Raw genomic sequence first — 288,358 nt, forward strand, 5'->3', positions numbered from 1 at the left:
AGTGAGACATGTTTTGCTGTGAGAGCTCACGAGCAGCTGGTACTGATCATGCGTGTGTAACCGAACGTAGCGGTTCTCGGATCCTCGGATCAGCAGTACAGAATCGAAAACCGTTTCTGTCGGACACGTTCGATACTGACAACCGATGAGCTGAGCATGCGTGTTATTTGTTCAGAGGAGTTTTAAGCGTATAAAACTAATCACGTTTGGAAACATCATAACAAAGCTGTCTTATCACTGTTTAAACAATGGATTGTAAAACGGTCAAATTAAACATTTATTTGTTTTATCAATAATGCATGATATTTTCAGGAACAGATTTTTTCTTGTTTAATTCCTAAGTCGATACACATTTTAAAATGTAATCAAAACAGTAGATTTGATATAGACTATTCAGCTTGCAGCAGTTCGCAGCTCAGCACCCTATGCCCAGCACACACACACTGATGCAGCGGTTCTCGAGTCAGATAGACCGGGTTGCAACGGATCATCAGTACAGAATCGAGAACCGTTTTTATCGGACACATTCGATCTTTCGGACATTTCGGACACTGGATTCTGAGAACCGGTGAGCTGAGATACTGAGCATGCGTGATAGCGTCGTAACCGAACTGTTTCTCTCGGACTGGGAGCTGATGCTGATAATACAGGATTTGTGTAAGTATTATGACAATGTAAGTTTATTTAATCCGTGTAAAACATCAGTGTTTGTACGACAGTGGCTGTATTGAGTGCTGTTACAAAACATAAATGAAAAAATGTATCCAAGATGATGATGATATCAATAATAATTATTACTATGATATCAATAATAATTATAACTGTCCGAAAGAACCTGTTCGCGGAAAAGAACCGAACTTCCCATCACTATTAAGCAGGGGAGAAAATCAGATGTGTCTAAATATATGCATGCAGGACTTAAAGTGACAGCAGCCTATATTAAACATGTTCAATTCACCAAATTAATTTCTGTCATTACTCACCGTCATGTTGTTCCAATCCTGTATTTATTTCTCTCTTATACACTTCACTGTATAAATTATACATTTATTCTTATTAAAGCTACCGTATTAAAGTTCTCAGTCAAGAGCAGTGATTGATTAAAGGGAAAGTTTACCACAAAAATTATTTTGTATAATAAATAATAATAAATAAATAAATAAATAAATAATAAAACTTTAATACTACTGATAAATATACTAATACTGCAGCTGAAACAAATAAAGCACAGTTTATTTCAATTGTAGACTATATTATGTTATGTGTATGTAATGTGTATATTTATTCTAATGTTTTTATCAAGAGAATTTATCTTTGGCCTAAATGTCTGCCATTCTGTTCTATTACATATTAAGTTACCTTGTATGGCTTTGTTTTTAAAATAGGGAAATTATTTTCGCTGTATAGTTTAGACACTTTCAAAATATTAAATCATAAATCATAAGATTTTCCTGAAAGAAATTGTGCTATGATATTTCTGCCAAATTGCCCACCCCTAATTCAGTCTCTCTCTCTCTCTCTCTCTCTCTCTCTCTCTCTCTCTCTCTCTCTCTCAACAACGAAGTTGTGAGTTTAATCCCTTCAAAATAGCGAGAGTGGCTTGTGGCTGAGAAATATAATGTAGCGATTCAGTAGCGAAGCAATTTTATTACTTAAGTCAATGAAAACAGCACCTTAATATAAAACAGTGATAAAACGGATTTGGGACTACCTGTGCATTAATCGGTTTAATTGCACACCTTCCAGCCAATCTGAATCAAGTAATTCACACAGACCATGGTATAAGAAAACATGTTAATACTATGATTAACATATGAACACAGGCAAAATATTAATAATGACCAATGATGAAACACATTGATGGCCTTCTTACCCTCCTCTGAGGCGGTGGTTGTGGCTTCAGTATCGGCCGGTCCCCGACACACACATTCAGATCAGGACTGACACATGTCAGGGGCACGAGCGTGCGGAATTTACTGCGATACATTTTCTGATCTAAAAATGGTACGCTGATCCAAAATCCTTCAGCCAAGTCAAATTGTATGATCAAAAACTGTACGCAGATCAGAAAGCTGTGATGTGTGCAGTGATCTGGAAATGAGCACAGATCAAGACGGATATAAAACTGCACGCTGAGCAATGAAAATACAGATTCACAATCAGATGCTGACAGGGAATCGTACACTTAGCTGATTCAAAACCGCACACAGATCAAAAACCGTAAACCGTACACCGACACTAAAGCAAGGAGTGAAAAGTAAGTCCTCAGTGAGAAGAACAATCAGCCTTTAAAGCCTCCAGTACTGTGATGTCACTAATAGAATGCATTCCATTATTGTTTTGATTTAAAAACTGAAATGACTGTTTATATGCTTTCCACTAGAAGTCCATGAGAGGATTGTAGATTAGGCTACTTGAAGTAATAATGCCTATTAATATTTTCTGTCTACACTCATAAAAATACAATACACAGTTCTTACTTTGTAAATGAATAATAACCGACATTGACCAACTTAAAGGGTTAATTCAAAAAATGAAAATAAACTCATGATTTATTCAAATTAGCCTCTAGCTGTATATGACAGTCCTTTCAGACAAATACAATCAGAGTTATATTAAATAATGTCCTGGCTCTTCCAAGCTTTATAATGACATCCATAAGTGCATCCATCCATCATAAAGGATTTCCACACGGCGGCGGTGGACTAATAATGGCCTTCTGAAGTGAACCAATGTGCTTGTTTAAGAAAAAGATCCATAGTTTTTGGTGTCAAAGCTCACACTACTCCTACATCACCTTAGAGGTTACTCTTTTAGCACAAGTTGACTTGCGTAAGGACGTCGTGCACTCTAAAGTAATCGGGTCACAGGTCGTTTACATGGTGAATTTTTTCGTTTGATCAGTTCATGAAAAAGTTTATCCCACCCCTCTCAAACCGATTACAATTTCATCCGGTTTGGGCATTTTTATTCCGATTGAGGTGTTTATATGGAGCATTTTCATTCGGTTTGGACTTTTAAACCGATTACAGTGCTCCATGTAAACGCACCTGTCAGCTTTCTGTATGGCAGCTGCCAAACTTCCAGTGAAAACAAGAGAATTTATCATTCAGACACAATATAAAAACTGCTTTTTTTCTTCTTGTTGTTGTTTTCAGTTGGAAAATATATATGAAAGCTACTTGTTTGGTGATTGGCTGAAGTTAAATTTCAATTCCAAATTTCTGAAGCGTTTGTTCAACACTAATAAATATAATTGCAATTCACATTCTATTTTTTTTTTTTTTTTGCTCTTGGGGTTTGGGAAGCGAATGATAATGATATCCAAACTGTTCATTTAAATCAAATATGTTATGTGGCATTCAATGACTAATGATAGTTTCACCAACATATATTATAAATAAAAACTATAAAATACAATACTGCAAGTTTGAGGTCAGTAAGATTTAAAAAAAAAAAAAAAAGAAAAGAAAAAAACGTTTTTGAAAGAAGTCTCTTCTGCTCACCAAGGCTGCATTTATTTGATCAAATACAGGTGTAAAGAGTACCTGAAAACACCACTTGGTAAAAGTACAGATTTCTTTACAGAGAAAAATACAATTGCAGGTTACAAGTCATCAATTCCAATACGAATTGAGTAAAAGTCTTAGTACTTAAAGGTAGTGTATGTAAGATTGTGGCCAAAACTGGTACTGCAGATGTATCCCCTCTCCCCCTCTCCCATGACTCGTGGTTGCCATATAGGCTACAGGATCCAGCAGGAACGTTTGTAGCTGCAGCCGTGGTTACTAGAGCAGAGCTGACAACGCGGATGCGAAACACTACTGACTTCGTGATTGGTCGATTGGTGGAGGGTGGAGTTTCAGGCCAAAACACAACATGTCAACATCAACATCAGTTGAGGGCTGCAACAACAACTTTTAAATGACAATATCCTGGCCGGACTACTGTTGTCCGTGATAAAAGTATTTGAAATTTAACAGAATTTCAATATGTCTAATGACATATCAGTGCCATTTTATGATTAATTGAAATACATTTCTTACATACAGTTCCTTTAAGTATTTTACTCATACTGAATGTAGGTTTAAAGATGCACCAGTGTTCAACACCGAGACATGCCAGTGAAAATAAGAAACTAAGGTATAATTATTATTGTGCAAGAGTATTAGGAAAGGAAGAACAAACTGAAAACTTATCTATAAAAATTCCACTATGGATATAATCGAACAGATTCTCTTTTTAACCATCGGGGGAGCAGGGTGTGTCAGTTAGGATTTTAAAGGAACCTCAACTTTGCCAAAGGCTACAGCACTGAAAAAATCTCCAAAAAATACTTAAAAGCTTCGTAAATCAATTTATTAAATTTATTGTTGAATCAATTTAAGGAATCCTCGCTGAATGAAAGTATCACTTTCTTAAAAACAAAACAAAAAAAGGTCATTTTTACTGACCCAAACATTTAAATAGTGTATATAACCTATAATAAATTAATTATCAAGCATAAGAAAATTAAGCATAATAATAATCAGCATTCAAATTCAGGGAAGACGATTGGACTACATTTTATTTGATGGGGGCGGTAGAGGACCTAGAGAATGGGTAAGGGGGCGCTGGCCCAAAAAAGCTTGAGAAACACTGATCTAGAGTAACATTACAATAAACAGAGGCAAGGCTCACCCCATTTAGGATGGTCAAATAACATTCAGTTGTCCTAAACAGAAGTTTCCCCTTTAGCCTGTACAGTCCAAGTACACTTGAATCAGTGTACTTGGAGTGATCGCTGAAGCTCTAAAGTCTCAGTTGGCGTGCCCTGTGCTCCACTCAAAACTGGACTTTAGTCCATTACTAACCTTGAGTTATATGAGTGAATAATTTCACAGATAAGTCAAAATACTTTTAATGTAATAATTAATTATTGGTCAGCAAAATGCAAATTACATAATAAATTCAAAGAAAATCAAAACAAAACATCAAATGTTCTGAAATAGAGTAAAATACAGCAATTTAGTTTGCAAATGACTTCTCAGATCAATTTGTTTTGTGAAAGTCTTCTCACACTATAGATAAGGGAAATGCCTCTCTCTGGTGAGTTCTCATGTGGGTATAACGGGTTCCTTTATGTGTGAATCTCTTCCCACACTGAGAGCAGGAGTACGGCTTCTCTCCGGTGTGAAGTCTCATATGACTCTTAAGACTTTCTTTTCGCGGGAAGCTCTTTCCACACTGTTGGCAGGTGTAAGGCTTCTCTCCGGTGTGAACTCTCATGTGAGTCTTGAGATTGCCTGTGTTTTTGCAACTCATTCCACAGTGATGGCACATAAAAGGCTTTTGCCCAATGTGAGTTTTTACATGGCTCTTAAGGCATTTCCGCTCTGTGAAACTCATTCCACACTGATGACATATAAAGTTTGCTCTTAAGTGAATTTTCATGTGCTGAGTAAGGGTTTCTTTACGTGCAAAACATTTTCCACACTGACCACATAAGAAAGGCTTCTCCCCAGTGTGAACTCTCATGTGAGCTTTAAGATTTCCTTTTCGATTCAAAGTTTTTCCACACAGTTTGCAGGTGTAAGTGCTGTCTCCAGTATGAACACCCATGTGAGCATAAAGGGTTCCTTTATGTGTGAAACTCTTCCCACACTGATTACATGTGAATGGCTTCTCTCCAGTGTGAACTCTCATGTGGACTCTAAGGTTTCCTTGTTGATCAAAACTCTTTCCACACTGTTGGCAGATGTAAGGTTTCTCTCCAGTGTGAATTCTCATGTGGACTTTAAGGTTTCCATTTTTTTTAAAACTCTTTCCACACAGTTCACAGATGAAATTACTTCTAGTTTCTATCTTTTGAGCACTTTTTTGTGAGGAAGTCTTTTCAGTCTGTAAGCAAATAAAAGCTGTATCTTCAATTATGAAACCATGGTGTTTCTCATACTGATCTTTCTCTTCTGGTTCATTCAGATCTTGACTCTCCTCTTTCAGCACCATCAGGTCTACAGCAAATAAAAAATATATGTTACCCTCAGTTTAATGGCACAAAACAATAGTCATCAAAACATTTGAGGCATAAAAACCAACAATATAGCTGTAAGCAACAATAACAGGCTCAAGCACTACGGCACAAAGTGGGAAAATTAAGTGGATATGTATTGAGCCTTGGTGACCCATTGTCTACATTTTCTGCTCATTGCTAGTTTATTAATAAAGACAGTTAACAAATTTGTTTCTGAGTACACTGTTACCAACCCAACAAAAAAAATGTTGAAAAGCGCATTACATCTAGTACGAAGGCCAAATTTTAGTTTTAAAGAATCTTTTACATGGTCGGAGAACAGTGCTGTGAATTTAATTAAAAAAGAATAACATGAGCAAAGTAAAAAAAAAAAAAAATTGTATTGTAAAAACTAGGAATGCACTGATACCATTTTTTAAAAGACTGAGTATTATATATATTTTTTCTGCTATTCACCGATACTGATACATTTATTAATTTCTTCTTTTTTTCAGTCTCCAATAACCTTCAAAGGGAATAATTAGCATTGTCATAAAAACTTTATTTTTTAACCTGCCTCTTAAAAATGCTAAAGAAATATTAAAGAACAAATGTTTATAACATAACACTTATAGTTATTTGGTTATCTAATTTTTCTCATCTTGCAAGGGTTTGCTGCAGCGTTTGTTGTTCCAGAATGTGCTACTACTCCTAGCCGAAAATTCTCTGTGCTCATTTTTGTTTTTGTTTTTTCAGGTTACTTGTATTATATGTACTGGGTTTAATTTCTTCTCTTGACATTAATGCAGAACAAAGCATGTAGTTTGCAAACATACATCCAGACCAAAATAAAAGTCCTGCTCACACTCTGCTGTCTACAATCACAGAAGTGCATAGAAATTTACTATATGTCTATTTTTACCAGATAATCCTTGTATTAAATTAAAAAAAGTGAAAAAATGGGATGAAAAAAGAAATAAGAATGTATGAGTTCATAAATTGTGAATGAGAGTCAGTGTTGTATTACTTATAACCTATTTGGACACAATTCACACCTGCTCCCCAAATAAAGAATTGTTTTTGTTCTTTTGTATCGTTTTGAAGTGTTTTCATAAAATATTTTTTTTTAAAGATTTATACTAAAATGGCAAAATTTGATTGTGAAATTACAATTCAAACAGAAGACTTCTTTGCTGTCTTTTCTTGCTCAATGACTTAAATCAATACCCCAGGAGGCAATCTTTGTTATTAAAAAAAAAAAAAAAAAAAAAACCTTATTTATTGTTACAATTAATATCTCTAGCAGCACACGTATTCTACAAATATTCTATAGAAGTATTTAATAAAGTACAAATGTCAAAGAGTTCTTTAATCGAAGCAACATCAGCAATGGTTCTAGTGATTTGATAACCTCTTGAGATGGTCAAAGCAGCATCTAATGTCTGTGTACTCATCACAGATATTTAAACTAGTGACCTCTCCAAATAAGGTCTAGACTATGTACACATCCTTTAAATAGTCTTTATATAAAGCTCAGTATTCAGTATGACTGAATAAGAAATCCATGCAAGAACACATGTACTCCTGTGTCAAGGGCTAAAAGGAATAAAACAGTCTTTGTCTCAAGAGACAGGAAATCTTCAAAATGCTGGACAATCTGGTAACCTGCATTATTGCAAGGTCAATATTAAAAGTACACAATATTGCCAAAAGTATTGGGACAACTACTCCAAATCATTGAATTCAGGTGTTCCAATCACTTCCATGAAACGTGTGAAATAATGGGTCGCTCAGGAGCTCAGTGGATTCACCTGTGCAATAAGACTTTGTGAAATTTCCTCACCACAAAATATTCCACAGTCAACTGTTGGTGGTATTATAACAAGGTGGAAGCAATTAGGAACAACAGCAACTCAGCCACAAAGTGGTAGGCCACATAAAATCACAGAGCGGGGTCAGCGCATGCCGAGGTGCACAGTGCGCAGAAGTCACCAACTTTCAGTAGAGTCAATAACTAAAGACCTCCAAACTTTGTGTGGCCTTCAGATAAACTCAAGAACAGTCTGTAGAGAGCTTCATGGAATGGGTTTCCATTGCAGAGCAGCTGCATCCAAGCCTTACAATCACCAAGTGCAATGCAAAGTGTGGGATGCATTGGTGTAAAGCACGCCACCCCTGGACTGTAGAGCAGTGGAGACACTTTCTCTGGAGTGACCAATCACACTTCTCTTTCTGCCAGTCCAATGAATGAATCTGGGTTTGGCCGTTGACAGGAGAACAGTACTTGCCTGACTGCATTGTGCCATGAGTAAAGTTTGGTGGAGGGGGGATTATGGTATGGGGTTGTTTTTCAGGGTTCGGGCTTGACCCATTAACTCCAGACAAAGGAACTCTAAATGCTTCAGTATACCAAGACATTTTGGACAATTTCATGCTACAACTTTATGGGAACAGTTTGAGGATGGCCCCTTTCTGTTCCAATATTACTGCGCAACAATGCACAAATCAAGGTCCAAAAGACATGGAGGAATGCATTTGGTGAGGAGGAACTTGACTGGCCTGCTCAGAGTCGTGACCTCATCCCGGTAGGACACATTTGGAATGAATTAGAGCGGAGACTGTGAGCCAGGCCTTCTCATTCAACATAAGTGCCTGACTTCACAAATGCGCTGTTAAATTGTGGCCTGTGAAATGTTAGTCCACTCCTCTTCAATGGCTGTGCGAAGTTCCTGGCTATTAGCAGGAACTGGAACACGCTCAATCCACAACATTGACATCAGCGAACCGCTTACCCATATGATGCCATACCACATGCCTCGTACAGTGAAAACCGGGATTCATCCATGAAGAGAACACCTTTCCAGTGCCAGACGCAATCAAATATGAGCATTTGCCCACTCAAGTCGGTTACAACAATGAACTTCAGTTAGGTCAAGACCCCGATAAGGACGACGAGCATGCATACGAGCTTCCCAGAGACGGTTGCTGACAATTTGTGCAGAAATTCTTTGGTTAGGCAAACCAATTGTTGCAGTAGCTGTCCGGGTGGCTGGTCTCAGACGATCTTGGAGGTGAAGATCCTGAATGTGGAGGTCCTGGGCTGGTGTGGTTACACTTGGCCTGCGGTTGTGAGGCCGGTTGGATAAACTGCCAAATTCTCTGAAATGTCTGGTGACGGCTAATGGTAGAGAAATGAACATTCAGTTCACAGTCAACAGCTCTGGTGGACATTCCTGCAGTCAGCATGCCTATTACATGCTCCCTCAAAACTGGCGACATATGTGGTATTGTGCTGTGTGATAAAACTGCACATTTTAGAGTGGCTTTTCATTGTGGCCAGCACACCTGTGCAATAATCATGCTGTCTAATCAGCATCTTGATATGTCACACCTGTGAGGTGGATGGAGTGCTCACTAACACAGATTTAGACAGATTTGTGAACAATATTTGAGAGGAACAGTCATTTTTTGTACATAGTCTTAGATCTTTGAGTTCAGCTCATGAAAAATGGGGACAAAAACAAAAGTGCGTTTATAATTTTGTTCATTGTATTTGATGTATGAATTTCTTCTCACACTAAAGATACGTGAAATGCTTCCCTCCAGTGTGGACTTTCATGTGACGATAACGGGTTCCTCTATGTGTAAATCTCTTCCCACACTGAGGGCAGGAGTAAGGCTTCTCTCCAGTGTGACTTCTCATGTGAGTCTTAAGACTTTCTTTCCGTGAGTAGGTCTTTCCACACTGTTGGCAGCTGAAAGGCTTCTCTCCCGTGTGAACTCTCATGTGGACTTTAAGGTTTGTGTTGTTTGTGCAACTCATTCCACAGTGATGGCACATGTAAGGCTTCTCTCCGGCGTGAGTTATTACGTGTGTCTTAAGGTGTTTCATGTCTGTGAAACTCATTCCACACTGATGGCATATAAAACAGCTGTCTTTTACATGAATCCTCACGTGGCTACTAAGGCTGTCCTTACGTGCGAAACATTTTCCACACTGATCACATTTGAAAGGTTTCTCTCCAGTGTGAATTCTCATGTGAGTCTTAAGATTTCCTTTTTGATTCAAGGTTTTTCCACACAGTTTGCAGGTGTAAGGGCTCTCTTCAGTGTGAACCATCATGTGGTTTAAATATGTTCCTTTCTGTGTGAAGCTGTTTCCACACTGTTGACATGTGTAAGGCTTCTCTCCAGTGTGAATTCTCATGTGAATTTTAAGACTTCCTTTTTGAGTGAAACGCCTTCCACACTGTTGGCACGTGAAATGACTTCTATTTGCAGTCTTTTTAGCTCTTTTTGGTAAAGTCTTTTCAGTCTGTGAGCAACACATAGATTTTTCTCCAGTTGTGAAATCATCTTTTTTATACTGATCTTTCTCTTCTGTTTCATTCAGATCTTGGCTCTCCTCTTTCAGTGCTATTAGCTCTAAGGCAAAAAAAAGAACAAATTCATGTTAGGCCCAGTTTAATTGCACAAAGCAACAGATATCAAAACATTAAGACATTTGAAGTATTAGAACCATCAATATAGCTGTAAGGAGCAATAAAAGTCTCAAGCAATCTGGCCCCAGCATCACATGGTGGGCAGATCCATTTAAGTGGGTAAATAAACAAGGCCAACTGATTGCGATATGACCCTAAAACAATAGCCACATCCACGTTATTTTGAAAGTTGTCCGGTTTGAGGAGATAAATATATACACTATGCTGTGCGCTGCATTCACAACTGAATTCATCCATGAAGTGGTAAGTTGGCAACTGTCACGAGACATTCATTGCCTGAATTACAATTAAAAGAACATCCACATCAGTTCTCTTAACCAAAATAAGCATGACAAAATTTGTGACTGCCAAGTCCAGTTTCACTGCTAGTAATTGAGTTAGGTTGTTTACAGTATAGTTGACTGTCAGTATAACTAAATAAGATGTATTTCTTTAATAGTTTGACAGCATGAGACACATCATCTCTCCCTCCCGTTATATAAAAAGTATGTTTTACATTATTTTGGAGTTTGACGTTGTCCAGTTCTAAATTATGGCTTATCATAGATCGCTAACCACAAAGCTAGCTAATGTCATGGCTATCAGTGGAAGATCGCTGACATTAATACGCTTGGAAAATACAACAAACTTATTCTGCCTAAATAAAGTAATAATTACTGTATTTATAACGGGCATATTTGTAGTTCCAGTCCCTAGCTGCATTGTAAATTGTAAGTTAGGCTTGTGAGGAGTAAACAAAAGTGCGTTGCTGACTTCGTGGATTTACTGTATCACTAATAGTAGATTTTAGAAGGTAGGCAGCAAATGATGATTAAAATGTTTTGTTGTAGCTTGATGGATAGAATTAAAAGAGTGCATGTAAAGGGATAAGCAAGTTGACATTGTAATTAATATTGGTAACTTAGATTTTTGTTTTGTTTTTGTTACTGTGTTTTTGTCCAAAGGACATTTTTTCATATCTTAAGTTTGGATTTTTATACATTTTATTTATCAGGGGCCTGTACCATGAAGCTGGTTTAGCAGGTTATCCAGATAAGTTTAAGCTTAGTTTGTGCTAATCCTGGGTTTTAGGTACCATTAAAGTGGTTTGGCTTTTAGCTGTGTTCATCGCCATAGTAACTTACACTCCACGGCTAACCTGCTCCAGGGCAGGTTATGTTCTGGATAAGAGATCTCAATCTGAAATTGGGCCAATCAGCTGTGAGTAAATTGACACACCTCTGATGCAATAAAGTCACTCCCCCTGTTTCTACTTCAAATTAAAGGTCACTACATAGCAAATGTTTTTAAAGACTAAAGCGTCTGGCTTTTACCCATGCTTATTTATAAAAATAATAATTTTTTATGATTTAGATATAATTTATGTAATTATTATACCCTTACTTAATTACACATTTATCATTTTAGCTAATCAATCATTAATAGGCACTTTGTTAACATTAATATAAATAGCCTACATAAAGTCATACAAATATGATTAAAATCAATAAATAAAGCTATTTAAAAAAAGAAGTTTACTGAGCTTAAATGTTCAATTTTCTTTATCAACTAAACTAACTTGTATTGACATATAATATTGTTTCTTTAGTTGTCCTCTTTCATAGACAGCTCTTTTCTTCTTGCTGTGTAATTTTTTTTTTAAATTCTTAATATTTTTCAATCATGTAATAATCTGCAGAAGAGAGAAATGAATCTCAGTTTCGCTGATCCACAGCGTGTGATTGGCTGTTCACTGCTGATGTCACAGCTAAACTCCTGAACTCAGGATCAAAGCCTGACTTGACAGAGCGAGCTGATGATCAGCATCATGGGACCAACAAAGCCAGAATAGATTGGTTTGGTTTTGTCAACTCAAAACTAATCCTGTAACCCTGAGTTTGTTAAACTACCATCATGGTACAGGCCCCAGAACTTTTATTTATATTTTGTTCCTCTTCTGTTGTGATAATAAAACAAGTTTGTTTTTTATTGCATTATCATGTTATTTTGGAGAGGCTGAGGGATCATGAATAACTACAAATAACTAATGTAAGGGAAATCATTTTTTTACGCCTTTCTAGGTTTTCATTTATATATATATATATATATATATATATATATATATATATATATATATATATATATATATATATATATATATATATATATATATATATATATATATATATCAGACGATATATCGGAATATCGGATTTTTAAAATATAACCAAATATTTGTATTGGTATCAGCCTTAAAAATCCTTTATCGGTTGGCCTTTAGTGGGTAGATTGTTCCACCAGCAAGGAACAGTGAATGAAAATGTTCTGGAAAGGGAATTCATGCCTCTCTGTGATGGAACCATGAGCCGTTGATTAGCTTAGCTGAGCGAAGGCTTTTGGTGGGGGGTGCAGACTAGGGATGCTCCAATTAGCATTTTTTGCCTCCGATACTGATATCTGGGATTCATTATCGGTTGATACCGATCACCAATCCAATACTAAAATAAAAAAGTACTGAATTACCTTATAAACAGCCCATGCCTCCCTGTGTGGAAGAGACTAGGTTCATTCTTTTGTGAAAAGGTATCAGGCAGGCTTGACTTAAACATTATCTTCTTAACTTTGTAAAATAAAATTACAAACAGACACAAATTGTAGCAAATTATTTATTTAATAATTGTGCACAAGTGCATTAAGTTTTACTAGTAGACATTTAAAATGAACAGGAGTCAGGCTAACCCATTCATGACTAATGTCATGTATTCATGAAAAGCAAATCAATATAAATATATATTAGAAGACATTTCTTTCAAATTTATAGCACAGAACAATTATAGCACGCTCTACTCAAGTGTTGTGTGTGATCTAACAGACACGCTGGGAGTAAGTAACATGCATTAGAACCCGCAATAAACTTCAGCAAGACAAAGTCCTTTTATGCAACACCATTTACCTTTAAACTACAGATCAATTATGATAATGGGAACATTGAATGATCTTGGAGAGGGTTTCATCATGTTGACTGTCGTAACCGAACACGACAGTTTGAAAACTGAATGGAAAAAGACTGACAGCCTCGGCTGAGGGAAGCATTCACGCAAATGTAATAACTTAAAAATTCATCTGCACCTCACATTAAACTATGGATAGAATATGATTTGCACAATATCAGATTCTGTAAATTTGGCAAAAATGTTAGTATCGGAGCCGCCGCATCCCCAGTGTAGATTCGTAGGAGCAAGTAGAAGTATGCGGATGCTGAGCTTGTGGTTGGTCTGTAAACAAGAGCCAAAGCCTTGGACTTGATGTGAGCAGCGAGTGGTAACCAGTGGAGAGAGATGAAGAGAGGTGTGACATGCTCTTTTGGTTCATTGAAGACAAGAAATGCTGTTGCGTTCTGAATCATTTGAAGCATACAATGGAAGTCCTGCCAGAAGCACATTGCAGTAGTCAAGCCTAGAAATGACCAGGGCCTGGACGAGAAGCTATGTTGCATGCTCTTTAAGGAACGGTCTGATCCTCCTGATGTTGTGCAGTGCAAACCTGCATATCCGAGCTATCATTGAAATGTGGTCTCTGTAGGATAACTGGTCATCAAAAAATACTCGAAGAATTCTGAACGACTTTGATGGAGGGTGAAATCGTGTTGTAGTCAGATTGGCAGGGAAGACGAGAAACTCAGTCTTTGCCAGTTTTAGCTGCAGATGATGTTCTTTCATCCATGTAGAGTGGTTCGCTAGACAGCTCAAGATTTGTGCATGTACTGTCGGATCATCTGGTTGAAATGAGAGGTATATTGTGTCATCAGCATAGCAGTGGTAAGATAAGCCTGTATGATGGGTCCCAGTGATGTAGTGTAAATAGAGAAGAGGAGAGGTCCAAGAACTGAGCCCTGAAGAACACCTGTGGTCAGCTGATGTGCTTTGGATACCTCCCCTCTCAAGGCAACCTTGAAAAACCTACCTGTGAGATAGGACTCAAACCAGTGGAGTGGAATCCCTGTGATGCCCAGTGATGAGAGGATAAGAATCTGATGATTCACTGTAACAAAGGCAGGAGACAGATCAAGGACGATGAGAACTGATGATTTGGAATCAGCTTTCACAATTTGCAGGGCTTCAGTGACCGACAGTAATGAGGTCTATGTTGAGTCGCCTCTTTTGAAACATGATTGGTTGACATCTAGCTCAATCCCTAATCAAACACACCTGAACATACTAACCAAAGTCTTCATGGTTGCTTAAAAATTCCAGGTTGAAGAGTTTGATCAGGGATGGAATTAAACTCTGCAGGACAGTGGCCCTTCAGGTCTGACATTGCCGTCCCTGCAACAGGTTAAACTTTAGTACTTCAGTCAAAAAGAGGAGGTCCTACAGAGCCACTGGCTCAACGTCCATGTCTTAGCTTTTTCCTACAACTAATGGCCGACAACTCTTTGTGCTGAATTTCATGAAATTTTAAATATGCTAAGAGCATCAAGGAACCCAAATATACAAAGCCTCAAACACTTATTGTTGGTGTGATCTGATAATTATCAGTAGGAAAGTTCTTTAGGTCGATGAGAAGAATACACGTATCAAGGGTTATACAAATATGTACAACTAAAGATGATATATGCAGCAATGGCAAGCGACTCTGATTTTGAAAATTTTGTGAAATGTGAAAAGAAAATGTTAAAGGCTCAAAAAGCATAATAATAATTAGGGATGCACAATAGATCGGCCACCATATTGGTACATTTTTAATGTAATCGATATCGGCTAAAGAATGTTGCCCGATATATTAAAGCCAATAAATAACGGCTTATTTCCTTCAGCTGAGACACAGATAAGTGCTGTTCGCCATGATGGTTTTGAATTCCTTGAAATATGATTAGTATTAGGGCTGGGTATTCACACAAATTTCACGATTCGATTCCGAATAGATTCAATATTGCAGTACAATGCAAAAAAAAAAATCAGGAAAAAAAACCTCTCAACTAATTCTGTAAATATACATGGTTGTCGGTTGGTACTACATTACTGTAATAGTGAATGTTAAAATTATTTAAATGTATATTTAAATATAAGCAACAATTGCATGAGACATGATACAGATTTTGGAAAGTTGTAATGTATCTTTTAACATACCTTTTAGACATTGATTTATGTTTGTTTTTTGTTGGTTTAACTTAAAAAAGTAAGTAACCTGGTTGCCCTAAAATTTAGAGTTTATTGAAATTGAAAATTTGAATTGATACAATGAAGGAAATTTGTTTAATAAATAGAAACTCAAAATATTTTTGTATCTGAACAACATAAAATGTTTTATAAATCATGAAAAAGAGCATTATTTGGCATGTTTCACTGCATCATCAGAAATAAAACACACAATTACCCAATATGCTTACAAAATCTTTTAATAATATTTTAATAAAGGTTGTCGAATCTCAAAAAATGTTCATTGTATTAACTCAAAATTTTAATTTCAATGAACTCAAAATTAAGGCAACCAGGTAACTTTTTTTCTAAATAATGTTTTACAGTGTAGTATTAAAGCGGAAAAAAATAAAATAATATTTGCGGGTGGATGAGAGAGAAATCATTAACGTATTGATTTTAAAGGTGCCCCAGAATGATTTGAAACATTATGTAAAATTGTTCTCTGATATCTACATAGAGGGTATGTGGCTTATTTAAGGGCAAATATTGTCCAAATACAGTTGTACAGGTCCATTTACAACCCTAGAAATTGTCCCTAGGATGTAATGCTCTGTTTTTGCCTTATTTGGAAGGGTCTTGAATATTAATATTGAGCTCTGCTCTGATTGGCTTATTTCAGCAGCTCACAGCACACAACAGTTCAGCTCGGGAGTCCTGACCTTCCTGACAGAACACAGACAGACTAAATGACACCCTTTAAGCAAAACATCTCAAATGGAGACTGAGATATTGCAGCTTACTTGTTTATCTGCGTTTTCAGATCATCCGCATGAGTATTGGCATGATTGCATGTGTGATACTGATCGTGTACAAAAATCCACTAGACAAGTTGATATTAACTAACAACGTTTTAGCCACAACACTGTCTATTTGTGAAAATCTAAGTCACGCCAGAACTGATTCGCATCTCCAAGTGATTTGATTCAAATGAATCTTGTGTTTTGAAATATTGACTGAATGACTTGCCGCCACCTACTGGCGGTTTTATTTTCATATTTATACTTTGCATGGACTTTTTATTTAAAATATTACACTTTTAAAGTTTAATTTGTACATATTTTAAAATTTAAAAACTTATTTGTAAAACATTCATAATACAAAATTCATACAACTGCTTTTTTGAGTGTGTATTTGTGCTGTACTCTCAGAAGTTAATGATAATATTATGTCAGAATTATGTAATTTTGGGATTTTTAGCTTGTTTTTAACTATGTATAATGGTTGTTTCTGAGTATATGTTATGTTTGACACATTTCAGGGTTTTGTGCTGCAATATCCTGCCTTGTCAAACCTTAAATAAACCTAAACACTATGTAAATGTGTCTAAATCTCACTTCAGATTGAGCTTCTGTGCCACTTCTGCTGTGCAAAGACAGATCTTTTGATGATGATCTCATTTGATTGGAAACAGTCTGATTGTGTCTAATTGTTTTAACCGAAATTATTCTTTAAATTAACAGTTTAAAAACAACCTTTCTATTTTAATTTAAGAAATTGACAGATGATGCATACATTTAATAAGATTAAAAAACATTACTCTTATAATGGTAAAAATGCCCCCAGGACATTCATTTAAAAGGACACATATCGCCCTGTAATAGGAAAGTTATAATTGGAATGTGTTTAATGGACTAGAATGTGCTACTAAATATTTGACTGTGCTCCTTAAGAAAAAAGTGAGCGTAGAGCTCTGCATGAAATCATTTTCATTTTTGGGTGAACTAACCCTTCAAGTCTAGGTCTATTTTTATTACCACAAAAAAAATCTGATTCCGCCACTAATCGTCAAAATAAACAACCAATTATTATGCGATTACAAAAAATAAACAATAGTGACATCCTTTCCCAAGATAATTATTTTGTCTCGAGAAGTTCTGTATTATTTTTCCTAATTTAATGAATAATGTCATAATCATGTCTGGTCATGTGATCTTAACATGTCTGTCTACATGAGGTGTCCTGGCTCCGTCCTCCTACAAACAAAATTTAACTCGTCCAATCAGCCAACAGGGGGAGTGGCTGAGAATGATGATGTTGATGCTGTGCACTAGTTTTGAGATGACATACATAATGACACACCATTAGCCATTCATTATGACAAGAAAGTTAATGCTTGTCAATGGAGAGTGGCCAGACTCTCTGTACAAATTAAATGTATGGGAGTCTGGTAGGACCACACTAGTGACCCTGTCCATGTCAAATTAAAGTTTAAAGGGTTACTTCAGCGATTAGCATATGGCTTTGTATCAGTAGAAACCCTGGAGTATATTCAAATGATTGTGCTTTCCCCCTCATATCTCCCTGAGACAAGAGATTTATGCATTTTATTTCTGGAAAAATTCCTCCTATGATGCAAATTGACAATTTTTGCATCATAGGAAGAATGTTTGCCCAAAGGCTAAAGACTACAGCCAGCAGAGGGAGCCATTTCCGCATGTTTTGAATCCGCGCATGGGGGATGGGAGATCACACTCACAGCTCAGCTACAGGCACTCATTTAAACGGAGCTATGGTGTGCAATGTAAGTCTTTTAACTTCTCAAATTAATTTCTATGAAAGTTAAGCTGGCAAAGGCATGAACTGAAACACGCCAGACTGAACTCGCGTTGTGAATGTATGCCGCGAGTGTAGTCGCGATTACCTCAGCTCTCATCACTCGTGCAGTTAGTGCTCAGTGCGGTGATACTCGCGCGGTGACTCACTCATTATATTGAACAGACACGTTCAGTTTTTAATTGTAGTGTCTTCAACTCAGTCACAGTAATCAAGTTGGTGGCTTTGGGAATGGCCTCACAGGGCAGCAAAGCATTCTGGGAATTGTAGTCTTTCATCCCCATGGGACAAAAATACATTTTCTGACTTTTCTCAGTCTAGAAGGCACCAAATTCAAAAATAATTTCACATTTCTACTGCATTGATGACCCAGTTTAAATACAGGTTCATCTTCCCAGCGCTGAAGTACCCCTTTAATAATGATACTCTTCTATAATATTACTTATTTCTGTAAAGCTGGATATTTGAATAAGGAGTAATAAAGGAATAAAGTTCAGCTTTGAGAATGAAACCAACCTGTTTGTTCCTCAGTTTCTTCATCTTTCACTCTCAATGTTTCTTCAATCGTCATGTCTTCACTCTCCTCTTTAATAAACGCCATCATTATAATAGTGTTGTTTTTCCTGTTTAAGATGAGAACAATTAACAGAGAAAATAAATAAATGCAAACTTAATCTCTTGATGCCTTCCCTTGCTAACTTCCCTCCGTCTCATTCACTTGGATGTTCGTCATTTTTATGTTGCACACCCACTACTGGCAGAACCGTTGAAATGTGTTTAAATGAAACACCCCCCTAAGCAATCTGCTATGAAGCCAATTTATTATTTACAGTTTTTCCTCATAAATTACACACATTCTATAGGCCTGCTTGTTTGCATAAAAATATAAACACATATTGTGTATCGACAATAGTCAGAGATAATCACCAATAGCTGACGCCTTTGACAATATAGAAAGGCCTTTGCCCTTCCAGAAAACCTGAGGGCTCATCAAGCCATAGACTTTTTTAAGAAAGAACTAAAAACCTTTCTTTTTAAACAAGCATTTTTTACTTTTTGCTTTTTAAGTGTTCTTTCTGGTTATTAATTTTGTTTTATTTGTTTATGTGTAGCACTTTGGGATTGTTTTTAACTATGAAAAGGGCTTTACAAATAAAATATATTATTATTATTATTATTATTATTATTATTATTATTATAGCTATTATTAAATTAATATTAAGGCCTACACTTAATTTCAACATCACCACATAATCAACACAGACACATGCATGTGATGATTAAAGTGTCTAATGAAAATTATTTTTAAAAAGACCACACACAAAAAAGACATCCCACTTCAAATTGATTTAAAATCACAAATTGTCAAAAGAGCTTTTTATACAACCGACATCATTCTACTTGTTTGAGATGAAAACACCACCATTACTGGTCAGCATTTTGTTCTGTTTCCATAACACAAAATATCAAAACATTTAAATAAAACTACCATAACAAATCATTATTAATAATATGATTATTAATTATAAAATAACAGTCTTTGATAATCCCAAATAGCACAATAACCAGTCATTCATGAAAATCAAATGCAGCTTTATATCAAACACTGACTTTAAAAACTTGACTTCTACAGGGCACAATTAAGGATATTAAGGCAATGAATCAAGACTATCAGCAAATGTTGAGGTAGATTCTGGTCGTCGTGTCTGAGATAATTAATGCACTGTAAATTCAGTGAAAGAAGTCAAAAGCTGCTCAGGTTTTACTTTCACTCTCTGTTTCATCACCAAATGAAGGAACATGACTCATTTCGCGTGATAGTAAGTCGATATATAAAATACTAAATAAACAACAAAATAAATAGGTAGTCTTAAATAATTAACACAAGTAAAATGTTGTTTATTTAACTGACATATAGGAGCGAGATGAGACGCATGTTACTGTTAATGTATGGATGAGGTTTACTCACAAAAATAACGTGTTAGATAAAGTATTACAATGTTCAAAAGCACTCGTTTTACAGTTCAAGGAAAACCTATACAGTTATAAGAAGGGTCTGCATAAAATGTAAACACTTTAAATGGTTAAAAACACAAACCTTTCTTCATCCGAATCACAACAGAGCAGCAGCGCAGGCTTATGACGTCACACGAACACACAAATAAAAGTCCCATTATTTAATGTTTATTATTTAATAATTAATCATTAATAATCGGTCTAATATCTGAGGCAGGAATTTTACATTAATTTACTTCCTTATTAAAGCTTCCTTTGCAGCTGCATCAGCTCGTTAATTTCCTAAAAGTTCAACAGGGCCTGGAACCCAGCAGAAGATAATACTGAATAACTAATTCTGTAAATAATCCACTTTAGTTAAGATGCCGTCCACTAGAGGATCTTTTAATGTACATGTAATGATGTGGAGTATGTAAAAAAGATAGAATCCTTTTGTTGTGTATTTTTTTATTTGATAAAAAAAAAGAAGCTAAAAGCAAAGCACGTGCTTCAGCTGAGAAGATTGAATTCATGATAATTTCAGATCCATAACGTAGATGTCCAGTCATCTTTGCTGCCGTTATGTTTATTCAGCAGCAGGTCATCATATGAGAATGATTTCTGAAGGATCATGTTTGTGATACTTAAAACTGGAATAATGATGCTGAAAATTCAGAAAGGAAAAAATTACTTTTTAAAATATATTAACAAATGACACAATATTACAGTGTTTATACAGAAGACTGTTATGCTAAAAGGCTGCATTTATCATATATATATATATATATATATATATATATATATATGAGCACTAACGATTTCAGACCTTTTCAGTATTTATCGGGAAGGTTTTTCGGTCTGTAGTGGTTGGGATCTCCACCATTACGCCCCCAGCGATTGGCCCTCTGGTCAGCTTCAGAATCAGCTTTGCTATTGCCGCTGCTACTGAGAATCTGGAAAGCCTCTCTTGCTTCACTGCACACATTATTAACACATTATGATTCGAAATCCCCCCAAATCATTTAAACATCCATTTTAATAGCACAATGAGCTACGTTTTATCCAGTGTGAGAGAGAAGTAATTTGTGCTCAATTTAAGTGCTTATAAGGAATAGAGTAACCGATTATTACCTGATTATTTCGGCTGCAAACTTGCCTCCTGGGCCCCTTTTTGCAGCCTCATAGTTCCCACGTGCATGGAAATACTTGTCTGCGCCTATCCAGTTGGACTCCTCCAGATCCTTATAGGCACGCCACATGTCCTTTGCACCTACAAGAAACGGTGCAAATGGTTCGATATGCCTACTATTTGACTCAGCTCACTGCATGACTCAACTTAAATGGAGGTAAAAAGGAAAAATAAGTAACCTCCAATGGCTTCTCCTAGGAACCCCTGCGCCTGGTCATCAATCACCAAAACCATCACCAGCACAGCAAGAATAAGCTTCATAATGGCAGAGCTGAACACATAAACATATTTGGACAATGCTTTTATCCAAAGGAACTTATCACTCAATAAGGTCTCCAAAAGTAAAGTGTGATCCCTGTACACAGACGGATAAGTCTGCAGTTAGATTTGCATTAATATAGAGTTGAGTTTAGTCAGTCTCTTACCTCTCTGGTTTGCTCAGTTCAGTCAAATCAGGTCTTCATCCAGCTAGATACATTTTATAAACATTGGAATGGGCTGGACTTGGAATTTCCCCAAAGTTGGGAAAATCCAAATGTTGTAATCTTCATACTGAGATGTGCAATATAAAATGAAACCAAAAGAAAATGTTCAATTCAAAACGAAACCAAAAGAAATTGTTCAATACAAAACAAAACCATAAAAATCTAATTCTTCCTCTTGTTATTATTATTAAATAATAATTAAAAACATGAAAAAGAAGTGTAGTATGGCAGAAAGGACATTTTTGTGGTATAAAATTGTAAGAAATATCGACACTACAGATTTTGCAACCTTTATAGTTAGATGTACAATACAAAATGAAACCATAAAATCTTTAATATTTAAACTAAGTTGTTATAATAATAATATTAGTTATTATTAACCCCTTAACGCCTGCATTTATATAGCTGTTTATAAAGAAATGTTTTATGTGTGTTTTTGCCTTTAAGTAGATGGTAAATAATATTGACATTATCAATTTCACTTTTGCACAACAAATAAATAGAAATTTTGGTATGTTGCAAATTTGCCAATAATAAGATTTTAAAAAAAAACACAGTAAAATAACAGTGAAAAAACAATGTTTTATTTATTCACCTTTTTAAAACTTATTTATTTATATAAATCTGCAACAGGAGGTATTTATTAATAAGAATTATGACTACTTTCATGTCACCAACACAATATACACAAACGTTACTGTTAAGACTATAGGAAATATTGAATTGTAGATTGATTTGAATAGTAAATTAAGTTTTCATATGTATGTTGCTGAACCTGAAAGAATGAGAGGGAATGCACAGAAGGAGTTAATTAAATGTACACTGACATCTTATCAGTCAATCTCAAACTAACCTGTGTTTTAAATTGTGGACAGGTTCCTTAGAACCATCTGTAAATATTTGTAATACTGAATAAAATGTGTTATTTAAAAAAAGCATTAACCTCATTTCCAATGTGCTCCTTTTTGGACTTGTCTAATAAGCGCAAATCTACAAGCAGTTCAGGGACTTTCCATGGAGGAGTTTCAGTAAGTGGTACATTGGGACACAAGATCTTATTGTGTCGTTCCATTATATAATTATATAATCCGTTATATAATTATAGTCCAATAATGCTTATATTTTGGTTATAAATAACATGTTTTCCTGGTGTGGTACTCTTTGAGTTATTAATTGCTGTTTTTAATTCAAATTAACTAAACTCGTCATCCAAAATAGCATTAAAATCCTGCTTTTTATTGCAAGCATCTCCATAAATATTCTTCATTTGTTGTCGTCTTGTTAAGAATTTATCATCTGCATTATCAATGCTATGAGCTTTAGCATATGTTTGAGCCAACCCAGTTCATTTATCTTTTTTATCATATGCCAGACTGCATTTATTTCGGTTTCGCCCCTCTATTGTATCGCAAAAGTTTTGCCATGCTGTCCTTTTTATACTTTTAATAACCTTTTTAAACATAAGCCCTCTGGAATTCCAATGAAGCTATACAGGAAAGACATGATAATGTTATATATCATTACATTCTAATTTACATTCTACCACAATTTTTATTTTGTCAGATCTTCTTTCTACCAGCCCAGTGCCATTCAGAACTGCACAAAAAAGGCACAAAATCATGTTAATGTTTGCTCATGTTAATATTGTCATTTGAGTCATTCTTTAACAAGTTCAGCTGTTTCATTAACTTGTCATTCTGAGAGGTTTGCACCGGTCCAATATGTATTATTGTATCTTCTACATGTTTCACTCTGCGAGCTGCTTCTGCATATATAACCTTTTGGATTTCACAAGCCTGTTGCTGTACCCCACCTTTCCAATCCTGCATGCAGCACTGTGCTCTCCCCCACAGTTGCAACACTTGATCTCAGTTCCTTCCTGACACTTCCCGTATTCATGCTCCCCTCCACATTTTACGCAACACATGATCGCTTTTCAAACAACAACAGTATGCGCTGACACTTTAAGGGAAAGTTCACCCGCACCACATCTGCTTAACCCCAGGGCATCCAAGATGTAGGTGTGTTTGTTCCTTCAGTAGAACAGCAATAAAGATTTTTAACTCCAACCGTTGCTCGTATAATGCATATTAATGAGGTCTAATTTGAACTTTCCCTTTAACCACCCAAAGGAGGGGGTACATTTTACCATACCGCATAAATGATGAAACCTAGCTTCACCTTGACTGGTAGACTGCTGTCTTCAAAGTGTGTCAACACAGAAAGACTATCACATTTCTCATTATCTGTTCTAGCCAAAGCAGCTTTGCCCCCAATCAAATATCATTTTACTTCTTCCACAGTCACATTTAAGAGAACTGCTGAAATAACGCCACATTTCTTTACAACGCATTTTAGCACCAGTTAGTGTTTTCAGTTTAAGAAACTTTGCTTTCTGATTTTCATCTTTACACTTAATCAAGACTCTTCCATTGCAGAGACATGTTGCCCCTTTCACTGATCCGATGTCTTTTTCTATCACTTTTGCTGGTTTATCAGGTGTGTGTGTGTGTGTGTGTGAGAGAGACCTGGTAATCCCTACGTTATGGGGACAAAATGTCCCCACAAAGATGTCAATATCCGAAATCCTTGTCCTTGGGACATTTTTAGGTCCCCATGAGGAAAACATCTTATAAATCACACAAAAGGAGTTTTTTTTTTGAGAAAGTAAAAATGCAGAATGTTTCCTGTGATGGGTAGGTTTAGGGGCAGGGGCAGTGTAAGGGGATAGGATGTACAGTTTGTACAGTATGAAATCCATTATGCCTATGGAAAGTCCCCATAAAACATTGAAACGTGTTTTGTGCGTGTGTGTGTGTGTCAGCGGCGATTTCTTTAAAACTGCAAGGGAAGCTCGGCTTCCCTTATAATGTCACAAAATGAATGGTCAAATATGTACTATTATATTAACATTTTATTGACTAAAAATGTGTTAGAAAACGTTCATCTCAAAGACGAGTTGGTTCAGAATCAGTTACATATAGTAGGTCGGCTGACTCGATTTCCTTCTCATACATTCCCGTAGCATCACAGTGCATTTCCCTATTGAAGCCCAGTGTCCATTGACTTCAGTGGGGCTGCTTTGAACGTTTTTTTTCAGCGCTTCGAAACTAGACGGTCATTTGATAAACGCTGCGATTATGTCCCGCCCACGGACGCTCAGCGTCTCTGCGGGTGAATGGGGAGTGGGCTGGCCCGGACTTCGAGCTTCTGCGTGATGATTGGAGGGTCTGTCGAAAGACTGCATCTCCTTTTGACTGACAGCGATTCTGTACTATAAGGAATCACTGAAGCTATTCACGCTCAGTCCCATCGCGGATTTCTCAAGTTCAGTCGAAATAAAAACTACTGCAACCTATTTCTTTGATATTTGCTTGGTGAAATTGCTTGATTTTCATCATACATTTCACACAATTATACACCACATTCCTTATTTCAGTTTTACAGAGTTTAATATTTTAAAGCTCTGCTGGCCATTGAGAGGACACTGGTCAAGTCACTTCAAAAGACTCCTAGTTGGTACGACAGGGTCACAGACCATTTTCTTGAAAAGGAACGTAGGGCAGAATTTACTTTTAAATAAATAGACAATTTTTTGATGTAGGCTGAAAATGAGCTTCCCCTCTCTGACAGACCAGTAGCCGCCACTGGTGTGTGTGTGTGTGTGTGTGTCATGAGGGTGACAGTAAATGATGAGGATGTTCATCTGTTGGTGAACTAACCATTTAATGCTGATCTATGGCAGATTGAAGAAACAGCAGAACTAATGGATGACTCTGGGACGGCCCTTACAAAAAAATCCTCAAGGAAATCCTGAAGGAAAAATCCTGCAGGACCTGCAGAATACATTTTTTCGTGATCATTTTCCTGTGGGACCTTTGTAGGAATCCTATAAGAATCCTGCAGGAATCCTACAAGAATCTTACAGGAATCCTACAAGAATTCAATAAGAATCCTGCAGGAATCCCACAAGAATCCTATAAGAACCCTGCAGGAATCCTACAAGAATCTTATAAGAATCCTACAAGAATCCTGCAGGGCTCCTAAACAGGAATTACACATGACTTTTAAGCTGGGTGCACACTGTGCAATTAAAAGAATAGTCAAGCAATCCCAAAATAGATAACAATATAAGAAACAACCAAGCCATATCTGAAATAACATATATTTATTTATTTATTTTTTACAAAAAAGGAACAGAAAGAGCAAGGCAAAAAAAAAAGGGCAAAGGCAAATGACCAATAAAAACACTGCTGACAGTAGGCCTACTCCAAGAACACTGCAGAAACGTTGTATTCTGTAGAAAGAGAGAACATGTTACAATATAATAAGCCTAGTGTAAACTAACAAAGCTGTGACGGTGAATTTTTGTGCTCACTTTTATTCAAGTTGCAGTGTGTGTACCCTCCGTAACGTGCCTCTTCTCTTGCCTAAGAGTAATAAAACATATCGAGGTAAATCATACTTATTTATGTACTGTAAAAAACTGAAAAGAACTGCATTCATACATTTAACTGCAAAGTTGTTACAAATGTAAATAAACAGATTTGATGAGCAACGTGAGATGCATAACAGACCCTTTAAATCAAAACTAATATTCGGATCATAAATATCTAACATTATGATATATACTGTGAAAATATGTACCTTAATAGCATTTTGTGTTCATCGTTAAGCTTTTTCCCGGAATGAAGGGGATATCAAAATAGGGAATATCTGGGAATCGACCCTGTACAGTGTCTGTAAAAACAATAATAATAAGAAGAAAAATGAGAAACGTAAGAGATACTCAGGGATCAGGATTATTACCCTTTTAGGGTAACACTTTATAATAACTACACGCTATGAAGCATTAATTAAGCATTTGTTAAGCATTAGTAAATAGTAAATTAATCATTTATAAAGCATTAGTAGACATTAGTAAGCCGTTTATAAATACAGTTATAAATGCTTTGTTATTGATTTATAAGCATATTTGTAATGTGTTTAATAATTGTATTTTCATACTTTATAAATGATCAATTTATCATTTATAAATTCTATATTAAATTATTTACAAACCAGTTATTTAGGGGTTGTCTGTGGTTCATAACATCATTTAGAAAGAGCTAGTAAATGATTAATAAACTATTTAAATGTACATTTATACATCTTATTATTTAGACATTTAGTAATGGTTACTAAGTGTGTTAATAAAGGCTTTATTAACATGTATTCCTATTGTAGTTCACGATTAGTTCAGGTAGTTATAAAACATTTAGTATTTGTTAGTTAACTATTTCTGTGAGCTCATCTAAAGTGAGGGCTATTTATACCTTATAAAGCATTTACAAAGGAGATATAAAGGCTCAGTTCTCTACTAAACAGAAAAAGGAAAAACAACACAGAGGGTTACAGAACATGGACATCTTTAGACATTTAGTAATGGTTACTAAGTGTGTTAATAAAGGGTTTATTATCATGTATTCCTATTGTTATTCATGATTAGTTCAGGTAGTTATAAAACATTTAGTATTTGTTAGTTAACTATTTCTGTGAGCTCATCTAAAGTGAGGGCTATTTATACCTTATAAAGCATTTACAAAGGAGATATAAAGGCTCAGTTCTCTACTAAACAGAAAAAGGAAATAAACACACAACAGAGTGTTACAGAACATGGACATTTATTTCAAGATACAAAAATGTGTAACAAAACTGTGCAACTGTACACTTGATATAAAATGAAAAAATAAACATCTGCAATGACATAGAAAATAAAAATATTTTTGTCAAAATGTAAACATTGCTGATTACAGGATACAAATAAATAAAATACAATAAAAATTTTTTTATAAAACAAATAAAATACAATAAAATATTTCACAGAGAAAACATTACCTCAGAACTACTGTTTAAACATTACAGCAGTGCGGAATGAACAAGTTTCCGTTTATTGTACCACTTCAGTTCACTTTCTTTTCAGGGGCAGCAGCTTACCCGAAGCCTTAAAGGCTTTAATGGTATCCTCTATAGCTGGATCCTCCTGAATTGCAGCGGCACATTGTGTGGCAAACGCACTAAGTTTAACCTGACTGCTGTGATTTAGAAGTTCCTTGTATTTTACAGGCGCAGTTATGTACAGCTCTGCGATTGGAGCATTGACCACTACAGTGTTCCGGTCCACCCCAACATGCTTGAAAGCAGCTGACATGGTCCCTCCTCTACTGAAGTGGCGAAGAACTCTTTTATATCGGGCCACCACCTGCTGTGGTGTTTGAGCTGTAATTCAGAGAACATAGAATTAGTGTTAGTATTTGTGTACACCCTTCCACAAACTTCAGTAAAGAAAAATAGCAGACCACCTCAGTTACACCCAATCAGACCAGTCCAATGTAAAAAGTTAAATTACATTTTAAATAAAAAAATAAATAAAATAAAAATTATATATATATATATATATATATATATATATATATATTTATATATATATATATATATATATATATATATATATGCCGAAGGCTTTTAGAATGTGTGTGCTACCCTCTCGTATACGTTACGCTATAGGGGTGTAAGTGTACAAATTGCTCACGGTTCGGTTTATATCACGGTTTTAGGTTCAAGGTTTCGGTACGGTTCTGTATAAGTGTGTTTAGGGAAAAAAGGACTACTGTCAAATAAAAATAAAGAAAATAAGAACAAATAACAAATACAAGCAGCACACCAATAAATAGTATTGCGCAAAGATACTAATAAAATAAAGGTTTTTCAGGCGGGTCTAACATTAGTTTTTAGGTAGAGAAATTTAATAAAGTAATCAAAAATTTTTATTTTTTTTGTATATTTCACTGTTTAAATGAAAGATTAATCCTTATTAAACTTACACAAGCTATTCAATCAAGAGCAGTGAGTGATGTCTTTATCTTTTGTTTGACATTAAACAGAGTAAAGGTTACTGCCCCTTTAAGACCTAATGCAGGGATATGCTCGTCTTTCTCGACTGTATAAAGTTCTCTTAAGGCATATTCAGACTATGTCTGCTTGGATACTCATCAAGATGGACATGTTGACATACTTCTTGTGTGAGTTTGTCCGTTCAAGCGCAAGACTTGAAAGAGAACTGAATTTGCACGCTCTACACGCCTGTTTTTCTTTGATTATCGCTGTTGTAGTGTATCACTGAGAAGGCAGCACGTGTATCCATTGACAGAAACATACATAAAAAATTATTTTCAAGTTACAACCTATATAAAATATATCCATCATCAGATGTGAGATGAACCCATAGACAGGAACCGTGGTGCAAGTGTGTGCCGGCACCTTTTACACAGCACCCCTGCTCACATCAGACGGCACCCCGGTTGGGAAACACTGACCAGCTCCCAACCCAACTTTGAGAATAGATTAACGGCGTTATTATTTTTAAACTCCCAATAAACGTCTCACGTTCACGCAGCACGTTATGCAGCACGTAACGCCAATAACGGCCCACCACTAGTGTATGTATATATATATTAGGGCCGGGACTCGATTAAAAAAATTAATCTAATTAATTAGAGGCTTTGTAATTAATTAATCGAAATTAATCGCATTTTAATTGCAAATATTTGACCTGAGAACAATGAGAAGTCATTTTTCACATGGATTTTTAGTATACCATTGAATAATAACTGAATACATAAGCATAATCAACAAAATATTGTTTATTTATTTCAGTCCAGCAGACCAGCGCAATGTTTGCCATTTAGCAAAAGCATTTTTGTGATATTTGAGGCTCGATGTGCTGCGGTGATACGCGAATTCCTTGTTGTATAGCTTGGACACAACCATGCTCTTGACGACGCTTCCATCCTTTCGTTTTTTTAAAACAAAATTTCCCATCCACGGGGCCAAGCAAAGCGGTCTCATCAGCTTCTTCCTTCATGTTCACTCATGGTTTGTTGTTGTGGTTGTCATGACTCCGGAGCGCTAGTTGGTGTTCCAGTATAATCGGTCCGTCGAAACTCATTCATTGAAAAACGTTCCGCGGTGCAAAAATAAGTGTGGTTAATTTTTTTTTTTTTTTGTGTAATTAATTAACGCGTTAAAGTCACGTAATTAATTAATCTTAATTAACGCGTTAAAGTCTCGGCCCTTATATATATATATATATACACACACTCACACACACACACACTTTTTTTTTTCATTTGAAATATTGATTTATTGGTTTGTATTTTTTATACTTAAGCTAAAGATTATTTCTCTTGAGGGTAGTTGCTGTAGATTGTTGTTACTTATTTCAGAGTGAAGTAACTGGTAGCTTATGCAGTTATGATTTAATGTAGGGATGGCAAAAAACTAAACATTTTCTTGACCGACCACCTAGCCTCATTGGCCGGTTAACCGATTAGTTTAAAATATGCCGCGCTATTTGAAATAACAGCCGCGAGCTGCGCCTGCAATTTCGCAACTGTCGCATCTCTCTGCCGCAACAGACTGTCCCGGCGCCGCCGCCTCCTTTCCACTCAATCACACTATTTTTTAAATCTTTGTATTAAAGATTAAAGTATTAAAGTTTGTAATCGGAGGACAAATGGCTCCTTAGTATTGAAATGGTTTGGGTACAAGGTGATCGCATTGAAAATAAAGGCATTTGTCTAGCGTTAGAAGCTCATTTGAAACATTGCCACGGCTCATTTAAGAAAAATGCCCCGAAGAGACGCCGCTTTAGTTCGAGGTAGTGCTGACAATAATAAAGAAAGACGATCAACACCTCATGTGTTACCACTGAAATGTAGATGTAATATATTTCCAAATGTAAGCCCATCTTATGCAAAATGACGCTTCATCCTGTCGTCTGCCCCGGCTCTAACCTCGAGGGTTTTAGCCTGTTTACTTTTGGCAAACCTTGTGAGCGCGCAAACACAAACGCTGTGACCTCGCGCCAAATGTTTTTATTGGTTTATTAAGGACAAACAGGCGAGTTATGAAAAATTGAGTGTGAGGGATTTGTTCACTTCACACAAAAAGATTTTGTAATGAGATGCTAACTGTAGTAGCGTTTAGTCCACTGTATAATAGCCTAATTTAGAGATCAATTTTTTTTTTTAACCGACAACTTTGATTGGTTAATGTTGATACGGTCAACCATCGGTCAAACGGTCATCGGTTAACATCCCTAATTTAATGCAATAAATGCAGCTTATTAAGTTGCCCATCTCATTTTGTCTTTAACAAAATATTAAAAAAGTGAAGCTGATATAGATGGTCTACCAGGTTAAATCCCCAATCATTTTTATGGCACGCATAATTTGACATCATGCACCAATTGTACAATTGTAATCAGTGGCAAACTAAAAACTGAGTGAGTGGAAAGGGTGAAAATAGCATGCTTACCTCTCTGGCAAGTTTTTGTCTCCATTTTCTTCTTCCCATACTTTTTCTCTTTCCCCTTCATCCTCTTCTTCTTCTTCTTCCTGCCCCCCTCTGATGAGGATGCAGAGGAGGAGTCAGAGATGGTATCAGAAGAAGATTCATCGGAGTCACTTGGGGAATTTGTAGAGACGGGACTCGCCTGTCTGGAGCCTGTGCCAGCTCTTTTAAGAGCTGTTAAAATGGATATAAATACATACATAAGGTTCACAGCTTGCATCACATGGTTCATAGGAACACAAAGCTTAAAAGGTTAGTTCACCCAAAAATGAAAATTAGCTCATGCTTTACTCACCCTCAAGTCATCCTAGGTGTATATGACATTCTTCTTATAGTATTCTTATAGTTGTATTAAAACAGTCCTGGCTAATCCAAGCTTTAAAAAGGCAGTGATTGTAGTTCTGTTTTTGAAGTCCATAACAATGCTTCTGCAGTTCAAAATGCTTATGCTCATAAGACGTAGCATAACCATTTTGAACTGCAGAGGCACTTTCAACACTTTTTAATAAGTTAAAAAACGGAAGGTGATCGGCTGGAACTTTACTCTATAAAATTTAAATATGGATATTTGTTTTACACAAACACATAGATTCACTTTCAGAAGGCCTTCATTAACACTAACCCTAACCCTAACTAAGCTGTGTGGAGCAGTTATGATGGATGAAATGCATGTTTATAGACTTGATTCACTGCCATAAGCAAAACAAAGCTTGGATTAGCCAGAAGTTTTTTTTTTAAATAACTGAGTTTATTTGTCTGAAAGAAAAATGCCATATACACCTAGGATGACTTGAGGGTGAGTAAATCCTGGGCTAAATTTAATTTTTGGGTGAACTACCCCTTTAAATTCACATAAAAAGATTCAACTGTATAATTTGAATAGATGTTGTGAGACTTACCTGAAGCCAGTTGCTCTTTTAAATAGTCCCTCTCCTTGGTCAACTCATCAATTTTGTCTTTTTGCCACTCTACTTTTAACTTTAACATCTCTAACTCATGGGACTTTCGTCGGTCTGCAAGATGTGCAGTGGGGGCCATGGAGACACCTAATTGAAAATAACTGTGCATTATTGAATGAACAGAGAATGTTACATTTAAGTTACTTTCTTGTTATCTAACAAAGTTTCATCCACCCCTGTACAGTACGCAAAGATAGTCAACATGTCATTATAAAATTCACCTGTTGACAGCCAGGCTTCCTGTCTGAAAGTGCATGTGATGTGATGTGCTCCCGCCCCGCGCGTCAGGACATCTAACTAGCGTGCAAACTATTATCAATAATGTGTGCCAGTAAACAACAGAATAGCATACTCACCACTAGTTTCACTGACGGACATCTCATTCATTGCATCCTTTTCCACGCTGGCATTCTTTTTGCCCCGGGCTCGCACGCCTTTTCGACTTTTGTCGGAGTTCTCCATGTCAGAAACACACTGCTGCTACACCTTTCCTTTGTCCCCCATTGATGACGTATGAACGCAGGAATTTTCCTTTGTTCGTCCCATCTTGATTACGTGAGAAAGCGGGAGCGCGATTTCTCCCGACCATCAAATCATAAACTTAAACAATTGTTTAATTAAAAAAATGGGCAGATTTACCCGGCTAAAGAAGCTTATTAATGAGCACAGCTCTATAAAGAAAAACCTGAAGCTGATTAAGTGGCTTCAGAAAAGGAAACTGCTAAAAACAAAAATTAAATGCAGAATATGTCATCAAGACATGGAAATGAAGAAAAGAAGAAACACTGGAGATCAATATGCTTGGTAAGATATAATATATATAAATATATACAAAAATATATAAATATCCTTTCTAAAAATAGTATTGTGTGTGTGTGTGTGTGTGTGTGTGTGTGTGTGTGTGTGTGTGTGTGTGTTTTACATATATATATATATATATATATATATATATATATATATATATATATATATATATATATATATATATATATATATATATATATTACAATAGGATTTGTCGAGGAGCAGCACATAAGGGAAGGGCAAAACAAATTTCTGTTAGGCACAAATCAATCTTCAGTGGATCAAAGGTCTCCTTCAGTAAGTGGATGCAATTCATGTACAGGTAGGCAAGTAATAACAGCTGTATATAAATATGTATATCATAAACTCACGTTCTTGCTGTTCTCTTTGTAATTTGAATAAAATGTAAAATATTTAAAATAAAGCATAAAATGTCAATTATTTTACATAAAAGCGTTCATAAACATGAATGTTTTATATAAAATGTTCTATTTGCCTTCAAAGGTTTTCTCAGGGTCTGCGGTTACGGCAGATAGACATGATGGAGGACAGTATTGCAGGCAGTTCAGCAACTCTTAGTAAAATGGCAAAGAAAATAAGGGAAGTCTGTATCACAGCAGTTGAAAGGATGAGAAGGCGTACAGGTCAGCAGATTGGTGGAAGAAGAGAGTTTGTTGTGATCGATGAAAGCCATTTTCGGCACAAAAGAAAGGTATGTTATAGCAACAGCGACTTAAATCAAACGTGTACTATACCAAAGTTTTTGTTAATTATAGTGCATGTGTGTATGTCAGTGTTTCTTGTGTTTCTTCTCCATTAGTATGGTAGAGGAAGAATGGCTGGAGGGTGGAAAAGAAAGAAGTGGGTCTTTGGGATGTTAGGTGTGAGGCATCATCACCAAAGATCTGGAAAACCTATTCTACGTCTTCTGGAGAGAAGATCTCGCAGTCATCTAGTCCCATTGATTGCACATCATGTGAGACCTGGGTCATCAATTATCAGCGACGAGTGGCGTGCTTATAACATGCTCCCTGCACTAGGGTACAACCATCACACTGTCAACCACAGCAGGTGGTATGTAGATCCCCACACTGGTGCTCATACCCAGCATATTGAGAGGGCCTGGAGATCCTACAAGGAGCAGATCTGGAGGCTTAGGGGAAATCGAACTGAGAGTTTGCTTTCTGACCACCTTGCAGTGATTGAGTGGAATGAATGGCTGGCAAAGAAATACAATGATGGTGCCTTTGGCAGATTGATTCATGACATTTCTAGACAGTACAAGTAGTCATATTGTAACTAGTGTAAAAGCTCTGAGGATGGCAAGAATTTATGAGAATTTATATAAAATATACATTTCATACGTTGTTTTGTATCATCTGTTGAGTTATTTGTTTTTCTGTCTCAGCTAATTTTGAGTCTTCAGTTTGAAATGGATTTTACCTCACTAAGAGTTTATGTGAAATGTTGTCACTTTTTTTAAACTGAATTTTTATAAAACGGAAACAAGAAAACCTTACTACACCAAAATATTGCTTATTGTCTTCATTATTTTCCTTTTTATTTTTTTACTTAATTTGTTTATGGTTATTCATTTTGTTGCTTATTTTTTATTTATATTCACTTTCTTGCTTAGTTTGTTATTTTTTCTTCATCTATTTGCTTATTTAGTTGCTGATGTTTATTTTTTCATTTTATATCAAGTGTACAGTTGCACAGTTTTGTTACACATTTTTGTATCTTGAAATAAATGTCCATGTTCTGTAACCCTCTGTGTTGTTTTTCCTTTTTCTGTTTAGTAGAGAACTGAGCCTTTATATCTCCTTTGTAAATGCTTTATAAGGTATAAATAGCCCTCACTTTAGATGAGCTCACAGAAATAGTTAACTAACAAATACTAAATGTTTTATAACTACCTGAACTAATCATGAACTACAATAGGAATACATGTTAATAAAGCCTTTATTAACACACTTAGTAACCATTACTAAATGTCTAAATAATAAGATGTATAAATGTACATTTAAATAGTTTATTAATCATTTACTAGCTCTTTCTAAATGATGTTATGAACCACAGACAACCCCTAAATAACTGGTTTGTAAATAATTTAATATAGAATTTATAAATGATAAATTGATCATTTATAAAGTATGAAAATACAATTATTAAACACATTACAAATATGCTTATAAATCAATAACAAAGCATTTATAACTGTATTTATAAACGGCTTACTAATGTCTACTAATGCTTTATAAATGATTAATTTACTATTTACTAATGCTTAACAAATGCTTAATTAATGCTTCATAACGTGTAGTTATTATAAAGTGTTACCAACCTCGGATATATTTTAATAAATATATATAACACTTGTTATCCTCTTACCTAAAATAAGTTCCACTTTAACTCAATCTAAGAGTGGCTTGGGTTGTGATCCTTTGTTGGCATTGCCAGGTTTACCTGATAGGCCATGTGTGGCCAGTATACTCCTCCCAAAAACAGCCACTGCTAAATCTTTTATCATGGCTGACCATGAAGTCCCTCCTCTCCCACATGCCTGGAATGTCTCTTTTGTGATATTTAATTTTCTGTGGATTTCAACCTGTGCAATACATGTCAAATAAATGGCAAAAAGCTTGCAACACATTTATATTCATTTAAAAACACGAGAGTGAGTAAATAAGGTTCCCTTTCGAGAGAGGTTCCTCGTATTACGTATGGGGAAAACTCCTTTTCTCGAGAATATGAAGCAAAACTTTATTAATAAAGGTATCCATGTAAAGCGTAGTGCCGCTGTAAGGCCATTGCCCAGCGCGAAGAGCGCTCTGATTGGCCGGGCCGCGGCAACTGCAGGAACCTATGGTGAGGCGGCTGAGAGGAACAAACCAATGGGGGGCGTTCCAGAAAGCCCGCCGTAAAAGGTGCTTATATTTGCATTCAGGAGGCTATATAAGACCCTAATTCGCCATAGGTGTCAGATTTTATCTCCTTCAGCGACACCTTCGCTGACCTCCGGAAGAAGCACCGCCGACGAACAAGCACCAGCGGAACCTGCAGCTGAGGACGACGGATTCCCCCGGTGTCCGCCTTCTCTGCCGTTCCAGCTACGCCATCCGGCACCAGTATCCTTTTATTCTATCTTCTTTCTAAAAGAGCGCGAGGCGTTGTTGCAAATGCCTCGCATTTCCTGCGGCTCGTGCAGAGCCCCTCTCCTCGGTGACGACCGTCACATCATCTGTGTGACATGCCTCGGACGGGACCACGCGCAGCTCGCGCTTTGCAGGGGCGGCTGCCCCGAGTGTGATGTGATGGCGCTGCAGACCCTTTGGGCTCGCCTCGCCACCTTCGACCAGGTCCCTCCTCCTGCCGCTGGGCCGCGCCGTAAGAAACGCCGCGACCAGAGGCTGCCAGAGCGGTCGGGCGACTGCATGCCGGATGATTCCCCGCGTGCCTCGCCTTCGCCGGTCACCTTCACTCAGGAGGAACAGCGCCCCTCTCATGCAGCGGCCTGTTCGGTTTCCTTCGGTGGCCCGTCGCCAGAGGAAGATGAGGACAGCCTCTCCACAGCCACTTCGGGTAGTGAGTGGTCAGTTTCTGTCTCTGAGCCCCCCGCTTCGACGCAGAACGCCACAAGCTCTAAAACCAATGCTGACGCGGAGCTTATCCGCGTCCTCTCTAAGGCCGTGGAAGACCTCGGACTCGAGTGGTCCCAGCCCGAAGAGCCAACCCGCAGCAGACTGGATAAGTGGTACCTAGAAAGCCGCCGCCTCTCTTCTCCTCAGAAGCCCGGGCCTTTCTTTCCTGAGGTACACGACGAGCTTACTAAATCTTGGAAGTCTCCCTACTCTGCTCGCGCGAGATCCGCCTTTTCCTCAGCGCTCTCTACCGTCGACGGCGCCAAGGAAAAAGGCTACGAGTCTCTTCCCCCCCTCGAAGAGGCTGTCGCCGCGCACCTCTGCCCGCCTTCCTCCAGAGGATGACAGGCCAGGACGCAGCACCCTTCCAAGCCCTGCCGCACCACTTCTGCTCTCGCTGGCTGAGCCTATGCCTCCGCTGGCCAGGCTTCCGCGGCCCTTCCGCAGCTCTTCTTCAGGCCGGGGATGCCCTCAAGGTAGACCACCACCCTCTCAACCCGCTAAGCCGGCTGCGCCACCTTCTCGGCCTCGCTCCTCTTCTGGAACGCGCCAACGCTCCCGTTCCACGAACCGCAGCAGGCAGCCTGAACGCCGGGGACCTCGACCCAAGCCTGTGTTGAACCCCGAGCCTCCGAAGCCGTCCTAGCCACAAGGAGAAAGAGGAGATGGTCAGGTCTGGCCTTGGCCGGTCCCCCATCTCTCCCTCCCGGTCTCCCAGTTCCCTGCACCCAGGTGACTGCCGACCTCAGTTTCGCAGCCAACGAGCCCGTTGTCAAACGCACTCGCCTGCACACAAACGCCGTTATCACGGCGACCCAAATAAATCTCAAAAAGAGCTTTTTCTCTGTAGTAAATGTGCCCACTTTTCAGTCTGCACTCCTACACTCATATACCCCTCCCACCCATGCTATAAATGTCCCGGCGCCCACTCCACAGTGCACGCCGCCACACATAAGCATTACCCCCTGTATGTCACAAGCACAAAATGGCAGCGCTACCAAGTTCCCTCTAGTAGGCGACCCTTATCGGGCGCCGGCTCCAGCCACTATCGCGTCGGGCTCAGGCCAGACAAGCCATGCCCGGTGTATCAAATTGGGTTGTGAACATAGTAAAAAGGGGCTACTCGCTACAGTTCACTCGCAGGCCCCCGCGCTTTCGCGCCGTGGTCGAGACCTCTGTGAAAAGGAGCGTCAGTCACGTGCTTCGCACCGAAATTTTTGAAACTGTTAGAGAAGGCAGCGGTGGAGCCCGTTCCCCCATCCCGAAGCGAGTCGGGCTTCTACAGCCGATACTTTCTCGTTCCGAAGGACGGAGGGCTCAGGCCCATCCTAGATCTAAGGCATTTGAACAAAGCTCTAATGTCTCGCTCTTTCAAAATGCTGACGGTGAAACAGATCCTCGCGCACATTCGCCCCGGGGACTGGTTTTTCACGATAGATCTGAAAGATGCGTACTTTCACGTTCAGGTAGCCCCCCACCACAGGCCATTCTTGAGATTCGCTTTCGAGGGGCAGGCTTATCAGTACACGGTCCTGCCATTTGGGCTATCCCTGGCGCCCCGCACGGTTACGAAATGTATGGATGCGGCATTAGCCCAAAATGAATTCTTTTATGCAGCCATTTGTCAATGAGTGCATTCAGCTAGAGCAGGAAGGTCTAACAGTAATGCACAGCGGACAAAGCTTGAATGTCCGTGTGTTTAATCTTGTCTGTGTGTGCGACTCAGTTGCTCGTTGCACTGTCCAAAATATTAAGCAATTTAATGGGGAACGTGGATGTAACTGGTGTTATAAGAAGGGAGAAATTGTTGCCAAGGGAAATGGTTTCACTAGGGTATATAGTTCAAAAAATGGCGGTGATTCAAACACACGCACGCACAACCAGCATCTTGATGATGTGAGAACAGCAGTTAAAACAGGCACATGTGCTCGGGGAGTCAAAGGGCCATCACCTTTAATGCTTTTAACATTTTTTCATATCATACTAGGATTTTCTTTTGATTACATGCATGGGATTTTACTGGGTGTATGTAGGCAATTGACAACTCTATGGTTTGATACAAAGTACCATGGAGAGAGTTGGTATATGGGAAGAGAAATCATGGCCATTGACAAACTCCTTCTCCTCCTTGAAATCAAGCCACCAGTTAATATTACAAGACCTCCACGATCTATAAAGATACGCAAGTTCTGGAAGGCCTCAGAATACAAGAATTTTCTTTTGTTTTATAGTCTTCCATGTCTGAGTGGCATTTTACCACGCCAATTCCTTGAACACTTACTGTTACTTGTACAAGGAAATTTAAAATTTGAATTAAATTTGAATTAAATTTAATAAAATTTGAAATTTAAAATTGAATAAAATTTGAATTAAATTTAAAATTTGAAGCCTTGCCAACAACACAATGAAAGCCTATGTGAATAGCCCTGGTTTACACTATACAATCAGTTTTAGTCCACGGATATTCTGAAGAAATAAATACACAAAGACAGTAATTATCAAAACATTTTTAACTTGCACATTCAGTTAGCAGTGGTATCCAGAACATTTAATTAAATAAAATTAGCATGTCGAGCCCTGGGTCAGCGTCTCTTCTCCGGTGGCTTCTCGTAACCCAGAAAAAGCGCTGGGTACGGGTTATCCTGTGTTGGCTTCTTGTCAACAAAGTGAAACGAATACACAAACAGATGTTTGGGTGGGTTTTTTAAGTTTAAGTTCTTCAACCATATTCTTTTTGGTTCGTCGTCTATTGGGAGACGATGGAAACTGTACCATTGTTGGCAGGAACACTCTGATTTAGTTATGTTCAAAACACTCTGAATTAGTTTAGTCTGGTTATTTGTACACCCGCGAACAGCACATGTTGTCCCTGAGCCCCGCAACGACATCTCTCTTAAAGGTTTGCAACTTTACATATTAAAACAATGATCCGAATTGTTAAATAAAAATGTAGCCTCGTCACTAACTAACACACAAAATACCATTGGCATACTACTTCCGCTGTCTCACCGGAAGTTGTACCCACGTTCTTTTATACAGTAGCCCCCCCCCGGAAAAAGGTGGATAGTATACTGTATATTAACTAAAAGACTCACCAACATGAGTCTGTAAATAGTGAGAATTCTAGCCTTTGTGGACCTCGAGTAGCAGACAGAATTAGCTAGGTGCTAGCGCCATCTAATGTCCAACGTCAATTTCTGTCAAAAAATATGTCACATATTATCAAGTACGTTAATCAAATACTATTAAAAAAAATTGTGTGAAATATCAGAGGAACATATTTTTTGTCACTTACATTAGTGGAGCTTTAATTAAAGAAAAAAAAAAAAACTATTGTGCGTTTCTATGCGCAACTAATGTTGCTGCATAACTACTGCGCCACAAAGTATCACGCGCATTCACGTGACGTGTTGTAGCGACTCAGGCGAATCAAACACACAATCGCCAGTTACATTTAACAAATCTGTTGTGAAAGCTGTGTGCTGGGTGACAGACCTTCCCCCAACACAACAGAGAAGGATTCTTCAGCTACCCTGGAAACCATCTGATAAGATCTTTTATGACCGGAAAGAATGTGGCCACATGAAGTCTTATACACAAAGACTTTAAGACACAGAGCTTTTGCCTCAAATTATAGACAAACCATCTATAAATGAACATGCACCCCAGGACATTATATGTAAACACATAACTGTCTTGTAAAATGTTTATTCTGTATGGTATTTTGCATCTTTTTGTCTTTGTCTTAACAAAGTACTAGTTCAGATAACCTCATATATGTCATGTCTCCTATCAAATTAATGCTCACTTCACGACTTACACTTCCATGTATATCACTTATTCAGAAAATGCAGTGTGTGTTTGTTGCATTAATTATAGTATGAAGACTCAGAGACCCACTGAGTCGAACTTTCAAACAAAGGGCAATAAATTCTGCTGAGGAATTTCCCGCCGGGAAATCCCAACACTCTCACTGGTTAAGTCTAACCCTGGAGGGTGGGACTATTTCCAGACCTTAAAAGACCAGTGAAGACAGGCTCCCTCTCTCTTCTCTCTCTGGCTGAACCAACACGTCATCGTGGCTGGCCCTTGAGCCAGGCCACCAATGCAGGCCCTCCAAGCAGGCCTCATCTCTTCCAAAAATCTTCTCTTCTACAATCCGATCTTCAAGAACACGAAGCATCGCTAAAGCAAACAGCCGCTTCCCTCCCAACCTCGGAAAGGACCGCCGGACCGCCGGACACGCAGACACACATGCACACAAGCGAGAAGCCAAAACGAAACCAAAAAGAATGCAAGTATTCTATTTCTTACTGCTGTAAAGAGGGTGTGTTATTCTCCCGTTGGGATAAATTAACTCCGTGAAGGTCGTATTTGGTTGAACTGAAGGAAAGCTGTTTCTTACCCTCCCCCACTCTCTTTGTCTCTCTCTCTCCCTCTCTCTTTAGCCCCGTTTCCACCAAAATTACCCGGAACAATTTGTACCAGGAACTTTTTTACAGGAACTTTTCTCCCCCCCAGACCTGCAGCTGTCTGCGTTTCGACCGCGATAAAGTTCCGAGAAGATTAGGCAAATTAGTCCGGTGATGTAGGACTGCGCGCGACTGCTCCTCCAAATCAGTGAAGGACATGTAATCATTTGTGTGTGTAACGTTACCGATTGAAAGATTTAGTGAACTGTTTACATGAGACGTTATCTAAACCGATCTGGTGTTTACATGTGATGACTTTCAATCGCAATCATTTTGTCACATGCAGTTTGTCTGCCGCACCAAAAATGTCAACGCTGTTTTCTCCAGCAGCTGGAGTGTGTTAACTGTAGCCATAGCAACTCTTAACGGCCACCAGGACTAATACAGTATTATTTATAGCTATTTGTTGTAAAGTGTAATAATCATCTCAGAAAAAAAAAATCTTCTGTCAGGCGCAGTTAAAGTAAAAACTGCCTGGGGCAATATACGCTGTGTCATTACTCCAACATTATATTCATAACTTATGAAATAAAAAGTTTACCCCTCAGAAAAATGTACTTTCCTCTCTTGTCAACATGAGCGCGGCGCGCGCCGTCACGTCATGTAAGGACACACACTTATAGTAATCGGTCAGGTCGTTTACATGGTGAAAAAAAATTAATAACGAGTATGGAAGAGATTCAAGCTGTGCTGCTTTTGCTGGTTATGTATAGGTTTACTAAAGAGGTAATTAACAACGACAGAAAAGAGCACTAATATGCAGATTCAGCAGCATGCAGCTGCAGCATATTCAGAAAGCTTGTAAAGCTAGATTTAAAATGACAATGTATATTATTATCAGCTATTACGGACATTGCACGTGAGATGGCTGAGACGACCGCGCGCCACCAGACAGAGAGCAAAGACTGATATTTACTGAACGCAGAACCAACCTCGCAAAAGACTTTTAAAAATGCCGGTTGAACTGCGTGAGCTCAACCAATCAGCATGTTCAGCGCCCAAGTCCCGCCCTCGAAAGTTCCTGAACTTTGAAAAAGTACTACCTCGCGAGCAGGGCCGTTTGGAGGGGGAAATATTTACCAGGAACTTCAATTTTACCCTGGTTCCTGCGGTCTAAACACACGAAGTACCACCCAAAGTTCCTAGTTCCTGGGTAAAGTTCCTGTGGTGGAAACGGGGCTTTTGTCTCTCTCTCTCTCTTTTATCTCTCTCTAACTTCAGTCTATTCATTATTCTCTTTTATGTATTCTTTTGTTAATATCTATACTTCTACTCTCGTGATGCATATTTAGTATGTACTTTCTGTGTGAATTGTAGTGTTATTTTTTTAGTCTGTGTTTATTAAACCTTCAAAAGACATTTAATGAGTTGAATCTGTTATTCTGCCACATACACAAAGTCAATGAAACTTGCGATCTAAACGTTACCTAACTGCTTATGCTACTATGTTAGTAAAGTAAACTGTATGACCATTTGAAATATTGAACTTATCCTGATCAGTAAAGTTAATGTTTCTCATGCGCTCGAAAAGCAGTAATCCATTATTGAGAATTGATTTGAAAAGTCTATAACTAATTTGCAGGACAAACTTAGTAGGATAATTTCAAGCAATTTCATAAAGGGTTACTTGTATTTAATTAAACAATTTTCCTTATCGGAAAATTTTAATACGTAATGAACAACTGGCAAATCATATTCATAAATTCATGAATATTGAATATTAAATCCCTTTTGAGTTAATTATTCCCCGAGACATTAAACTCATAAGCTCGTTGTTGTTACAGTGTTTAACGGTTACTTTTCGAATACGGGTACAGAGTCTGCATATCTTTAGTATTTAGACGATGGGGTTTAAAATGTTGTTAATGTTAAAGACATTAGACACTTTGACCCGAAAAATACGGCGGATTTCTCAGCTCACACTTACTGGATCCTGCGGAAGGGACGCTTCCTTAAGGGACAAATTTTGTTGATGAAAGGCAAGTATCCTTTCTTTTACAATATCTACAAATGTGGACAAGAACAGCTTACAAATCTGAGGACGTTTTTGTGACATATTTGAACCCGATAATAATAATGTGCTGCTAATAATATCCTGCTGTTACCTAACGTTTACTTGCCTCTTTGTATCCATCTTTGTAACTCTGATGTGTTATGTAATGTTAACGTAATCTGATAACGTTAATGTATATAGCTGTATTAAGATTCTAAACAATGCTTAAATTGATATCACATTAGTTTATATAACAGTTTAGAGGGTTGAATCAAGTAGAACTACATTAGTGTAATCCTAGACTGAACATAAACAATTACTTGGTAGAAAAAATAAAAAATAATAATACAGCTATTCTTATTGCTTTTCCAGAAACTTGTGAGGAAATTGAGAATGTGCTGGCAACTGGAAAAAGGATTCGAGTGCCTAAGCTTTTTGATAAAAGTCCACAAGAGAACAAAACTTCAGAAAAGAAGGAAGCTAAGGATAATGCTGTAAGTAACATGAAAAGACTGCCAGATGAACTCCATTAACTAAAACATTTAAAAGACTCATACTTTTGTTACTTGTATTTTCAGGCATCCCAGAAGGCAAGCATTGAAGAAGGAAAGCAGACCTTTCTGATGGACATTTTGAAGAAGAGACAAGCCTTGAAAAGGAAACAACCGCTGTTTCCTGCACATTCTACACCCAAAAAGGGAATTATATCTTTCTACACCCAAAAAGGGTGAAAATATCAAGAGGCTATTGCTGAAGGAAAGGAACTGAGGAAATTAAATGTTGAACTGCAAACATGTTTAGTTGCCAAAATCCTTTCTGGTAATTATTATTAGGCTATTCATGTTTAGCACCACACTCAAGCTATTATTATTTTTTTTGTCTGACAATGATTTTTAAACATGCACACATAATAGTTCACACTTTATGTTCCAGGAAGCAATACATCTCCATCCTTCATCCCAGACCTTCCAGTGACTAATGATTTTACACACATTTAATATTTGAAAAATGAGGATATATCGCTTAATTTGTCACTTTCTGATGAAAGTGTCCAGGCAAAATAATAAAAAGAACTAAGCTCACCGGTAATCAATTTAAGGTCAAATACATTTTCTATAATGTGTTCAAAAAGAATTTAGCATTTAGGATTTTATGTTTCAGAATGCAACACCCCACGAGCCACAAATCAAGCCTTTCCAAGTACGACTGGTAAGACTATCACATTTATTCTACAGATAGAGTCAGCAAAGGGAGGCCTCGTTTACAAACAAATAATGGTTACCTTATTTTTAAAAAAGGTTACCTAGATTTTACAAAACCAATTAAAATTTGTATTGCCATCTCTACTTCCAGTGCTCTTAAAAACTTGCTTTGTTTATTCACAAGTTTGCAGATTTTTTTGTGAATATTGAATATATTTCAATGAAGTGAATGTTTCTTGTTTCATTCAATACCTCAGAGAGCAGCCCCCCTTTAGACCTTATGGAAAACCCCCAAACAGCAACTGGTAAGATGTTAAATATATGATCTTTGCAGATTTTTTTTCTTCTATTAAGTCAATTACATTTGTATTTATACTATTATTGTTGTTGTTATTGTTATGTGTTGGATGACAGGGCCAGTTTAACTATATGGGTGTACTACCCCCTATCAATTACTCCTACTCCTAACCCCAAAGGCTTTATTCATTTTCAAACCCCCGAAAAATAATAAATTCATTATTAATAAAAAAAATGAAATCGGGGATATTTCTGTTCCTGCATTGAAAAACGGTTGACCCAAAACTCAAAGATTTTTTTTTAGTATTAACAAAAAGAAAAATAATTGGCAACAAATATCATTGTATGCTGCCCTTGACTGATTTGCCATATGGTTAATCTGGCCCCACTGTAACTGTTATGAAGACATAATTTCCCTAACTACACACCCCTTTCACAGAAGTCAATTCAGCTGTTGATCAGAACTCAGAGAACGAAGAGGTATGTTTTAATTAAAGAGAACATTTAGGAGAGGCTGGGTTTGCTTGTTACTTTCTCTTAGTTGGTTTAAGCTAGTTTACATTCTGTGTTATTGGGTACATACCTTGAAGCCTACATAAAAACTACTAAGCATTACACCATTATGTACCAGGCAATAACAAGTTGTATTTAATTGAACTTGCACGTTAGGCATTTTGTCACAATATGTGGTAAACTGTTACAATTGAACCAACCTCAGTCTCTCCTATGCAAGATGACTATGGCATTGAATTTGAATTTTGTAACATCAAAAAATGAACAGAGTTGTTGATTAAAAATTGTTAAGAATGGAGACTACAGTAGTGTTATGTTTCTTGATAAATGTTTAAAGGGTTAGTTCACTCAAAAATCAAATTTCTGTCATTAATTATACTCTCCCTTATATTTTTCCAAACCTGTAAGATTTTCATTCATCTTCAGAACACAAAAATACATTTCTGGCTTTTCTCAGTCTAGAAGGCACCAACTTGAAAATAATTTCACATTTAAGAAATGTCATTCTTGAGTAAACTAGTCCTTTAATTTTATTTTATTTTCTTACAGGTTAATATTGGTGAAGGTGTAGTAATACACCGTCAAAAATGGAACAAGATACAGCTGAATGTAAAAGACAGCTTGTTTGTGAAAGAGCTGGCCGTGTGCATCTGGGGAACAAGCACACTGGCCAACCGCAGCCTAGAAGGGAAAAGTTGCCCCACCACAAAATCAGACCCTAGGCCACCTCTAACACCTCACAAATTTAGAACACTAAAAAGTAAGTGATGTGTCAACTGTAGAAAATGATGTTCAGGGCTCAGCATTGCTAATCAGTTGATTACATAACAGTGCAATTTATCAATAATTTCTGAGATCAATGATTGTAGCTCATATGGTCAAATTTAGCTTTATTCAAGAACAGTAAATTAATGTTAGTCAAGGCTTAAGGGATTTCTTGTGTATATATTTTTTCCTAGGTTGCTTTCAAAAGTGGCTGGAGGGCAAAAACGTGGAGGAAGCAGAGCTGAAGACCAGAGCAATAAAAATTGGTCACTACTTAACAGAAAAAATCCAAGACATAAGTAAAAAAATAATAAGTAAATTGCTTGCTTTATGTATTTTTTTGTATTAAGTGCACTGAACGGTTTATTGTTTTAAGTAGAAATAATTAATAATTTATTTACAAATATAAAGGGGGGAAAAATGTCTTATTGAAAATAAATCTAATTTATCTTATTGTTACTTTATCTTTTGTTTTAATGAAAATGATAGAATGATATTCACATAAATAAATATAATTTTATTGAATGTATATATTTGTGTCTGTGTGTTTTTTTCTTAAACATAGGTTTGGTTTTATCATAAACTTAGGTTAGGTGTTGTAACTAGCAGCTATTTTAAACTAAATCATTGCTCAGGTAGATTAAAAAAGCGGCTACAGGCCCTAGCTAGTCTCAATTCTACAAAAAAATAAAATAAAAAAATAGCATAATTAACTGGATTTGGGTGGTCTAACCAGCTACCAGCATTAGCTGGTTTTGGATGATCTAACCAGCTACCAGCATTAGCTGGTTTTGGATGACAACCAGCTACCATGTTCCAAAACACAGCTTGAACTGGTCAAGCTGGTTGACCAGCGTGAGCTGGTCCAGCTGGTTTTTCCACCAGGGTTGGTTTTCATTTTAATTTTTTAACTCTCAATATTCTGTATTATAACCATTTTGTTATTATTTTCTTATTTATGTTAATATGGGTTTAATAGGTAAATTTATATGAACTTTTGCCCCTTTGCACGCAACAGTTTTTTAATGTCTGCGTATTTTGTTGAATTTTGACGTAGCAGTGAACGGGACCTTTATTTTGGTTGTATGTGTGACGTCATACGGCTGCGTCGCGCTCCTGCATATGTGGTGATTCGGCTGAAGAAAGGTTGGTGTTTTAAGCGTTTAAAGCGAAGGAGAATGAATGATGTATTATTAGATGTAACACTGCGTTGCTTTATCAGCGTTGTGTGAGTAAAGTAACAAAAGGAGCGTCTCATTTCGCTCTTTATCGTAAATTATTTCAAACATTCTGGCGTGTTTGAAACCCTAGGCAGCCGACTCGTTGCCTACTTTTGGAAAAGTAAATAAGGGACAATCGTGTTTCTTTATAGGAAAACCAGGGACACTCAAAATATGTGTATTGTATCACACAGTGTATGTCATTTCAGTGTCTCTAGTTAAACGATAATCTTGATCGTTATAACATTGTGAGTACCGTCTAGAGAAAAACAATCTAATACGGATCTTGCAACACGGAGCTATTACAGTTAATGCCCAGGGCACCCACTTAGCTAAAACTGCAGTTATGGGGGCATAAAAGTAAAGGATGTCTTTGTGCCTCCTAACAGAAAAAAATGCAATTAAAATGTCTGTCCAACATGAACAGGGCCCTTACATGACAACGAGATGCGTTTAGCAACTTAGCCATTGTTTAAATTCACCTGTTTTAGACGACTAGCTGTAGAGCGGTGAAGTCCCGTGGGAACTCGGTTGTAGCCGGAAAAAGGGAAATAGTCCAGAGGAGCGTTGTGTGTGTGAAGAGTGAAGATCGGCTCACAAGTGAAGAAGAAATGGTTCGCGTGTGTGCCATTCCGAATTGTGGCAACAGAATGCGAAAATACAAGAATTTACATTTTCACCGTCTTCCTTTTCGTGACCTCGAGATTGTGCAGTTGTGGCTTGTTGTACTTCAACTTGATGCGCAAACTCCCATAGAAGTACTACGCGATAAAGATTACCGCGTTTGCAGCGAACACTTTGACAAGGATGATTACAAAGACACAACACAGCGTGGCCGGTTGAAGAAAAAGGCAGTTCCATGGATGAAGACGGGTGCAACTGTGGAGGTAATGTAAACTTTATTTAAACCTGAATGCTCGGCTCAAGAAAAGATGTGCTGTGATAACATTTTTGCAGTCTTATTTGCTAAACTTTAATTATTTAACTAGTTTTACGTCTTCAATCATGCTTGTGTTGTGCTAATTTCTAGAATACAAAGGACTTAGAGAGAATAAAGTGTGGGGGAGGGAGAGGTGAGGCATAATGTTACTGTGTTATGTAATTGAATAAAGCTATTATTTTGGAATGGCACAAACGCAAACCATTTTTAAAGGTGGGGTAAGTGCTTTCTGGTAAACCCAAAAGGGTCTTGCCCCTATTTTCATAGCTTCACCCCACACCACAGGCAACGACTACGGCTTTGTCTCATTTCGAAAAGCTGGTTCCTCCGGAGGTCGCATTTGAAGGCTGTATGCGTAAGGCTGTCTCATTTCCAAAAAAGTGAGTAGGACACTTCAAATGCGCCCTTCTTTTACAGGAATTCGGAGTGTGCAATGAGGTGTATCCTTCGCTGCTGCAGATAACCCATAATTCTTTGCGTCGCCAACAGCCATCATATTTCTCATATTAAATGAAAAAACAGCACCACTGCCAGATATACATGCAAGCGTTGATGTAGTGTAGGGCTGAAACGATTCATTGAGTAACTTGAGTTAATCAAATTGAAAATGTAAATAAAAAAAGATTTAAAAAAAATTGCAGGTGGATTAGAGAAATTTTAATGTGTTGATTTTAATAAAGACGCAGAACTCATTTCAACGTAAAACGCAATGAATGCATGGTGTTCTTTAACTTTAGTTTTCAGCTCATGTCGAGATTAAAGACTGCAATGCGAGAGAGAGGCATCAGCACTGCTAATATCATTTAGTCTTGATTTTTTTAAATGAAGACAACTTTTGCGTTGAGCTTCAGGATGCAACACTGAACATTTCATTCGTGAGAGGTCACAGCTGAGGAGATACGAGCAACTCCAAACAAATGAACGCGATGGAGTTTGCAGCTTTCCACATGGATCACCGTCATTGTGACTTATGCAACTTTATACTTATAAGCATAATATCTTCGAAATACACCAAAGGTTCTCAACTCTAGGCGCAACAAACATCAGAACGAGCTGTAACATGTTTGTGATGAGCAGCGCTCATGCTTTCAGAGCTGCTTGCTTTCATTGATTTGTGTCATTTAAATATCACACTTTAAAGGTGGTGTAAGTGTTATTTCGAAACTGTTTTAGAAAAAGAACTCAGGCCTGGAATAACAAACTTGTAGCCAATCAGCAGGTAAGGGGCGTGTCTATGGTGAGAAGAGAGGAATAGTGCACAATATTATTCAAAACACACGAGTCACACAGGACGGACATTAGCCAAGAAAGAACTAATATGCTGGCTTTTGCTTGAATACGCTCGTGTGTCATGTTCACTTGTTTGTCCATTTGCTATCCTATTGTCGCTCACTTCAGCGACGATAAAGACCCATTTATTTCCACACCGTATGGAGCATCTAAAACCCCTCAGTGTTTTAAGGTTTCAAGCGTTGGACAAAAGTCGAGACCACGGAGCTCCTTACTATCCGCGCTGAAGCTGAGATCGCTCGCCATTATACGTCACATCAGGATGTCACGTGTCAACTCGTTCCGGGACTGTTATGGGTTGTGTGTGAAAGCGCACATATTACGGTATTTCGCTGGCAGTGTGAATGGACCAAATCTAGCGGCCCGGGAACAAATGCCGGGTCGCATTATCCGTGTATTTGCCGGAATCGCAGTGTGAAAGGGGCTTTAGATTTAGCCAATCACAATGGGTGCATACATGCCATTTTTAAGCCGGTTATGCCTAATAAGCCGACAATCCAGACAGCATGAAATTTTATTTGCATGAAAAAAGGACATGTATCACAAACGCAGGCTCTTTTAAGACTCAGAAAATTGTAAAGATGTGATCTCTTCTCATGCAGCAGAAGTAGAAGAGGTTCAGTCAAAAGGCTGCATCTTTAACAGCACGAGAGAATAATATGAGCCGTAAATCTCCCGCTGACACGGTGCACGCTTTAACATCACAACTGACGTAACATTTGAAAAACTCAAAATAGCGACTAGGGGTGTCCATGGTTAACCGATTAACCGTTAAAAATTAGGTAACCGAGTGAAACATTTTGCTCGGTTAAGTGGCGTCAATGACGTGCTTTGAATTTAGTTGTCATATATTTTGCACCACTAGAGACCGCCAGAGCGCTCCCAGACATTTGTAATATCCACAAGAAGAAGTCATGACCAGCTTTCTAAGCGGGCAAAGAAAGCGTGGGAGCACTTTAAAAATGAGAGTGACGGGGCAAAATGCAAGTATTGCAATGCAGTGCTTACCGCATTTTTCAGGCTATAAGTCGCTCCGGAGTATGAGTCGCATCAGTCAAAAAATGCGTCATGAAGAGGAAAATAACATAGCACTGGATTATAAGTCGCATTAGGGCAGAAGCAGAGCGGGAGCCGCGCGCGCTGTGCATAGCGGATCAGAAGAAAAAAAGTTTGAAGTGAGAAACTTGTGAGGGACTAGAGAAAGGCAGAGGTTACTTTAACTGTAATGAAGAAAACAAAAAAGCTAATCGCGGTCTGAAAGTAAGATGGCCAGAGATGAAGGAACGAGTCCACAGATGCTTGAACTCTGCCGGGAGAGGCTCAGCCGCGCGGCGCGAGTCAAACGCTGTGTGAATCATTCTCGGCTGCATATTTTACTACATGCCCTAAGGCCGGGGACACACTGCAAGTGTGCCGTGAGCGTCTCGGCTGCGTGGCGTGTCCGTTTTTATTTCGGCTCCCATGTTAACCAGTTAGCGCTTGCATACTGCCTGCGGCAGCCGCGCGGAAAACGCATGCATGCTTCAAATAGAAGAGACGCCTATTTTTCACGCGACACGCGAGCGTGTTGGAAGCGTTTCTAGGCAAAATAGCATAGTAAAAGATGTTTATATGCCATTTTGACACGAATACATATTAATAAATGACATTTTCACGTTTGAAAGTCTTTAGGTTAACATAAATGCAGATATAGGCCTACTTGTTTAATAAAAAAAAACATAATTATCGACCTGTCAATACAGAACGAAATATTGTGTAGCCTATTTTGCCGTCAATACCATAGATATGTATGGTCAAAATAGGCTACTGCCAACGTTGTCTTTGCTGTATCAATAGGCAATTTATTTATATTTACCATGAAGTATAGGGCTTCCCTGTACATTAATAGCAGCAGCAGCGCCGCGTCAGACACACTTCTGGTGTGCAAACAAGGAGAAAACCCCATGCAGCCGCCCCGCGAATGACACGCAGCAGAAACGCCACGCTTGCACTCGTCCTAATTTAACGAAACCCAGCGTACGCCTCACAGACATGAAATATATCTTAAGAAAGCTTGAAATCTCTTTTTTTTTTAATTGTCTTTTAACAAATTATAACGAAAAGAAGGCTACTCTCTGATTAGGTAATCCATGATGTGCATTTCTCTCTATAGGCGCGTTCACTACGGAGATGGCCGTCAAATTAATAAACTAAAAATAACCCTGACGCACACTATGGGTAACCGAGTATTAACCGCTAAGGGCATCGGTTAATGGTTAATGAAAAACTTGAAAACGTGCAGCCCTAGTAGCGACGGCAGATTTAGGGAAAATAGTGCAGTAAAAGTACCGATACAGCACTTAAAATTACTCATGTAATAGTACACTGTTTTTAAACTACTAAACATACAATTCCTGCGAAAAACTAAAACATTAACGAGAGTATTTGTAATTCGTTACATTACACCACTGCTGTTAAGAGGCACAAAGACACCCTTTACGTTTATGCCCTCATAACTGCCGTTTTAGTTGAGTGGGGGCTCTGGGCATTAACTGTAACAGTTCCGTGTTGCAAGCACCAATCCGTTTTTATATATATATATCGTACTCACAAGGGTATAACGATCAAGATTAACTTAAAATTCCTCGGAGTTCTCCTTTAAGTATAAAAGGTTCAGACAAACACATTTGGGTCATCCTGTGTCAAAAGCAACAACATTTCAGAAACTCTCCCAGCTCAAATTTTTTATTTTATTTCGGAAGAATGACAAACGAAGAAAAAATACAAAATAGTAAATGCAATGGATCTATACTTACTGATTAATTCAATATTTCGTAGTGGGGGTCAGAATGACAGAATATGGCTTTAGACAGATTGCAGCAGCACACAGAGATCGGTAAATCTGTTGACTTAATCAATCTTTGTTGCGACGGTGACATTTAAAAAATGAGAAACTCTCGTTTGAAATTTGCACGCCTGTAAGATACCTTAGTATCCTTTTAGATTCTAATTCTTAAAACATGTTTTACTTTGGGTTTCTTAATTTTGAAGGCCCAATACTTTCCAGAGATATAGGGATCTCAGTGTGGCATAGTAAGTTGGTACACATTTTTAATGGTCCCACATTTTCCGAATAACAAATGTTGTCTTTTTTTCTATCAACACGCTTGAACAATTGAGTGCCATCAATACTATTTTTACCATATTGTGTATTAAAAATAATTCTTCTTTTCTCTTTAAATTTATATTCTTGATAAAATTTTGTGACCTTAATTTTATATGGTTCAGTCCAATATAATGTGGCTCCATGTTCAAATTATTGAACATTTATCTTCTACTCCAAGGGATATTAAATATAATCAACCTCTATTCAAAATTATAAACTTGAAGGGTTTTGTGGGGGGGTTGGTCTAAATTTTGCTAATTTTCAAACAGCCTTAAAAGTTTATTTACAATCTATAAAGTTTTAAGGTTTGAACTGTATCTCTAATAAATGAATTTAGCATGTTTGTGATGTGCTTTAAATTTTATTTTTGTTTTTTGGGTTTCATTTTATTTCAATTTTTTCAATTTATACTTACAAAATTTAAAAATGTGTCAAACTTGCTTTCAAACTGACTCTGGCTGACTCTCTTACCAGTGCACTGAACTAGGATAGATTTTTGTGTGGATTTATTGTTCTTTCTGTTAATTATTCTCATCTTAAACAGGACAAACACAGAAAAAAAACCCTGGGGAAGCGACTGAGATCCACAAGACACACTATTATAAAGATGGAGTTTATTAAAGAGGAGACTGAAGACCTGAAGATTGAAGAAGTATTCAGTTTGAAACATGAAGAAACTGAGGGGCAAATAAAGAAAGAGAAGAGTGAAGACCTGAAGATTGAAGAAGTATTCAGTTTGAAACATGAAGAAACTGAGGGGCAAATAAAGAAAGAGAAGAGTGAAGACCTGAAGATTGAAGAAGTATTCAGTTTGAAACCTGAAGAAACTGAGGGGCAAATAAAGAAAGAGGAGAGTGAAGACCTGAAGATTAAAGAAGTATTCAGTTTGAAACATAATGAAGCTGAGGAACAAACCAAGAAAGACGAGAACGATGACATTAAGATTGAAGAAACGTTCAGAGTGAAAGATGAAGAAACTGAGGAACAAACAGGTTGGTTTCATTCTTAAAGTTGATCTCACTCATTTCTTTGTTATTAAAATAACCAGCTTTACAGAAATAAAGGATATTTTTGAAGAATGTCAATAATACTTTCTCTTCAATACTTTTGATCTTAACTCTTTCCCTGTCAGCGTTTTTGTTTTTGTTTTTATGTTGCCAGCCACCGCCAGGGTTTTTGACCATTTTCACCAAAATTTAATAGCCCATAGAATATTTTTTTTTATTAATATCTGAGCATGCAATATATCTGAGCATGCAATGTATCGAAGAAAAGAGCTGACCCTCTTCATTTAAACAAGAAACCTGTTTTATTCTAGCTTCTTGCATTCCTTTTTATCAACACTTGAATATGGGTAAGTTTAATTAAAAAAAAGCAACATTTTGAACAAAAAGATGAGAAAATCACGTTTTTGTGAAAGACTGTATCCAGATCAGATTCAGAGCGACGATCAAACACAGATGGAGTAGTTCGAGTCCATCTACACTCCTAATGCTTCACAGTCCTGTAGCTCGTCCTGGGTCAACATTTCATTCACTAACATTAGGCAGTTTTGATACATATGCTGTTTAATGACGATGAATGATGATCACATTACTTTTCATATGCATGTGATTACATACAATCGCTTGTTTTACTGCGTCTTAATCTCCTGCGTTTTGATCAGGAGATTCAGTACTCATTCAGAAGATGCGTAATGGCGCCCCCATAGCATCTAACACAGAAAACACGGAAAATTCATTTTTTGACCTGGAAGTCTTTTCTCACAAATAATGGAAAATTCTGTGTTTGGTGGGGAAAAAGTTGATGAATATCCGAGCATGCAATATATCAAAAGAAAGAGCTGACCCTCTTCTTTTAAACTAAAAAAATATTCTAGCTTGATTCTTTCCTTTTTTTATCAACACTTGAATATGGGTAAGTTTTAAAAAAAAGCAACTTTTTGGACAAAAGCCTTCAGTCAGTTACATTAGATAATTTTGATTTATATGATGTTTAATGTTGATGATCATGTTATTTTTTGTATACATCTGCTTGCACATGATCACTTGTTTTACTGTCTTCCTCACGTGTGTTTTGATAAGGAGATTCTGTACTCATTCAGAAGATGCGTAATAGCATCCCCTAGCATCTACCTGTGTTTGGTAGGGAAAGAGTTAAGAAGTATTTTACTAAAAATCTCCATAGTACTTAATGAATATGCATCATTTATCAGCTGCATATCAAGGTGTGAGTGCTAGATGGTTGTATAGCCTTGGATATAAATATAAACGGTTGCTGCTGAGTAAGAACACAAGATAAAGTTAATTACTTGTATTGGGTTATTAATTTAGTAAAAGTTCCCTTAGGACACGTATAAGGAAATTCCACCCCATTTGACGTCACAGACTCATACACAAAAAAAACACGTGGTTAACTCAGTCGGCCAGTAGCCCCTTGGTCTTTACTTTAAAAAAATAATAATAATTTACCTAACAAAAATGCTTCAAAAATATATATATAATTAATAATATAATTTCAAACTTTTTTCTAAATTACCTTAAAGAAACGAAACGAAAAATAATTACTTTTACATTAAAAACAAAGCTGAACTATTTGAATAGCTGCAACAGTGTGTAATAGCGAGGATTAAAAATAAATGGAAGAAAACCCAGGCCCCAGTTGGACTTGGGGAGAGAGTTTGTTAAAGGAACACTCCACCGTTCTTAGAAATAGGGGTTATTCAATGAATGAATGTTTTGATGTTTGTTGCTTTGTGGCATTAAACTGGGATTAACTTTTATCCTTTTTTCACCTTAGACCTGATGCCGTTGAAAGAGGAGAGTCAAGATCTGAATGAAATGGAAGAGAAAGATCAGGACAAGACACATAATGATAACATAACTGAAGAAACATATTTTAATTGCTCACAGACTAAAAAAACTACTTCAGGAAAAAGGGCTCAGAAAACATGGAATATCCGTAAGTTCACCTGCCGTAAGTGTGGACTAAATTTCAAAACGCATGGAAACCTTGAAGCCCATCTGAGAGTTCACTCTGGAAGGAAGCTTTACACCTGCCAACAGTGTGGAGTAACTTTCAATCAACAAGGAAACCTTCAAGCTCACATGAGAACTCACACTGGAGAGAAGGCTTTCAACTGTAAACAGTGTGGATTGAGTTTCAGACAAAAAGAACACCTTAATTACCACATGGAAATTCACACTGGAGAGAGCCTATTTACCTGTCAACAGTGTGGAACAAGATTCACTGAAAAAGGAAACCTTGAAGCTCACATCAGAGTTCACACTGAAGAGAGGCTTTACCGCTGCCAACAGTGTGGAACAAGTTTCACTGAAAATGGAAACCTTGAAGCTCACATGCGAATTCACACTGGAGAGAAGCCTTTCATCTGCCAACACTGTGGAAAGAGTTTCAGGCAAAAAGGACACCTTACTTACCACATGGATATTCACAATGCAGAGAAGCCTTATACGTGCCCTCAGTGTGGAAAGAGTTTCAGTCGAGAAGGAAACCTTAAAGTTCACATGAGAATTCACACTGGAGAGAAATCTTTTATCTGCCCTCACTGTGGAGACCGTTTCAGTCAAGATGGAAACCTTAAGTCGCACATGAAAATTCACACTGGGAGGAAATAAAATAAAGAAAACATTTGTACTTTCCAATGTAAAAACTTCAGGTTTAGAAGCTGTACATACGTGGCTGATGTACCAGACCGTCATTTTACATACTGATACGCTCGTTAGATCATGTTAGTTACATAACTTGTAAAATGAAGATCTATAAATGATATGAAACGTATATGTGTGGTGAATAGTTTAGACTTTCGTTTAGGGGATGCAGAAAGCTTTGTATAATAATATTCACGTGTTTGCACATCATAACAGGTGTTGAACACTGTAATGTGTACAATTTAAGCTGTAGATCAATTTTTACTGTTTACTATTATTTTTTTATTAGTATTCATAATCAGTTAATATTATGCATTTGTTTTATTATTCTTTACTGATATTCATTATAATTTTTATCTTCATTATTATTTAGTCAGAGCGAGTCTGAGCACAGGAGCATGAGACATGGCGAGATCATTTTGAACACAGGAATATGTAGCATAAAGCCTAGTTCAGACTGCACGATTTTCAAACTTGTTGGGTCACTGCTCTGTTCACACTGCATGACTATCTGGGGTATCATTCAGTCACTGCTGTGTTCACACTGCACGATGGTTTGATGACAGAGGAGTTCACACTACATGACTGAACAAGAGGAAGAATCGCCGGCAACTCTCTCTCACTCTCCGGTACGCAAACTACGTTTCCCAAACACACGTGCGATGTGACAAGTAAACAACGCAAGATCACACGTGCGTCAGACCGGAGTTATCACGCGGGACTTGGAATTGTTATTAAAAATGATAAACTGCACAAAGTTTGCTTCAAATTGTATGTGCGCTGATTTATGGAAAAAAAGATTATGGCGGAAGAAATTGTTGGAGAGACAGAGGGAGCCAGGATTGTGTTCTGCAAAGACAGTTTGAGGTAAATAAACAATTTTGTAGTGTGCTGCTGCTGTAGCTGGATGTGCAAATGTTTGGCCTTTGTTTCTGTTTGATAGAATTGTAAATATATCTATTAAAATACTGAAATTCTGCTCTATAACTCCTCCCTGAACCTCCTGCTGCCATGTATTTCACTCTCTCATTGGCTGTCGGTGTAATTTTCAGTCAGAACGCAGTTCACACAGCAGGAGTTTGAATCGCCGACAGGTCCAGATATTTAGCATGCCAAATATCTCACCGGCGTCTGCGACTCGTCGGCGATTCTCTCTGATCGCGTCTTTGATTATTCACACTGCGTGATTGTCACTCGCGTGCACGAGCACCGATTTGCCTGTGATCTGGGGCATTTGTCGGCGATTTCACAAAACCTGTCTGCGACTCAAAATCGGGGAAAAATTCGGGCAGTGTGAACTAGGCTTAAGTTTTCCAATTATGTACATGTGACTGTAATTCTCTGTAAGGAAGTATTGTGTCATGTCACAAGATCTCTATAATACATATCTTGGAACAATGAACAAGTTTCTCTATGCATGTCCTAGGGAAGGGGTCCCCAATCTCGGTCCTGGAAGGCCGCTGTCCTGCAGAGTTTAGCTCCAACCCCAATCAAACACACCTGAACCAGCTAATCAGTGTCTTACTAGGTCCTATAAAGGCATTGATTTGCTGTTTCAGGTGTGTTTGATTGGGGTTGGACCGAGATTGGGGACCCCTGTCAAGGGGTATATTGTGCCGTGTGAAAGCACAAGGTATAGTGTAAACAACCTGTTTATCTGGTAATACAATTCATTTTTCTATCTAAGCAACCTATAAAATCCAAACTGCATGTCCAAGAAGACAGAGAAAGCTGTAATGAACACCATCTCCTAGACATTCTTTCTCTCCTATGCCTGATATAAAACGATAAAAAGAAAATCTCTTGGCAAAATAACTGGTGTCTGGTCCTGTGAATTAAACTACCAGAGGGAAAAGCTTTTTGGTAACCCCAATAGGGTCTTGCCCCTATTTTGATAGTTCTGCCCCTCACATGCGTAAAGCTTGGAACATACTCTGCAAGAACAAAAAAATTTGTTCATTTTCTCGAAGTGGCAAGAACTAAGTTCATTTTGGCCATTACATTCCATACTTAGGTGCCGTTAAGGAGGTGCCGATCATTAACCCCGCCCACTTTAAATATATGACCAATCACACAATAGTTCTCGGATATCCGCAAGAAAAAGTTTGGCCCAGGCGATGTGTTTAGAACTCCCAAACCAGGGCTGCGAGAACAAAATTACGTCATATTGTTCTCGCAGCCGTGGGAGCAAAAACTTTTATCTCTTTTCTTGAAGAGTTTGTAGCCTTAACACAGGCAACGACTATGGCTGCGTCTCATCTTGGAACACTGCGTCCTCTGGAGGTTGCATTCAAAGGCTGCATGCGTCATAAGGCTGTCTCAAAAAGTGAGTAGGACACTCCAAATGCGACCTTTGAATGTACCCTTGTTTCACAGGAATTTGGCGTGTGCATGGGGAGTATCCTGCTGCAGATAACCCACAATTCTTTGTGTGCCCGTTCTAAGTGTCGGCTTGCAATGCCACTTCCGCCCTCTGGGCCGGATACCTGCGTCTATTGTATCCAGTTGTGTTCCCCGGAAACGGCGACCCTGTTAAGCTCCTCCGTCACCCCTACGGTGTGAGCCGTTGCGGACCGTCTGACGCCTGCACCCGCACCCGTATGCTTGTGGAACGTTTGTGTAGGCTGGGTTACATATGTTGCGGTTCCCTCACGGCAACCCCATTTATGTATTCTTCCACGGTAACGGCTACCCTACTCTGCTAGCCCCTTGTCTTTCCCTTGACAGAACCCGCTCTGTCGTCTCTGGGCGTGTTCTTTCCCCCCCCTGGTATTCCGCCACCAAGCCTTTCCTGACGGACGTGGCTCCGCAGTGTACCTTCTTCCGAGACTGGTACGCTTCCCAGCGTTCCAGTAGTCACACTGAGTGGGTCTTGAAGAAACAGCAGTGACTGACCTCCCTGCTTGGAGCCCTGACTTCCGTACCATACTACACGGTCCAGTGCGCTCAAGCAGGACGCTGGAAGGGCCAGCCTCCTGGCGTTTTGGTAGGGATCCCAATTCATCAGTCAATTCTGACATACGTCTCCGTTCCCTCCTTTACGGAATGTCTCGGTTACGTATGTAACGCTCATTCCCTAAAGGAGGGAACGGAGACGTACGTCCCATCGCCAGGTGCTGTGCTTCCGCTAGGAGGCCGAGTCACTAGTCAGCTCCTTAGCAGAAAAAAATCGCTGATCTACCATTCCACTTCCTTATTCATACCCGCGGGGCGGAGTGTGGAATGCATGGATTGCATGCCAATCTCCAATTGGCTCGTTTTTACACACTCGAAGTAGATTGGTCTCTGAAGTCAGATCCCAATTCGTTGGTCAGTTCCGACGCAAGCCTCCGTTCCCTCCTTCAGGGAACGAGGGTTCCATACGTAACCGAGACGTTTGCAATCCTTTATTTAAATTGAATGCAAACGCATCTCTCGCGTTTGCTTGCGTTCCAGCGTTTACTCCTCTGTGTAATGTATAGGTTGACCCCTAAACCGACCCTGGTTTAGGTTAAGCATAGGGATGGGCATTTCAAGCAAAAATAATATCCAAAGATCGAAAATCGTACTCAAGCCATATAATTATTGTAACATGCTGAAACATTATTTGATGTTATCTGACATCGCCCCAAGTCCTCATAACCGGTGTGTGCCACGCGTACCAGTGTGTGTGAGCAGCACTCGGGTGAGTGCTTGTTCGGGAAGAAAAGTAACCAGCGCGTTCGTTTTTGCTGATTACAACGTCATTAGTTCAATAACGTAAGGGATGTTGATAGTGTTGTTAAAGATTTACCTTAGATACAAACGGAAGAGAGCCAGGGTATTCACGCTTTTTTTTTTTTTTAATTCTCACATCCGATAATTCGCACAGTCACTAAAATAGGTCAGTTTTGTTTTTGATGTTAATTATAATTTCTCATTTCTTAATTAAAGTAATTTAGAAAAATGTTTAGAGCATTTTTTGTTTGTTTTTTAAAGTGCTGACCAAGCAGCCAGCGGCAGACAGTGAGTTAACCATGTTTGATCAATTTAGTCTCTCAAATCAACACGACTTGCCTTGCCTAAAGTCAATAGATATAAAACACTTCAATTATATCACAATGTTAATGTTTACTATCACCACCACAGTAAAAAGGCATTTTTTACATGTTGAGGCATGGGCTGATGCTGCTCGCAACACTGGCCTTAATGAATAAATATTACAAAAAACATGCAGGATGTCTTAGCTTAAATGAATATAAATCTGATCTTCAATTTCCGGCGCTTTATAATAATAATAATTAAATAATTTGTTACATTTATATAGCGCTTTTCTAGGCACTCTAAGCACTTCACATAGAAGGGGGAATCTTCTCAACCACCACCAATGTGCAGCATTGCGTCTCATCCACCTGGATGATGCGACAGCAGTCATATTGCGCTAGAACGCTCACCACACACCAGCTGATTGGTGGAGAGGAGACATCCAATCATAATATGGGGATTATTAGGAGGCCATGATGGACAGCGGCCAATGGGCAAATTTGGCCAGGATGCTGGGGTTAAACCCCTACTCTTTATCGAAGGACATCCTGGGATTTTTAATGACCACAGAGAGTCAGGACCTTGGTTTAACGTCTCATCCGAAGGACGCTATATACTATATAGCTACAGGTCCTTCAAAAAATTAGCATGTTGTGATAGAGTTCATTATTTTCCATAATGTAATGATAAAAATTAGACTTTCATATATTTTAGATTCATTGCACACCAACTGAATTATTTCAGGTCTGATCCGCGCATCTCTTGTTCTTAGTTACCCTGTCCAATATGTTTTGCTAGTAAAGTCTTATGCCATGCCTGAGCTGAAGCATGAAAGTTAAGTTGCACAACAAAAATACAATGTTTTGGCATTATTGTTTTTTTATATTACTATTATTTTGGTTTATTGTTTGTAGGTTTAGTTTTAGATTGAACTGTTTCTACCTTTTTAAGTAATTTGAAATGGATTTTTATACAACATAATACGGCAATTGTATGCATTAAAATTGTTTAGTTTCACAGTTATTGATGTATGCAATTTCAGCAATAAAACTAAATTTTTCTAAAAAGAAGACAAATTAGATGTTTAATTCTTATTTTCTTATATATTTAGTGTTGCTCTTTCATAAAGACAAAAGTAATTATTGATCGATTTAGTGCTAGATTAGCCTGTGTGTCCTACAAAGGTCGTCTTGTTTAATTCTGATTGAGGACACTGTATACTGGAGCTGCAACTAACGATTGTTTTTTCGATTATTCGACTAATCTAACGATTATTTTTTTCGATTAGTCGACTAATCTAACGATTATTTTTATTACAATAAATAATTAATCTAATGTTCTTTTTTGTAATAAGCTCATGAATCCTTTGGATAACTTTACAAAAATATATATAAGTACAACTTCTTATATAATATTTCAACCTTTATTCATTTTCAACCAATGTGGTTGAAGTTTTTACAGTATAAAATAATAAAGAGGCAAAGAAAATGTATTTACTATGGTAAATATGAGTTTATGATAACGTTTATAATTAAACCACAGTAGCCATACATTTACAGTTGTCTGAGACGTCATGAAATGTTCTTTAGCATCACAAACCATAAAATGTAGTCAGGGTTCTGCTATGGTTTAGCACGGTTTCCAGAGACCTGGAGCTGATTCGGGGTAGCTCGGTGGTTTGTGACTGTTGTCTCGCGGCACGCTGTCTTTTAAGGGGCCGTTCACATATCACGTCTTTTGCGCGCTCAAGTTCATTATTTCAAATGTAGGCGCGCGATAAGCGCGCTCGTAATGGAAGCGACGCGCTCCTTTTTTCCAGGCTCGTCCGCACCACATCGAGTTAAAAAATATCTCAACTTTTCAGAATGCCGCAAGCGCAAGAATATCAGACCTGAACCAGGAAGTTGGTCACCATATCACACGGAAACCAGTTAAACCGTAACACTGGAGAGCGCCGAGATGTTTTCCTCTGAGGTGCTCGCGCATCGCAGTTGTGCTGTCGTGGTACACCATATCGGTTTTGCAAAGGGAACAAAGGGCCATTTTATTTGGCCTCTGTTTAAAGTATTCCCATACATTTGATAACAGTGGTCTCTGTTTTTGTGATAGAATGCAAGTTTCTCCATTCCCTGTATGCATTACGCGTTATGTTAACAAACAGTGTGACGCGTCGACGCATTTCACGCACGTCGACGTATTTTTGTAGTCGACGTAATCGATGACGTCGGCGCGTCGTTGCAGCACTACTGTATACTGCATCCTTCACAGGATGTGTCCTCCGGAGGTAACCAGCCTTCTAAATTTAAAGTAATGAGACAGCTTGCATTACTTATCTAGGTTGCATATTCAATGAAAAAGTCACCCCTTATATCACAAAAACACAAACCAACTTCTCAATTACAGTAACAAGAGTATTTGTAATTCGTTACATTACACCACTGCTGTTAAGAGGCACAAAGACACCCTTTATGTTTATGCCCTCATAAATGCCGTTTTAGTTGAGTGGGGGCTCTGGGCATTAACTGTAACAGTTCCATGTTGCAAGCACCAATCCGGTTAGTTTGTTTTTCTATAGATAGTACTCACAAAGGTATAATGATCAAGATTAACTTAAAAATTCCCTAGAGTTCTCCTTTAATTATAAAAGGTTCAGACAAACACATTTGGATCATCATAAACTCTCCCTGCTCAAGTTTTTGATTTTGCTAATTTTGTTTCTGAAGAATGATAAAAGAAGAAAAAAATACAAAATAGTAAATGCAATGGATCTATATTTACTGAGTTATTCAATATTTCGTAGTGGGGGTCAGAATGACAGAATATGGCTTTAGACAGATTGCAGCAGCACACAGAGATCGGTAAATCTGTTGACTTAATCAATCTTTGTTGCGACGGTGACATTTAAAAAATGAGAAACTCTTGTTTGAAATTTGCACGCCTGTAAGATACCTTAGTATCCTTTTAAATTCAATTTTTTAAAACATGTTTTACTTTGGGTTTCTTAATTTTGAAGGCCCAATACTTTCCAGAGATATAGGGATCTCAGTGTGGCATAGTAAGTTGGTACACACATCACACATTTTCTGAATAACAAATCAATCAATCAATCAAATTATATAGTGCCTTGCAACAACCAAAGAGCACAAGGGGCTTTGGACAATGGACAACAGAAAGTAACAACATAATTGTACATAAAATAGCAGTTCAAGGTTGGGTTTCTTAAGCAATGGTTTAACAATGGCTTGTTTGAGAGCAGTAGGAACAGTACCCAGACTAAGACAGCTGTTTATGAAGGAGACAAGGCAGGGACCTATGATGTCAACAGCCTCCTTCAAAATCCTTGCGGGAACAGCGTCTAGAGGGCAGATGGTAGACTTCAACTTGAGGGCAGCTTTTTTGAGGTCCACAAGAGTAACTGCATCAAAGTTCTTTAACACACATTGCGTTGTATGAGAAGGCATAGCAAAAGTAGTAGCTTGTGTAATGGTTTGCCTAACAGCCAAAACCTTGCCCAAAAAATACTGTAGGAATCCATTGCATGTATTTTCAGAAACATAATTTATGGCAACAGACACCAGATTTATGACAGAATTAATAGTACTAAATAAAATTCCAGGGCTGTGGCTATTGCTGTTGATGAGATAGGAGAGGTCCTGTCCTTCAGCTTCCTTCAGTGCTCTCTGATAGGTGGCCATAAACATCTCCAGTGACACATGCAGCCTGTCCTTCCATTTACCCTCAGCCTGTCTACACTGGCAACTGAGGGCACAAGTTGTATCATGGACCATTGGATGACTTTACCTTGTAGGGCTTAACAGAGTCCATAATCTGGGAGCAGATGGTGTGGATGGAGAGGAAAAGGTCCGGACAAACAGGAAATGCTAATTCAGTAGAAGCGAGATCAGACACAGTGAAGGAAGCAATAAAATCATCCACAGTAGATGAGGTAATAATGCAACGACGGTAAGGAGCAGTAGCGTTGGTGCAGGTGAAACAGGCTGCTCCCACCAAGCGATGCGCGTAGGGCACCAAGTGCTGAGGGGGGCACCACTAGAATTTTCTCTCAGCACCCTCAAAACTCAGTCAGGAACTCTGAGAACTCAATTAAGAAAATCTTGTTTAATTTGGGCAGCCGGTAGATTACTGCATATAAAATAGTGTTAGCACAAATACTTGTAACTCAAAGCTGGAATACCCTCTAGTGGACAGCTGGCGACAATTCCGGGACTGTCTATATGTGGTGGCTATCCCCCTGCCCCTACCCGCTTGCCACAGAGTATTTAAGTAAAGGTAGCCAGAGGGGAGGAGCTCAGAGAAAGCACTGATGTCACCTGGGGGAAGCCAGGTTTCGGTGAAGAAAAACAAATCCAGATTGTGAGAGGAGATGATATCATTGAGGACAAATGTTTTGTTATTGAGCGATCTGGTTTTGCAAAGTGCCATGCGGAGTGTAGTCAAGTTGACAGGCGGCGATGTCACACAAGGAATTGGACGGAGGTTTCCTTGGACGCAACCCCGGCCGTGTGTATGTTCCAAAACGGTGGGGACACGAAAATGGGATGGCAGTGTTGGAACTAACTATTTTCTACTCCAAGGGATATTAAATATAATTAACCTCTATTCAAAATTATAAAGTTAAAAGGTTTTTTTTTTTGGTCAGGAAGATACAATGATGGAATAAATTGAGGAAGCATAAACTGGACGTCTTTGAAAATTTCAGCCAATAAAACAGTTTTTTAAACAATGTCAGTAAAAATGTTGAAATAAATGTAGTTGCAACTATGTATGAATAAATGAAAATGCATATTTTTAACTTAGAGGATTGCTTTTGGTGCTTGAGAGTTTATTGGTTATTGTTATTTATTGGGGTTTCAATAATGAGGTTAATTGGCCTGGACTCCTGCCTGGAATGGAAAAAAAATACACACTGCTTACACTCTGCATATGTGTGAAAATGGCCTCAGCAAAGCGTAAGCAGCGCATATTTTTTCATTAATTATTTTTCATTTAATTTAATGACTTCTCAAAAAGAAAAATATTACATTTTTTTGGTTTCATTTTATTTAAATTGTTTCAATTTATACTTACAAAAAAAATGTGTCAAACTTGCTTTTAATTTTAAAAAAACTCACTCTGGCTGACTCTCTTACCAGTGCACTGAACTAGGAAAGATTTTTGTGTGGATTTATTGTTCTTTCTGTTAATTATTCTCATCTTAAACAGGACAAACAGAGAAAAACCCCTGGGGAAGCGACTGAGATCCACAAGACACACTATTATAAAGATGGAGTTTATTAAAGAGGAGACTGAAGACCTGAAGATTGAAGAAGTATTCAGTTTGAAACATGAAGAAACTGAGGGGCAAATAAAGACAGAGAAGAGTGAAGACCTGAAGATTGAAGAAGTATTCAGTTTGAAACATGAAGAAATTGAGGGGCAAATAAAGAAAGAGAAGACTGAAGACCTGAAGATTGAAGAAGTATTCAGTTTGAAACCTGAAGAAACTGAGGGGCAAATAAAGAAAGAGGAGAGTGAAGACCTGAAGATTGAAGAAACGTTCAGAGTGAAAGATGAAGAAACTGAGGAACAAACAGGTTGGTTTCATTCTTAAAGTTGATCTCACTCATTTCATCGTTATTAAAATATCCAGCTTTACAGAAATTAAGGATATTTTTGAAGAATGTCAATAATATTTTCTCTTTAATACTTTTGATCTTAACTCTTTCCCTGTCAGCGTTTTTTTTTTTTTTTTTTTTTTTTTTTTAAATGTTGCCAGCCACCGCCAGGGTTTTTGACCATTTTCACCAAAATTTAATAGCCCATAGAATATTTTTTTTTAATGAATATCTGAGCATGCAATATATCTGAGCATGCAATGTATCGAAGAAAAGAGCTGACCCTCTTCATTTAAACAAAAAACCTGTTTTATTCTAGCTATTTGCATTCCTTTTTATCAACACTTGAATATGGGTAGGTTTCATAAAAAAAGCTGCATTTTGATGTTTATGATGTTTAAAGGGATAGTTCACTTTAAAATTAAATTTTGATATGTTTTATCTTACCTCATGGGCATCCGAGATGTAGGAGTATTTGTTTCCCCAGTAGTTTCAATTTTGATCATTTTAGATCTAGTGTTGTCACGATACCAAAATTTAGACTTCGATACGATACTAAATCAAAATACCTCGATACCGATACTAAATCAATACCACGGTAAAAAAAAACCAAACAAACAGATAATATGAATAATATGACAACAGAACTTATTATTCATTGTTTAATTTTTTTACTAAAAATTCACTTGGCCAGCATGTTCCTGCGCTGGTTTTTGCCCATTCCCTTCTTTTGTTGCTATAATAACTACATGCCATTGTGAACATCCTCACAGAGATCACATTATCAATCATTATCATTCACTAACCTTTCACTTCTCAACAGGTTGGGATGACCAAAATCTTACTTCATGATATGAGTAATTTAATATTTTTTAAGTGTATTTTTATAATTATTATATAGATTTTAAAAATTTTTTGTTGTTGTTTTTTTTTGAAAAAGCAAACATGCTTATCACAAGCAATATGACAAAAACAGTGCTTTATTTTTCAGCTTCATTAGGTCTCTTTAACAGTAGCAAGTCAATAAATAAATAAATAATCAAATATAAAACTGCTTACTAGTCTTCATTCTATAATTTAACAATAAACTGATTCTTAATAAATATATTTGAGTTATTTAGCCAAGCATGTGATGGTTTTCTATTTTTAATTGGTGTTTGATTAACATTAAATCACACAGAATAGTAGGTCTGGCTTAAGACCTGCACGGATCTAATTACCTCAGCTGTACACTAAAGACATATCCGACTGTGTTTAACTGAATACTCGCCAGACCGTGCATTTTTACATGTTTGACCATTCAAACCCAAAAAATTAATCCGTGAAAGAACTGAATCGCGACCACATGTTGTCTGAAAGGTGTGTGTGTGTGTGTGTATGTGTGTGTGTATGTGTGTGTGTGGGCGCGCGCTTCAGTTCAGAGTCCGGCTGCGCGAACACGTCCCGCGCTGCGCTTTTTCTTCTCATGCGTGCATATTTCTGTTGCTTTCTTTCTCATGCGCTGCGCGTATATTTAACTCTTCTACTTCCCATGTTTAGTGAACGGTGGAAGCAGAGTTCCGCACACGTGTCCTGACACCTGCTGTCACACTTCCACGCAAATTAAGAATACAGCTCATGTCAGCGCTGTCCTCCTTAAAGTACCGGTATTAATAAAAGTCCATATCGTACCGTTTGTAGTAGGAAAGTATCGCAATACTTTTCTAGTACCGGTATACCGTGCAACACTATTTCGATCAAACCGTTCTTGTCTGTGCCTCACATAATGCAGGTCTATGGTCACCACCTCAAAGAGCATACACAGAGAAGTCCAAATGAAACAATCCCCCATCGTAAGGACACATTGATGGCCTAAGACACTAAACGAGCAGTTTGTGTGAGAAAACGAACAGTATTTATATCGTTTTTACCTCTTGCACACCACAGGAAACGCGCACTTGCATCCTCGGATCAGTCGGACGTAGTGGTGTACAAGAGGTAAAAACGATATAAATACTGTTTGTTTTCTCACACAAACCGCTCGTTTCGTGTCTTAGGCCATCAGTGTGTACTTACGATGGGGGATTGGTTAATTTGGACTTCTCTGTGTATGCTCTTTGAGGTGGTGACCATAGACCTGCATTATGTGAGGCACAGACATGAACGGTTTGACCTAAAATAATCAAAATTGAAACTACTGGGGAAACAAATACTCCTACATCTCGGATGCCCATGAGGTAAGCTAAAACATATCAAAATTTAATTTTAAAGTGAACTATCCCTTTAATGTTGATGATCATCATATACATCTGCTTGCATACGATCACTTGTTTTACTGTCTTCCTCACGTGTGTTTTGATAAGGAGATTCTGTACTTATTCAGAAGATGCGTAATAGCACCCCCTAACATCTAACAGTGAAAACACGGAAAATCTGTGTTTGGTAGGGAAAGAGTTAAGGAGTATTTTACTAAAAATCTCCATAGTACTTATAGTAAATATGCATCATTTATCATCTGCATATCAAGGTGTGAGTGCTGGATGGTTGTAAAGCCTTGGCTATAAATATAAACAGTTGCTAAAGTTCATTAATTTTATTGTGTTATTAATTTAGTAAAAGTGCCCTTAGGACCCGTATAATGAAATTCCACCCCATTTGATGTCACACAGACCCATACTCGGAAAAAAAAAACGTATTTTAAAAAAGTATTTTTGGCACAGAAATACTCCATCAAAAGTCCAAATATTTTTTTTAACTTTGTCCAAGTTTAGCATGGGAATCCAAGTCTTTAACAGTGTAAAAAAAAAAACTCCAAAATGCATTAAAAACATCATTTCACCTCTCCTTTAAATTCCTGGAGAATAGGGTGAACAGATCGCAAAGATTATATTTGTCTCACCTCACAAAGTCTACATCTCTCGTTCGGCATGAATGTTGTTTCCATGGCAGTGAGGTAACATTTAAAGGCCCACCGAAGTGCCTTGAAACACGCCGCATTATTCAATTTGTTGACGTGATTTCCCCTGAAACGGCTCCAGCTGTTAGCAACTCCTCCCCTTTTTTGAAACAGTCAATAGCAATTTGTTAATATACAGTTTGACTAGACCCTTTCTGTTTGGTAAACCTAGTTTCCTCTAACTGTTTATCATCATCTCCTCCATATCGCTTTGAAATGCTGCATTGATTCTGTGTAGGATTCAAATGGATCCGATATGTTTGTTGTCTGCGATATGATCCGTGCTGCGCTCTTGTGTCTGTAGTCTAAATTTAGACCAGAGCCATTGGTGTGTGTGTGCGCGCGCTGCTGCGGTGCGTAAAACTTAACGTGAAAAAAGACTTAATTCGCCTCAACAGAAAGCATATTTACACTGAATTGTTTCCTATCACATATATAGTGTGCTATGTGCCTTTCAACAGCTGACCGATTTCAGCCACAGTTTCATCAGTGTAGGGGGCAGGCTTTAGATTCTAGAGAGCATTTTGATTGGACAGAAGATTTGATGCGAAGGTAAAGTCTGCGAGGATGTTATCAAAATCTGTAATTCGTTTTAAAGTAAGAGAGAGACTTTAAGTTTTGAATGCTTATATCTCCTAAATGCAAATGTTGTCATTGTTTTTTGGAACACACCAGTTATTCATAACTTTAAGGCTAACACAGTCATACTCAAAGCTAAAAAACTTACATTTTGATTTCAGTGGTCCTTTAATTGTGAACCTATTACATTTGTTAATAAAGCATTGTTCTTCACTCGTGTCATAATATTAATGTAAATCAGCATTCAAAACAAACAAATTTGCAGCTCTTAGGTTATCTGTTCCTTTCATTGAAGTCCACTCCGTTAAATGTGCATTTATCGGGGGAATTGAAAATCGTATTTATATTAGTAGTTTTGTGGAGAGGTATAAGGTAAGACAAACTGCATGTATTTTTTTGTGTGTTTGTCTATTATTAGTTTAGATCGTATAACCCATTTCATTTGCAAACGCTGTTGCGAGGAGCATCAGCCTTCTTTAGCTTGTCAAAACGTCTCAGGTTACATATGTAACCATGGTTACCTGAGAGGGAACGAGACACTGCGTCGAAACGCTACGGGAAGGCCTTTGTGTGATTGCGTCATGAAGCACTCGTGAAATCTGTCCAATAGCGTGGCGATACGTCATAGGCCGGTGACGTCATTGACCAGGAAGCTATAAAACACACCCGGACCAAACAGCGTTAGCGTCTGAAAAAGTCAAACAAGTCGGTCACATGCATGCAGGGAGTATGGCATAGACGCAGCCTCTCGTTCCCTCTCAGGGAACCATGGTTACATACGCAACCTGAGACGTTCCATTATCGTGGGAACTCGAGCTGCGTCAAAACGCTACGGGAACAAAATGCCCACGTCGCCATAGTCCCAAGTGTCTGTATATGTGAAATCATCAACCCACAAACACCCGGGAACCTGGGGTAGAGGCTACATCTAAGTTGTAAAACCTCACAAATGTGTGCAGAGAGGGCCAACCTGCCGCATCATACACACCTCTTGAAGTGAAACTCCTGATACTAGAGCCATAGAGGCCGCCATACTCCTAGTTGAAAGGGCTCTGACTTTCAAAGGTGAAGGCTGTCCAGCCGACTCATATGCGAGAGAGAGCCTCAACTATCCATTTACTCAACGTCTGCTTAGATGCTGGCTTCCCTTTACTCGTGGATCCAAAACACACAAATAACTGATCAGATTTTCGCCACATTACAGGTCTGTGGACATAAGCAATCAAGGCCCTTACCGGGCAAAGCAGATTTAATCTCTCCTGGTCTGGGTTAAGGAACAAGAGGCAGAGAGAATACTTGCAGCATTTCAGGGCCAACCACATTAGTGTGGACCTTAGGTACATAACCTTCCCTTGGGAATAAGAACGCTTTCACCATCCCAGGTGCGAACTCAAGGCAAGAGGGAGCTACCGAAAGAGCCTGCAAGCCCCCTATTCTTTTTAAGGACGAAATGGCCAGATGAAACTTTTCACAAAAAAAAGATTTTAATGTGAGAAACGTACTCGGTTACTTTCGTAACCTCGGTTCCCTGAGAGAGAGGAACGAGTATTACGTATGGGAAAACTCCTTTTCTCGAGAATATGAAGCAAAACTTTAATAAAGGTATCCATGTAAAGCGCAGTGCCGCTGAACGGCCATAGCTCAGCGCGAGGAGCGCTCTGATTGGCCGGGCCACGGCAACTGCATGAACCTATGGTGAGGCGGCTGAGAGGAACGAGCCAATGGGGGGCGTTCCAGAAGCCCGCCGAAAAAAGGTGCTTATATTTGCATACAGGAGGCTATATAAAGCCCTGATTTCGCCATAGGTGTCAGGTTTTTAGATCGACTGAAGCGATACCTGAGAAGCATAAACACGGCACGGAACGTAATACTCGTTCCTCTCTCTCAGGGAACCGAGGTTACGAAAGTAACCGAGTACGTTCCCTTTCGAGAGAGGTTCCTCGTATTACGTATGGGAACACAATGTAAAGCGCCGTGTGTGTGCTGACTGACCCAGTATACCCAAAGCACATGTAAATAACCCCCGAGACACCGAAGAGGCGGCTATAAGGGGGGATGAAGAACCGGAAGAGTCGGTTCATTTGAACGGCTGATCGGACATAGTCGGATCTTATGATAAATGAAAAGTGCTTAAGGACTGATGTGTACAGGCCAAAACTAAAGGCAATCTGTTTACCAGGGTCAAGATAGAGCCTAAATGGAGAGAAGCCCTGCTTGTAGAGCTGGAACCTCCAATTTATAGAATCTGATAAAAGTGGACGGAGAGGCCCAGCCTGCCGCCGCACAGATATCTTCCAAAGAAATGCCACACGACCAAGCCCAAGATGAGGCCATGCCTCTAGTGGAGTGGGCTTTAACGCCTATAGGGCAAGTCAGGTTTTTAGACTCATATGCCAGCGAGATAGCGTCCACTATCCAGTGTGAGAGTCTTTGCTTCGTGACAGCACAACCTTTAGTGCGGCCGCCGAAGCAGACAAACAGCTGGTCCGACTGCCTGAAGGGGGAGGAGCGCTCCAGATACAGTCTCAGAGCTCTGACCGGGCAGAGTAGATTCGCGTCCTGTTCACCCTGAGATACGGGTAAAGGAAGCAGAGTAATAACCTGTGCTCTAAAAGGGGTAGAAAGCACTTTGGGTATAAAACCATGTCTCGGTTTAAGAACAACTTTGGAGTTGTTGGGCCCGAACTCGAGACAGGACGGACTCACTGAGAGTGCGTGTAAGTCACTCACACGTTTAACCGAGGCCAGAGCCAGCAGAAACGCAGTTTTGAATGATAAAAGCTTTATGGTCGCGGTCTGGAGAGGCTCGAAGGGGGGACCCTTCATAGCGTCTAGAACCACCGCGAGGTCCCAAATAGGGACCGAAGGGGGGCGAGGGGGGTTCAATCTCCTGGCCCCTTTAAGAAAACGTACAATGAGCTCACTTTTCCCTAGTGAATGTCCCGCGACCTGAGCGTGGTTAGCTGCTATGGCGGCGACATAAACTTTGAGCGTGGAGGGGGAACGACCCGCGTCCAGTAGCTCTTGGAGAAAAGCGAGCACTTCTGTTATTTCGCATGAGCGTGCGTCGATATTTCGGACGGCACACCAGTTAGAAAACACTGACCACTTCAGAGTATAGAGCCGCCTCGTCGAGGGGGCTCTAGCTTCCGCTATAGTGTTCATAACTCTGTCAGAAAGGTTTCCCGATACCAGTTGATGGGCCATACGTGGAGGGCCCATAGTTCGGGACTGGGATGCCAGATCCCCCCCTTCGCCTGTGTGAGGAGGTCTTTCCTCAGCGGAATGGGCCATGGGGCTGTGTCTGACAGCTGGATCAGGTCGGAGAACCACGTTCGGTTCCTCCAGAGCGGGGCTATTAAAAGCACCGCGGATGCTGTCTCCCTGATTTTCTTGATGGTTTGTGGTAGCATCGCGATCGGGGGGAAAGCATACAGCGGGAGACTGGGCCAGACATGGGCCAGGGCATCCCTGCGTTTGGAGAAAAATATTGGGCAGTGAGTGTTGTCTTCTGAGGCGAAGAGATCCACTTTCGCTCTGCCGAAGGTGTTCCAAATTAAGAGAACCGTTTGCGGGTGAAGAGACCATTCCCCTGGGGGAATGGTTCTCCTGGATAACATATCCGGACCCACATTCAGAATACCTGGCACGTGAGCCGCCCTCAGGGAGCTCAGGTTGTGCTCTGCCCATAAAAGGAGATGCTTCGCCATGCGGTGAAGGGAATATGATCTCAGGCCACCCTGGCGGTTTATGTACGCTACCACCGACATGTTGTCTGAACGAACCAAGACGTGGTGGTTCTTTATATGTGGAAGGAAAGCTCTCAGCGATAAGGCGACCGCTTTCATCTCTAGACAGTTTATGTGCAGCCGCTTTTCTGTTTCTGCCCACAGGCCAGAGACCGGCTTGCCCTCGTGTAGGGCTCCCCACCCCCGAGTGGAGGCATCTGTCGAGACCACTTTCAACTTCGTGACTGTGCCCATAAGCACGCCCCTCCGATACCACTCTGTCCTCGTCCAAGGAGCCAAAGTTTTGACAACGCTGTGGCTCACTTTGACGGGAAAACGGCCCCATTTCCATGCATAAGGAGGGACACGGGCGCGTAGCCAACGCTGGAGGGGACGCATGTGTAGCAGTCCCAGCCTGAGCACTGACGATGCCGAGGCCATAAGGCCGAGCATTCTCTGAAAGTGTTTCAGGGGAACGCGAGTTCCGGCTTTGAATGAAGTCGCCATGTTCTGGACGGATAGCGCGCGCTGTGACGTCAGCCGCGCGTTCATGAGTCTCGAGTCTAGAACAAAGCCCAGAAAAGATATCTTTTGAGTGGGTGACATCGAGCTCTTGGCGATATTGATCCTGAGACCCAAACAGTCTAAATGGTTGAGGAGCCAGGATCTGTGTGTTAGTAGTTCTGCTCGAGACTGGGCTATCACTAGCCAGTCGTCGAGGTAGTTGAGCACCCGCATCCCTTTCAGCCTGAGCGGGGCTAATGCCGCGTCCATACATTTCGTAAACGTGCGGGGCGCCAGGGATAAGCCGAATGGCAGGACCGTGTACTGATAAGCCTGCCCCTCGAAGGCGAATCTCAAGAATGGCCTGTGGTGGGGGGCTACCTGCACATGAAAGTACGCATCTTTCAGATCTATCGTGAAAAACCAGTCCCCAGGGCGAATGTGCGCGAGGATCTGTTTCACCGTTAGCATTTTGAACGAGCGAGTCATTAGAGCTTTGTTCAAATGCCTTAGATCTAGGATGGGCCTGAGCTCTCCGTCCTTCTTCGGAACGAGAAAGTATCGGCTGTAGAAGCCCGACTCGCTTTTGGAAGGGGGAACGGGCTCCACCGCTCCCTTCTTTACCAGTTTCAAAATCTCGGTGCGAAGCACGTGACTGACGCTGCTTCTCACCGAGGTCTCGACCACGGCGCGAAAGCGCGGGGGCCTGCGAACGAACTGTAGCGAGTAGCCCCTTTTTACTATGTTCATAACCCAATTTGATACCCCGGGCATGGCTTGCCAGGCCTGAGCCCGACACGATAGCGGCTGGAGCCGGCGCGGATAAGGGTCGCCTACTAGAGGGAACTCGGTAGCGCTGCCATTTTGTGCTTGAGACATAGAGGGGGTAGTGCTTATGTGTGGCGGCGTGCACTGTGGAGTGGGCGCCGGGACATTTATAGCATGGGTGGGAGGGGTGAATGAGTGTAGGAGTGCAGACTGATGTGTGGGCACATTTACTACAGAGAAAAAGCTCTTTTTGAGATTTATTTGGGTCGCCGTGATAACGGCGTTTGTGTGCAGGCGAGTGCGTTTGACAACGGGCTCGTTGGCTGCTAAACTGAGGTCGGCAGTCACCTGGGTGCAGGGAACTGGGAGACCGGGAGGGAGAGATGGGGGTCCGGCCGAGGCGAGACCTGACCATCTCCTTTTTATCCCTGCGGCTAGGACGGCTTCGGAGGCTCGGGGTTCAACACAATCCTGGGTCGAGGTCCCCGGCGTTCAGGCCGACTGCTGCGGTTCGCGGAGCGGGAACGTTGGCGCGGTCCAGAAGAGGAGCGAGGCCGGGAAGGTGGCTCTGCCGGCTTAGCGGGTTGAGAAGGCGGGGGTCTACCTCGAGAGCGTCCCTGGCCTGAAGACGAGCTGGAGCGCTTAGGCAGGAAATGCCTCATAGCCTGCGAAGCCTTCTGCGCTTCAGTGAAACGCTCCGCGAAACCCACGACTGACGGGCCGAAGAGACCGGTAGTGGAGATGGGGGCGTCCAAAAAGGAGGCTTTGTCCGCGTCCTTCATCTCGGTCAAATTCAGCCAAAGGTGCCTCTCTAAGACCGTCAGGTTAGCCATATTTTTCCCGATGGCTTGTGCAGTGGCTTTAGTGGCGCGAAGGGCCAAGTCCGTCGCGCTGCGGAGGTCCTTCAAAACATCGGAGTCGGGGACAGACTCATCCAAGGAGCGGAGAAGTCTGGCCTGGAACACCTGAAGGACAGCCATGGTGTGAAGGGCCGCGGAAGCCTGGCCAGCGGAGGCATATGCCCGGCCAGCGAGAGCAGAAGTGGTGCGGCAGGGCTTGGACGGGTGCTGAGCCCTGGACTGCCATCCTCTGGAGGAGGAGGGCGGGCAGAGGTGCGCGGCGACAGCCTCCTCGAGGGGTGGAAGAGACTCATAGCCTTTTTCCTTAGCGCCGTCGACAACGGAGAGCGCTGGGGAAAAAGCGGATCTGGCGCGAGCAGAGTAGGGCGACTTCCACGACTTCGTAAGCTCGTCGTGTACCTCAGGGAAGAAAGGCGCGGGCTTCTGAGGAGAAGAGAGGCGGCGGCTTTCCAGGAACCACTCGTCCAGTCTGCTGCGCGTTGGCTCATCGGGCTGGGACCACTCGAGCCCGAGGTCTTCCACGGCCCTGGAGAGCACGCGGATGAGTTCCGCGTCGACGTTAGATTTGGCGCTCGTGGCGGTCTGCGTCGAAGCGGGGGGCTCCGAGACAGAAGCTGACCACTCGCTACCAGAAGCGGCTGTGGAGAGGCTGTCCTCATCATCCTCTGGCGACGGGCCACCGAAGGAAACCGAACAGGCCGCTGCATGAGAGGGACGCTGTTCCTCCTGGGTGAAGGTGACCGGCGATGGCGAGGCACGCGGGGAGTCATCCGGCGTGCAGTCGCCAGACCGTTCCGGCAGCCTCTGGTCGCGGCGTTTCTTGCGGCGCGGCCCAGCGGCAGGAGGAGGGACCTGGTCGAAGGTGGCGAGGCGAGCCCGAAGGGTCTGCAGCGCCATCTCATCGCACTCGGGGCAGCCGCCCTGAGAGAGTGCGAGCTGCGCGTGGTCCCGTCCAAGGCATGCCACGCAGATGACGTGACGGTCGCCGCCAAGGAGAGGAGCTCTGCAAGAGCCGCAGGAAATGCGAGGCATTTGAAACAACGCCCCGCTCTCTTTTAGGAGAAGAGAGTATAAAAGGATACGATCGCCGGATGGCGTAGCTGGAACGGCAGAGAAGGCGGTGAGGGAGTCCGTCGTCCTCAGCTGCAGGTTCCGCTGGTGCCTTTTCGACGGCGGTTGCTTCTTCCGGAGGTCAGCGAAGGTATCGCTGAAGGAGATAAAATCTGACACCTATGGCGAAATCAGGGCTTTATATAGCCTCCTGTATGCAAATATAAGCACCTTTTTTCGGCGGGCTTCTGGAACGCCCCCCATTGGCTCGTTCCTCTCAGCCGCCTCATCATAGGTTCATGCAGTTGCCGTGGCCCGGCCAATCAGAGCGCTCCTCGCGCTGAGCTATGGCCGTTCAGCGGCACTGCGCTTTACATGGATACCTTTATTAAAGTTTTGCTTCATATTCTCGAGAAAAGGAGTTTTCCCATACGTAATACGAGGAACCTCTCTCGAAAGGGAACTTCTGTTACCTCTTCAATAGGCTCAAACGGGGCTAAAATTAGGCCTTCTAGTACTATGGCCAAGTTAACAGGTTATACATGGGTGTCTCCCTACCGATGCGTTTTCTATAGAAATGTGGTAGGCAGATAGTGGTAATCGAGGGTGTACCACTGAACCCCTCACCTGGGAGATAATGTCCCTCCTGACCAGGATTTCCCACGGGGGACCTTCGAGAAGAGACACAATGTCCGACAGCCATACTCAGCCCGGCCAGAACGGGGCTATTAAAAACAGCTGGGCCCCGTCCCAGCGGACTCTCTCCAGCACTCCTGGAAGCAGCGCCAGAGGGGGAAAGGTGTAAAGACGTAACCTCGGCCACGTCTGTACTAAAGCATCCAGCCCCAATGTGGCTGGATGCGTGAGGGAGTAAAATAGGGGACAATGCTGTAGTGGACAGCACATTCCAGGGCCCAGTTTATGGCTGGGCCCCTCTTTGCCCGTAACAGTGGACGAAGTTTTGCTACATTTTGATTGGATTTTGTTGGACCAGCACAAACAAAATGTACAACGCCATCAGATAAAGATACTTGGACAACAGCCAGACACCTCTTTGAGGGCAAGAAGAAGACCTCTGGTTTCAAGCCCAGGAAGCACAGGACTTCTCATTGGTCCACATGCATCGTACACAAATTCAGCTGTTAATGAACAAATGAATGAACACATGACAAGTCCTTTTCCATCATGTTTGGTGTCTATTTGTTTAGTATATTGCCAAAGGTATTCTGATGATGGTTTGGAAAGTGAGAAATGCATTGATAACCTTCAAAGACACTTTAAAGACTTCTAACTGTGTACAGTATGCAAATGAGTTCCACAGGGGAAAGAAGGGTGGGCCAATCTGTGTGTCCCCTCTGATGCCAGCAGCCAATAGCAACACTGGTATGGAGGAGCGCCTAATTGCAATCTCCTCCTATTCGGAAAAGGATAAAGGTACCCTTTCAACAGACACTCCTTGTTCTGAGTCTCCACGCCAGAGACAAACAGTTCATCAGGTTCTGAGTCTCCTCATCCGAGAGACAAACAGTTTACCAAGTTCTGAGTTTCCTTCATGAGACAAACAGTTCACCAAGTTCTGAGTCTGTCCGACGAGGATTAGACTGACAGAGCAACCAAGTTCTGAGCCTCTGGCTTAACCAGAGAGACAACACAAGATCCGAGGATCTGATTCTACAGCTTGTGAGGCAGCAACAGATATGACGCGTTCTGAGCCTCCAGCCTGTGAGGAATGTTCAATCTAGCAAGATAACTACAGCACGTCCCGAGTCTCCATGCTAGATAGACCAGAACATATTGACCAACTTCTGAGTGTCTGGCCCAAAGAGGCAGAAGACACACAGAGAAATTTGCAACAAGGTTAAGCTCAGGAGAGCAAACCTTCACTTCAAGGTTCCTTCGTCTGTGTGTTCCAGATTAAGGACCTTCTGCACCTACTTCAGGGTCTCATCTGCGTGTTCCAGATTTTAGGACCCTTTGGGTGCCCAAGGAGATCAGCATCCCACAGATCTTTGTGTTCAAGGTTGTTGAAATGAATTCCAGCTTATTTCCCCACTGCATTGTCACCCAGCAAAACCAGTGGAAGAAGTCATTACAATTGGACTGCTTACTCAACCACGTGGAACGTAAATATCACTTGACCAAACCTCTTTCTAGAGACCTTGGCATTGTTGATTATTATCAGTATATGATTTACTAATTTACATTAGAGGTAATTATATCTGATGCTAGTTAATAACAAATAATCTTTTGTTTATTTGTTTGATACATGATAAGGTTCTTCACCTTAATTTTGGAGAAACAACAGTTTGTCTTTCCATAAGATAACGTAACTCTTCTATAGCCACACTTAATTTACTCACATGTATTTTATGCATCTTATGCACTTTATTCCTTTATCATTCATTGTATTTATTTAGTAGTTGTGTTAATTGTTCTGTTTATCTTTTGTTCATAAAATCTATTTTATTACAATTGTGTCTTAATTATGCTGATAATACAGAAAAGGCTCTACAAGTTAGAAATCTCACCAATCTTTCAGATAAATCAGTTGACCAACTCTCCCCACTTTACATTCATTCTAAATGACTGGACAGCCTCCTGTTCGGAGTGTACTCATAACCACACCTTAAGTGACATGTGATCCAAAATCCCAACATCAGCGGTGACGTGAATACCAATTACTACCTTACTTAGTGTCCTTGGGTGGACAAAAGTAAAAATCACAACAGTGCGTTGTCTCGCGAGACGTAAACAGATCCACCTGTGCTTGCCTAAAGGATCCCCACCCCCTCGGGGTGGAGTCTCCATTCCCCCGGCACTACTCCCTGCCTTGACAGGGAGTCTGCTGTCACGTTCAGGTACCCCGGGATGTATATTGCTCTGACTTATAACAATTTGAGCATTCAGCTCAGTGTCCTGTAACAGCGTACTGGCAGGGAGCAACCGAACTGACCCCCCGAGGGCCCCCCTGGAAGGGCGCGAACATCCCCACGCCGCTACGTTTCTGGGCGGACATGGAGATTTGTGTTCGGTGGGGACCTCTGCGCCCCGAAGCACCATAGGTGGGTTGGCAGAACGACCCCCTGATGGCACCGAGAGAGAACGGGCGCCTTGACGCACCAAACTCTCTCGAAGGGGACTGCCTTCGGAAGCCCTGAGCTTCTGGCGTCAGGGCTTCTTCGCTGAAGCCTTCCTAGAGATATTGACAGACCTTAGGTCTGCCCTACCTCGGGAAGACTTCGGCTGAACGCGCTGCCCGGACCCCCAGTCTCTCTGTGGAGGAGCCTGCGCAGCAACGCTCTCTTTTTGTTGTGCTCTGTGAGAGGAGGATGCACTCGACTGGGGCTGCTGGGCGGGAGCAGCCCCAGTCGAGTGCATCCTCCTCTCACAGAGCACAACAAAAAGAGAGCGTTGCTGCGCAGGCTCCTCCAATAGGGGATAAGACTTGCGGGGAAGAAACCGCTGGGACGCGGCTGTTTGTTTTCTTGCCTCTTGGACGCCGAAGAGGCCGGCCAGGGAGATAGGGGCATCCATAACGAATTTTTTATCTCTATCTTTAATTTCAGATAAATTTAGCGACAGATGCCTCTCCGTGGCTACCAGGGCTGCCATAGACTAATGCTAAAGTTGTTCTGACTGGCTTAGTGGGCAGCTGCGGGGCTCTTAGCGACGATGCAGACTCAGGGGAGAGATAGCTCGCTAGCGTCTCTTCCACCTGAGGCATCGCCGCATACCCATGTCTTTTCAACCCCACTATATTTGAATACTCGCAAGTGGCGGGGTTTAAAACTCTAAAGGATGCCGGTTTCGCTTAGGACCTCGACACCTCGGTGTTAAGCTCCAGAAAAAAACGGCAAGCCCCTTGAGCTCTCGATGGCAGAAAGCACTCGTCTAATTTACTAGACTGACGGGCTTCCTGCCTCTCGGCTGGCCAGTCAAGGCTTAATCTAGCTACAGCACGAGTGACAACCTCCAAAAGCTCCTCTTGAGCATGTGTGTGAACCGGCGAAATGTGTTCTTCGTCCAGGCTCACAACATCCAGCTCTTCAGGACTGGAATGCTTATGAGCCTGCGCTTCAGCACGAGCAGAAGAAACCGCAGAGCGTGCTTCTAACTCGTGAACTGAAACGTCAGATCTAGCGGGTAAGGGCAGAGATTGTAGATCACCCGTCTCTAACTCCGGCGCTAGATCCATTTGCGATCCCCAGGACACGAGCCTTCGCTGCACCTCGGCAAAAGCGGGACCCGAGCCCTGAGGACCGCGAGCCGAAGCACCCTACTCGAAGAGTGCTCGGCAGAATCGAAGCGTTCTCATGCTTAGCTTCTCGCAATGCTCGCAGTCAGCCCCCTCGAGGGCTGCCTGGGCATGCTCAGATCCCAAACACATAACACAGATCGTGACTATCCCCACCCGTGATGTAACGTGGGCAGGGAGTAACACATTGTCTGAACTGTTTCCTCGCCATAATATTTCTTTTTTCAAAACACATCAAATAGACAAACAATATTTCACATAAAGCACTTAAGACACAGAAGCTAACGCTGTTTGGTCCGGGTGTGCTTTATAGCTTCCTGGTCAATGACGTCACCCGCCTATGACGTATCGCCATGGTATTGGGCAGATTTTACGAGTGCTTCATGACGCAATCACGCAGAGGTGTTCCCGTAGCGTTTCGACGCAGCTCAAGTTCCCTCGATAAGGGAAATGCCTTTTTACTGCGGAGGTGATAGGCTTAACGTTTAAACTAACATTGGGATATTTGAAGTGTTTTATAGGTATGGATTGTATTCTAAGCAAGACAGGTCAAGTGCTGATTTGAGAGACTAAATTGATCAAACACGTGGGCTCACTGTCGGCCAGTAACTCACTGTTGGCTTGGTCTTTACTTAAAAAATAAAAATAAATATTTAATTTACTAAACAAAAATGCTTCAAACTTTTTTCTAAATTATCTTAAAGAAATGAAATGAAATGTTACTTTTACATTAAAAACAAAGCTGAACTATTTAAATAGCTGCAACAGTGTGTAATAGTGAGAATTAAAAATAAATGGAAAAAAACCCAGGCCCCAGTCGGACTTGGGGAGAGAGTTTGTTAAAGGAACATTCCACCGTTTTTAGAAATAGGGCTTATTCAACTTCTTTCCTACATGAGGGCAAATGCATTTTTGTCTTAGTGCATGCTGTCTCTTGACTACTTTTAAGGATTCCTATTTTTTAAGATTGCACTCTCCATTTAAAGAGGAGAGTTGAGATCTGAATGAAATTGAAGTGATTTTCATGATTTCATAACTGAAAAAAAACTTTTAGTTCACAGACTTAAAAATTTCCTCAGGAAAAAGGCTAACCTTAAAGTCCACATGAGTTCACGCAGGAAATAAGCTGTAAACCTGTCAACAGTGAGGAATAAGTTTAAATCAAGGAGACGTTCGAGTCCATATGAGAATTCACTCTGGAGAAAAGCCTTTCACATACTGTCAGTGTGGAAAGAGTTTGTTTGCAAGGAAACCTTAAAGTCCACATTAGAGTTCACACTGGAGAGAAGCCTTACACCTGCCAACAGTGTGGAATACGTTTCAATCAAAAAGGAACGATGGACCCTGAACCCACGGTTTTAATGTATTGCGTGTCTGAATGTTTTGATGTTTGTTGCTTTGTGGCATTAAATTGGGATTAACTTTTGTCCTTTTTCACCTTAGACCTGATGCCATTGGAAGAGGAGAGTCAAGATCTGAATGAAATGGAAGAGAAAGATCAGGACAAGACACATAATGATAACATAACTGAAGAAACATCTTTTAATTGCTCACAGACTAAAAAAACTACTTCAGGAAAAAGGGCTCAGAAAACATGGAATATCCGTAAGTTCACCTGCCGTAAGTGTGGACTAAATTTCAAAACGCATGGAAACCTTGAAGCCCATCTGAGAGTTCACTCTGGAAGGAAGCTTTACACCTGCCAACAGTGTGGAGTAACTTTCAATCAACAAGGAAACCTTCAAGCTCACATGAGAACTCACACTGGAGAGAAGGCTTTCACCTGTAAACAGTGTGGATTGAGTTTCAGACAAAAAGAACACCTTAATTACCACATGGAAATTCACACTGGAGAGAGGCTGAGATTCGCCTGTCAACTGTGTGGAACAAGATTCACTGAAAAAGGAAACCTTGAAGCTCACATCAGAGTTCACACTGAAGAGAGGCTTTACCGCTGCAAACAGTGTGGAACAAGTTTCACTGAAAATGGAAACCTTGAAGCTCACATGCGTACTCACACTGGAGAGAAGCCTTTCATCTGCCAACACTGTGGAAAGAGTTTCAGCCAAAAAGGAAACCTTACTTTCCACATGGATATTCACACTGCAGAGAAGCCTTTTACGTGCTCTCAGTGTGGAAAGAGTTTCAGTCGAGAAGGAAACCTTAAAGTCCACATGAAAATTCACACTGGAGAGAAATCTTTCATCTGCCCGCACTGTGGAGACCGTTTCAGTCAAGAGGGAAACCTTAAATCGCACATGAAAATTCATACTGGGAGGAATACAGAATAAATAGAATAAAAAAACATTTGTACTTTCCTAAAGTTGTTCATATGTAAAAACTTCAGGTTTAGAAGCTGTAATCACACGGCTAATGTACATTAGTAAATGCAAACGCAAGTATGCCAGACCGTCATTTTACATACTGATACACTCGAGATCATGTTAGTTGCATAACTTGTAAAATGAAGAAGATCTATAAATAATATGAAACATGTATAGGTGTGGTGAATAGCTAGATTAGGGGATGCAGAAAGCTTTGTATAATTATATATTCACGTGTTTGCACATCATATATAACAGGTGTTGAACACTGAAGTGTGTACAATTCAAGCTGTAGATAAATTTTTACTGTATACTATTATTTTTTATTAGTATTCATTATCAGTTAATATTATGGATTTGTTTTATTGTTCTTTACTGATATTCATTATCATTTGTATTTTAATTATTATTTAGTCAGAGTGAGTCTGAGCACAGGAGCATGAGACATGAGCCCCTTTCACACTGCGATTCCGGCAAATACACGGATAATGCGACCCGGCATTTGTTCCCGGGCCGCTAGATTTGGTCCATTCACACTGCCAGCGAAATACCGTAATATGTGCGCTTTCACACACAACCCATAACAGTCCCGGAACGAGTTGACACGTGACATCCTGATGTGACGTATAATGGCGAGCGATCTCAGCTTCAGCGCGGATAGTAAGGAGCTCCGTGGTCTCGACTTGTGTCCAGTTTGCGCACATTTCTGCTTGTTTAATTTTACGTAAATTTTACGTAAATACGTAAACTCTCTGCGTTTAAAACACCGACTAGCTCTTTTGGCACTGCAGGGTTGTATTATTGAAAAAACAAGCTCTAGGAGTCGCACGATAACTACGGACACGTTGCGGCATTAGTTTTGGCTTTTATTCACACAGCGCTCATCCCAGACCGAATACCGCAATGTTACTAGGTCCCCGACCCGGGTTCAATTCGGTAATCAATTCCGGGACGTGGTTGCTTTCACACAGAAGGCGACCCGGCAATGTTCCGGGAATATTGCGGGTCCGACGTGCAGTGTGAAAGGGGCAATGGAGAGATCATTTTGAACACAGGAATATGTAGAATAAGTTTTCCAATTATGTACATGTGTCTGTAATTCTCTGTAAAGAAGTATTGTGTCGCGTCACAAGATCTCTATAATGCATATTTTGAACAATGAACAAGTTTCTCTATGCATGTCCTAGGGAAGGGGTCCCCAATCTCGGTCCTGGAAGGCCGCTGTCCTGCAGAGTTTAGCTCCAACCCCAGTCAAACACACCTGAACCAGCTAATCAGTGTCTTACTAGGTCCTATAAAGGCATTGATTTGCTGTTTCAGGTGTGTTTGATTGGGGTTGGACCGAGATTGGGGACCCCTGTCCTAGGTTATACTGTGCCGTGTGAAAGCACAAGGTATAGTGTAAACAACCTGTTTATCTGGTAATACAATTCATTTCTCTATCTAAGCAACATATAAAATTCAAACTGCGTGTCCAAGAAGACTGTAATGAAAGCTGTAATGAACACCATCTCCTAGACATTGTCTTTCTCTCCTATGCCTTATATAAAATAATAAAAGGAAAATCTCTTGGCAAAATAACTGGTGTCCAGTCCTGTGAATTAAACTACCAGAGGGAAAAGCTTTTTAAGTCTACAAAGTGCTGACTGGTGAAGAGTGTTCTTTTCTGACATATGCTGTGTTTGAAATCGCCCCCTATAACCTCATTCATTATGCCCTACATAACTCCACTATTATAGTCCACTTGAGTGAGTGAATAAAACAGAGGACACAGGAAGGACTGCCGCTTTTGGATAGTTTGTGCGCGCTGTTTAATAATTATTTGAAATGTAGCCAACTAGCTGCTCCAGGGGGATAGTTCACCCAAAAATTTAAATGTGATGTTTATCTGGTTACCCCCAGGGAATTCAAGATGTAGGTGTGTTTGTTTCTTCAGTAGAACACAAATGAAGATTTTTAACTCCAACCGTTGCTCATATAATTCATGTCAATGGGGTGTTTTTCTATGAGAGTAAAAAAACAGACATACGAATCTATATTAAACACAGCGGCTTGTGACGACACATTGATGTCTTAAGAAAATGATCGGTTTGTGTGAGAAACTGAACAGTATTTATATAATTTTTTACTTCAAATACAACATTATTTACAAACGCTGCGACCGCGCCATCACTTCCTGCAAGTGAGGTCAAATGTACAAGATCCGGCATATCTCAGTGGGATACCCTGTTGCTACCTGGGTTTCACTGTTGGCAGTATCACATTGTATCACGTCAGAGTTGGTTATATTTATAAAGAGTCTTTGTCATCTTCCACCACAGGTATAATCCACGTTGGATGACTCTCCCACTCTTTACTGTAGATACAACTTGCTGTATATTCATGCCACTTTAGCATAGCGAGCACTTGAATATACTGTTACAAGTTATTGCGCTAAAACCCTGTCAGTCAGGAATGATCGCATCTGCCTGCTGATTGGCTGAAAGCGCGTTCCTCTAAAACCATTGGTAGGTGAACCCATGAACTTAAACATGATAAGAGGTGTCAAAAGTATTCACATTCATTGCTCAGGTAGAAGTATAGATACTAGGGTTTAAAAATACTTATGTAGAAGTTGAAGTATAAACTCAGGCTTTTTACTCAAGTAAAAGTGTAAAAGTACTGGTTTCAAAACTACTTAAAGTACAAACCAAATTTCAAAAAAAGTTGGGACTGTTCAAATTGTGAATAAAAACAGAATGCAATGATGTAGAAGTTTCAAATTTCAATATTTTATTCAGAATACAACATTGATTACGTATCAAATGTTTAAACTGAGAAAATGTATAATTTTAAGGGGAAAATAAGTTGATTTTAATTTTAATGGCATCAACAAATCTCAAAAAAGTTGGGCCAAGGTCATGTTCATCACTGTGTGGCATCACATCTTCTTTTTATAATAAACGTGTTAAGCTGTATACGTATACATTTTGTACTGTATCAGCGTTTCGTCCAAACGGATCCGTCGTTTTAGAAGCATGCATCCGATATTTTTCGAAACCGGGTCCCAAAGCGGATAAATCTGAAAACGAACATCTTCCGTTTTCATGTGTACAGCGAATCCGTATATTTTCTGAAACGGTGATGTCATCACACTACGTCCAGCACGTTGAAAGAGGTAAGGGATACAACTACGGGCACTGGGCATGCACACATCAATATCGCGTCATTTAATTAACTTAATATCTGCATATTAATATCCGTAATTTAATTATCTGCATACCTGTAAGGGTATGTTTAGGGTTGGGGTAGGTGTAGGCATTAATAAAACACATCTGTTAAGTAGCAAATGTATTTATTGTTATTTTATTGTGAGATTTTGCCTCACCTCCGAACACTGCTATACCCCTGTCTAGCCACAACTCTTCTCCGTTTTTAGTGTATTTTTGTGGCAGAATTACAGCGCCTGAATTACACACTGGCCTGGCATGCAAACTACATCTTTTTTAGTCCGTTTTTGTAATCTCGTGTGGACGCAGATATTTCTTGAAACGAGGGGAAAAAAAGATCAGATTGGGAAAGCCAAGATTTGATGTCTTCTTTGATCTGGATGGCATCTTCTTCATCCAGTTCCTATTGAGTAAACAGTGTAAACAAACAAAAAATTAATTTGCTTCAAAAGATGCACTGTGTGAACAAACAGCTGAAATCTGATTTTAAAAGCTTCCGCTTCCATACTGAAAAAAGTCACGCACATCTTGGGTGGCTTAAAGTAAAGTAAATCGAGAGAAATTGTTATTATATGTAAAGTAGTCTTATTTTAAGAGCACAATAGTCAATTAAAGGGTTAGTTCACCCAAAAATTAAAATTAGCCCACGATTTACTCACCCTCCAGTCATCCTAAGTGTGTATGAAATTTTTTCTTTCAGACAAATACAATCAGAGTTACATTTTAAAAATCTCCCAAGCTTTATAATGGTAACGAATGGGTAGTTCTGTTTTAAAGTCCATAAAAGTGCATCCATCCATCATAAAGAGCATCTAGGTGGTTAATAAGGCCTTCTGAAACTAAGCGATGTATTTGTGTGAGAAAAATAACCATATTTAAAACTTTATAAAGTAAAATAACACGCTTCCGGCAGACGGCCTATGCAAGTCAAATTACAGCAAAAGAATAGTGATGTTGTTCATTTTGAACGAATCTTTAATATAACTAGGGAACAATGAGTGATTTGTTCATTTTGTATTGACCGCATGCGCAACATGCCATTGTTTCTGTTCAGGATCATTTCTGTTTCTGCATCCAGCCTATGGGGCTGTGAGTCGGCAAACGAATGAGTCAAACCCAAAGACTCAAGATGTGTCACGTGATTATAATTTATGAATTATTAACCATTATTTAATTATATTTCAGCATAAACATACATCACTAGACAGATAATGAGCACAATATAGAATTTATTTATGCCTAAAATGTATACAAATTGTATATTTTTGCCTTGTGAGAATAGTTTATTCTAATGTAATTTAAAAAATAAGGTCAGAAAGAAATCCATTGTTCATAAGTACCACTAAATACTGTTGTACAATGAGGAGGTTGTCAGCTCACTAGAAACGTTATCAGTCTACCAATGTGTAGGGAGCCAAGGTCTTTACTGACCATAACAGTGCACCTTGGTTGTGTTTACACTGGCACAATAAATAAATCAGATTTTTTACTCTCATCTGGCTGGGATCAGAATTTGTAGCACACGTGTAAACTAAAACAATCTGAGCCACTTCCAAATGTGGTTTGAAATCGATTGAAATCCAATATCATGTCCAATATCTGACCTAACATTACAAATTCAAAAACCCGTGGGAACTCATACTACAATTTATTTATATAGTTAAGATGCTACTATATAACATCTTAACTATATTATTGCTCAAATACACTGCCGTGCATACATTTATAGTAATTTTACTATATAGTATTTTTTTTTGTGCAAAAATTTAAATAGGTACAGCGACAACCGTTTCATAAGTACTAATGTTACAAATCAAGACAAAAGTGACGGGAAATCGTTGATTAGCCGATTTTCACACGCAATAAAACGTAAATAAATAAAAAGCAAATAAAACATACATCCATAAATATATATAAAGCACCCAACAATTTGTCCGTTCATATTTAATCTATCCCTGCGTCCCAATTCACATACTATCCAAATGTTGAAAAGAGTATTCCAAAGATACCCGGATGGTTTACTATTTCCGGTCCGAATTCAAAGTGCGGATCAATGTGCACTCTAACTGATATCGCCCACAACCCATTGCGAGTTGGACGAGGATTCGATTAGAACTACAAACCTGGATAAAAAGCATTAAAAAAACTACAAACATGATGGATATGCGAGTCTGACGGTTAAGTAGAGAGGTTAAAGGGGTTTGAGTGACCAACTATCAGTATTTTACCTGACAAAAATATAATTATTCAGTGTTGTCCACATTATATCTCACCTGAGCAGCATTGTGAACTTTTGTAATGACACGTTTGTCCTTTTACTTTTAAATGCATTCTCCTTATTTACCGCGCCTCCATCTTGAAAACCAAAACGAGGCTGGGGGTAGACTCTAAACTTAAAGTTCAATGACAGAGTGCAACAGCGGGCGTCTGTCATCATGGCTGTACGTGTGTGGACATCAAACCTTTCTTCCCAAATTTACAATGGATTATGTTGAAAAATGGGCAAATAACGACTGCAAGATTTCCTGGGCTGTTTTGCTGAAAACATGAAATGGAAACTTGACAGTTTCTTTTTTACATACTTCCTGCCTGCCTTAAGCAACAAAGGTACATGAAAAGAACATCTCTGAAATTAAATGAAACACATGAGCCCATGTTTAAAGTTGTTTAAAGTACAGTGTTTTATTTTTCAGAGGTTTTGTGACAAGAGCTTTATATTTAAAGGTTTTTGTTTATATTTAAAAGTACCAGATGTTTCTGCTAATGTTCATGTGTGGAGCAACACTGTTTGCAGCACTCACTCACTCACACACACATTCACACGTCTATATTACCAACAGGGGACTATCACTCTACACTGACCAAGAGGGGACCTGTGTTTCTAGTCATTCTGAAGAAACAATATATATATATATATATATATATATATATATATATATATATATATATATATATATATATATATATATATATATATATATATATATATATATATATATATATATATATATATATATATATATATAAATATAATGCCATCGCCACCATTACATGTAATTTTCAAATAAATAAATAACATTGTTTTTTAATTATATTAAATGCAGTTAAGCTTAATACAGACTATATAATGTGCATCTATATGTCTTTTATTATAACTGTTCTTTTGAATATACTGACAAGTATTTATTTGTAAACTGAAATATACTTTAATGCCATTTATTTTGCAGCTTGTATTTAAATATATGTATTACACAGTTGCAATGAAGTTACAAGATGTAACATCAAGTAACACACTACAGTTAGTTAGTCCCCAAGTCTTCTTGTGCTTTAGTATGTAAGTCAACACATTAAAAGAAGTTAACTTTTATAATGTGTGTGTGTGTGTGTGTGTGTGTGTGTGTGTGTGTGTGTGTGTGTGTGTGTGTGTGTGTGTGTGTGTGTGTGTGTGTGTGTGTTTACACAGGCATAAGGGATCACAATAGGCACACATAATCATACACACTATACCAAAGAATTAAATGTTTACATTTTATTTTTTCATACAACAGTCAATGTTTGTGGACAATACAGACATTAAGTTAGTCTCAAAATTGTGTTCAGTTTTACCGGCATTTGGCTGATGCTAATTTTGTGCCATGCAGGTAAAAGAAGCTAGGAAAGTGCTTGGTTTGGATTTGATTGGATTACTGCCAGAACCAGCACGCAACAATAAGTATGCCCTCAACATGACAGACCTGTACACCAAGTGGGTTATTGCAGAACCCATACAATCTAAGACAGCAGTGTCTGCAATAATATCTACAAAGATGCACTTGTTTGGCATGGTTAGGAAAATCCTTACAGACCAAGGGAAGGAGTTTGTCAACAAGGTCAAGTTTTGTAAAGGTTTAATTATGTTCCCTCATATTCTAGTCTCAACATTCATGTTGTTGTCTACAACGAATCCGCTTAAATTTAACTGATGATCCCTCTGCAGCTCAACAACAGCATATTCAGTATGCTGAAAATCAAACATGCTGTCTCCAGTGCTTACCATCCTCAGACCAACGGACAGGTAACTCTTTGGATATCTGTCCTGTAAGATCTATTGTTGTCTTATGGTTATTTGTCAACTTTATATATGCATTGATTTGTGCTGGATGAAAGAACAAATCGGAATGTCAAGCGTACTCTCAGGAAATATGTGAATGAAAACCACAATGACTGGGACCTCCACATTCCCGCTGTGGTGTATGGAATCAAGCGGGTTGCCTTAACATGTTTACTTATTATATTTATAATATAATATAATCTACTGTTGCCAATGTTATAACTGAATTAATATTTAATATTAATGTCAAGGGTATTTTTCATTTTAATACAAATTTAATAGTTAATGGGAAGCTTCCTATCTGATCAATTCTCCACTAGACAGAGTCCCTACTTCTTCCTCTTCCATCGACACCCACGTCTACCAGAGGTCATGAATGCTTGTCCCATGGAAGATGATTTTAAAGTTGCTGACCGAGAAGATGACATTGACACCAGTCTGTAAGATGCAACTTCTCAATTAAATGGTTTGTATTTGAATTATGAAGGTAAATGACATAGTGAATAACTATAACTATTGGAATTAAACTTATCTATGTATTTTCTTTGCTATGATTCTGCTTTAGATGTAACTGAACACTTATGTCATTGTTACACTGTATATTTAGAGAAGTGGATAATGTAATGTTTCTGGGACTGTCTGTTGTCAGTGTCACTATCACTTTAGCATTCTTTACCTCAGTAGATAGCATCACCAAGAAAATAATTAGTGATGGAGGCCAAATGATTCTCCTGACTCAGTGTGGCCTACCACACTCTCTTGTCAGTGATGGTATACTTAAAAATATGCATGGCCTTTCTAGTTAGAGAAGCAATTGAATCTTCATGTAAAGCCATGCTCCCTCTCTCTTTGCTACATTGTAATGAATTAACAATCAAGAGAAGAATTACGAGTTTTAATTTGTGGGTATTATTCTTTTTGTAGGTTCTTGGCAACATCTGAAGAGCACAGAGCATGCAACAAAAGTCGTTCCAAAATCGTAAACGCACGTTTGTGAGAGTATGTTCAATTCAGGACGTGAGACAAGAGACACATTCACAAGTCAGGACCAAGGACCATATACTGTGGCCAGCATCTCTTTCAAAGGGGTGGCGACTATTGCGAAAGGATCTATTTGTCAGAGGGACAGTGTGTCAAGACTGAGGACAAAATACAGAATTAAAAGTAGGGTAGCATGTTCAAAAAATATTGTATAAGAGTTTACAATTAAAAGCTAAACTCAGGAATACTGGATTTTTTTTTTATTCCTGTTGTTACTAATTGTCACTTTTTTATCATCAGATGGACCAACTGAGAGGTTTCTCCAGGACCACTGGTATTCAAACCTTAAATGTCAGATAGAGCTTCCCTATGCTTGTTCAGGTGCAAAGTGGGAGAAGGACTTGGTCCCTATTCAGGAAGAACTGGTAAGCATTCTGTCTATTTAGTCACACTTTGCATATTTAAATGATAACTATTACTTACTCATGTCAAACGCTCTTTATTTTTAGTTAAAGTATGTGTTGGACATAAAGCAAGGCAAATCTTTCTTCACACAAGAAAACTTCTGGAGCCTGGGTTTAAGCCGGTGCATGGAATCTTAACGTGCGTGTGTCTTAGTTTACTGCACAAAAAAACAAATTCTCAGATAATGGAAAGATTCCAGCATTCACAGAGATGTATTCATTCTGCAATTCATTTTTTAGATTGGAAATGCTTGCCTCAAGATTGTGGATGAAGCTGCACGAAGACATGTACTTTATAATATTATATCTATTACAATTATATATATTATATTAAGTATTTATTTGATGCATGCATGTTTAACATGCGTCAAAAAATGTTGTAAGGGAAATAAAATTCACATTGTAGACTCTATGTTGTTCCCACCTGGAAAGACAAAAATGTGGAGATTGCATTGTTTTTGCCTGCAAGTTATTTTTTTGCTATCATATCCTAATCAACTGAAAAAGAACAGACACAAAAATTAATTGTTAAAAAAGTAATTGTTTTTTTGTCCATGCATATTATTTTGTCCCAATACCATTAGGAAAATGTGAGGTCTAAGGATGCCATACTATTTCCAGCTTGGAGAAAGCAGCAGGGTGAAGCTGACCACTATCTGCTCTGTTTTGGGTTTCTTTTTATAATTTTTCTAGCTGTAATATTTTTAAATTCAACAGGAAGGGTTAGTGAGTTAAATTTTCATGGATATGAACAAAATGCCAATTGCAGGTTATGTTAGTAGCGAAGAGGGAGATACTTTTTCTTGATTCTCTTCCTCCTGATGGTTTTGGAGATGAAACTTGCAAAACCATATTTAGGTTGAGACTAAATATATTTAATTTACTGGCCTTGTTTCAGGCATGTTCTTTTGCATTTTTCTCATTCTCAGGCTTCAAGGTCCTATACGAGCCTCATTCTCAGGCTTCAAGTTCCTTTCAGAGCCTCGTTCTCAGGCTTCAAGTTCCTGTAAGAGCCTTGTTCTCAGGCTTCAAGTTCCTGTAAGAGCCTCATTCTCAGGCTTCAAGTTTCTATAAGAGCCTCGTTCTCAGGCTTCAAGTTCCTGTAAGAGCCTCGTTCTCAGGCTTCAAGTTCCTATAAGAGCCTCGTTCTCAGGCTTCATGGTTCTATAAGAACCTCGTTCTCAGGCTTCAAGTTCCTATAAGAGCCTTGTTCTCAGACTTCAAGTTTCTATAAGAGCCTCGTTCTCAGGCTTCAAGGTTCTATTATAGCCTCGTTCTCAGGCTTCAAGGTTCTATTATAGCCTCGTTCTCAGGGTTCAAGTTCCTGTAAGAGCCTCGTTCTCAGGCTTCAAGGTTCTATTATAGCCTCGTTCTCAGGGTTCAAGTTCCTGTAAGAGCCTCGTTCTCAGGCTTCAAGTTCCTGTAAGAGCCTCGTTCTCAGGCTTTAAGTTCCTGTAAGAGTCTCGTTCTCCGGCTTCAAGTTTCTATAATAGCCTCGTTCTGAGGCTTCAAGTTTATATAAGAGCCTCGTTCTCAGGCTTCAAGTTCCTATAAGAGCCTCGTTCTCAGACTTCAAGTTTCTATAAGAGCCTCGTTCTCAGGCTTCAAGTTCCTGTAAGAGCCTCGTTCTCAGGCTTTAAGTTCCTGTAAGAGTCTCGTTCTCCGGCTTCAAGTTTCTATAATAGCCTCGTTCTGAGGCTTCAAGTTTATATAAGAGCCTCGTTCTCAGGCTTCAAGTTCCTATAAGAGCCTCGTTCTCAGACTTCAAGTTTCTATAAGAGCCTCGTTCTCAGGCTTCAAGGTTCTATTATAGCCTCGTTCTCAGGGTTCAAGTTCCTGTAAGAGCCTCGTTCTCAGGCTTCAAGTTCCTGTAAGAGCCTCGTTCTCAGGCTTCAAGTTCCTGTAAGAGCCTCGTTCTCAGGCTTTAAGTTCCTGTAAGAGTCTCGTTCTCCGGCTTCAAGTTTCTATAATAGCCTCGTTCTGAGGCTTCAAGTTTATATAAGAGCCTCGTTCTCAGGCTTCAAGTTCCTATAAGAGCCTCGTTCTCAGACTTCAAGTTTCTATAAGAGCCTCGTTCTCAGGCTTCAGGCTTCAATATCAGGCTGATTATATTATTCTTTACACAAAACTTGTAACAAAACTTGTTCTTATAAACCAAAGTGCTTCAGCCAAGATAAAACATTTTTTTGAAAAGTGCTCAGTTGCAGAAAAAAGAAAAATGACACTGACTTCAGTTGTTCCTCCGCCCTTTCCCTAACTTCACCATAAAGTGCAGGGATAGCTGCGCGTGAATATTTTCGCACAGGGAGCTCGTATCTTGGGTCGATGATTGAAATCATTTTTCCTGAAGCGCACGTTTTCCACCGTGTCATAAGGCATGAATGCAGCGATCTGTGTTTGCTGCATGGGTTTCTCTTTTGACACATCTGGTGTTGGGGATGATGATGATGGTGGTGTTGTTTGAGGGACAGGTTGTTGGCTTAAACTTTTATGGTGCCTCATCTTCTGACTCTCAGAATGCTCTATCGGGTGGAATAGATTTGATGTGTTCCCGCTGCTAGTCGGCACTACTCTCCGGCACATTTTGCAGCACGCTGAAACCTTAAGTTTATCAGAGCTCGTATAGCCGAACCACTTCTATACCACTGAATTATTCTTTCCTCTCTTATCAACCATTTCGTCTGATTTCTCCTCACTTGTGGAAGCTCGTTTAGTCACATTTGTATTGCGGTCAGGGCCAGGGCGCTCATTTTGTAGCTAAAATTTGCCGCGTTGGAGATCAGCCTACTGCTGCTGTGCTGAGCACTGGTTGCGTGACTCTGCGGTGTACGTCATCACGAAAGTAGCCAATGGTATTCTGCTCTTTCTGACGGCTGCGCGCCTAACGTCAGTCAGTGACAAATAGTGTTATGTATATTATTATTATTATATATATTATATCGAAAATGTGTTTACTAATCATATCACCGTTATCGGAAAAAAAATTATCGTGATATATATTGATATTGAATTATTGTCCAGCCCTACCACATACATTGGAGTAAATTGATCAAAATTGTATCATTTTACAGAAATAAATCTAAATTTTAACACAGTGGTGGAATATTGCATATATTCTATTGTATCTATTCACAATCTTATGATAAACATATATAAAAAATTAATATTTTGATTTAATTTTAACTAATTTGTTATTTAAAAATCTATATTTTTTATCATTTTGTAAAGAAAATGCCATCGAAACTTTCCTCACTGGAAGGCTGGAATGATAAAAATACCAACTATTTTATTTTGACCATGAAATCAATACAACACAACATAATCATTAATTCTCCAAGCTTTTTGGAAGTTTCTGTTGATTCTATAAATTGGCACTAAACAGGGGTAAAATTAATTTTCTTGATATCTCCTTGCAAATAAAAGTTATTGAGATTTATCTGACCAAAGTATCTAATAACTCCTACTCATCTCCATTGACATAAACTGGCCACTAGGAAATCGAAAAGAAGGCTCTGCCTCTTCAACTTTGTAAAGGGAGATCTCGGGCTCTGATTGGTCTAGAATCATGATCCACATGTCTATAAAGAGCTGAGATGCAATATGTGATGACATCATCAAAAATCATGGCTAACATCGACAATCAAAACTAGCAATAATAAGAATATTTGTCTGCATCACATGTTTTGATCTGGACATCGGTGACATATTACAGTGTCATTTGGCCATACTTGCTCACAGACATGTAAAAATAGTCTCATTTTGAAGCAAACAACCTAAGGAACAAGCTGATATAGGGTTGTAGCTTTACAATGAGTTTGTGATCCGAACAGGAATATGACTTATGTGTTTGCTTGTTCAAAGGAGTCATTTCCATCTTTGTGATTCTTTTGATAATGAATTTACTGTAAAATATTGGATCGGTGAAATTAACTGTATGGAAGTAAAACTGTGCCACTGGATTTTGAATTCTAATTTTTAGCACTGAATTTTTTTACATCGAATTTTTAACACTGAATTTTATTTTGCATCTAAATCAGACTTTGAATTTTAAAAGCCATCGAATTTCTAGCTCTGTTTTTTTTTGCCTATGACATTTTTTCAATGTTTTAAAAAAATTCAGTGTAAAAAGAAATTCAACGTCTCAAAAAATTCAGTGTAAAAAAATTCAACGTCTCAAAAGATTCAGTGTTAAAAAATTCAACGTCTCAAAAGATTCAGTGTAAAATAATTCAACGTCTCAAAAAATTCAGTGTAAAAATATTCAGAGTCAACATCCGGGTAACCAAGGAGAAGCAATCGATCCCTGTATCAAATCATCCAACATCCAGCCAATCATTTACGCTCCATTGGTCATGTGACGCTAAAACAGGAAGGCGGGGAACAGGGCCGTTTCTAGCCTTTCTGGCACCCTAGGCGAGATTCATATGTTGCACCCCCCCCCCCCCCCTTTTTTTTTTTTTAAACTTCTACTTATTAAGTAAATATGACTTCCTTATTTCATGGGCAAATTGTACATGCATTAATCGAATAATGTAGCTAGGTTTATTATCTCTGAGATCACAGATGTTGGGGGGTTCGGGGGCATGCTCCCCCGAGAAAAATTTGATTTCTATGATCTACATATGTGTATTTTAAGATGTTCTGAAGGCCAAAAAATTAGATAACAATAGCTTGAAAACCATGTCACTCGTCGCCGCTGCGGATTGAAGAACACACTGACACAAAGACTAAAAGACGGGACGAAGCAGTAGCCGAAGCCTTGCGCCAGTTTCATGTTTTAAAGGTTAATCACATATTTTTTTAGGGGGGGCTGATGCATAAGTTCATAAAAAAGGGCCTAGTGACGCCCATGGTTATGACAGTATTAGACTACTTGATCAATTTACACTAAACAGCTATCTCTGATGTAAAAAAAAATTATTCAAATTAACTGCTATAATGTTCTGCAGCTGAAATGAGCATGGCGTGTGGTCCGTCCAGTACTAATATTCAGTGTAATGTTTTGCTCAACGTTATGATAGAGGGACCAGCTTAGTAGAGAACAAGTAACCAATAAGTAGGCTATACCTGTATATTTCGCTTTCTTTTTACGATACTGAGCCCCTGATGGCTTTGACCTTTTCATGATGATGAAACTAAAGCACGCTGTAACGAGTAGAAATATAGTGTGGCCCCTTTAAGAGTTGCGCGCGCTCCCTGCAAACGAAGTCTGCATTTTGTGTATGTGCGCACTGAGTCTTGAGCTCCCATGTGTGGGGATTATTTTCTGTTTTCTGTTGCTAACAGTTATTTTGTTTTATTAAGTAATGATGTGGATGGAAAGGGAGTTTGTGATGAGAGTTCAGCGGGGAATAAAGTGCGATCTGTTTGATGTTAATCGCCTCCGTGTTTGCATCCACTCCAGTTACATTAAGTGAGCTATCCACATTTTTCACTCGGACACAAGCGTTACAACGCCACGGATGACGACGTTCCCTGCCGCCCTCTACATGATCTCATTTCATTACAGCAGCTCCACTATCACCATGGCGACTTCACTCCAATAATCGCAACTAATCATAATGCCTTGAAATAGCAAAAGTAAGAAATATTAATAATAAAATATATATGAAATAACTAAAAAATCTTGTTGGGGCGGGGGCTCATTGACGCCCCCCAACTGTTGGCGCCCTAGGCGACCGCCTAGTTTGCCTATGACTAGAAACGGCACTGGCGGGGAAGCTCACTTCAGGTGAGCTCCAGAGCTCAGCAGCATGGCTCAGAACACACACGATGGCGCTTCAGTGAGTTTACTCATGACCAATGGAGCGTAAATGATTGGCTGGATGTTGGATGATTTGATACAGGGATCGATTGCTTCTCCTTGGTTACCCGGATGTTGACTCTGAATATTTTTACACTGAATTTTTTGAGACGTTGAATTATTTTACACTGAATCTTTTGAGACGTTGAATTTTTTAACACTGAATCTTTTGAGACGTTGAATTTTTTTACACTGAATTTTTTGAGACGTTGAATTTCTTTTTACACTGAATTTTTTTAAAACATTGAAAAAATGTCATAGGCAAAAAAAAAACAGAGCTAGAAATTCGATGGCTTTTAAAATTCAAAGTCTGATTTAGATGCAAAATAAAATTCAGTGTTAAAAATTCGATGTAACAAAATTCAGTGCTAAAAATTAGAATTCAAAATCCAGTGGCACAGTTTTACTTCCATAACTGCTCAGTTGATATTCCTGAGGCCGATAGCTTTCATTTGATATATGACTTGTCTATTTAAGGTGTGGTTGAAATTTTATTTTATTTGCATGATTTTCTCATTGTGTGTGTGTGTGTGTCGGGGGGGGGGGGGGGGGTCGAATTCAGATCGTATTATTTTCTTCTGTGTAATATAAATGCAGAAGTTATTTAGTTATTAAGAAAGCTGAGGTTCTAATCTTTCAAATGATACCATATATGTCTAGTTTTGTGGTGCGCGAGTTATAGATTTAAAAAAAAGATTATGATGATGCAATTTCATCATAGAGGGGGTGCAGAGCTGAAGTGGTTAAAATCTTGGGGTGGCACACCAAAACTAGAAACCATCATTTCAGAATTTTATTCTACTGGTGTAGTAAACCGGCCTGTAGAAAACAGAAAGATTTAAGGAAACTCCTACTGATATACTTTGGTTTATTGGTTTTGTTATTATAAACAAAACATACATTTCTCCAGATGGAGTAACTATCTAGGCTAGCCATCAATTACATTATTAGGGACATGTGATCGTTACCTTACCTGTTGGTCCAGGAACACGTCTAACACCTGCTTTTGCCATGTCCTGCCACACTTCTGTGACCAATGGTGCTGACTGTCCCTGGGCTGCTGCTGACTGTTTTTCCTCCTCATTGTGTTCTGTCACTAATGCTGGCTGTGTATCCTTGTCATGCTGCTCTGTCTGTTCCTCTCCTCCATCCTCCTCACTATTACTAAGCCTCTGCTCCCCTGCCATCTCTTTCACACCTCCTTCTGTACTTTTCTTCTTAAAATAAGAAGAGATGTCTGTGGACTTTCTCTTCATTGTCTGAAAATTGTCATAACATGCATCAGCTAACGACGTTAGCTAGGTAACGTTAACGTTTAATCTTGTTAAAACGTGTCAAAGACACATCAAAAAGCAGTATACTTATAACCATTTGGCACTGAAAAAGCACGTCACGACACACAATTCCCGTCTTCTTTTACTAAAAAATATTGTTTGCCTTATTTACTTACCAGTAGTCTTGGTCTTCTAACGTTAACTTCTTTTGAAATTGTTGACTGACCAGCGTGCGAGGACCTGTTGCTGTTTGAGCGCGCAACAGCGGCATCGGGGGAGGGGCGGGCTACTGTGTGTGATCGAAGGTCTAGAGCGGCTTGACTGCCTGGCTGTGCATTAGGGATAATTACAAAAATGTATACTGCCTGGCGCCATTGCTGATAATTTGATTACACATTATGTATTTAGTGTTTTCTTTGGAATGCCAGAGATAATGCAACCTGCACTGACCCGGGATCCTGGACTGAATAAACAGGAAGAGACCTTAGGGTACGTTTTAAATAAACAAAGAAAGTGTATACAGATGTGGAACATGAGGGTAAGTAAATAATGACAGTTCACCTAAAAATTTACATGAATTAACTAAAATTCTGTCATTAATTACTCACACCAGTGTTGTTCCAAACCCATAAGACTTTGTTCCTCTTCGGAAAACAAATGAAATTAATTATTGATTAAATCTGAGAGATTCATTTTTGGGTGAAACAATCCTTTAAGTACTGTATGTATGTATGTATGTATGTATGTATGTATGTATGTATGTATGTATGTATGTATGTATGTATGTATGTATGTATGTATGTATGTATGTATGTATGTATGTATGTATGTATGTATGTATGTATGTATGTATGTATGTATGTATGTATGTATGTATGTATGTATGTATGTATGTATGTATGTATGTATGTATGTATGTATGTATGTATGTATGTATGTATGTATGTATGTATGTATGTATGTATGTATGTATGTATGTATGTATGTATGTATGTATGTATGTATGTATGTATGTATGTATGTATGTATGTATGTATGTATGTATGTATGTATGTATGTATGTATGTATGTATGTATGTATGTATGTATGTATGTATGTATGTATGTATGTATGTATGTATGTATGTATGTATGTATGTATGTATGTATGTATGTATGTATGTATGTATGTATGTATGTATGTATGTATGTATGTATGTATGTATGTATGTATGTATGTATGTATGTATGTATGTATGTATGTATGTATGTATGTATGTATGTATGTATGTATGTATGTATGTATGTATGTATGTATGTATGTATGTATGTATGTATGTATGTATGTATGTATGTATGTATGTATGTATGTATGTATGTATGTATGTATGTATGTATGTATGTATGTATGTATGTATGTATGTATGTATGTATGTATGTATGTATGTATGTATGTATGTATGTATGTATGTATGTATGTATGTATGTATGTATGTATGTATGTATGTATGTATGTATGTATGTATGTATGTATGTATGTATGTATGTATGTATGTATGTATGTATGTATGTATGTATGTATGTATGTATGTATGTATGTATGTATGTATGTATGTATGTATGTATGTATGTATGTATGTATGTATGTATGTATGTATGTATGTATGTATGTATGTATGTATGTATGTATGTATGTATGTATGTATGTATGTATGTATGTATGTATGTATGTATGTATGTATGTATGTATGTATGTATGTATGTATGTATGTATGTATGTATGTATGTATGTATGTATGTATGTATGTATGTATGTATGTATGTATGTATGTATGTATGTATGTATGTATGTATGTATGTATGTATGTATGTATGTATGTATGTATGTATGTATGTATGTATGTATGTATGTATGTATGTATGTATGTATGTATGTATGTATGTATGTATGTATGTATGTATGTATGTATGTATGTATGTATGTATGTATGTATGTATGTATGTATGTATGTATGTATGTATGTATGTATGTATACATGTTAAAACAAGCTATCAGTTGTTTTGAAACAAATGGTTTGTTTTTTTTGGTCCTTTTCCATTTTTTCCCCCCTCAACAGAGTACAGAGAATTCCTGTGCTGTCTACATGTTGATGGTAAGAATGTTTAATTTGTTAAATCTGTTAGATGATAAAATCAAAGTCTTAAAGTGTTTTTGTATTTCATGGTATGCCCTCAGCACATGCACATCATGTTCATTAACATTCACAGAGTAAGCTGGATTTTTACACAAGTATGCCATCAAACTATTGGCATGTGTCAATTTGCTTTTGTTTTTATGCATGTGTTTTTAGGAGGAGGTGCCATTGTTTCGCCAGTGGTGGTGCATTCAGCTGATGGAGAGGATTTGCCTAGAAGGGTATGACAGACTCTACAGATAAAATTTCGGCATCTTGTTTGTTTTTTCACTGTTAGCAAAGTGACACTAGAAAGGTGTTATAAAAATAGAGCATATATACATTTTTTTTCCAAAGACATGGTCAGAGATTTGCGTACTGGACAGAAGAAGCATCACACCTCCTTAGTTTGTCTTATTGTGTTTACCAGGTTCAACAACCAACCATTGTGAGAAACCTTCATAAAGCCTGGTACTGCGTACACAATCACAGAGATTTATTCTGTGGGGAGGTGACAGAGCCTGATTTTCTGAGGATGAACAGTGATGACCAACAAAATGCCCTCAGGAAGGTCCTGGGTGGTGAATCATCTGAAGAAAAGGATGACTTTTTGTTTATATTTCAGTGGCGAGAGGACATGGAAACATTTTTGTCTCACTGTGCTGATGAACAAGGCCTGAAGGTCAATTCCATGTTCCATAATCAGCGAGGGAGGGAGGGAGGGAGTGAGTGAGTAAGTGTGTGAACAAACAGCATATGGAGGGAGTGAATAAATGAAAGATGGAGGAAATTAATACATTTATGAATAAATTAATTGAATGAATAAATAACTATCCGGTGTTTCTTAAATGCAGACATTTGTATTCTGTATATTGTAGACAGGTATGCTGAAATAAGTAGAACATATCTTTAGAAAATGACATATTTAATGTAAACAAACACACATATATATATATCTGTATTTTTTCCCAAATGGGTTCAAGCAAGTGTAAACTATTTAATTTATATTTTTAATATTTTATTTAACTATTTAATCAATGTAATTAGAGCCACATAATAATGTTGGAATATATACTTTTGTCTCGTAACGGGGAGACTTGCATTCTTATAAAGATTTAATTTAACTATATTGTATAAATGCATCACAACAACTACTTTAAGCTTACAAAGACTATCCCTGCTAATTTGTTGTTTTTGGTGACATCTTATAAAGCATATTGTAGTTTGCATTTGAATCCTTCAACTAGTTTTACAAGGGGTTAATATCCAATATACAAATAATTTTTTAAGCAACTTCATCACTGTTAGTCATTATTCAATTAAGGTTTATGGGAAATTGTTAGCACTTTTCCCAAATATTTCATTTCAAAAGGTATTCTTTTTTTACAAATTCTTATTTAATAATAAATTAAAAGAAAACCATCTTAAAATTATCTATCGTTATTACCCTTGTAATAAATAAATAAATGTAATCAATGTCTCCCCTCTTTGCTCTTTTTGGTAACAGGAGTAAGAATCTCTTGTACACTTATTCTGTCTTGTATTAATTCTGTTCTTACTCTAAAAAATGTTGGCTTCAAATTTCATCTTCCTTAATTCTTGTATTTCACCAGCTGTGTAATATTTCTGTAACTAAGGTTCTTTTTCATTCGGATGTTTCTGAAAGTAAAGAGCTAGATAATGTCTTAAGTTGTATTTGTATGATGGGTAAATATTATATTCACAAAGCAAAATACTTTATTTTCAAACCTAACTGCAAAGTATTTGCTTATGATTAACAATTATTATCATCTCTTCAAAAAATCACCACAAATAAATAAATAAAAACTTTAAAATGTCTCTTATTATTGAACAAACTTGAGGTAAATTGAAATGTATCTTTATTTTCTTCTCTGTATTACCACATGTTCATATTTCTGTATTGTTTATTTTGTATTGATTTATAATTATGCAATAAATAAATAAAACAATTTTTTAAAAACTATCATGGTACGGATCGAGTAGTGACGGTAGTGACTCAAATAACAACTGCCATAAATTGATTCACATTTAGTAAGACACATTTAGTAGACACATTTTCGCACATGCGCAGAACAAATCGTGTTTCCAGTACGGATCGAGTAGTGATAGCCATCTTAAACATCATATGGAGCTAATATGTAAAGAAAATGCCATCGAAACTTTCCTCACTGGAAGTCTGGTATGATAAAAATACCAACTATTTTATTTTGACCATGAAATCAATACAACACAACATAATTATAGGCTTAACCAACAGTGTACAAACTTTAACATTAAGCTGCGCATACCCTTCGAAGCATAACTTTCGACAAGCACTTAACATTCGTAATGCATATTTGCATCCGCAGATTAGATATTCGCTACTGTAATGTATATGAATGGAACTTCTCAATAAACACACGTTTACATGCTGTAGCGTTAGATCCACTGAAGGCAAGTTGAAGTGATGAACCCAAGTGCAGTTTATGGACAGATGTGAACAGATACAACACAAATGATGAATTGACTAGAACAAACTTGACTCAAAGCATGAACAGACTTAAACCAGGAAAAGACTTGACTTAAACCATGTCAAACACTCAGCAGGTTGCAAGGAACAATACTCGACAAGGACACATTGAGGCAAACATGAGGGTTTAAGTAGGTGTGTTGGACATCGACTACGTCCGAATGCATCTGATCGGTGAGAGAAGCTGTATATAGGTCGGGATGAGCGGCAAATGGAGATGTGAAGTCAGAAATGTTCTGCTTTTCCGTAGTGATGCTCAAGCTGTTTGCATACTTTAACACAGTTGACTGAGGCACCTACACAGCGGTTGTGATTTTTTTTTGTTGAGAACAATCTTGAAATGGCACCGTGGAGGTTTTCATTGGCTGTAATGACTTTGCACCAAGATGTTAAGGTGGAAATTCTGCATGCGATATTCGCGCAAACTGACCCGTCTATTTTGTGCATATCTTCAGACTCCCAAATACAAGCGAATACCAGTCTGTTTTGTGACCTTTGAAAATAGTGATGATACCCAAAATGCCTAAGAGGACCTACAGTTCTTAGCTCTTGGGCCACATTTCAGCAATCGGCCCCCAGGCATGGATAGGAAGATTAGCAACTTCTTTTAGAAGTTGTTTCTCAACGGTTTTCAGAAACCCACACACTTTGACTATCATCAGCATGCTGATCTTAGCTTACATTTCTATAGCGGTGCGTTCACACCGCTGCCGGCGAGAGCATCAAAGTGGCCGGAAGTCATTCAATTTCAATGAGAGCTCCTGCGAGAGCGGCGCGTATTGGATGATTTGGCCGTCGAAGGGAGTTGAAATCAGCTCAACTTTATGGTAATCAGCTATGACAACACATCGGAATGTAGAAGTGCTCCGCTTGATATGATTCCAGAGAACACAGTCCTATAAACTTTGGTTCTGACCACATTAGATTCAGTGTTTGTCTGCTATCTGGGATGAGATTCACCTTTAGCAGCAGAGCCTGCGGCTGCACTGCCACGGGCTGTAGAGGAGGAGGAGGGCATTTACGTGTACATTATATGATCATGAAATATTAAGAAAACAATGTGTGTATGAAGTGCAAAATAAAATATCCTTAAGCGATATAGGCAACAAAAGTGAAAATGTATGCAACCTTGGAACAAAATGAAAACATGTATGTAGTATTAAACTTTTTCTAGATAAAAAAAAAAAGAGCTCAAAACAATAAAAAACTATTTACATAAAGTATGTACTAGTCGGGCAGAGAGTTCTGTTCTCGCCGGCCACTCATCGCCTGTAAAAGTGTCCCCATGACATTGAGGAAGGCTTGGTTGAATGCAGCCGTTTGGGTATTTTCCTCCGCCCTTAAGGCCGCTTCCTGTTCCCTCGCTAGCCGGGCCTCATCGATTGCAATCTGCACATGGCGCTCCCTTTGTGCCCGGTTCAGCTCCTGCTGCTGAATATCAGCCATCTGCATCTCTCTTAAAATAGCAATATGCTCCTGATGCTGCTGGTTCTGTCTCCTCTTGCCTGGACAAAAATATATATATATATAATTTTTTTGAGAAACTAATGTTTTTTACCATGATGAACATTTTTTTGAGAGTACAATATAGTGTGCGTCTCAATCAGCTCCCTAGTTCAGTAGTCAGGGCACTGACCAGGGAGTCAGCCATTTTAAGGGCTGTCTCAATGGTCTGTCTCAATCCTTCAAGTGCACTGAAATGTTTGCTCCCTAAAAAGTTCCAAAATGCACCGCAAAACCAAGGGTGCATCGATGGTCACTATGCTCCCTTAACGGAAGTTATGAAGCGTGAATAATCGTTTAAAGCCCTTTGAACTGTGTTGCCAGGTTTTCACAAGAAACCCGCCCAATTGCAACTCAAAACTAGCCCAAAAACAAGCCCAATCGCATTGTGGGGGTAAAATATGTTTTTTTTTGGGCAAGGTTCCCTGCGAAAATGAGCATTTCTGGGGCTTAATATCATATAATTGGGGTCCCTTTAACCTACGGACATGAAAAACAGCCCGCAGCAACCGTGTTAAAATAGCATAATTACGCGGGAAAACCGCGGACTTGGCAACACTGCCTCTGAAGCTGCACTGAAACTGTCATTTGGACCTTGAACCGTTTGGTGCCCACTGAAGTTCCTTATATGGAGAAAAAATCCTGAAATGTTTTCATCAAAACCTTAATTTCTTTTCGAATGAAGAAAGATAGACATGGACATCTTGGATGACTTGGGTGAGGAGATTATCAGTAAAAATTAGTAAACTAATCCTTTAATTAATGTTACTACCTTTTACCCCATTAAAAAGCATTTAGTGCAAGATCGCCTCTTATGTTCTGATGTTACTCTACTCATCATCTAGAGATGCTTAATTTGTATTACATACAACAAGTCAAGGTGCAAGAAAAGCCGCTATCTGCCGCCATCACAGCTGATAATTCGGGTGTATGCAATGACAGGTAAACTAGCCACTTCTTCAGCGTTTGCCTTGAGATTTGGGGTTACCATCAACATGCCTCTGGACACTGCCCACTAGCGGTCTGCATGTGTAATTGCATATTGACACGGACAACAACATGCAGAAGTATAAACTAAAACCAATGCGTAACTTGAGGCATAGAGGATACGGCGTAGGTCCAACGCAGAAGTATAAATCAGCCTTAAGTCTAGAGATAAGATTTGTAACTGTAAGTGTTTTAGTCATATTTCATACCTGTAACCACGTGCTCCGGTTTCATGCTGATGCTGGAGGTTGTTGTTGCTGGTGTTGGTGGTCGTGCTGGTGGCGACGTTGAGCCATCATTGCATGGAGAAAGTGCTAAAGAATCAATCGTAGACAGTGAATTTCAAACAAAAATAAGTTTGTATACACAAATTACTGCAATACCGCTAGCTGTTAGCTACTAGCTCTTTGTGCTGTGTTGTGGTCAGCATGGTGATTTTACACAAATTTAACAATTAAATAGGCAAAGATTTAAAAGTAAATGGTCAGTAAAGTGAAGCTTTCAAGCATAGCCTAATATAGAGTTAACATAACAACGTACCATCCTCCATCGTGTTCTCCAAAAACGATGTGGCCGAGTCCTGGGCATCCTCCTTAACATTGCTCGCTGGTTTCCTTCTATAGATGGCATCCATTTGGTCGAACCACTTCCACGTGCTTCTTTTTGAACCACTCCGGCTGTTGTGCTCCTTTATGGTTCTGTAGTTGCTTTTTAGTTTTTTTAACTTGTCCCTACACTGTTTGTAAGTCCGGTGGTAGCCGTGTGCGGCCAAGAGCTGAGCAACTTCCTTAAAAACTTTTTCATTCCGGGTCATCCCATTCAGGTCTCGCTGGATCCGCTCCTCGGCTACCAAGGAGAGGAAGGTCCGCACCTCGTCTACTGACCATAATACAGTCATGTTGTTTGTGACGTCCGTGTTTTGAGAATGTAACCTACCCGTTTGTTCCTCAGTTTCTTCATGGTTCACTCTTAATGTTTTATCAACCTTTACATCTTCCTGTTTAACTCTGAGTGTTTCTTCAATCTTCACGTCTTGTTTAACACTGAATGTTTCTTCAATCTTCAAGTCTTCTTGTTTAACTCTGAACGTATCTTCAATCTCCTCGTCTTCACTCTTCACTTTAACAAACGCCATCTTTATAATAGATCTCAGTGACTTCACCAGTAGAGCTGCAGTCATCAAGTGTGAGTAAATCAGAGAAACATTGTGCTTTTATAGAGATTTCAGGGGGCCGTCCTTACAGGTGACGATAAAGCACACAAAGCACTTAAAGGATGTGAGCAGTTTCAATCAGCACAACTATAGCCCTGATTATCATAGACATCAGGAAGAGTCACACCTTCATCCATTCATTCATTCACACTTAACTGAGATATTGATTAGCATCAACAGTCACAGCAGTTAAAGTCATGAGGCAGAATCAGCAACAGCCATTAAAGACAAAAGGTGAAAAGCCTCACTTACCATGATTTTACATTTGTATTCCCACACACCTGAAACAAAAGAGATTAATTTGAAACATTTGTCCTGCTGCTGACTTTCTAAGGTGAAATAATTTCACCAAAATAATTATAATTGTCTTTTACAGTAAATGTGTTAGCAAGACAGATCATCTTTTCAGGTCCAATCATAAATAAATAAAAGTAAAAAATAAAATAAAGTTTTTGAACGGATTATAGTTTTTCCTTAACAGTAGTTCATTTCACATTCAAAATGCACTCAAACTACCAAAACACTTAATTCATGTCTCAAATCAAGGTTTTCAATAAACACAGTTCCCAATAAACACACTTTGCCACACAAAACACTGATCTAAAAAACATAAGCAGCATTTTACAATTTTTATTTGTGTGTAAAATTTAATTACAAAACAAGATTGACACCCTCTGCTGCTTATAATATATTCACTGGGGTTTATGTTACATGTTTCATGTTAACATTACAGTATAACATTTATTCCTAAATGTACCCTTTGAATGGATGTTAATGAACTGAAAGACTAACATTTGTGTAGGCATCCAGTTTAATCGAATTGTATTCGACAGTATTTGTATTTTTTTTTTTAGTAAGAATATATTTAATTATGGTAATACTATACAAATGTTGCAAATTTCTGTTTTTGTGTTGTGTTAGGTTTTTGCACTTAACCCTCGTGTCAAATTGACCCTAATTGGATCCAATACAATTCCGCAAAAATCGCAGTATGCAAAGATTATAGAAGCAAGTAAAAATAATTCACTTTTACTACAAAAAAATGCTGTAATGGGATGTTTGCAATTAAACATTTATAATTTATAATTATATTATTTGAATGCTTTCAGATTCTAGTTTTAATATTTGGTGATTGATTTACAAAAGAAATGACAGAGCAATAAATAAATAGCGATAGACACTGTTTGTGATGCAGTGCCAAACTATAACATGTGCCCCGATTCTTTGGGTTTTAAAGACTGAATTCAAATCAAACTTTAACATTACAACCAAAACTACTTCTGAATAAAATATCTACTTAATAAATATTATGAAAATTATGTAAATATACGGTTCAGATCACTTCATAAATGGAAAAGTGGACAAAGGACAAATTAGTGGAGGTGCGACAGTTTACAGGTAAAACAACTTTTTATTTTTACATACTTAGAAATTAAAATGTTAAACTCTGCAAGACACTGTCACTTCAGAACTAGAGTTGAAGAGCTTTGACATACAACAAAGAAGCGTTTTGTATTTTGGGTCTGTACAGTTGCTTTAAAATAGCTGTCTATATGGTTCAAATTGACCCATGAACAGCAAGATCTTATACACTTTCCTTTTGCACATTTCACAACACATTTTACCATCTTTGGTTGACAAATATGTTTCACCATTAAAATAAATGGGAAATACTAATTTTTACCTTCACATCGATAGTTAAAAACCAACATAAAATCTAACCAAAAAAATATTTCTTAGGACTTGGGTCTCTACAGTTGGGTCTTGGGTCTCTACAATGCCTTAGAACATTGAATATTGACATCAATTGAAATAAAAAAGAGAAAAGTTGAAGAGTCCTTAAGTACTGAAATAGTTGCCAGCATTTCAGTAATTAAAGTCTTTCTTTAAAATGCATCCAACTTACAGTGAAGTGCAACTGTAAGGTGCTTTGCAGTGGTCAAAAAGGATATAAGCAGTGAATTTTGAAGAAATATATTCTTCATCAGCATGGCGGCTACAGTCAGCTTTAGGCATGGATGAGAAGAGCAAGAATCATGCTGTTCATAGGATGAGACATGAGGCTTAACCAGCTTCATGCTGGATATGGAGTAAGAGAGAGGAAGAAAGCTGGTATCCAGGAGCAGATGGGCAGTGATTTGGCCACCACTGTCGATCCAGCAACTGAAGAGTGTTGTAGTTAAGGGTCAAAACACTCAAGGAAGGTTGGGTAATGACATCTACTGGTGGCTGAAAGCTAAAGGGGTAACCGAAGAAAGCACCCAACAGGTATTTTCCACAATTGAAAACTCAATGAGATGTGGATTCCGACAGTAATTAAGATACCACATGACCTTGGTGTTTGTCAAAAAACAGTAGGTAATTCGGCCAGGCATTTTTAAGCGGGAGGTGGAAGAACACGGAAAACACTGACATTCTAGATTCGGAAGGCAATAACATCACAGACTAGCTCCTGTCAATGATGAAAATACCTTATGACCCCACAAGACACAATTACCATCCGAAAAGGGCTTAAGTGAGAAAAGAAATTGTGTCATTTGAAAGAAGCTGTGCATTGTGGCAAATCAATGATAAATTATCTACAGTTAAGCTCACATAGACTGATGTTGTGCTCACAGTGTGAAGAGTTTTAAAAAAGGAGCCTAAGTATTGAGAAATGTGTCCTAGTAAAAACTGTAAAACAAATATCTACTTTCCTAGCTGACCATGACAGCCGAGATCACTCAGGCCTGACCAATTCACAAATTCAAAAGCATCAACTTTATTTTTCATTTTCAACCACCAAAGAAAAATGACAAATATTGTTTGAACCGCTTACTGAGAGAAAGGATAATCAGTATGCTTTGGGAAAGTTTTCTGATCAGCGCAAGGGCTTGACCAAATCCAACCTTGAAGAATCTCTCGCTCCACTATACCACTGGCACACATGGGAGATGACTATCTTTCAGACAAACTGGTGTCTAGAAACTTAGACTTTGTGACCTCAGTGGATTTTGGAGATATATGCTTCCTGGGCATGATAAATGGGCATGATATATGTTTCATGCCCATATGTGAAACATGTAGCTGTTTATCTGTGCCTTAACCAGAAGCATTAATTGCTGAAGAAATGTGGCCTCTGAACCCTTTGCTGAGTGTTGAAGCTGATTCTGCTGATGAAACTGCAAGCTGTTCTTCAGTAAACATTTTCTTCAGTTGATTATACTTCTGACTCCTGTGCTGCATTCCAGTTGGTTTTTACTATGCCCTTCACTTGCTAACTTCCCTCCGTCTCGTTCACTCGGATACATTGCATGAGTGCCCACTACTGGCCGAACCTTTGCAATGGACTGAACTGGAAACCCCTGATCACTTGGAATCCACTATGGAACTGATTTATTATATACATATTTTTTATTTTATGTTTAATGCAGCATTCTTTTTGTATATAGGTGTGTTGGGTTGTTTTAAATGTTTGTGGTGGGGTAAATTAAATGCGATATGCGGTGATGTCACAGTCGTGTTGCATTGTGGTATACGAAGCTGCCTGAAGTGTACATATAAAGTATCATCGAAGGAGCATGTGTCTTTCCATATAATCATCCCTCGTCCACTTTACGAAGTGGAACGCACTTCAAAACTGCGATGGAGATGTTTAGGGAAGTTTGCAGGTGCATGTCTAAAAGTGGAGTGGAACGCAGTCTTCTGCAAAAAAAATTTACAAAATAAAAAACAAAATAGGCAATTATTTAAAAAAAAAAGTATGTGATTTCGGGCACAGCCAATGACATAAAGCCTTGTTTGCTAGAATCATGTGATTTGGTCAGTTTGATATGAGCTCAACAAAAGATTCAACAAAAGCGCCCGTCGCTAGTAACAAGTGGTTTAAACAGTCAAATATAAGTGTGCACCCTTCGGTATATTGAAGATCTAAAAAATTATACTACTATAATACTACTCAAATAATATCGTAACCAAATTAAATTAAACTTCAGAATTAACCCATTTAAACAACGGTAGAACTGTCAGATATTTTAGTTTACAAATGTATAAGCAAGAACATTGGCACCAATTAAAGTAATGATGCAAAATCCAGAGGTTAACAGAGTACACAGCTTCATTACTTGAGTACAAGTACAGATACCCCTTGCTAAATTTTACTCAAGTACAAGTACTACAGTCAGATGTCAACTTAAGTAAAATTACTGAAGTACTTGTTTTTAAAAGTACTTGAGTATCAAGAGTACATTTTCTAAATATTGCATTACATACTGCCACAGTGCTTACATTTATGTACAGAAACGTCCTATATGGAAAAATGTTAATACCTTGGAGAATGTAAAAGGAATTGAAAGTAAAATCATAATTTTACCCAACCCGATCACACATAAATGCGTATAAATAGTACGAGTGTGCAATGTCGTGGAATGTATACGCCAAAACTCATTTTGGCGTGCATATGATACGCTGTTTTTCGGGTGCATATGATACGCACTTTATGGCGTATATATGACACGCTCTTGGGTAGGTTTAGGGCTGGTGGGGCGTATATATGTCACGCTCTTGGGTAGGTTTAGGGTGGTGGGGCGTATATATGACACGCGCTTGGGTAGGTTTAGGGTAGTGGGGCGTATATATGACACGCGCTTGGGTAGGTTTAGGGTGGTGGGGCGTATATATGACACGCGCTTGGGTAGGTTTAGGTTAGTGGGGCGTATATATGACACGCACTTGGGTAGGTTTAGGTTAGTGGGGCGTATATATGACACGCGCTTGGGTAGGTTTAGGTTAGTGGGGCGTATATATGACACGCGCTTGGGTAGGTTTAGGTTAGTGGGGCGTATATATGACACGCGCTTGGGTAGGTTTAGGTTAGTGGGGCGTATATATGACACGCGCTTGGGTAGGTTTAGGTTAGTGGGGCGTATATATGACACGCGCTTGGGTAGGTTTAGGGTGGTGGGGTAGGGGGTTCGTATGTATAATACGCCATAATATGCGTATCATATGCACGCGAAAAACAGCGTGCCATAGACACGCCAAAATGAGTTTTGGCGTATACATTCCACGACATTGCACACTCGTACTATTTATACGCATTTTTGTGAGAATACCCTGTTTTACCATGTTGCTTTATTTAACATTCCTCACTTGCCCACAAGGCAACAGCACAATGGCAACGCTCTGACAAACCTCAGCTAGTTTTAATGGATTTTTTGCACCCACATTTTAACCTGACTCTGTTAAACACACCACATACTCAAGAACATCATTTGGCACATTCATCCATTGTTTTTTGTGTCACCACATGTTTTTATTATTATTCTTTTTTAGAAGTAACGGGTACTTATGGTTATGGATAGAAATTTAGTGAAGTAAAGAGTACAATATTTCCCTCTCAAATGTATTTGAGTAAAGTCATGAGTACTCCCCAAAAATGATACTTGAGTAAAGTGCAGATCCCTCAGAATTGTACTTAAGTACTATACTCAAATAAATGTACTCCATTACTGTCCGGCTCTGGCAGAATCATCAAGAGTATCACAGAGACAAAAGATGACACTAACTATGGGTTTACAGCGACCAGACACTTTTTTACTATTTTGGTACAATTATTTAGCCATAGAAAGTCAGCAGGAGGACAAATGTTTAAAAATTAATCTCTTTTGTTTCAGGTGTGTGGGAATACAAATGTAAAATCATGGTAAGTGAGGCTTTTCACCTTTTGTCTTTAATGGCTGTTGCTGATTCTGCCTCATGACTTTAACTGCTGTGACTGTTGATGCTAATCAATATCTCAGTTAAGTGTGAATGAATGAATGGATGAAGGTGTGACTCTTTCTGATGTCTATGATAATCAGGGCTATAGTTGTGCTGATTGAAACTGCTCACATCCTTTAAGTGCTTTGTGTGCTTTATCGTCACCTGTAAGGACGGCCCCCTGAAATCTCTATAAAAGCACAATGTTTCTCTGATTTACTCACACTTGATGACTGCAGCTCTACTGGTGAAGTCACTGAGATCTATTATTAAGATGGCGTTTGTTAAAGTGAAGAGTGAAGATGTTGCGATTGAAGATACATTCAGAGTGAAGCATGAAGACCTGAAGATTGAAGAAACATTCAGAGTCAAACATGAAGGCGTGAAGATTGAAGAAACATTCAGAGTGAAGCATGAAGACCTGAAGATGGAAGAAACATTCAGAGTTAAACATGAAGGTGTGAAGAAGGAAGAAACATTCAGAGTCAAACGCGAAGATACTGAGGAACAAACAGGTTGGTTTCATTCTCAAAGCTGAACACATCTGATGTTTAATAAAATGTCCAGCTCTTCAGAAATGAAGGATATTTTGAAGAATGTTATATGAGTGTTTTAATTAAAGTGGCTTTATTTGACATGGAGACATGTTTAGATCACATATCCAGGCAAAAACTATGCTGTGTTCAATCTACAAAGAAGATCAGACTTCCAAATTGGGTATTTAATCTCTAATATTCTTCATTTCTCTTTAGAAAAAAGCACAATAACAACTACAATCAACAAAAGAACATACATCCTACCTCGAGGTAAGCATCTTATCCATGCAATATTAATGTATTTTTATAATACAATATAATCATAACTCATATAGCAAACACTATAAAGAAGCATAACATGTATAGTATATAGCATATACTATAATGCATATAGTATAAAGAAGCATTTCTTCTCTCTCACAGGTCTACAGGTCTGCTTCCTCACAGACTCAATGTGTCGGGATATTGAGGACTATTTCCCAAATGCTCAGTGCTGGGTTCACCCAGGCACAACTCTCATGAGATCAACTCAACAACACATAAAACACTTCGAGAAACTACACAAGTACACAATAGTGATTCTCCACATAGGAACAAACGACATCGCGAGTGGAGCGCCTGCGTCGACTGTGGTCCAGCGAATGAAAACTCTCATAGCCAGAATCTCACTGGTCAATCCACACGTTCTGTATTTCGCGATCAGCGCCGTTTTACCACGAGTGAACGACGACTCCACAATGAAAACGACAATCAAACAATGCAACAGCTTGATTCAACACTGGACTTCACAAACAAGAAATATTCTGTTTCTGAACACTACAAAACCATTTCTCAAAAATGGAAGAATAATCCAAAACCTATACAAAGACGACGGACTTCACCTCAATCAAGAAGGAAAACACAAACTTTTTACATACTTTCAGCATTTCCTCTGGCAATTTTGCCGGTTTTCATCAAGTGCAAAACATGTAAAACATTGCTCCTGAAAATCTTTCAACACAAACTTGACTTGTTCAATAGATTTGTGAAGCAATAAAATTCATTTCACTTAACAAAACCTCTTTTTTATTTTATTTTTTATCACTATGCATGGGCCACAAGATCCCAGCTCAGTTTGTGTAAAATTGTGTGAGTGTGTAAAACCGACACAAAAATAATGTTTTAAAATGGCTATTACAATACGAAAACAACTTTGTGAAGACCACGACTCAGAGTCATGTACATCCCAGTGTCAAAAATGCCTGCACGGAAGCATTTGAATTGAGTGGGGTTTTTTTTTAACCAGGAAAATCCAGTACATTTGAGTTTCAGATAATGCCCTCCTTGCTAGCCAATGGAAACATGCACTGTCAGAACACAAGGTACTGTGCAAGTCCAAATTTGTTTCTATAGGGGTACAAAATATATAACTGTACATTTAAATCTCTACTTACAGCTGTCCAACTTCACACACTCGTTTTCATTCACTTCTTCAAGTGAACTGTAATAGTGGACTAACAGGTCTGAGCGGACATATTTACTGCATATTTTCAACTCATGCAAATAAAAGACCCTCTGAACCAGCAATTAGACTCCAGTCTTTATTCACCACATAACACAACACAACGCAGAGGGGTAGCCAAGCCATAATGACAGAGACCTCCAAACCGGCTACATGAACACAGCAGTGACTGAATGCTACCCCAGATAGTCATGCAGTGTGAAAAGAGCAGTGACCCGACGAGTGTGAAAATCGTGCAGTCTGAACCAGGCATTAGAGTTAAACAGTTGGGTTTTACTCTTTTTTTAATCCATTTAGTCAATCTCTGTATCTGGCAGTAACAATTTTAGCATAGCTTAGCATACATCATTGAATCATGTAAGACCATTAGCATCACACTCAAAAAAATTACCAAAGACTTTCAATATTTTTCCTATTTAAAACTTGACTCTTCTATAGTTACATTGCGTACTAAGACCAATGGAAAATGAAAAGTTGCAAATTATTTTGACCGATATGGATATGGCTAGGGACTATTTTCTCATTCCTGTGTAATAATCACGTAACTTTGCGGCCGTCCCATGGGTGCAGCGGCGCAATGATATTACACAGCGCCTGAAAATAGGAAAAACCTCCGTCAACATAATCAACGTAACAACCAGCTTGCACAGAGAGCTTGTCTTGCAACCAGGGCTTGACATTAATACCCGCCAACCCGCCAAATGCGGGTAGAGTACGGCAGCCACTCCCACTAGCCACTTTGGCGGGTTGAACCTAAATCTAAATGAATATACAGCTAAATGAAATGCAAAGACCATCATATCACAAAATTGGCTACAATTCAACTACAATTCTTTATACTTAGTGAAGGCGAGATAGGCGGAATCGCGCTGAATGACACAACAAAAGCGCTCTCTCGCATTTGGCGCTCTCTCTCTCTCTCTGTCGCACGCGTGATCAGTTCTCCTTGCTCCTAAATAGTCAAATACGCGCACACTGATGTCAAAATGTCCATCGCATGAACACTGTCGGTTTTGGCTTAAGTGTATGTAAACAGGTGGGTAATAACTGGATATGTGTCACAAATATTACATCCATGCATTCAGCAGCCCAATTAAATACCTGTCTGTCATTAATGTTAATCAAACAACTACAGATGTTAAATAAATGTATACATATTAAAATATGTATTAGTATCTGAATTTTGTCACTCTGCATTTGAAAGTTTGAAAGGGTTTTAAATCTTCTAAATCAAATAAAATGACTCAAAATCAAGTAGCCTAATTTAGCCTAAATTGTGGCCAGTGAAAATGCTGAGTGGCTAGTAACTTTAGAAAACCACTAGCCACAGTGGCTGGTGAGCAAAAAAGTTAATGTCAAGCCCTGCTTGCAGCCATGGAGATGTTTGTGATGGACTATTTATAAGATATTTACTTTGGTGCAGATCCTGAAGCGTATCTATTTGAATCGGAATAACAACACTGAAGATGAGCTTTTGAAACGTGAAAGGCAAGAAAGTGTGGCTGAACAGACTGGGGCAGAAGGGAGGAGGAGAGCATATTCAAACGAGTGAGTCAGAGAAGAGTCAATTCACACCCAATGGTAATTCAAGGAAAAAATTGTCCGACATGGATTCGGTCTTCCGACCTTTTGATTTTGACTAACGTCATATGTGAATGAAATATAAGACAGTGCTTATTATGATGACAGAGAGTGAGTGCGCTCTGCTCTGCTCTTTCTCTCTGTCACTCAGTTAACATGCCTCCTGTCACATCACTCATAAATCACAATAACTGATCAATAAGGCTTTGGCGGGACAAAACATTTTTTGCCGGCCACCAAATAATTTTCAATGCAGGAGACACGCTCCGAAGCCTTGGCACAGAACGTAACATCCATAACGTAGTATTTTGTACCATAGAAACTGTAGAATGTTCACATTCTATTTTAATCAAACTATACACTACCTCATCAGAACTCTACAACAACTAACGTTATATATAAACCAAATGGCCGCGCAAACCAAAGACAACAGCAATGCTTTTTCAATCTGGCCGTTCAAGCTACGACACTCTGATATTAATGACGGGTCACAACCAACTTGTTCAGGTGCATGCTTCTGTACCGTCGCCGAGGTGTGCAACTTCAGTGCTTCATGTACTTTTTAAAAAAATACTGTACTTTACTGTATCTCTATCTTCTGTGTTCTAACCCTGTATCTTTAAGAAAATTAAGGAGAACCTTACTACGTCCCCACATTTCTTTGTTCATCCCCAAAATCCCCTTCAAACTCTATTCTCGTTCCAACTCATAAATCTTATCTTGCAAGATACTCCTTTCTACGTATTTTTTACACCTCATAATGACATGCTCCACATTTTCTGGAACATTACAGGTGTCATATTTTTAAACAAGTATGCCCAAGTCTTCATCTTGATATAATCACTTCTTCTCGTCTATATTTCCCTTTAAAAAGCCTTGACTTTAATCGATTTCTGACTATTATAATAGTGTCTCCCTTTGTTATCTACGTCCCACTTTTTTGCCGTGAATCTCTCACTGCTGTTTTAATCAATGATATGGATTATTTAATCAATGATCCTTTACCAAATGGAAATTTCATTATTTCCTCATCCTTTAATTTCAATGCATTCTTGGCAGTCAAATCTGCTTTCTCATTACCCACCAACCCAATATGAGCTGGAACCCAACAAAACTGTATATCAATTCCCATTCTCTCTATTCTTAGCATTATCACGGCTATTTCTTTAAATAAATAATTATATTTTATATTTTCAGTTGAATTCAAACTATGGAGTGCTGCAAGAGAGGCAGAACATCTTACGTCTTCTACCCATTGTAACCCTGAAATGATGGCTATTACTTCAGCTGTAAATACAGATAATTTATCATTAATTCTTTTGCATATGGTTATATCAAACTCAGGTATGTACACTCCTATTCCTACATGATCATTCCTTAAATCTTTAGATCCATCAGTGAATATTGGAATATAATGGTAGTAATTCCGCTTTACATATTCATGAACCAAATATCCAATATTATTAGCATTCCTTGCAGTCCATTCTTTCTTTAGTTCTAAAAGTTTCAAGTCTACATTAGGAACTGGAAATATCCATGGAGGAACATTACCCCAAACTATGTTTGGACCATAATCAAGTCTCTTTAAACCATATTCTTCTGCTATTGTGTTTATATTCTCAGTTAAAAGTTAGTAACAGTTACAATATTTCTTGTAAATATCAACTTAAACATTAATTTAATCTAATTAAATTAAATTGGTGGTATACATAGTGAAAAACTAAATTATTAGGCCTTTGCTAACTGCGTTTAATGTGCCTCTAAATAATTACAGAGACATTTCAAACCAATTGGTATATTATAAAAAAACGACAATGTTGTTGGCCTTAAAAAAATGCTTTTTTTTACTTTGTCTTATTGTCTTTTTTCTAGGCTAATTATCAAAAAATTGCTACATTAAGAAACATTTACTAGACAAGTAAAAAATATTTTCTTGTTTTGGGAAAAATAACTCAAAATTAAGAGATTTTTTGCTTAAAATAAGCAAAATAATCTGCCAGTCGGGTAAATAAAATAATGTTGTTTTAAGATTATTTAATTTACCCCACTGGCAGATTATTTTGCTTATTTTAAGCAAAAAATCTCTTAATTTTGAGTTATTTTTTCCCCCAAAACAAGACAATTACTTTTGCTTGTCTAGTAAATACTTCTTGTTTTAAGAATTTTTAGATGTTCGTACTAGAAACAAGAAAAAAATACAAAGTAAGAAAAGGTTTTTTTTGTTTGTTTTTTTTGGAGAGGAGGATTGGATATCAGTCTGTTTATGTAGGCTAGATATCATCTGTAAAGTTACCTGTTTAACGTGTGCACATGCACGATATGTTTAACTTTTTGGCGCCCCCTAGCGAGATTGCGCCCTTAGCATTTGGCTATACTGCCTATATAACGGGCCGGCTCTGTGTGCAGTCCATTGCTCCGTGGTCAAGTTCTGATGCTCACATATAGTCCAGGCAACAACAACAACAACAACATTTGGAGCCAAAAATAGAACTAATTGTAAAATATTTTTTTTGCATAGATCATAAGGTGTCCAGAACAACATACTAAAAGTCCTAAGAAATCCTTGTTGAGGAAATATGTTAAATTCTCATCAATCTAAGATGTGTCTTAGACAATCTAAGACTTTTAGTATATTGTTCTGGACACCTTATTAATTATTACAATAATTATTTTGTGTTCTTGTTACATCAGCTCTGTTGACACTGGACTGTGTTGTTCTAATATTTACAATATATGCTTAACAGAGTTGCATGCATTTTTTTAATGCATTTTGCTTGGTAAACTAGTAGCTGATTTCAGATATTTTTTCTTCAGATGCACTGAGGAAATATTTGAATCCAATATCGTTGGACGCACGGCCTAGCCATGCTGTCTCAGGTAATACTCCTCCTGTTGCCTCCTCTTTAGCAGCACAGCCCAGTCATACTACCTCAGGACTAAAGGCTGCACCTGTCCCTTCTTAAAAGAAGTGGAGCTATTGGCCAAATTTGACCCTGTAATGAAGCAACACGTCAGCCGAGCGGACAGTGGAACTGGATACCATAGCACATGAATTATGAAAAGTGGACAAGCTCTTTCATGTGGTGACTTTGTGAAACAGTGTCTGACTGTGGCTGCTGAGACTGTGTGCCTGAATTAGACAGAGTTTTCTCTCAAATTAGCCTGTCTCCGAACACCGTTACCTATCGCATGGAGGATATGGCTTAAGCAAATCGTTGCAAAATCAGGTTGATTTTCTGCCTTCTTCATCACCTGCGTTGAGAGTACTGATATCTCATACTCTGAGCATTTGTTGGTGTTTTTGCGAGGGGTCAGCGAGGACTTTAAAGGACAACTCAGGCAAATTTTTAAGTTTATCTTGATCGTTATATCTTTGTGAGTACAGTCTATATAAAAAAAATTAAAAAATGGATTGGTGCTTGCAACACATTACAGTTATTACAGTTAATGCCCAGATCCCCATTTAGCTAAAACGGCAGGTTGCGCCTCTTAACAGACACAAAATGCAATTAAAATGTCTGTCCAAAATGAACAGGGCCCTTACATGACAACGAGATGTGTTTAGCCACTTTTTTATTCACTTCATATACAAATTGTACCATGTAAGAATGGACTGAAGTCGCTCTTGGACCTTGTTGAGATGAGGTTGTTTTCAGAATAAAACATTAAAGGTAATTAACATTGCAGTCTTTCATTTTCAGGACATTTAATCATGACACCATTCAAGTGGATGCTATCCATTGAGGGAAAAGTTCTCCATTTTAATATTTTGAGGGAAAAGTTCTCCCTCACCGCCTTTGCAGTTCTCTTTGCAAGTTACTACATCTTCAACATTGAGTTCCAGGAGTCTGCTACGTGAACACTAGAGCGTCTTCAGAGGCAAGTGAATTTCTTTCTGCATTTCGCTTTTGTATTGAAATTAAATCAGGTGTGCAACTGTTGAGGAGGAACTAAAAGTTGGAGGGGGGAGGAATTTACGGACAAGGTTGAGAGAATTACTCTTTTTTTAAAAGCATATTTATTGACTTATGATATTGCTAACATGTTCCAGGTCAGACCTGAAGATGGAAATGCCAGACAGAGAGTTGTACTACCAGAACGGGAGTCCGCCAGAGGATGGTGCAGAGGAAGGTGATGGTCATCAACCCACGTCACTAGTCTTATTCAGTCCTAGATGGAGTTTGTTTAAAAGATTATCTTTTGTATTAAAAAAAGAAACTCATACTTATCAAGTTTGTAACAACTTGAAATTGAGTAAATGATGACAATTACATTTTTTGGGTCAACTACCCTTTAACAGCCGCCCATTACCTGTAAATTGCTGATGCACTGAACATGCAATGATTTTAAATAATTTTTAATAGTTTATCTGAGTGAATAAAAAATATTTTTGACAAGAAACTTGTTTGGATTGCTTATGATTTGCAGGAATTCTGATGTAGCATTATATTGTAACTTTCTATAGCATTGTTTACTGTAATAACACATTACCATATAATATCATTATTAATAATTATTTAGAAAATAGTAATATTTAGTAGTAATGTATCAATATAGATATTACAGTATAACTAATTACGGCAGAAGCAGACCAAAATTAATAAATGTGTAAGCCCGACCAAATCATCCCAATGGGGGCTAACGATCGGTGGGTGAAGGTCACTGCGCGTTCGTCTTTTCAAAAGGGATTTTATTCCAATTCCTCGTTATCTGACTCCATTTAATCATAATTTAGAATTTAGGTTAGAATGCCAATTGGTTATTTGGTCATTTATATTAAATAGTTTAAGTACACATTTAATTATTCCGTTTAACCCTTTGTTGAAATTATGCCCATTTGTACCCTGAATAATTCCAGAGCAAGTCAGAATCAATCAAAGTGTAACAATTTATTAACAGTCAGGTAAATGTATAATGCCAATTACATAATCAATTCAAAGGTAATCCGTCAAATACTCTGAAGTAAAGAATGAAATGTATACCTGACTTCTGAAAATTACATAATGCTGGCTATCTTGAAACGTCCAGCATTACAGGCTGCCCTGACTACAGAGTCGAGAGATTTGTATGGAAGAGAGGCCAAATGGCTGAAAGCCACACCCACCATACACCAAGGCAAGATATCTTTAAACTCTTAAAACATTTATGATGTTCTAGTTTACTTCTGTGGAGTTGAGATATTTGAACCAGTCGCACTGAGACATTTCAAATGATATCAAACACATATAATACTGTATTGTGAGGATTGACATTGTAGCAAAGAGATTTCTGTTGCATTTCAGGTGATCTCAATATGAGGGGCAGGAGGAGTTTGGGGGAAGTTTCATGTGAAAAGAAAGGCATGTAAATTAGTGTCCTTCATAGATGGTTCACTCAATGTGACGTCGTCTCGGACAGAGACGCTAACTGTATGAATGAGTTCAGATGCTAATTTTCTTTGTTTTCTCAGAGTGATTAGACATTTCGGCATCTACTAGGTTTTTCCAGCCTTACAAATGTAAAAATACTGTAAAATACTGTTTTTACAGGACTGCTCTTGTGAACTGTGTTTTAATTACAGTACAATTACTGTAAATCAAAATACAGTCACTTGCTGGAAACCATGCAGCCAGTAATGTACTTTAAAAATACAAGAATATTGTTAACAGTGTGCCCTTATTGAGTGAAACTCGTTCCACACTGTTGGCAGGTGACTATATCAGATTTTTAGAGCATCCCATATCCTGTACACTATACACTGGCGAAACAGCCAAAGACATTCTGACCCGGAAAAGAAAGTAAAACAGCACGACATACAATGGATGCAGACAAAATGATTATTCAAGGTTTTCTTTCCGCACTTTCTTAAAAGGTTAGCAAAACATTGCTCTTGTAAGGCCGAGAAAAAAGAAGAAGAGAAGAGTCCTTGTTGAATGCGATCGCAGTTCGTGTCCACCTGAGCTGCCGCCATTCCCTTTTTCAGCGGCGTACGACTCGCTGGGGAATATCCGATTTGACCGCTTACATGGCATACGCAAATGCAATATCCAGAATCCGATATGAGGATGTCGGAATTCATACGTTTTTTTCCCCTGCATACACGTTCACATGTCGGAATTGGGTCCCTTGAAGTGTAAATAGAGCCTAAAAGACTCTTTTCCCTGTGAAACTCTTTCCACACTCATAGCAGGTTAAAGGTTTCCTTCCAGTGTGAACTCTCATGTGGGCTTAAAGGCTGTTACTCTTGAGCTAAACTTTTCCCACAATGTTGTTGGCAAGTGAACGGCTTCTTTCCAGTGTGAACTCATGCGGACTTCAAGGTTTTGATGTTGACTGAAGAACTCGTGCCACACTGAGGGCAGGTGAAAATTCTAGTTCCTGTGTCCTTTTTAGTCTCTGAACAACTAAAAGATTTTTCTTCAGGTAGGAAATCCTGATGCGTTTCATAGATATATTTTTCTTCCTTTTCATTGAATTCTTGACTCTCCTCTTTCAGCGTCATCAGGCCTACGGTGAACAGAGACAAATACAAGTTAACCCCAGTTTAATGGCATAACATGACAAGACATTGAGCAACATTTAGACCAGTAGTTCTCAGTAGTTCTCATATACCCCCCACTCATTGTCCAGGTCCTTCATCACCCCATCCAAAAAATGTGGTCTAACTGTTTTCCCTGGATATTAATGTTGATAATTATTTTGTTTTGCATTAAATTGAAAATCATGCATGAAATTGTGCATGAAAAATACTTTTACAAATTATTTTGTGTCAAATAAATGTTGTTCTACAATTTCTATTCATTAAAGAATCTTGATGAGAAGGAAAAAAATGTGATGCCGCTTTCGGCCGTTAACGCTTTTGTGTGTGTGTGTGTTTTCCGCTGGCGATTGGGAACACCGGTGCGCAGATGTCTCTCACCCTACAAAACAGCCTTTTCCGCTTGACGGGAAGCGTGTTTGTCCTGAGTTGGATAAAATGTCAGGCCACAAAAAAAAAATCACAGAGCGGGGTCAGCACATGCTGAGGCACACAGTACACAGAAGTCACCAGCTTTCTGTAGAGTCAATAGTCACAGATGTCCAAACTTGTGGCCTTCAGATGATCTTCAGATGAATATGAGTTCAAGAACAGTGCCGAGCAGCTCATCCAAGCCTTACATTACCAAGTGCATTGCAAAGCATTGGATGCAGTGGTATAAAGCATGCTGCCACTGGACTCTAGAGGCAATGGAGAAGTGTTCTCTGGAGTGATTAGTAGGTTTGGCGGTTGCCAAAAGAACAGTACTTGCCTGACTGCATTGTGCTAAGTGTAAAGTTTGGTTGATGAGGGATTATGGTGTGGGGTTGTTTTTCAGGAGTTGGGCTTGGCCCCTCAGTTCCAGTAAAAGGAACTCAATGCTTCAGCAAACCAGAGCTTCAGTTTGGCGTGTAGGAACTTGACTGTCCTGCACAGAGTCCTGACCAGGGTTGAGTACCAAAACTATGTAATGGTATGTAACTGGACCGAATAAGAACGCAGAATTTGGTTCCTCATTATGGTGCCACTTAAATTCAAACATGCTTTTGCGCTTTGGTTGGCGCCGAGTCAGAAGTGGACGTGCTCAGTGCTCATCACATATCACAACTATACAGTGTTTTTAACCGCACTAAAATTTGATCGAAAATGTTTCTTTTTTGATAGAAAAGAAAAACTGATACATCTGTGATACAGCGCTATTGCGGCTGGTTTGTTACATGAGAAGCATGACGTGTCGCAATGGAAACAATTAGGGCTGGAACAACTAATCAATAAAATCATTAATAATCAATAATGAAAATCATCGATAACTTTCTTTCTTTTTCTTTCGGCTGTGCCCTTCAGGGGGTCGCCACAGCGAATCATCTGCGTCCATCTAGTCCTATCCTCTGTATCCTCTTTTCTCAGACCGACTACCTTTATGTCCTCCATCGCTACATCCATAAACCTCCTCTTTGGTCTTCCTCTTGACCTCCTGCCTGGCAGCTTTAACCTCAGCATCCTTTTACCAATTATTCACTCTCCCTCCTCTGAACATGTCCAAACCATCTCAACCTGGCCTCTCTAACTTTGTCTCCAAAACATCTCACATGTGCTGTCCCTCTGATGTACTCATTCCTGATCCCATCCATCCTCGTCACTCCCAAAGAGAACCTCAACATCTTCAGCTCTTCTACCTCTAGCTCTTCCTCAGTGCAACTGTCTCCAAACCATACAACATCGCTGGTCTCACTACTGTCCTGTACACCTTTCCTTTCATTCTTGCTGATACACTTTTATCACACAACAGACCTGACACTTTTCTCCACCCATTCCAACCTGCCTGCACACGCTTCTTCACCTTCCACACTCCCCATTGCTTTAGACTGTTCTCCCTAAGTACTTAAAATCCTTCACCTTCTTTACCTCTTCTCCCTGTAACCTCACTGTTCCCCTTGGTTCTCTCTCATTCACACACACGTATTCTGTTTTGCTGCGACTAACCTTCATTCCTCTTCTCTCCAGAGCAAACGTCTCTAGACTTTCCTCCACCTGCTTCCTGCTCTCACAACAGATCACAATGTCATCCGCAAACAGCATAGTCCATGGAGATTCCTGGAATATGAATTGAAATATCGAATGGAAATCATTGATAACAATTCTCAATCGATTAGTCGGGTCTGCTCTATGTACACAAAGCTTTTACCAGTCTTCTTTGGTGTTATTAGTACTATAACTGTTATTTAGTGTTAAATAAGGCCTAGTGTAGTTGGGTTAGGTGGCTTAGGCTTTTATGTGAATGTGTTGAGTAAACTGTGTTTTGTATCTATTACTGTATCTATTTATATATTTAAGTATACTTTAAACTTTTAATAAATCGTTAAATAAAAAAAAATTAAAAAAGTTAAATTAATTCTTTAAATGTCATCCACGCGATTTTGTGATCAGGTGTGTAAGTGTTGGGAACGAGGCAGCCGGGGGAGATTTTTACCGCGCTAACCATGAAGCATCTTCTGACCGGGCGCCTCCACACAATCACGGCGACAGTATTGTGGGTTGAGACTTTGTCTAATGCAACTGGGTATGTTAGACGATGTCGAAGTATTCATAGGACAGTTCGGACACGGGGCAGAGGGGCTATAATGCATAGTGTGTTTACTTGTGTTTGTGTCATTTGAATAATATATGTGCCCCACACATGGAATCAGAGTGCCTACTGTATGTAGTAAATGGAAAACCTCTACAGCAAAAGGCCAACCGCTACATGCATTGGGTTTGTTTTTTACCATTTATTAGTAATGATTTACAGTTTGTTTACTATTTACCTCAACATTCAGTATTGTGCAGTATAGCACACAGAAGGTAAGGGACATTTTGGGGGGGGAAAGAAGTGCTGCATTTCATCATTTAAACATGTCGCCTTTCAAGAAAATTCTAAAATCCAAGATTGCCAGCACCATATGACGTCATAATATGCAAATTAGATGGGAAAATGTAATCCCTACATAAACTTTGGGTCATCCTTAATATTTCTCTAATTTACATAAAGTCTCTATCTTTTATCACTTTTAAGATAGTCTTTTGAAATAAAGATGTCAAAATTAACATTTTAGGTAAAAACCTCTGGCGCCTAAAGGGTTAAATTCCAGGAACCTAAAATAAAAATTATGCGGTTAAAAACACTGAAGAGTTGTGATATGTGACCAGCACTGAGCACGTCCGCTTCTGGCTCTCCAACCAAAGCGCAAAAGCATGTTTGAATTTAAGTGGCACTGTAATGAGAAGGAACCAAAATCTGCGTTCTGATTTGGTCCGAAAACCTCTGGGGCCTAAAGGGTTAACATGCACCCTATCACAAGTGCAGCAGCTGGTAACTGACTGTATTGGTCGTCTGACTGTGTGTCCCAAACGGTGACATCCGTACTGTGGACATACATCATAAATATCAACAAACATCAGAAGACGATGCAAAGTGGAGCAGCTCGACTGATGGACTACAGATCCTGTATGCAAAATTTAAGGGGGTACATTATGACGACATCACGTATCCGTAACCATTTCCCGCTCCGTGACACTAGTAGGTTTCGGGAGGTCTACCACCCCCCCTTAAAAATCCTAGGGGAAACACTGAAATCTTTTACAGTGTAGCCTGAACAAAAATACTTTATGTAAAATCAACCCCTGCTGAAATAAAAAATAAAACACACACCATAAAACCCTCAAATCATAATGCAACAGTATCTATCAAAATAATTTCCCCCATATTTTGCTAATTAAAATGTTCATGGCGATTTAATGTTACGATAAAACTGCGTCAAATGAAGGAAGGCTATTGGATTTTCAAATGCTTACAAAAGGTAAGGTAATATATACAAATATTTTTTTAAAAAATCATTTATCTGAATAAATAAAACTTTAATGTCATTAAAATCGCAAGTTTACATTTCATGGTCAAAAGCGGTTCTAAGCTAGCCTAGAAATCTAGACGCACCCTAGCGGCAGCAAATCTAATCTGCCGCAAGTGTCGTCTAGTAACTCTCAATACACTTCTGAGCTTTAAATGACAAACTCTGGTTGGGCCAATCAAAAGCATATAGAGTCGGTGGGCGGGGCTTAACATAATGACGGCCAAGTTGCGTACTTCTAGCAAACACAGGAACTGGCGAACGGCGGTCTTTCGAATCAGCTTTTACCTATTACCTCCACAGTGGCTGCACCCGTCTGTAACCACAGAATGGCATTTTTCTTCAACCGGCCCGGCTGTGTTGTGTCTGTGTAAATTAGTCAAGTGTTTGCTGCAAATTCGGAAAGGCACAAACGCGAAAAATTTCTTCTTCGCTCGTGAGCCCGATCGGATCATCACTCTAGTCATGTCCGGTCACGAACGAATCGTTCTTTTGAACCGGTTCTTTTTAGTGAACCGGGCGAACCAGTTCACCAAATCGGACTGAATCGTTCTAAACGGTTCGCGTCTCAAATCAGCGCTGATCACACAAGTTACTTTAGTTACTCACTTTCTGACAAGAGTGACAGTCCCTCCGAATAAAAATAAACTAATGTTCTTGTATTATATGTTGTAACTCCAACCGTTCACTGAACTGAGTCATGTTTTGCTGAGAGATCTAATGAACTCATTAGCCGCTGATACTGAGCATGCGCGAGTAACTGAACAAGCAGCGGTCCTCATCGGATCAGCAGTACAGAATCGAAAACAGTTTCTCTCGGACACGTTCAATACTGAGAACCGACGAGCCGATGAGCAGAGCCTCTTCATAAACACGATGCTCTTCTCGACTTTCCGGCTACCACTGAGTTCCCACGGGACTTCAGCGCGAGACACAGCTAGCCGGCTAAAACAGGTGAATTTAAACAATGGCTAAGTGGCTAAACGCATCTCGTTGTCATGTGCCCTGTTCATGTTGGACAGACATTTTAATTGCATTTTGTGTCTGTTAAGAGGCACAAAGACACCCGTTACGTGCATGCCCCCAAAGCTGCCGTTTTAGCTGAGTGGGGATCTGGGCATTAACTGTAATAACGCTGTGTTGCAAGCACCAATCCGGTTCGTTTTTTTTTCTATAGACTGTACTCAAAAAGATATAACGGTCAAGATAAACTTAAAAATTCGCCGGGGTTGTCCTTTAAGCTTTGAGAATGAAACCAACCTGTTTGTTGCTCAGTTTCTTCTTGTTTCAAACTGAATGGATGTTCAATCCTTATGTCATCCCTCTCCTCTTTAATAATCGCCACCTTTGCTTGCTCCTCAGTTTCTTCACGTAAACTGAACACATGTTGAATCTTCAGGTCTTCACTCTTCTTTTTATTAACCGCCATCTTTAAGATGAGAATAATCACAGAAATAAATGTTAACAATCTCAGAGTGTCTCAGTCAGCTCTAGTTCAGCAGTTCAGTCACTGGTAAGAGTTAGAGAGAGAGTTAATGGACTTAAATCACCGGAGAAAAAAACATTATACAGACCCTTAATATATTAGTCAGTTTAGCGATCTAATGATTTGTAGAAATCGAGATACAAATGGAAAGCTTAGAATCACAGAATCATTTGGTTCAATTGACTCGGAGGGTCGAAAGCTCCGGTTCTCTCATCACTCGCCAGAGACTGAATTTATGTTTGAACCAAGCGGCAACCTCCCCCAGTTTCTCTCGAAGCCAATAGGGAAATTACTTAAATTGCAGATTATTGACTGGCCACTAGAGACAGGCTCCAGAAAGGAGCAGAATCTCATTGAGCCCCATTGTTAAAATGCCCAACTTTACAGCAGAAAAAAACATGTTTACAGCCTGGTACAAATTGTGGTTTTGGTCTATACGGCTAATTTTGCCCTTCGTGAGCACTTTGAGGGGGGGAATTTTTTTTATAACTCATTTGTTTACATTATTTGAAGCCTTAAGGCATATCCACTTTGAGTGACAGGCAAATTGTCGTTTGTCTGCTGTCTGTTAGTCATCAATTCACCTCAGCTCCGCCCACGTCCCATGGTGTCCGTGACGTCACCCATAGGATTCCGATAAGCCGGTCTGAAGCTTAAAGTAGGGGCGAGCTGGGCGTTGCCATCATGCATGTCATCGCTTGTCACTCCCGGATAATAGAAAATGGGCAAAAAGGCGGGATGTGGGCAGGGCTTAGGTCAGGGGTCTTCAACTAAAATAGCTTGGGGTCCAGAAAAAAACCTTCCTCACCGGCTGAGGTCCGGACAATTATATACCTAAAAACATGAATTGATGTCTTTTTGCCAGAATAAAGAAATTAGTGTAGATTAAAATGTCTTTATTGAACAAAATATAGTATGTTCTCATATAGATAAACATGTCTTTTCATATTGTTAAAGCAATAGGTAATCCTTTAATAAATCTGCCCTCATTCAATCACGTTGCACCGCAATAACGAGTGTACAGCCGATGTACACACAACAGCGGTCCGACTTCACACACTCGTTTTCATTCACTCCTTCAAGTGAACTGTAATAGTGGACTAACGTAGGGAATAGTGAAGGGTTAAGGGGATAATTTCTGATTCAGCCTCTGTTTTGCACGCCACTTTCTGTTCTCAGTCTCTTCACTGCAGGCGTGACTCCGCGTCTGAACATATAGTGAGCATAGTAACGTAGCCTTAAATGGGGCCGCACACCGGACTGAAGCTCATTGGTGTGTCTCAAAACTGAGCTCGCACGTATATAAAGTGTGTGTCCGGTGTGAGATCCTGAAACGCGGAGCTGACCTCTTTAACTGTCAACGCAACCGTGGCAACATAGGAAAAACGGTTCTTCTGAGCTGCCTGATATAAATGTGATTATTTATTTATTTTAAATCGCATTTGGCATTTATTTATTTAATTGCGTCAAAAGGCTTCGTGGTCCGGATGGATGCATCTCGCAGACCGGATCTGGACTGGAGTCCGCCAGTTGGCGACCCCTGGCTTAGGTGATGTAATGACTATAGACGGCAGATAAATGGCTACCCCCCGGTTACTCAAAGTAACCGCGCCCTTAAATAAGCAGAACTTTAAAGCTTTATATGACATAAACGAATGAGTTATACAAAAGTTCACCCCCTCCCAGTTGTCATGACGGTCACATTTTTTTTCTGCTGTAAAGTTGGGAATTTTAACATGGGGCTCGATGAGATTTTGCTCCTTCCTGGAGCCTGTCCCTAGTCAGTTGAGGAATTGCAGTTTACATTACTTCTGTAATTGCTTCAAGAGAGATCGCAGGAGGTTGCCGCTTGGTCCAGCCCCTTTGCCCATTGTTAGTTGACCGGGAGTGACGCGCTGCCAAGATAGCAACGGCCGCTACGCTTCAAAACTGCTCTTCAGAATCCTATGGGTGACGTCACAGACACTACATCCAATATTTTTTTACAGTCTATGGTTTGAACTAATTCACGATAAAAAGAGCGAAATGAGACTTTCTTTCTGTTACTCATGAGTTTCATTATGTTACTTTTCTCACACAGCGCCAATAAATGTTAGATAAAGCAATGCAGTGTTAATTTTAATAATACATCATTCATTTTGCTTCACTTTAAACCTTTCTTCAGCCAACTCGTATAAGATGCAGGATTGCAACAGATTTATGACATCACACCAAAATAATAGTCCTGTTCACCGGTGTGTCTAAAAACACACAAATGCACAGAAATGTACATAGATTTTTTGTATTATTTTTTTTAGATTTGAATGTATTAATAATACACACAGTTGGATCAGCTATTAATTTAATTAATTTAATAACACAATAGCTAATACAGTTCACAATAAGAGTTAAAAAATTAAAGCAATAACACAGAATCAGGACAATATAACAAAGTAAGGTGAATCCACGCTTTCCCTAAACCTACCCATCTTAACCCTATCAGCAACAACTAGGGATGCCCCAATCCGATACTCAGGATTGGTATCGGCTCCGATCCGCAATTATTTGCCAGATCGGGTATCGGTCAGACAGGGCCGATCAAAATTCGATACAGTGCGTATAATATTCTGTGTTATTGTTAAGCCCAAGTGCCCCACAAAAGGCACAAACACATTATAAAGCATCATCAATGATTCTAAAGGTGTTCAGAAGCCATTTAATGTGAGTACAGATGAATATTTAGGTCATTAAATTCAAGTTCACGTCAATGCATGCTTCCCACCGCTGCGGCTGTCAGTCGTTCTCCATTCAGCTTTCAAACTCTCGCGTTCAGTTACGACAATCAACACAATGAAACTCTCCCTCGATTATTCATTGTTTCTGTTATTATGCTTGATCTGTTGATAACGGTCTATGGTTTCTCATCTTGCTGGCGTTGACTGCTGTAAATCGTGTTACTTTCTACCGGGTGTCAGTTAGATCACAACACTGGACTAGATATTGTGTTGTTCTTTACACACAGTAACTGAAATGTTAAGCAGTTAAAAGAAATGGCTTATAAGACTACTGCAGATTACCTTACTCTACGCATCGATGTATCTTCCTTTTGTGTTTTGAGCTTCTCAATGCGGACGGAGCACTGTGACTGTGTTGCTTCATCCTGCTCACAGGATGTGCATACGTGCTTTGAGCCACTGTGAATTATAACACTTGCGCTCTGAAAGATTATTAATCCTTAGAGATTTATTAGCCTTTCTTGTTCTGCCCTATCTATAATATGTTGCTGCCTCATTACAGACATGCAATACATTTAAAATAAATGTAATTTCTTAGTATATAGGCCCTATTTCTATACATTTACTTGTTTTTCATTAATGTATTTTGTGTAACATTTTACCAGATTTAGAGCTACACTTACACACTTTTATGGTTTTCTTTATTTTTTCCCCACTAAATGTTTAGATTTTATACAATTATTGTGAACTCGTGATTTTATAAATATCTGAAATATCCACTAATCTAATTTATTCACCATCTATAGTAGTATTTTTGTCATTGATTGTGATTATATATATATATATATATATATATATATATATATATATATATATATATATATTTTTTTTATTTGTTCTTTTTAATTAAGTTGTCTGTATTTAGTTGATTGTGTCTAACTCACAAATGAGTGATTATCAATTCAACACGAGGGGTTTTAGAATTTCTACATAGAATTTTTAAACAAAAATGTCACGTGATTTCAGCAGTCCAGACCACAATCTGAATCATGAATCAATAAGTTTATTCATAACCGTTCAAAAATCTTTATTTGAGGATTGAAAACAAACAGAAGAAGAAGAAGAAGAGAAGACAATGCTGAATAAAGTCGTAGTTTTTGTTATTTTGTTATAACATAAAATGTATTTTCGATGCTTCAAGAGATTCTAACTAACCAACTGATTTCACACTAACTAACCAACTGATGTCACATATGGACTACTTTGATGATGTTTTTATTCCCTTTCTAGACATGGACAGTAAAGTGTGCATACACTTCCATACGCTATCTCAAACTGTGTTCCAAAGAGGAACGGAGGTCTTACGGGTGTGGAACGACATTAGGACATTAGAGTCATTAATGACATCAATTTCATTTTTGGGTGAACTAACCCTTTAAGACCTGCACAGATCGAATTATCTCAACTGTAAACTTTCACTGAAGACATATCCGACTGTACTTTTACCTAAATACTTGCCAGACCGTGCATTTTTACACAGGGCTCTAGAGTGCGACCAATTTGGGCGCACATGCGCCTAAAATTTCGTACGTGCATGACTAAAATTTTTCCTAGGTGCACGGTGCGTGCGACCTAACGTCCTCACATCTGCTGCCTACCTCGGTAAGACACAGAAAGAAATTTCTGAACGAATAGGCTGTTCCCAGAGTGCTGTATCAAGGCACCTCAGTGGGAAGTCTGTGGGAAGAAAAAGTGTGCAATGAATCTAAAATATATGAAAGTTATATAATGGCCAGGACTTTAATTAAGGCGTTAATTAAGATTAACTAATTATGGGACTTTAACGCGTTAAATAATTACGCAAAAAAAAAAAATAATTTTAACCACACTTATTTTTGCACTGCGGAACGTTTTTCAATAAAGGAGTTTCGACGGACCGATTATACTGGAACACCAACTAGCGCTCACCTCACGAGTCACGACAACAACAAACCATAGTGAACATGAACGAAGAAGCTGAGGAGACCGCTTTGCTTTGCACGGTGGAAGGGAAAATTTGTTTTAAAAAAAAAACGAAAGGATGGAAGCGTCGACAAGAGCATGGTTGTGTGCAAGCTATACAACAAGGAATTTGCGTATCACCGCAGCACATCGAGCCTCAAATATCACAAATATGCTTTTGCTACACTTAATGGCAAACATTGCGCTGGTCTGCTGGACTGAAATAAATAAACAATATTTTGTTGATTAAGCTTATGTATTCAGTCATTATTCAATGGTGTACTAAAAATCCAAGTGAAAAATTAGTTCTCATTGTTCTCAGGCCAAATATTTATATGCAATTTAAATGCGATTAATTAATTACAAAGCCTCAAATTAATTAGATTAATTTTTTTAATCGAGTCCAGGCCCTAATATATATATATACACACACACACACACACACACACACACATATATATATTAGGGCTGTCGACTTTAACGCGTAAAAAATATTTTACGCAATTAACACAAATAAATTACAGAAGTAGCCTACGTGAAGCTGCAACATTAAAGGGGTACTTCAGCGCTGGGAAGATGAATCTGTATTTAAACTGGGTCATCAATGTAGTAGAAATGTGAAATTATTTTTGAATTTGGTGCTTTCTAGACTGAGAAAAGACAGAAAATGTATTTGTCTCAAGGGGATGAAAAACTACAATTCCCAGAATGCTTCGCTGCCCTGTGAGGCCATTCCCCAAAGCCACCTACTGGATTACTGTGACTGAGTTGGAGAAGACACTACAAATAAAAACTGAACGTGTCTGTTCAATATAATGAGTGAGTCACCGCGCGAGTATCACAGCACTGAGCACTAACGGCAGGAGTCAGATAAATGAGCTGATGAGCTCTCATGATGAGAGCTGAGGTAATTGCGACTACACTCGCGGCATACATTCACAACACGAGTTCAGTCTGGCACATTTCAGTTCATGCCTTTGCAAGCTTAACTTTCATTGAAATTAATTTGAGAAGTTAAAACACTTACATTGCTCACCATAGCTCCGTTTAAATGAGTGCCTGCAGCTGCTAGCTGAGCTCTGAGTGTGATCTCCATCCCCCCATGCGCGGGTTCAAAACATCGGAAATGGCTCCCTCTGCTGGCTGTAGTCTTTAGCCTTTGTCCAAACATTCCTTCGAAGATGGAAATATCATCAATTTGCATCATAGAAGGAATTTTTAAAGAAATAAAATACATAAATCGTCTCAGTGGGATATGGGGAGGGAAAGCACAATCATTTGAATATACTTCAGGGTTTCTACTGATACAAAGCCATATGCTAATCGCTGAAGTAACCCTTTCAAGTAATTTACATCACGCAGTCGATCATAGAAGTCGGAAGTTTATCAATCACACTGAGTATCTGCACCTGTAACCCTGGTAGGAGAAAATTTCCATTCTAACTATTTAACCTGATTCTGTGTTTGTGAGTTTAAAGAGCATATTGGACATCGGAGTCCACAGGTTTCCCGACAAGAAAAAGGATGGTGCTATCCTCCGTGCCTGGGTGCGGTTTGTGCAGGTGAAGAGATCAGACTTCACTTCTGCATCTGCCTCGAAAAATGCAGTGGTGTGTAGCGTTCACTTCAAACCGGAAAATTATCGCCCCGGCGATATGATGGAGTTCAACATGGGAAGCTGAAGCAAGAACCAAGTGAGACTCAGAGCTGGCTCGGTTTCTTCGGTTCACACAGCAACTTCCGCGCCTTTAGCCTGTGGTTCGCCCGCCAGCGGGAAACATGATGGTCAGCGCTGAATTGTGCGCCGTAAGTATGTTTTTTTTCCTCTAACATTTGGAGTACATAACATAACCAGTCAACTTAATAATGTCAATAATGAGAAAGCAAAGGGCTATGTATAAACACCGCAGCTAGTGGGTAAGGCATAACGTTACTAACTAACTGCTAGTAGGGATGGGACGAAATATCGTTTGACAAAATATCGCGATACAAAACGTGACGAAACGCATCAAGGTCGAAAAAAATGTATCGCGAAATAAAGATAGATGGCACTGCTGCATGATTTGCGTAGAATGAGGTTGGGGTGCAGCAGCAAACATTAATAGGGAAAAAAAAGGGTTGACATTAGCATTAATATTCTAAACCAAAAATGCAGTTATTGCCTGCATAAACTACCATATTTTCTGTTTAACTTTTATTAGACTCCAGAAAGAAAAGGGCGTTTTTTCACTGAGCACATTCTCTGCAGTCTGAGCGCTATGCACTGCAGCTCACTCTCGCTCATGTCTGAGGTAAATCATTAACACCATCACCGCTTACAGTACACCTGTTTTATTGAACTAAATACATTACAATCGGCTAAAACTAATGCACAGGTTACTTTCCTGAACAAGCGCGCTCACGAGTCCGTGTTCTTCACACTGTCCACGTGAATCGCGGCCCAGTTCGGCGCGCACGCGCAAAATACCGGCAGTTCAATAGTGAATGCGGATCTCTTAAAGGGGCCGCACTATATTCCTACTCGTGTAATATGGACCTCCTCCAGGTATGGTGTGGTTCTGGTTCGCTCACTGGTACACATTAACAATTTTTCATACGAACTTTGCCCTGTTCTGAATTAAACTGCCAGTGTAAAAACTCCCTTTATATTCTTAAAATGAGAGAAATCACTAACAGTTACTTACTCATTATTTTTAAGTTTAGGCTTAAGAGAACAATTTCTTAGATAAACATATCTATGACCTTTGATATGTGTAGTCTTCATACTGTATCGATTATTATTGAATAAGTATGGTTTCACTAATAATAAATGTACATTTGCATAAAGCATGCATATTTGTCCATACCTATGTTGATTAGAGTATTAAAAACTTAATTTAAACTTAATTTAAGATACATTTACAATTGCTAAAAAGGTGCGATTTAAAATCGAGTTAACTCATGACAATCATGCAGTTAATCGGGATTCAATATTTTAATCGATTGACAGCCCTACAGTGCCCTCCACAATTATTGGCACCCCTGTTTAAGATGTGGTCGCGGACTTCTAAAAATTCTTTTCTAAAAATACTTTTTTTTTAAACAACATAGAACCAAAATGCAAAAAAAGAGAAAAATCCTACCGTTCGTTTAAGTACATTACTTTGGTGGTAAAAAAAAAAAAAATCACAGATTTGAAAAAAATAAAAATAAAATTTGATATCGTATCGTGACGTATCGTATCGTAACTAGGGCTGTTTTCGAATGCCATTTTTTGAGCTTCGAAGCTTAGGTGGCAATCAATATCAAATATTCGAAGCTTCGGTGGGTGGGGCTAAATATATAATAATAGTGTCGGTTTGCATTTGTATCATCTTTCACGACTTCACGTTTCACTCTTCGGCATCGTAAATGTGTTGCGGCAGACCCAGTGGAGTGCAGTGTTGCATTTGGTGCAATATGATCAGGTGGCACACATTCTTTAAATATTAATAAACATTTAATAATCTTTTAAATAGAACAGTTTCCGGTACGCATTACACGGGCAGGTTTATGCTCCGAAAACAGACAGTGCACAAGTGATACAAAACACAAAGTCTGTTGAGAGCAAGAACTTTAATAAGGTATTAATAACGAACCTTTCTTTAAAACAAATGAATCCCAAAACAGAAATTAAATTAGTAACACACAGTGATTTCAATGAACTGTAATAAATAAAGAACACGGTAGCATGCTTATAAACAGTTGAATAAGAATAAATGAATTGTTTTTAAAATGACACAAAATGTAATATCTATTACAATTAGTTTTATTCTATATAAGGGATATATTTTGTCTTATTCTGACTTTTTGTTAATTTAAATCTTTAAAATGCACGATGCTTTTATTGAAAGCATGTTGCGGTGTTTTTTTAAATTTATTATTATTATTTCAAGCATGAGTGAGAATGAGTCCGCGACGGAAGTCACGTGTTGAAAAAAAAAAAAAACGAATATTCGAATCTCAAAACTGAAAATCGAATGCCACCTCACCGAACGAATATTCGAATATTCTAGTACAGCCCTAATCAAAACCCTGGCATATCGAGGTGCATCGTATCGTGAGTTTAAGTGTATCGTCCCATCCCTAACTGCTAGTTAGCATTATACTTTTTAAAGGGAATATTGCAGGTTTATTTAAGTTTTTAAAAGACATAAGAGCTCAAATCTAACTGCTAGTTAGCATTATGCATATTTTGTAAAGTTTTAAAAGACATAAGAGCACAAATTTAGTAGATAAAGTGTCCGTCTGTTTTTTTCCCCCTCAACATTGTGTCATGATTACGTCACGTGTAAAACTTTATATTTTTAAACATATGTAGGTATAACTGGTTACCTCAGTTTGCAAATATTATAACCATCAAGTCTAGTTACAGTCAAGTGACTTTGTTTGCACAGCTAATTCGGTGGTGTGTTTTATAAGGATTTGGAAGTCATCGTAAGTAATGAAGGGGGAGATGCATCTACAGACAGTGCTGCAGTACTTGCTGACCCAGAGCAAGAGACTTTTTCTCCACTTGTCCCTCAATCATCTGTGCGTCACTTTGGCTCACAGTTTGACCTATGACCTTCACATCGTTCAGGTTGATTTAATGTTACTCGTAAGTATTTACAATTATTTTTTAATGCCACATATAATGCATGAAGGCAAATAAATAGTACAATATTTCTGTATGATGCAGGCAAGATACAACTGCAACACTAGCTTTGACCTCCATTTTTTAACACAATTTAATTAACACATTTTTTTGTGATAGAGTTGTTTTTGTGATTGCAGTAGGTTGGAAAAGGTTAGCTAAGCGATGACGCATGCTGTTGCACAATTGTATAAAGGTGGACATATTTTTATTAAAGCTGTCCAGGCACAGCCCAAGATGATCAGTGTGGGGACACAGACAGAAAGGTTTGAGAAAAGCACATCTACTCCTCTACCCAGTCCTATTCACAGCGATGATGAATCATATGCTGTTTTCATGGAAGAACCTGGTGACGTGTCATGGATCCCAGAGGAGGACATGGGAAGTGGTTCATCTGATGAGGAACCACTGCAGGAATCTCACCCTAACCTCGAGTAAGACTTAATCTTTAAAATTTAGATTGTGTATGATCAAATTGTGTTAAGTCAAAATTTATGTTTTTCTTTTTTCCAGTGCTGTTGACAAGTTCATTGTGTGCCAGTGCCAGCTGATGTCTCTCTTTACAATTTGCCCAGCCTGTTGTGGGGAAACCCAAGGAATTATTGAGAAGCAGGAGGGAACTTTTGTAAAAAATAAAGCAATTAAGAGGCCATTTGTGATTTCTGTGCAAAAATAAATTGTACCATAACTTGTATTTTTGTTATATTTATATACTTAGTTGTTTTTATGGTATAGATTAGTCATTTTCTACCTTTCACATACATATTTTAGGTCTGTTCAGCATGTGGTTTTCAGCGTTTTTGGAAGAACCAGCCAATACTGCATCGAAATACGCCAGCCTGCAACCTCTTACTGAGTGGAGCCATCCACTTTTCAGGTTGCATGGTGACCCAGACCATTAGGATGCTGAAGCTGTTTGGGCTTCAAAGCATCAGTGCAAGCACCTTCTTCCGCCACCAGCGCATGTACACAGTTCCTACCATCGTGCAGGCATGGAAGAATGAGCAGGCAGGGATCATTAGAGATCTAAATGAGATGGGGGTGGACTGATCCTGTCTGGTGACAGAACAAGACAAAAACAAGTCAAAACTGTATGATGTCAACTTAATGACATCATATTAAGTATGATATATACTTTAATGTTCACAGATCAGATTCTCCTGGCCATTGTGCAAAATATGGCACATACTCTTTGATTGAGGATAGACTCAACAAGGTTTTAGATCTTCAACTTGTCCAGGTAAGTAAATAACAAAGTGTATTTCTTTAAGTGAATGTTATCAAACACACATCACCTGTCTAACATTACACAGTAAGATGACAATTTTTTGTTTTTGTTTCGTTTTACAGAGCTCAGAGGTTCCAAGTAGCACCTGGTGTGAGTTAGGGTCTAAAGCGCAGCATTAGGTTTCTGACTGAGCAACATATTCAAGTATCAACCCTCATCACAGACAGAAATCGACAGGTAAAGACGTGCACATGTACACACATCTTGCTGCAGACTATATATTTACAGCTAAAATCCAATGTTCTTCTAATCAATGTTTCCCACGGTTTAGGTTGCAAAGTGGGTGCGGGAGGAGTTGTGTCCAAAAGGAACAAGCCATTTCTTTGACATCTGGCATATTGGCAAAAGTATGTATCTTGATAAAGGTAGTTTTTTATGTTGCCTATAATTACATTTTCCTTTTTAACATTTTATGTTTCTGTTCTGAAACAGGTCTAGGGAAAGCTTTGGATGCTGCTGCAAAGGAGAGAGAGTGTGAAGATCTGAAGCTGTTGAGGCCAGCTGTTATTAACCACCTCTACTGGACTGCAGCTTCCACTCCTAAAGGTGATGCAGATGTGATGGAGGCCAAGTGGAAAAAGCATGGTCAACCATGTTCAGGACATCCATGAACATGGCACTCCTACGTTTCCCTGCTGTGCACATCCACCTCTGGAGGGGGAAGCAAGGAACAAGGAGTGGCTGGAACCAGGTACAACATACTGTGTTCATTATGCGGCTGAAAATGTATAGTGAATCTTCATTGTGCTTGTTTTTTTAAAAAAAAAAATGGCTGTTTGATTTTTCATAGATGTTATAGCAACTTGCAAACTAGCAGCATTACAAAATTAACAAAACAACTGTTTTCAAGATAACCCCCACATTAACTAACTCCGACAATCTTGCTAATATACAATACATCCGGATATTTATTGAATACTCTAGAGATTCACATATTATCCAGTGTGAGCGCTCTACATATTCATTTTAATGTCATTTAATTTCAAATAGCCATGAACAAGATGTGATACAAGTCACACCTTGTCGTACAACCATGCCTAATCTTAAGAACAAAATGTTTGTTTATGTAGGATCAACTGTCGCAGTTAAACTGGAGAGTGTAGCTACTAGGACAGCGCTGGTAAAGGATGTTCGGCAGTTGTCCCCGCAGCATCAGACCTATTCACTGGAGGCATTTCACTCCCTCATCCTGCACTTTGCACCAAAGCAAACTGGGTTCTTTCCTTGGGATGTACAGCAGATAAATGTGATGGTGAAAGAATGAGTAATTTTCTCTCCTTTATTATCAGCGCCACCCTGTCCCTGAAATCGTCACCCATTGCCAGGTTGAGCGAGAGAGGAGGGGCGCTGGCTGAAATTTCGGTGCATTGATAGTACAAACTATACTTTTTCTACAGACTTTTTTTGGCAGCACTACATTTCAACCACAATGGCAGCAGAGAAGTTGCTCGAACCAGTGATGGTGAGGTGTGTTATGCGGTTCGCTACCCAAGGTTCTGCAAAGGTGGCTGGGTAGCCCGTTCTGTTAAGAAAAAGCCATCATACGATTAGCAGTTTCAGTCACTTCATAAATATCATAAAGTCAGTCTATGAGTCAGCAATGAGGGTTATTTTAAACTTTTGTTTTCTTCTCCCAGCATATGCAACAGCCCTTATGGAGTCTCTGAGAAGTGAATACTCCAGGTCGCCAGTTACTCTACGTGAACGCAGCATTGTCTTATCTTCCACTACACCTGCTCCCCTTTCCAGATCACTCCAGAGGATCGACAAGGATGTGGCTGTTGGCGTGTATCTAGCACAACATTCATGATTTAACACGTTAGTGTCATATCCGCACATATGTTGGGCAAGTTACTGAAAAATTGTAAAAAGTTTTAAGAGGTGGTATTAACATTAAGTGACATGGCATCTGACGCACAGAAGCCAATGGCATGCCACTATTGGTATTGGGACATCTGGTTTTCATTGGCATGTGCCAATGGATAGTGGCATGTGTTACTGACATAATTGCGACACACTAATGCTGCGTTCACACCGCACGCGAATAAATCGCTCTATTCGCGCGAAGTTGGACACGTGAACATTTTGAATCCATTCGCATCATTCGCGCGTGGAATTCGCTTCATTCGCGTGTGACATTCACTACACAACAGACGCAAATTCGCGTCATGGGAGGGGGTTCTGCCAGGCAGCAGCAGTCGGCAGAAGGACTAGCCGAGTTAAGGCTGCTCTCACCGGTGTTGATGAGCGCTGAGCTCCGGTGATCGCCTGGGTCTCACACCTCCGAAAACACCAGATCAAATTTTCAAATAGGAGCTTTCTTAAAGGGGGGGTGAAATGCTGTTTCATGCATACTGATCTTTTTACACTGTTAAAGACTTGGAATCCCATACTAAACATAGACAAAGTTTCAAAAGTTAAGGTGGACGTTTGATGGGAGTATTTCTTTGTCAAAAATACTACTTCCGGTTAGTCATAAGTTTCGGCAAGTTTTTTGAGATCATGCGTCCCCTTTGACGTTAATGGGGGCGGAATTTCCTTGTATGGGCCTTACGGACAATTCTACCAGAAGCGCGTGAGAGAGAGAGAGGGAGAGAGCGAAAGTAACAGCCTACGCCAATCAAAGCGCTGGCTCGTAGGCTGCTGCACAGGTGATGTGCACATAACAATGTCACCAAAAAAGTGCGTTTTTGGTTGCCAGACCAAGACAGTCCTGCACAGATTCCCCAAAACCCCGCGTTAAGGCAACAGTGGATGTAATTTGCTTTTCCGGATCAGCAACTGAGTTGCGCGAATGTTTATATCTGTTCGCTGCATTTCGGTGCCGACTGTTTCATAAACAAGGCCCAGCTCGACGCCGGATTTTCCGATCGCCTAATGCTGAAGGATGGAGCAGTCCCAACGTTAGAAGGGTGAGTGAGACTGCTTCAAATGTCTGGTTTTTTTTTTAGTCTGCTTACTGTCTACACAAACCACGCGTAAACACACAAACACACGTGCACAACTGCACTTCCCACATGTACACCTTCAAAGACAAAAATACGACGATATAATTCAAGTATAAATATGTAAATAACACAAGCCGCTAAGCATATTATATAGTTAGTGTATAACTTGTACCACATAGAGACGTCCTGCTCTAGTCGTTTTTGCTGCTGCTCCTGTTCAACTGCAGCCTCTGGGTCTGATTCCGGATCATAGATGTATGGCTGTATCTGATTAAAAGCCATATTTTTATTTTCAATAAAGTTTTTTTCCCGCTGTTAGGGATGACGCACTCGACTCAACACAATAGCAGCGCGCTGCTGCACACGTCATTATTTAGCTCCGCTCACACGACACGCCCCCACCCGCTCGGCTTTTTTCGGAAAGACTCGGAACAGCGCATCTTTCTTATATAATTATTAAAAAAATAAAGACTTTTCGGAGATATACAGGATGCAATGCTACTCTATAGGTACTCAAGATTGACATGACACTGACTGAAACTGAGTGTTTCACCCCCCCTTTAATAAATAAATCACATATTTGAGCTATAAACAACTACATTCTCGCCTGAAAAACTATTAAAACTACATTTTGTGACAATACAGTAGTATTTTTAAATTACTCTGGCCTCGGGGTTTCCCCTATGGGTTTCCCATCCGGCACTTCAACACGTGACAGCAGTAAGCAGGCTCCTCATTGGTTAACGCGGCGCGAATATCCGCCAAAGTTCAAATTTTTCAACTTGAGCGATTCGCGTTCAATTCGCGTGATCCTTGCCGCCTCATTCGCGCGAATCGCGCCACCTCATTCACACGTATCGCGCCGCAGAATGCCTATTCGCGTCTCTGCATTGACTTAACATCATTCGCGTGCGGTGTGAACGCAGCATAACACCTGAATGACACAGAGTCGCGTTACATGTCGCCGTGTGTTGTGACGCCTCCAGCAGTGACTGACAGATTAATCGAGCAGATACCGACGTAATTGTGACAAAATCTATATAAATAGCATTATTTTGTGATATTTTAAACATCAATTAAACGTAATAAAGTCAGTAATATTTTTTTCAAACGTGTTTGTGTCACATCAGTGACTATGTTTACATGTGCACCAATAATGCAACTATTTATAACAAATAGAGTAAGGTCTTCATCTCAATAAGATGATTAAATGACATAGAACACTGTACTCCAGCTCACATGCAATTTTCATTATTCTGATTATTCACTAAGAAGTGGGGTTTTCAAATGGGCCCAGGGACCCCAGGGGTCTGAAATAAATAGGCAACAGGCAAAGCTAAATAAAAAGAGGCAAAGCTAAATAAACAGGCAAATCTAAATAAAAAGACAAAGCAAAATAATTGGTTAAAGTCATAAACAACTGCGTCAGGAACCTGTCTCTCTCTCCCTTTACCCTGCGGTAACGTAATTAGAAACAGCTATATCACGTAACGTTGGTGTGGACGGATATTAACGAGTAATCAAAGCTAATTATTTTCTGCTATCTACATTTAAATGTCCATTTTACATAACATGTTTAAAATGAAAACAAATCTCAATGTTTGTTGCTCTCTACACATAATATACACTATGATGAATTCTTTAAAGGTCCCGTTCTTCGCGTGTTTTCGAAGCTTTGATTCTCCGTCCTAAAAACGGCCTGATGATTTCCTTGTTCTATGAAGTCCCTCCTTCAGAAACACGTAACGAGTTCTGATTGGGTCAGCGCTTACCGTGTTGTGATTGGATAGCAGCTTAGCGCACTTTGCCCGGAAAGGTCCCGCCTCTTACCATAACGGGGAGATGCAAGTGCTGAATGCGTGCTCTTCTCCACGTGGGCGAGCAATGAGACCACGCCCCCTATTTTGCGTGTTCTTGTGGGTGGAGGGTTAGTCAATAACAAATGGCTCTAGTGACGTCATTACATCCCTGCACTTCCTGCTGTATTCCAAACCGGTGTCATGACAAATCCTGTCCCCCTGTGAAATCGTGTCCGCTGGTAGCGGTTTTAAATGCCTGATCAAAAGTTGTTATACATGGTTCTGGACAATCAATTGTTTAAAAATAACTAAATAATAAACGAAAAAACTATGAATTCAATGCCATACTAAGTACACACGCAAAACATTCATTTGAAACATTTGATTGATTGCTATAATGGGAGCAAAAACATGTTCTGAATTATATACTTATATAAGCACTTATAGCTTCAGTTATATACTACTAATATATGAAACATATGCTTTGTAAGACATTAAAGACTATTTTAACACAATTTAAACAGCAAAAATCAAAACGCAATTGTGTAAGATTTGTAATCAGGCTCTGAACTGATTACTTATAAAAATTTCTTTCAGCCAATAGAATCACTCTGGGGGTCCTTGCGGACACGATTTCACAGGGGGACAGGATTTGTCATGACACTGGCCGCTCGCTGTAGGCTTTGAAAGGGAACTTCTGTTAAATAAAATATCTCGCTTGGCTTTGAACTTTGAGCTTTATAATTTTACAGGTATTGTTTATGCTCTAACAGCAACATTACACACTAACTAAAGCTTGAAAGATGGAATCGCGAAGAACGGGACCTTTAAAGGTTCTTTAGTAATGTTTTTTTTTTCATGGGTGCTTAGGTGCGTACAAATTTGAATTTATTATATTATAGAATTATATGGACTCCTTATATTTGGTTTCCTTTTGGAGTCTCCAATGATCCTTGAAGCTTGCAGAAAATACAGTTTTGTGTAATGGTTACTTTAGTTATAGCAAATTGACAAAATTAATTTGTTTAATGAGATAAATGGCGAATGCTTAATTTCATAATAAGCATGTGATTAATAGCATATATATATATATATATATATATATATATATATATATATATATATATATATAATGGTGCACCTTTCGAGCCTCGATTTCACGATTTCATGATGCATACCTATGCACAATACAAGGAAATTTACAACCATGCTGAATTTCAGCCCATGCAGGCGCAAGCCCTAAAAATACAATGCATTAAAATGCAAGCATGATTAATGCGATGCATATTAAGTAACTTAGTGAAATTCAACAAGCTTTTTTGTTTCAAAAACATTTGCCATTATTTTACATCCATATAGACATATGAGTAGTTTTGATGTCAGTCAGCCATACTGAATATCATAGTGTTCCTAACTTATTATAAAACTATAAAGCTAACTTAAAATTCACAAAGGAAAAGTATTGTACCACCCACACGTTAAAATAAAAGTAACTTAGGTCAGTTTGATAGAATAGTGGATTTACTGACAGCCAACAACTAATCACTATAAGCTAACGTTACTGTGTGATCAGAAACAGAGTCGACTCGAGTCTTAACTTACCTTCCGGCGAATGCGTTTTTTACCAGATGGCCTAGGCTCTTCGTCTTCTGGGAAGGTAAATATTGATGGAATCGCGGTATCCTTCAAAGTGACCTTCTTCATTCCAAGGACATTCGGTTCGTAGTCTTCCTTCTTGAAATGGCGACTGCAAACCTTTTTCTTTTTATGTTTTTCAACATCGTCCTCTACAAACTTCGGGTGGTTGATAGCCCGCAGCCACTGTTTGCACCGCTCCAAATCTTTGGCAGGAAATTGATGGAAACGTACTACTTGTCCTTTCCTGGTTTTGGCTGTACATCCCATTGCAACGCAAGTTACCACCATTTTGATTGAAAATACAGTAGTGTTTCAATTAATGTATGAACTAACTCGTCACGGAGACTGACGAGAAAACGGCGCGGTTGTATAATTTATTCAGCTAGTGCCCGCCCCTCTGTATCCGGTAGGCGAGAATTGCATTCTGGGAGTTGTCGTCTTTTGAGCCAAACATCGCAGGGGATTTATGCTGCCTTCACGTGCTATCAGAATTATAGTACACACGAGTTTCCCAGTTGAAAAATGCACATGAACGGCATTTGAAGTCACTCACTCTATGCAATGAGCTCGTAATTACTATTTTGGAAATGGGAATTACGAAATTTACGTACGCGAAAGCAGCATTAGAGACTGATTCATCCATCAAGTCATTTGAAAATCATTAAACATTGTGGTGTGGTGATGTACAAAATATAATATGAGAAATTGAAGTTGTTTTCTTCTTCTTCTTCTTATTATTATTATTATTATTATTATTATTATTATTTTTATTATTATTATTATTATTTTCATTTGATGCATGTAGTAACGTGTAAGAGCAATTATGAAACTTTAAACCTGTTGTTGTCCTCCAAAACTAAATTATGAAACTTTAAAATAGCATAACTTTTTGCCTTTTGTTTGATTACAAACTCATGCTTGGTTGTAATGGTGCAAATGTACTTTTTGAAATGCAATCAAAAACTTTGTTTAAAAAGTGAATCCATTTTCAAAAATAAATAAATCCCTGACTTCAAACACGGGATTATTTTAAATTTATTGATTTATTTTGAGAACTCCCCCTAGAGGTTACTCTGGTTTCTGTATTACTGGCTTGAGATAAAAATATTATATAGAAATGTGATATTTTGAAAATGATTCTTGAGATAAGGGACAAAAACACAAAAGCTCTTTTTGTTAAAAAGTAAGAATGTCAATAAAATAAAAGTTACAGCTAAAGGAAATGTGTTTACTCAGTGCATTTCTAGTTTATACTTTTAAGTAATTTCATTAGTATTATTTTAAAAGCACACTTAATTTTACCGGTCCTCAACATGAGGTCACAATGTAAAACGGCCAAACAAAACATTGTGCTTTGTTTCATGTACATTGTTTCAAATGCAAAAAAATGAAGAAAAATGTTTTTAAGATATCAAAAGTAAATACTGATTTATATTTTTCCATTAAAGGGGGGGTGAAATGCTGTTTCATGCATACTGATCTTTTTACACTGTTAAAGACTTGGAATCCCATACTAAACATAGACAAAGTTTCAAAAGTTAAGGTGGACGTTTGATGGGAGTATTTCTTTGTCAAAAATACTACTTCCGGTTAGTCATAAGTTTCGGCAAGTTTTTTGAGATCATGCGTCCCCTTTGACGTTAATGGGGGCGGAATTTCCTTGTATGGGCCTTACGGACAATTCTACCGGAAGCGCGTGAGAGAGAGCGAGGGAGAGAGCGAAAGCAACAGCCTACGCCCATCAAAGCGCTGGCTCGTAGGCTGCCAGGTGATGTGCACATAACAATGTCGCCAAAAAAGTGGGTTTTTGGTTGCCAGACCAAGACAGTCCTGCACAGATTCCCCAAAACCCCGCGTTAAGGCAACAGTGGATGGAATTTGCTTTTCCGGATCAGCAATTGAGTTGCGCGAATGTTTATATCTGTTCGCTGCATTTCGGTGCCGACTGTTTCATAAACAAGGCCCAGCTTGACGCCGGCTTTTCCAATCGCCTAATGCTGAAGGATGGAGCAGTCCCAACGATAAAGGTCCCAACGTTAGAACCGCAGGCTGTGAGTAAGAGTGCTTCAAATGTCTGTGTTTTTGCCTATGCTCATCAAGTAGCCCAAACATGATCACGTATAGTTAATTGATCAATGGAGCATGCGATGTGTAGTGCGTGTACATTTGTTTAGCTGGCCACTATATGTGTAACTTTATGTTTGTGTATTGTAAAAGCACTCCAAACAACAATACACAAAGAGTCGGGAAATATGTTGAACTAAATAAGCGCGCTTCTTCATTCAAATGCGCTACTATTCCGTGTCTTTCTATGTAAACACTAACTTAGCCTGCCGTGCAAAACCAGTCCGCTTACTAACGTTACAATTGTCTACACAAACCACGCGTAAACACACACACACACGTGCACAACTGCACTTCCCACATGTACACCTTCAAAGACAAAAATACGACGATATAATTCAAGTATAAATATGTAAATAACACAAGCCGCTAAGCATATTATATAGTTAGTGTATAACTTGTACCACATAGAGACGTCCTGCTCTAGTCGTTTTTTCTGCTGCTCCTGTTCAACTGCAGCCTCTGGGTCTGATTCCGGATCATAGATGTATGGCTGTATCTGATTAAAAGCCATATTTTTATTTTGAATAAAGTTTTTTCCCGCTGTTAGGGATGACACAGCTTTACGACGCACTCAACACAATAACAGCGGCGCGCACACGTCATTATTTAGCTCCGCTCACACGACACGCCCCCACCCGCTCGGCTTTTTTCGGAAAGACTCGGAACAGCGCATCTTTCTTATATAATTATAAAAAAAATAAAGACTTTTCGGAGATATGCAGGATGCAATGCTACTCTATAGGTACTCAAGATTGACATGACACTGACTGAAACTGAGTGTTTCACCCCCCCTTTAAAATGGCTATCAAAGTTGTCGTCACTTTGCGTCGACTGCTTCAGGATGTTTTTATAGTTGTGAATAAATCAGGCAGTGTCTTGGGCAACTTTAACTTTGAAAAGCACAAATCTGGATCTCAAAGTAGGACACACACAGTCCTGAAAGTTATTGATTTTATAATATTTTAAACAAGCAATATTGAAGTCTCTGTGGTCACAGCTTTATCATGTGAACTTCACCATTGCAGTGGAATAGTTTCTGTGATAGTTGTGGGATAAATCTTGCCATTTTGATAAGTTTAGGCAGCTTTAAAAAACTAAATTGCTCCACAACACGTGATTAAGGTGAAAAGAAATATCCTTTTGGCAACTCCGTTCGGTTTTATGTGGGGAATTCTTCTGAAGCTGTTTCATGATTGTATGTATATTTGGTACATTTTAACTGTCAGGTGAAGGTTTTAGTTAAAGGGTTAGTTCACCCAAAAATTAAAATTAGATGTTTATCTGCTTACCCCTAGTGCATCCAGCATGTAGGTGTCTTTGTTTCTTCAGTAGAACACAAATGAAGATTTTTAACTCCAACCGTTGCTGTGTGCCAGTCATATAATGGTGTGAATAGGTAACAACTCTATGAGAGCAAAACAAACAAACAAAAAATTAGACAACATGCACAGAAACCCTGCTGCTCCTGACGACACATTGATGTCTTAAGACATGAACTGATCAGTTTCTGTGAGAAACACAACAGTTAATGTTATTTTTTTACCTCATATCCCTACGAGTGTCATCTAGTATTCCCATCCGCTATTAGTTCCATTTGATAAGGTCATATACATATATATATAGATAGATAGAAAGACAGACAGACAGACAGACAGACAGACAGACAGACAGACAGACAGACAGACAGACAGACAGACAGACAGACAGATAGATAGATAGATAGATAGATAGATAGATAGATAGATAGATAGATAGATAGATAGATGCCTCATTAGTGCCTGCGCGGATCGGTCGGATGGGGAATCTGCATAATATATTTCCATGATTGCGGAGCAGCAGGGTTTTTCTGCACGTTGTCTAAGCATGTTTTTTTTGTTTGTTTGTTTTGCTCTCATAGAGTTGTTACCTATTCACACCATTATATGACTGGCACACAGCAACGGTTGAAGTTAAAAAATCTTCATTTGTGTTCTACTGAAGAAACAAACACACTTACATGATGTACTGGGGGTAAGCAGATAAACATCTAATTTTAATTTTTGGGTGAACTAACCCTTTAATTTTCAAAGACATTTCTTATTATTTTTTTCCCCCAATTTATTGTGTAAAAATGTTAAAACATCAATGGAAATACTTGATATTATGTCTTAAAGGGATAGTTCACTTTAAAATGAAAATTCTGTTATCCTTTACTCACCCTCATGTTGTTTCAAACCTGTTTGAATTTCTTTCTTCAGCTGAACACAAGGGAAGATATTTTGAAGAATGTCAGTAACCAAACAGTTAACTGGAGCCATTGACTTCCATAGTAGGAAAAAAATAATACTATGGAAGTCAATGGCTCCAGTTAACTGTTTGGTAACATTGGTGATATATGTTAATATTAAAAGGAGGGAGAAGAATTCAATAATTTAGGAACTGGATCGTTCATAATAGTGTAAAAAAACAAAAAAACAAAAAAACAGACGGTATTAAGACTTACTGAACACCAGTATTATAACATAACTGAAGACTTTACACTGTTTTGATAGATTCAATTAAATCGGGGTGCTTTTAGTGTGTCTGACGGAGTTGACAGAGTTAGGAAGTGAATTTTATACCTTTGTCTACAAAAAAATATATTTTTAATAACGTAGTGTTAGTTTTTATTTTTTAACATCTAAAACATGTTTTGTCCCTTGAACTGTCTGGATGAGAGAATGCAACTCTCAATAACTCTCAATGTGATAATTAATTTACCATTGTGTTATTACATGTATTTTACCAATACATTCAACTCTGATTTTTGTCTTCTTTATTTTTTTAAATACATTTTATTCCCTACGTAAATTTCAATGCACTTTTGTTTTTGAAGACAGCAGTGTGTAATCAGGACTTTTATTTTGGTGTAGGGGTGTGACGTCATAAGGTCGCGACGCGCTGCTGCATCGGTCGTGATGTTGTGTTTCAGCTGAAGAAAGGTTTGAGTTTTGTTAAATCTCGATTTCTACAAATCATTGATAGCTAAACTGACTAATATATTAAGGGTTCGTATAGTTTACATTGTTATATTAATTTGTAGTGTTAGTTCTTTGTCTAATCAGGTCATTTAGGTCCATCACTGACTGATGAATAGAGATCGTTTTGTCAGAAATAGAAATCATGACAATACAATATTCTTTAACACTTGCATTTAAAACATAGTTCAGTAACGCTCAAAAGCTGAGCAAGCTTACCTACTAATAATATATTAGAATCAAACCGATGTCTAAAAAAAATAAAGGTTTTTGATGTGTGATGCACTTATTATTCCAAATAAAAAAGGAGCAAAGAAAGTAGTTATGTTTAAAAACCAAACGCTGCATCATTAAGACTTTGAAAATGAGGTAATCACAGAGGTGTTTAGTTCATATGAAAACTGCATCTAAGAAAGAAATTGATACCATTAAGTTGTTTTAAATAAATGGTTAGGGAAAATATTCCACATACAGCATTTTGTTTTAATAATCCAAACATTTTTTTTAGGTACACTTGACTGAATTAACGATAAATGCAGAGACCAATCGATTAGATCTCTTTTTGCTTAAATCTCTTCTCCTCCGTCTAAAATAGTTCAACTGTTTCCCTCAATTGAGTGGGAGGATTTTTGGGGGATTTTTTTAATCTGTATTTTGTAAAAAATAAAACCAAATTATCATTTAACATTGTTCACAGAATATATCCTGAGAAAAACACATTAGATATGAGATGTCTCAATGTCTAAGTGTTAAAATGAATTGAAACCTAGTCTTAAATCTGTTTACTTAATTCAAATGAATATGATTTTTTCCAAAAGAAAAATATATATTATTGATTTGTTTTTGTTACTGGTAAAATGTTATATCAATCAGACTAAATTAAGTAATTTAAAATACATTTTTGATCATTTTTCTACAGCCTTTAAAGTTTATTTATAATCTGTTAACGTGGTTTTAAAGGTTGAGCTGTATCTCTGATAAATTAATTTAACATGTTTGTGATGTACTTTAATTTTAAATTCATATTATTGTTGTGTTTCTAAACATTTGAAAATGTGTCAAGAACTTCACACAAATAGGAGATATTTTGTGTGGATTTATTTTTCTTTCTGTTAATTATTCTCATCTTAAACAAAACAGACAAAGAAAAACTCCTGGTGATGTGACTGAGATCCACGTGACACTATTATAAAGATGGCGTTTATTAAAGAGGTGAGTGAAGACTTGAATATGGAGTTTATTAAAGAGGAGAGTGAAGACATAAAGATTGAAGAAGTATTCAGAGTGAAACATGAAGAAACTGAGGGACAAATAAAAAAAGAGGAGAGTGAAGACCTGAAGATTGAAGAAACATTCAGAGTGAAAGATGAACAAACTGAGGAACAAAGAGAGAAAGAGGAGAACGAAGATCTTAAGATTGAAGAAACATTCAGTTTGAAACATGAAGAAACTAAGGAACAAAGAAAGAAAGAGGAGAATGTAGACGTGAAGATTAAAGAAACATTGAGAGTGAAAGATGAAGAAACTGAGAAGCAAACAGGTTTGTTTTATTCTCAAAGCTGAACTCAGTCGTTTGTTCCTTATTCAAATCTCCATCTTTACAGAAATGATGGATCTTTTTGAAGAATGTCCATAATATTCGCCTTTAGTATTTTCTATCTTAAAGAGATAGTTTACCCAAAAATGAAAATTTGATGTTTATCTGCTTATCTGGGCATCCCAAATGTAAGTGTGTTTGTTTCTTCTGTAGAACACAAATGAAGATTTTTAACTCCAACCATTGCTGTGTGCCAGTCGTATAATGCATGTCAATTAGGGCTGTGACGGTTGCAGTTTTTTTACAACCGCAATGGTCTAGGGCTGTGCTGCTGAACCATGAACAGCACCACAGCGGTGGTCAGCCAAACATTTTTTATATATATTTTTGTATATGAAGCACAACAGGTTTTTTTTTTTTACCTGTGAATAGGGCTGGGCGATTAATCGATTTTATCGATTAATTTGAGTTTGTAGTTTCATGTTGATTTTTGTGAATGAAAATCGGTTTTCTTCTTTAAAATCCGCCGACGCTTCCTCTGGGCTCCCGTAATGGCTCAGCCCTCCCCCGCACGTTTGCCACAGAGTTACACAAACAACAAGGATAGCGTCTAATAAGTGTCATTGGTTCAGAATTTTACAGATCTATTAACAATACCCCGCTGCAAAGTGTGTTTGAAGTCTAAACGGAACTGCGCTCATTTGAGCTGCCCGGACAACGAATGCAGCGCGAGCTCATACACGGGCCGATCTCGTGACAGACACAATACACAGCGCTGGAGATCCAGTGAGAGAGCGTTTAAATTCACCACAGAATTAATAACATCGCTACTGTCATCTAGTGGAAGCGTTCGGCGCAGAATTCTGTTATGAACCACAGATATCAGATCAAACAGAGCTGACATGAGCGAAGGTCAGGGGTTTCAGTCACAAATCACCAACATTCACCATGATTTACTGTAGTAAAACCACATGGATTTAATGTTGTTGTCATTATTTATCTTAGGATTCGTACAACCTTTTGAGATTGAAATTCAAGCACTTTCCAATGGTTTCGTAGGCTACACTTATTTGTACATGTAGCCTACTGCACTTATTTCCAGCACTTCAAAGCTCTAAATATCTAAAATATGCTATTTTTGGTGTGATGGTTTGTAAAACTAAAAGTTTAAAGGGGTCTTGTGAAAGAAATAGTATTTTAGTTAATTTTTTTAATGTTTAAACCATTTTGTGGCAAACAAGCATTTTTTATTAAAAAAAGATATGCAGTGCCCAGCCCACCACTATAACCAGCAGAAGAGCACTTATTGATTTATTAGCCATTTCCACTCCCTAATATATGGAGAAAAATACAAAGTCACCAGGTCTCATGAAAAAACTAAATTACACAAAAAGCAAGTAAAGCGCTCATTTTATAATAACTGAAGCTGTCGGTCAGTTCAGTGTGAGAATATTGAAGAACAATGGTAATCTATATTTAATAATATCATTAGCATATTATTAAATAGCATAACATTTCAATTTTCCCTATACTTTTTTGCACATTACTGTTGTTAATAAAAGTTAATTTGATCTGCATATCAATTAATAAACCTTTATGTATACTGTATATTGCAAAAAATATGGTGCCCATTTATACTGTGGAATGGTCTGGGTTATTCACATGCTGAAAGTTTTGCACCCCAGGTAGGCACTCTACCAAGCCTCAAATATTTTACCTAAACAAAATAAAGTTAAAACTTGTTTTGAACAATTTCTATGTCATGCAGATTGATTTTAAGTAGGAGAGAAAAAAAATTAAAATCGCAAATCTAATTTTTTGGCCAAAAATCTGGGATTTTTTTTTTGGGCCATATCGCCCAGCCCTAATATGGTCTAGTAAACATGTTATTAGTTTTAATGTTTTACATCTCTAAATGTCTCTAAAAATCTTTTGATACCGGTTGCTTTGTGATACTAAACTCTTTCTTTTTTCACCTTAGACCTGATGCCATTGAAAGAGGACAGGAAACATCATAATTTCATAACTGAAGAAAAATCTTTTAGTTCCTCGCAGACTGAAAACACTACCTCACAAAAAAGGGCTCAAAAGACAGGAACTATTGGTGATTTCACCTGCCATCTGTGTGGACTACGTTTCAAAAAGCATGGAAACCTTGAAGTCCACATGAGAGTTCACTCTGGAAGGAAGCTTTACCCATGCCAACAGTGTGGAGTAACTTTCAATCAACAAGGAAACCTTAAAGTCCATATGAGAATTCACACTGGAGAGAAGCCTTTCACCTGCCAACAGTGTGGAAAGAGTTTCAGGCAAAACGGAAACCTTAACAAACACATGCAAACTCACACTGGAGAGAGCCCTTACACCTGCCAACAGTGTGGAAAGAGTTTCAGGCAAAAAGACAACCTTATTAAACACATAAGAAATCACATTGGAGAGAATCCTTTCACCTGCCAACAGTGTGGAATGAGTTTTGAGCAAAAAGAAAACCTTATTAAACACATGAAAACTCACACTGGAGAAAAGCCTTATACCTGCCAACATTGTGGAATGAGCTTTGGGCAAAAAGAAACCTTTAACAAACACACGAGAATTCACACTGTAGAGAGCTCTTTCACCTGCCAACAGTGTGGAAAGAGTTTCACTCAAAAAGGAAACCTTAAGAAACACATGAGAACTCACACTGGAGAGAGTTCTTTCAGTTGCCAACAGTGTGGAACAACTTTCACTCAGAAAGGAAATCTTATTAAACACATGAACATTCACAATGGAAATAACCCTTTCACCTGCCCTCACTGTGGAGACAGTTTCAGTCAAGATGGAAACCTTACAGTCCACATGAGAATTCATTCCGGAGAGAAGTAGAATAAAATAAACATTTGTACTTTCCAAAGGCGTTCATATGTAAAACTGATTAAGAAGCTGTACATACCCCCTTGATGTACATGAGTGTTTATGCACACTCAAGCGTGTCAGACTGACTTTGCATTCTAACAAGCTCATGAGATCATGGTAGATGCCAGTGAAGCATGTGTCAATGCATAAACAACCCGCACCCGACCGACATTTTCAGCTAACCCGCCCGCAATTCGGGCGGCAAAAAAGAAAATATTGTGACGTTACCCGACCTGCTTCCTAACCCGCATTTTTTAAATGTAGTAAATGCTCCCTGGCATAATATCCATTAATCCAGCCTGTGGAGGAGAAATGTTTCAGGCCCTGAAATGCGATTAGAGGTGCGGCGAGAGCAGGCAGTTTTTGAGGCGGCCCATCATTGTCCATTTCAGCTGTCTAGATGCATATTATTGATGAACGCGACCCTGCTTGTAGATTTGATCTAGCCTGACAAGCCAGACCCACATCAAGATGTTTGGTCTGGAAACTCACCATAGACAGGGCTCAATCCGAGGGGCGGGATAAACGGTTGTCTTTCAAACTCCCTCTGCACGCGATAGGAGAGCGCAACCAACCAGAGCAACGAAGGTGAAGCGGAGCTCGTTGATAGATTAAAAATTCACCGTATCCAGTCAGCAAAACTCAAACACATCTTCCCTTCTTAAGAATGACTTCAGTGCCATTCTTTGTTCTTTTCTCAGAGAAAAGCTTAACTCCAAGTCTTCCAGAATCGCGGTCAAAGCTGATTTGAAAGACTGCTGTTCGCCAGTGTCTGTGTTCACTAGAAGCACGCAAACGCAACTCGGCCGTCGTCATTATGGCTCCGCCCACCGACTCTATACACGATGTGATTGGCCCGGCAAGAGTTAGGCGAATACAGCTCAGAAGGGTATTGAGAGTTGCTAGATGACACCCGCAGGCAGATTAGATTTGCTGCTGCTAGGGTGTGTCTAGATTTCTAGGCTAGATTTTATCAGCAAGCTGGTCAACTGAGAGAGAGCCCACTTTTCGAAAAGTGTGCAAGCCCTTAGGAGCACAAAGTCGCAAACTGTTATTTATATAGCCTAGTGTTATGTAATAAAGGCTTGATTTATTCATTTATTTCATTTTGTTTTATTAACAATTAAGATGCTGCGTGTGTTTATCCAGTCTAATCGAAGTGTGTGTCTCTTCCCCGACTTTCCCAACAAAAATCCCTCCCCTGGAATGTATATGCTAAAATGAGTTTTATGCATGTTTTTTTGCGTGCATATGATACGCACTTTATGCTGTATTATACGCACAAACCACCCACCCCCATCCTACCCAAGAGCGTGTCATATACACACCATAAAGTGCGCATCATATGCATGCCAAAACTCATTTTGGCGTATATATTCCACAAGATTGCACACTAGTACTATACGGATTACCATGTGATCGTTTTGTACATTACTGAGCTAGGCTGTATGCGTTTAAAAAAAGATAGTCTATTAAAAAGGTACAATTGCTCAGTTTGATGTGTTGGGAAATCGGGCATTTTGTCCTACGTCATCTGTATTTCAAATGACCCGACCCGCTCGTTTTGGATGAATCCACGCATCACTGGTAAGATGCATATCTTGTAACAGAAAGATCTGTAAGTGATATGAAACAGGTATATGTGTGATAAATACTTTAGACTTTAGATTAGGGGAAGCAGAAAGCTTTGTAATGATTTATTCATGTTTTACACATCATGTATAACAGGTGTTGAACCCTGTTGGTACAGACAGCTGTCTTTTCTTTTTCATGGATTTCTTTAACCTCTGTGCACCTGATTTGAGCTTCAATGGAAGGTAAAAACTGTTCACATTATCACTAGATGCCACACTGAACTCAAGTCTGTGCTGATAAGTGAAATGATTTACATTAAACAGCTGGAATCCCCTGACCACAAGTCTTATAAATGTTTATCGACTTGAAAACAAATAAATTAGTCCTTTTAAACACTACTTTAACATACTTGCATACAAGGGTGTAATGTAACAATGTAATAATACTTTGTTACAGTTTTTTTTTCTCCTGAAGAATCTGTACTTGAGTTTTTATATTTCTGTCAACATTTACTTTACATTTCCTAAATAAAATTTCCTTAAAGCATATTTGTTGTTTACTACAAAATTAATTCATAACATTCATTCATAGCGAGTGCAAGCAAATATGTGGAAACAACTGCGGTTGATTTCATTTTCTGGGTTGTGTCCATTGCTCTAGCCGCTGACACGTACACAACAAATGGTAAATGGACTGCATTTATATAGCGCTTTTAACAGACACTATGGCCATCCAAAGCGCTTTACATTTTGCCTCACATTCACCCATTCATACACCGACAGCAATGTCAGCCATGTAAGGCACCATCCAGCTCGTCGGGAGCAGCTGGGGTTAGGTGTCTTGCTCTTGGACACTTGGTCAGGTGGAACTGGGGATTGAACCACCAACCTTTCGGTTTGTAGACAACCTACATGAGCCACTGCCGCCCCAAACACAACAAACACAGACGGGTTTCCAGACAGGATGTTTTCACTGTTGCAAATTGCATCTGTTGCTCCCTATAGATCTATTTTCTATCTTTGTTGCCGTTTATTTTGCTTAATATAATTTAATCACCACAATACACAGATCAGGCATAACATTATTATAAGTGAACATTTCGTCCTCAAAGTTGATTTTTTTAGAAGCAGGAAAAATGGGCGAGCGTAGGATCTGAGCGAGATTTTGGCCAGGTCAGAGCATCTCCAAAATTGCAGCTCTTCTGGGGCGTTCCCGGTCTGCAGTGGTCAGGACCTATCAAAATTGCTCCAAGGAAGGAACAGTGGTGAACCGGGTCATGGGCGGCCAAGGCTCATTGATCTAACAGATGAGCTACTGTAGCTTCTGATAGAATGGTGTCAGAATACAACAAACAACAGTCTGTGTACCATTCTGCTTTGAATACTGCATGGAAAAACATTCAAGCATTATTGGTAACACTGCAACTAATACTAAATCGCTGTTTAAGACTGTTGACAATCTTCTTAACCAACTACGCCCATTGTTCACTCCTCTGTTGACCAGTGTAATAAGTTTCTTTATTATTTTACTGGTAAGATAATTTTGTTTGTTTGTTTTGCTCTCATAGAGGTGTTACCTATTCACACCATTATATGACTGGCACACAGCAACGGTTGGAGTTAAAAATCTTCATTTGTGTTCTACTGAAGAAACAATCACACCTACATGTTGATGCACTGGGGGTAAGCAGATAAACATAAATTCTTCATTTTTGGGTGAACTAACCCTTTAACAAAAACCTTCACCTGACAGTTAAAATGTACCAAATATACATACAATCATGAAACAGCTTCAGAAGAATTCCCCACATAAAACCGAACGGAGTTGCCAAAAGGATATTTCTTTTCACCTTAATCACGTGTTGTGGAGCAATTTAGTTTTTTAAAGCTGCCTAAACTTATCAAAATGGCAAGATTTATCCCGCAACTATCACAGAAACTATTCCACTGCAATGGCAGAGTTGACATGATAAAGCTGTGACCACAGATACTTCAATATTACTTGTTTAAAATATTATAAAATCATCAATAACTTCAAGGACTGTGTGTGTCCTACTTTGAGATCAACAATGAGAAGGAAATGTTGTGGACCAGTAAAATTCAGTAACGTGTGCTTTTAAAATAATACTAATGAAATTACTTAAAAGTATAAACTAGAAATGCCCCGAGAGTAAACACATTTCCTTTAGTACTTGTAAGTACTTTTTAACAAAAAGAGCTTTTGTGTTTTGTCCCTTATCTCAAGAATAATTTTCAAAATATCACATTTCTATATAATATTTTTATCTCAAGTCAGTAATACAGAAACCAGAGTAACCTCTAGGGGGAGTTCTCAAAATAAATCAATAAATTTAAAATAATCCCGTGTTTGAAGTCAGGGATTTATTTTTCTTTGAAAATGGATTCACTTTTTCAACAAAGTTTTTGATTGCATTTCAAAAAAATACATTTGCACCATTACAACCAAGCATGAGTTTGTAATCAAACAAAAGGCAGCTAATTAAAGTTATGCTATTTTAAAGTTTCATAATTTTGTTTTGGAGAACAACAACAGGTTTAGGCTACATGCAAATGTAAATAATAATGTAAATAATAATAATAATAATAATAATAATAATAATAAAACAGCTTCATTTTCTCATATTAGATATATTGCACATCACCACACCACAATGTTCAATGATTTTCAAATGACTTGATGGATGAATCAGTCTCTAATGCTGCTTTCGTGTACGGAAATTTGGTAATTCCCATTTCCAAAAAAGTAATTACGAGCTCATTGCATAGAGTGAGTGACTTCAAATGCCGTTCATGTGCATTTTTCAACTGGGAAACTCGTATGTACTATAATTCTGATAGCACGTGAAGGCAGCATAAATCCCCTGCGATGTTTGGCTCAAGAGACGACAACTCCCAGAATGCAATTCGCGCCTACCGGATACAGAGGGGCGGGCACTAGCTGAATAAATTATACAACCGCGCCGTTTTCTCGTCAGTCTCCGTGACGAGTTAGTTCATACATTAATTTAAACACTACTGTATTTTCAATCGAAATGGTACTAAATTGCGTTGTACCGGGATGTACAGCCAAAACCAGGAAAGGACAAGTGGTAAGTTTCCATCATTTTCCTGCCAAAGATTTGGAGCGGTGCAAACAGTGGCTGCGGGCTATCAACCACCCGAAGTTTGTAGAGGACGATGTTGAAAAACATAAAACCAAAAGGGTTTGCAGTCGCCATTTCAAGAAGGAAGACTACGAACCGAATGTCCTTGGAATGAGGAGGATCACTTTGAAGGATACCGCGATTCCATCAATATTTACCTTCCCAGAAGACGAAGAGCCTAGGCCATCTGGTAAAAAACGCATTCGCCGGAAGGTAAGTTAAGACTCGAGTCGACTCTGTTTCTGATCACACAGTAGCTTATAGTGATTAGTTGTTGGCTGTCAGTTAATCCACTATTCTATCAAACTGACCTACTTTTATTTCAATGTGTAGCCTACCCTTGGTGGTGGCACATACTTTTCCTTTGTGAATTTTAAATTAGCTTTATAGTTTTATAACAAGTTAGGAAAACTATTGATATTCATATTCAGCATTGCTGACTGACATCATAACCACTCATATGTCTATGGATGTAAAATAATGCCAAATGTTTTTGAGACAAAAAAGCTTTTTGAAGTTACTTGAAATAATATGCATCGCATTATGCTTGCATTTTAATGCATTGTATTTTTAGGGCTTGTGCCTGCATGGGCTGAAATTCAACATGGTTGTAAATTTCCTTGTATTGTGCATAGGTATGCATCATGAAATCGAGGCTCGAAACGTGCACAATAATGTCCATAGAAAGTAAGTTCGTGGGTTTTGTGAATTTAAAGGGTTAGTTCACCCAAAAATATATTTTTTTATGTTTATCTGCTTACCCCCAGTGCATCAACATGTAGGTGTGTTTGTTTCTTCAGTAGAACACAAATGAAGATTTTTAACTCAACCGTTGCTGTGTGCCAGTCATATAATGGTGTGAATAGGTAACAACTCTATGAGAGCAAAACAAACAAAACATGCTTAGACAACATGCACAGAAACCCTGCTGCTCCTGACGACACATTGATGTATTCAGACATGAACCGATTTGTTTCTGTGAGAAACCGAACAGTTAATGTTATTTTTTTACCACATATCCCTACGAGTGATGTTGAGAAACACAACAGTATTTATGTTTTTTTATACCTCACATCCCGACGAGTGTCATCTAGTATTCTCATCCGCCATTTCTTCCGTCTGATAAGGTCAAACTGGCACGATCATATATGCCTCATTCAACCGATCAATATGATCGATTGGATCTCACAACTCCAAAAATTGCAGATCCAATTTTCAAATAAGTGCTAGTGTTGTGATCTGACACCCAGTAGAAAGTAACACGATTTACTGAATGGAGTAATCTGAATGGAGTAACTGACAGCCGCAGCGGTGGGAAGCATGTATGCAACTTGAATTTAATGATTTAAATATTCATCTGTACCTCACATTAAACTATGGGGTGGCTTTAGAACGCTTATAAGATTAGGGCTGCACTGCAGCTATCGATTGTTTTTGTAATCGATTAATCTACCACTTAATCGATCGATTAATCGGATAATAATTACTTTTTCTTTATTAAAGAGCAATAAGAGACAATAAGACGGGTATCTTAAAATTAACATCTAATTTGTTTTCTTTTTAGAAAAATTAAGTTTTATTGCTGAAATTGCATACATTAATAACTGTGAAGCTAAACAATTTTAATGCATACAATTGCCATATTATATTAAATAAAAATCTATTTCAAATTACTTTAACATTTAAACATAGTTCAATCTAAAACTAAACCTACAACCAATAAATCTTAATAGTAGTAATATAAATAACAATAATGCCAATATAAATATAAATATTCTATAAATTCTATATAATATAAATATTCTAATATTCTATAAATATTCTATAAATAATATAAATAACTAAACATTGTATTTATGTTGTGCAACTTAACTTTCATGTTTCAGCTTCAGCTCAGGCATGACATAAGCATTTACTGTCTTATTTACTCCTTTACTGAAGCAACATATTGGACAGGTTAACTTGTAACAAGAGATGCGCGGATCAGCTCTATCGTCACCGAATCAGCTGTTAGAAGCAAACCATCCACCCGCGCCAGGCACAACTTCAAATCCTCCGTGTTAAGCGCGATGCTATCGTCACATATTAGCTACACTGAAGTAGGTTGCTAAACAAAACAAAAAAAACGTATTTGGCAAAATTACATTTACATAAACCAGGGTCGACAACATATAGGCCTAACAAGTTAAATCACACGGAGGAATAACCGCTAGAACGTGATCAAACGCGAGATATGTTTAATTCAGTTAAAGTACATCACACATGCTGATTTTTTGAGCTAATCATGCATCATTGTAACAAAGCTTGTTTTAAGTTAGTAGCTATAAATATGATTAAAGTGTGATATTTAAATTACACAAATCAATGAAAGCACGCAGCTCTGAGCTCTGAAAGCACGAGCGCTGCTCATCACAAACACGCGCGCGCGTTACAGCTTGTTCTGATGTTTGTTGCGCCTAGTATTGAGAACATCTAATGATGCATTTCGAAGATATCAAGTAGGATATATAGAGTCTCGTTAAAGATTTCACACACATCACAATGACGGTGATCCATGTGCAAAGCTGCAAACTCCATCGAGTTCATGTGTTGCTCGTATCTCCTCAGCTGACGCGTGAACTGCCGCAAATGAAACTTAAATGTTCAGCGTCGCATCCTGAAGCTCAACACACAGTTGTCTTCATTTAAAAACAGCGATATTAAATGATATTACCAGTGCTGATGCCCGCCCGCTCTCTCTCTCTCTCGCATTGCGGTCTTTGATCTCGACATGAGCTGAAAACGAAAGTTAAAGAACGACACGCATTCATTGCGTTTTAGCGTGATATGAGAGTTCCGCGTCTTTATTAAAATCAACATATTAACGATTTCTCTCATCCACCTGCAATTTTTGGGTTGTTTATACGCACCTGAACCGCGGATATAACCGCAATTCGCTCCTACTCCGAGTCCTTACACAAAAAATGTATTTCTGCAATATCTGTGTGTAGTTAAATGGACTAAGCGAAGCATCGAGGCAGATGATTTTGCCTCGAGGATTTTTTTGATTCGATTAACTCGAGTTACTCGATGAATAGCTTCAGCCCTAAATAAGATAGTGCACAAATGGTTGATGAGGCTTTATAATGTGTTTGTGCCTTTTGTGGGGCGCTGGGGCTTAACAATAACACAGAATATCGTACGCACTGTATCGATAATAATGGCGGATCGGAGCCGATACCAATCCTGAGTATCGGATCGGGGCATCCCTAGTTGTAGCTGATAGGGTTAAGATGGGTAGGTTTAGGGAAAGCGTGGATTCACCTTACTTTGTGATATTGTCCTGATTCTGTGTTATTGCTTTAATTTTTTAACTCTTAATGTGAACTGTATTAGCTATTGTGTTATTAAATTAATTTCAATAATACATTCAAATCAGATATTTTTTATACTTTTTTTTCTATGTACTGTGTCTGTGCACTTGTGTGTTTTTAGACATACCGGTGAACAGGACTATTATTTTGGTGCGATGTCATAAATAGGGATGGGTATCGTTAAGGTTTTAACGGTATTACTACTTTTAACGATACTGCTTATCGGTCTGGTACTTTAACGGTATTCTTATCGGTACTTTTTGAGAGTTTATATATATATATATATATATATATATATATATATATATATATATATATATATATATATATATATATATACTAGGGATGCGCGGTATACCGGTACTGGAAAAATACCGGTATATATTTTATTTAAAACGGTACGATATCATGATTTGGCACATTTCGGTATATGCTGCTTTTCCGAAGTTCACCGCTAGATGGCAGCGCGCTACCCAAACTGACCCGAAACAACCGGCAAATGTGACAACAACATAGACGAACAAAATGGATAAAGCAGTCGAATCTCACTCAAGATGACCAAAACGAATTAATAAAGAGAGGAGTAGAAGTGACATTTGTAATGACTTTGCTTATAAAACTGATGAAGAACCATCAAACCTAGCCAAGAAGCATCTGTCACTATCCTGACTTTAAGACTTCTGAAGAGATCGACAGGTCAGTGAATCATTCAAACCATCTCATTTAGACATTTATTTTCTTTTTACACTGATCAACGCACACACACAGCCTAACATAAGATCCAATATCACAATCTCCAGCGTTCGTTTCAACCAATGACATTTAGATCTCATTATATTTGCACGCGTACTATTGCACTATTTACATTCACGTTAGACACACCTGACTGTGTTTATGTGAATACTCACTAAAGACGGACATTTGTACATAATTCTTCAAATATCTATCTGTGTATTTGACTGTTTAAGGAAACTTAATGTGTAATGTGCGAGCGTGACTAAGTGACAGGCGCGCGTGTGTGTGTGTGTGTGTGTGTGTGTGTGTGTCGCGGTGTGTCGTATGAGCTCATATCTCCTGTAACTGTTATTACGAAATGCTATAAAATCTCTTGCGTGTTCAAATGATTTCCGTTCTCCATCCCGAGACGAGTGTGAAATGTTGAATCGGATTATGCAGATAGCTTTAGTGTAGTGCGATGTCTTTTGAAACCAGAAGCAATTTGCTAGTTTTGAGAGATTTTTTCTGAAATTATTTCTCACAAGAAAGCTTTCAAATGACTGATTTGATGTGATAAGCTTTGCTGATTAATTTACTAATAAACATTTGTGGTGATTTCCCACTTTATAAACTCAAAACTTGCATAATTGTTCTCATTCGCGTGCAATATACCCGCGCTAATATCAGACCTTGTGGTATCGATTTAATATCGGTACTTCAGTATTAGATTGTGGTACCATACCGAAGCCAAAATTGTGGTATCGAGCCATCCCTAATATATACACACACACACACACAATTAACAAAGATACACATAGGCCTGCACAGTGCTTTAATTTCAGGAAGAATTCTAGTAGGCTAATCAAATGTAAAATAACACTGCATAGTTTATCATAGATGGGATAAATTAATGCTTATTAAAGCTGAAGTTATTCATTCAAGAGCTGCGAGTGATTTTATCTTTGCATTTAGTTGTTTAATTCGCAGTAATTCGTCAGCATGTTTATTTACACTGCTGCCTCTAAGACAGATGTGCAGATCTATAGATGACTGATAATAGGCAGATGCTCTACATTTTCTCCCGACTACATCCATAATAACTACGTCCATTTTAGACACAAACTGTGTTTAAGAGACTCTCCAAACCGGTCATTTTGACATAGATGTTTGTGTACATCTGATCGTTTAGACACGAGTGTGAAACTGAAAGTGTAATTTGCTCGTCTCGTTGTGGGCTGTTTTCGGAACTCGCGCTGACTTGGGAACAATCTCTTGGACACATTTTTGTGTTTTTAATCGCTCTTTTTATTATTAAACGCGTCTCACAATTTACCAACAGTAGCTAGACTATTTTACAACAATCACTGATCGTGCTGATTCTGTCATTATGTTTGAGTTATAGGGAGAAATGACAGCGTAGGCAACTGCTGCAAGGGGAATTAAGTTGCGCTAGATATAAATATCAAAATTATGATCTAAAGTGTAATTAATGTAAGAGACAGTGTAATGTCTCCTATTGCACATGCACTTTTAGGTCTTTAAACGCTAATTTTTTGGGTCAGCACAGCAGCATCCTGGGTTTTGTACCTTGTTTTCAGCACACCTAGTCACATATCAGCTTTTAGACGTTCTTTTTTTCGTTATAAGTCAGAAATAACAAGAGCCGCTTCCTGCAATAGAAAGTCAATGGAGACGGTTGGTTTGTTTCCCCCCGGTGGGCGTGGCTTACCGATTATGACGCGTCGCTTTGTCTATGGGCAAAGAGGCAGGATGTGGGCGGAGCTGAGGTGAATTGATGACTAACAGACAGCAGACTAACGACAATTTGCCTGTCACTCAAAGTGGCCATGCCCTAAGGCTTCAAATAATGTAAAATTCCCCCCCTCAAAGTGCTCACGAAGGGCAAAATTAGCCGTATAGACCAAAACCACAATTTGTACCAGGCTGTAAACATGTTTTTTTCTGCTGTAAAGTTGGGCATTTTAACAATGGGGCTCAATGAGATTCTGCTCCCTTCTGGAGCCTGTCTCTAGTGGCCAGTCAATGAGAGAACCGGAGCTTTTGACTCTCCGAGTCAATTGAACCAAATGATTCTGTGATTCGAAGCTTTCCATTTGTATCTCGATTTCTACAAATCATTAGATCGCTAAACTGACTAATATATTAAGGGTCTGTATAATGTTTTTGTCTCCGGTGATTTAAGTCCATTAACTCTCTCTCTGACTCTTACCAGTGACTGAACTGCTGAACTAGAGCTGACTGAGACACTCTGAGATTGTTAACATTTATTTCTGTGATTATTCTCATCTTAAAGATGGCGGTTAATAAAAAGAAGAGTGAAGACCTGAAGATTCAACATGTGTTCAGTTTACGTGAAGAAACTGAGGAGCAAGCAAAGGTGGCGATTATTAAAGAGGAGAGGGATGACATAAAGATTGAACATCCATTCAGTTTGAAACAAGAAGAAACTGAGCAACAAGCAGGTTGGTTTCATTCTCAAAGCTTAACTTAATCATTTGATCCTTATTAAAATGTCCAGCTCTACAGACATTAGTGTTGTCACGATACCAAAATTATGACTTCGATACGATATCAGACTAAAATATCGATATATCGATACTAAATCGATACCACAGTAAAAAAATAAATAAATAAGATAAGATGCTTAATATGACAACAGAACTTGTTATTATTCATTGTTATTTTTTACTAAAAATTCATGTGGCCAGCATGTTCCTTAGGGTTGGGCATCGTTTTGATTTGAACAATTATTGATCAATTGATCAATTACTATTAAAATGATCTCACAAATTTTTGCTATCTCAATGTATTTTTTACACTGGGGTAATATAATTGTGTTGCAATAGCTTACACACAGCACAAGAAAGCTTGATTTCGAATGGTAAATTGAATTTAAAAAGACGAGTATACAGTAATAAAATAAGAACAAATAAACAGATTACAAAAAATAGCACAAATAAATGCAATAGAATAGAAGATACAAATTAAATAGACTGCTTTATTTTTTCAGGTAGCTCTAACATTTAGATAAGAAACGGAATAAAAAAATGCATAGTAATTACATTTAGAACAACATTGGATAATGTTCTTTGTAAAAAATTCAATAGCGTACAGATGAAACTATTAAAGTTACACACGTTGATCAGTCAAGAGCAGTTGATCGTTTGTCTTTTTGTAGTTTACAAAACAATAACAAATGACTGTGGTCCCTTAAGACTAACGGACGCATGGATCCTGAACACTGTTCTTACTCATTCTTCATTTTTTCCTGAACTGTTTGCGACTGTGTTTACGTTAATACTCTTCCAGATGTGCACTGATAATTCTTTGAGTGTATTTGACCAATAATAAGCTGGAAAAGGAAGCAAATGTTTGCACTTGTATCATGTCAGAGGCGGCTTTATTAGGGTAGGCTATGTGTGTGTGCGCTTATGTGGAGCACGAAATCTGCGGGGATTAGTAGAATTAATTTATGTGCAATCCCGCGTGAAATTCAGTAACTCACTAACACTAACACACTGTCATGAGGAAAAAGTCCAGCAGAACGCGCATTCGCCCGCTTCGCCGTGCTCAGAGGTTAACAGGGCTGAGTGAGAATATGCCGGTGTGTGTGTCAACTCGCTGACGGTCAGAGAGGAGAGCGCAGCTGATATCGATACTGTAAAAACTGAGAATCGTATCGTTTCAGATATTCCAGTATCGATATCTATCGAAATATCGATATTTTTGACAACACTAACAGACATTAATATTTGTGAAGTGTCCTAATTAGCTCTTTTATTTAACATAGAGCGGATTGCCTCGTGGACATGTTAAGATCAGACAAATATGCTGCCTTAATGCCATGACCTATACATTTTTTTGTCTATTTAATCTTTTTAAATGTTCTACGCTGCTCATGATTCTGTCTTCATTTTCACAAAACAAAATTTGTTTAGAGCTATTTGGATTCAACCCACTTTATTTTCAAAAATTAATATACTATGTCATGTTTGTGATATTCATTTGTTATGTAGCTTAGAACCGCTTTTGACCATGAAACCAAAACAGACTACTAGTGTCACAGAGCGGGAAATGGTTACGGATACGTGATGTCATCATAATGTACCCCCTTAACCCTCTTGGCGCCACGGTCGAGTTTACTCCACAAGATGCGTCACTGAATAAAACGGCCGATTTTGTCAAATAGGGTGTCAAATTTCATTCAACCTCCCCTCCACTAGATGGTAGACATGTCGTACTTCATCCCTGACTCATACAAACATCATGATTCTATACAAAATATACGAGCAAGAGCGCATTGAATCAGTGTAAACAAAAGCGGAGCTGACGTGCGAGTGCTCTGTTTTATCAGAGCATTGTCAACGTCAGCGAGTATTTGCATTAGATTATTATTACTACGTCTTCTCACCGCATGCATCTCCGCCATCGCGGCGACAGTATTGTAGTGGAGACTATAACGCCACTGGGTATGTTAGAAGAGGTCAAAGTATTCATAAGCAAGTTCTAGAGCAACGTGGAGGCAGGGTGGGGAGTCAAAATGACAATAAGAGGGGCTGTGCAGACTCGGCGGCACGTGAGGCAGATCTGGACGCGAGCAGACGCGCTGTGACACGGGGCAGAGGGGCTATTATGCATAATATATAATATATGTGTGCCCTATGAATCAGAGTGCCTACTGTATGTAGTAAATGGAAAATCTCTACAGCAAAAGGCAAACCGCTACATGCATTCGCTTTGTTTCTACCATGTATTAGTAATGATTTACACAGTTTGTTTACTATTTACCTCAACATTCAGTATTGTGCAGTATAGCACACAGAAGGTAAGGGACATTTTGGGGGGAAAGAAGTGCTGCATTTCATCATTTAGTAGGGGATTTGGACATATCGTATATATCGATATATTGTTTATATTTAATTCTGATTCCGCCACTTTGCTTGTTTGCCTTCCCTGTGCTGTGCTCGCCCCCGCTCGCGCGCCTCCCGCCTCTTGCTTTTGTTCCCTCTCCCCTTTAGGGCTGTGTATTGCCAAGACTCTGGCGATACGATACGTATCACGATACAGGGGTTACGATACGATATATTGCAATATATTGCGATATTGTAAGAGAGGCAATATATTGCAATATATTGTGATATTGTAAGAGAGGCAATATATTGCAATATATTGCGATATTGTAAGAGAGGCAATATATTGCAAAATTTCTTTTTTGTGTGTTTTTGTTTTTTATAATTTAAAAGAATAAAGAACACAACCATAAGCCTAAAACACGAGACAAAGTATTTTATTTAATTAATACAGTATAATTTATATCACTAATCATATGCAATGTGCAATCTAAGTTAAGGGAAATGTAAAGTGACTGCAGGATTCTTTATGTGTAAATGTTTTAAAGGTTCACAGTATAGCAGTGGCTATTTAACAACAGAAAGTGCAGTCCATTTCATGACTGAATGACTGTTTGTTTTATATTTAACACAGCAGCCCCGATCACACAGAGCGCGTTTTTGCAGCAAAAGGCGCCTTTTTTAATGGATTTCGGTTGGCAGAGAGCGTTGCTTATGCGCCCTGGGCGCCTCGCGTTTAAACCGCTTGCTGCGCCTCGCGTTTTTGAAGGAGCGCTGCGAGCGCATGAAGTTGAAAAAAACTCAACTCTGAGCAAAAAAAAGCGCGCAACATCATCACGCTTATGTTCTGTTGTCCAAACGAATGAATGAAGAGGCGGGCCTTCCGTTGTGTTGACCGTTACATTCATAGATGGTTACATTGATTTGACTGACAGTACAGGTGATTCGGGGGTTGCCTAGAAACATTAAAGCGCACTGCTCATTTTTGAATGAATAAACGCCGACCAAAAAAGGGAGTGCAGTGAGCCTAAAGCTGTTTTCTATAAAGCAGTCTATTGTATAAAGTGCTATTTCAGGTAACGTTACTGAGCTGCAGAGCTGGTGCATCCATATCCACATCGCTATTATCTTTCGTTCTCCTGCCACCGCTGTCAGTTTTGGAGTGTGTTTATTTTGTTACTGAGAGGAAAACGTGCAGTACATTCTATCGAAAGGCTTCTCAGCAGCGCGGATGTTAGGATGTTAAGCGAGCTCTGTTTCAATGTGTTTCCCGAGTATTAGATTATAACTTGGCCTATTTTGCAAAAAAAAATATTCTTGTTGATTTCCTTAGTGGCTTCTTTTTAGTTGAAGCCAACATGAGTCCTCACTTCAGCTCTGTATACTGGAGTGGAATAATTCTATCCTCTTGAGAGCTGGGTTTGCTAATGTAAACACTAGCGATGCACTTTCACCTTGTGCTTCTCCGGCTCCGCGTCAGTAATGCGTTCTGAGATAACACTGCCATCTAGCGGTTGGGTGTTATACAGTCTGTGCTTTAAACCGAACACAAAGCCACGAATCTTGGATGTAAATAAATAAATATTTAAATATCGATACGGCGTTTTTGAGAATCGATACAGTATCGCCAAACATAATATCGCGATATTCACGTGTATCGATATTTTCTTACACCCCTACTCCCCTTGCGTGTTGTCTCATTAAACACGGCTGCTTCCGCAACCAGGTGAGGATTAGTTATCATGTTGACAAGCGCGCGCGTTGTTCAGGACTCAGTTTAGAGACCACGATTTTCCTTCTAACACAACTGCTTGCTAAAATTCATAAAGAAATATTAATGTTCATCATAGTTCAAATCGCAAGTTTCACCCACAGTCAGGTGATTGACGCTATTGGTGCGAGACGCGGTCGCAATCCTGCCAGTTTATGATGTGTCTAACTGACTGCATGGTTTTCGGTTAAAATGTCAAAATGATCGCATATCATTTGAAAACATTTATAAAGTATTGAAATATCATTACTATGATTATTTTGTCAGCTTTATCACGGGATTATGATGAATAGGTCTATTCATGTTTTAACCAAGAGGGAAAAACGCAACATCCCGGGTGTCCTGAGACACGCTGTGCTCTTCTGTAAGTTGTACTGTATCAGATTATCATATAGGCTACCTTCTGACATTCATATTTCGTTCTGTAACTGGAAAAGAAGTGAAATTCAGCTCATGCAGCCTACATGATCCGCATGATGAGTTTGAATTTTGTCAAACTCATGACAGACATCACTGTTTGAATTTTGATACAAATTTAACAGGAAATGGTGTTATGACAAAATCAGTTTATTTATATCTCAACCATGCCCCCATCTTTCTGCAAAATGCTTACTGTTTACTTTAAGTGTAAAAAAGGGAGTCTTTGATTCATCTTTTGAAAGCATGAAATAAATGAAAAGGCAATTATTTATTTTCTTTTACAGTTAAATTATTATTATTTATGTAATCAGGGAGTTTATTTTTTAAATGTCGCAAAAGCACTTTGTTGCTACATGAACTGACTACCTCTTTGCACTTCAATAAAAAAAGAAAAGAATTTGTGGTATTTGGCATATTTGTTTTTGCTGTAGTTTTTAGGGGGTTATTTTTCCTGTAAAGATATCGAGATATATATCGTATATCGAGATATATTTTTTGCTCCATATCGCCCAGCCCTGTCATTTAGACATGTGGCTTTTCATGAAAATTCTATAATCCAAGGTTGCCCCCACGTTATGACGTCATATGCAAATTAGATGGGAAAATGCAATCTCTACATAAACTTAGGGTCCTCCTTAATATTTCTCTAATTTACAGAAAGTTTCTATCTTTTATCACTTTTAAGATATAGCCTTTTTAAATTAAATTTTAAATCAAGGTGTCAAAAATGAACGTTTTAGGAAAAAACCTCTGGCGCCTAAAGGGTTAAATTTTGCATACAGGATCTGTAGTCAATCAGTCGAGCTGCTCCACTTTGCATCGTCTTCTGATATTTGTTGATATTTATGATGTATGTCCACAGTACAGATGTCACCGTTTGGGACACACAGTCAGACGACCAATACAGTCAGTTACCAGCTGCTGCACTTGTGATAGGGTGCATGTTAACCCTTTAGGCCGGACTGGTAATCTGGCATACCGGGCATTTGCCCGGTGGGCCGACGCACTTTGGGGCCGGTATAATGTTAAAAAAAAAAAAAAAAAAAAAATTTGTGTATATATATATATATTTTTTTGTACTACTGACAACATGCAGCGACAGCGGCCCATTGGATTGTCTTCTGAATTGACAAGCCGAAGCGAGAGACCTCCCCTCCATATTAGGCGCTTTTTTCTATTTATTTATTTATTATTTGAGCGCATGGAACTGCAAAGGCAAATATCCGCACAGTGCAGCCGCTGACGAACGTACGCTGCATTTAAATGCTGTTCTATGAACGGCACTTTGACTCCGAATTTTGTTTTATACAATCGTGTGATATGGAAACAGTTCTGTGGTGAATCAGCTGAAAACAGCCGCGAGCATGTAGCCTATTCATGACGGGGTAAAGTGGAAAACGGCAATACACAAGAACGTTTCACTTTAGCAGAACAACTTACTCTGCAGCTACTAACAGCGAAGAAATATGGTGTTTTGGAAGAAACATTTATTAAAAATGTTGCTATATTACATAAATTAATATTGCAGAATATAAATCACTTTTAGAGAGGCTGTTTTTGTATTTTCTACAGGTGTTTAGATTTTTTTTTCTTACAAATATAATAGTTTATTATATATGTTTTATATAGTTTTAGAAACCATATAGCCATATAATGAGGAGCAAAGTTTTTACAGTCTATGTTTTTTTACCCTGTGTCTACCATGATCTTACATTTAAATGAAACTGGCCTACAGTTAAACTACAGTCTATAAAACAGTTTTAAAGTCTGGATCCCATGAATAAAAGACAAGGCTTTTTTGCTCTTTAAAAGTTTTATTAACTTTTTTTAATAGATTTAATTAAATGTAATAGCCTCATGAAAGATAGATATCAGTGTCTTACTGAAATGATGTGTTAACTCTTGAAAAATATGATTGTTCAACCCAAAAATGTGATCATTAACTCACCCTAATGTCATTCCAAACCTAAATGAATTTATTTCTCTGTAGCACAAAATAAAATAATTTGTTTTTTTGTTCATTCAATATTCAAAGGGTAGCCTAACCAAAATGGCTTGATTGCAAACATTCTTCCATACATCTTCTTTTGTGTTTCCCAGAAGTCATACGGGTTTGGAAGGACACGAGAGTGAGTAACTGATGACAGCATTTAAAAGCAGTAAATTTACTTCACTGCATCCTAGCTCAAAATCATCAGTGCTTTACTGCCAAGGGCATTTCTGTGTGACAAAAAAAGCAATATTAAGTTTATCTGCATTTGCAGCAAATTCGATAATATCTATCATTATTTGTCCTTGTCCTAGTTTTATTTATATACACCAATTTAAGGCTCCAACCCCAGCAAAAACATTCACGGGGAAATCATGGGCCGGATGTGCTGGGTATGCCGGAGCAGAATTTTAGCCCCAGTCCAGCCCTGTTTAGGCCCCAGAGGTTTTCGGACCGAATCAGAACGCAGATTTTGGTTCCTTCTCATTACAGTGCCACTTAAATTCAAACATGCTTTTGCGCTTTGGTTGGAGAGCCAGAAGCGGACGTGCTCAGTGCTGGTCACATATCACAACTCTTCAGTGTTTTTAACCGCATAATGTTTATTTTAGGTTCCAGGCATTTAACCCTTTAGGTGCCAGAGGTTTTTACCTAAAATGTTAATTTTGACATCTTTATTTCAAAAGACTATCTTAAAAGTGATAAAAGATAGAGACTTCATGTAAATTAGAGAAATATTTTATGTAGGCCCAAAGTTTATGTAGGGATAAAATTTGTTTTAAAATCTATTTTGCATATTATGATTTCATATGGTGGTGGCAATCTTAGATTATAGAATTTTCTTGAAAGGCCACATGTCTAAATGATGAAATGCAGCACTTCTTTCCCCCCAACATGTCCCTCACCTTCTGTGTGCTATACTGCACAATACTGAATGTTAAGGTAAATAGTAAGTAGTAAACAAACTGTGTAAATCATTACTAATAAATGGTAAAAAACAAACCCAATGCATGTAGTGGTTGGCCTTTTGCTGTAGAGGTTTTCCATTTACTACATACAGTAGGCACTCTGATTCCATGTGTGGGGCACATATATTATTCTTATGACACAAACACAAGTAAACGCACTATGCATTATAGCCCCTCTGCCCCGTGTCACACTGCGTCTGCGGCCAGATCTGCCTTGTACGTGTGCCGAGTGTGCCTCCACGTTGACCCCCGATCTGTCCTATGAATACTCGATATTGTCTAACATACCCAGTGGCATTAGAAAAAGTCTCCACCATAACACTTGCCCGGTCAGAAGACACTTCATGGTTAGCGCAGTAAAAATCTCCCGCGGCCGCCTCATTCCCAACACTAACACACCTGTGCAATGACCGCTCCGACCCCTGGAAACATTGTTCCCACCACTGACATTGGGCAAAGGATTCACCGTTTGTGCTTGGTGTAGGACTATACTTTAACTTTCAGAATCACCGTCATCTTCTGAAGGCAGATATTCCCCTTCAGAATCAGGGTCTGTGAATAGAAAACTCAACTCTTCATTGAGGGTCAGCTTTATTGGTGCCATTACAAAATAATAGTAGTAGTAATAATCTAATGCAAATGCTCGCTGACTTTGACAATATTGCTCTGATAAAGTAGCTCACTGGAACACAAGCTCGTTTTTTTTTTTGAGTAGGGATGAAGTATGACGCCTGCCAAATAGGCAAAAACATCATAGGAAACACCATACTTCAGTTCTCAAAAATATAAATTTATAACTTATATTTTTACAAAATGAAAAGCCTTGTCAAATGACTATCTTTTTAACTTATATGGTGGAAAAAGAAGACGTTTGCTAGAAGGATTGAGTGAACGATCTAAGCAAAGTATTTACGGTTGTATTTTGTAATACAAAATAATATTACCCTTTATCATTAGACACACTATTTAGTTTTGTATGGTTCTTGGTGTTTCCTATTGTTACTGTACTAGCATCTTGCTTATTCTAGACCAGGGGTCTTCAACTAAAATAGCTTGGGGTCCAGAAAAAAACCTTCCTCACCGGCCGAGGTCCGGACAATTATATACCTAAAAACATGAATTGATGTCTTTTTTGCCAGACTAAAGAAATTAGTGTAGATTAAAAAATGTCTTTATTTAACAAAATATAATATGTTCTCATATAGATAAACACGTCTTTTCAAACATAGGTAATCCTTCACAAAATGTATTTCATTTTGAGGTTGTTCTGTTTAAGTTGCTTTGGTACAAAATATCTAAATTCAACCAGTAGCCATGTCTGACGAAAAATATGATGAATGAAAAAATGCCTTCATCTCTAAATCTGCACTGAAAATACATTAATTTCAACATTACTAGCAACTAAATTGCTTTTTCTGCTGAACTGAGATAAACAGTAACAATCAATGAACACAAACCCTCCTGGTTAAAAAACAAAACAGAAATCTCATAACATAATTTTATGTTCATTCACATGTATAGTCTCTATTTAACTAAATGTAGGCTATCCAATCTTCAGCACTGCTCTCTCTGTGCTTCAAATTGCACTGGTAAAAAATCATTAGCAATATTATCCAGAAACACAAACAGGTAAAAATAAAGTGCCACCAGTGTTGGAAAAATGAAAAAGTGCAAGAAACATTGTATCTCTTTATTTCAACTGTTCCTTTAAATCCAGAAAAACGTAAATAACCTCAAATAACATTTCAAAAGGCTGAGCTGAGTTGAACTTAAAGATGGAACGGAAGCATAAAAATACCTGGTTCCAAAAAAAAAAAAATAATAATAATAATAATAAAAAAGTGCATATAGGCTGCTACATTGTCTGAACTTCAGTGCATGGGAGAAATTGGCTCATTTTTCTGCGCCCTTACCTCAGACTGCTGAGGATAAAAATGTGTATGACTGAATCCGAAATCGCCCCTATACCCTAAATAGGGCATTATTTGAGGGGACAGCCATATAGTGGTGTGCGAAACCACAGTGGATGTTTGAGTGCACTCATTCAATCACATGTTGCACCGCGATATCGAGTGTACAGCCGATGTACACACAACAGCTGTGCGACTTCACGCACTCGTTTTCATTCACTCCTTCAAGTGAACTGTAATAGTGGACTAACGTAGGGAATAGTGAATGAGGGTTAAGGGGCCAATTTCTGATTCAGCCTCTGTTTTGCGCGCCGCTTTCTGTTCTCAGTCTCTTCACTGCACGCGTGACTGCGCGTCTGAACATACAGTGAGCATAGTAACGTAGCCTAAACGCGGTCGCACACCGGAAGCGAAGCTCAGCGCCGCGTCTCAGGATCTCACACCGGACGCTTACATTCGCGCGAGCTCAGTTTTGAATCGACTTCTGACAGAAGAGCTGCACGATGTATTACAGTTATATTATATTTCCCTCAAATCGTCCATGTACATACTGATTTCACCCTGTGCTACAAGATACAACCATCGTGCAGCTCTTCTGTCAGAAGTCGATTAACGGAGCTCGCGCGTATGTGCGTCCGGTGTGAGATACCTGAGACGCGGAGCTGAGCTTCAGTCCGGTGTGCGACCCCTTTTAACTGTCAACGCAACCGTGGCAACATAGGAAAAAACGGTTCTACTGAACTGCCTGATATAACTGTGATTATTTGTTTATTTTAAATCGCATTTGGCATTTATTTATTTCATTGCGTCAAAAGGCTTCGCGGTCCGGATGGATGCATCTTGCGGTCCGGATCCGGACCGGAGTCCGCCAGTTGGCGACCCCTGTTCTAGACAATGCTGTCTCTCTAAGAAACTTTCAATTTAATCAGAAATTGTTTAAACAGTCAATAAGTGGATAGAATCGCTACTTACTGCTTGCAGGAATACAGTTGTAATTGCCAGTTTCTTCAGTTTAAGACACTGAGCGAAGCTTGCTTGAAATGGGCCGAGCAAATGAACGATCTTGAATTAAATTGTTGTGGTATCGGATTATAAACATCAACCATGACTGTTGACATTTTTTATCTGTGGGAAGGGTAGAAAAGTCTCCTGCACAGCCTGGAACATGAAGTGTGTCCATGCGAGCAGCTTGTTTTGATGATTCTCTCCCATTTCCATCTGACAATGTTTGGACAGATGCAATTTTTGGGGGAGTGCATATAAATGATCCCCAACGCTTGCGTCACGGTTGGGTTTATGTTGAGAAGCACTTTTTTTTTTCCATTGTGTTTTGGATTCACAAGATTTACATAAGAAGTAGGAGGCAATGGTGTCTGAGACTCACAGAATGTGATGTCCATGTACTGAACTCTTATTATTTCACCATGGTAAGGTTAATTCAATTTTTCATTCTAGGGCACCTTTAATTGGAAATAAAGCCCAATATTTTTTTATTCATAAAACACATACATTATGCCGAATGCTGTCCTTCAAACAAACATGTCAGCTGAGTGCTATGAAAACATACAAAACATAACCAGGGTTTTACAATTAATAAAATAAACAAACAATAATAATTAATTAATTAAACCGGGTTCAATGATAACCACAAATTAACCTTGGTTTTGCTTCAAATACTTTTGCAGAGTTATACTTTTGCAGACTTTTTAAATTTTGTTGTTGAAGAGAAGAGTTCAACCTATAAGCAGTCGAGTATTCACGTAAGCTCTACAACGCATGCATCTGGTGCTCAGCCAATCCTGAGCCCACGTTATGACATAAACACCGGATGTTTTCACCACTGTGTGAATGGCATAGGAGAGTAAGACAGAAGACGAAATTGTTGAATAAAGTCGTTATTTTTGTTTGCTGTTTACCTACAAAACATATTCCCTTCACTTCTTAACATAAAGGGTTAAACCACTGGAGTCTCATGGACCATTTTAACAATGGCTTTACTATCTTTCTGGACGTTGAACAAGGTTGTTGTGTTACTGTCTATGGAGGAGTCGGAGAGCTTTCGGATTTAATTAAACAATAGCATTATTTGTGGTCCAAAGATGATTTAAGGGTTTAGAATGACGTAAGGGTGAGGAATTAATGACAGAAATTAAAATTTTGGCACTTTAACACTGAAATATTACATGTTAAATAAAATAACGGCTTTCTATTTTATTATATTTTCAAATGAAATGCATTCCTATAATGGCAAAGCTGAATTTTCAGCAGAATCATTCTAATTTGCTGATTCTGTGCTCAAGAAACGTTCCTATTATGAAATACACTATATTGCCAAAAGTTTTCAGACGCCTGCCTTTACATGGACATGAACTTTAATGACATCCCATTCTTAATCCGTAGGGTTTAATATGGAGTTAGCCCAGGCTTTGCAGCTATAACAGCTTAAACCTTGTGGAAAGTCTTTCCAGAAGAATTTAAGGTTACACAAAAAAATAAAATTCAGTGTTACCAGATAAGAGGAATGTTATGCAGGAACACACACAGAGTTCCTGTTACTATAATTTCTGTATTCCAAACGTCTTGCGTTTATATTCACTTAAACACTGTTAACCCTTTACAGTCACTACTCTCATAAAATACTTGAATTACAAGTTGACTTTTAAACCTAAAGTTAGCGTCCAACAGCAGATATTGCAGCTAAATTGCTTTGGATAAAATCGTCTGGTAAATGATTAAATGTAAAAAAAAAATTACGCTAAAAAGAAATGTATCTTTTTGTCCCTACCGACTGCGTTCTGGTTCTTTGGCACGCACCTGCTACACTACAGCTTGTTCAGTGAATTTTGAAGTTTAACACAGAGTGTCAGGATGCTCTTTAATGCAAAATGGAAATACTTGCGTGAATAAGTTGCATTTACAGATGAGGATATATCTACTGTTCTCTATATAGATCAGTGGATAACCTGTAAAATTAACAGTTTGCGCTGAGGAAGCAGACGCACGCATCACATGACGGTGTTTTAAATGCTAATGGATTCGCTTGAAGCTTAAAATTCCTCCACTATTTCTAGATGCACATGTTGTCCATAAAAATACATGTGCTGTAATTTTGTGTGACTGGTTTGAGTACATAGAGGAGACCCGACTAATCAATTAACGAGAATCGTTATCAATGATTTCCATTCGATATTTCAATTCATATTCCAGGAATCTCCATGGACTATGCTGTTTGCGGATGACATTGTGATCTGTAGTGAGAGCAGGAAGCAGGTGGAGGAAAGTCTAGAGAGGTGGAGGTTTGCTCTGGAGAGAAGAGGAATGAAGGTTAGTCGCAGCAAGACAGAATACGTGTGTGTGAATGAGAGAGAACCAAGGGGAACAGTGAGGTTACAGGGAGAAGAGGTAAAGAAGGTGCAGGATTATAAGTACTTAGGGTCAACAGTCCAGAGCAGTGGGAGTGTGGAAAAGAGGTGAAGAAGCGTGTGCAGGTAGGTTGGAATGGGTGGAGAAAAGTGTCAGGTCTGTTGTGTGATAAAAGTGTACCAGCAAGAATGAAAGGAAAGGTGTGCAGGACAGTAGTGAGACCAGCGATGTTGTATGGTTTGGAGACAGTTGCACTGAGGAAGAGCTAGAGGTAGCAGAGCTGAAGATTTTGAGGTTCTCTTTGGGAGGGACGAGGATGGATAGGATCAGGAATGAGTACATCAGAGCGACAGCACATGTGAGATGTTTTGGAGACAAAGTTAGAGAGGCCAGGTTGAGATGGTTTGGACATGTTCAGAGGAGGGAGAGTGAATAATTGGTAAAAGGATGCTGAGGTTAAAGCTGCCAGGCAGGAGGTCAAGAGGAAGACCAAAGAGGAGGTTTATGGATGTAGCGATGGAGGACATAAAGGTAGTCGGTCTGAGAGAAGAGGATACAGAGGATAGGACTAGATGGACGCAGATGATTCGCTGTGGCGACCCCCTGAAGGGAACAGCCGAAAGAAGAAGAAGAAAAAAGTTATCGATGATTTTCATTATTGATTATTAATGATTTTATTGATTAGTTGTTCCAGCCCTAATTGTTTCCATTGCGACACGTCATGCTTCTCATGTAACAAACCAGCCACAATAGCGCTGTATCACAGATGTATCAATTTTTCTTTTCTATCAAAATAGAAACATTTTCGATCAAATTTTAATGCGGTAAAAAACACTGTATAGTTGTGATATGTGATGAGCACTGAGCACGTCCGCTTCTGGCTCGGCGCCAACCAAAGCGCAAAAGCATGTTTGAATTTAAGTGGCACCGTAATGAGGAACCAAATTCTGCGTTCTTATTCGGTCCAGTTACATACCATTACATAGTTTTGGTACTCAACCCTGGTCAGGACTCTGTGCAGGACAGTCAAGTTCCTACACGCCAAACTGAAGCTCTGGTTTGCTGAAGCATTGAGTTCCTTTTACTGGAACTGAGGGGCCAAGCCCAACCCCTGAAAAACAACCCCACACCATAATCCCTCATCAACCAAACTTTACACTTAGCACAATGTAGTCAGGCAAGTACCGTTCTTTTGGCAACCGCCAAACCTACTAATCACTCCAGAGAACACTACTCCACCGCTCTAGAGTCCAGTGGCAGCATGCTTTATACCACTGCATCCGATGCTTTGCAATGCACTTGGTAATGTAAGGCTTGGATGAGCTGCTCGGCCATGGAAACCCATTCCGTGAAGCTCTCTACGCACTGTTCTTGAGCTCATCTGAAGGCCACAAGTTTGGACGTTTGTGGCTATTGACTGCAGAAAGCTGGTGACTTCTGCGTACTGTGTGCCTCAGCATGTGCTGACCCCACTCTGTGATTTTTATGTGGCCTGACATTTTGTCCAACTCAGGACGAACACGCGTCCCGTCAAGCGGAAAAGGCTGTTTTGTAGGGTAAGAGACATCTGCGCACCGGTGTTCCCAAACGCCTGCGGAAAACACACACACACAAAAGCGTTAACGGCCGACAGCGACATCACATTTTTTTTCCTTCTCATCAAGATTCTTTAATGAATAGAAATTGTAGAACAACATTTATTTGACACAAAATGATTTGTAAAAGTATGTTTCATGCACAATTTCATGCATGATTTTCAATTTAATGCAAAACAAAAATATTATCAACATTAATATCCAGGGAAAACAGATAGACCACATTTTATTTGATGGGGTAATGAGGGACCTGGACAATGAGTGGGGGGGTATATGAGAACTACTGAGAACTACTGGTCTAAATGTTGCTAAATGTCTTGTCATGTTATGCCATTAAACTGCGGTTAACTTGTATTTGTCTCTGTTCACCGTAGGCCTGATGACGCTGAAAGAGGAGAGTCAAGAATTCAATGAAAAGGAAGAAAAATATATCTATGAAACGCATCAGGATTTCCTACCTGAAGAAAAATCTTTTAGTTGTTCAGAGACTAAAAAGGACACAGGAACTAGAATTTTCACCTGCCCTCAGTGTGGCACGAGTTCTTCAGTCAACATCAAAACCTTGAAGTCCGCATGAGTTCACACTGGAAAGAAGCCGTTCACTTGCCAACAACATTGTGGGAAAAGTTTAGCTCAAAAGTAACAGCCTTTAAGCCCACATGAGAGTTCACACTGGAAGGAAACCTTTAACCTGCTATGAGTGTGGAAAGAGTTTCACAGGGAAAAGAGTCTTTTAGGCTCTATTTACACTTCAAGGGACCCAATTCCGACATGTGAACGTGTATGCAGGGGAAAAAAACGTATGAATTCCGACTTCCTCATATCGGATTCTGGATATTGCATTTGCGTATGCCATGTAAGCGATCAAATCAGATATTCCCCAGCGAGTCGTACGCCGCTGAAAAAGGGAATGGCGGCAGCTCAGGTGGACACGAACTGCGATCACATTCAATAAGGACTCTTCTCTTCTTCTTTTTTCTCGGCCTTACAAGAGCAATGTTTTGCTAACCTTTTAAGAAAACCTTGAATAATCATTTTGTCTGCATCCATTGTATGTCGTGCTGTTTTACTTTCTTTTCCGGGTCAGAATGTCTTTGGCTGTTTCGCCAGTGTGTAGTGTACAGGATATGGGATGCTCTTAAAGGATGATGTAAACAGGTTGACAAAAAATAAAATAAACATCTGATATAGTCACCTGCCAACAGTGTGGAATGAGTTTCACTCAATAAGGGCACACTGTTAACAATATTCTTGTATTTTTAAAGTACATTACTGGCTGCATGGTTTCCAGCAAGTGACTGTATTTTGACTGTACTCTGATTGGTTTTAGGTCTATCCAATTGAGGTCTTTCCTGGTTCGGGTGAAACACGCCTCATAATCACAGCCCAATGTAGCAGTTTCAGACTCATATTCTGACTACAAGGTATCCGCGGGGTCTTGAAAAATATTAAAAGGTGATAAATCAATTTTGGTAAAATTAAGACCCTTATAAAGTATTAAAAAGTCTTATCACAGCTTTATAAAGTCTTAAATTTTGAAATTTGAAATTGTCAAAAGAGTTTGACTCCAAAAAGTATTCATGAATATATTTATTTTCATCCCTATAAGTATTAAAAAACAACGGGGCGTTCAGTCTGAGATCGGCTCGGAGCGCACGCGCCAGGGATGGAAATTAGCACCGCCACCAGCCAGACGCGGCTGATTTAGAGTTGTGGCGGGTAAACTCGCTTCACCTACCGAGCTGTTTCACCTCTTTGTAAACTTTGTTCAATGCATGCGAGTGCTGCCGTATGTGCGCATATGACCAGTCGTTTTCTCCATCATCACTCGCGTGAAGACGCGCTGTGACTCGCGCGCGCTGAGAGAAGATCCGTCACTGTGCATCATCCGAGAGAGCACGCTGGTCTCACAGCGAGCAAATATTGAGTTCTCTTTCAAGTCTTGCGCTTAAACGGACAAACCCACACAAGAAGTATTTCAACATGTCGATCTTGATGAGTATCCTAGCAGACATAGTCTGTATATGGCTTAAGTGAACTGTATAGTATGCACAGTCGAGAAAGACGACGCATATCCCTGCCTCAGGTCTTAAAGGTGCAGTAGCCTTTACTGCTGCCTGAGTGATGTCCTTATATTTAGTTTGACATTAAACAATGCTCTTGATTGAATAGCTTTTGTAAGTTTAATAAGGATTAATCTTTAATTTAAACAGTTAAATATGCAGTTATTTTACATTTGATTACTTTATTCATTTTCTGTACCTTTCTGCAGGCCAGTAGGCCTGTGCATTATTATTTAATGTACACATGAGTGAGGTCGAGTTAAACATTTTAGTTTGAATTTTATTTTTCGGCTTTGGTTTCTTCTTTTTTGGTTTCGGCCAAGAATTTTGATTTCGGTGCATCCCTACTGACAATGTTGTGCTCGGTATGTCGTCAACACGCTTCAGAAGATAATAGTTTCATTGTTGGGACTAAAAACCATAAAACTGGAAGCCATAAAAGACCACGAATCATCCAAATGCCACATCCAGGTAAAAACAGAGCGCACAGAGCCCTACTTATTTAATGAAATGTATATCAGTTCATGTTTTGGGTGTATAAGAGAGAAAGAGAAAATGTCAGTATTTCATTGAGACTTAAGTTCATAAACTGCTTAAGTATTGTAGAGCTTGTAGTATTAATTTTCACATGCAGTTACACATTGCCAGTTAAAAACAAAAAAGTGGCTGGTAAAAAACATTGAGTGTTAGACTTTGAAAAAAGTTAATTTCCATCCTTGGCGAGCGCTGTCTACGGGTGACGTCGTGTATTTTGCGAAATGCGCAGTTAGGTGATGTCGCCCTCCATACGTTGTGAAACAGAAATGCAATATAAACGATACAAAATTAGCCTACGATAGAGATTTTAAGTCTACATTCTACTACAACTGTTTATTAAAGGTTTGTTGCAGATTAGACCTTGAAGTGCGATGAGGTCTTAAAATATTTTGAGAAGGTCTTTAAAAAGTCTTAAAAGGTATTGAAATTAACTTCAGGATTCCTGCATATACCCTGGACTAGAATTGAGTATGACCATGTCAGGCTAGTAAAAAACAGTATTTTACTGTATTTTTACATTTATTTTATAATTTTGGTCTGCTTCTGCCGTAATTAGTTATACTGTAATATCTATATTGATACATTACTACTAAATATTACTATTTTCTAAATAATTATTAATAATGATATTATATGGTAATGTGTTATTACAGTAAACAATGCTATAGAAAGTTACAATATAATGCTACGTCAGAATACCTGCAAATCATAAGCAATACAAACAAGGTCTTGTCAAAAATATTTTTTATTCACTCAGATAAACTATTAAAAATTATTTAAAATCATTGCATGTTCAGTGCATCAGCAATTTACAGGTAATGGGCGGCTGTTAAAGGGTAGTTGACCCAAAAAATGTAATTGTCATCATTTACTCAATTTCAAGTTGTTACAAACTTGATAAGTGTGAGTTTCTTTTTTTAATACAAAAGATAATCTTTTAAACAAACTCCATCAAGGACTGACTAATGATGAGGGTTGATGGCCATCCCCTTCCTCTGCACCATCCTCTGGCGGACTCCCGTTCTGGTAGTACAACTCTCTGTCTGGCATTTCCATCTTCAGGTCTGACCTGGAACATGTTAGCAATATCATAAGTCAATAAATATGCTTTAAAAAAAAAGAGTAATTCACTCAACCTTGCCCGTAAATTTCTCCCCGCTCCAACTTTTAGTTCCTCCTCAACAGTTGCACACCTGATTTAATTTCAATACAAAAGCGAAATGCAGAAAGAAATTCACTTGCCTCTGAAGACGCTCTAGTGTTCACGTAGCAGACTCCTGGAACTCAATGTTGAAGATGTAGTAACTTGCAAAGAGAACTGCAAAGGCGGTGATAAAATCGAGAACTTTTCCCTCAATGGATAGCATCCACCTGAATGCTGTCATGATTAAATGTCCTGAAAATTAAAGACTGCATTGTTAATTACCTTTAATGTTTTATTCTGAAAACAACATCTCAACAAGGTCCAAGAGCGACTTCAGTCCATTCTTAAATGGTACAATTTGTATATGAAGTGAATAAAATGTCGTCTGTGAATAAAAAAATACTTGTGTGAGAGAGTGACCACACACTTACCAAGTATAATGAGCCTGGGTATGTCTGGTATTAACTGTTGTGCCTCAAAGTCCGCCTGGGTTGCAGTGGCCTAAACATATGAAAACAACATGAAGCAAAGTACAGAATAAGTACCTACTGTGTTTGGTGAATGCGTTTAGGATAGAGGTTGAGAAACTGCATGGCTTACAGCTGTAACTGGACATACTTTAAAACTTGGTTGGGAGGACTTTTGTTGGTACTGGAATCTGGTGAAGATTTGACTGATCACCAAAACTGAAAAAAAGACATGATGCAAAAAGACAGACCTGTTAGCCACAGCACCAATAAATATGAACCGATTGTGTAATCAGAGAGAAATGGTCATATAAAATTCTTTAGAAATAAACTATTTTAAAAGTTCAAAGCATTGTATTGAAATAGCTAATACCATAGACCGTAAAAAAATATGGACGACTCGACATCATCCGTTTCCGCTTGCCATATTTGAAGCTTTCAGGCAGCCTTGCACAGCGCGGACATCTTGGGACCGAGTCTGCGCAGTAGCGATTTCGGGACCGGAGTTGCGCAGTAGAGCGCAGGAAGTAGAGCAGGAAGTACAGTCGCGATATCAAAAGCCCGCCCACACTCTCGCAGATGCAGAACAATTAATTATGTTGGTGTGAAATAAACAGTTATGGAAATGTAGAAATTAAAGCTAAAGCTCTAATCTGCTCCCAAAAAATTCAAAAAAAATATCACAAATACTTTTTTTGTCTTTTAAGACTATATCATGCAATAAAAAACGATATATATATATGGGTGACTACAGACAAATATTGCATCAAGTTAAATAGTATATAAAATCATTCTGTTGTATCTTTCATAACAGTTGAGATGTTCACTGATGTCCACTACAGTGTAATACAACAAAAAGCCCAATTTATCCCCACAAAGTATCATATAACCAAGCATTTTGGTGGTAGAGGCTTAATAAATATTGTCTCTCTTAATGATGTGTTTGTGTTGGTGAGTGTTGACTCTGTCAAGCTCCATGATAAGATGCAATGAGATTTTGTTTCATTTTATTAAAATGGTCATAATGCCATTTTAGTACAAGCTAATATGATTTTTGAGTGTGTAAATGAAAACTTTGTAATATACTTTAATAAAAATGTTCTCATTAGTATTGTAAGAAACCACTCATTTTACCTGGTCAAAAACAGCTCTGTTTTTAAAAAGCCATTTCAGTGCATATGGCTTTAAATGAGAAATGACCCCGCCCCTCTGTTCTGAGGGCCAGCAGGAGGAGTGTTGCCATTGACAACAGTAGAGGCAAGAATGGCTACAGGAGTCTCTGAGGAGATCTGTGCAACTCTATAAATTTGTACCAGTCGGACCCGGGACAAGATGACAGCTCCAACGAAATTCGACAACTACGGCTAAACAGGACGTTCTGAATGGTTGGTTAACATAATTTCACTTTGAGCTATCTTTATGTACTGGCAGGGTAACGTTAGCGTGAATGCTATTTGTTTACTGATGTATACATTAGTTCATTGCATACCTGTCAAGCCTTAAGGCTGCAAGATACTCCGCAAGAACAGAGAAAAAAGTTCTCGCTCCCAGGGCTGCGAGAACAAAATGACGTCATTTTGTTCTCGCAGCCCTGGTTTGGGAGTTCTCGCACCTTGTTCTCGACACATCGCCTGAGCAGAACTTTTTTCTTGCGGGTGTTTGAGAACTATTGTGTGATTGGTCAGAGATTTAAAGTGGGCGTGGTTAACGTGGAGAAACGGAGATGATCGGAAGTATAGAATGTACTGGTCTCAATGAACTTTGTTCTTGTTCTTGCCACCTCGAGAAAACAAACGAATGTCTTTGTTTTTGCAGAGTATGTTCCAAGCTTTAAGATGCACATGGACAGTAAAGTGGGCATTGACTGCATATGCTCTGGGACTAAATTATAAAATATCTTAAACTGTGTTCCAATAATGAACGATAATGAGGTCTTACAGGTGTGGAACGACATTAGGGTGAGTCATTAATGACATCAATTTCATTTTTGGGTGAACTAACCCTTTAAGGGGGAGATATTAGATTGTGCAGACACAGTTGCCATACAAGGAAGTCACACATTGTTACCATCACAAATTGCTGCCTTGCTGCCAACAAAGAAAAGGTGGACGCAACAAGTAGAGTAATTTTCAAGATTTGTATTTACAAAAGTGGACAGGTCATCTGGACATTGAGTAGAAAATAGTCAGCATTCAGTAGCATTGCATGCATGGTTGTGTGCAATGAAGAGCAATTGACACTTACTGTCAAGCCAAAGAAAATGAGCTCGTCTCCTGAAGGCTTCTCGTGTGACAAGGTCTCTGAAGCGAGTGCACACCAGGGCCAGCGTCAGAATTGCCTCGTCACCCTCCTGGAGAACCACATCGGAAAAAAATGTCCTCCAGAACAGATGCTGGCAACTATAAGCAAATTAACAAACATGAGAAATATAACAGAAATGATAATGATAGTAAAAGATAATGGCCCAATACACCAGTTCTTGATATCTATACGTTTTTGTTCTTGGTATGTATGCATGTAGTGGGTGAAAAGGTAAGGGATAACGGCCCAGCTCTTTTTATAGTGAAGTATAATCTACCAGGGTAATTGGGGCACAAGTGAACTCAAGTTTGTAAAAAACACTTACTATTATCTGTACAAGGAATACAAACACCAGTATGGTGTGAGGTCAAATTTTTACCATGTACAATTGCTAGTGACATGTCAGACATTATACCGTGAGAATCCCATGGTCCTTGAGACAACCATGCATGTAGTCCTCTTGATATTTCTTGAGGCTTGAGACTTCCCTATAACACAGTTTGCTTCAGAGTATAACACAATGGTTTCAGAAATAAAACAAAGAAAGTGAAAACTTTGGAAAGACAGCAAATCTGGTTCTCACCTTTCATGGCTTATGCACTTCAATACAAGGTTCAGCAAACACTCTCGAATGTAAGTCATGTCAGTCAAGGAAACAAGAACAACAACAAAAAATACAAAAAAAGATGAGACAAATTGTAACAGCTATCAACTATTTTCTGTAATAAATTCAGGGTGCTCACCATGGTGAAATCAAATGGCCACTCAAAAGTGATGTATAGTGCATACTGTAACACAAGTCGTTGATTTTTAATATTATATATATTCTTCCTATACGCATTGACTTTGAAATATCAAGTAATGCAGCTGAATTTGTAACATACCATAAGCATGAACACTCCACAGTCCAAGCCGTCTCTCTGAGATGGAATATCCTAGCGAAAATCCAAAACATACCATATACAATTTGTATTGAGGACAGTTGTCAGAAAACTGTGTTGAATGCTGAGTGCTATGTGCCTTGTTTTAATGAGTTTTCAGCTTCCAGCAACTAATTTGATTTTACATGTGGTTCAAAATCTCTTCTCCTTAAAATTGTTTCTGCACAGTATGGACAGTGGTGATGCATTGCTGTTCTACACCCAAGTCCACATATTTATAGTGAAGCCTTAAAAAATAAATAATGTGTGTGTGTTATTAATATTATTAATAACGTATATTAAACAAATAACTCATGATAGACATGCCTCCATAGACAACTGCCTTGTTGACGTGGCTTTCAATGTGACTTTTTAGTTTGATCAGTCTGGCTGCCTTAAACACACAGGCCGAGCAAAAAGGACAGTGATAATTGATGCAACAAGTGTTACACTGCTGCAGCTCTGGTAATTTGTAACCTCTCTGAATTGTTATGTGTCTCTACAAGAGATGAAATCACCACAAAATTATCTCAACGTAGACAAATTGGATTAAAAAAGCATTTAACAGAGGAAGTTGAAGAAACATCTCATGGTTACTTATGTAACCTGTGTTCCCTGAGAACAGGGAACGAGACACTGCATCCTAGAACGCACATACGGACATATATTCGGACTGGTCATATTCGGACATACGGCCGCACTCGCATGCATTGAACAAAGTTTACAAAGAGGTGAAACAGTATGCTATTTTTATTTACCTGCCACTGTGGCCGGTAGGTGAAGCGAGTTTACCCGCTACAACTCAATATCACCCGCATTTGGCTGGTGGCGGGTGCTAATTTCCATCCCTGACCCAAGCACTTTTCACAAAGCGCACTCACGCCACGAGTACTATAAATGTGAGGCGCGAACCCACCACAAAGCCTGCGCTGCCAAAACTTAAACACTATCCCCACAGTGTTACAAGCTCAGTGTTACAGCACAAGCAACTGGTTTAACAGGTCCCTTTTTATTAAGCGGCCCGCCCCTGAATCTAATTCAACCCCTGGCTTCAGGAGCTCAGGCCTGGCAGGCCATTCCTGGTATATCAAATTGGGTTTTGAACATATAAAACGAGCTTACTCGCTACAGTTTTGCTCGCAGACCCCCGCGATTCACGCCGTGGTCGAGCCCTCAGTGAGAAGCAGTGTCAGTCACGTGCTTCTCGCTGAGGTGTTAAAACTGTTAAAGGAGAGAGTGGTGGAAACAGTGCACCCGACGCTAGCGAGTCAGGTTTTTACTGTCGCTAATTCCTTGTCCCGAAAATGGATGGTGGTCTCAAGCCCATACTTCAGACATCTGAACAAAGCAGTTATTACATGCTCGTTCAAGATGCTGACTGTGAAACAAATCCTTTCAGGGCGCACATTCGCCCCGAGGATTGGTTTTTCACAATAGATCTAAAAAACGCATACTTTCACGTTCAGATAGCCCCCCACTACAGGCCATTCTTGAGATTCACCTTCGAGGGGCAGGCTTATCAGTATAGTATCTTTTCTGGGCACTGTCATAGACTCAAGACGCATGAATGAGCGGCTGATGTCATAAAGAACCACCACGTCTTGGTGACGTACATAAAATCGCCAGGGCAGCCGAGATCAGACTCTCTTCACTGCATGGCTAAGCATCTCCTTTTATGGGCAGAGCACAATCTGAGCTCCCTAAGGGCAGCTCACATGCCAGGTATTCTGAATCAGGGTCCGGATATGTTATCCAGAGGACCCATTCCCCCAGGGGAATGGTCTCTTCACCCGCAAACGATTCAGCTCGCACAACACTCGCTGCCCAATATTTTTCTCCAAACGCAGGGACACCCTGGCCCGTGTTTGGACCAGACTCCCTCTATATGCTCCCTCCGATCACGATGTTGCCGCAAACCATCAAAAAAGATCAGGGGGACAGTATCCACAGTGCTTTTAATAGCCCCACTTTGGAAGAACCGCACATGGTTCTCCGAACTGATTCAGCTGTCAGACACTGCCCCAAGGCCCATTCCGCTGAGGAAATACTTCCTCACGCCAGGAAAAGGGAAGATCTGGCATCCCAGTCCCGAGCTGTGGGCCCTCCAGGTATGGCCCATCAACGGGTATCTGGAAACCTCTCTGACAAGTTATGAACTCTATTTCTAGAGCCCCCGCTATCAGGCGGCTCTGCTTTGAAGTGGTCAGTGGTTTTCTAATCAGTGTGCTGCGCGAAACATCAACGCACACTAATGCAAAGTGGCGGACCTCCTCGCTTTTCTCCAAGAGCTAATGGACGCGGGTCGTTCCCCCTCCACACTCAAAGTTTATGTCGCTGCCACAGCAGCTAACCACGCTTAGATCGCGGGACATTCACTAGGGAAACGTTATCTTATTGTACATTTTCTTAAAGGGGCCAGGAGATTAAACCCGCCTCACTTTTCCTCAGTCCCTATTTGGGACCTCGCCGTGTTTTTTAGAAGCCGTGAAGGGTTCCCCCTCCTAACCCCTTCAGACCACGAGCTTGAAGCACTTATCACTCAAAACCGCTTTTCTGCTGGCTTTGGCCTCGGTTAAGCGAGTGGCTGGCTTACACACTCTCACCGTGAGCCCTTCCTGTCTTGAGTTCGGGTCCAACAACTTCAAGGTTGTGCTTAAACCGAGACATGGTTTTATACCCAAAGTGCTATCAACCCCTTTCAGTATGCAGGTCATTACACTGCTTCCTTTACCCGCGTTTCAGAGAGAATAAGACGCGAACCTATTCTGCCCAGTCAGAGCATTGAGATTGTATCTAAAGCGCTCCCCCCTTCAGGCAGTCGGATCGGCTCTTCATTGCTTTGGTGGCCACACTAAAGGTTGTGCTGTCATGAAACAAATACTCTGACACTGGATAGTGGATGCGAACACACTAGCATATAGGTCTAAGATCCTAACCTGTCCTACAGGCATTAAAGCCCACTCCACTAGAGGCCTGGCCTCAAGCCCACTAGAGGCTTGGTCATGTGGCACTTCCATGGAAGATATCTGTGCGGCGGCAGGCTAGACCTCTCTGTCCACTTTTATCAGATTCTACAATTTGGAGGTCCAAGCTTTACAAGCAGTGCTTTTCTCCGTCTAAGGGCTCTATCTGCAGCCTTGGCAACACGATTGCTTATATTGCGTTCCGCTTATACACAATCGTTCATAAGCACCATTAAACTCTACCTTAGATCCGACTATGTCCGGTCAGGTGTTCAAACAAGCCGACTTTTCCGGTTCTTTTCATTCCCCTTATGAAGTCCGCCTGTTTCGGTCTCTCTAGAGCAGGGGTGCCCAAACTTTTTCCTATGAAGGGCCAAAAATCAAACTTGATTGAGAGACGTGGGCCGAAAGTAATTTAAAAAAAAATCATAAATCAAACTGTATTAGGCCTACATTAAAGTTGCTATGGGTTTATTCATTTCATAATGTTTACAATAAATATAAAACAAATGTAATCTGATTAACTAATGCAGTTTTATTTGTAAAGTGTTGCATTTTAATGACCAATTAAATGGGCAACAATCCCCAAGTGTTCAATGTAAAATACGGTTCAATGTCAAATACACAATGATCCAGATTCATAATGTTGACGGATATTTTACTCTTTTAAAAAAGGAACAGACTGTTTGCAAATAGGGTTGGGCGATATCCCCTAAATTGGCAGTTGACAATGTTTACAGTAAAACATCGCAATGGACGATGATATCGTCGTTTATTTTTATTTTTATAAAAAGATAAAATACAGAGTATAGTAAATTATATCTCTTTACATAAATACTATTTTCTACTTTAAAACTATAATTTCATTATTTTATTAACCCAAATAAGGACTCACCCGCACAAGTTTCCACGTGATGGGGAAAAAAGGTAGCTTCCTTCCACTTAAGAAGAGTTGTGCACTTTTTATTCTAATTTATCTCTTTACATAAAAACTATTTTCTACTTAAAGCTCTATCTTCGTCATTAACCCAGTGTTTGGTATGTGAATGCTGTTTTACGTGAATATTACCACAGGAGTAAAAGCACAAAACTTTGTTTAAAAAGGAAATAAATTCGCAGATGTAACATTGCAGCCCTGGATGAGAGAGTTGGGCTGAGCCCAATTTAAGATCTGCCAGCTTTTTAATTCTGTTTTGCGTTCTGGTCACCCGATTTGATGGACATCTGGTTTCTTTTCTCAAATCTTCACTCGCGTCGCACTCATTTTCACAGGAAAATATTAATGCTTCTTCCTTTCGTTTGCGTATAATTAAGTATATTATACCCATTCACATCTATGGTAAAGACTGTAGGACGAATTCCTTTTGACAAATTTTATTTTATTAAATTTTATGTTTGTGCTTGTTATTAGACTTGAGGCGCGTCAAGTTTATTTGAATAGCGCAGTTCACGTGCACCCAGCTGTTTTACGCGTCAAGTTTATTTGAATAGCGCAGTTCACGTGCACCCAGCTGTTTTACGCGTCAAGTTTATTTGAATAGCGCAGTTCACGTGCACCCAGCTGTTTTACGCGTCAAGTTTATTTGAATAGCGCAGTTCACGTGCACCCAGCTGTTTTACGCGTCAAGTTTATTTGAATAGCGCAGTTCACGTGCACCCAGCGGTTTTACTTTCGCTTTTTCTAGCGGTGCATAATCAAACATAGCCTAAATGTCTTGGCCCCGTGGAAGATAAAATTCACTCTTCAGCCCTTTTACAACAAGTGTTGCTTTGCAACATCATGAAGACAAAGATATTAGAAAAGGTGTCTATCCAGCTCATGTCCCACATTCATCTCAAAGCGCAGACCGGCATAGGACGCATCTTTAAGTGGGAAAAGGCTAGGAATCTATCTACAAATCTTTTTTTAACTAATAATTAATTTTCTTATACTCTTTGGGTTACCATTATTTACTGATAATTGTTTAATTGTTTTACAGGCTGCAGTGAGTTGTTTCACTGACGGAAAATAAACATGCATGCTTATTATAATGTTTGAGCGTTTATCATTTCAAAATGTAGGCTCTCTCTCTCGGACCTCGGTGGGCCAAATCAAAGGTTACCACGGGCAAACTTTGGCCCGCGGGCCCTAGTTTGGGCATCTCTGCTCTAGAGGTTTTTTGACTTTCCCTCTTTCAGTTGGGGATCAGTTTGGGTCAGTAGCACGCACAGCGTTTTACATTGTGTTCCCATATGCAATACGAGGAACCTCTCGATAGGGAACGTACTCGGTTACTTTCGTAACCTCGGTTCCCTGAGAGAGGGAACGAGTATTGCGTTCCGTGCCCTGTTCGTGCTTCTCAGGTATCGCTTCAGTCGATTTTTAAAACCTGACACCTATGGCGAATCAGGGTCTTATATAGCCTCCTGTATGCTATTATAAGCCCCTTTTTCACCATAGGTTCCTGCAGTTGCCGCAGCCCGGCCAATCAGAGCGTTCCTCGCGCCGGGCTAGTGCCGTGCAGCTGCACTGCGCTTTACATAGATACCTTTATTAATAAAGTTTTTCTTCATATTCTCGAGAAAAGGACTTTTTCCCATACACAATACTCGTTCCCTCTCTCAGGGAACCGAGGTTACAAAAGTAACCGAGTACATTTACATTACCTCCACAGTGGTTGCACCTGTCTTCGACCACGCGATGGCATTTTTCTTCAACCGGCCCCGCTGTGTTGTGTCTGTGTAAGTTAGTCAAGTGTTCACTGCGAATTTTCACAATCTCTTGCCACAATTCGGAAAGGCACAAACAGGAACCATTTCTTCTTCACTTGTGAGCCCAATCGGCTCATCACTCTAATGATGTCCGGTTCACGAATGAATCGTTCTTTTTAACCGGTTCTTTTTAGTGAACCGGGCGAACCAGTTCACCAAATCGGACTGAATCGTTCTAAACGGTTCGCATCTCAAATCAGCGCTGATCACACAAGTTACTTTAGTTACTCACTTTCTGACATGAGTGAGTCTCTCCGAATAGAAATAAACCTTTATCTTGAATTATATGTTGTAACTCCAACCGTTCACTGAACTGAGACATGTTTTGCTGAGAGAACTGATGGAACTCACGAGCAGCTGATACTGAGCATGCGCAAGTAACTGAACGAGCAACGGTCCTCGGATCAGCAGTACAGAATCGAAAACTGTTTCTCTCGGACACGTTCAATACTGAGAACCGAAGAGCCGATGAGCAGAGCCTTTTAATACAAACGATGCTCTTCCCAACTGGACTATTTTTCCGGCTACAACGGAGTTCCCACGGGACTTCAGCGCAAAATACAGCTAGCTGCCAAAAATTTAGAATTTAAACAATGGCTAAGTGGCTAAACGCATCTTGTTGTCATGTAAGGGCCCTGTTCATGTTGGACAGACATTTTAATTAACATTTTAATGTCTGTTAAAGGGGTACTTCAGCGCTGGGAAGATGAATCTGTATTTAAACTGGCTCATCAATGTAGTAGAAATGTGAAATTATTTTTGAATTTGGTGTCTTCTAGACTGAGAAAAGACAGAAAATGTATTTTTGTCCCATGGGGATGAAAGACTACAATTCCCAGAATGCATCGCTGCCCTGTGAGGCCATTCCCAACGCCACCAACTTGATTACTGCGACTGAGTTAGAGAAGACACTACAATTAAAAACTGAACGTGCCTGTTCAATATAATGAGTGAGTCACCACGCGAGTCTCACAGACAGCACTGAGCACTAACTGCAGGAGTGATGAGAGCTGAGGTAATCGCGACTACACTCGCGGCATACATTCACAACGCGAGTTCAGTCTGCCGCGTTTCAGTTCATGCCTTTGCAAGCTTAACTTTCATAGAAATTAATTTGAGAAGTTAAAACACTTACATTGCTCACCATAGCTCCGTTTAAATGAGTGCCTGTAGCTGAGCTGAGCTCTCCCTGCAAGCTGAGTGTTATCTCCCATCCCCCATGCGCAGATTCAAAACATGCGGTAATGGCTCCCTCTGCTGGCTGTAGTCTTTAGCCTTTGGGCAAACATTCCTCCTATGATGCAAAAATCGTCAATTTGCATCATAGGAGGAATTTTTCCAGGAATAAAATGCATAAATCTCTTGTCTCAGGGAGATATGAGGGGGGAAAGCACAATAATTTGAATATATTCCAGGGTTTCTACTGATACAAAGCCATATGCTAATCGCTGAAGTAACCCTTTAAGAGGCACAAAGACACCTGTTACGTGCATGCCCCCAAAGCTGCCGTTTTAGCTGAGTGGGGATCTAGGCATTAACTGTAATAACTCCGTGTTGCAAGCACCAATCCGGTTCGTTATTTTTGCCTGAGTTGCCCTTTAAAGTCCTCGCTGACCCCTCGCAAAAACACCAACAAATGCTCAGAGTATGAGATATCGGTACTCTCAACGCAGGTGATGAAGAAGGCAGAAAATCAACCTGATTTTGCAACGATTTGCTTAAGCCATATCCTCCATGCGATAGGTAACGGTGTTCGGAGACAGGCTAATTTGAGAGAAAACTGTCTAATTCAGGCACACAGTCTCAGCAGCCACACTCAGACACTGTTTCACAAAGTCACCACATGAAAGAGCTTGTCCACTTTTCATAATTCATGTGCTAATCTGGTAATTTACACAGGTAGCATTTTCTTGTGCTATTTACAGATTAAACATAGAACATAGAATTAAACACACATTCTTTTCATTGAGAATGTAACTTTGCTAGCATGTCTCCTGCCTTGACTTTTCATTTCTCTTCACTGTATCTTGAGAACTGAAGCAAATGTTTTGTTTCATAATGATGGAGGTTGTACTCTTTAAGAACAGCTACTCTTTGTTTACTGCCATTGACTCAATTTCGGTAAAAAAAACTATTTTTAAACTTTCTCTTGTCAGTGTGCCAATGCCTCATCCGTTCCATGTTAGCTACTAGCTTCTTCTAAGCCATACATACAATTGCCCTTGTTAAACTTGTATGAATTGCAGAAACAAATTACAATGAATCTATTCAGAAAGGTACTTCTTCATTTTTCATCGTTATCCAACTGAAGCATGTTTACTTCTCTATGACATCCTTTCGCTCATAGTTCCCCATTGTTGAAGACCCATGGCATTTGTTCCTCATATTCAGTTACCTCTACAAGACTGGCTCACATTTTTATGACCGGTTAAGATCAATCAAGATGAGTTTCTTCATTGTAAATGCTTTCATGATATGTTTTTCCATAGGTGCTGGAGAATCATGCACAAAGGTACGTTTTTTAAGCATGAATTTAAAGCTGTGTTCTGCCTTACTGTTATTTTATTACTGTTGTGAAATGTAAACATTTATTGCAACAAAAAAAAAAATGTACCTTAGATTATTGAGAATCTGCACTACTCTTGCATGGGAAGAAACCTCACCTCAATACCACCTAGTATTCCTTCATCGGTTCAAACTCTGGATTTCAGTTTTAATGTTCTGAATCGCTTACAGAAGACTGTATTCCCAGTTTTGTCTTTTCTACGAGTCCTTGATCTGTCAAGGTAAGCAATGTTCTTACCATCTAAATCTTTTGTTGTATAATGTGTTGTTCCATAAGTAACACTAGATGTATGTATTTTCTTTCAGATGCCACATCAAGCACATTGAAAATGATACGTTCTACAATGTAAATAAATTGACTACATTGATTCTCACAGGAAACCCTATTACATATTTTGGACCTGGATGCTTGAATACTTTACATGATCTACAAAGACTAGTTCTCGTGGATGTTGGTCTCACGTCCTTACAGCTTCAAATGAATAACCTAACCAAGCTGCAGGAACTTAAAGTTGGAGCAAATAACATTCAGTCCATGTCTCTCCCTCCATTCATGAGCACCTTCAAAGACTTCAGTTTACTAGATCTACATGCCAATAATATATCCATCATCACAAGTGATCACACTGTTGTGTTGCGAGAGATTGGCAGAAACGTGACTTTGATTCTCTCTAGGAATCCATTATTACATATTGAACCAGGAGCTTTCAAAGATGTTAATCTCAAACAGCTGGATATTAGATCTGCCTTCGTTTCATTCGCTGCTCAGAAAGTTGGACTAAAATCACTATATGGTCTTAATGTCAAAAGGTTGTTGTTTGGAAGGAATAGGGATGATTACAAAATTTTCCCATCAGATTCAGACTATTTAGATGGCCTTTGCTCTATTAATTTTCATGAGATATATTATTACATAAAAGAAAGGCCTAGAGTGCAAATGAATGTCCTCCGCTGTATGATTAATGCTACAATTGTAACTGTGAAGGGTGGTCTAATTCGTGATGTTACGTATGTGGCATTTAAAGACATTAAGGAGATTTACCTGATTGACACTCAGTTAGATATTGTGCCAGGTAAACTACTTTCACATCTTCATACTTTAGAAAAAGTCGTATTTACACAAAACATTGCAACTCAAGTTGAAACCTTCATAGACGTGCCTAAGCTTCGGTACGTGGATCTGAGTTCAAACCAAATTACATTAACATCATGCTGCACAGAAATTTTGTTGGGAACTCCTGAAATTAGGCATCTAAATTTAAGCTTAAATCCACAAATCAGTTTTTCTTTTCAAACATTTGGTGGATTAGATTTCCTTGAAATTCTAGATTTTCATCACACAAGAGTTATAGGTTTAGGACATCTTTCAGTTTTTTCTACCTTAAAGTATTTGAGGTATCTAGATGTTTCTTTTTCCAGTATCACCTTTACTAACATATTTTGCTTTTATGGACTGAACAGTCTTAATGTTCTCAAGATGGCGGGCAATACTTTTCAGGGTGAAGTAGTAAGGTATTTATTTTATAATCTCACAGTTCTAGAGCACCTTGACATGTCATACTGTCGCATGGTAGAGTTACACTCAAGCTCTTTTAAAAATCTTCAAAGACTTAGACTTTTGAATCTGAGAGGAAATAATTTAATGACTATAGATTTTCTTACCCACCCATACCTGAAACAATTAAGATCATTTTATGTTGATAAAAACAGCATCACTAGCATCCCACTTCATATTCTCCAGAAGTTGCCCACAAACCTTTCAGAGTTTGATTTGTCCTCCAACCCCATTGAATGCTCCTGCTCCCAGACAGATTTTATTTTGTGGATTATCCAAAATCAGAACATTTTAAAGCAATCAGAAAATATTTTCTGTAAATCTCTTTCACTAATCTCAGATTTTAGAGCAATAGACTTTGACATTGACAGCTGTGTGCACAAGAAAAGACTCACACTTGCTTTATCAATAATTTTTGTTACATTAGTAGTTCTGATATCAGTCTTGGCTTATAGGTTCCAGTTTTATCTTCAGTATTGTTGTATTCTGATGAGAGGCTACAGAACACCTGCACAACAAGAATGTTCTTATGATGCATTTGTGATTTTCTCCAACTATGATGAAGTCTGGGTCATGAACGAACTGATGGAGAATCTGGAGAACGGTGTTCCACCTATTCATCTTTGCCTTCACATGCGGGACTTTCAAGCCGGGAAGTCCATCGCCTCCAACATTATCGATGAAGGAATAATGGGCAGTCGTAAAGTCATTGTGGTTGTGTCTCAACACTTCATTGATAGCGCCTGGTGTCGCTTTGAGTTTGAATTAGCTCAGTCCCGGTTCATGATGGAACGCAATGCCAACATCATCATCATCATACTGGAAGATGTAAACGAGAGGAGGACTAAGAAAGTGTTTGGTCTTCATAAGCACTTGAAAAAGAACACATATCTGAAGTGGAGCAAGGACCCTTTGAGTAACATGAGATTCTGGATACGGCTCAGGAGAGCTATTATTTCCACAAAACAATAATATTACCTATACTATGGATTATTACCTACACTATATTTTATGTTTTGAATAAATAAACTTTTGCACAAATTTAAAGACAATTTATTGTATTTTATGTTCAACCATTTTTCACAAAGTAAAGTTATTGCTTCTTTTAAAAAACGCAAGTAAAGGGCTTTCTATTCATCGTGGGAATGCACATTAAATATGTATAACTTCCCTTTTGAAACAAAAGGGAGAAGTGAGAGTTGCTTGCATGAATACAATACTTTGACAATAGTGTATGAACAGACTTATGTTAAATGGGATCTGCTTTTTAATATTACAGCTTCATAACCACTGTATAACCACTGTAACCACTTATAAGTAACATTCCAAATGTAGTGACAGAAAAGCTTTTAGTTTGCTGTTGAATGATTCTGGATCTCCTGACTTCTATTTGTTCTTTGTCATGTCAAGTTGTCTCACACACAAACATTTCTGACAATGATCATGTCATATCGGGAACAGATGATTTTCCTAAGCTACGTCTTAATTCTTGTGAATGCTGGAGAAGGACAGGAATTCCATCAGGTTTTGCCATCAGGGCCTCCAGGGTCAGCAAGATCGTTCCATAAAAACAGTTTTCCTCCCCTTGAAGAATATCCAGGGCCATGGCCAGCGGTTTGAGAATCACGCAGTACTCTTTAATAAACTGGTACTCCCTGTCAGTAATGCACCTGATGCCCAGTTGGGTGCACAAGTTTTGCAGGTCAGTGATTGGGATGTCCATTACCATGCACAAAGCCTCATAAAAAGAGTTCCATCTAGTCGTCGTCGGAACCAGCAGCTTTCTCCTGCTGAATTTTTCCACAGTTTCTGATGCATATGCTGATCTGCTCGCTTTGGTCCAGAGTGCCGAACATTTAGCAGTAGCACTCCTGTATACTCTTGTGTCACTGTTGGAAGACAGCCATTTTTCTATGTCAGTGGTGGATATCAGATTCAGCGTATGCATCTGTGGTGAGAAGGGAGACTGATCATGCCATCACCATCAGAGCTTGACAGCACATTGTTTATATCCTCGAAAGTGACACTTTCACTCCGATCTTCCTCCTCCTCTTAGTCCGAGGCCGTTTTGTGAAACACCTGGAATGCCTTTACAAAATTAGATCCATTGTCAGTGACAGTGGCTGTCACTTTCCCACCAAGGCCATATGACGTATGAATTTGCTCGATCTGGAGACTCCACAGTTGTAATTGGAAGCATCTCCTCGACTACATAACCGGCCACAAGTTTGTGAACCTCACTGATGGGGACTGTTTTAGCGGAGTTAAATCTCAAACGCTGTTGCTTTGGAGCTGGTGCACCACCATTGTCCTCCTCAGCAGGCTTTGCTACCAGAGTGCTAGATTGCTGTTTGGATGCAAGATGTTTTTTTAAATTTGAGGTAGAATTTTTGTCGGTCGACAGAAGCTTTTCACCAACGCAGAGTGTGCATTTTACCGTTATGTTCTTTTCTTTTTCGTTGACAAATTGAAAATAATGTGCGTACTTCCATAAACCAAACGCTGTCCTCTATGCCATCTTGCCGGGAGTTCTAAAAAAAAAACCCCACACACACAGGGTCAGGCGCAGGGCACAGACGTATCACACTACATTTCTATCAAGATGCTCAAAGTCAAAATTCGAAAGTTTCTGTAGCAGCTTCGAAAGTCAGTGGATGATTTTTTTCTTCTTTAAAAGGGCCTTGGGTTTTTGCAGAAAGCCTTTCAGGAATCACTCTTGTAGAGTCACGTGAAGTTCAATGATTTCACAGCATTTATTGAACACTGATTTATAGTTTATAGGAAAATAAAAAGAAGACGGATGTCAAAATTTAATTTTGTAGAGTATTCACATAAACAAAGTTGATTATATCTTAAGCGAAGGTAAACAGTTGGAGAATATCAGATGTGTATCAGTGTATTGATCCATGCATTCGGCCTTAAAGTGACAGGCAGGGCCGTGCACAGGGGGGTGGCCCGGTGGCTAGAGCCACTTTCCCTCTGCCCTCATTGGCTAAGGTGCCCCTCTTGCCCCCTCCCCTCCCTCACCCCAGGGGATTCCCATAAAAGCGCTCTGTTCCGCTAAAAATCCACTAATTCCACTTATCTGTTCCGTGTTTCCCGCTCATTCCGCAGCATCGCTCACAGTCTGTGGCTGTGTCTGCTCTCTGGGGAGACGACAGTTAAAGAATGTCATCTTATTAACAGGTATATTACGAACTACAATCCACATTACAGACAGTGGTTGATCCGCGGAATTAGTAGCCTAGTTTGGTAGTTTGTTTGTTTCAACATTTGTTTGTTGCAAACATGGATTCAAAGCTCCAGCATGTCATGTCAGCATGTATATCGTCATATACTGTATAGGCCTACTGAATAGCTGACAGTTTGTCACTCTTTAATAAAGGCCATTATAAATATTATTGTTCAGATTATGATCATAGTTTTATTATAAATATGATGATTATCTCTAAGATGGACACCCAACTTTATGATATTTACCATCTGAATCTTAACCATGTCATGTCAACAAATGTTAAAGTCAGCCGCTGTTCATTATCATGTTAAATACTTTTACATATTCTGTTATTGAAAAACTGTTAGATTTTAAGAGATTAGATTTTCTGCCGCTAGGGTGCGTCTAGATTTCTAGGCTATAACAATTGTATTTACAATTGTAAAATGATTGATATTCATTCTCTATATTAAGATGACTCAACCCCCTTAAGCCCCTTTCACACTGCGATTCCGGCAAATACACGGATAATGCGACCTGGCATTTGTTCCCGGGCCGCTAGATTTGGTCATTTCACACTGCCAGCGAAATACCGTAATATGTGCGCTTTCACACACAACACTTAACGGTCCCGGGTCGAGTTAACACGTGACATCCTGATGTGACGTATAATGGCGAGCGATCTCAGCTTCAGCGCGGATAGTAAGAAGCTCCGTGGTCTCGACTTGTGTCCAGTTTGCGCACATTTCTGCTTGTTTAATTTGAGTTTCTTTTGTATATGAACACTCTCTGCGTTTAAAACACCGCCTAGCTCTTCTGGCACTGCAGGGTTGTATTATTGAAAAAACAAGCTCTAGGAGTCGCACGATAACTACGTACACGTTGCGGCATTCGTTTCGGCTTTTGTTCACACAGCGCTCGTCCCGGGTCGAATACCGCAATATTACTAGGTCCCCGACCCGGGTCGAATTCGGTAATCAATCCCGGGATGTGGTTGCTTTCACACAGAAGGCGACCCGGGAATGTTCCGGGAATATTGCGGGTACGACGTGCAGTGTGAAAGGGGCTTTATAGTGCCCCCTTTTTTGGTTTGGGCCACTGCCCCTCAGAATATCTGTGCACAGCCCTGGTGACAGCAGCTTTATAAAGAGCTTTGTAACTTTTATACAAGTATTTAAATGAGTTTAAGTTAGTTGTATGCTAGCATGTCGGATGGCGCATCACTGACTGGCTTAAACCATGATGGCATAATGTGCATTTATACAACAATAATGAAATAATGTGACATAAAAAAAGGAAATTTACTTTTGATACTTAAGTACTTTTGAAAACAAATACTTCTGTGCTTTTACTCAAGTAAAAATCAGTTTTTACAACTTTAATTTGTAACGGGAGTAATATTTGAGCAGCAGTACTTTTACTTTTACTCAATTAATGAAGTTTGTTCATTGCAATTAAACGAGTCGGATCAGTTTGAAAATATATAGCACACTGAGTCAGAACAGTCTGAAGGTCCAAAGCCGAGTTTGGAGTATGTGGAGTTAAAGCTCTAGGAAGAGACAGAGTTGTACATTTAAAGTCAGAAAAATAATACATTTCAATACGATTTCAGTAAATATCTCTCAAGACTTAACTCAGCTTAATGATAACAATACAATAACCATATAGTTATTTTAGAGCCGAATCTCATGGTCATGCGTATAAATAGTACGAGTTTGCAATCTCGTGGAATGTATATGCCAAAATGAGTTTTGGCGTGCGTATGGTACGCGGTTTTTCGCGTGCATATGAGACGCACTTTAAGGCGTATTATACATACGAACCCCCCACCCCACCACCCTAAACCTACCCAAGAGCGTGTCATATACACGCCATAAAGTGCGTCTCATATGCACGCAAAAAACCACGTACCATACGCACGCCAAAACTCATTTTGGCGTATACATTCCACGAGATTGCAAACTCGTACTATTTATACGCATGACCATGAGATCGTGTTGTTATTTTATTACCTTATTTTATTTATTGTTATTAAAAATAACAAAGAAGCAAATTACACACAATGTGACAAACACAACAGATCAAAGGCAGAAAGTAAAGTTTCTCAGTTACAGTACATTTCTTTAACATGTAGAAACACTGACAGAGGTCATAATCCAGTGGGATTGGAAGGTCAAAGGACATCATATAGTTCACATGGGTCACTCGTCTCTGAACTGCTGCTCGATACAGAAGAAGCGAAATAGAGTGTTTAAAATCCTCTATTGAAACATCACACTTCATCATTAACGGTTTTTGCTCTGATAAAAGTGAAGTTTATTAATATATGGATTTTTTTGTGTTGATTTCAGCACTGAGAGCAGCAGCGGGACGATCACATGAAAGATAGAGAAAGAAAACACTGACGTTATTCACCACAACACTCTCACAAAACACTACATGATGAATTCAGACCATGGTTCATAAATAAAAACATGCTTTCATCATGTCAGGAGACTTTCTAGATCAGGAAAACCTCATACTTTCACTGATCAACAGTTTACAGTATGATCACATGATTACTGTTTATAGACATTTGCATTTAACAATTTTACAACAGATTACTTTTTTATTGAATGATACATTTAAATGAAAGGAAAGTTTGACAGTAATAATAAAATTGTTTATGTGACACTACAATAAGAACTGAATGTCATGAAGAGAAATAAAGACACTCTATAACATTTCCCTGTCTCTGATTTATCATGAGCTCAAAGCATTATGGGTAGAATCTCAGTACAGTCTATTCTGATTCATCAACACAGTTTCACTGATGATCCATAAGGAACCCAAAACCCAGGATAGAGCGGCTGAGTGAATGTGGTCTGGACTGTGTGGATGAGGCTCATTGTGTCAGAGACGCTGTAGAAGGACAGAGTTCCTGCACTGTGATCCACATACACTCCTGTTCTACGACTGATTGGTTCTACAGGGAGATCAGTTTGTATCTTATTGTGTCTGAATGAGTAACTGGAGGGAAAGCAGGACAAACTCCAGGACTGATCATTAGATCCAAACTCACACTCATTGCCCTGTCCCTTCCTGCTGATGCTCTTATATGACACTGATATAAAAACAACACCACTCTGCTCAATCTCCCAGTAAAAGCGTCCACACACACTCTCTCTACACAACACCTGATGATACACATCAAATCTGTCGGGATGATCAGGATACGGCTGAAGCTCTGCGTCAGTGTTAGTAATCATTCTGTTGCTGTCAGACAAACGGAGACGTTTATTCACTGTGTTCATATCTGGAGTGAACGGATGGTAATCTGATGGAGAGAAAACATTAGAATCAGGAATTATGAATCTGATCTTTTAATGTACACTGTAAAAATTATTTATATTTTAAATCTTGAGTTCCGATCTCATGAGTTATATTAAAGCATCAAATCGTCACTTGATTTATGATTCTTATCCTGTCTATAAATCCCATCTAATCTGTAGTGAGGGAATCATGAGTTCGGTGCTCAACTCTCAGGTCTGTTGCCAAGTAACCAATCATAATAAAGCACTTAAAGGGTGCAGGTTAGAGACTCCAGTGAGTCAAAGTATAGAAAAATAATGTAGGAACTAGATTTTCTTTCAAATATACTTATAAATATGCTAATAAGGCTTTTGGAGTTATTTTTGTGAGAAAATTTTACTTCTGCAACTAAAAATGCCAAAACCGGAAGTGACATAACGAGAGTACGGTGTAAGATGAATTTCAGCGATTGGAAAACAATGGATCGCAATGAGTATTCAGATGCAGAGGAAGTTATAAATGTTTATTAATACTCATATACAGACAGCTGTACAATTAGGGACAGGCCAGGATTAGACAGAACAGCGGTCAGAGAAGACAAATTGAGTTGTTGTGTAAGAAATATTGGAGAACAGGGCAGATGTCTCGGTGAGACACCGGTGTTAGCTAATGATTTAACGTAATATACGCCAGCTAACGATATGAAACCTTTGCTCAGATTACAATACTGTACAGATTATTATCATGTATCCGGCAATAGCAAAACTGGTATTGGTCATCTAGGAGTATTGATACTTACAGAAACTAATCAGCTTTGACCAACCGGCATAAGTCACACTCATTAATATCCGTCAGTAAACATTATCTGATATAACGTTAGTGGTTTCTCATCATGACTGCTTTGGTAGTTAGCAAATATTTAAAAAACAAGACTTAGGGTGCACAGTTTTCTTTTAGCTGCATCTCTGACACATCCGTGACCGTCACGTCTCCCGCTGGCCGCCAAATCACAGACACTATAGTGTTATTGTGTGTGTTTAACTCAAAAGACCTTCACTTAACAGCCCTTAATTGGTCCTTAGTGGACACTTTTGTGAGATTGTGAGATAATGAGATTCTGACTGAAATCACCATGGTTACCAAACGGATCAGATTGGATCCCAAAGTTAAGTGTGTGTGTGTGTTTGTGTGTGTATGTGTGTGTTTAGACGTACATTTGTATAGTCCAGCTGTAATCCTGTTCTCTCCCCCATGATCCACACTAGAAAGCACACACAAATTGACAGTTAATCAGTGAACACACACATACACACACAGACACACTCTCTCTTCCTCCCACACACTCACACAACACACACATACCTACGCTTGCTCACTCACACACACACCAGTGATGCGCGGGTTTTCCTAAACGAGCGGGTTCCTGCAGTCAGCTATGACACGCTCTTGGGTAGGATGGGGGTGATGGGATGGGTGGTTCGTGCATATAATACGCCATAAAGTGAAAAACCGCGTGCATAAAACTCATTTTGCCGTATACATTCCAGGGCGGGATTTTTGTTGGGAAAGTCGGGAGAGAGATGCACACTTCAATTAGACATATGGACTTCCCAGAACACCCAAGCAAAACCATAGCATTCACCCAGAACCCACTAGCAACGCACTAGCAACCACCCAGAGCACCTTAGTAACCACCCAGGACACCCTAACAACTCCCAGAACACCTTAGCAACTGCCCAGAACACCCTAGCAATGCTCTAGCAACCAACTAGCAACTGCCCAGAACACCCAAGCAAAACCACAGCAACCACCCAGAACCCCCTAGCAACTGCTTAGCATAACTCTAGCAACCACCCAGAGCACCTTAGCAAAACTCTAGCAACCACCCAGAGCACCTTAGCAACCACCTAGTGACACCTTAGCAACCACCCAGGACACCCTAACAACTGTCAGAGCACCCTAGTAACTGCCCGGAATACCTTAGTAACCAACTAGCAACTGCCCAGAACATTCAAGCAAAACCATAGCAACCACCCAGAACCCCCTAGCAACTACCTAGCAACACCCTTGCAACCACCCAGGACACCCTAACAACTGCCAGAACACCCTAGCAATTACCCGGAATACCTTAGTAACCAACTAGCAACTACCCAGAATACCCTAGCAATCCCCCAGACCACTTTAGCAAACAACCTAGCAACTAGTGTTGCTTTCGTCAACGTAAAATATGACTAAATATTGTCATCAATTAACCTTTATCACGTGATAAAAACGAGACGAGATGCAACTTAAAGGTCCTGTTCTTCGCGATTCCATCTTTCAAACTTTAGTTAGTGTGAAATGTTGCTGTAGGAGCATAAATAATACCTGTAAAATTATAAAGCTCAAAGTTCAATGCCAAGCGAGATATTTTATTTAACATAAGTTCCCTTTCAAAGCCTACAGCGAACGGCCGGTTTGGACTACACCGCTGCACTTCCTTTAGTAATGATGTCACTAGAACAGTTTGTTGACTAACCCTCCGCCCACAAGAACATGCAAAATAGGAGATGTGGTCTTGTTGCTCTCCCACGTGGAGAAGAGCGCGCATTAAAAGCGCTTGCATCTCCCCGTTATGGTAAGACCTTTCCGGGCAAAGTGCGCTAAGCTGCTGTCCAATCACAACACGGGAAGCGCTGGCCCAATCAGAACTCATTACATGTTTCTGAAGGAGGGACTTCATAGAACAAGGAAATCATCAGGCCGTTTTTAGGACAGAGGAAACAGCGCTGTACAGATAAGTAAATTGTGTGAAAAATACTGTTTTTTTTACACGCAATATTATATTATATTCATGCTATATTGCACACTGTATACATAATCAAAGCTTCGAAAACACGCGAAGAATGGGACCTTTAAATGCTGCGGACGTGATGATGACAAATAAAAACGAGACTAAATGTGGTTCACAAAATAAGAAATATGTTAAAATGTCTCTTCATTTTCGTTGACGAAATGTTATAACATTATTTTGTCATGTTATTATTAATATTTTGCTGTATTTCTGTGCGTCTCATTCAGGGGCTGCATCAGGTCGCACTGTGCCGACGCGGGCGACGATACTTTCTTCAAGCCCCACTGGTGGCATTATTTAGTAGATGCAGCTGCAGTGAGTTAACGACAACAAACAAAGTTACGGCTGAAAATAAGGGGAAAAAAAGAGAAAGGGGATGATGGCCGGCCAGTCGGAGTTTGTAAGCCCTATTCCGGCGGTTATTGTTTCTCCTGGGGTCGTAAGGTGTTTTCATAATTTACAGTGGCTAGTCATGGATTTTATTTTCGAATCCAGAATATCCTTGGGTTTTGACAAACACCAAGAGGTTTGAAACCACATCTCTGAGTTTTCAATAATATATATCACTTCAGAATTCGCTACTTAAAGGACAACTCCGGTGAGAAATGAACTTAGGGGTAATTAACACATGGTTACTGAGTAGATCGTTCTCTCGGATGCGTTTTCTTTGGTAAGCCATCTAGAACCTCCGCGTCCCGTCCAGGGACCAGACATGGAGTTTCCAGGAGCCTCTGAAAATATTTCAGTGGTACCGCTGTTCTGCGTTTTAATGTTTAATTCAAGCAGGTCAACACTGACTGGACTGTCTGGGCAACCGAATCCAGCTCCATACCGAGAAAAGAGATCCTCTGCACGAGGCAGAGTTAGCTCTTCTCTCAGTTGACCCGAAATCCCAACTCGCTGAGGTGACTGAGCACTATGTCCCTGTGTTCGCACAATAGCAGGGCAGCGAAGCCGCGTGCAGGGACCCGGCTTGGGCGGCATCGTAGCGGCCCTGGGCGAGGTCTGAGTGTGCGGGGCAACACTAACCTCCTTCTGCTGCTTCCCCCTGCTGGCGATTAGAGAGGTGCCTGAGGGTGACAAGGCATGGCAGCATCGCCACCGCCAAGCGCGCTCTCTTGGCATCCAGCGGTATCAGAACTGCTCTTAAAATTTTTGAATTTTGGGTACCACTGACTGTTTTTAATACCAGTGGCAGAACAAAATTTACCAGTGGTTCTCTAGCTGGCCCTCCTCCGGGGAAGAGAAGCTCCAGACCAAATCTGGGTCAACCATCCCAGCTGACTGGCAGCTGAGACGGGTGGCATCGTGGAACCGACGCCCATGGCGACAAGCAGACTAAAAGGTCGCCAATGTTTCTGGACAAAGGGTTTCAAGGGTTAAAGTAGTTAAATAGTTATACTTAAAATAGTTTATCAATAAGTTTTTGAACACCTGTCTATCAGCTAGAATTCTGTCCCCCAAAAGGCATCTTTACACAGCAAACGCGGCACAGAAACCGAAACTAAAGCGGCATAAAATCACAAAAATGTGCATTTACACAGACCGTTTAATGCTTCTCTGAAACATTCATTTACACAGGAATTAAAATCGCGGGAAACAATGCGTTGAACATTATTTAAAACTACAGTTTTAACAAAGTGTTATAAAATAATTTAAAACAAATAATGAAATAATGTATAAAAATAGAACTAAATTAAAAAAAGGAATTTTAAATAACTTATTTCTGTTGCTATATAGCACTTTTAATGTTTTCAGGCCTATACTGTAATTCTGTAATTCTTCTTTTGTAGGCTACGGTATAATTATTTTATATCTCTTTATATTTAATTATTTATTTGCCTCTGACTGGCCCATCATGCAGGGGCAGCTGCCCATTGGTTTGTCGAATACAGGCTAAAGCAAGAGAGACCTCCCCTCCATATTAGGCGCTTTTATTTACTTTTAAAATATATTTGAGCGCATAAAAGGGTAAAAAACGATTATCCGCACAGCACAGCCGCTGAACCTGTGTATGTGTGTGTGTGTGTGTGTGTGTGTGTGCGTGTGTATGCGCGTATGCTGGCATGTTTCTGATGCCAGAAGTGATGAACGGCACTTTGACTCCGAATTGTGTTTTGTGATATGGGAACATTACAGTTTCTGGCTATATAATGTATATCTAGCCTGTGGGTAAATATATGTATGTATACATATATGTACCCACAGGCTAGATATACATTATATATATATATATATACATATATATATATATATATATATATATATATATATATATATATATAATGAATGAAACGATTTGGCACGCATAGAGATGTGAAGGTGTGGAAATTCCCACCGGTTAATCATCGCGAATAACAGCTTGTCAGTAAATGCACGCTCTGTGCGGCCAAACAGATTTTAGTTTTGGTTTAGAATTAGTGCCGATTCGGGGGCAGGTTCCGTGAACTGTAGGTTAATTGGCCTAATATTCTTAATGAAAAACACAACAACACACAATGACAAACTCACTTAAATAGGCACTTTTACATTTCACTTTGAAACCAAATCTTCCGCGATTACCTTGTCCTTTTTTATTGTATGGAAAATCCCATTAAAAAAACAGACCGCCATTACATTTTTCCTCTCGCGCACCCCCTGGTGGCAACTCGCATATCCCTGGGGGTGCGCGCACCACACCGCACCAAACAGCGAACAATACAGTGGTTAGCTTGACGATGTGAGTACAGCAATCTTTTACTTTAATTCCTAGATGGTTTGTCTCCTGCTTCTTGATTCTCACACCTAGTGAGCTGACGCTGACAGACGGTTGTCATGACAATAATGTAGTTTAAGGCGGCACAAGTTTGCGTTCATTTACACAGAATCAAAACCGTCGCCTCGGCCCCTAGCCTTTGATACTAGGGGCCGAGGTGGGTCAGACCCGGCATATTTTAAGTCTGCTTTTATGCGGCATTGTGTCTTTACACAGAATTTTGAGCAGACACAGACCCACTTTAAAGCCTTATCTCGGCTGTGTAAAGGTGCCTAAAGACCTTTAAAGTCTGCCTTTAAAATGTCCACCTCCACTCCATTCATTATCCTAAATTAGATGCACCTGTTTGAGGTCATTAGCTGCATAAAGACACCTGTCCACCCCATACAATCAATAACAATCCAACTACTAACATGGCCAAGACCAAAGAGCCGTCCACAGACACTAGAGACAAAATTGTACACCTCCACAAGGCTGGAAAGGGCTACGGGGAAATTGCCAAGCAGCTTGGTGAAAAAAGGTCCACTGTTGGAGCAATCATTAGAAAATGGAAGAAGCTAAAGATGACTGTCAATCTCCCTCAGACTGGGGCTCCATGCAAGATCTCAGCTCGTGGGGTCTCAATGATCCTAAGAAAGGTGAGAAATCAGCCCAGAACTACATGGGAGGAGCTGGTCAATGACCTGAAAAGAGCTGGGACCACCGTTTACACTGTTTCTAGCTGGGACCACCGTTGGTAATACACTAAGACTTCATGGTTTGAAATCTTGCATGGCACCGAAGGTTCCCCTGCGTCAACCAGCACATGTCTAGGCCCGCCAATTACCATTTGGATGATCCAGAGGAGTCATGGAAGAAAGTAATGTAGTCAGATGAGACCAAAATAGAACTTTCTAGTCATAATAGTCAAAAAGGGGAAGAAGAATGATGAGTACCATCCCAAGAACACCATCACTATTGTGAAGCATGGGGGTGGTAGCATCATGCTTTTGGGAGTGTTTTTCTGCACATGGGACAGGACAACTGCACTGTATTAAGGAGAGGATGACCGGGGCCATGTATTGCGAGATTTTGGGGAACAACCTCCTTCCCTCAGTTAGAGCATTGAAGATGGGTCGAGGCTGGGTCTTCCAACATGTCAATGACCCGAAGCACACAGCCAAGGAGTAACCAAGGAGTGGCTCTGTAAGAAGGATATCAAGGTTCTGGCGTGGCCTAGCCAGTCTCCAGACCTTAACCAAATAGAGAATCTTTGGAGTGAGCTGAAACTTCGTGTTTCTCAGCGACCTGACTGATCTAGAAAAAATCTGTGCGGAGGAGTGGGCCAAAATTCCTGCAGTGTGTGCAAACCTGGTTAAAAACTACAGGAAATGTTTGACCTCTGTAATTACAAAAAAAAGGCTACCTTACCAAATATTAACATTGATTTTATCAGGTGTTCAATGCTAGACTGCATTTATATAGTGCTTTCAACAGAGCCTCACATTCCCCCATTTATACACCGACAGCGATGTCAGCCATGTAAGGCACCATCCAGCTCGTCGGGAGCAGCTGGGGTTAGGTGTCTTGCTCATGGACACCTCAACACTTTGTCAGGTGGAACCGGGGATTGAACCACCAACCTTTAGTTTTTTTAGACAACCTACATGAACAACTGAGCAAATGCAGCCCCTGCAATTACAACACAATGCCACTTTGACTGCCGGGTAGACGTCCTCTGTGTAGCTCATTAACTTGTGGGCTCAGCTAAAGTGCGCATCAAGGGCACATAGCAGCCGTAAAGGGGGCGCTCACGAGCAACCTTCTTTGAGCTTAAATGATGAATTGGACTCCTTGCGGTCTTGTGGACTTAATGAACATGCGCACGCAGTGGCCATTGTAAGTTCACAAGACCGAAAGTGCTGAAAAGTGTGCCATTTGAGACGGGGCAATAGAGAAACTACGGGGACCATCACAGGACAAAAATATTGTCGTCGGAGAGAGAAGAGAGTGACTTGCACTCTTTAGAGAAGTTTGTCCATTTAGGGATACTCTAGAAACACAATAGCGCAAAATGGCGATTTCGCTGTAAGGGGACCTGTGGTGTATGTAGATTGAAAGGCTCATTCTAAAGTAATAAAAATGGTAACACTTTACGGTAAGGGTACATGAATTATCATGAATTCATGCATGACATGCATTACTACATGCATTAATATCTCATGAATCATCAGGAACTAACAGGAATTCAAAGTCTTTCATTCATGACTTCATGGATGAACAACACCTTAATTATAACATTAACTAAGGTGAGTACATCATGATAAATTATGGTTTATTACACATGATTATGATGTTTTCAGTGTTCACAAAAACATTGATCTAATTCATGCATGTAAGACTACTTTAAATTATGTTTTATTATATGTATCGGGAGGAGCACATTCAGACAATTAAGCTAATTAATTTGCTTTACTCTATTTGTGTACTGTAAGTGTTAAGTTGTGAATTATTAAAGAAATATCCAAAAATCAATGTTACCTTATGCATCCACAGGCTAGACCAGTAACGTTATATCAATTAATGTGATTAACTTAAGTTTTTTATTAATCATGATATCTGAGTTAAGCATGTTCATGTCTTCTTCATAGTAGCCTGCAGGTAAATGGCCAGACCCCAAACCTGGCCACAGGCTCAGCACATAGCACATGAATTCTGTTGACATTATAATACAGTAGTCATCATTAACCAAGATTTAGCTTCTCATGGGTTCATCATGTTTGTGGCCCCTCAACTAAAGTGGTGACATGGTCCTTTGAAACAATGATGATGTGTTATTAATGATGGCATTGTGAAATGACATGGATATGTACATCAAAGTTCAAGCCTTTACACGCAGTTATCGTAAGCTTTTTCATAGTTTAATGTGAGGTACAGATGAATATTGAAGTCCATAAATTCAACTTCAATCAATCAATCAATCAAATTTTATTTATATAGCGCCTTACAACAACCAAAAGGAGCACAAGGCGCTTTCCAGTATTATAATATCAAAGTATTATATACTTCAAGTAATATAATTATGTAATTATAATTATACGTAATGTATAATTATATAATCAGTATTATTCACGTAATATAATTTTATAATCAGTATTATAACTTCACGTAAACTCCTCCCTCCCTCTGCTGCGGCGTCGCTTTATTATATATATATATATATATATATATATATATATATATATATATATTCCTGTTATTATACTTAAAATAGTTTACAGAAAAGGCTTAACAAACTATTGCACAGATAAGCTATAAGGCCTACAGTACGCATCAATATCTCTTTCCTTTGTGCTCGTTGTGAAGCGGAAGCGTTGCCTCTGCACGTGTGCATGCTATGACTCCATGTTGCTTCAAGCACATCATTCTGCGCACGGGATGTGCATTAGTGCATGCGTGCTTTGTGCTGATCTATATTGAAGTCTTTGATATTATAATACTGTTGAGCAATAAAAGGTTATCATTTCTTTTTCAGTCCTGTATATAAATATATTTTTGTAGTTTATTTATTTATTTATTTAGAACATTACAAAGGCCTATTATGTTTTAAATTATCAAAAGATTGGACTACACTGCAAAAATTATCTTTTTATTTGGTATTTGTTTCTTGTTTTCAGATAAATTAATTTTAATTTTAAAGAAATTAATTTTGTTTTCAAAATTAAGTGAGTTTGTGCTTAAAACAAGCAAAATGATCTGCTAGTCATGTGAGGGAAATAATCTTTCTGTTTGGGACAAAAACAAGAAACAAGATTTCAATCAGAAACAATATTATTTTTCTTACTTCGCTGGCAAATCATTTAGCTTGTTTTAAGCAAAAACTCACTTGCTTTGGATTTTATTTTCAACAAAACAAGAAAAAATATCTTAAGTCATTTTGCTTTAAGAATGTTTAGGTATTTAGACTAAACATGACAATAATAGCAACATACATCATAACAATCTTTTATTGCGCTAAAGTATTATAATATGACATACTTCAATAGGCAGCACAAAGCGTGCATGCACATCCTATGCGCAGAATGATGTGCTTGAAGCAACATGGAGTCATAGCGTGCACACGTGCAGAGGCAATGCTTCACCTTTACAACAAGCAAAAAGGAAAGAGATATTGATGCGTACTGTAGGCCTTATAGCCTATCTATGCAATAGTTTGTTAAGCCTTTTCTGTAAACTATTTTAAGTATAATAACAGGAATATTGAATCATCATCGTGTTGACTGTCATAACGCAACGCCGCAGCGGAGGGAGGAGTTTATGTGAACTTGAATTTATCGACTTCAATATTCATCTGTACCTCACATTAAACTATGAAAAAACTTACGATAACTGTGTGTAAAGGCTTGAACTTTCATGTACATATCCATGTAATTTCACAATGCCATCATTAATAACACATCATCATTGTTTCAAAGGACCATGTCACCACTTTAGTTCAGGGGCCACAAATATGATGAACCCATGAGAAGCTAATGCTTAGTTAATGATGACTACTGTATTATAATGTCAACAGAATTCATGTGCTATGTGCTGAGCCTGGGGCCAGTTTTGGGGTCTGACCATTTACCTGCCGGCTACACTAAAGAAGACATGAACATGCTTAACTCAAAGATCATGATTAATAAAAAACTTTAGTTTATCACATTAATTGATATACTGGTCTAGCCTGTGCATAAGGTAATGTGGATTTTTGTATATTCCTTTAATAATTCACAAGTTCACATTATACAACTAGAGTAAAGCAAATTAGTTAATTGTCTGAATGTGCTCCTCCTGATAAATAAAATAAAACATAATTTAAAGTAGTCTTAGTTTTATTTATTTGTTTATTTTAATGGGTCCCATTAGCTTGAAAGTCTATGCAATCAGCTAGTCTTCCTGGTGTCCATTCTAAAATGTTACATTGCAACTACAAAAACATTACATCATAGGTAAAATATACACAAATTACATAAATACATTCAAACATACATAAATTTGGTTTCGAAATTAGTCTTACATGCATGAATTAGATCAAGTTTTAAATTAAATTAGTTTTTGTGAACACTGAAAACATCCTAATCATGTGTAATAAACCATAATTCATCATGATGTACTCACCTTAGTTAATGTTATAATTAAGGTGTTGTTCATCCGTGAAGTCGTGAATTAAAGACTTTCAATTCCGTTTAGTTCCTGATGGTTCATGAGATATTAATGCATGTAGTAATGCATAAGTCATGCATGAATTAATGCATGAATTAATGCATGAATTCATGATAATTAATGTACCCTTACCGTAAAGTGTTACCATAAAAATATAATGATACATTAAGTAAGTTCTTTATACTCCAAGGAAAACATAGTTATGTATATTATATTGCATTTCTGTCAATAGATCGTTATAAATACTACACACTGAACCTTTCAGGTGTTTTTTTCATTCAAAAATGTATATTTCATATGCAAACTAATGGTGTAGGTACAAAAGTACTTCATATCACCCAAACACTGCATTGTATTATGTATTTTTGGCTCATGTCGATGAAAAATAACAACTCCCAGAATGCACTTGCTTCACTGCCCTACGAGGCCACTTCCAAACCCATGGCTGCTGGTTCACTTGCCCACCGCGGCACCGCCCCTACCATTTTTTTTCAGTTTCATAGTAATAAAACCATTAGTTCAGTTAAAGAACAGGCACTACAAATAAAATCTGAACATGTCTGTTCAATATAATGTGGATGAGCCGAACAAGAGTCACAGCACAAACGCAGCAGGAGTCAGATTTCATTCATCATGAGAGTGGAGAGCTGAGATGAGCTGAGATAAGCGGAGGTGCTGTGAGTGCGATCACACACCCCATGGGCGGGTTGAAAACATGCAGAGCTAGCTCCTTCTACTGGCTCCTAGTCTCTAGCCTTTGGCCAAAAAAATCCTCAGATGATGCGAAATGCCGATGTTTGCGTCATCTGAGGATTTTTTCTAGAAATAAAATACAGAAATCTCTCATCTTAGGGGGATATGAGGGGGAGGGGAGGGAGAGGGAGGCACAGTCATTCAATTATACTCCCAGGTTTCTACTGATACAAAGATAAATCGCTGAAGTAACCCTGTAATTCAATTTCAGTGAGTCATGGAAGTGAACTAGAACACAGAATTTTTTATACACTCTCCCTGCTCAACATACTTGAGTTTGTCCAGTCTGTAGTTTGGATGGTTGAGTGTATCAGATAATAGCTTCACTCCTGAATCTCCTGGGTGATTGTAGCTCAGATCCAGCTCTCTCAAGTGTGAGGGGTTTGACCTCAGAGCTGAAGACATATAACGACAGCCTTCCTCTGTCACCATACAGCCCGACAACCTACAAAACAAACAGTCCACATCACATTAGTTTGACAGTCAGACGTCACTAACACAGTCATTTGAGTGGTAGCTGTTATTGTATGTAGTTTCAGTCACAAAAGTAACAAAAGTGAAGTCAACAGAAACATTTGTACTCCAGTAAAGTAGAAAAATAATTAAGAGCAGGAATTGTCATTAAACACCAGGGTTCTAAACTGAAAGTGCCATTTTAATTTGATTTCACTGTCATTTCATAAAAGTTAATTTTGTGGTCTATTATTATGAGTAAGAAACAAATATTCCGCCAAAACATTGGACAATAAATATTGCATTTAACCCCTTACCAGACACCCCCACCCCCATTTTGGCAAGTGGGGCATTTGGACATACCTAAAATAAAAGGTCTGCTGCTCATAAGTCATTCGGAATACAAATAACCAATATATTTTCAGAAAGCCAGAGTGATTGAGAGTTTACAGCTGTGGACTCAGAATAGCTCAGACTATTAATGTGAAGATGTTTAGGCTCAAACATAAAAATAAAAATCTATTTATATATATATATATATATATATATATATATCTTTAAATGTATATAAATATGTAGTAAATGTAGTATAGCAACTTATAACCACAACTAAAGTAAGGCTACAAGTGTAGTCATGCTTTACTTCAAATCTGAAGCTATCTCTAAAATTTTGAATTTTATGAACCATTTTGTAAGACCATGTTAGGGGAGTTTTTAGAGAAGGTTGATAAAGATGCTAATGCAATATGTTTGGCTAATGTCTGGGGAGGAGAACAGCTTATTGTTAATTTTATCATTATTCTTTTGTTTGTATAGCCTTTATTCTGCCAAGATGGCTTGCCCATTAAAACCCACATACAGTAATCCCAATATTATTTTAAGTATTTCTAGAAAACAAACAAACTAAAAAGCATATTCTTGAGACATTATATAAAAATTATTTTAACAAACAGATCGTGAAATAGATATAGCTCCTGGTACAACAGGTGCATTAGAGCTACAGTTAACATTAAACTACATAACTCAACTCAAAAAGATCACAATCAAGTGTTTGTATTAGCTGCCTATAACGATCTAATGGGGATTTCATTCAAATGATGTTAAAACATGTTATATTTAGCATTTTATATGGAGCTCATCGCTACACCTGCTTAGCATTTATAATGTAAACATTCATTATTGATATAAAAATAGCCAAAATCAAAATCAACATGAAAAACAAAAGCTCATGCATTAGTTATCATGTGTTTTTTAGATTCATATTAAATGCGTAAAAAATGTAGAATTGGTTTTGTTCTTCACAGAGACAGAATAACGAAGTGTTCACAAAACAGCGTCATGGAGGATGGCAGTGTTTAGTGACGTAAGATGATTGACAGCTCCAGATATGGAATTATCTTGTGATGACTCATATCTGACTCAAATCAGGAAGAGGAGAGACATAGTTCGCTGTCAATGCTTTTTTAGCTCTTCAGATCTGACAATTCAGTTGGAAATGAATAGAAATTGTATTCTTTATGATGAAATATTTTGCAAACATTTGATAATAAATCAATATTTCTCCAAGTATGCACACTTCTGAACTAACAGCCATAGCAAACAATGCTCATTGCAGCTGTATGGACAACAACTGAACCGCTGCAGACGAGAGAGAGTATTAATTTGTGTGTGATATTCAATTCAAAATATTGTTCATTGACTTTTTTCAAATTAGTCTGGGTAGTTTCTTCCTACGGAGAATATTAAATACTATGAAAATAGTTTCAATTATGGCATTTTCCACCTGATTTAGTCTAGCTCATTTTGTATCAAATACAGTGAAATTTTCGGTGATCAAGATCTGGCAGCAGCAGCTAATTTTTCCACTTGGGTGAGCTATTCATGGACTTTCACGCACATGAAATCCCCCAAATGTCAGCAAACCAATGAGAATGCAGGAGAATGATGAAGAGACATGTATTTTTTTTATGATTTAATACGATATTAACAGCCATTGCTATATATTCATGGCAATCAGCAGTATCACTATAATATAATGTTTATAATAATTTAACAATTTTGTCTTAAAAGCAATCACTATACAAAATCCCAAATTTCGTATCTTAGAAAATTAGAATATTGTGAAAAGGTTCAATATTGAAGACACCTGGTGCCACACTCTAATCAGCTAATTAACTCAAAACACCTGCAAAGCCCTTTAAATGGTCTCTCAGTCTAGTTCTGTAGGCTAGACAATCATTGGGAAGACTGCGGACTTGACAGTTGTCCAAATGATGACCATTGACACCTTGCACAAGAAGGGCAAGACACAAAAGGTCATTGCAAAAGAGGCTGGCTTTTCACAGAGCTCTGTGTCCAAGCACATTAATAGAGATGAAGGGAAGGAAAAGATGTTGTAGAAAAAAGTATCATCAGAGAATCTTGAGTTCCTCGATAGGAACATGGTCAGTCCACCCAGCGATCCCAAGCCCATGCAGCTGAGTCGAGCTTGACTTTCCCAGGAGGAGAGAGAGAGCATCAGACAGCTGGGGGTTGTTGTTTCTATTGTGGCACGGCGGGGCATTTCCTCAACCAGTGTTCAGCAAAAGATCAAGCCCGACAGTAGAGAGGAGGTTACTAGGTTGTCTGACTTGCCCAAGTAGTACCACAACCTGAAGAAAGTGTTCACTAAGTCCCGGGCTGTTTTCTTCTTCCTCATTGCCCCTTTGACTTATATTAGATTTAATACCCCCAGGGGCCATTTTGAATATTTGGTCATGCCTTTTGGGCTGTCCAACTCCCCTGCAGTCTTCCAAGCACTAGTCAATGACGTGCTAAGATAATTGATGGTAATCAATACATTTATGTATACCTGGACGACATATGGATATTTTCCTCTTCTCGTATCTAAATTTTGGTGAGTTCTGTAAATTACTGGGGGCGACGGTTAGTCTGTGGTTTCCATCCCCAAAGCAATTGCCAAACCGAGCGGGCCAACCAGGATCTTGTATGGTCTCTAAGAATCCTTCCTCCTGGAGCCAGCTATTTTCTTGGGTTGAGTATGCTCACACCTCGTTACCAGTATCGGCTATGGGCCTCTCTTCGTTTGAGTGTAGTTTAGGTTACCAGCCACCTATCTTTCCCAGTCTGGAATCCGAATTTGTTGTTTCCTCTGCTCACACTTTTGTCCAGAGGTGTCATCACACATGGAGCAGAGCATGTGAAACTCTGCTCCCAAGCCGATCTCTACCGGTCTAAGCCTTCCATGTACAACATAGGTCAAAAGGTATGGCTTTCTTTGAAGAACATTACTCTGCATTCCGTGAGTAATAAATTGGCTCCAAAATTCATTGGCCCGATTACTGTCACCAAGATTATTAGTCCAGTGACAGTCCGCCTTAATCTGTCACATTATAACTAAAGAAAACTGAGGTAAAGACTCATGTGTGCAAGAATTATTATTTATTATGACAAAATAAAACATAAACACAAAACAAAACCCACAAGGGGGAAAACCATAAACTAGAAAATACATGAACTGAAGACATACCAACACAGGGAACCGGGAGACGTAGACAAGACATACAACGATCCGACCAAGACTGACAAACACAAGGAGCTTATAAAGGGAAGAAATCAAAAGGGAATCAGGGAACACAGGTGGGGCCAATAAACACTAATCAGATAACAAGGGGGAGGGATCTGACAATGACAGGAGCACATGCTCGACATCACAAAACCCACATGTGCACACAAGACAGGACAGGCATGTGACATAAACTGCCTCCCATGTACGGGAGGATTCACCTCGCATTTACCATCCCATATTAATCCACTGGTCCCGGTTCCTCCCCGCCACGACTCGCAGATGGGGAACCTACTTATACGGTCAATCAAATTTTAGACTCTAGATGGAGGGGACACAGATTCCAGTACTGGGAGGGTTATGGTCCAGAGAAGAGAAGATGGGTTCCTACTAGGGACATATTGGATCACTCTCTCATTCATGAATACAATCGACAGGTAGGTCCTCCTGGGAGCACCGGGATGCGCTTCTAGGGGGAGGGGTACTGTCACGGTTCATGAATTCATTGTCTCATTGTATCTATGTTGTGTGGTTGTGTTGAGGGTGTGGTTACTGATTGCTGATCTCATCATCTACACCTGCTGCACTCATTATCTGGTCTTCTTATATGTGTTTTACACAAGCGTGTTGTTAGATTGTTGCAGTGGTTCCTGTTTGTTCTGTGTTTTTTTCATGGGAGTTCTTTGTTCCAGTTTTCTGGATTCCTCTGACCGTGTCTGCCAGTTGCCGCTCTGTGCACTGTGCTCGGTTCCTGACACCTGCCGCCTTCACTCTTGGATTTGTCCTGCTTCTCTTACAGTTTGCAACTTTTTCTGTGCTTTGTCAGAATTTATGTTGAGACTAATACACCATAGTGAAATCGCTTTTGGATCTTCCTGTTTTCTCTGCCAGCGCACATAACAATATCTCCACATAGCATCATAGGCTTTTTCTAAATAAAAATGCCTCTACTACATGGTCTTTTTAAATAAAACCATCTTGATCATTCTTTCCATAGTTTTGCATAAACAACTAATTAGGGCTACTGGAAGATAAATATTTGAGTCAGTATGGTCTTTTCCGGGTTTAGGTATGGTATAATTATTGCCTTCTTTCAGTAATATAATTCCTCCACTGAAAAAGGCTTGTTATATGATTCGCTATCATCAGATGAGAAATTAAGTATTTTCCGTTCCTGCTTTATTTGCATTTCTTTAAATCTGCTATTAAATTTTCTACTGACACATTTAGCACATTTATCTCAAATGAAAAAATCTTATTTCATTGTTAGCAAAGTATCCTGATTTTTTGTACGTTGTATTTGTAATCCTCCTTCCTTATATTTTCATGTTTCGTATCATATCCATACTATCTTTGTTGGTGTCTGTGATGTTAACTTGACATATTTTTTCTAACTTTTGCTCAAAGGGGTTCTTCCGCGCTGGGTAGATGAATCTGTATTTAAACTGGGTCATTAATGTAGTAGAAATGTGAAATAATTTTTGAATTTGCTGCCTTCTAGACTGAGAAAAGACAGAAAATGTATCATTTGAATATACTCCAGGGTTTCTACTGATACAAAGCCATATGCTAATCACTGAAGTTACCCTTTAAGCTCTACAGACTTTCAGTCTGATGAGGTTTTCTGTTGTTGGATGTTTATTAAGGTTTCTTTCTGCCTTCTTTCGATCAGCAATAGCCTTTTTGCAGTCTTCATTAAACCATATGTTTCTCTGAAGGCATGTTTTTGGAACTGATTTTTCTGCTGTTTTTCAATCAGTATGTCAGTTAATTTCTTTATTGGATCTTGATGTTCTTTCCAGTCTATATTAAACTTCTCATAGCAAATTTTTTGACAAATATAACAATGATCTTTTTCCACATTCCATCTTTTTAAATGTCTTCTTCAGTGGATGTAAAAATCAATGGATAATAATCACTTCCACAGAGATCCTTCCATACTTTCCATGAAAAAATCTATTAGTCCTTCAGGTTTAAACAAAGTTAAGTCAATAGCAAAATAAGTTCCATATCCTGGATGCAGATATGTGCTTGAGTAGGCATGTGCCGATTTTCGGTAATGCGATATATCACGATAATGAATATGCACAATATTGTTATCGTGAGCACTTCAGAATATCGTAAATAATAATTTATTAACAATTATTACATTTTTTATAATGCACTCAAGAATACTTTGCCCACCAACCGTATAAATGCTCAACACGCTATTCTGCGTCACGCTCAGATGTAAACAATCCCAACGTGTGTTTGCATATGACTGAAGGGTGAAGGAGACGGGCTGAATGAAGTGCTGCTCAGTGACAGCAGAGTGCGCTGATGGAACAGCAGAATGCAGCGCTTACCCCGGAAACCCCGCAAACAAAAGCAACTGCACTAGTGAAGAAGTTTTTAAAACAGCCATTTGTTTTTGTAATGTCAATGTTGTTCATCACAGGCTCAGCACAAAATACTTAATACTTAAAGACTTAATAGGCAATTTATTTTCAAACTTAAACATTATGTTTTAATCTGGACTACAACATGCCCTAATGATTAGAATTTTTAGTTTTATTTGTCCAAAAGACACACGACTTTATTAGTTAACATGTTAATTCTTTATTACCAAACTGACAATGAAAATACTTATAAAGAATTAATCATTCTAAGTAATGTTAATTTCTTAGTTACTGTTTAATAACAAAATAACTTTTTCAATGGACCTAAGATAAAACTAACAATGATCAGTATTTCTTAACTAACATTACCAAAACATGAAAAATTGATATCGGCACATGCCTATGCTTGAGTCATCATTTATTAAGCACAAATCATTATTATATGAATTCTTCTATTCTTCTGCCTTTGGTGTTTGTATATTTTCCTCCTAATGTGCTGTGACTATTAAAATCACCCATTAATATATATATATATATATATATATATATATATATATATATATATATATATATATATATATATATATATATATATATCTGTAATGTTTCCATCTCCGCCTTATGAGAGACATGTTTTGCTGACCTTTAAAGATGTGTGGAAAACCAAAAGTGCGGAAAGCACAACATTGAATAATCATTTTTCCAACTCTTATTTTTTAATTTTAAGTTTTTTAATTTGTAATTTTTTTTCTGACAAGTTGGTATTATATCTTTCACTTGGATGTTATAAGTTGTAAATACAGCTGAATAAAACAAAAACTGTTTTTGTCTGTTTTCATTTCAAAATGTGATTATTTTAAGAGGGGGGATTCTTTTCTATACCCACTGGGTTGTCAATCGATTCTCATTTTTAATCACGATTAATCGCACTCGTTGTTCTCGTAAAAATAAACATAAACCATTTATCTCATTATCGCATATATACATATGATTTTGGGCCGGGGATGGGGTTGGTGGCAATGTAAGTATCTGGATATTTGCTGCGGGGGTGAGGGCTTCGGTTACCTCTCTCTTTTTTGACCATACATGTGTTTGCATCCCTGGTACTTATGTAATTTATTCATGTTAATTGCGTTCAACTATTTTAACATGTTAACGTATGCGATTTCCTTTGTATAGATAAAGAGCTGTGTTTTCTGATATATTAAAGTTTTGGTTGGCTGATAAACTATTATGAAAACATCTGAAAGTTTTGTGCAGTGTTCTGAGAAAATGATTTGCATTATTTGTAATTGTATTAAATGGATTAAAACTCTAAACAATCTGTCTAGGACAATTGCAAAGTGTTCAGATCACTGTGTTAACTGTTTGGAGAACAGTGACCTGAGTTTGGTAAAATGTGTCAAAAAGATTGAGAAAAACTGTATTGTGATAGCATTCTGTTAATTATTTTAAGTAAAACCATTTACCTCAGTATCTCCAGCTTACAGCTAGTCAGTCCGTCAGAAAGAAGCTTCATTCCAGAATCCTGTAGGTCATTGTTACTCAGGTCCAACTCTCTTATGACAGAGTTTGAGGACTGTAAAACTGATGACAAACTCTCACAAGACGGAGCAGTGAGATTACATGTGGAAAATCTGAAAAAGAAAAACAGTAATTGCATTCTGAATACATTCAGCAGTGTGATTTTTAGTAGTTACCTGAATGAAAAAAAAAAACTAGAAGTATTTGAAACTTAAACCTCAGCATCTCCAGCTTATAGTTTCTCTTCAGTCCATCAGAAAGAAGCTTCACTCCAGAATCCTGCAGGTCATTGTTACTCAAGTCCAGCTCTTTCAGGACAGAGTTTGAGGTTTGTAAAACTGATGAAAAACTCTCACAAGACTGAGCAGTGAGATTACATCTGGAAAATCTGAACAAGAAAAACTAATTGCATACTGAATAAATTCAGCAAGGTGATTTTAGTAATTAACATAATGGAAAACAAATTTTAAAAGTATTTGAAACTCAAACCTCAGTATCTCCAGCTTACAGTTTCTCTTCGGTCCATCAAAAAGAAGGGCCACTCCAGAATTCTGCAGGTCATTGTTACTCAGGTCCAGCTCTCTCAGGACAGAGTTTGGAGATTGTAAAACTGATGAAAAACTCTCACAAGACTGAGCAGTGAGATTACATCCAGAAAATCTGAACACGAAAAAATAATTGCATTCTGAAAAATTCAGCAATGTGATTTTAGTAATTAAATTAATGGAAAACAAATATTAAAAGTATTTGAAACTCAAACCTCAGTATCTCCAGCTTAGAGTTTCTCTTCGGTCCATCAAAAAGAAGCTTCACTCCAGAATCCTGTAGGTCATTGTTACTCAGGTCCAGCTCTCCCAGGACAGAGTTTGGAGATTGTAAAACTGATGACAAACTCTCACAAGACTGAGCAGTGAGATTACATCTGGAAATTCTGAACAAGAAAATACAATATTTGCATAATGAATAAATAAAGCAATGCGATTTTAGTAATTAAATTAATGGAAAACAAACAATAAAAGTATTTGAAACTCAAACCTCAGTATCTCCAGCTTAAAGTTTCTCTTCTGTCCAGCAAAAAGAAGCTTTACTCCAGAATCCTGTAGGTCATTGTTGCTCAGGTCCAGCTCTCCCAGGACAGAGTTTGTGGAATGAAAAATTGATGACAAACTCTCACAAGACTGAGTAGTGAGATTACAGCTAGAAAATCTGAAAAAAGGAGAAAAAACAGTAATTGCATACTGAATAATTTCTCAGTGTGATTTTTACTAATTAATTTAACAGTGAAAAAAACATTTCAAGTATATGAAACTCAAACCTCAGTATCTCCAGCTTACAGCTCTCCAGTCCATCAGAAAGAAGCTTCACTCCTGAATCCTGTAGGTCATTGTTACTCAGGTCCAGCTCTCTCAGCACACAGTTTGATGATTGTAGAGCTGAAGATAAACTTTCACAGGACTGAGCAGTGAGATAACATCCACTTAGCCTGTGTAGAAAACAAAACAAACAGTGATAGCAATGTGTTTTTTAGGTAGGGTTTATAATCTGGGGCACAAAAAAGGCATAGAAATGTGTGTATGCAATATTCCATGCACATATCGGGATTTATTAAAAAAAAAATAAACTAGGCGTAAATATGTGTGCAATTAATGGACACTAGACCGTGCATACACACTCTTTTACTGGTTCATTGTTTGATTGTTCATAGGTGTCTCTTGTTTGCTCATAAGTCTTGTGTGTATAAATAAGCCTCATGTTTCCAATGTCACTTGTCTAGTATTGTTTGTGTCATTATACTTGTCACAATTCACCAGTGTGAGTGCCCGTGATCACCACCATAGGGCACTCCACCCCGGACTGTCATTCCATCACAAACTACATTACCCATAATCCTTGGACTCATTAGCACTCACTGTTTACACCTGTGTCTCATCACCTCATTACCTCTGCCTATATAAGCCTTGTTATCTCAGTCATTCATTGCGAAGTCTTGTTTAGTGTCACAACTGCATTTCTGAGCATTTATCTGGCTTCCTGTATCTTGGTTGTTGATTTCTTGCCTTCTCCGTGGATTACCCTTTTGCCTGTTCCTTCTGTTTTGTATGCCTTTTTGGACTGATTTCCTGTTATGACCTTTTGCCTGTTCTATTGACTACGACTTTGGATTACCCTTCAATAAATACTGCTTTTGGATCTTCAACCAACCTTCTGTCTCAGAGCAGTTCGTTACAGAAGACTTCGCCATGCACAGATCCAGCAGCCAAGTGAACGTCCGTCCACAAAGAAGTCCAGCCGCCCAAATAATGTGTCTCCGTCAGGGAGACCGATCGATCGAGGACTATGTGCAAGACTTTATTGAACTGGCACATCTCTCCACAATGGAAATGGTATGTCTCATGATATTTTTTCGGGGAGGATTATCTGAACCACTCAGTTCAGTTATGCCACTGCACGATCCTTCTTGGACTTTTGAATTTTATTACTGACTTGGCACTGCAACTGAGTGGTTCCGCATTCAGAGTGGGTGTCATGGAGGAAGATCATGACATTTCCACTATATCTGCCACGCATGTGTCCTGTGACAAGATGGCCGCTGAACCGGTGTCATGGGACAAGATGGCTGCCGAGCCGGTGTCCTCTGACAAGATGGCCGCTGAACCGGTGTCATGGGACAAGATGGCTGCCGAGCCGGTGTCCTCTGACAAGATGGCCGCTGAGCCAGTGTCCTCTGAAAAGATGGCAGCCGAAGCTGTGTCTTTAGACAAGAGGGACACCACTCAAGAACCTTCAGCCATTATGGACATCAATGTAGAGTTCCGGGTTGTCATAAACAGCACACATGAAACCAGTAAGGTGGTACCAATGCAAGTGAGACTGGCCTCCAGCCTGGAGGACTCACCGCTGATGTCAGTGCGTGCAAGTGGCATCCCTAGATCAGCGCCATCCAACACACAGGCCTCTGCGCTCTCAGACCTTCCAGAGCCTCGTGTTGTCTCAGCGGACCTTCCAGAGTTTGTTGTCGTCTCAGCGGACCTTCCAGAGCCTGTTGTCGTCTCAGCGGACCTTCCAGAGCCTGTTGTCGTCTCAGCGGACCTTCCAGAGCCTGGTGTCGTCTCAGCGGACCTTCCAGAGCCTGGTGTCGTCTCAGCGGACCTTCCAGAGCCTGGTGTCGTCTCAGCGGACCTTCCAGAGCCTGGTGTCGTCTCAGCGGACCTTCCAGAGCCTGGTGTCGTCTCAGCGGACCTTCCAGAGCCTGGTGTCGTCTCAGCGGACCTTCCAGAGCCTGGTGTCGTCTCAGCGGACCTTCCAGAGCCTGGTGTCGTCTCAGCGGACCTTCCAGAGCCTGGTGTCGTCTCAGCGGACCTTCCAGAGCCTGGTGTCGTCTCAGCGGACCTTCCAGAGCCTGGTGTCGTCTCAGCGGACCTTCCAGAGCCTGGTTCCAGAGAGGGCTCCGGCCCGTGCGCCGGTTCCAGAGAGGGCTCCGGCCCGTGCGCCGGTTCCAGAGAGGGCTCCGGCCCGTGCGCCGGTTCCAGAGAGGGCTCCGGCCCGTGCGCCGGTTCCAGAGAGGGCTCCGGCCCGTGCGCCGGTTCCAGAGAGGGCTCCGGCCCGTGCGCCGGTTCCAGAGAGGGCTCCGGCCCGTGCGCCGGTTCCAGAGAGGGCTCCGGCCCGTGCGCCGGTTCCAGAGAGGGCTCCGGCCCGTGCGCCGGTTCCAGAGAGGGCTCCGGCCCGTGCGCCGAGTCCAGAGAGGGCTCCGGCCCGTGCCCCGAGTCCAGAGAGGGCTCCGGCCCGTGCCCCGAGTCCAGAGAGGGCTCCGGCCCGTGCCCCGAGTCCAGAGAGGGCTCCGGCCCGTGCCCCGAGTCCAGAGAGGGCTCCGGCCCGTGCCCCGAGTCCAGAGAGGGCTCCGGCCCGTGCCCCGAGTCCAGAGAGGGCTCCGGCCCGTGCCCCGAGTCCAGAGAGGGCTCCGGCCCGTGCCCCGAGTCCAGAGAGGGCTCCGGCCCGTGCCCCGAGTCCAGAGAGGGCTCCGGCCCGTGCCCCGAGTCCAGAGAGGGCTCCGGCCCGTGCCCCGAGTCCAGAGAGGGCTCCGGCCCGTGCCCCGAGTCCAGAGAGGGCTCCGGCCCGTGCCCCGAGTCCAGAGAGGGCTCCGGCCCGTGCCCCGAGTCCAGAGAGGGCTCCGGCACGTGCCCCGAGTCCAGAGAGGGCTCCGGCACGTGCCCCGAGTCCAGAGAGGGCTCCGGCACGTGCCCCGAGTCCAGAGAGGGCTCCGGCCCGTGCCCCGAGTCCAGAGAGGGCTCCGGCCCGTGCCCCGAGTCCAGAGAGGGCTCCGGCCCGTGCCCCGAGTCCAGAGAGGGCTCCGGCCCGTGCCCCGAGTCCAGAGAGGGCTCCGGCCCGTGCCCCGAGTCCAGAGAGGGCTCCGGCCCGTGCCCCGAGTCCAGAGAGGGCTCCGGCCCGTGCCCCGAGTCCAGAGAGGGCTCCGGCCCGTGCCCCGAGTCCAGAGAGGGCTCCGGCCCGTGCCCCGAGTCCAGAGAGGGCTCCGGCCCGTGCCCCGAGTCCAGAGAGGGCTCCGGCCCGTGCCCCGAGTCCAGAGAGGGCTCCGGCCCGTGCCCCGAGTCCAGAGAGGGCTCCGGCCCGTGCCCCGAGTCCAGAGAGGGCTCCGGCCCGTGCCCCGAGTCCAGAGAGGGCTCCGGCCCGTGCCCCGAGTCCAGAGAGGGCTCCGGCCCGTGCCCCGAGTCCAGAGAGGGCTCCGGCCCGTGCCCCGAGTCCAGAGAGGGCTCCGGCCCGTGCCCCGAGTCCAGAGAGGGCTCCGCCTCGTGCCCCGCGACTCGGGGCATTACCCGGCTGGACCACCTGCTCTGCCGTGGGGGTCTTCAACCTCGCCTGCGCTGCTGTGGTGGTCGTCTGCTCCGCCGTGGGGGTCTTCAAGACCGCCAGCTCCGCTCCGGTCGCCTGCGCCACCCTGGTCATCTGTCCGGTCGCCTGCGCCACCTTGGTCACCTGCCCAGTCTGCGCCACCCTGGTCATCTGCCCGGCCAGCTCCATCCTGGCCTCCTGCTCTGCCTGAATCTCCAAGCCCTCTTCCACTACATGGGCCTGGCCCTCCATCCCACCCCCGGGTCCGCCTCCGCTCCACCTCCCTCCTGGACAATTTTAGGAGCGTCTGGAAGCCGCTCCTTTGAGGGGGGGCTATGTCACAATTCACCAGTGTGAGTGCCCGTGATCACCACCATAGGGCACTCCACCCCGGACTGTCATTCCATCACAAACTACATTACCCATAATCCTTGGACTCATTAGCACTCACTGTTTACACCTGTGTCTCATCACCTCATTACCTCTGCCTATATAAGCCTGGTTATCTCAGTCATTCATTGCGAAGTCTTGTTTAGTGTCACAACTGCATTTCTGAGCATTTATCTGGGTTCCTGTATCTTGGTCGTTGATTTCTTGCCTTCTCCGTGGATTACCCTTTTGCCTGTTCCTTCTGTTTTGTTTGCCTTTTTGGACTGATTTCCTGTTATGACCTTTTGCCTGTTCTATTGACTACAACTTTGGATTACCCTTCAATAAATACTGCTTTTGGATCTTCAACCAACCTTCTGTCTCAGAGCAGTTCATTACAATACTGTTGGTAGGATCATGTATTTCAGTCAAGTCATGTCAAGTTCACTTTCGTTTGTTTTCAATAAAACTGCACATGGGTTCAAATCAACTTGCCTTCAGTAGACTTCTATGACAATAGTCTTAAATATGGTATGACGATGTGGATGGGAATGTGCATGGAAATAATATGCAAATGACGTTATGCATAAAACTAGGCATTGTAAGCTCCATATTTGGTTATTTCAGTGAAGAGACAGGGTGGAGATGCAAGACCGCACAATCTTCTGCTGTTTTATAAGGGGAATTTTGCACAGGTTTTGGTGTATGCATGGTTTTATAAATCTGAAAGCTTTTGTGTGTACGCAAACTTTTAGGATGAAATCTACAGAACGTTTTATACATGAGGCCCGTGGACTGCATGTTTTGCTAAAAGCAGTGTAATAGGGCTTTAGCCATTAAAATACTATGAGGAAAATGTCCCAAAAAGCCTCAGGTCAACTCCTGAGTGTTAAGTTCCTAACTCATCTATTCATTCGTGAACTGACACAGTTCAACTCACTGACTCAATAATTTGGTCACAGCAGTTCTCAAGTTATAAACACTGATCTGTCCTACTAAAATAAGGCAAGAACCTGGAGTAATATGATCCTCAGAGCAGGGTCTGTTGAGGATTTGCTATTCTAATAATCAAATGCACAAGACCACATTGAGGACCACATTGACAATTAGCATATAATTTGGATTGGCGATAGGGTTCTGTTCTGGGCAAGAACTCCCTGTGCATCTTGCTGATAATACTGAAGGAGCTTATATATGTATGCTGTGATAGACATTGTGTAACAGATTGTGTTGGATGGGTAGTGGTGATTGACATCTGTGAGCACCTATCAGTGAGGAGGGCCTCCTGTTTAAGAGCTGGTTGGCTATAGCCTGGTGTGCGTCATGCCTGACACGTCTGGCCCCTTCACTTCCTGTTGTTGACAGTAGCTGGAGGTATGTGCGGTTAGCAGTTTTTGTGGCTTAAGGCTTAGTTGTTGTGCGGTGGTATTAATGACTTAATGTTGCATTCTAGCCTGTCATTCCTTCTCCTTGTTTTCTTCAAAGTTTTTTCTTCCATGGTGGATTATAAGACTGCTCACCACTCAGGTATGTACTAGGTGTGTAACGATTCGTTTTAACAACAATTCGATTCATATCACGATTTAAGGTTGTCGATACGATTTGAGGACAATATTGGTTCATTTAGAACGATATGATCCGAAACGATTCAGTGACTTAAAATCGATTCAGTAACTTTTTAGCCAAAAATTTTAATCAGTTTGACTGTTTTATTTCAGTTGAATCGAATCATTGTTAAAACGAATCGTTACACCCCTAGTATGTATGTTAACTGTTCTGTGGAAAGCAGATTGTTTAGCTGCGCTCTGGATTTAGGAATTGGCTGGTGCTTTGAGTAGGTGCAGTTCCCTGTATCCCAGTTAAAGGGCGATTTATATGAATGTGGTGTACCCGTGCCTGTGAATGGACAGTCGAGCACATCATCCTTTTCCAATAAGTGTTGTCATGCATGTAGTTATGAGCTGGAAATACTAGCAGTTAATGTATATATTTTAGTAATTGTTTTGTTTTCTGTATTTGTATTGGGCTTAGGATTCTCCCTCTCGTCCATGATGATCATTTGCTCTGCTGTCGCTATAGTTACAGCCCTGTCGTCTCTCCGTGTCCATACTGAGTGAATGTCACTATCTTTCAACTAATCGAAGTGGACTGTTGCTGTCTGGTTTCATTGTTTTGTTATAGGTCGTTTTTATTTTGGAGTTGACGCTCACTGGCCTCTGGAACCGGAGTGTAAAACTGTTTGCTCCATCCGATCTTGTCTCCCCAGTGTTTTGAATTGAGTTAATGTGTTAAGCTCCTTCAGTATTATCAGCAGGATGCACAGGGAGTTCTTGCCCAGAACAGAACCCTATCGCCAATCCAAATTATATGCTAATTGTCAATGCGGTCTTCAATGTTGTCCAATGTGGTCTTGTGCATTTGATTATTATAATAGCAAATTCTCAACAGACCCTGCTCTGGGGATCATAATACTCCAGGTTCTTGCCTTATTTTAGTAGGACAGATTCAGTGTTTATAACTTGAGAACTGCTGTGACCAAATTATTGAGTCAGTGAGTTGAACCGTATCAGTTCACAAATTAATAGATGAGTTAGGAGCTGGTCCTCAGGGGGCTCCCGTGGCACATCTGCATGGTTTATCTCGATGACATATTGCTTTATAGCAAAACTTTTGAAGAGCACCTTTCAAGCCTGAAAGAGGTGTTTTTGAGAATCCACTCTGCTGGCTTAAAACTGAATCCAAGCAATTGTCACCTTGCCAGAGATCACGTGGTCTTTCTGGGCCATTCCGTTTCTCGAAAAGGTCTTCAGCCTGATCCAAAGAACACAGAGAAAGTCTTAAACTGGCCAATTCCCTTTTCCCCTTCTGAGGTGAGAGCCTTTGTAGGACTGTGCTCCTATTACAGACGTTTCGTCACGGACTTTTCTAAACTCGCTGCTCCACTAAATCAGCTTGTCGGGAAAAACGTGCCCTTTGTGTGGACTGCTGAGTGCGACGAATCCTTTAACCATTTGAAGAGTGTGTTGTCATCCGATCCTGTGGTAATATTGCCTGACTTCAGTGTGGCTTTTAAAATCTACACAGATGCGTCCAACTTGGCTGTTGGTGCAGTCCTTGCCCAGTATAGAGATGGACTTGAGCATGTGGTTGCGCACGCCAGTCGTTGAATTCCACTCAGAAGCGTTGATCCACTTTTGATCGTGAGTTGTGGGCTATTGTGTGGGCACTGAGTGAGTTCAAGCATTACATCGGACTTGCCTCATTTACCATCATCACAGACCATCGACAAATCTTAGCGATGCGGCGTTTGTCCATTGACGATGATCCAACAGGAAGAGGGAGATGGATTCTGGAGCTTGATCCATTAAATTGGGTCATTGTGCACAAAGAAGGAAAACAGCACAAGAATGCTGATGCACTTTCTCGCCACCCTGATACACCTAGCCCTAGCGAGGCAGAGGCCAATGCTGATGAAGTACTGGAAGTGAATGTGGTGAGTTCTACTCAAAAAGACTACATTCAATGTTCATCAGAAGTCACTGATTCTGCAAGAGATGTAACTGCTGTAAACTCACTTGACGATTCAGACAATATGTCTTTCATGAATGATTTGTCTCACAGTTTATCAGATATTAGGGTATTGCAGCAGGCTGACCCCGATATTAAGACTGTGTTGAGTTGGGTAACGCAATCCCAAAGACCATCAAGGAAAAAATTACAAGGGGCTTCTCAATGTTTACGTAAGTTTTGGACTGAATTTAACCGTCTTTCTATCACTGATGGACTGTTATGCCGCACAGTTTTCTGTCCCCTCAAAAGTAGCCCTGTAATCCAGATAGTGGGGCCCCAGCTTCTGCCCATTTCTCTTCTGAGCGTGTGTGGGAACGGGCGAGACCATTCTGTTACTGGCCCTCCATGTACAGGGACATCAAACCATGGTGTGAGCAGTGCAAAGCTTGTCAAACACGAAGCGGTCCGATTCCAGCCCACTGTGCACCTATGGGTGGGACCCAGTCAGTGCGCCCATTTGAAAGAGTGGCTATGGACATATTAGAGCTGCCGGTGATTTCAAAAGGAAACCGGAATGTGCTGGTTGTCAAGGACTATTTCACAAAATTTGTCAATTCATATGCTTTGCTCAATCAGTCAGCACAGACAGTGGCTCGTTGTCTGTTTGAGGACTATGCTCTGATTCACAGTCTTTGCATTTGAACCAGGGTTGTCAGTTTGAGGCGGAGGTGGTTCAGAATCTCTGTTATCTGCTGAACATTAAAAAGACATGCACCACTTCCTACCATCCAAAAGCGGATGGTATGGTTGAGCGCTTTAATCGGACTTTAATTGATCAACTCACTCCACCACTCGTTTCACACCTTACTTCTTGACCCATGGTCATGAAGCACAGGTTCCTGCTGATGTACTGTTGCCCACCCATGCACTTGACTCTCAGATGTCAGCATCACACGCTGAGTTTGTTTCCTCGTTGCTGACAAAACTGAACTCTGCCTTTAGCAGTGCACAGATGCACGGTGACGCAGCTCACGATCGTCAAAAACTGTACCATGATGCTGGCTAACGTCACCAGCCTTATGATGTAGGTGCCATGGTGTGGCTCCACAAACCAGTAGAGAGCCGTATGAAGCTGGCACCCCATTGGAAGGGACCTTATAAAATTGCACAGGTCATGGACTCATGTGGGGAACAGGGACTGACAGGGACCTACAAGATTGAAAATCCTTTTGACTCAGGTGGGAGGGTGCAGGTAGTACACTATAATAGGTTGCGGCCTTACACATTGCCTGTGTCTCCTCTGTCACAGAACCAGACACTGTCTAATGCTCGAGGCTCACAGCCTGAGACTCTTTCCCTGGAGTCAGGAGTTTCTGCTGGAGAGGTGCGTGATTCTCCCCACGAGGATCTGAGTGTTTTGTCTGACCTACTGCGTTCAATTAGGCGGTCTGTACCAGACATGAGTAGAACAGGGAGGGTTTGTAGACCTCCCAGTCATTTAAATGACTTTGTTTTTTATTGAGAGACCTGTATTTCTCTGTGAATGAAGATTTGTTTAATTGATGAGCATGTTATTTGTGGAAATTGTGCTTGTTAGACTTATCAGAAATATCTGTTTCATTGTACACAGCTGTTTATTATTATGCCTGTGAATGTTGTTATTCTGATATATAAACGGGGACGTTTATTTTGTAAGGGGGGGACGTATGTAACAGACTTTATTTGATCTCATTTAATGTATTCATTTGGTACGCACTGGCGCTCGTTATGTATATGTGTGTGCAATGCATTTTTCCCCTCAGGGCCGTAGATAGGTTGGTGGATGCGCACTTTTTGTACTGGAGTGTCGCGGGTTTTTCAGGTTGGTGATTACACGTGTGACAGAGAATAAAGGAAGGAATGTTCAGACAGCTGTCGTTTATTGTTTTTCTTATGACAAAGTATTTTAGGCGAACCCTGCACGAACGCTTGGTCACATGAGTTTGTCTAGATGAAGTAATATAGTGTGATGTTTAACGAGCAGTGAATGTTGAACAATAGTAATAGGCCGTATACAATCTTTGAAAGGCATGGGGTTAAAAAGAGAAATGGAGCAGGATTTTTACATTTTTTTTTAAGAGCTTTTTATTGGGTTTTGACATGCTTCAAAGCCTGTGACGATGGGAGACCGGACCATAAGCATGTAAATCTGTAGACGGTTAAATATCGTCAAATTGCAACTAGTTAGGGTTTATTTCTTATTTAAATGTAACTTTTAGCCTAAAATATATTTTAAACATTTATATATTACGTCCAAGTCTTTATTTAAGTAGGCCTACTTATTTTTATTCAACTCATCATCTCAGATGCATCTACTTTTTTATGAACTGCCAGCTGTCGACTGATTCAGCCCCGCAAAACTGCGGACAGTGGAAATATGCCCTTATCATCCCAGAAGATGGTGTCCCGCTCAGGCCTTACCAGAGTCTCTTTTGTGCATTATTCCCCATCCCACTGCAGCTTCTCCCGCTCAGCACAATGAAAGAATAGAAAACTGTTTTCTTCTGGTTTAGCTGATAATTTAAATTTATGTTGTTTTTAATGTTAAACTTAAGTTATATTAGGTTATTGGTCTATAAATAGGCTAGTTGTAAAAATCCTACTTTAAGTAGGCTAATGTTTAGACAAAATAATTTTCATTTACACATTTTAATTTACATGACAAGAAAATATATGTATAAACATAGCTTATACAAACGTGTTTAATGTACAAATTATAACTTGCATTACAAAAATAAACAATGTAGGCTACAGAACAACCACTTCTCTTTTATTCTACGTTTTAAGTTAATGAAAAAGAACAATAGACAGCAATTTCTGTTTAATTTACAAATAACTTGCATAAAAAAATAATAATGGGCTAATAATAATAATAATAATATAGCCTCATTTTCTTCATTCATCTCATATCTCAACCAGAGTAAGTCCACCCAATATAGTACCATCAAAGTCTATCTCAGCTGCCATCCAACCATCTATGATCTCTATGTTTTAAACAAGAACACCATTCGTTTCCTCATCAGAAGCAATAAACGGATCAATTTATAAAACTGCCTTTTCATTCCTATCTTCAATCTCCTGACACCCATCCAGCAATATCGATATCTTTCCTTCTCCCTTGCACAGGGAGGTGCAGATCTCCTCACATCTCGACCCGCTGTTTGCTGATGAGAACAACCTTCCTGTCACCAGACAGTGAAGTTCATTAAAAAAGCTTCAGCAAATACCCCCCCCCCCCCCCACACACACACACACACACACCTTGTAATTACCCTCACTTCTTCCGCAATGGAGCAGACACCACCGCAGGCCAAAAAGGACTGCCACACCATCAATTAAACAACTGGGTTGGTGGTCCTCAGAGGCCTTTTGATTTTACTTTTGTTCGGACGTCAGCCTCATCAAACAAGCCATCTTTGCTTGATGCTGCAGTGGTCTGCCAATTTGATACTGCCGCTGCAATATTTGGCTTTACTAGATATCACCGTTGTAGTCCTTCACTTGATGCCACAGTCCCTCGCTTGATGGTCCAGGGCTTCGCTTGCCACTACAGTGCTCCTCCAGTTTAATGCTGCCACTGCAGTGCCCCTACTATTTAATGCTGCCACTGCAGTGCTCCGTCATTTTGCTGCTGCAGTGCTCCTCCTATTTGATGCTACCACTGCAGTGCTCCTCCAGTTTGATGCTGCCACTGCAGTGCCCCTACTATTTAACGCTGCCACTGCGTTATTTTGACACTGCCACTGCAGTTCTCCTCCTATTTGATGCTGCCGCTGCAGTGCTCCACCATTTTTACACTCCCGCTGCAGTGCTCCGCAATTTGACGCTAATGCTGCAGTGCTCCACCAATTTGATGCTGCAGTGCTCCTCCAGTTTAATGCTTCCAATGCAGTGCACCTCCTATTCAATACTGCCACTGCAGTGCTCCTCCTATTTAATGCTGCCGCTGCAGTGCTCCTGCTATTTAATGCTGCCTCTGCAGTGCTCCTCCTATTTGATGCTGCCACTGCAGTGCTCCGCAATTTGCCGCTGTAGTGCTCTGCAATTTGATGCTGCCACTGCAGTGCTCCTCCTTTTTCGATGTTGCAGTGAGCCGCATTTTGATACCACCGCTGCAATGCTCCTCCAATTTTTTGCTGCTGCTGCACTGCTCCTCCATTATGATGCTGCCCCTCCAGTGCTCCACAATTTGATACTGCCGCTGCAGTGCTTCTCCTATTTGATGCTGCCGCTGCAGTGCTCCGCAGTTTTATGTGGCGTGCTTCTCCTTTTTGATGCTGCCACCGCAGTACTTCGCTATTTTGTGACTGCCACTGCCATGCTTTGCTTGATACTGCCGCTGCAGTGTCCTGCTAATTTGAGACTGCTACTACAGTGCCCTGCCATTTTGAGACTGCCGCAGCAGTGCCATGCCATTTTGAGACTGCCGCTGCAGTGCCCCGCCAATTCGAGAATGCTGGAGGCTGCTGCAGTGCCCCGCCAGTTTGAGAATGCTGCTGCAGTGCTTTGCTCGATGCTGCTGCAGAGCCCCACCATTTTAAGACTGCTGCTGCAGTGCCCTGCCAATTCGAGAATGTTGCTACAGTGCTTTGCTTGATGCTGCTGCAGTGCCCCGCCAATTCGAGAATGCTGCTGCAGTGCTTTGCTTGATGCTGCTGCAGTGCCCCGCCAATTTGCGAATGCTGCTGCAGTGCCCCGCTCAATGCCTGACTGCTGCTGCAACACCTCACCTGTTTCATAAACTGCCACAGCAGTTACCTACCTCAATACTGCTACAGTGCCATCTTCCATTCAGTCTATTTAACAATTTTGAGGGGGTCTTCTGGAATAATTATGCAGACTCCTCCAGTAATCATGAGCTGTTCAAATTGCCATGATTCTTGCTTGCTGTCTATTTCTGCAATATGTTTTTGGGGGGCAATTGGAGCTTGGGTAGAATATCCTCTCCAAGCCCCTCTATAGCAGACAGCAAGCCAAATCTGTTTACCACTTTCACTAAGATTATATGGGCACACAAACTCGTGAAGTGAAGTTCATTAACGTAATTTTGGGAGGAGTATGCACATCTAATCTTTCAATTAATACCAAGGTATAAAACCAGCAGCTTACCTCTTCCCCTTTTTAGTTACTGAAGCATCCCTCCTCCTCCCCTGCTCCTCCTTTTGTACAATTTTGTACACCACACTGGTGGTGATTGAGGAGAGATCCCTGACACGAGTGTAAAGCGCTTTGGGTGTACAGTAGTACATATGAAAGCACTATATAAATGCCTCATTCATTCATTATTTTATTCATTCAATTTGCCTGTTATAGGGGGGCAATAGGAGCTTGGGTAGAATATCATCTCCGAGCCCCTCTATAGCAGACAGCAAGCCAAATCTGTTTACCACTTTCACTAAGATTATATGCGCACACAAACTCGTGAATCGCAGCAAGTCTAATCTCACTCTACGTTAGGATCTAACATTTGAGCGCAATACGCCACTAAACTAAAGAACTAAATTTGGGATTGCATGGTGCATTCTGTGCTGTGTCAGACAGAGTGAGTAATGTATTGAGATCTTTTCTGTGGCCTATTGCGCTTAATAACTCTTATCTCAAGCATATCCCACACTTAATTTTCTCATTTATGCATGTTCTTTTTGTGAAAACCGAAACCGCCTTGTCTGCCTTGTGTGCTTGAAGAAATGCCACTTATACAGTCATACTACAATATAGACTGAGGGAAATATCTGCTAGTAAGTTATGAAAAATACAATTCATTCACATGTTTGAACATAGTAAATGAGTGAATGTCAAACCTCAGTATGTTCAGTTGACAATGCAAACTCTTCAGTCCTTTGGAGAGAAGTTTCACTCCTGAATCATTCAGGTGATTGCTACTCAGGTCTAATTCTCTCAGATGGGAGTTTGTTGATTGTAGAGCTGAAGATACAGTTTCACAGCATGTTTCATCAAGACCACAGCTGTCAAGTCTACCAAAACAGAATATTTACCCAAATTATTTTCTGATGTTCAGTGTTTTGCAATAACACATTATATTCTTTATAATCAGGACACCCAGATATTTCACACAGTATTTTGACATTGAGTTGTTTAGCAATGTAGAGTTAAATCTTTGTTTAAACAGCAATCAGTTATATTACTCACAGGGCTTTTCTGCAGCATCTTACAGCTGGAAGGAGTTTTGTGTAGTCGGTTTGTGAGGATGTGAACCTCTTTGGGTTGAACTCGTCCAGCACCTTCTCTGACATCAGCAGTACATAGGTCAGCAACGTGCACATTAAAGATGAGAGTTCTCTTCCTGGATGTGCATCTGAACTGAGGTATCTCTGGATTTCCTCATATATTGAATGATCTTTTAGCTCAAGTAAGCAGTAGAATAGGTTGACTGAAGCTTCATCTGAGATGTCTTTTTTTTGTAATTGTTTAATGTGTGCACTTATTTTTCTGATGCTCACACTGGTGTCTTTAGTCTGTGTGAGTAGGCATTGGAGCAGGTTTTGACTGGATTCCAGTGAAATTCCCATCAGAAACCGTAGGAATAGGTCCAGATGTCCTCTCTGACTCTTCATTGCTTTATCAGTCGCCCTCTTTGTTAAGTCATGAAATTTGACATTTCTAAAGAAGAACTGAAACTTTTGTATGGCTGTAGTTTTTGAATCTTCAAAGAAAAACTGAAGCTCCTGCATGTCCTTGTTCAGGTAGCAGAGGAACACATGCACTGCAGCAAGGAACTCTTGAACACTCAGATGCACAAAGCAGAAGACCTTTGTTGCATGAAGTCCATCTTCCTTCTTAAAGATCTCAGCAATCATTCCTGTGAACTCAGTATCTTTACTCACATCAATACCACATGCTTTCAGATCTTTCTCATAGAACACACTGTTTTCCTTCTTTAGCTGTTCAAATGCTAGCTTGGCTAACTTTAAAATCATTTCACTATTTGATTGCAAGTTCTTTGCACATTCTCTTTCTTCTTGTTCATTGTACTTCTGGTTCTTTATGTCCATCTGTATTAGCAGGAAGTGGATGTACATTTCAGTGAGTGTTGTGCTGATGTACTCTGTATTGTTTGTGATATCCTTGAGAATATTCTGAAGCACTGTGGCTGTGATCCAGCAGAACACGGGAATGTGGCACATGATGTAGAGACTACGAGATGACTTAATGTGTGAGATGATTCTGGAGGCCTGAGTCTCATCTGTGATTCTCTTTCTGAAGTACTCTTCCTTCTGTTGGTCAGTGAATCCTCGCACCTCTGTGAACAAACCCACATACTGAGGAGGGATCTGATTGGCTGCTGCTGGTCGTGAGGTCACCCAGACGAGAGCTGATGGAAGCAACTTCCCTTTGACCAGACTTGTAAACAGCACATCTACAGATGATCTTTTCTCAGCAGTGTTCAATGTTCTGCTTTTAAAATTCAAAGGCAGACGACTCTCATCAAGTCCATCAAATATAAATGCTAGCTTGCATTTCTTATATAACTTTGATTTCTCCAGGTCCTCCAGTTCAGGATAAAATTCCAGCAGAAGCTCGTGGAGACTGAAATCTTCATTTGTCATTAAGTTAATCTCTCGGAATGGAAGCAGAAACACACAGTCTATATCCTGATTGGCTGTTTCTTCTGCCCAGTCCAGGATGAATTTGTGCACAGAGACAGTTTTTCCTATGCCAGCAACACCTTTGGTCAGCACAATCTTTTCCTCATTGTTTTCCTTTAATAATGTAAATATATCATTGCATTGGATTGATTTGTCCTGTTTTTGTTTTTGTTTGTTCTTGAATGCATCATCAATCTTCAGAATCTCATGTTCCTGATTGACATCTTTCATATCTCCCTCTGTGATGAACAGTTCTGTGTAAACAGCCTTGAGATGTGCTTCATTTTCTTCCTTGCACTCAAAAATACGCTCTGCTTTCTTCTTCATGTTGGTTTTGTGAGTTCCCAAGAATTTTTTCAGAATTAAATAATCTGTTATAAAAAAATCGATGTAGGTGAATAAAACATGAGGAAAACATTTATTTTATTTTAAAAAAGAAACATGACAAAGCTTTCACATCAGAATCATCTGAAAATTCATTCAACCTATTGTAATTAAATTACTATAGAAAGTATTACAGCCACAAGGCCTCAGATATTCCATGTAATTCACTACATATTGATAAATAAATTACTCTCATGGAAGGGAATGCCCTTAAGTATTCAAATCAGAAGACTCATCCAATCTAATTTATCATCTAATTTGTAAACTCCGAACAGAGTTTGAGGAACAACTGGCAGTGAATGCTCTAGTTCTTGTTTGTGAAGTTTACTGGTCATTGCCAGTCACATCCGGTGGTTGACTGTAGTATGTAGCTGTTGAAAAGGTCAGTCCTCACAGTTAACCTCTGTTCTAATTTTAATTAACATATTCAGTGGGTAAAAAAATAAACAGACCAACACTAACAGACACTACAATAAACACTAAAAACCTGGCACTCATGTCTATTGGTGTTGGTTGACACTGTTGAGATTGTACCTTGCTCTTCTGTGCGTTTCTCTGCTGTCTCTGGGATTGTTTGTGGCTCTATGAGGAGTGAGAGAAAACATTTTTGAAAAATATACAGATACACAAAAGAAAATACTGAAGCTAAAGCATGTCTGCCTCTGAACACTTTGACTATAAAGCGAACTGTGAGATTTAGCGGCCTCATCAAGCTCTCCCTTTAATTCTCTTCCTGAGTGTAATATAAGTCATCATTCACTTCATTATGTTAAGTCACCATAGAGAATATGTATGAGTGAATGCATATTGGGGGATGGGGATGTCACTTTTTTCTATGAGAAGTATAAATTCTGTAAACTGCTCAATAAATATTGAAGATTTGGGACTCTGTCCATGTGGCGATTCTTCCCACAGCCACCCAGATGCAGACCATAGAGGGATGACTGAGAGGGACTGGAAAGCAACCTTGACTGATGTTTAACGGAAATCTAATTCTTACATGAACATGAAAAGGAAAAGATTTCACAGTCACTGAGATTTATTTAACTTATCAAGCTATTAAATGCCTGCTAATAAACAGTGTGTAAGTAAGCACAGCAGTGGTGGATAAAGTACTTGAAAGACACACTTGAGTAAAAGTATAGATATCTTACAAGAAAATGACTTTGGTAGAAGTTAAGGTCACTGTTTAGAATATAGGTAAAAGTTTTAAAGTTGTACTTAAGTATGAAAAGTATATTTTTACTATAAAACATACTTAAGTATTGAGTTCTTTCAAGTACTTTTACATTAGAGCATTAACTAATGTAAGAGACAACTTTAACATTTTAAATTGTATTAGTCAATGTTGAAAGGAACAATACTTTTATTAACCTTAGTTAATGTTACAAATGGTCTTGGAGAAAAAAAACGTTTTTTTTCTCCAAAGTTTTAATTTCATATGAATCCAAACAGTCATGCTTAAAGATGGACATCTTAACACACAAAGGCATAGCACTGAAATTAGACACAGTATTATATGTATATTCACACTTTATTTGCATCTCTTTTAGAACACTTGATGTTCCCTTTCAAGAGGTTCACTTCGTATTGCCTATGGGAAAAGCTCCTTTTCTCGAGAATATGAAGCAAAACTTTATTCAATAAATTATCTATTTAAAACGCAGTGCGGCTGCGCAGCAGATGTGACAGCGCGAGCTACGCGCTGATTGGCTGTGCTGCGGCAACTGCATGAACCTATGGCACTTTGTAGTGGGTGCACGCTCTACATTCTGAGCACTCTAGGCAGCTTACGGGTCCTTCTCAAAAAATTATACAATGTAATGATACAAATTAAACTTTCATATATTTTAGATTCATTGCACACCAACTGAAATATTTCAGGTCTTTTATTGTTTTAATACTGATGATTTTGGCATACAGCTCATGAAAACCCAAAATTCCTATCTCAAAAAATTAGCATATCATGAAAAGGTTCTCTAAACGACCTATTAACCTAATCATCTGAATCAACAAATTAACTCTAAACACCTGCAAAATATTCCTGAGGCTTTTAAAAACTCCCAGCCTGGTTCATTACTCAAAACTGCAATCATGGGTAAGACTGCTGACTTGACTGCTGTCCAGAAGGCCATCATTGAAACCCTCAAGCGAGAGGGTAAGACACAGAAAGACATTTCTGAACGAATAGGCTGTTCCCAGAGTGCTGTATCAAGGCACCTCAGTGGGAAGTCTGTGGGAAGGAAAAAGTGTGGCAAAAAACGCTGCACAACAAGAAGAGGTGACCGGACCCTGAGGAAGACTGTGGAGAAGGACCGATTCCAGACCTTGGGGGACCTGCGGAAGCAGTGGACTGAGTCTGGAGTAGAAACATCCAGAGCCACCGTGCACAGGCGTGTGCAGGAAATGGGCTACAGGTGCCACATTCCCCAGGTCAAGCCACTTTTGGGCTACAGAGAAGCAGCACTGGACTGTTGCTCAGTGGTCCAAAGTACTTTTTTCGGATCAAAGCAAATTTTGCATGTCATTCGGAAATCAAGGTGCCAGAGTCTGGAGGAAGACTGGGGAGAAGGAAATGCCAAAATGCCTGAAGTCCAGTGTCAAGTATCCATAGTCAGTAATGGTCTGGGGTGCCATGTTAGCTGCTGGTGTTGGTCCACTGTGTTTTATCAAGGGCAGGGTTAATGCAGCTAGCTATCAGGAGATTTTGGAGCACTTAATGCTTCCATCTGCTGAAAAGCTTTATGGAGATGAAGATTTGGTTTTTCAGCACGACCTGGCACCTGCTCACAGTGCCAAAACCACTGGTAAATGGTTTACTGACCATGGTATTACTGTGCTCAATTGGCTTGCGAATATATAGAGAATCTGTGGGATATTGTGAAGAGAAAGTTGAGAGAAACAAGGCCCAACACTCTGGATGAGCTTAAGGCCGCTATCGAAGCATCCTGGGCCTCCATAACACCTCAGCAGTGCCACAGGCTGATTGCCTCCATGCCATGCCGCATTGAAGCAGTCATTCCTGTAAAAGGATTCCCGACCAAGTATTGAGTGCATAACTGAATTATTTGAAGGTTAAATTTTTTGTATTAACACTTTTCTTTTATTGGTCGTATGAAATATGCTAATTTTTTGAGATTTTTGGTTTTTTTATGAGCTGTATGCCAAATCATCAGTATTAAAACATAAAAGACCTGAAATATTTCAGTTGGTGTGCAATGAATCTAAAATATATGAAAGTTTAATTTTTATCATTACATTATGGAAAATAATGAACTTTACCACAATATGCAAATTTTTTTAGAAGGACCTGTATGTGGAGGGTCGTTGTAAAACAGCGTTGGTGTACAGACCATAGACCGTAAAAAGTCATAACAGAGGAAAAAACCCTGAATGTTTTTTATTAATAAAGCGGTTTCTACGCAGGTGTGTGCATGATTCATAACAGGCTAATTTCTGTAGTGTTAAACTTTCCATTCGCCTGAATAGAAGGGACTGGGAGAAGTGATAGAGAGTGAAAAAGGTGCAGGGCTTGGCCACCATTTTACGACACCATTTACGACACCAGACAGAGAGTGCGTGCTATGACGTAAGTCGCGCTCTAGTTGGTGAGCATGCGCTTCAAAAACAAAGCTGCCATTTTACGACTCCCATATGCCCAGTAAAGTGCTGCAAAGAGAGCGGCTGTGACGTAAGCCACTTTCTCGATATCCAGCATGTGTGCGTCACTTTTGATTACTGTCCCCTAAGGGAGGGCGGGCAAAAGACAGCTTCTATGGTTCTGAGAGAGCCATAGGGGAGAGCTCATACGCGTGTTGCTTTTACTTTGGTATTCCCTGTCCGCGGCACTTCATAGCGCGACGGGAGCGAGAGAAGCGCGAGAGGAGGCGTTGGTCTTCCTGCATAAACAGGGTGATGGCGAGGCCAGCGGGAAGATGACCGGCGAGTGTTCGAAAGAACCCTCCGGCGTCCTCTGTCCGTGGCGCTAGACAGCACGACGGGAGTTTTCAGCGACCCTCACTGGCTCGCTCCTCTCAGCCGCCTCGCCATAGGTTCATGCAGTTGCCGCAGCACAGCCAATCAGCGCGTAGCTTGCACTGTCGCATCTGCTGTGCAGCTGCACTGCATTTTAAATAGATACTTTATTGAATAAAGTTTTGCTTCATATTCTCGAGAAAAGGAGCTTTTCCCATACGCAATACTTGTTCTCTCTCTCAGGGAAACGAGGTTATGTGAGTAACCGAGTACGTTATCTAATCAAAATATGTTACATTGACAATAAAACTGAAATCGAATCAAAGATTATATATAAAGGGACTTTGATGACATTGAGAGTTTGCTTTCTCATGTCACTAGCTTTTAATATGCAACATTGCTGCAAAACGAATGCATAAAAGCATCCAGCTGGATATAAACTAATGCAAATAGATGGTAAAAAAACATGACATGAAACATTTAGATCAGATTTCCCTGTGTTTTGTCACGTTGTTTTAACAGCTTGAGGTACTAATGTTAGCATCCTCTCAGCCTCTATGGCATTAATTCAGCATCTAGTTAACAAATTAATTACTTTATAGTGATAGGGAAACTAATCAGACACAAAAGCAACTAATAAGACCTAAAATAGAAGAACAGAAGCAACAAAACAAACTGTACTGTAGTGTATAATACACCGGTTTGTTATCTATGTTTTATAGGGGTGTAACGATTCATTTTAACAACGATTTGATTCGATTCGACTGAAATATAACAGTTACACTGATTTAAATTTTTGGCTAAAAAGTTACTGAATCGATTTCAAGTCACTGAATCGTTTCGGATCATATCGTTCTAAATGAACCAATATTGTCCTTAAATCGTATCGACAACCTCAAATCGTGATACGAATAGAATCGTTGTTAAAACGAATCGTTACACCCCTAATGTTTTATGTGTCCTTCTGACTATGATTTGTAGTAAGTAATGAATATGCTTTGAGGAAATGTGTCGGACTAAATGTTGACAGAAATATAAAAACTCAAATAAAGCAGATTCTCCCCCCAAAAATACTCAAGTACTGTAACAGAGTATTATTATTATTATTATTCTGTTACATTACACCACTGAAGCACAGCTATAGTGACAGTACCCAGGGTATTCTCACAAAAATGCGTATAAATAGTAAGAGTGTGCAATGTCGTGGAATGTATACGCCAAAACTCATTTTGGCGTGTCTATGGCACGCTGTTTTTCGCGTGCATATGATACGCATTTTATGGCGTATTCTACATACGAACCCCCCACCCCAACACTCTAAACCTACCCAAGCACGTGTCATATATACGCCATAAAGTGCGTATCATATGCACGCGAAAAACAGCGTATCATATGCACGCCAAAATGAGTTTTGGCGTATACATTCCACGACATTGCACACTCGTACTATTTATACGCATTTATGTGTGATCGGGTTGTACCGTTTCCTGCAGTGTTGTAGCTGATGGTCACTGGGCCTGTGATGGTGTTTCCAGCGAGTACAGGAACATTTACAGTTGCTCCCGTCTGAGCATTCAGATCAACACAGACTCCAGTTTGAGCACTGCTGCTCATCTCCACTGAAACAGAGACAGAGATTAATTACATTCCTATATGACAACTTTAACATTACAGATATTCTTTTCTTCATTACCTTTCTTGTCTTCTTCCAGTTCATCCGGTGTGTCATGATGCTGATCAACAGATGCCATCGTCCTTCGACTTACCACTGATGGACATGAAGACAAAGGTTAAGCTCCACTGTTACCTGGCACATCACACACACACACACACACACACACACACACACACACACACACACACACACACACACACACACACACACACACACACACACACACACACACACACACACACACACGTTTGTTTTTGTTGCATAGGGGGACATTCCATAGGCGTAATGGTTTTTATACTGTATAAACCGTATTTTCTATCCCCTTACACTGCCACTGCCCCTAAACCTACCCATCAGAGGAAACATTCTGCATTTTTACTTTCTAAAAAAAACTCATCCTGGATGATTTATAAGCATTTTGAAAAGTGAGGACATGGCCAATGTCCTCATATGTCACCCTCTCCTTGTAATACCTGTGTCATACCCATGTCATTATACACATTTGTGTCCTCATATGTCACTAAAACATGCCCCCCCCCCCCCCACACACACACACACATATATTATATAGTCGCAAGCAGCCTTTATAAAATATATGATGAGTTATTAAATGTAACTGATAAAGCACAACATGTTCAGCTCCACACATCTTACAAATTTTCTTTGAATGCTTTGGGTGATACACTCTTGTCACATTTGATATAAATCACAACACTGAACTCATGATACGATATGTATCACAATATTTTAAGCCAAAATAAAGAGCGTTAAATAATTAATACTAAGTTATCTCTTCTCTTATGCATTACTCGCACTTTCAATGCAGACAGCATTCTCTCTTTGTGCTCGCTATGTCCCACCTCTCCCGCTATTAATGCACTATAAAAAACCTTCTAAAACACTTTGAACAATCAGACTACTAAGACTAAATGTGGTCTGGTTATTTAAATGATGTTTGCACTTTAACTTTGAGAGTGTCTTTCCGGCAGAGCATGCGCTTCAGATGATCAGTGCAATCAGAGAAAGCCTGTCAAAATGACAGTTACCGAACTGTAAATGTTTAGCTCATCCAAAAATGTTAATTCTGCATTTACTCACTCTCATGTTGTTCTCGCACGTTGCGCAATCTTTGAACGTCCGTGTTTTCTACAGTATGCGCATTGTTGTAAATTTGTTCATCATATAAAGCCACTGTGTCTTTTAAGAAGACTTGGATATGGATTAGACACTCGATTAGGTGTTTTTACAATGCCTTTATTACATTTTTTGGATCTTTTAAGTTTGAGAGGAATGGACTTTAAATGGAGGGACAGAAATCTGTTGTTTTATATAGAAAGTCTTTATTTGGGTTTGAAAGTTACATGAAATGACATGAGGGTGAGTACATGAGAGAGTTTAGATTTTTGGATGAATTATATCTTATAAATACAGCTAGTTGAGCCTTGGATAAAACAATTTAGATAAAACAATATATTGTGAATCATATTGTTTACATTAACGATACATATTGCAATTTTATATTGTGATAAACAGAATAACAATGTATTGCTACACCCCTAATAAATGCCAAAGAAAACTCTACTCTCTCAGTTCTTGATCAGAGTATCCTGGTTCAAACCTGGTTCAAGTATGGTTGAGCAAAATATTCCTTGACGAGTAAATTAACAGCAATTTTTCATTTCTGGCTGAACTATCCCTTTAAGATGGCTGAGTTGTGTTTATTAGGCATTGAATCACATCACAATTCCATTAATAATAATAATAATAATTTGTTCGATTTATATAGCGCTTTTCAAGGCACTCAAAGCGCTTTACATTGAAGGGGAGAATCTCCCCAAACCACCACCAATGTGCAGCATCCACCTGGATGATGCGACGGCAGCCACATTGCGCCAGAACTCTCACCACACACAGTGGTGATTCTGGGGGGTGACCCAGGGTGGCCAGTGCCACCCCTGAAAACTCATTGGCCTCCCCAGATCTGATAGGTAGCTGGTAAAGTTCGTCAACATAAGAAATGAGAAATGCTGTCACAATCAACGATGTCAGCTGATAAACACAGTAATGGTCGTACTGAGACTTTGAGAGCTGATTTCTGCTCAGCGGACGTTTGGCCGTGCAGGTCAGGTGACCCATGAGATGAGCACGTGCAACGCGCTGCACCCACTGCTGTCCGTGAAAAAAACAGGAGGACGTCACACAGAGCAATGACAAAAACGCTGGAATCAGTCGATTAAGAAGTATGGTAATTTAATGTTTAGTTATATCGTAGTTCCCTCTGAATGTGTAGGAAAATTAAGTAGCAGCTAAAAGTCAAACTACACTAAGTAAACTATACCAATTTAAGCATTGAACGCTAGAATATGCCAGTGATATCGCGCCATGAAATATGGAAAGCTAACATTATTTTCTGGACTGAAGTTTTTTTGCAGATATGTGTGTTGAATAGAGCTAATGTTATATTTTTTGGCCAACCAGTGTGTGAAATATAGTGTGACAGTCTAGATTAAAGTAACTATAACACAAGAACAAGCTCTGTGATTAAAGGCCTGTTTAAATACTTTTTTTTCCTGGAGATAGGACTTTTTGTTCAATTTGTATCAATTAGCTCATCTTCACAGTTCACATATTTTTAGATGTTTAAATAGGAAGAGGCAGAGCAAATTGCATTAAAATACCACAAATACTTGAGATGCAACGTGAATTAATTGTGTTATTTAAAGTGGTAGTTATGTAAAAAATAAACCTTTGAAGATCCTATAAAGTCTATATTTTTTAGGCATATTGTTGGCATTGTTGGTTTGATATTTTAATGGAGTCAAAGCTTATTTAAATAGTTCCAGAGCCCCACGAACACCTGTATTTTGCACACTGATTCTAAGCCAATTTGACAATGATCCTGCTTGATATTTGTAGTTATAGCTATTACTTCAAAGTGAATTGACTGATGGCTGATTGAGTGATTGAATTACATTTTCCCAGGGTAAGGGTTATGACTAGTTATGAAGAGAAGCCGAGATATTCAGAGCTTCTTCCACAAAAAAAAAGAAAAGAGTCAGAGCCAGACACAGCTGCAGTGTAAAGGCTCAGTCAAGTCAGCAGTGTAGGTACAGCAATAACAGTCAGGTTGAAGAGCAGTCAGCTTCTCTTGAACAGGATGGTAAGTCATGCTTGGATAGTTGGAATTTACCATGTAGGCTTACATTCAAGTTGTTTGTCACTCCAGTTATAGAATTACAACCGTCTAAAACATCACTACACAAGAACAATAGTTTAAACATAAACAGTTGTAAAATACAGAAGAACCATAATAAAATGTTCATAATACATAAATACACTCACATAAACACACGTGTGTCTGTATGTATATATGATTGTGTGTGTAAAAATAAATAAATATATATGTGTGTGTGTGTGTGTGTGTGTGTGTGTGTGTGTGTGTGTGTGTGTGTGTGTGTGTGTGTGTGTGTGTGTGTGTTTCAGAACCTCCAGCCGATTGATGTTTCAGATTTCTCAGATATCTGTGTATTCCCACAGCTGACCAGCCACACACAGAGGAGGATCAGGCAGTGTCTGGAACTCCACCTGCTAAGCATGGTATGTCAAGTTCTGTTATGTCAAGATATGTCATTCATGAACAGTTACCTGAAGTTGTTGTGTACTCTCATATTAATTTTAATTTTAAAAGGATGGTCCAATTTTGCTCGAAGTGTATGCTATTAATTTGCTAATACACAGCAAACCCCACACTTAAAACATAGACAATCTATTCTTTAAATCTCAATACAAAACATTATGAAAAGACAAAGGAAAATGTTTGACACAAATTTGTCTACATACAGTCTATGGGTGTAATGGTTATTGTTTTTACTACTTCAGGTACTTCATCTAGTTATTCAGAGGGTGATGGTGACACCGATGACAGTATTGTTCAAAATAATAGCAGTACAATGTGACTAACCAGAATAATCAAGGTTTTTAGTATATTTTTTATTGCTACGTGGCAAACAAGTTACCAGTAGGTTCAGTAGATTGTCAGAAAACAAACAAGACCCAGCATTCATGATATGCACGCTCTTAAGGCTGTGCAATTGGGCAATTAGTTGAAAGGGGTGTGTTCAAAAAAATAGCAGTGTCTACCTTTGACTTTACAAACTCAAAACTATTTTGTACAAACATTTTTTTTCTTCTGGGATTTAGCAATCCTGTGAATCACTAAACTAATATTTAGTTGTATGACCACAGTTTTTTAAAACTGCTTGACATCTGTGTGGCATGGAGTCAACCAACTTGTGGCACCTCTCAGCTGTTATTCCACTCCATGATTCTTTAACAACATTCCACAATTCATTCACATTTCTTGGTTTTGCTTCAGAAACTGCATTTTTGATATCACCCCACAAGTTCTCAATTGGATTAAGGTCTGGAGATTGGGCTGGCCACTCCATAACATTAATTTTGTTGGTTTGGAACCAAGACTTTGCCCGTTTACTAGTGTGTTTTGGGTCATTGTCTTGTTGAAACAACCATTTCAAGGGCATGTCCTCTTCAGCATAGGGCGGGGGTACTCAATAGGCGGACCGCGGTCCGTGTCCGGACCCAGACGCAATACAATTTGGACCAACGCCAAAATCAACATTATAATTTAGTTATGATCCAAGCGAGTTTTGGTGCGTGATTTCTTATAATGTTTTCCTACTAGATGTGGTTTATCTATCTTGTCGCCCCCAAAGATCCAAAAAGGCGCTGTAATAACTGTAATAATCACCATGACAATGCACTCACTCAACTCAGGTTGTGTGTGTGTGTGTGTGTCATTCGCAAACAACGCAAGCGCTAATCCATAACGGTTACGTTACCCGTTTTCCTTGCTAGCGAATATCATGGCGTGCTCAAAACCTGACAAAAAGAGAAAAGTCGATTCTGAAAATCGCGAATTTAAGACAGAGTGGACTGACAGTTATGCATTTGTGCTGCCGGCGGGGAGCACAAAACCAATGTGCTTAATTTGCAACGAGACGGTTGCCGTTGTCAAGAGTGGTAACGTGAAACGTCACTATGAGTCAAAACATGGACACTTTGACCACAATTACCCCCAAAAATCTGAGGTAAGGGCCAGAAAAATCAAACAACTGCAATCATCATACCAAGCAGCATGCAGTGTAATAGTTAGATCAGCCACCCAACAAGAGCGTGCAACTGAAGCATCATTAAGAGTGGCATGGGTCTTAGGAAAGCACAAGAAACCCTTCTCTGACTCTGAGATTGTAAAAGAATGCATGAATGAAATAGCAATTGCCATGTTTGAGGGAACTCAAAAAGATGACATCATACAAAAAATAAAGCAAATATCTTTGTCTGACTCCACTGCTGTAAAGCGAACTAAAGTCCTTGCTGATGATTTGCTTGACCAGATGAAGTCTGCAATAAAAAAGGCTAAATGCATTTCATTGGCTTTGGATGAATCCACAGATAACACAGACAATGCACAACTTCTGGTGTTTGTCAGATTTTTTGATGAAGAGAAGGGAGAATTCTGTGAAGATGTGTTAGGCCTCACAGCCCTCCATGGACACACAAGAGGAGATGATATTTATGAAGCACTGATGCAGATGTTGAGGGACAGAGAAATAGACCTGAAGCATGTTATTTCCATTGCTACTGATGGAGCTCCATGTATGACTGGAAGAGAGAGGGGATTAGTGGCACGTTTGAGAGCTCATCACCCTGACCTCATAGCATATCATTGCATAATTCATCAGATGGTTTTGTGTGCCAGTCTTGAAGAAAAGTATGCAGAGGTCATGACAACAGTAATGAGACTTGTGAACTTTTTGAGGGCATCATCTGCTCTGCAGCATCGCTTGTTGCGCTCATTCCTAACAGAGGTGAATGCAGAATTTGATGATTTGCTCCTCCACAACAATGTCCGGTGGCTTAGTAAAGGCAAGGTACTGGAGCGCTTTTGGACATTACGGAAAGAGTTGGAAACATTTCTGTTGGATCAGAAGAGTGCAAAAGCAAAACAATTTGTGGAATTCATGCAGAATGAAGAAAAAATGGAAATTGTTGCATTTCTATCTGACATTACCTCCCATCTCAATGATCTGAACTTGAAGCTCCAGGGCAAAAACAACACAGTGTGTAACCTCACATCAGCTGTCTGTGCCTTTCAGAAGAAACTAGAGCTGTTCAAGTGCGACTTACAGCAGGACCTGCTTCACTTCCCAAAGCTTCTGAATCAAACAGCAGGAACACATCATCATCACAATCATGCTGAATTCCTGGACAAGCTGATTGAAAATTTTCAAACTCGGTTTGGGGATTTCCCTCTGGGAAAACAAGTCTTACTATGCATGGAAAATCCATTCCTTGTCAAAAACATTTCAGCATTTTCTGCTGAAGCCCTGAAAATCTGCCCATGGGCTAGTGCTGCTTCTCTTCAATCAGAGCTAATTGAGCTTCAAGAAAACCTTGCTCTTCAGGAGTCTCTCTGTGACACTACCACCTTCTGGACTAAGATGGTCCCTGCAGCAGGTGTCCCTTTCTTGCAGAAGATGGCCCTTCAGATTCTCACCATGTTTCCCTCAACATACTGTTGTGAGTCTGCCTTTTCAACCATGAATATGGTGAAAAACAAATACAGGAGCACCCTTAGTAATGAACACTTACATCAGTGCCTCCGCTTGGCCCTCACACCTTTTATGCCCAAGTTTAAAGAACTGGTGGCACAAAAAAGGTGTCACTTTTCACACTAATAAGACCAGACCACAGCACCTTTTGTACATAGTTTGAACGTTTTGGGGGTTTTACCACTTTTGTTGTTGGAGTTCTTTTTTTGGATTTTGACCATCACTGTTCCGGACCCTGGACGTTAGGAAAATTTGGTGAGTGGACCTTTTAGGTTTCTAATTGAGTACCCCTGGCATAGGGCAACATGACCTCTTCAAGTATTTTAACATATGCAAACTGATCCATGATCCCTGGTATGCGATAAATAGGCCCAACACCATAGTAGGAGAAACATGCCCATATCATGATGCTTGCACCTCCATGCTTCACTGTCTTCACTGTGTACTGTGGCTTGAATTCAGAGTTTGGGGGTCGTCTCACAAACTGCCTGTGGCCCTTGGACCCAAAAAGAACAATTTTACTCTCATCAGTCCACAAAATGTTCCTCCATTTCTCTTTAGGCCAGTTGATGTGTTCTTTGGCAAATTGTAACCTCTTTTGCACATGGCTTTTTTTTAACAGAGGGACTTTGCGGGGGATTCTTGAAAATAGATTAGCTTCACACAGACATCTTCTAACTGTCACAGTACTTACAGGTAACTCCAGACTGTCTTTGATCATCCTGGAGGTGATCATTGGCTGAGCCTTTGCCATTCTGGTTATTCTTCTATCCATTTTGATGGTTGTCTTCCGTTTTCTTCCACGTCTCTCTGGTTTTGCTCTCCATTTTAAGGCATTGGAGATCATTTTAGCTGAACAGCCTATCATTTTTTGCACCTCTTTATAGGTTTTCCTATACTGCAATACTGTACATGCTCCCCCGTCTGGACCTCACGGTTTGTTGTGACATTATATCTTTTAGTTTACACAACATTATGAGTGCCTTCCATGGAAGTTGTAATACTGACCACAAATTTACTTTGTAACTAAGGATTTTGAATGAAACTTCATAAAAACTGAAGTAAGGACTTATCACGATTATTAATAATTTACAGACGTTTCACAGTCCAGAGTAGCAGGTGCTACATACCTCAACTTAAGGCATTTCCGCTAGCCATGCATGGCAACAGGAAGAGGTCCTTCAACAGTGAGTGGTACAAACAACACCCATGGCTTGAGTACTCCCAAAGCCAAAACTCTGCCTACTGTTTTGCATGTCAACACTTCTCTTTGCCAGACAACCCAGCATCTGTATTCACATCACAACTGGGATTCTCTCATTGGAAAAAGGCAATGTACAAAGATGGTGGATTTAAAGTACATGAAAAGTCAGAGGGTCATGTCAACGCCATGTCTGGCGCACATTCTGGAGTGGCAGTCAGAATAAAGACTGAGGCAAAACATGCAGTTTATGTACACTGTAACGTACATTGCCTGAACTTAGTACTCATTTATACCGTGAAGGTAGTCCCAGAGGCTGACTGCTTTTTTGCACTACTGCAGAAGCTTTATGTGTATATGTCTGGGTCCTATGTTCACCAGAAGTGGCTGGATGTGCAAAAGGAAATGTATGAAGTTCAGCCGAGGGATTTGCAGAAGCTCAGTGACACGAGATGGGCATGTAGATAAATGGCCTGCAGGAATCTAATGGACCGATTACCTGCTGTCCTTCGTGTTCTGCATGACATTGCTACAGAAAATAGTGGAGAAAGATCTGTAGATGCTCGAGGTTTGCTGACTCAGCTAGACCTAAGCTTTGTCAGTCTTCTTGTAACCTTTTGAAAGCTCCTTGGTGATGCAAAGGTGCTGTCTGACACCCTCCAATCTCCTTCACTTGAACTTGCCATGGCAGTAGATTTAGTAAGTGCACTCAAAGACTAATTTTAGGAGTACAGAAGTGAAACATTACTTGACAATATGTGAAAAAGTATTGTAGACACTGCCACAAAGTGCAATATAGCTATTGAAAATTCAGAGAAAAAGAGGTCTCAAAAAGTTAATTCCAGATTTGGTGGGTCTTTCATAACCTCTACAGTGGGTCAGCGCAAATGTAACGATAGTGACAAGGATTCCTTTAGGAGGACAATCTTCTACCCCATTGTGGACACCATACTCGGAGAGTTAGACAGGAGCTTCTCCAAAGACAATTGTGAAATAATGAGAGGAATACAAGCTTTGGACCCTAAAAGCACATGTTTCCTTCAAGAGGAAGCAGTCTTTCGCCTGGGAGAAATTTATGAAAGTGACTCTGAAGATCTCAGTCATGAACTCCACCAGACAAGGAGGATTTTGCAAAGGAAAGAGCAAAGTGGAATGCCGAACTTGTCCGGTATTGTTGAACTTGCAGTGTTCCTTTAACCTCATAAGGATGTTTTTCACAAGCTTTTTCGTCTGTGCCAGATAGCCATAGCTCTCCCGGTAAGCAGTGCAGCATGTGAGCGTAGCTTCTCAGCTCTTAAACTCATCAAGACCCATTTGCGCACAACAATGACAGATGACAGACTGAGCAACCTGGGTGTTCTCAGCATTGAGGCTAGAAGAGCAAAGTCACTTGACATGGACAAGTTTATTAAACTTTTTGCTACCAATCACCAAAAGAGGAGAATTCATCTGGTGTAAGATGGATGAACACAACATTTGTTTAATGGTCTTGTTTTTTTGTTTGTAGTTTAAGTTTGGTTTGGTTTGTTACAAATGTTTATGAACAATTTTCACAAGTTACATTATGAAGAAGCATCTTAAACCTTAAGTTATATTTGGTTTGGTGCCATTGCATTGGACTTACAGTCTTGTCTTGTGGTCTATGTGAAAGCATGTTGCACTTTGTTACTATTGTTAAAATCCTCTACAGTCCCTGACAAAAGTCTTGTCGCTTGTGTACAAATTGACCTAAAGTGCCGCTGAAATATATTTCTAATCAAGATTTTTTTACAAGAAATGGCTCATTTTAATCCCACCAGCTTTTGTGAAAATGTTTCAGTGAAAAACTAAACTTTCAAAAAGTATTCTAATATTCACAGCTTGGTAAAGCCCATTGAATCAATTTTTGCAAAGACATAAGTGTTGTCACCTTGTCATATGAGCTTCACCTGTGACTAATAATGGATCAATTAGGTCTCAAGTGTGGATAAAAAGAACCCCAGTACGCTAGACCTTCACATCAACTGCAACTAGACTTCTGCAAACATGCCTAAGATTCACCCAGAGACTAAAGTTTTGATTACCAAGAGGCTGAAGACCAGATCCACTGCTGATGTGGCAGACACCTTCAATGTGTCTCAGCGTCAAGTACAGAGGATAAAAAAAAAGATTTGAAAAGACTGGAGACGTTTTTGACAAGCCCAGGTCAGGCAGACCCCGCAAGACAACTGCTCGAGAGGACCGTTTGTTGGCTCGAAAATCCAAGGCCAGCCCACTTTCAACTGCAGCAGAGCTCCACGAGACCTGGTCACCTGAAGTCCCTGTGTCAACCAGAACAGTTTGTCGGATTCTGTCTCGAAATGGCCTCCATGGTCGAATCAGTGCCCAGAAGCCAGCACTAAACAAAAGACAATTGAAAAACCGTGTGGCATTTGCCAAGGCCCACAGCCTGCTAAAAGGATGGACGCTGGAAAAGTGGCAGAAGGTGGATTTTTCAGATGAATCTTCTGTTGAATTACACCACAGTCGCCGCAAATATTGCAGGAGACCTACTGGAGCCAGAATGGATCCAAGATTCACCCAGAAAACAGTGTAGTTTGGTGGCGGAAAAATCATGGTCTGGGATTACATCCAGTATGGGGGTTTGCGAGAGATCTGCAGGGTGGAAGGCAACATCAATAATCTAAAATACCAAGAAATCTTAGCTACCTCTTATATTCCCAACCATAAAAGAGGCCAAATTCTGCAGCAGGACGGTGCTCCATCGCATACTTCCATCTCCACATCAAAGTTCCTCAAGGCGAAGAAGATCAAGATGCTCCAAGATTGGCCAGCCCAGTCACCAGACATGAACATCATTGAGCATATGTGGGGTAGGATGAAAGAGGATGCATGGAAGACGAAACCAAAGAAGATTGATGAACTCTGGGAGGCATGCAAGACTGCTTTTTTAGCTATTCCTGATGACTTCATCAATAAATTGTATGAATCCTTGCCAAACCGCATGGATTTGACCTTTCTGTCTTGATTAAATGATAAATATTTTTTCTATGAAAATTATTTATTTCAGTGCATTAAACATCATTTGGGAGGGTTTTAGCTTTTCATATGAGCTATTTCTAACACCAATTAATTAATTAAAAGTCAGGTTAATATCAGGTATTTCTAGAAAATAGATAAGCGACAAGACTTTTGTCAGGGACTGTATTGTTCATGAGACTTTGAAGTTTTACATAACATTTCTTTATAGTATATATGGCCACCCCACTCTAGCTTTGTGTCCCATCTTGACCACCCCAGTTAAAATGCCCTGGATACTCCAATGACCACACACCAGCTGATTGGTGGAGAGGAGAACAAGTGATGAAGCCAATCAGGATATGTGGATGATTAGGAGGCCATGATGGACAGAGGCCAATGGGCAAATTTGGCCAGGATGCCGGGGTTACACCCCTACTCTATTTCTGAAGGAAATCCTGAGATTTTTAATGACCACGGAGAGTCAGGACCTCGGTTTAATGTCTCATCCAAAGGACAGTGCTCTTTGTCAGTATAGTGTCCCTATCACTATACTGGGGTGTTAGGACCCACACAGACCACAGGGTGAGTGCCCCCTGCTGGCCTTACTAACAGCTCTACCAGCTGCAACCTAGTTTTCCCAGTTGGTCTCCCATCCAGGTACTGACCAGGCTCAGCCCTGCTTAGCTTCAGTGGGGAACCAGTCTTGGGCTACAGGGTGATATGGCTGCTGTATTAAAATTTAAATGGTTTGTTGGTAAAACCAATGGTTGGTTTTAGCGCTTTGACTGGAGCTGAACCAGAGACTGAGTGAGTGAGAGACTGACTTCCTCCGTCAGCGTTGTAATATAATGGCGGCCACAGCCCGTATTAACTTTACCGATCAACTAACACAACCATTTTCTACCCTGTTCCCTCAAGTAATGTCACATTACATGTATAAAGTGCAGTGGATGATCTTAAACTGGTTGTTGTAAATCCAGCAGGCTCCGACTCCATGTCAGTGTTAAAACATGTAATGGCGGCGCCCTGCCCCACCCCGCCCACACCTCGTGATAACTTGCTGATCATCATACACCTGCACTAGGTGGTTAGCTTATTTGAAAAATAATGCATTTTTAAAAAAACGAAGCATGAACACGTTACAGTGCACCCCGCAAACACAATCAAGCCTTCGAAAGAATGTTTTACCACCCCTTTAATATTGAAACTTTTTTTTCTCTTTTCAAAATAATCCATGAAAGAAGTTGAAATTTGAAGACTAATATTTTCAGTGCGATAGTTTCCGGTGTTGTGTAATAATATTCAGTTGATGTGAAATTTCCATTCATTTGCCAGTTTCCGTGACAAATGATTGAAACTTTCACACCAACTGAATATTACACAACACCGGCCAAGAAAAGGAAGTAATGTCATGAGAGAGGAACTGATCTTACTCTTAAAACACTTGTTAACCTCACAATTGTTATACACAGTTATACAAACAACTATACATATTAAATAAATTTAATCTTAGTAGCATTCATTATAAACAACACGTCAATCAAAAATATATTTTTTTAAAGTGAAAATAAAACAGCATAGACTCATCTCTCTCATTCAGCAAGAATCCAAATACGCTCTCATATTTGCCATGAAACATTAGGTTGCTAAACTATTGTCATTATGTAAACAAGGCTTTGTACTTTATTGTTCCAATATCAGGAAAACAACATCACATGCACAGAATGTTGTGTACCAATATAAGACAGATATCATATTAATCTTCTGTTTATCAGGAAGTTTAAATAAATTCACAACTGCATTAAAGTCCCCAATGACACATAATAACACACACACACACACACACACACACGCTAACAACTAAAGAAAGATGAAACACTCACCTCAGATAATATTTGTAGATCTTTATTTTTCCTCATCTTTATTTTTCTGTCGTGTTGAACTGAAATTTCTTTGACTTCCTAGAGGAAGTGAAACTGGTTTTCAGGAAGAGATATGAGAGATGTCAGCACTCAGTCTCCTGTCACTGTATAGATTTGCCAAAATTCTTATATCTAGTATATAGAGCAAAATCTGCTCTACCATAGCAGAAACACTGAACTGTAGTGATGTGTTGTTCGTGAATGAGTCGGCTCTAAGAGCTGATTCTTTGTAGAGAACGAGTTGAGGCTAGCACAGGGATTTCAGAACGGCAATTACTAAACTCTAGGGGTTTCTTTACTGTGATGTAAAATAGGAATGTCTCGACTAAATACAATCAATAAATACAGTCTTAACACAATCAATAAATCGATCACTCAACTTTATTTATATAGCGCTTTTACAATGATGACTGTTTCAAAGCAGCTTCAAGGTGTTAATTAGGACAATATTGCGACAAAATTTGACTTGGCTGTACAGTCGTTCTGGAGAAAACAGTGATGTTATCAGCTTTTTTAAATTTATCATAGAGGGACAATGTTGGCAGATCAGTATTATAGCATCAAATTGCGAAGCACTGCAGCGTCTGCATCAAATGGTGGAGCACTGCAGTGGCAGCATCAAATAGGAGAAGCACTGCAGTGGCAGCATCAAATTGTGGAGCACTGGAGGGACAGCATCAAAATGGAGGAGCAGTGCAGCGGCAGCATAAAATTGGAGGAGCATTGCAGCGGCGGTATCGAATTGCAGCTCACTGCAGCATCAAAAAGAGGAGCACTGCAGTGGCAGCATCAAATGGGAGGAGCACTGCAGAGGCAGCATTAAATAGGAGGAGCACTGCAGCGGCAGTATAAAATTGGAGGAGCATTGCAGCGGCGGTATCGAATTGCAGCTCACTGCAGCATCAAAAAAGAGGAGCACTGCAGTGGCAGCATCAAATGGGAGGAGCACTACAGAGGCAGCATTAAATAGGAGGAGCACTGCAGCTGCAGCATTAAATAGGAGGAGCACTGCAGTGGCAGCATTAAACTGTAGGAGCACTGCAGCACCAAATTGGTGGAGCACTGCAGCAGCAGCGTCAAATTGCGGAGCACTGCAGTGGCAGCATCAAATTGTGGAGCACTGGAGACACGTGCCGTCTGTGGCTGCAGTCGTCCAAGTCTAATTCTAACAGTATACATTGTAATTTATCCACATTTCAGGGGGAGGGATTTACACAGTAGAGGAGGAGATCTAAACAAAGGAATGCACATGTTGTTTAGGTAAAAAGGGACACACCTCATACATTTCCATGTCACCAGTCCTAATCCTATCAGCATAACAGTGCCAATCAGACCACCAATCCAAATCCTATCAGCATAACAGTACCAATCAGACGAATAGATGCAAATGTGATCACGGACAATGTTGCCTATAGATCAGGAAGTGCATAAAGACAAAAGACTGATTAGCTTGATCTCCTTAGAATGTAGTCAGTCTGTACCTCCAAACTGTAAAGCATTATGTACATAAACTGTTAGTATACTATTACATTGGAACCTTGATATAACAATTTATAAATTTGTTATCCCACAAGGTACTGCAGTGGCAGAATCAAACTGGAGGAGCACTGCAGTGACAGCATCAAATAAGAGGAGCACTGCAGAGGCAGCATTAAATAGTAGGAGCACTGCAGTGGCAGCATCAAAATGACGGAGCACTGCAGTGGCAACATTAAATAATAAGGGCACTGCAGTGGCAGCATTAAACTGGAGGAGCACTGTAGTGGCAAGCGAAGCCCTGGAGCATCAAGCGAGGGACTGTGGCATTAAATGAAGGACTACAACGGTGATATCTAGTAAAGCCAAATACTGCAGCGGCATTATCAAATTGGCAGACCACTGCAGCATCAAGCAAAGATGGCTTGTTTGATGAGGCTGAGGTCCGAACAAAGTAAAATCGAAAGGCCTCTGAGGACCACAACCCAGTAGTTTAATTGATGGTGTGGCAGTCCTTTTTGGCCTGCAGTGGTGTCTGCTCCATTGCGGAAGAAGTGAGGTGAATATAAGTAAGCCTAAATACCAGAGTGGGTGGGGATTTGCTGAAGCTTTTTTAATGAACTTCACTGCCTGGTGACAGGAAGGTTGTTCTCATCAGAAAACAGCGGGTCAAGATGTGAGGAGATCTGCACCTCCCTGTTGCAAGGGAGAAGGAAAGATATTGATATTGCTGGATGGGTGTCGGGAGATTGAAGATAGGAATTAAAAGGCAGTTTTTTAAATTGATCCGTTCATTGCTTTTGATGAGGAAACGGATGGTGTTCTTGTTTAAAACTTAGAGATCATAGACGGTTGGATGGATGGTTGTAGATTAGAAATTGAAAGCAGCCGAGATAGACTTTGATGGTACTAGATTGGGTGGACATCTCATATGACATCAAAAAATGAAAAAAGAGGGAGAATTTGGGAAAACAAGTTGGTTGTAGGAATTGTTTGAAAGCTCTCCAAGTTGTCCAGTAGGATTGCAATGCTGGGGTTGGAACGGTGTCCACCTTCGGGCTAATGCTCTTAATATTTATGCCAAAATCTGGGAAATATAGAAAGATTAAGATAAAAACTCCACTCTTCTCCTGAAAAAGTCTGCTGGTTCCTCAGTGACAAATTTTATAGCGTCAAACAACTAACTAAGCTAAACTTGTTTAAAAGAAATACTTGAAATAAAATCATAGTGATAAAACTGCCTTAAAAGACAGAAAACATCTTGGAAAATATAAAGTGTAATTTGATTGTTTAGTTTAACTCGTATCCATTAGAAACCACGGAGGGGCGGGACTTATGAGCTATACTGGGACCAACCACCTGGGGTGATTGAGGCGCGGAGGCTTGGTGGAGACAGGTGATGGATCCATAGTAATGATGTAGTAGGGACTGTAAGAGCAATGCAGTTGAGAAGGAGGCAAGGAACTGTAGAGGAAGCAGAAGCTGGATGGAATAAGGATGGAGAATAGAAAGCTTGGGGAGCTACCCCATGCTTGGATCGGCTTCAATGGCAGCGGAGAAAGGAAAGAGAGGGAGGGGCATGACCATCTGCGGAGGCAGCCTCACACTTGGGTCTGCTCTGATAGTAGAGGCAAAAATTAGTGGGGGTGGGGCAGGACCGTTTGCAGAGGCAGCCTCACGCTTGGGTCTGCACTGATAGCAGAGGAGAAATTATAGGGGGTGGGGGGGCAGGACCGTTTGCGGAGGCAGCCTCAAGCTTGGGTCTGCACCTTGGGTCTGTGCCTATAGCAGAGAAGAAATTATGGGGGGGGGGCAGGACCATTTGCAGAGGCAGCCTCACGCTTGGGTCTGCACTGATAGCAGAGGAGAAATTATAGGGGGTGGGGGGCAGGACCGTTTGCGGAGGCAGCCTCACGCTTTGGGTCTGCACCTATAGCAGAGGAGAAATTAAGGGGGGGGGGCAGGACTGTGTGCGGAGGCAGCCTCACGTGATAGTGCCGGTGTTACGAGATTTTCGGTTTCTGGGAATTTCGGTTTCACTGGGCGTAGCTTACATGAATATTCATAAGATTCTTCCGCATGCGCGCCGCGCTTGAAACTGAAAATTTTTGTCAACACTGCTCAAATCTCCACACGTTTTAGAATTACTGAGAAAACTATTATGAGAAAAGGTAATAAGGTTTCAGCGACGAACTAACGGTAGTAGGTACAACTGTTATTGTTCAACATTTTATTGCTTGCAACGTTTTTTTCCCATTGTATTTATTTTTTTATTCTGGGCGTTTGTCTTGATTACAAACATTAACAATTAATGTGAAACACTGTTCACAGTAAGTATGATACAGAAGTAAACGTACTAAACTGACACGAGTCTACATTAATTTCCGTTACTCCCGTGTGGGCATTTGTATCTTGTGAGACTTCTTTTTTTGTAACCATTCTGTGAATGCAGAGCATTGAAACAACTATTAAACTTGAACAAATGTATCTGTTGCCCAATAAACTTTTTGTACCTTAAACTGTTTTGGTTGTGCTGTCTCCATTCATTGACCTAGGCTATATGTTTACATGAACATGAAACAGACCATGTTGCACCTCTTATTTTATATTTTATGCTATGTTTGTATAAATATTAGTCACATTTTGCCATAAGAAAGCATTTACTTAATGGGCGTAGGTCATGATCTTGATATGGAACAAAACAAGAGAAGAGTGTCCCAGAAAATAGTTTATTAAAACAGGGCCTTTTAGCACACTGTACAAATGAAAACTTCATATTTGCCTGGATCACACATTGCTAGTGGTACCAGGCACTGCAGCCCTTATATTCAGGAAATGACAATGCCATCCCTAATATAATAGTACACTCTTACAAGATCACGTAAGGTTAGTATACATTTTAAAACCATTATTTCCAAGTATTTCCAAGTCATTCTTGTATGATGTAGGTGATGCTCATTACTAATATTTCATATTATCCTTAGTAAGTGTTGTTTGCAGTAGCTTCTGCTGGTCTTCCTTCATGCATCTTTATAAGATCCAAATAAAAAAAGGTCCTAATGCAGCTTTGAGATAGACTATAAAAGTCATATTGGGGCATCCTAATATTTCAGCCTGATATGGAAATAGTTTAAAGTAAAATCTAATTGTCCAACAGGGAAACTGCTGTTGCAAAGTCAAGTCAAAATAATGCAAGTTGCAAGTCAAATAATGCAAAATCTTATTTAGTTATTTAATGATCAGGAATACAGGAAACAGGTACTGCCATTGTTTTTTGCCTTTTGCAACTAAATTACTTGGTGTAAAAGTCAAGTTATGGTAATTAACTATAATATCATAAGTGAAGGCAAATAACGTCCAATGAGCAAAGGTGATGTCCTAATTGTCTGCAGATCATCATTACAATAAACTATAAATAGCTACCTATGGCATCTATGTCATCTGGTGATATTGGAAATGGATGAGGCAACATTTAAAACTCTTTTTGAGTTCAACAAATCTGGAAAGGTACCTCAGGGTCTTTCCAGGAATGACAAAATAGTTTTTCTCAGAAAAGCCAAAAACGTCATAATTGAAAGTGAGTATGTATGCATATTCTATACCTGGGTTCAATGTTTTCTCTTGTAATGTACTAATAAACAAAAATGTACTACTTTTTAGATGAAGTTTTGAATTACATCAAGAAAAGGGGTGTTCTGGCAAAAGTTGTTAAAAGCAAAAAAAAAGGCAGAAGACCTATTAAAGGAGTTCCACAGCAGCTCCATAGGTGCCCACTGTGGGGTTCATAAAACTCTCGATGCCATTAACAAGAGGTTTTATTGGCCAGGCATGTCTGTGGACATTAAGAAATGGGTAAGTTCACATGCACAAATTCTCATTCATGTGTTCATAGATTTCGTTATATCAACTAAAAGCCTAAACTTATTTAGGTAACACACTGTGGTGTTTGCCAGAAAAAAAGGACTTTCTGAAGAACCAAACCGAATACACCCCTATTGTGGTAAGTTGTGTGTTCTTTATATATTTTTTATTATTGTTTTTTTTTTTTTTAAGAGATCTTGAACATATTGTTTATCAGGTGGCAGAGCTATGGGAGGTAGTGGGGATGGATTTAGTGGGAAAACTTGCACCAACAAAAGATGGCTACCAATACATATGTGTCATGGTAGACTATTTTTCAAAGTGGTGTGAGGCTTTCCCACTAAAATCAAAAAGAGCGGAGGAGGTGAGAGACTGTATTGTCCAGCTCTTCTACAAATTTGGTGCTCCTAAAAGAATTTTAACAGACCAAGCCACTGAATTTGTCAACAAGGTTGATTTTATACCTTTTTGATTATTCTTTTAGTAATGCTTGCATGGTTGTTGGAGTATAATAATTTAACAAAAAACATACATTTTCTTCTTGCTAAAACTAAGATGTATTACACAGATCAATCTGGGCGTGTGTCAAATGCTTGGCATCAAGCAAAGTTTATGTGCTCCATATCATCCTCAAACAAATGGATTGGTGGAGAAGCTTAATGGAACAATTCAGAAGTAAGAAACCATGTAACAGTTTAATTGTACTATAAAAAATATTGGTGTAAGATTGGTGTAACAACTGCATTGTGAACCATGTTTCTCTTCTCTTTTCTTTTACAGAACATTGAGCAAGTTGGTGGAAAAAAGACCAGACACATGGTCAGATTATTTGGATGCAGCCATGTTTGGTCTGCAGACCAAAAAGCAGCTGACCACAAACTTTTCGCCATATTTTTTACTTTTTGGTCGTGAGGCTAGGTATCCATGTGAGGTGCCAGACACGTATGAGGTTAGTGCATTTGAGGCAAATAAATTATATTAAACTTGGAATGTACATTTTTTTTAATGCATAATTTTTCTCCTAGATCAATGAAAGTGTAGAGGAGATTATTGCATTGGAGTCAATCTCAGAATCCATAAACCGGCAGGACAGGATTTATAAAATTGTTAAGGAAAATATGGCACGGGTTCAAACTAAAATTCAAAAAAGAAAACTTCCACAAGGAAAGCCCGTTGTCATGCAGGTTGGGGACAGGGTGATCAGGCAAAACATCCGAAGCCAGCAGAGAAAGGGTGGAAAATTGAACCCTGATTATGTTGGACCATTCACTGTAGTGAAGGTAGATGGTAAAAGCATCAACCTTTTGGATGACAGTGGAAAACAAATCCCCAAGGTAAACGCTGATCAGTTAAAACACTTTTTGGAGGATCCCCCACCAAAGCAGCCTACAATCACAACTGTCACAACTACATCTCTCCCTGTGCCTGTGCCTCTTCAAACACCCTTCACACCCATCTGTCCAGTTACCCTGCCAATTGCACAACTCTTTCTTCACCATTTAACTGCTCCAGCAACTATGCCTATTGTCATGGCTCATCCTCAGATTATATCCATTTATAATCAAATGCCTGCTGCCCCACCTGCCACACAGCCTGCTGCCTCCCAGCCTGCTGCCTCCCAGACTACATGTACGTCTCCACTTTTAACTTCAAGGATAATTAAATGAAAATTGAGCATTGTTTCTCTTTGGGTCCATTTAGTGTTGCAAGACATCTGGGCAGGCAAAGTGAGAGGAAGGATGTGTTCTTAAATAGGTCCCTATAAATTGTTTACATGGGACCTTGAGCGCCTCAGGCCTGGGATGATGCTTGAGAGTGAGGTCAGTGACTTCATGTTTGATTTCGTTCGCATTTCCATAAATATGAAATTACATGCTTTTTTTTTACTTTGTTATACTGCCATATACATTAAAGTGTGGAATTATGAGAATTGTTCACATTCTTAAATTTGCTGCAGGTTATTAATGCATACCTCACTTGCCTGGCAAACAGCTATGCAGGGAAGGCATTTGTCATTGATTCATTTGAAATGACAAATATATGGGATGGCAAGGGCAGTTCATTGAAGAGGGTAAAAACCATGCTAATCCTAAAAAAATGACAATAAAAGTTAATGTCCTTAATGATGTGTTATTCTTATTACCTATACCTGTATAATCTAGATGGATCCTCGGGTATATGATGTTCTGTTGGGGTCCGTAAATGAGGGCAAAAAACCACTGGACACTTCTGGTTTGTTTGTTTCATTACATGACTTTTGTCTTTCTCTCTAAAACCTTTTTTTTTTTAAACAATTTTAATAACTCAATCTTTTGGCAGATGATTTATCCTCAAAAAGGGAGGATTATTTATATGAACTCATTTGGTGAGAGCCACAGGAATGTAGTTCACAGCAGAAATGCAGTAAGGTGAGAATAAATTAAAAACATGTTCATGGAACCTTGTGTTAACTTTAAAAAAAAAATCCTCTCTTGCCCCCAAAAAAGGTGTTTCATGAACCGCAAGGGTTTCCATAATACCAAATGGGACTGTGCCACTTTACCACACAGCTTGCAGGCTGATGGCAACTCATGTGGTGTGTTTGTCTGCAAATTAAGTATATCTGCTATGAACTTATACATGTATGTTCCCAGATAGCATGGTGACATTGATTCAATGTTGGAATTCCATCAGAATCATCATTTTGGTTGAGGTTGAAACTTCAATGCTAAGTAATATTGGATCAATGTTGAAAATTCAATGCTAACACCATACTGGACCAATGTTGAAAATTTACTGCTAAATAATATTGGATCAATGTTGATAATTCCATGCTTTTCAGTGTTGAAAAGACAAACATTGAATCAATGCTGATGTTTGGTCAGCTTAATTCTCCACCGGTGAGGCTTACGGTCAATCTATCTGTCACATTATTCAACATGTTAAGGCAAGTCCAAATCAATTGGCTACATTTGTGTGAATGTGAGCACATTTATTATCCTCAAAGGATACGATGAATACACCAACGAGTATGTGGATTCACAAAGAATACATAAATGTAAATTTTGTAATTGTAAGCCTTTCTTTAAATTTTTCTGGAAGAGTTAAAATTGTATGCGTGTTTGATTTCTGACTCTTCCAATAAGAAAGCTGTAAAAACTATGAATCTTTTTAAAAGGTATATTATTTTCCTGCTTACTGGCATGTAATGTTGTCATTCTGTGTTTCATGTTATTATAATAAAAAATGTAAAAAACAAATAAAAAAAAAACAAAGAACTTCTACCATAAATTTAGTCTATCAGTTTTAAATAAATTAAAATTTAGCCTATTATTATTATTTAAATCATGTAGAATGTACATGTATTTTATTATTTATCTAAAGAATACAGAGTTAATAAAGAATTTAGAATATGTGTCCCTATCGAATGCGCCACAATCCAATCCAGCAGGTGGCGGTAATGCACCTTAAAGACATCCACCAATCAACCAAAGCAAGCGCAGCTGAACAGACTTCAATCGCGAAAAAGGGACACAGGACAATGACCATCTTTTTTAGAGGTAAGTGGCCTACAAAAATATAATTATAAAATTCATCTCAATTTTAATTTAGTGTTTTTATTCATCTTTATGTTTTACAACTTGTGTGCTTCTCCTCAGCGAGTTAGAGTGAACTGCAATGTTAATAATAGTCACATGAGCGCCCTCGTAAGTTACACAACCAACGGCCAGGGTAATCTTAATACATTGAGTTTCAGTTTGTTTTTCACCAAACCATATCAAATTTGTATTCATTTTTTTTTTCTTAAGATTGGCATATATACTGTGAATTGCGTCCGAATTCTGACTCGTGCAACTTTTTTTTGTCGTGCGTCGTTTGTTGTGAGGTGTTCATCTATTTTATGAGATGATTTTAGTATTAAGATAATTCATCTGTGCGAGTAAAATGTGCATCTGTGGAAATGGTGCTGCACATGCAGTCATTGACTTGTGAGTCGATCCTATTTGATTCATTTGGATTTTGAGGCCATATAGGATCGACTCACAAGTCAATGAATGCATGCGCGGCGCGGATCCACAAAAAACGTATCTTACTCGTTGCACACACAGATGAATCATTTAGAATCATCCTATATTCGTCCAGTGTATAAACGAGAGGCGATCGGAAGGTTAGATGAATTTCTGGCTTGTCAGTAATTGTGTTCGCCACTCGTGAGAGTATCTCACAGCTGAAGCAGAACTAGAACTGATTGACCTGTTAGCGGTGAGGGGAAATACAATCAGTTCAGCTCTGCTTCAGCTGTGAGATATCATCACGAGAGCAGATCACAATTACATCATTACAGTTTAATCTTTAATGCAGCAAGAAAAGAGTGAGATCTTTAAGTTCTTTAGGCAGCTATATCAAACTACAGAAATTTAGTAAACAGTTGTCCCTCCAGTTCGTGTTGTAAATGGAAAAAAAAATCTCTTCCAAACCACCATGTAGCCTATACAGCTCCTCTTTTATTTTCTTAATTTAGCTATTTAGTCATTCATTTACTTGTTTCATTTTCACACTTTATTTATGTACTATTAAATACAATAATATTATTAGATAAAACACCGGATATAGTCACTTTGCTTTTTCATTCATTGTGTGTCTGCAGGTCCTCTAAAGTCTATTTTAAAATGCATTAATAGTCCTGAATTTAATGTTACCGTTTTAACTGGGATATCAAGATTTTGATAAAATTTCAAGTTTCACTTCATTTTGTAGTAGGCTATATTTGTAATGTATAATTAATCACATTTCCAAATATTTACTAACTTCTTGTTGTTTAGATGCTGTGAATGCTGATAAAAAGAGGCATCAGAGTTTATCTTTGCTGGGACGGTGCAGAACTGGCTCCATTACAACCTGAAAGGCTTCGGGGCATTGCTCATGGTGGAAACCCCTGAGTTTGGAGTATTTCATTCTTTCTTCTACCTTCTCTCTTTCAGTAGTACTGTGTAATTTCTGTATTTATTGGCAAGTTTACATTTGTATTTACTTCCATTCTGCAGATGCACGTTGTCATGTTTTTCCAGGCTCTTCTCATTTGTGTTATAAATTCAGATGTAATTGTTTTAAGTCAATGTGAGATTTCCTGTTGTAACTGTGGGGGCATAAATAAATACATTTGCATGTAAACTGAAGAATGTTGTTTACTTTGAGTGACTTTTTGATGCAAAATCATATCGACAGCAGCCACACATGGTCTCTGATTAAAATGAATAAAATAAAGAGACAAATTAACTGGCATAGAATCCTGCTGTACATAAAGCAAGATTGATCTATTTTTCATTGTTGAAATAACATTATTTCAGGGTGCAAACCTGATGAAAAATCAATGTTATATTTCAATATTGATTCAATGATATTTTGACTGATGCATTAACATTGATTCAACATTGATTCACTTAAATAAGTGGTTTGATTTTAGTTGGAAAACTATTGATTTTAAGCCCATCTTGATCTATTTTTCATCGTTGAAATAACATTATTTCAGGGTGCAAACCTGATGAAAAATCAACATTCTCAACATTGAGATCTCAACATTGATTCAACGCTGATTCACTGTTTGTCTGCTATCTGGGTTTATATATAATATTTTACCATACTAATGCGGGATGACATTGGCCAGCGTCTGCTAAAAGAATCAGGTATATATATATATATATATATATATATATATATATATATATATATATATATATATATATATATATATATATATATTAGGGGTGACCCCGAATAGTCGAAGATTCGATGCATTGATATGCGGAGCTTGATTCGACCACCGATCTCACGATCGAATCTTCGTGGGTGTTATGAAACAAGGATCATACCATTTTGCCAATATGGGGGTGCTCAATATTTTAAAGACGTGCTGCGGCGCTAAGCTGAGCTGAGCATCGGTGTGCGACCCCTTTAAGGGGGCTGAGCTTCGCACTGCGCCTTTAAAATTAGAACACGTTCAATGAGTGTACACCTGTGCTGCGTTCCAGTTTGTTTTTATCATGCCCTTCACTCGCAAACTTCCCTCCGTCTCGTTCACTCGGATGTGCGTCATGCCTACGTTGCATGAGTGCCCGCTACTGGCGGAAACTTTGCAAATGGACTGAACTGGAACGCTCTAAGCCCTTGATCACTTGAAATCCACTATGGAGTTGATATATTATTTATTTTTTACCTTTACGAAACTGTTTAATGCAGCATTCTATATGTATATGGATGTGTTTGGGTTGTTTTAAATGTTTTTAAAAATAGTTATAGTCGTCTGTGGTGGGGTATATTAAACGTGATATGTGGTGACGTCACAATCGCGTTGCATTGTGGTATATGAAGCTGCCTGAAGTGTACATATGAAGTAGACTCGCTCGCTCGGTCAAAATCGAGGGAGCAATGGTCTGTCCATACAAACTTCCCTTGTCCACTTCACGAAGTGGAACGCACTTCAAAATGGCGGCAGGGATTCCCCCAAGGGGAAGTGCTTAGGGAAGTTTGCAAGTGCGTGTCTTAAAGTGGAGTGGAACGCAGCACAAGCCTGCAGTCTCCCTCTCATTTACTGAAGCTTTCGCGCCTCGATCGCCCCCCGGTGACCGGTCCCAGTATAGCCGCCCCTCTGTGTTTTCTAATGGACGCGAGGCAAACTAAATTACACTTCAAATATTTTTTCCCCAAAGTTAGTTTATGTCACTGAAGGCAGTTATCATCACGATGATTTCATTTGAAGTGTTCGTTTTTAAAATAAGTTTAGTTTTAGTTAGTTATCTGACGCTTTAAAAACAGGAGGTGTGACGTCATGATTGACAGCTGAGACTGACATCTTCTCTGAGTGAAGTTGTCACTGAGGCACTAACGGACTTTTTTCGAAATTTTTGGGTGCAGATTGGAGCTTTAGCTTTAATTTCTACATTTCCATAACTGTTTATTTCACACCAACATAATCAATTTTTTTAGGTTTATTTATCAAAATGTTTTTATATATTTGTGTGATGTTCTGTATTTCGATCGCGGCTTTAACATGTTATGAGAATGGTTCATGAATGTTTATCCACCACATTACCTTTTAGGCTATAAACCTAACGTTAAATAAGAAAGCCATTGTCAGTTCGTCTGTCAGTTGGCAGGCAGTTTTGGTCGCTTTATTAAAAGTTGTTGCTGTGTGCAGTGTGTAAAGGAAAAAAAAATAGTTTTACCCTTCTGCTGACAAGTGTCGTGCCCCTCCCAACCCATTCACACACACACAGATGATTCGACTATCAGTCGACCATAGAGAGATTTGACAATTCTGATTCGATTGTCTAAATCCTTAGTCAAAGACAGCCCTAATATATATATTTAAATCTGGTAAATAGGGGCGGCAGTGGCTCAGTGGTTCATGTAGATTGTCTACAAACCAAATGGTTGGTGGTTCAATCCCCGGTTCCACCTGACCAAGTGTCGAAGTGTCCTTGAGCAAGACACCTAACCCCAGCTGCTCCCAGCTGGATGGCGCCTTACATGGCTGACATCGCCGTCGGTGTATGAATGGGTGAATGTGAGGCAAAATGTAAAGCGCTTTGGATGGCCATAGGGTCTGTTAAAAGCGCTATATAAATGCAGTCCATTTACCATTTTTTTTACCATTTAAATAGATTGTCATTGCCATATGTATAATATTATATTGACACATTTTCTTCCACAGAAGAGCTGGTTGACTTGTGCCTGGCTTGTGGCAATAAATATTCATATGCAAAGGGCAAAATGGACACTTGGGTAAATTTAACAGCGACTATGATTTACATGAAGAGAATTTTCACTGACTTTTTCATCTGACTTTTTGAAGATTTCTTCTTGTGATATCTTTTTCAGATTCAATGTGACAGTTGCAGTGGGTGGTACCACTGGGACTGCATGAGCAGACTAAAACTAAAGGCAGTTTTCATCTGTCCAGCATGCAAAGGGCCTATCCCCCACCCACACCCACCATCACCGTCACCATATTGCCATCCTTAATTTTTTCCCCCCCAAGATTTCAAACATGTCTTTTTCATTTTGCCTTTTCAATATGCACACCTGTAAATAAAACTGTAAACCACATTACAGTAGTGAGTGCAGTTGTTAAAACAAACTTTTTAATTTAATCATTTTTTTAATTCCTTCAGGCTATGGCGTAGGCTAGCAAATGTAATGGCACTGCTCTGATGGAAAACATTTTCATATAGGATGGTATCTCTCTCTCTCTCTCTCTCTCTCTCACACACACACACACACACACACACACACACACACACACACACACACACACACACACACACACACACACACACACACACACACACACACACACACACACACACACACACACACACACACACACACACACACACACACACAGGTGGTTCATGATTTCATAACCTTGAAGAAGCTTTTGCTTTGCATTAAAGTAAACCAAGGCTATTCCTTACCAATAAGATACTAAATGTCACAGAACCACAACAGTGTAAGGTTAAGTTTATTAGGCAACAGATACATTTATTCAGGTTTAATAGTTGTTTCAATGCTCTGGATTGACAGACTGATTACTAAAAAAAAGAAAATAAATCTCACATACAAATGCTAAACTGAAATTAATGTAGACTCGCAGAGCCGGCCCAAGCCTTCACGGGGCCCTAAGCAGTATTTAATTTGGGGGGCCCTCGGTACCTATTAACTATTGTCAATTCTTGATAATAATCGCACACCCATTATCAATTTTATTAGTTGTAGCTGTGTTGCTTACATCAAGTCTGTCTGTCATGTTTTTACCCTTATACGGTTTTTGACTGTAAAAGTAGCAAACCCACAAGAGTGCTCAGGTGTTCATTTGCACTTTAATATTCAAAGTCTTACAGTACGGTTCAGACTGGGATATGTAGGCCTACAATTTAAAAAATATTTTTTTTTAAGAAGTCTCATGCAAAATATGCTCACAATTCTTTACCCCAGCACTCTTTACAGCATTTATCTAAAATAGAAAGCTTTCAAAGAATCATAAAAAATATGTTTACACAACTGTTTTCAACATGATAATAAAAAATAATGTGTAAATCATCATGAGAATAATCTGTGAAGGATCATAAGACAGTGAAGACTGGTGTAGTGATGTTGATCACAGCAACACATTACAATTTACTTGATATTCATATATATATATATATATATATATATATATATATATATATATATATATATATATATATATATATATATATATATATATATATATATATATAACACACACACACCATAGAAAACAGCTATTTTAAATTGCTATAATATTTCACAATATAACTGTTTTCACTGTAGTTTTGAGTAAATAAAGTGAGTAGCCTTTGGTAAGCAGAGACTTCTTTTAAAACAAGAAATGTTGGTGGATTTCTTTCAAATATTAAGCAGAGCTTTTATTTTGGCAGGAAATTCACGAAGAAAGACATTAGTACTTCTATTTGTTGACAACCACATATTTATAAATGATTCTCGTTATGAATTTGGGACGGCTTTTTGGGAAGAACGAATTTGCATTCTTTTTTAGTAATCATTTTGCGATTTCAAACATAAAGGAACATACAGAGGCAGCAAGAAGTCATTTCAAGTGCTCTCGGGGGCCCCCTGGTGGCCAAGGGGGCCCTAACCAGCCCCTTAGTTCGCTTATGCCTTGGGCCGGCCCTGTAGACTTGTGTCAGTTTAGTACGTTTACTTCTGTATCATACTTACTGTGAACAGTGTTTCACGTTAATCATTAATGTTTGTAATCAAGACCAACACCCAGAATAAAAAAATAAATACAATGAAAAAAAACGTTGCAAGCAATAAAATGTTGAACAATAACAGTTGTACCTACTACCGTTAGTTCGTCGCTGAAACCTGATTACCTTTTCTCATAATAGTTTTCTCAGTAATTCTAAAACGTGTGGAGATTTGAGCAATGTTGACAAAAATTTTCAGTTTCAAGTGCGGCGCGCATGCGGAAGAATCTTATGAATATTCATGTAAGCTCCGCCCAGTGAAACCGAAAATCCCAGAAACCGAAAATCTCGTAACACCGGCCGAATTAAGGGGCGGACATGAAAGCGTCGGCAGCTGCGGCTGCCGGCTGAAACTGAAACGGACCGTATACAGTCCCTGACAAAAGTTTTGTCGCTTTTCTATTTTCTAGAAATACCTGATATTAACCTGACTTTTAATTAATTAATTGGTGTTAGAAATAGCTCATATGAAAAGCTAAAACCCTGCCAAATGATGTTTAATGCACTGAAATAAATAATTTTCACAGAAAAAATATTTATCATTTAATCAAGACAGAAAGGTCAAATTTTGGCAAGACAAAAGTCTGTCAAAAAACTGTCGCCTATACAGAAATTGAACAAATTTACTGCAAATACAAAAATATGTCAGCAAATTAAGTTGTGGTGCTGTGAGATCCAAATTTAATATCTTGTATGACTTCCATGAGCTTGAAGGACTGCATCCATGCGGTTTGGCAAGGATTCATACAATTTATTGATGAAGTCATCAGGAATAGCTAAGAAAGCAGTCTTGCATGCCTCCCAGAGTTCATCAATATTCTTTGGTTTCGTCTTCCATGCATCCTCTTTCATCCTACCCCACATATGCTCAATGATGTTCATGTCTGGTGACTGGGCTGGCCAATCCTCGAGCATCTTGATCTTCTTCGACTTGAGGAACTTTGATGTGGAGATGGAAGTATGCGATGGAGCACCGTCCTGCTGCAGAATTTGGCTTCTTTTATGGTTGGGAATATCAGAGGTAGCTAAGGTTTCTTGGTATTTTAGACTATTGATGTTGCCTTCCACCCTGCAGATCTCTCGCACACCCCCATACTGGATGTAACCCCAGACCATGATTTTTCCGCCACCAAACTTCACTGTTTTCTGGGTGAATCTCGGATCCATTCTGGCTCCAGTAGGTCTCCTGCAATATTTGCGGCGACTGTGGTGTAATTCAACAGAAGATTCATCTGAAAATCCACCTTCTGCCACTTTTCCAGCGTCCATCCTTTTAGCAGGCTGTGGGCCTTGGCAAATGCCACACGGTTTTTCAATTGTCTTTTGTTTAGTGCTGGCTTCTGGGCACTGATTCGACCATGGAGGCCATTTCGAGACAGAATCCTACAAACTGTTCTGGTTGACACAGGGACTTCAGGTGACCAGGTCTCGTGGAGCTCTGCTGCAGTGGAAAATGGGCTGGCCTTGGATTTTCGACCCAACAAACGGTCCTCTCGAGCAGTTGTCTTGCGGGGTCTGCCTGACCTGGGCTTGTCAAAAACGTCTCCAGTCTCTTCAAATCTTTTTTTATCCTCTGTACTTGACGCTGAGACACATTGAAGGTGTCTGTCACATCAGCAGTGGATCTGGTCTTCAGCCTCTTGATAATCAAAACTTTAGTCTCTGGGTGAATCTTAGGCATGTTTGCAGAGGTCTAGTTGCAGTTGATGTTAAGGTCTAGCGTACTGGGTTTCTTTTTATACACACTTGAGACCTAATTGATCCATTATTAGTCACAGGTGAAGCTCATATGACAAGGTGACAACACTTATGTCTTTGAAAAAATTGACTCAATGGGCTTTACCAAGCTGTGAATATTAGAATACTTTTTGAAAGTTTAGTTTTTCACTGAAACATTATTACAAAAGCTGGTGGGATTAAAATTAGCCATTTCTTGTAAAAATATCTTGATTAGAAATATATTTCAGCGGCACTTTAGGTCAATTTGTACACAAGCGACACGACTTTTGTCAGGGACTGTAGATCGTGCAGTTGTTTGTGTTGATGTTTGCGTGTTGCTGCGAGAACGCTGAATGCGGCGTGAGAGTGAGAGTTTTTGGTGAAAACACACGAGCAGATCGTGAAGTTGCGCTTTTGAATTCCTCTGGGTGAAATGGAAAACCCGCGCTGGATAACGCTTGCCTGAGCGCGTTGACGGACCATTTCTTAGCAGGAGGTACGAGGCTTAACGTTACTGCTGAAGAGGATGATGTTGATGATGATGAAGGCCTCGATGCATCACGATGAGGATCGACCGAGCCCCGTGATGATTCTAGATGGAAGAAGAGAGAGGTTTTCTTGAGCGAGGTGTTATGTGGAGCGGAGAGACCGGCGATCTGGAGATCAACAGGTGAAATGAGCAGCGAAGCCAGTCAAGCAGAGTTGGGCAGGCCAAATGCTTCAGGAACTAAAAAGGGGAAGAGGTAAGCTGCTGGTTTTATACCTTTGTATTAATTGAAAGATTAGATGGGCGTACTCCTCCCGAAATTATGTTTATTAACTTCACTTATTAAAAAGGATTAACATAAAGGCCTTTTTTGTCCTATTTTACTGTTCTCCTTTTTTTTTAACATCATTACCATACAAGAAAAAACACTCCATAAAACAATATAAACATTCACTTGAAACCATGTATGTTTACAAAAAAAACTCAGAATGACAAAAACGTTTTTCAATAGGTGACTTGTATAAAGATCTCCAACATCTCTTAGGAGAAAAGTACTGTCCAAACACATCTATCCACTTTGATTCTTTACAATTCTTCAGTTCAGATTGATGAGAGACTTTCACACATGATAAATACAAGGCTTTCTTTGAAACATTTTCAAACAAATTCAGTTCACGTATACAGAACACAAGAATGTATTTTTCTTTATGCTCTTCATCTATTACCATTGAAATCTGAATTTTTGGAAAACTTTCTTTCATTTCACTCTCTTGTTTGCCACAGTGATTTTTTTTAATACTTTGTTTGTAGATAGAAGGAAGAACTGAAAAAATGTCCTTCATTGTTTTTTCCATAAATCTAACAGACTTAATGCCCGTCAAAATAACACATTTCTTGTGGACTTTTCCACTTGTTTCCAATCATTAAATTAGACAAACATGTGCATTCTGCTCTCACCATTGATGTTTGCAACCTTTTAATTTTCAACACATTTGCTTGTATTAAAGGATTGTTAAAGAGTGGTTCATTTTTTATCCAACCTTCAAGGTCTGAATCTCTCTTTACTTTAAAGATAGAACTCCACACTCTCACCACTGATTCATAAAAAGAAGAAGAATCCTTCCATTCTATATCTTTCAAACTAATTAAAAACAGATTCAGATCTTATTTAAACACATTTATGCTGCGTAATAATGAACAAACTGTCTCAGCCCAACAGATTTTTCCAGAGTACAGCAATTTCTTTGCAGTCTGTAACCTGAACGCCTTGATTCTGCTCTTTAGGCCTTGTCCACCTTCACTGACTGGTAAATATAAAATGGCAGCTTTTACCCAGTGCTTACCAAACAAAAAAAATCATTAATTTTCTTTTGTAGTAAAATAACTACTTCATCAGGTGAATTCAACACATTTAGTCTATGCCAAAGTGCTGAAGCAGCCAGGTTGTTTGCGACCAAGACTCTCCCCCTAAATGATAACTGAGGCAGGATCCATGGCCACCGTGACAAACGGTCACACATCTTATCATACATTCCTTCCCAATAATTCTGAATATAATTCTCAGTTCCTAAATAAATACCTAACATTTTTAGGCCTTCTTTCCTCCATTTCACACCTCCTGGTAATTCTGGTGGCTCATCTTCTGACCAATTTCCTAAAATAAAGCCTTGACTTAATTTTTCCCCAGTTTACCTTCGCTAAAGAGGCATTTTCATACTTCTTTAAAACTTCTTCTAAAATAATCACATCTCTTTTACTTTTGATAAACACTGTCACGTCATCAGCATAGGCAGGAAACGTAGGTTTAACTTTTTGTCCTTCAATTGGCAAGCCATTCAAATGTTTCCCCAGTTGTCGTAGCATAGGTTCAATGGCTAAAGAATATAACATTCCTGACAAAGGACAACCTTGCCTAAAACCTCTTTGTACTGACACTGGTTGACTTAGTCCTCCTCCAACCTTCAACATTGTAGAAACATCAGAATATAACAGTTTAATCCATGAGATAAAAAAATCACCAAAACCAAAAGCTTTGAGGGAACTAAACAAATAAAAGTGACTGACTCTATCGAATGCCTTTTCTTGATCAATTGCAAAAATTCCAATATTATCACCATCTCTTTTTGCAATATCCATAATATCACGAACAAGATAAATGTTATCTATTATAGTTCTGTCAGGAATACAATAAGTTTGATATTCATTCACTATATGTTCTGAAAACAATTTAAATCTATTTGAAAGACATTTTGCTAATATTTTATAGTCCGTGCACACAATTGCCACTGGTCTCCAGTTCTTTAAAAAACCAAGATCACCTTTCTTCGGTTACAAAGATCTTCGACAGCTTGTAGGGAGCTCTTTTTTTTTTTGTAAGATGATTTAAATACATCAAACAAATCTTTCAATAATTCCCAAAAATGTTTATAAAATTCAGCCGGAAGGCCATAAATTCCTGGTGCATGGCCACTGGATAGCTGATTAACAGCCTTTGTTATTTCACCAATGTCCATTTCAAAATCCAGTTGATTTCTCTGTGTATCAGTCAACTTTGGTAAATCTTTAAAAAGGTCCTCCATACATCCAATGTCACATGGACCATCCGAAAAAAGTTCTGTATAGAAGTCAATAGCCATTGATCTCATTTCTTTAGGATTTGTCGCCACAGTTCCATCAGATTTCTTTAGATGTAGCATTGACTTCCGCGCTCCTTCCCTTTTTTCAAAATTAAAAAAGGAAGAACTTGATGCATCCATCTCGCTCAGCGACAGGAAACGAGCTCTTATTAACGCTCCCTTAGCTCACTCATGGAAGAGAGAGGACAAAGCCTTCTTTTTTTTCATTCAGTCTTTCAGTTGATTCCCCATTTTGATTAAATAAACTTCTTTCAATTGATATGATTTCATTTTTCATATCTTTTTTCATTTTCATTTTTTTTAAAACAATCTTTTGCATTAACAGTATAATTTTGACAAAAGATCCGGATGTGTGCTTTTCCTACATTCCACCAATGCACAACATCATCAAAGTCAGTCTTTTGCTCTCTCCATTTTGCCCAAAATACAGAAAACTTTTCACAAAAGAGAGCGTCCTGCAACAACTTTACATTAAAATGCCAATAGTAACTGTGACATCCTAATTTTTCTAAATTAAAAACAATCATACATAAATGGTGCACAGCAAAATCTCCAGTGTTAAAATCCATGTGTTAAGGACTCTAAGAGTAAAGTGTTACATTTCTGGTGTTGAATTAACACTGCTAATGTACAGGGAGTGCGGAATTATTAGGCAAGTTGTATTTTTGAGGATTAATTTTATTATTGAACAACAACCATGTTCTCAATGAACACAAAAAACTCATTAATATCAAAGCTGAATATTTTTGGAAGTTTTAGTTTTAGCTATTTTAGGGGGATATCTGTGTGTGCAGGTGACTATTAATGTGCATAATTATTAGGCAACTTAACAAAAAACAAATTTATACCCATTTCAATTATTTATTTTTACCAGTGAAACCAATATAACATCTCAACATTCACAAATATACATTTCTGACATTCAAAAACCAAACAAAAACAAATCAGTGACCAATATAGCCACCTTTCTTTGCAAGGACACTCAAAAGCCTGCCATCCATGGATTCTGTCAGTGTTTTGATCTGTTCACCATCAACATTGCGTGCAGCAGCAACCACAGCCTCCCAGACACTGTTCAGAGAGGTGTACTGTTTTCCCTCCTTGTAAATCGCACATTTGATGATGGACCACAGGTTCTCAATGGGGTTCAGATCAGGTGAACAAGGAGGCCATATCATTAGATTTTCTTCTTTTATACCCTTTCTTGCCAGCCATGCTGTGGAGTACTTGGACGCGTGTGATGGAGCATTGTCCTGTATGAAAATCATGTTTTTCTTGAAGGATGCAGACTTCTTCCTGTACCACTGCTTGAAGAAGGTGTCTTCCAGAAACTGGCAGTAGGACTGGGAGTTGAGCTTGACTCCATCCTCAACCCGAAAAGGCCCCACAAGCTCATCTTTGATGATACCAGCCCAAACCAGTACTCCACCTCCACCTTGCTGGCATCTGAGTCGGACTGGAGCTCTCTGCCCTTTACTAATCCAGCCACGGGCCCATCAAGACTCACTCTCATTTCATCAGTCCATAAAACCTTAGAAAAATCAGTCTTGAGATATTTCTTGGCCCAGTCTTGACGTTTCAGCTTGTGTGTCTTGTTCAGTGGGGGTCGACTTTCTGCCTTTCTTACCTTGGCCATGTCTCTGAGTATTGCACACCTTGTGCTTTTGGGCACTCCAGTGATGTTGCAGCTCTGAAATATGGCCAAACTGGTGGCAAGTGGCATCTTAGCAGCTGCACGCTTGACTTTTCTCAGTTCATGGGCAGTTATTTTGCGCCTTGGTTTTTCCACACGCTTCTTGCGACCCTGTTGACTATTTTGAATGAAGCGCTTGATTGTTCGATGATCATGCTTCAGAAGCTTGGCTATTTTAAGACTGCTGCATCCCTCTGCAATATATCTCACTATTTTTGACTTTTCTGAGCCTGTCAAGTCCTTCTTTTGACCCATTTTGCCAAAGGAAAGGAAGTTGCCTAATAATTTTGCACACCTGATATAGGGTGTTGATGTCATTAGACCACACCCCTTCTCATTACAGAGATGCACATCACCTAATATGCTTAATTGGTAATAGGCTTTCCAGCCTATACAGCTTGGAGTAAGACAACATGCATAACGAGGATGATGTGGTCAAAATACTAATTTGCCTAATAATTCTGCACTCCCTGTAAACCGCACTCTCTGACTGGTGAACATAAGTAGAGTTAAATCTCAACACTGAGAGAGAGTAAAATTACATCCGGGACATTTCAGCGAATCAAGTTGAAACTTTTCTCACAGACGCCATTTTCTTTGACTTGAGATGTGAAATATACAAGGAGGGATAACGCTGATATTGGGTGTTTTATCCTGGTTTCATCGTATTTACATATGCATTTTATTACATCATTATTGTTTTATAACTATTTATGTGCATTGCACAGTGAAACAGCTCTCATAGAAGCATTTTCGTTGATGCGTGATTCGGAGCAGACCTGAGGCGGTTGCTTTTTAACAGGGAAACGCCGTAAGTAAGTGTTTTACCTCATTTACAATATGTATTTTATAACATATTGATTTAAAGCGGTATTTAAATGCGCTTAAACGAGACAACTTTTCTCACATGATGCGACATCTTCTTTTGACTCGCGATATGGAGCGGATGGCAAGGAGGGTTGCTTGTATAAGGGAAACACCGAAAGTAAGTGTTTTTAGCCTAACATTAATTTGCAACATGTTTTTTTTATGACATATTGTTTTATACATTAACGATATAACTTGACGCTTAAATAACGCGCCTAAACCTTTCTCTCAGACTAGGCTGAGGCTCGAGATGCGGTGCACACGGAGTTTGAAAACACCGGAACAAAGAACAGAGAAAACACGAAAAAGTAAGTGTCCCACACCTATATTAATCTGTATAATTGTGTTTTTATGTATTGAAAAACACATTCAGTAGTTATGCTGCTTGAAGTGCTGCTTAGGAGTTTGACAGACGAGCTATGCACAGTAAATGCGTATCAATAGTACGAGAGTGGAATGTCGTGGAATGTATACGCCAAAACTCATTTTGGCGTGCATATGATACGCTGTTTTTCGCATGCATATGACAGCAACTTTATGGCGTGTATATGACACGCTCTTGGGTAGGTTTAGGGTGGTGGGGTGGGGGGTTTGTATGTATAATACGCCATAAAGTGCGTATCATATGCACGCGAAAAACAGAGTGGCATAGACACGGCAATCATTATTCATTTATCAAACTCTAATCTTATTGCACTACTTAATCTTTGTGTCTGATTTGTATTGGGTAGAAATCCAGATTCAAAGACGCAGATGAAATCTACTAACAAAGGAAAACTATTTTTTTGTGCAAAATCAGTGACAAACTTTTAGGTAGGATTGTTTCATGAACTATTTTTTACAGAAAATGTTCACCTCATTTGTTTTTGTACAGAAAATGTGACCTGTCTGATGTCTCTTTCTTCATAAGCATCATGTTCAACAGCTGCATCAACACTGATTTTTGACAATCCCCTAGAATAAAACCAAGGCTGACAGATGATGGTTCTTTCTGTTCTGCAGCAAAAAAAGGTATGTATATGGTATAGAAAAAATGTGTAGTGCTTGTCTTGGAAGATCATTGCTTAAAGCAAAGATATTGACCAATAATATTTATTTACAATAAAGCACAACTATGACCTCTGTGCATACAAATTCAAATCACTTATTGACAGGTTTTATAGTCAGGACAGGATGGTAGTTAGAAAATTATCATGAAAGAATAGGAAAAAAAACTGTGTGAGTCAATGTGAGTAAATAATGACAGAATTTTAAAATTTGGGTGAACTAACACTTTAAAGTTTACCTAAAAATGAAAATTAGTCCATAATTTACTCACCCTAAAGTCATCTTAGGTGTATATGACTTTCTTATTTCAGACGAATACAATCAGTTATACTAAAAATGTCCTGGCACTTCCAAGCTTTATAATGGCAGTGGATGTCTGTTTATGTTTTGAAGTCCATAAAAGTGCATCTATCATCATAAAAGATATCCACACTGCTCTGCGTACGGCCGTACTGTCAAAAGATAATTATTTTAGTTTATAAAGTTTAAAATATGGAAAAATTCTTACACAAACGCATCGCATTGCTTTAGAAGGCCTTTATTAACCCCCCAGAGATGTATGTTTTACTTTTATGATGACGGATACACTTTTATGATGGATGGATTCACCTTTATCGAAACATAAACAGCCATTCACTGCCATTATAAAGTTTGGAAAAGCCAGGATGTTTTTTTAATATAACTCTGACAATATTTGTCTGAAAGAAGAATATACACCTAGGATGATATTAGGCTGAGTAAATCATAGGATAATTTTAATTTTTGGGGTAAACTATCGCTTTATCCTACTTGTTGTTGAAATGACTGCAGTACATGGGTAAGAATTATAATATAATTGATTCATTATAAATGGGGTCTGAATAAAACTAATGAAAAATGTATTCTTTAAGACTATTTAAAGTATTTCTTCATCCTCAAACTATCTTTTACTCTTGTTTGCCAGCACACGTATCCATATGACTGAAAAACAGAAGAACAACTCTACAATTTTTTTATTTGGAGGACTAATACTTTTAGAATGGGTAAGTAATTCTTTCAGATTAAATATTTATGCAAAATGTATTTTTCATTTTAACTTTTGTTTAATGTTTGGATATGCCTTCATGTTTACAGTTTTTCTCGATTGCTTAAACACTATAACCAGGCTTTTGAACTAAAATTTCAAAACCATAATGCCATTTATCAAAAAGCACACCCATTTCACTAAACTATAAACACTATCCCCTGTTTTGACACATGAGTCAGATTTGTTGAACTGTCACGGCAAAACTCTACACACAAATCCCTTAATTTCTCATTGCCTAGACCATGTGGTCATTTAGAAAGCACTAGCATTCAATATTGTTCACTCAAGTCAGCATATTTCCAGCTCAATTAGCACACAAGTACCCAGGTGAAAACACTAAGAGTCAAAATTTAACACACATCAATCAGAACTTTCAAGATACATAAAAGTGCCAGAGTCAGTTCATTTGAGCTTTGGAACAATGGATCCACAAAGAAATGAAGGAAGAGGTCGAAGAGGAAGAGGACATGGTGAAGGAGGAGGAAGAGGACATGGTGAAGGAGGAGGGAGAGGAAGAGGAGTAAGAAGAGGAAGAGGAGGACGTGGTGAAGGACAAGGTAGACGAGGTGGAGGAGCAGGAGGAGGAGAAAGGGCAAGGAGACAAGCAGTCTCGGATGAATTTAGAGCCACTTTAGTTGATCATGTGTCCATGGCATGACTATGAGGGAGGCTGGGCAACGAGTACAGCCTAATTTGAGTCGCTTCACCGTCACCTCCATCATCAGAACTTTCAGGGAGGAAAACAGGTAGGTGCACTTATACAGTAAGACTGCTCTGTACAGTAACTTGTGCTGTACTCTGTGCTTTGACATCACATCTACTGTTGCACTATGTAATGTGTACTACTGTAATAAAGAAATGCATCAAATTGCCTTGCATACAGATAGTTTCAGGTTTCCATTTTTTCCTGTAAAAAGGATGTGTGAGAGTTACAGTAATGCTTACAGTAGTGCTTCTATTTTTTTAGGATGCAGAGATGACCACCTGGTGGAGGCAGGCTAAGGCTTTTGTCAGAGGAGCAAGAGAGGGAGCTTGTAAACATGGTCATTGCCAATAATGTAATCCGCCTGCGAGAGATTCAAAGGAGAGTGATTGAGGATAATAATTATTTTCGAGGTATAAATGCCATCAGCCTCTCCACAATTGACCGCATCCTCCGAAAGGACCAGTTCCGGATGAAACAGGTATACCGCGTCCCTTTTGAACGAAACTCTCACAGCGTGAAAGACCAACGAGTGGAATGTTCAGGTATGAATTTTGATATCGCATGGAGTATTGTGTACCATCAGAGTATAGCAGTTTATGCTACCATTTGTGCCCTCTTGAACTGTGCTTCAGCATAGATTTACATAGTGTTTCATGTATTTTGCAGAGAATCTTTGAGATTGAAGGCTGGCCTGTTCCTGTTCTGTTTTTACGGCATGGTGGTAGAAAGTGTATGATCGAGAACCTTATATGCGTGTTCACCTTGTCTAGGCCATGGAAGAAGCCAGCCAAGATGTGTCAGAAGATGCGTGCCAGGGGTGGATCAGGCATGCAAGAGGATTTTGCCCCCGCTGCCTGGCAAGGGCTAATATAGCCTGTGATGTGGATAAGATTCTCTGGCCTGACCCAGACCAAAGACGGGAGGCTGAGGCGGAATAATCATCTTTTTTTTTCTTTTTTTGTTGTTGTTGTTGTTGTTGTTGTTGTTGTTGTTGTTGTACTGTGTAGTACATTAATGAATAAAAATGTGCCAATGTATCCATTGGTTGTGTCTTTTGTTCATCATGTGAAAAGGTTTGTGAGGAGGGGAACCACAAGTAACATAACTTGCCAGTTTTGGAAATGTTGTTTCAAATTTATTGCACCAGTGTGTTAGACTATGTTGTAGTGTGTGTGATTTTGAGGACTTGTGTGTCCTGTCTGAGGGCAAAGTTTGGTTTTTCAGCAAGAGTGAATGGTTTTGAGTGTAGAGCTTCATTTTGACCTGAAAATAGGTTGTTTGGGAAACTGGGTGAGACGTTATGGATTTGTGTTTATAGTTTTGAGAATAAGAGGCATAGTTTCAAGAAATGTGTTTAAGCAATCGTGAAAAACTGTAAATGTATTTGTTTTTTCTATTTGTTTTTAGGAGTGTTTCTATAATGCATCAAGTAAGGCCCTGGGTTGGTGCTTGAAAACTACAGACTAGAACCTGCCTAGTGATGGTAAGACTTAACAGATAACTTATGAGAGAATCATGGGCACAAATATCAAAAAATTTAAGTTTTCAAAAAAGTTTTCTGTTTGATTTTAGACTCAACAGATTGGGAAATCTCTGCCTATCACAAAGTCAGGAAGAAAGGAACAAAAATCATTCCAGCAGCTGACTAGTAAGTGAGATTTCTTAAAGGGATAGTTCACCCATGTACTTGCCCTCATGTTGTTCCAAACCTGTATTCTTTCTTCTGTTGAACACAAAATAAGATATTTGGAAAAATGTTGGTAACTAAGCAGAGCAACCATTGAATGAGAGCTTTCAGTGCCTCCTTTAACAGTCCATGCAACTAACAGTCCAAACCTTTTTAAAGCCCCAGAAAGGTATAAAGGTACATCTTTAAAGTGCTCCATGCGACTCCAGTGGTTTAACATACATTTTGATGAACTAAGTGCTGTTTGCAAAAAAAAAGAAAAAAAAGACTTTACTACTTCATTTATAAAATATTTTTTTCCAACATAAGAAAAAAAATTGTTGATGATGCGTGAGCAAATTTAATGAAAGACATTGAAGACAATGAAAAGTAATATTTTGTTAAAATATATATATTTTAAATAATTGAGCAAATAAAGCACTTGCTTCATAAAACTTAAACAACTAGGTTAAACAACTGGATTCATATAGATCACTTATGAATTTATACATTTCTAGGCTTTGTAAGTGGAGGTTGCATATGCTGTCGATGAAGGGACAGAAATCTCTTAGATTTTATTAAAAATATCTTCATTAAGTGTTCTTAAGATGAACAAAAGTCTTACGGGTTTGGAACAACATGAGGGTGAGTAATTAATAACAGAATTAACATTTTTGGATGAAGTAAGCCTTAAAGGGGGGGTGAAATGCTGTTTTATGCATACTGAGCTTTTTACACTGTTAAAGATTTTGAATCCCATACTAAACATAGTCAAAGTTTCAAAAACTAATGTTGGACGTTTGATGGAGTATTTCTGTGTCAAAAATACTCCTTCCGGTTTCTCACAAGTTTCGGAGAGTTTTTTTCGAGTATGGGTCGACTTGACGTTAATAGAACGGAAGGTCCTTGTATGGGCCGTACGGGCTCTTCTCCCGGTAGGGTGTGCGTGTGCGCGTGCACGTGACTAGAGCGAGAGAGGAAATGCACGCCCGTAAACACTCTCTCAGGTGCAGATCCAGTCGTCCGTGAACACTTATGTCGGTTATAGTCCGCGCCGCGCTCCACTTTATTCCTATGGTTGACGTCGAGCGACTTTAACGCTTTAGCACAGCATTCCGGGAAGGCAGCGCTGCATTTGAACGCAGAAATGACGGGAAGCTTCACAACATCGCTTCAGTCGCGTCTCAAAGTGGATTTCCACGCCACTGCTGTCACAGGACTTCACCAAATCACCAAATAAAGGTTCGGCCCTATTTGGAAGCAGCCGGTTTTGATATTTATAGCAGTTGGTTTAAGTAAGTGCGGAGAAGGGGTGGTGGTGGGATGCTGAGAAACTGTCAATGACAGGAAGGTAAATCGGCTGTCTATATACACCTCCTATCATTGATTAACTGATTAGTTTAATGTGCTCCTCTTGTGTTCCAATTGGGTTAATTATCTGAGCCTGCTCCACCTGTGTTTAATTAGATTTAATTGTTTGCGCGTGCTTCTCCCGAAATTAGTTTGTGAAACTTCAAATGATTGATCATGTGATCTCTGTAAGGTTGTTCACACTGGCCGTTATTATAGCAATAAGAGGAGCAATGGTCAAAAACCAGGGCAGGAACATGCTGGCCAAGTGAATTTTTTGTAAAAACAAAATAAAACAATGAATAATAAGTTCTGTTGTCTTATTAATCATATTATGTTTTTTTGTTGTTGTTTTTAACCGTGGTATCGATTTAGTATCGGCATCGAGGCATTTTGATAAATAAATAATATTTATTTACAATAAAGCACAACTATGACCTCTGTGCATACAAATTCAAATCACTTATTGACAGGTTTTATAGTCAGGACAGGATGGTAGTTAGAAAATTATCATGAAAGAATAGAAAAAAAAAATGTGTGAGTCAATGTGAGTAAATAATGACAGAATTTTAAAATTTGGGCGAACTAACACTTTAAATTTTACCTAAAAATGAAAATTAGTCCATAATTTACTCACCCTAAAGTCATCTTAGGTGTATATGACTTTCTTATTTCAGACGAATACAATCAGTTATACTAAAAATGTCCTGGCACTTCCAAGCTTTATAATGGCAGTGGATGTCTGTTTATGTTTTGAAGTCCATAAAAGTGCATCTATCATCATAAAAGATATCCACACTGCTCTGCGTACGGCCGTACTGTCGGAAGATAATTATTTTAGTTTATAAAGTTTAAAATATGGAAATAATTCTTACACAAACACATCGCATTGCTTTAGAAGGCCTTTATTAACCCCCCAGAGATGTATGTTTTACTTTTATGATGACAGATGCACTTTTATGATGGATGGATTCACCTTTATCGACTTCAAAACATAAACAGCCATTCACTGCCATTATAAAGTTTGGAAAAGCCAGGATGTTTTTTTAATATAACTCTGACAATATTTGTCTGAAAAAAGAATGTCATATA

General features: G+C 39.2%; 12 protein-coding genes across 26 annotated transcripts in view; 5 read left to right on the forward strand and 7 right to left on the reverse strand.

Moving 5' to 3' along the window:
- The window catches only part of LOC137049378 (uncharacterized), a 5,175-nt gene extending 3,068 nt beyond the window's left edge, over positions 1-2,107 (reverse strand). The window contains exon 1 of the mRNA XM_067427928.1: positions 1,874-2,107. Coding sequence (XP_067284029.1) covers positions 1,874-1,987 — 114 coding nt within the window. The 5' untranslated portion in view covers positions 1,988-2,107. The remainder of the gene's footprint in view (positions 1-1,873) is intronic.
- Positions 2,108-3,608: 1,501 nt separating this feature from the next.
- On the reverse strand, positions 3,609-20,494 carry LOC137049350 (oocyte zinc finger protein XlCOF6-like). Of its 5 annotated transcripts, none has more exons than XM_067427881.1 (4): positions 20,326-20,494; positions 18,744-18,850; positions 9,569-10,417; positions 5,884-5,993 (listed from the first exon to the last, which is right to left on the reverse strand). In XM_067427881.1, exons 2-3 carry the CDS (start codon positions 18,829-18,831, stop codon positions 9,570-9,572), a joined length of 936 nt encoding a protein of 311 aa, XP_067283982.1. In that variant the 5' UTR covers positions 18,832-18,850; positions 20,326-20,494; the 3' UTR covers positions 5,884-5,993; position 9,569. The 5 variants fall into 5 exon arrangements, with proteins under 5 accessions (XP_067283985.1, XP_067283986.1, XP_067283984.1 ...); XM_067427882.1 differs by lacking the exon at positions 5,884-5,993 and adding an exon at positions 6,470-6,518; XM_067427884.1 differs by lacking the exons at positions 9,569-10,417; positions 18,744-18,850; positions 20,326-20,494 and adding an exon at positions 7,836-8,744 and having other exon boundaries at positions 3,609-5,993.
- LOC137049384 (THAP domain-containing protein 5-like) lies at positions 18,100-181,746 on the forward strand. 3 transcript variants are annotated; one of them, XR_010899576.1, is made up of 4 exons: positions 159,350-159,799; positions 165,971-166,139; positions 178,794-178,910; positions 180,919-181,746. XR_010899576.1 is itself a non-coding variant. In XM_067427936.1 (3 exons), the coding sequence occupies exons 1-3, from the start codon at positions 18,133-18,135 to the stop codon at positions 181,119-181,121; spliced, it is 435 nt and encodes a 144-aa protein (XP_067284037.1). In that variant the 5' UTR covers positions 18,100-18,132; the 3' UTR covers positions 181,122-181,746. The 3 variants fall into 3 exon arrangements, 2 of the variants coding, with proteins under 2 accessions (XP_067284037.1, XP_067284036.1); XM_067427936.1 differs by lacking the exons at positions 159,350-159,799; positions 178,794-178,910 and adding an exon at positions 18,100-18,195; XM_067427935.1 differs by lacking the exon at positions 178,794-178,910 and having other exon boundaries at positions 159,352-159,799.
- On the reverse strand, positions 20,734-21,855 carry LOC137049400 (serum amyloid A-5 protein-like). Its single transcript, XM_067427955.1, has 5 exons — positions 21,837-21,855; positions 21,591-21,682; positions 21,354-21,492; positions 21,049-21,197; positions 20,734-20,886 (listed from the first exon to the last, which is right to left on the reverse strand). The coding sequence occupies exons 2-4, from the start codon at positions 21,670-21,672 to the stop codon at positions 21,053-21,055; spliced, it is 366 nt and encodes a 121-aa protein (XP_067284056.1). The 5' UTR covers positions 21,673-21,682; positions 21,837-21,855; the 3' UTR covers positions 20,734-20,886; positions 21,049-21,052.
- On the reverse strand, positions 27,829-32,758 carry LOC137049369 (coiled-coil domain-containing protein 106-like). The gene is made up of 4 exons (XM_067427917.1): positions 32,605-32,758; positions 32,189-32,335; positions 31,254-31,463; positions 27,829-28,154 (listed from the first exon to the last, which is right to left on the reverse strand). Exons 1-4 carry the CDS (start codon positions 32,708-32,710, stop codon positions 27,844-27,846), a joined length of 774 nt encoding a protein of 257 aa, XP_067284018.1. The 5' UTR covers positions 32,711-32,758; the 3' UTR covers positions 27,829-27,843.
- On the forward strand, positions 32,874-34,500 carry LOC137049340 (uncharacterized). Its single transcript, XM_067427862.1, has 4 exons — positions 32,874-33,052; positions 33,261-33,374; positions 33,557-33,764; positions 33,873-34,500. Exons 1-4 carry the CDS (start codon positions 32,874-32,876, stop codon positions 34,338-34,340), a joined length of 969 nt encoding a protein of 322 aa, XP_067283963.1. The 3' UTR covers positions 34,341-34,500.
- Positions 46,995-84,388, forward strand: LOC137049255 (zinc finger protein OZF-like). Of its 3 annotated transcripts, none has more exons than XM_067427750.1 (3): positions 46,995-47,081; positions 53,075-53,522; positions 55,330-58,397. In XM_067427750.1, the coding sequence occupies exons 2-3, from the start codon at positions 53,138-53,140 to the stop codon at positions 56,166-56,168; spliced, it is 1,224 nt and encodes a 407-aa protein (XP_067283851.1). In that variant the 5' UTR covers positions 46,995-47,081; positions 53,075-53,137; the 3' UTR covers positions 56,169-58,397. The 3 variants fall into 3 exon arrangements, with proteins under 3 accessions (XP_067283851.1, XP_067283852.1, XP_067283850.1); XM_067427751.1 differs by lacking the exons at positions 53,075-53,522; positions 55,330-58,397 and adding exons at positions 65,427-65,797; positions 81,941-84,388 and having other exon boundaries at positions 47,019-47,081; XM_067427749.1 differs by lacking the exon at positions 46,995-47,081 and adding an exon at positions 47,091-48,042 and having other exon boundaries at positions 55,330-58,395.
- LOC137049376 (uncharacterized) lies at positions 103,475-106,902 on the reverse strand. The gene is made up of 3 exons (XM_067427923.1): positions 106,356-106,902; positions 106,025-106,129; positions 103,475-104,830 (listed from the first exon to the last, which is right to left on the reverse strand). Exons 1-3 carry the CDS (start codon positions 106,711-106,713, stop codon positions 104,553-104,555), a joined length of 741 nt encoding a protein of 246 aa, XP_067284024.1. The 5' UTR covers positions 106,714-106,902; the 3' UTR covers positions 103,475-104,552.
- LOC137049385 (THAP domain-containing protein 5-like) lies at positions 120,791-194,864 on the reverse strand. 4 transcript variants are annotated; one of them, XR_010899577.1, is made up of 4 exons: positions 145,258-145,716; positions 128,026-128,194; positions 124,865-124,975; positions 120,791-122,871 (listed from the first exon to the last, which is right to left on the reverse strand). XR_010899577.1 is itself a non-coding variant. In XM_067427938.1 (4 exons), the coding sequence occupies exons 2-4, from the start codon at positions 134,135-134,137 to the stop codon at positions 122,669-122,671; spliced, it is 507 nt and encodes a 168-aa protein (XP_067284039.1). In that variant the 5' UTR covers positions 134,138-134,139; positions 145,258-145,674; the 3' UTR covers positions 120,805-122,668. The 4 variants fall into 4 exon arrangements, 3 of the variants coding, with proteins under 3 accessions (XP_067284038.1, XP_067284039.1, XP_067284040.1); XM_067427938.1 differs by lacking the exon at positions 124,865-124,975 and adding an exon at positions 134,003-134,139 and having other exon boundaries at positions 120,805-122,871; positions 145,258-145,674; XM_067427937.1 differs by lacking the exon at positions 124,865-124,975 and having other exon boundaries at positions 120,804-122,871; positions 145,258-145,681.
- LOC137049294 (zinc finger protein OZF-like) lies at positions 150,295-156,969 on the forward strand. Of its 2 annotated transcripts, XM_067427800.1 has the most exons (4): positions 150,295-150,380; positions 151,557-151,628; positions 151,665-151,956; positions 153,935-156,969. In XM_067427800.1, exons 2-4 carry the CDS (start codon positions 151,611-151,613, stop codon positions 154,816-154,818), a joined length of 1,194 nt encoding a protein of 397 aa, XP_067283901.1. In that variant the 5' UTR covers positions 150,295-150,380; positions 151,557-151,610; the 3' UTR covers positions 154,819-156,969. The 2 variants fall into 2 exon arrangements, with proteins under 2 accessions (XP_067283901.1, XP_067283900.1); XM_067427799.1 differs by having other exon boundaries at positions 150,303-150,380; positions 151,557-151,956.
- Positions 194,865-196,306: 1,442 nt separating the features above from the next.
- LOC137049237 (toll-like receptor 4) lies at positions 196,307-198,839 on the forward strand. The gene is made up of 2 exons (XM_067427726.1): positions 196,307-196,476; positions 196,562-198,839. The coding sequence occupies exons 1-2, from the start codon at positions 196,337-196,339 to the stop codon at positions 198,780-198,782; spliced, it is 2,361 nt and encodes a 786-aa protein (XP_067283827.1). The 5' UTR covers positions 196,307-196,336; the 3' UTR covers positions 198,783-198,839.
- Positions 198,840-203,097: 4,258 nt separating this feature from the next.
- Positions 203,098-258,960, reverse strand: LOC137049207 (NACHT, LRR and PYD domains-containing protein 12-like). Of its 3 annotated transcripts, XM_067427667.1 has the most exons (16): positions 258,881-258,949; positions 246,183-246,296; positions 245,971-246,108; positions 241,049-241,096; positions 238,674-240,501; positions 238,325-238,498; positions 225,076-225,243; positions 224,796-224,966; positions 224,521-224,691; positions 224,250-224,420; positions 223,978-224,148; positions 223,706-223,873; positions 216,112-216,285; positions 205,530-205,576; positions 204,185-204,340; positions 203,098-203,377 (listed from the first exon to the last, which is right to left on the reverse strand). In XM_067427667.1, exons 2-16 carry the CDS (start codon positions 246,238-246,240, stop codon positions 203,310-203,312), a joined length of 3,711 nt encoding a protein of 1,236 aa, XP_067283768.1. In that variant the 5' UTR covers positions 246,241-246,296; positions 258,881-258,949; the 3' UTR covers positions 203,098-203,309. The 3 variants fall into 3 exon arrangements, with proteins under 3 accessions (XP_067283768.1, XP_067283767.1, XP_067283766.1); XM_067427666.1 differs by having other exon boundaries at positions 203,098-204,340; positions 246,183-246,257; positions 258,881-258,960; XM_067427665.1 differs by having other exon boundaries at positions 203,098-204,340.
- Positions 258,961-288,358: the final 29,398 nt, after the last annotated feature.

Source organism: Pseudorasbora parva, chromosome 20, assembly GCF_024679245.1.
Source record: "Pseudorasbora parva isolate DD20220531a chromosome 20, ASM2467924v1, whole genome shotgun sequence".
In the NCBI taxonomy this organism is placed as follows: Eukaryota; Metazoa; Chordata; class Actinopteri; order Cypriniformes; family Gobionidae; genus Pseudorasbora; species Pseudorasbora parva.

Excerpts from the sequence above, each read along its gene's own strand:
- LOC137049350 (XM_067427881.1), bottom strand. The coding sequence starts at position 18,831 with ATGATGGCGTTTATTAAAGAGGAGAGTGAAGACATGACGATTGAAGAA. Across the intron at positions 10,418-18,743 it reads AGAAACTGAGGAACAAACAG|AGCTAATAGCACTGAAAGAG; the intron begins GTTGGTTTCATT and ends TTTTTGCCTTAG.
- LOC137049400 (XM_067427955.1), bottom strand. The coding sequence starts at position 21,672 with ATGAAGCTTATTCTTGCTGTGCTGGTGATGGTTTTGGTGATTGATGAC. Across the intron at positions 21,493-21,590 it reads CCTAGGAGAAGCCATTGGAG|GTGCAAAGGACATGTGGCGT; the intron begins GTTACTTATTTT and ends CGTTTCTTGTAG. Across the intron at positions 21,198-21,353 it reads TTTGCAGCCGAAATAATCAG|TGAAGCAAGAGAGGCTTTCC; the intron begins GTAATAATCGGT and ends TAATGTGTGCAG.
- LOC137049369 (XM_067427917.1), bottom strand. The coding sequence starts at position 32,710 with ATGGAGAACTCCGACAAAAGTCGAAAAGGCGTGCGAGCCCGGGGCAAA. Across the intron at positions 32,336-32,604 it reads GTCCGTCAGTGAAACTAGTG|GTGTCTCCATGGCCCCCACT; the intron begins GTGAGTATGCTA and ends ATTTTCAATTAG. Across the intron at positions 31,464-32,188 it reads AAAAGAGCAACTGGCTTCAG|CTCTTAAAAGAGCTGGCACA; the intron begins GTAAGTCTCACA and ends CCATTTTAACAG.
- LOC137049340 (XM_067427862.1), top strand. The coding sequence starts at position 32,874 with ATGGGCAGATTTACCCGGCTAAAGAAGCTTATTAATGAGCACAGCTCT. Across the intron at positions 33,053-33,260 it reads ACTGGAGATCAATATGCTTG|GATTTGTCGAGGAGCAGCAC; the intron begins GTAAGATATAAT and ends ATATTACAATAG. Across the intron at positions 33,765-33,872 it reads ATTTTCGGCACAAAAGAAAG|TATGGTAGAGGAAGAATGGC; the intron begins GTATGTTATAGC and ends CTTCTCCATTAG.
- LOC137049255 (XM_067427749.1), top strand. The coding sequence starts at position 47,767 with ATGGTTCGCGTGTGTGCCATTCCGAATTGTGGCAACAGAATGCGAAAA. Across the intron at positions 48,043-53,074 it reads AGACGGGTGCAACTGTGGAG|GACAAACACAGAAAAAAAAC; the intron begins GTAATGTAAACT and ends CATCTTAAACAG. Across the intron at positions 53,523-55,329 it reads AGAAACTGAGGAACAAACAG|ACCTGATGCCGTTGAAAGAG; the intron begins GTTGGTTTCATT and ends TTTTCACCTTAG.
- LOC137049376 (XM_067427923.1), bottom strand. The coding sequence starts at position 106,713 with ATGACTGTATTATGGTCAGTAGACGAGGTGCGGACCTTCCTCTCCTTG. Across the intron at positions 106,130-106,355 it reads GGAGAACACGATGGAGGATG|CACTTTCTCCATGCAATGAT; the intron begins GTACGTTGTTAT and ends TTGATTCTTTAG. Across the intron at positions 104,831-106,024 it reads ACCGGAGCACGTGGTTACAG|GCAAGAGGAGACAGAACCAG; the intron begins GTATGAAATATG and ends ATTTTTGTCCAG.
- LOC137049385 (XM_067427937.1), bottom strand. The coding sequence starts at position 145,581 with ATGGTGGTAACTTGCGTTGCAATGGGATGTACAGCCAAAACCAGGAAA. Across the intron at positions 128,195-145,257 it reads AAAAACGCATTCGCCGGAAG|ATGGCGGTTAATAAAAAGAA; the intron begins GTAAGTTAAGAC and ends CTCATCTTAAAG. Across the intron at positions 122,872-128,025 it reads AGAAACTGAGCAACAAACAG|GCCTGATGACGCTGAAAGAG; the intron begins GTTGGTTTCATT and ends TGTTCACCGTAG.
- LOC137049294 (XM_067427799.1), top strand. The coding sequence starts at position 151,611 with ATGGCGTTTATTAAAGAGGTGAGTGAAGACTTGAATATGGAGTTTATT. Across the intron at positions 151,957-153,934 it reads AGAAACTGAGAAGCAAACAG|ACCTGATGCCATTGAAAGAG; the intron begins GTTTGTTTTATT and ends TTTTCACCTTAG.
- LOC137049384 (XM_067427935.1), top strand. The coding sequence starts at position 159,476 with ATGGTACTAAATTGCGTTGTACCGGGATGTACAGCCAAAACCAGGAAA. Across the intron at positions 159,800-165,970 it reads AAAAACGCATTCGCCGGAAG|ATGGCGGTTAATAAAAAGAA; the intron begins GTAAGTTAAGAC and ends CTCATCTTAAAG. Across the intron at positions 166,140-180,918 it reads AGAAACTGAGCAACAAGCAG|GCCTGATGACGCTGAAAGAG; the intron begins GTTGGTTTCATT and ends TGTTCACCGTAG.
- LOC137049237 (XM_067427726.1), top strand. The coding sequence starts at position 196,337 with ATGGGAAGAAACCTCACCTCAATACCACCTAGTATTCCTTCATCGGTT. Across the intron at positions 196,477-196,561 it reads CGAGTCCTTGATCTGTCAAG|ATGCCACATCAAGCACATTG; the intron begins GTAAGCAATGTT and ends ATTTTCTTTCAG.
- LOC137049207 (XM_067427666.1), bottom strand. The coding sequence starts at position 246,240 with ATGGCATCTGTTGATCAGCATCATGACACACCGGATGAACTGGAAGAA. Across the intron at positions 240,502-241,048 it reads GAAACGCACAGAAGAGCAAG|ATTATTTAATTCTGAAAAAA; the intron begins GTACAATCTCAA and ends TTTTTATAACAG. Across the intron at positions 224,692-224,795 it reads TTTAAGCTGGAGATACTGAG|AATTTCCAGATGTAATCTCA; the intron begins GTTTGAGTTTCA and ends TTTCTTGTTCAG.